General features: G+C 43.6%; 1 protein-coding gene across 1 annotated transcript; it reads right to left on the bottom strand.

Annotated features, from left to right (window-relative positions):
• Positions 1 to 2,043: 2,043 nt before the first annotated feature.
• On the bottom strand, positions 2,044 to 239,136 carry PTPRZ1 (protein tyrosine phosphatase receptor type Z1). The gene is given in 32 exon segments (XM_030217112.1): positions 2,044 to 2,920; positions 10,790 to 10,925; positions 12,620 to 12,762; positions 16,585 to 16,731; positions 16,989 to 17,117; positions 17,461 to 17,534; positions 20,793 to 20,886; positions 24,499 to 24,645; positions 26,418 to 26,553; positions 30,804 to 30,967; positions 33,749 to 33,883; positions 36,456 to 36,590; positions 38,223 to 38,305; positions 41,410 to 41,506; positions 41,686 to 41,706; positions 45,908 to 45,993; positions 59,847 to 59,938; positions 67,790 to 67,934; positions 78,131 to 78,808; positions 80,675 to 81,644; positions 85,552 to 85,598; positions 95,071 to 95,197; positions 98,404 to 98,471; positions 98,474 to 98,587; positions 101,733 to 101,883; positions 102,583 to 102,740; positions 106,178 to 106,244; positions 110,018 to 110,113; positions 113,955 to 114,106; positions 118,551 to 118,730; positions 154,260 to 154,325; positions 238,782 to 239,136. Coding segments are annotated over 32 exon segments (5,037 nt in total). The 5' UTR covers positions 238,840 to 239,136; the 3' UTR covers positions 2,044 to 2,779.
• Positions 239,137 to 288,358: the final 49,222 nt, after the last annotated feature.

Here is a 288,358-nt window from a genome sequence, read left to right on the forward strand (position 1 = left end):
TTGAGAATTTGAAAAGAAATGATATTTGGAAAAGAAATTAATTTTGATAAAAAAAGAAAATAATATGAGGATCTATGAGGATTGCGGTGGTGCCCCTTGAAATCTGCATGGCTCAGTTAGCCAATACGGAAGCACACACGCTATCTGATGACCCCATATATTATATATATATATATATCTAATATAATAAAACGCACCGTGAACGGTCTGAAGACAACGTTCTGAAGCCACTCAAACACTCCCTGGCTGTAGGGTTCGTGGATTCATGGTGTGAAGCCACCCAGCCGTCTCTGCCCCACCCTCGCGTCAAATGTCATGACGTCGAGGGCGGAAAAAAACCCAAACAATTCCGGCAGCGCAGCGTCAGGGAAGGAGGCGGCGCTCCAGACGTCTCTAGCCTTCCCTTCGCTGTGTTCCGCCTTCTTCTGATGTCAAGGATGATGTCAGAAGAAGGCGGAACACAGCGAAGGGAAGGCTAGACGTTGGGAGCGCCGCCTCCTTCCCTGACGCTGCGCTGCCGGAACCGCCACGGAGGTAAATTTAAAAAGAAGAAGAAAAAAAAAGGAATGTTGGGGGGGAGAGAAGGGTGGGCAGTAAAGTTGAACAATGGGATCGGGAGGGCAGGGGAGAAACGACAGCATGGATGCCAAGGGGGGGGGGGGGAGAAGAGGGCGGGCCAGGCTGGGACATGGGAGAGAGAGGAGCATGGATGCGATGGGAGGTCATGGAAGGGAGAGAGGGGACTTGCTGGAAAAGGATGAATGGAGGCGGCAGGGGACAGAGGAGCATGGATGGGCATGGATTGGGAGGGAAGGGCTCAGGGAGAGAGGGGAATTGCTGGATAGGGATGAATGGAGGGGGCAGGTGACAGAGGAGCATGGATGGGCATGGATTGGGAGGGCAGGGCTCAGGGAGAGGGGAATTGCTGGATAGGGATGAATGGAGGGGACAGATGGGCATGGATGGATATGGATTGCAGGGCAGGGCTCAGGGAGAGAGGGGAATTGCTAGATAGGGATGAATGGAGGGGGCAGGGGACAGATGGGCATGGATTGGGAGGGCAGGGCTCACACTCTCTCTCTCATATACAATGTCTTTCTGACTCTCACTCTCACACATTCTGTCTCACACTGTATCACATTCACTCTCTATGTGCCACACAGTCACTCACACACTCGCTTGGTCTCATACACTCACTCTCACAGAGAATCTGTGTCTCACACACACTCTCTCTCTCGCCCACACACACACACTCTCTCTCACACTGTGTCTCACATACACACTTGCACACACTCTCATTCTCACACACACACTCTCTCACAAACACACTCACACCCAGACTCACTCTCTCTCTCACACACACACACTCACACTTTCACTCTGACTCTCAAACAGTCACTCTCACATACACTCTCCCAAACATACACACTCCGAGGAAACCCTTGCTAGCGCCCGTTTCATTTGTGTCAGAAAAGGGCCTTTTTTTACTAGTATATATATATATATATATAAAAGAAAAAGGCCTATATAGACCTGTATTGGATAATTGAGTGTTATCTTGATGTGAAGTTGAGCAAAGGTTTTGAAGATATTGATTGACAAGCTCCCTTCCTTATATGTAATTATATATGCCGTTTGCCAACATATATTCCTAAGGGGATCTCTAGCGTTTAGCGTGCACTAATTGGTGTGCCTTTGTACAAGACCCCCCCCCCCCCCCCCCTCCATGTCTAACAGCTCAGTCCCTAAGACTCCTTGAAAGAGTTTCTTTCCAGACTGGCTTGTCCAATTGTGAAGCATACAAATTATGACCAAGCACCTATAACATAGGATTATTGAGCTCTTAATACCTATAAGTATTTGAAAGCGATACATACAATTTTAAGTGCAATACAATATTCCACAGGTAGTCAATGATATGCTTTTAATATTGGGGGTTATATGTTCCTGTACTGAAAATCCTGCCACCACCTGGGCAATTGCTTTTTGTTCCACCTGCAATGAATGTGCTAAAGTACTTCTTAGAGAAACATCAATAAGGAATTAAAATGAGCACAGTTTTATTTTCCATAAAATGTTAAAATCACATGCTGAAACGTGACGATTAAAGATGGGGGTGAGTTGTTAAAATAAAAGACGCTGTCTCCTCATAGTAATGCAGTTACACGTAACTAGAAAACGGACTCTGTAGTAAAATATAAAACTCTACAATTATAAATATAAATTTGGTCCATGTGAAATCACTATAACAGTATTTACAATAAGTGTTATGTCATTTCTAACTTAAGTATCTACTGCAATCCTGAAATGTTTAATATGACAGAGCAATGTTTTATTTACATTCTTCCATTTTAACAGTTACTCTTCTAGCAAGCTTAAGGTTTCCTACAAGTATCACAATTAAAAATTTTGACATTAAAAACGTAGTAGGCTTAGCCACAGCGGAGGGATCTCCTGACATCCATCAATTCAAGGTTAGAAACCTGGTCAAAGGGGAAGCTAATACTGAACATACACTAGAATTGTCATTCATAGAAACAGTGTGAAAGTCTATAGCATAAAGTTCAATCAAGTTAGTCCAGCTCTAACAATTGACGAGACGTCTCTGAAAAGGCACACATTGTTAAAGATGTAAGTTCAGCTGCAAAATTCATGTGTGACAGAAAGATCGTCAGGAGGGACGTAAACAGACTGTACATCACTTGGGCACACTGTTCCCCTCAAACTGGAAATAACAAAACCTGCCCCATACAAAGCTCCAGGAATCCATTTCTTCTCGTTAAACCAGAGATTCTAAGCTCTCTGCTGAGTTCCCATCTGGTAGGGTTGTACCATTGATCTCAATAGAAGTGGTAGGGTTTTCTTCTTGTCTAGTGCTGACAAGGCTGAGCATGGCCTTATATAAGAACTGGTACTGGTCCTTGGAGAAAAGAACATTATATTAGTCTATCTGAATTTGTATTGCAAATTCTTCTGCCTACTTTATGGGTAGAAGAGAAATGGTTATGGAGTGCACAGAGTGGGCTTGATTCTGCCACATTCCTGGTGTATGTGAAAAATAATGTACAGAGATACTCAACATCAGTCATGAACGTAAAAACTTGCATTTTGTAATGAAACAAAGACCTGGAGAGGCGCTCTGTATTTCAGCAGACATGTTTAACCAGGTTGGCATGGCTTGTATGTCCAGTCCAAGCTCTCTGCCTTAGAATATTCTGCTTCATTTCCGTCTTTCCTATACTCATTACTTCTTTTCAGATGGATATCTATTGTCATCAGGACAACCTGCACGTCCAGTATAAGTGGGTAGGGATATTATTAAGTGATATCCATGTGTGATGGCTGGTTCTTAGTGAGAGATGGGGACTGGGTTTGGGGGAGGAGGTGAGAGAAGAGTATAGGGAGGTGTTGAGCAGCACATGGGACATTTAAAAAAAAGTAATAAAGGAGGCAAGAAGCAGAGGAGTGAGGAAATGAATAATGTGTTAGGAGAGGTAAAAAGAAATTGGTGATAGGTCTGTAGGTAGAAAGGGGGCACTTCTATTACAATATGCCTATAGACTAATAGTGTAAGAGGTTAGCTATACATGTATAATTTAGATGTAGATAGTGTAAATACTCATGCCTAAATGCCAAAGATACATGTTGCACGTGTGTGACTCCTGTCCACGCTCTGTCGACTCCATCCATGTGTACGTGCACCTGTGTATGCACTGTATAAGATGAGCTCTAGTTAGGAAATCACACTTAAGCAGATTTTCAATATTCTGGTCATTTACATGCATAATCACCGCATAAGTGTTAGTCCTTTGTGTACAGAATTGCCCCGCATGAGACTAAACAGAACACATGCAAGGGGTAGCATGTGGGGAGGGCAGTGGTATACCAGCTGTTGAACAATGGACTATGTAAGGATGAATATGAATGGAAGTAAGTGAGGTGGGGGAAAGAGTATGTGTGTGTAGAGCTGGGGTGGAGTGAGGAAGGTGGGCCAAAGGAGAGGAAGGAATGGAGAGAAGGACAGGAGACAGTAATGAGTAGAGTGGGAGACACTGGTCTTGGTGAGATCACAAGGGAGGAAAGGAAAAGACAAGGCAAAGTGAAGGGAGGAAGTCAAGGAGGAGGAGGAAGGGTATGACATTGGGTGGAGGAGGGGACAAAGTAAAATAACAAGGAAGTGGACGGACAAAAGGGATGGAAGAAAGAGGGGAAATGAGGGGATGAGGAGACAAAGGGGAGGAGACAACACCCTTTGAATGACGCAACAGAAGAAGAGAGAAAGTGGAAAAAGGGGAGGGGCACAATGGGGTAAAATAAGGATGGGGAGAGGGGAACAGAAGAGAAGTGCCAGCCACAGAAGGAGCTGGATAGAATGGACAGTATATAGCTGACATTTAATCAGGGCTCTGCAATGGAATACTTTCAAGCATCTATTTTGTTTTATCTACAACAGCAAGTTAGTTCGTTAGCTATCTCAAGAGTCTCTTTAGAAAACAGCAACTGAGCTTGGCTGGTGACTTAGGGGCAGATGCACAAAGCTTACAGTGCTGGGGACGTTTGCTTTAGACTGGTTGTAGCCAGTCTAAAGCAAATGTTATTTCGCCAGTAATAGCCTTGGCTTTAACGTGTGCTGTTAGCAGCCACTGAGAACACCATGCAAATGTATTACAATGACCTTATTAGTATTCTAATGAGCATTCTGGGAGATGCACAGCTCCAGAACACCTAGCTCTAACGAGCAACTTTTATGGTTGCTCTGGAGCTGTCAGAGAGGCGAGAAGCACAAGCAGGCAGCACAATGCACCAGTCAGGGCAAGGTGCCACCATTTTGAGGAGGCACCAGCAGGAGGAGGAGGAGGAAGGGAGTGCTAGTCCCTCCTCCTTTCTCTGCAAGGTAGGAGGGGGGACCACTGCTAGACCACCAGGGGTAGCCTTTGGTGGGGGGGGGAGAAGGAGGTCCTGACTAAGGCTCCCCTGGACCACCAGGGTTTTATTGATTTTTGGGGGAAGGGTTACATCTTTGGAGAGTCTGAAGGTTCACTGTGCTTGGGTGGGGATCTGGAGTCCACTGGACCACCGGGGCTTTTTTTTTAACAGGGGCTTTGGCAGGGCATTGGAGGTCTCTACATTCCTCTCCAATGCCCTGCCAAACCCTAACACCAGCTCCGAGCTGGTGTAGGGTTTACTGCGGGAGAAGAACCCTTGTTTGGGGTGCTGCCCACTGAGCAAGAGGGCGGAATAGGTAATGACCCATTTAGCATGCATTTGCAAGCTCACTGCATTCAGAAATGGTGAGCTTGTTATTTCACCCACTCACTGGCTATGAACATTCAGCGGTAGCAAATGTGGGTGCTAAAGGCCTCTAGTGCAAGCATTTGCTTCCGAGCATCGATGCCTGAGGGTCTGCTAGAGGGAGAGATTAATCCACACAGAGCACACAGTGTAGGGAAGAGAGAGAGAAAATCACAGAACGATTGTGACCATCTCTGAGAAAGAATGAATGTGAATGGAAGTAAGTGAGGTATGTGTGTGTAGTGAAGGTGGAGTGAGGAGGGTCACCAGAAACAAACAAAAAAAGAGGTGTTAATGAATTCTGTTAGAGCAAACAATTTGTAATCCAACAGTCCAAACCTCATCCTTTTATATGAAAAAGTAAAAATGTTACAGAAGTTCAAACACTAACTTTTGCAGACTGCCTATGAACCTATGACATGAAAAACCAGCCATCCTCAAAAATCTGAATCTGCTACTTTAGTCACCTTTTCCCAGAGACTTAGGGGACTTGTCTTTAGCTCATGCGTTTTTCAGTTGCATTTCAATGTGAATTACATTCAGGTACAGTAGATATTTCCCTGTCCCCTGAGGGCTCAACATCTAAGTTTGTACCTGAGGCGGTGAAGCGTTAATTGACTAGGCTAAGATCACAAGGAGCCACAGTGGGATTTGAACTAGTTTTCACTGGTTCTTAGGTCTTTTACTAAGGTGTGCTAGTGGGTTTAGCTCACATTAGAAATCAGCTGGCGCTAAACGCTGAGCCACTACAAATGCTAGTGCACTTTTAGTAAAAGACTCAACTTAGTCTGCTGCTCTGACCACGAGGCTACTCCTCCTATTTATTGCATTAGGGGGTCCTTTTACTAAGGTGCGCTGAAAAATGGCCTGTGCTGTTGTAGGCGCATGTATTGGACATACACAGGTCCATTTTTCAGTGCGCCTGCAAAAAAAGGCCTTTTTTGGCCAAAAATGGGCGTGTAGCAAAATAAAAATTGGTGCACATCCATTTTGGGCTTGAGACCTTATCACCACCCACTGACTTAGCAGTAAGGTCTCACGTGTTAATCGGGAGGTAAATGTCAGAGCGCGTACACTGCCGATTACTGCCCGGTTAGCATCACGTGGTAGAAAAAAATATTTTCTGCTGTGTGTATTGGAAGCGTGTTAAAAATGGAATTACGCCCAGGGTTCATGGTAGTTCCAAACTGATGCGCGTTAGACGCATGTAGGTGCCTACGCGCCTTAGTGAAAGGACCCCTTGGTACTTAATGTGGGTTTTAGTGCTGCTTAGTAGTTAATATGTGATGGAGGTCTGGAGAATGATGGGTGGAGTGGAACGGATAGATGTGAAGCGTCTGTTTGCGCTTTCCAAGGATGCTGGGACTGGGGGGCATGCGATGAAGCTACAGTGTAGTAAAATTAAAACGAATCGGAGAAACTTTTTCTTCACTCAACGTGTAATTAAAATCTGGAATTCGTTGCCAGAGAATGTGGTAAGGGCGGTTAGCTTAGCGGAGTTTAAAAAGGGTTTGGACGACCATAGATCATTATTAAATGGACTTGGGGAAAATCCACTATTTCTGGGATGAGCAGTATAAAATGTTTTGTACTTTTTGGGATCTTGGTATTTGTGACCTGGATTGGTCACTGTTGGAAACAGGATGCTGGGCTTGATGGACCTTTGGTCTTTCCCAGTATGGCAATACTTATGTACTTATGTAAGATACCATTGCTACTTGTTAAATCCCGTGATAAACACCTAATGCTGCATTTTATTTAAATACAGTGAAAGGGGTGGCAAAGGAACAGGGAAGGTCCATAATGTGTATTAACTATAAGTCAGAAATTTTAACCACGGTAACCACTGCTACATGAATGCATTGCAACACATGTTAAAACGTTGCAGTTGCTTTCTCCTACTTGGCAACTACACTGTCTTTCACTGCAAAAAATATAACAGCCGAAGTTTTGCTGCTCACGTTCACTGAATCCTGCCATTAACTTGTGTTAATGGCAAACCTTTACCGTGCTTTAGCATTTAGGCTCCTTATGGAAGTGTAGCTATCTATGAGAGAGTCCAGCTCTAATAGAAATCTCTGTAAAAAATAAATCCTGTGTATGGAAAATGAATCAGTATATTCCACTGCTGAAATGATCTTCATCTGATACATCATCACTGAAAAGATTTCTTGCAGTGATTTTTTTTTTTATTTGGAAGAGTCGGTTCTCTGAAGTATGTGTAGCTGAAAATCTAGTTTCTGGACTGCAAACAGCAATACTCTGTTTTTTACTCTGTTTTGGTGATCTACTATCCTGCTTATAATCGAACGAGAAAAACACCCAAGTTCCGACCTAAATCGGGAGATGGGCGTTTATCTCACAAAAACGAATAACGCGGTATAATCGAAAGCCGACCTTGGACGATTTCAACTGCACTCCGTCGCGGATGCGGACAAAGTTGACGGGGGCGTGTCGAAGGCGTGGTGAAGGCGGAACTGGGGCGTGGTTATCGGGCGATAAGAGATGGGCGCCTTTCGCCGATAATGGAAAAAAAATAGCGAGAATTTAGGGCACTTTTCCTGGACCCTGTTTTTCCACGAATAAGGCCCCAAAAAGTGCCCTAAATGACCAGATGACCACTGGAGGGAATCGGGGATGACCTCCCCTGACTCCCCCAGTGGTCACAAACCCCCTCCCACCACAAAAAATGATGTTTCACAACTTTTTATTTTCACCCTGAAATGTCATACCCACCTCCCTGGCAGCAGTATGCAGGTCACTGGAGCAGTTATTAGGGGGTGCAGTGGACGTCAGACAGGTGGACCCAGGCCCATCCCCCCCCTACCTGTTACAATTGTGCTGCTTAATGCTTAGTCGTCCAACCCCCCCCCCAACCCACTGTACCCACATGTAGGTGCCTCCCTTCACCCCTTAAGGCTATAGTAATGGTGTAGACTTGTGGGCAGTGGGTTTGAGGGGGATTTGGGGGGCTAAACACACAAGGGAAGGGTGCTATGCACCTGGGAGCTCCTTTACCTTTTTTTTTGTTTTTGTAAAAGTGCCCCCTAGGGTGCCCGGTTGGTGTCCTGGCATGTTAGGGGGACCAGTGCACAACGACTCCTGGCCCCTCCCACGAACAAATGCCTTGGATTTATTCGCTTTTGAGCTGGGCGATTTCATTTTCCATTATCGGTGAAAAGCAAAAACGCCCAGCTCACAACTTGGCGAATAAAACATGGACGTCTATTTTTTTCGAAAATACAGTTCGGCCCGCCCCTTCACGGACCCGTTCTCGGAGATAAACGCCCATGGAGATAGGCGTTTCCGTTCAATTATGCCCCTCCATGTCACCCATATTCTTTATGTAATACCAATTGTATCTTTTACTCTGAAATGGCGAATGCCATGACGGAATATTGTAAGCCACATTGAGCCTGCAAATAGGTGGGGAAATATGGGATGCAAATGCAACAAATAAATAAATAAATAGACTTTAAAAATGCACCTTCACTCGGCTGCGATTTTTCGTTATTTATTTATTTATTTATTGCATTTGTATCCCACATTTTTCCACCTCTTTGCAGACTCAATGTGGCTTACAGAGTTATTGTTGTTACACAGAGAATAGTAGAATCGAGAGTTAACAAGTGGATATAAGAAGCAAAAACAAAATTGATAGTAGGTGCAGGTGTCATAAGGTAACGTGGTCGAGATTTGAACAAGCAGATATAAGCGAAACATTTCTGATATTAGGTAATCGTTCATAATGGGTAGGCGGAGATGTCATAGAATATAACGTAATCAAGTTCAATAAACCTCTCTCTGCTCATAAAAGTTGTTTATTTTTCTTGATTTGATAATTTTATTTCCTAGATCTTGGATCAACTTTTGTGGTCGATATAATGTATAATTGTTATGTTTGATTGATATTTGGTATCTTTGTCTAGATCTGGTTTATGTTGTACATGCATAAATGTAAATCTCAATAAAGTATAAATAAAAAAAAATGCACCTTCACCCAGTGCATTTATTCTAACAAAAAAGGTTCCGGTACTCAAACGCCAGGCCACCCTTCAGGGGTGGGGTGATCACTGAGAGACCCACCCCACAATAGCCAGGTCCCCTACAACCAGTCACAGAATCTGACAAGGCAGAATTGCTGTGTAGAGCCGGAGCTCTTTCATTAAAACTTGGCGACCATGGGTCAATTTTAGCAGAAAATGGAAAAGGTGCCGGTACTCAGTACCCCCAAGTACACCCTCAAAAAAAAGCTCTGCCTTCACCTGACTCCCTCAAAAAAAAATCCCTCTCTCCAGTGAGGCTAGCTAAAACTGGGCTACATCTATATTACTTTTATTTAAATTCATTTTGCAGTTGTATAAATAACAACCATTTATTTGGCAGAGGCTGTCACCTTTCAGTGGAATCTTCACTGTATGCTGATCCCATCATATTGTGCTTTGTGATGACTGCAGTTGTGGAGAAGGATACCATTGTGATGTCACAACAACATTATGACATCACCATAAAGTCGAGAAAAAGGAAAAGTTGAACAGTGCTGAAGAAAAAGATTGCTTAAACAGTTATGTTTTAAGTGACAAAACCATCCAGGTTATGATGGGGAAAAGGGCAGGGAGATGGAGTTGATATTATTACTAGAACTGTGGGTATTGTCGTAATTGCTGTTATTATTAATTTACTAGTAAAAAAATTCCGCATTTTTAGGTATAACTTGTCTGGAATGTTTTTACGTTTGGGGAGCGTGCCAGGTGCCCTTGACCTGGATTGGCCACTGTCGGTGACAGGATGCTGGGCTAGATGGACCTTTGGTCTTTCCCAGTATGGCACTACTTATGTACTTATGTACTAAAGCCCCGTTTCTGATGCAAATGAAATGGGGACTAGCAAGGTTTTCTTCAGAGTGTGCATGTGGGAGTGTGTGTGTCCCTGCCCTCTGCCCTCTCTCCCTTCCCCTGTGCTGTCTGTCCCCTCCCCCTCCCCCCTCCGAGTCCAGTCCTTCAGTGTTAAGTTTCCTGCCGTTCTGTGTTACAGAGAGAGTGAGGGCGTCTCTCTCCCCTCCCCCCTCTGAGTCCTTCACTAGAGAGAGCGATTTCGTGCTGTGCTGTTTTCCTTCACTATTTGTGTTACAGAGAGAGCGAGGGTTGGGCAGTCACTCATGGGGAAACTGGATATCTCTGGCGCTTCACACTTCCGGCTGGAGGCTTCATTAGAAGGTTGGTGGTGCCTTTTATATATAGAGATGTATTTTTACTGTAACCTACTTTGGGGTTTTGTGTTAAAATGAGGACAATCGAATGTAAGTTATATAAGTGCTATCCTGTAGTTGCTGGAAAGACATTAGTTGAGCTATATTGTTTATCCACAGCCTTTTTGTATTTTTAGGTAGATGCTGTTGGGCCGTCTTGTTATTTACTGTACCAAGAACATAAGTTCCTCTAACATTATTTAAATAAGAGTACAGCGCAACAGATAGTATTTTTAAAGAATAACTTACAATGTCCGTAAAGACTCCCGGCCTCATTAGATTGATCATCTTGGCCACCTGATAAACATCGATGGAGCCTTCGTTTTCCAGCTGCTGCATGAGTGAAGACAGTGCACAAAATGTCCCTGCTGTCACCCCTCCAACCCTTGGAAGAACAAAAACAGAATGGCATGAGAAAAGGCCTACAGTCCCTGATCAATGTAGATTCCTGCACAGCAAAAACACAGCGGTAAAGAGCCAAGTCTTAAGTATTTTCTGAAACCTCATATAGTTTGACTTCAAACTGAGTTCCCTAGGAAGTGAGTTTTGAATTTACGGGGTGCTACCCTGCAACATAGCTAAACTCCTTCGATGATGGAAACTGAAACCCAGGGGTTTCCAAACTCTGTTCTTGAGGGCTACAATCCTTTTAGATTTTCAAGACTTCCACAATGAATATGCAAGAAATGTATTTGCATATCATGGAGGACCAGGGTGGGGATCCTTTCTGTAACTGATTTTCATACTGAGATCTTAAAGAGAATATCTCAGTACATAAATCCCCAACTAAGAGGCCCAACACAATTCGGAAGACTAATATATGATGCTTAAACAACATTTTGTATTCAACTGGCAATCAGTATAGTTCCATGGGACAGGGCTACTCCGTTACCTGCCATCAGTAATAAGCTTTACTGATGTATTTTTTATCAACTGCAATTGAGCCAAAGCTTAGCGAAGCAGGCCAAAATTAACAATATTGCAATAATTGATATGGCAGTTGGATTTACAGGTTATCGACAAACAATATGCTTGAGACAGATTTGCATAGGATGGAGGTAGCGCATGCAGATTTATCTCCTATGCATTTATTGTGGATATCCTGACTGGCTGGGTTGAGAAACAATGTGATATGGGACAGGACTGTCAACTTATAAATTTCTTTAAGCCAAAATGTAGACCATATTTGCATAAAAGCCTCAGACTGCAAAAGTCATTTCTAATCACTGCAGCCTGCTGATAGATACCTCCATGACTGCAAACTTTTAAGGACCAAGCAAGAGTGCCAAAAACTGTGTGAGGACCTGGATTAAAGAGAGGGAATGAGGTAGGGATACATTCCTGCCCTTCTTATCCGTGTTTGATTGTAAAGATCTGCATTACTTCATTATTATTTTAAAATGGCGTACCAAGGGGGAGCGGTCCGCCCCGGGTGCACGCCGCTGGGGGGGGGGGGGGGGGTGCCACACGCCTCTTGGCCGAGTCCACTCGTTCCCTCCCTGCTACTCCCTCTGCGCGGAACAGGTTACTTCCTGTTCTGGGGCAGAGGGAGCAGCAGGGAACGAGCGCACTCGGAGCCGACAGGCGCGCGGCACCCCCCCCCCCCAGCAGGTAAAAATGAACCCGGGGGGGGGTCGCGCTACACCCGGGGGGGGGGGTAATTTCACCGTGGGGGGGGGGGGGGTCGCGCTGCACCCGGGGGGGGGGGGCACATTGGCGATCTGCCCCGGGTGTCAGCCAGCCTAGGAACTTCACTGTTGCACAACTGTATCTCAAAACAGCAGTTGGTATTTTATTTTTTGTCCACAGGCCTATGGAATAACCTCCCGTCTTTAGCAGATGATCTTTTAGTTAAAAAAAACCCATCTTTCAACTGAGGGGACAGAAAAGGATCTGGCAGCTGGAGGCTGTCCGGTCCCACCAGTACCACACTTTTCCACTGAAAACAAAAGAGGGGTGAAGGACCCCTACACTGTTGGTTCTCCTGATACCACATGGATGAGACTCTCCAAGAAAAAGGCAACGCTTAAAGTCATAATTACAGAATGTTTTGGGGAAAAAAAAGGTAAAAATACATACTCATCGTGAACAATCATTGGCCCATCTCTGTTGATTGCTTCTTCCTGGATGACGCTTATAAGTTCGAATGTTTTACTGATAGGGCTATCCGGATTTGGCCATTTCGGACACTGAAAATGCCTTACTTCAAGCACATAGTCATCCTATAAGAACAAAATAAGGGACAGTGGGCAACTTTAGATGAATCACCATGGATTTCAGTTAATGCCCCTTTCTTCCCCACAGACATTGTCTGGAGAAAAGGGAGCCTTGGAAAACCAGGTCCTCTCTTCACTGCTAGAGCAAGAAGAAACTGGATTTGTCAGGAGTACATGTCATGAACCAGTGATGTACCAGACATCCAGTTTTGGGTGGACTTGATCCCAAAGTGGGTGGGCACAAAGTTTTCTCTCCATCCCCACTTTCCCCCCTCACTTTTCTCTCCCTGCCCCCGCCAATACATCCCCCCTAAACTGAAAATATAAATACCTGAGCTGGTGAAGAATCCAAGGCCCGCCTGCTGAAGACCTCCTCTTCCGGTGCCAGAACTCCTTCCAAGCTGAGCACTTATGGGGGCTTGGTGTCGGTGTCGGATCGGGGACACTGCTGCTGCTGCTGCCTGGAAGGAGTTCTGGCTGCCGGAGGAGGAGGTCTTCAGCTGGCAGGCCTTGGAGATCCCTACCAGCCACAGCTAAGGTGTGCCCATTTTGGGTAGGGTTAAGCCCAAAGTGGTTAGTCCCCGGCCAATCTGGCTCAGCCGTGGCTACCCTACTGCAGGGGCGTATCTGAGGTTCGGCGGTAGGGGGGGCAGGGGCTAGATGAGGGGGCACATTATAACCCCCCCGGCCGCCGTTAACCCTCCCCCACCGCCGTTAACCCTCCCTGCTGCGACGACAAACTCCGTCCAACTGGAAGGATGCATTGCAGGTTTAACAGCACGAGGATGAAGAAGTTAAAGACCTCGGCTGGGCTGGCGGGGGTTGGGGTCCCCCGCCAGCTGAAGTAATATTTTTAAAAAACGGCAGGAGCGGACCTCGGGGGTAGGTGACTGCGGTAGGCGAGGAAAGGGTTGGTGGTAGGCGGGGGAGGGTTAACGGCGGTAGGGGGTCCAGGGCAAAATCTGCGGGGGCCCAGGCCCCTGTGGCCCCACGCAGATACGCCCCTGCCCTACTGAGATATACTAAAGGTCCACTATCAGTTTGTGTCTATGGGAAAAACGTTTAGTATACTTGGCCCTATAAGTTTCATATCTAACGCATGAGCTGCACAATTAATATTTCTCCTGGTAAATACTGTGAGTTCAGGATTCAAAATGACTTAAGCAGTTAACCATGCACTAAGGGGCAAGTTCATAAGTGACTGCCACAATTTAGGTGCCATAGTTCTACAGACAGGTCTATGGCTGGCATGAATGTTAAGTGACATGGAAGCTTATTTTCAAAGCACTTTGGGAGGCTAAGTTCCATAGGTTTCTATGGAACTTTGGGAGGCTAAGTGCTTTGAAAATGAGCTTGTAAATGTGTCAGATACTCTCTCGCCTGCTCTCAATAAGCACAGAAATTTCATTCAGAAGCTTTAAATACGCAGTAAAAACCTGGCTCTTTCAATAGGGAAGTTTACCGCTGATCTGCCGCTAGCCTGCTCTCCTCTCCTCTGGCTCACCCTTTCTCATTCCATTGCTCTCCCCTCCCCTCTCCCACTTTTTCCTTTTCGTTTTTCTTATCCCTTACTGGATCTGTGTGTTCCTCGACTAAACATAGACTCTTTTTTGACCAAGATTTTGTAGTTTCTTTCTCAAAAAAAAAAAAAAATCTTTTTTGTTGGTTTTAGAGTGTAAATCGCCTAGCTCTGCCAGTTAGTCAAGATGTTACAGCAAGTCTCCATAAACTACACTATTCAGAAAGTGAGTACCCTGCCTACACCTCTCTGATAATTATGTGCTATGGTAGTTTAGTGTGTATTTATAGCATGGTGTTTAATTTAATTTTATTTCTTACATACTACTTGCATGCCTTAGAGCTACTGAAGTTGGGTACATCTAGGTATTTGACCCTGATGGGCTCACAATCTGAGTTTTTACTGGAGGCAGTGGGAGGGAGCTGCAGAGGGATTTGAACCCATCTCCCTTGCATGTCAAGCCCAATGCTCAAAACATTAGGCTACTCCTCCACTTTGTTACCATGTATTCATGTAAGTGAACACTTACCCACAGTATGCTATAAATTTATGTGCGTAATCGGTCTGTAAATTTAAGAACTCTGTTACACAACGAGGGGCTAAGAGTGGAATTCTATAAATGAGCATCTCAAAGCAGGCACATAAATGCCAGAAATAGATGTGTACCTCAGGGGTGTAGCCAGACTTCAGCGGGAGGGGGGTCCAGAGCCCGAGGTGAGGGGGCACATTTTAGCCCTCCCCGGCGCTGCCGACCCCCCCCCCCCCGCCATTTTCACCCCCCCCCCACTGCCACCACTACCTTTGACCCCCCCCCGTGCCAACCATTTCGACCCCCTCTTCCTGCTGCTGCCAACCCTTCCCCGCCGCTGCCGTCGGGTACCTTTGCTGGCAGGGGTCCCCAACCCCCGCCAGCCGAAGTCCTCTTCTCTGGCGCGGCTGAGTTGCTGATCTGCAAGGGTAGGCTTCTGTTTCTGTGAGTCTGACATCCTGCTATGGTTTTTGCTGTTGTAGAAAAGTGGGAACAAAGAACAAGATGGATTCCAGAGACTGGAGCACACAATATCTTGGTAAAAACAAAGTTTAATGAGAAATCAAAAATGACTCGACACAATGCCATGTTTCGGCCAGAGGGCCTGCATCAGGAGTCTGTGTGCAAGTACAGATTAAAAAACATCACAGAAGAAAGTCATAAGATCCAAAACAGGATCCGAGATGGTCTTTAAAAAGACCATTTGATGTAAACGCTGTTAGAAAGTAAGGCAAAAAAAATGTGCTCCAGTCTCTGCAATCCATGGTTCTTTGTTCCCACTTTTCTTCTCTTGCTGAGTTACTCTGTGAGACCTTTTGAGTTCTCCACAAACGAGGATTCTCTTTGGACTTTTGCTGTTGTGCAACAACACCTTTTACTAGAGGTTACATTTTAAGACAGTAGTTCAGTTGCCATCAAGCATGCATTGTCTTGAATCAGAATGTAATTTTTCTCTATTTTATGGTTTTTTTTTAATTTTAAGCAATTTTTACCTTGGGTAAAAGAATATCTAAATTACTGTAGGCTACTGGATAGTTGTAATATTGTCTTTAGTAGTGTACCTTTAATTTATTGATTTTTATTTTATATTTTTATTGAAACATTTACCCAACCGTAAGAACGTCTTCTAAAGTAAAAGAAGCTATATAAAATGGAACCATATAGTTCTGGTCAACAAATATGACATATATCATTAATCTAATTTACACTCATTCCCCCGGATTCTATATATGGCACTTAAAATTGTGCATGCAAATTTGGGAGTGCACCCAATTTGCGTGCACAATTTAATTGAGTAACAAGTCAATTAGCTCCAATAATTGGGCGCTAATAATCAATTATTGTCGTTAATTGGCAACAATTTGGATTTACACACACATCTTGCTAAGCACTGTTCTATAATGATACACACATAAATCTTTTAGCATGCAACTGAAAAGGGAGGGTGGCCACGGGAGGAGCATAGGCAGGTCCAGGGCATTCACTAAAGATGCGCGTACTATTATAGAATTTAGGGGATCCGCACCTAATTTGTGCGTGAGGACTTATACCAGGTTCCACTTGGTGTAAGTTCTTGAACCCAAAGTTGGGCGCAGATCCTGGTGCTGTGCTTTATTCTATAAATGGTGCCCAACTCATTTCTAGAACAGCACTCAGCGCTCATTTTTTTCGATACCAAAATTTGGATGCCATTTACAGAATCTGGGCTATTGTGGATTTGGTCCGATAGGAAATGTGAAATATTAGGATTCAGGCACTAGAATCATTGGGAGTTTGTTACCTGTGTAGCCTCTAAAATAAAGTCTTGTATGATAAGCCTTTCCTCGTTTAAGAGACACATGTGGTCTTCACCTATCATGGTGACTGTGAAGGTCTCACAGTTTATTGGTTCATCTTTGTTCGGCCAGTAAACAAACTCATCTTCCGCCTGTAAGGAAAAGTTGCCGTTAATTTTCTCTGCATCCGTGATGTGTAGTTTTCTCACAAGCAGAAATACACTTGCAAATAAGTTCACTGTTTTGGACTAGGCATTTGTTTTATTGAGTTTTGCTCTAGTTTTCATAGATTGCAAGTCTATTTTTTTTACAATCCTATACAATTTCCTATTCTTCTTTGGCATCGTGGCATACAAGTCACTTCATGTCACTGAACAAAAACACACAACCTATTATGACCAAATCTTACCATGATTTGGTTATCGGGAAGCATAACTATGAGTTGGGCATTGTGGTCCCATATCATTCTCCAGAAATCCTTGATAGTATGCAGCAAAGGATGCTGGGTAATTATATATTCACTACTTTGATGGTATCCCTGCAAAAGAAAATCAAGCATGACTTTTTCAGTAGGAAGCAACTTTGCTTATAAATGACAATTTGGGAACGTCTGTTTGGGGGTCTCGGTCTAGTTGTTCAAGAACAAATGTTCACCTTGCTGATTTTATAATAGTGCAGAAAAAGACCGTTAGACAGTTTGCTGGCACAGTTTTGAAGTAACAGATTTTCTGCCTAAGGTATTGATTTCCTCCAGATTCTGGCATTGCTCTGGTTGAATCTGTATTTGGAAATGTTAGTCTTCCTCCCCCCACCATTATAGATCAATAGAATGCTACAGTTATGAATGGACAGTGGATTTAGCATCTGGTTATCCAACTTACCATGATATAGGAGGCATTTATATAGTCACTGCCTTCACCAGCCAAGGAAGAAAGTCCTACTCGGGATCTTTCCACTGGAAGAAAGAATGTTCATTGATGAATTAACACCGTTGTTCTGATATCATATTTATTCTTAATTTTAAAGATTCAAATGCATTAATCATATATGTCAAGGACTGTACACAATTGCAATGATGCTCTGGAAAAAAATATCTAAAACAGATCACACTGCAGCTGGAAATCTAGCACGTGAGATCTAGATTGTGAGATTGTACTGCAGCTGGAGATTTAGCATGGGGATCTAGAATGGGGAGATCATACTGTAGCTGGGGATGTAGCATGGCAGATGTAGAATGGGAGATCATACTGCAACGAGATCTAGAACAGGAAATCTAGAACAGGACTTTATACTGCAGCTGGAGATCTAGCATGTGAGATCTAGAATGGGAGATTGTACTGCAGTTAGAGATTTAGCATGGGGATCTAGAATGGGAGATCATACTACAACTGGAGATCTAGAACAGGAAATCTAGAACAGGACTATACTGCAGCTGGAGATCTAGCATGTGAGATCTAGAACAGGAGATCGTACTATAGCTGGAGATCTAGCATGGGGATCTAGAATGGGGAGATCATACTGTAGCTGGGGATGTAGCATGGCAGATCTAGAATGGGAGATCATACTGCGACTGGAGATCTAGAACAGGAAATCTAGAATGGAGAATCAATCTGTAGCTAAAGATCTAGCATGGGAGATCATACTAAGTTGTACATATTTGTAACCATCTATCTTCTATGCACCGAACACAACTTTAACCATTTTCAATAATACTGGAATCTATCCAATAAAACTCAAACCACAAAAATTTACTTTGTAAGTCAGAAAAAATTTAACAAGCACACTTCAATGCCCTGTCATGGTTTCTGCTAAGAGTTTTAGCAAATGCGAGTTATATTTTTGCAAGACTAGTGTGACCACTAGTATGAATGTTCTGCCATGCACACTAGCTACCTGCTGAAAAAAATCTCTCAAGTTAACTATCCTTTTCACTTTGGGATGGTTATTTCAGGGATTCCCTCCTTTCCCAAAACTACAACAGAGAGAGTCCTTTTATAAAAATTTTCAGCTTTTAAAGGTGTACGTTGACACAGTTGCTATTTGGAATAGACTTCCTACACATATTCAGTTTAAATTATATACAACTGTGAAAGAAGTTAAAAACTTGTTTGATAAATTTTAGAGTATTCATACTTTTTTTTAACTGATGACTAATATATTCATGCGTTTTTGTGATGACTGATGTAATTCCTCATGTTATCTATGAGCTTTTTACGATGTAAACCGCCTTGAACTTTTTGCAGTGTACAAGTCTTGGATTAGATTAGATCAATTCTGCTCACTGAGCATCAATTCTACAACATCTATGCCATTATAGACTACTAGTGTAATTTGGGACTAGCATACCTAAAGTAGATGTGATGATTTATGATACAAATGGATGCACCTAAGTGAACATAACATAAGAGTAGCCATACTGGGTCAGACCAATGGTCCATCTAGCCCAGTATCCTGTTTTCCAAACAGTGGCCAAGCCAGATTACAAGTACCTGGCAGAACCCAAATCGTGGCAATCCTCCATACTACAAATTCCAGGGCAAACAGTTGCTTCCCATGTCTGTCTCAATAGCAGACATGGACTTTTCCTCCAGGAATTTGTCCAACCCTTTTTAAAACCAAGATATGCTAACCGCTGTTACCACATCCTCCGGCAAGGAGTTCCAGAGCTTAACTATTCGTTGAGTGAAAAAAATATTTCCTCCTATTTTTAAAAAAATTATTTCCATGAAACTCCCTCGAGTGTCCCCTAGTCTTTGCACTTTTGGAACGAGTACAAAATTGATCTATTCATTCTACACCACTCAGGGTTTTGTAGACCTCAATCATATCTCCTCTCATCCGTCTCTTTTCCAAGCTGAAGAGCCCTAAACTCTTTAGCCTTTCCTCATACGAGAGAAGGTCCATCCCCTTTATCATTTTGGTCGCTGTTCTTTGGACCTTTTCTAATTCTGTTATATCTTTTTCGAGATACAGTGACCAGAACTGAACGCAATACTCAAGGTACGGGTGTTCCATGAAATGCGTGTAACCGATAGTGTTCTATAAGTTATGCACACAAGGCACATGTAACTACATGCACCCGGTCACAGAATTGCCCTTCAAATACCTCATCGGAGACAACTATTAAATGTTCAGGTTCTAGAAGCTTCTGCAAAACAGGAGATATGGAGAGTACATCATGCTATATCCTACCTGACCAGCCGTCTCATTTGCATATCACACCAGGGGCGTAGCCAGTCTTCGGCGGGAGGTGGGTCCAGAGCCTGAGGTTAGGGGGCACATTTTAGCCCCCCCCCCCGCACCGCCGACCCCCCACCATTGCTGGACCCCCCGCCACCAACTTTGACCCCCCCCGCCACCAACTTTGACCCCCCCCCTGCCGACGACCCTCTTGACCCCCCTCCCGCCGCCAACCCGCCGTTGCCTACCTTTGCTGGCGGGGGACCCCAACCCCCGCCAGCCGAGGTCCTCTGCTTCCCAATCCCACGCAAGGCTTCGTTCTGTTTCTGTGAGTCTGACGTTGTACGTGCAGGACGTCAGACTAGAACGAAGCCATGCACGGGATTGGGAAGCAGAGGACCTCGGCTGGCAGGGGTTGGGGTCCCCCGCCAGCAAAGGTAGGTGATGGCGGGTTGGCGGTGGGAGGGGGGGTCGAGAGGGTCATCGGCAGGGGGTCCAGGGGCAAATCCATGGGAGCCCAGGCCCCCGTGGCCCCATACTGGCTACGCCGCTGTATCACACTGCTTCATTTACATTTAGGGCCCTGTTTACTAAGGTGCGCTAGTGTTTTTAGCATGCACTAAAAATTAGTGCACACTATCTGTGTAGATGCCCATAATAGTGTGCACTAAAAACACTAGGGTGCCTCTAGCACAGCTTAATAAACAGGGCACTTAGAGATTTTAGCATCTGCACATTAGAGTTGATGAATGAACACCTAAGCTATAAATTAAAATCTAGCTTCATCACCCTTAACATGCACATTATGATCAGTACTATTTTACAAAACTATTTTTATATAGATGGAAAATGGAAGGAAAGTTCTGGAAAGTAAGATCTAGAGGAGGATAAAAATTATGCAGAAAGCTCATTTGTTTTTCGCTATTGCTGTCTCTCAGACAGGAAAAATGATACCTTGTACCAAAACATGCATTCTATAGTTTTCTATTTTTATTCTTTTCTTAAGACTACGGAAGGTCAATGATCATCTTACCAGGAATGATGGCCGAGGTTCTGTTCTTTTCCCTGTTATGCAGCTTCAGTGCAGTTGAATAATCACACTGAAGTACGTTGGCCTGGCTTAACAGCTGAAACAGTGAAACAGAGCAAGTAGAGACCACGTTTGTCCTCAGATGAACATATCAGTTATTTAAAGTAACAAGATGTTATTTCACTTATGTGTTCAGTATCATTGTTCTGAAAATAGAACCCCCTCCCCCTTGTAGCCCTTTTCATTCTATTAGGGTGCAGTGTGTATACGTCTACTCATCTCTCTCTGCAAAGCTCTTCGGCAGTCGCAGAAATGGCAGTGACCCAAGTACTTCTCTTTGAGGATTGTCTCAGAGCTTAGAATCTCTGATCCACAAATTTAGAGGCACAAAAGGTATTCATAAACCCAATGAAAGTCACCTGTTTTCATTCTACATACGTACATAAGTATTGCCATACTGGGAAAGACCAAAGGTCCATCAAGCCCAGCATCCTGTTTCCAACAGTGGCCAATCCAGGTCACAAATACCTGGCAAGATCCCCCAAAAGTACAAAACATTTTACGCTGCTTATCCTAGAAATAGTGGATTTTTCCCCAAGTCCAATTTAATAATGGTCTATGGACTTTTCCTTTAGGAAGTCTTGCAAACCTTTTTTTTAAACTCTGCTAAGCTAACCTCCACATTCTCTGGCAACGAATTCCAGAGTTTAATTACACTTATTGCCAATTTTTACACTTATACCATTATTATTTACTCTTACTGCTGCTATTTGCACTTATACCACTATTATTTAAACATTTTCTCTGATTTGTTTTAAATTTACTACTTTGTAGTTTCATCGCATGCCCCCCAGTTCCAGTATTTTTGAAAAGCGTAAACAGATGCTTCACGTCTACCCGTTCCACTCCACTCATTGTTTTATAGACCTACTACTACTACTTAACATTTCTAGAGCGCTACTAGGGTTACGCAGCTCTGTACAGTTTAACAAAGAAGGACAGTCCCTGCTCAACGGAGCTTACAATCTAAAGGACGAAAAGTCAAGTTGGGGCAGTCTAGATTTCCTGCATAGAGGTATAGTGGTTAGGTGCCGAAGGCGACATTGAAGAGGTGGGCTTTGAGCAAGGATTTGAAGATGGGCAGGGAGTTTATTCCAAGCGTGGGGGTGAGGCGAGGCAGAAAGGGCGGAGCCTGGAGTTGGCGGTGGTGGAGAAGGGTACTGAAAGGAATGATTTGTCTTGAGAGCGGAGGTTACGGGTAGGAACCTAAGGGGAGATGAGGGTAGAGAGGTAAGGAGGGGCTGCAGATTGAGTGCATTTGTAGGTTAGTAGGAGAGTGGAGGAGTGGCCTAGTGGTTAGGGTGGTGGACTTTGGTCCTGGGGAACTGAGGAACTGAGTTCGATTCCCAGCACAGGCAGCTCCTTGTGACTCTGGGCAAGTCACTTAACCCTCCATTGCCTCATGTAAGCCACATTGAGCCTGCCATGAGTGGGAAAGCGTGGGGTACAAATGTAACAAAAAATAAGACCTCTATCATATCTCCCCTCAGCTGTCTTGTCTGATCCTTCTCTAGTTGTTTGCCCCTCTTTTTTAATGAATTGTAGTCTACCTGGGGGTTGCAACATGCAAGGTTCCATCTGCAAGGTTCTAGGCCCTCTTGTGTGGCACACCCTGGCAGTCTATATGAGGGAACACACTCCAATGATATGAATTCATCTTGAAAGCAACCTTTTTTTTTCCTAATTGTGTGTTCCTTTTTGCTGAATTTCTCAGTCTTTAAAAATATATTAGAGAATATACTGGAGTGCCAAGAATATGGATCTAATTATGCTGTCTGTCCAAGGTCACAGTCACACTAGCATTGTTGTGTTGCTGTAGTAATGGTCTGAATGATTCTAGCTACAGACAATAAACTAGAATACAATACCTTTCACCTGTGTATAAGATTAATGTTCACTAAAAGGTTTTACAAATTGGAAGACATGGAGTGTCAGTTTAGAACCAACTGCATAAATGGATGCAATGGTATAAGTGTCAATAGTGGCAACAAGTGTAAATAATAGTGGTATAAGTGCAAATAGCAGCAATAAGAATAAATAATAGTGATATAAGTGTAAAAATTGGCAATATATGTAAATAATAGTTGGTATAAGTGCAAATAGCAGCAGTAAGAGTAAATAATAATGGTAAAAGTGTAAAAATTGGCAATAAGTGTAAATAATAGTATTAATAAGTGCAAATAGTGGCAAAAAGAGTAAATAATAGTGGTATAAGTGTAAATAGTGGTGATGTGAGTAAATAATAGTGGTATAAGTACAAATAGTGGCAATAAATGTTAATAATAGTGATATAAGTGCAAATAGTAGCAATATATGTAAATAACAGTGGTATAAGCACAAATAGTAGCAATTTTTTAAATTGCTGCTTACAGGTGGTGGTAGCAGCATAAATATTTACCCTTGCAGCATAAATATAAGAGAGAGCTGAAGACTTTGCTTTTTGTGCAAGCATACGGATCGAAGTGAGATTTGCCGGGTTAGGCATATTTGTCTAGTGTAAACTGTTGTATAATATTATGCCTTGTAATGTAATTAATAACATGGAAAGCTAAGTAATTTTAATATGAAGGCAGCAGGATATCTAATTCTTAATACTGCGGTATGTTTTAAATTTATGTTTTAACATTGTTTCTTATTATGGTCTTAAATAACTAATATGGATGTATTGTTGTCAGCCGCCAAGAATTTAAAGACTGTGAGGGTTAGAACGTGCTGTAAATAAATAAATAAATCTATGTCTGCTGGGAAGTACACATATACTTTACATTTTGCAAAGTGAATGTGAAATCTTAAACTTGAATTACATTCAAGGTATGTTCCCTGGTTCATAAAATCATCCACGGAAATGCCCCAGCCTACATATCAGATCTGGTAGACCTACCACCCAGGAACGCCAAAAGGTCATCCCGCACATTCCTAAATCTTCACTTCCCCAGTTGTAAAGGCCTAAAATACAAACTAATGCATGCGTCAAACTTCTCTTACCCGAGTACACAGTTATGGAACACACTACCGAGCAACTTAAAAACTACTTATGAATTAACTAAATTCCGCAAATCCCCGAAGACCTACCTATTCAACAAGGCATACCAATAAGATCAGCAATTATCAAGGTAATACATCGCAACCTTACCTATCATCAGTAATGCTCTCTGCCTATACTCGCTTGTTTAATCCTCGAACACGTTATTTTCTACTGCATCTCCACCTTATCATCATTTACCTACTATCAGCTATGCTTTTGCCTATATCTGCTGGTATGAATTTCGAATACGTTATTTTCTATGGCACCTCCACCTGTACCTATTATCAGTATTATTTTCTACTCATATCCACTTGTTAAACTTCGATTATGATACTCTTTATGTAACAATAATTGTCTTCTCTTAACCTACCACCTACTACTAATAATTCACTGTAAGCCACATTGAGTCTGCAAATATGTGGAAAATGTGGGATACAAATGCAATAAATAAATAAATAAACTCTGCTTCAAGGGACTGCTGCCGACACATTCTTTTTAGCTCCTCCCTTTGGAAATGGTTTTTTTCCACTTATAGAACCTGGTTCTACACGCGGACAACTTTTCTGCAATGATCTCCTTTGTTTACAAGCAGACACAGCTCATTTTGATCCCGTGGCAGCTTACCTTAAATTGCTTTTCCAGCCTTGTCCTCCCTGAAGGTCCAGGAGTTAGAAGTGTATTGACATAGGCGTGTATGTGACTGTCAGGCAGCTCTGTTTCTTTGCTGAGTATTGCCTCAACCAATGCATCATGAATAAAGATGTACTGCTCCTGAAAAAGTGTTAATAGGATGCAATCATGAGATTTTGTATTTTCAGGTTGCTTTTTTCAGTTATAGCTCAAGGTATAATTTCAAGCAGGGCCGCCGAGAGACTGGGCCGGGCCCGGGACAAGGCCGCCCCCGGGCCCCCGTCCCCTGGGCCCCGCCCCCACTGCCACCCCCCAGGTTGTTGTCACCCCCCCCTGAGGGGGGCCCGGCGCCACAGTCCCACCCGCCTCCGCCACCGGGCCCCTTCCACCCAAACTCCCGCCAGCAGAAGTGCTGTCTTCTGACTCCAGCGTACGTGGCCCACACAGACGCGCTCCTCTCAGCTGATCTTCGCTGTACTCTCAGGGCTTCTGTGCATCTGACGTCCTGCATGTCAGACCCACAGATGCACAGAAGCCCTGCAGAGTACAGCGAAGATCAGCTGAGAGGAGCGCGTCTGTGTGGGCCGCGCACGCCGGAGTCAGAACAGAAGACAGCACTTCTGCTGGCGAGGGTTCGGGTGGAAGGGGCCCAGTGGCGGTGGCAGGTGGGACTGCGGCGCCGGGCCCCCTTGGAGGCCCGGGCCCTGGGAATTTTGTCCCCCCTGTCCCCCCCTCTTGGCGGCCCTGATTTCAAGTACAATAAATCCTTGTTCTCAGACAGCTTACAGTTGAAATCGGTGACTGAGGCAATGGGAGATAAAAAGGGAAATTCTTAGTGACACAGGGACTGACTGCTCACTTTTGCTCTTGAGACAGATTATAACCTAATATTACGTTTATATTTTTGACATAGGAATGAGCAGTTCCTGGGATCAAGTATTTGAATTTTTCTAAAAATGATGCAAAAAAGGAGGCAGGAGTTTCTGGTGTATAGGAGCATCATTTCTGTTGAAACTTTCTTGCAATTATTTAAGGGTAAAACTTATTTATTTTTTTATCTTAAGCAACTTTTGTAATTTTTGAGGGCTAGGGAGGGAATTAAAATTACTGGGATAACTGAAAAGTTATTTCGCTGTTTAGTTGGCTATAGGAATGCTTGCTGGGGATCTCTCACTTGGTTAAATATATTTATTTTTTCCTTTTCTTGACCCTGTTTATTGTGAACGAACAATTTGTAATTTGTGTGGTTGGTCTATATTGGTTATTGTTTTAATTTATGTTTTTCTTTAATCTTGAATCATGATTAATGTTATCTTATGATTTAAAAAATGTGCTAAATAATCCTTTTTAAAGGATAATTCTATAACTGGGCACCTGTGAGTTATGTGCTCCTGCCTCCACCAAAACAGGAAGTTAAGGGACTGGGAGCTAGTAGGCCTTGAGCATGTGTAGATTCTGAAGACCTCCACACCAGCACCAGCTGACCGCACTGCTGTCGGTGACAGCTGGGAGAGTTAATGTACCACCCTGGACTTGTGATCCAGGAATGCCGCTGAGTGAGGGACTCACTTCTCATAGCCACGGGATGAAGATAAGGCCAAAAATGTTGGACACCACAGGGAGGGGAGGAAGGGAGAAATGCAGATCACCATAGGGGAGGTGAGAAGGAGAAAAACACTTGAATATAAACCCCCCAGTTTATATTCAATATAACAGTTTTTCCCCTTTTTTTGGGGGGGGACTGTTATCTCAGTTTATATTCAAATAGGTTTATATTTGAGTACATATGGTAACATATACATAATTATCAGTACCTAGGTTATAGAATTTAGAGAAAACCAGTATTATACCAACGCACACATTTAAATGTTAATAGCTTCCATAATTCTCTATTTTAACACTTCTATTCTTACCTCTGTTTGTACCAAGTAGTTTCTTTGTGTACGAATGTGTTTTAAGAAGCCAAATACGTTGACAGTTCCTTCATGTCGAATTTGTTGCAACATGCTGTCTAGAACAATGTAAGTACCTGTTCTTCCAACACCAGCACTGCCAAAGAGAAAAGGTATAAAAACATGAGATACACTGAATCCACAGCTCTGAACTTGGCACTTCACAGCTGGGAGAGAGTGATATGGGTTGGGATTGTGAATTTCAGGAGGTTCAGACAAGGTTCCATTAAAAGAACCTCCACAATCGTCCACTGTTTCCCATACTTCTTAGAAAATACCGAATGCACCTTTATACATGTTAAGAGAGTAATTTACCATATGTGTAACTGGAAAGCTATAAAGTAAGGATAACCAAGGAGCCCCATAATGAATATGCATGAGATAAATTTGCATATATTGGACAGTCTATAATAGCAATCTTGTCCCGTGCATATTCATTGTCAGTTTTCAGAAATGCTCACTGATTTTGGAGTCCCCAAGACAGGCTTGTGAAGTCCTAATTTTATATAATAAAACTCACCCTCAACGTTCTGAGGACACTGACGTCACTTCCATCATCAAAACGGGTTCGAAGGGTTCGTGGTGGTGAAGCCACCGAAATCGCCGTCTCGGGGCCCCGCCCTCGCGTCAAACGTGATGACGTCGAGGGCGGAGCAATGGCGTCACACACCGAGGGCGGAGCAATGGCGTACGCTGCGTTCAGGAGGTGCGGAGCAATGCCATCAGAACGACGAAGGGGTCGGTAGGGAGGGAGGGAGAAGGGGGGGGTGTTGGAGAGGAAAACCTTGCTAGCGCCCGTTTAATTTGCTCCAGAAACGGGCCTCTTTTACTAGTATACAATATATACAACGGGCAGGTTTTATTATGTGACACAAGGCAAATAGGGACTGATTGCATATAGGAAGAATGGAAATATAGAGGATGGGATATGACCCAGTATTGATGGATTCTGATGATACTGGTACTTTGTAAGAACAAAGCTAGAATGTGTTGCCTGGTATCCGCAGAGCCAAGAAGCACCAAACTCAGAAAACATACAGCTCTCTAGGAAACACAGGATACAAAATTTTGATATTTTACCAGGTACATTATTAATACTAACTTACTTCTCCCCAAATTAAGTCCTTTTCTTTTCTGGGTTCTCCTTTCATTCCTAACAATATTTGACTGCTTAACATTTTTAAAGCTTCTTCCACTTCACCCATCATAACTCCACGTACATCAGAAAGCTTTTGGGCAGGTCCTTATCTAACTCTCACATGGGCACCAGGCACTAGGGGGAATTTTATATATGGCATTCAAAAATGGGGGCTGGAAAAGATCAGCGCTAAACGCAATTCTATAAAGGGGCGTGTGCCCTTTATAGAACAGCACATAGCGCCAATTCTCTGGGTGTCAGACTTATACCTGATGAAACCTGGTGTAAGTCCTAGTGATCAAGTTGGACGTGTTGACCCAATATTCTGTAACACTGCCCCCACCAGAAAGGGAGTGAAGTCACGCAAGGCATTCTGCACCACCCTGAGCTCCAAACAATTTATTGACCACTCAGATTCCTGTTCTGTCCAGGTGCCCTGTGCCAGAAGGAACTTGTAATGGGAAATGGGACTTGATATACTGCCTTTCTGAGGTTTTTGCAACTACATTCAAAGCGGTTTACATATATTCAGGTACTTATTTTGTACCAGGGGCATTGGAGGGTTAAGTGACTTGCCCAGAGTCACAAGGAGCTGCAGTGGGAATTGAACCCAGTTCCCCAGGATCAAAGTCCACTGCACTAACCACTAGGCTACTCCCCAACTCGACTTCCTGGCGTCCGTTGTCACCACCTCCCTTTGTGCTATCAGAAAGGGAGCTCTGATGGTCAAATTCGTGGACTATAAGCACCACTGCATACTCCATCTGGCAACCAGCGTCCAAGGAAGATGAAAGTTGTACTGTGACACCGGAGACCGGCGGCTCAGAACAAATTCCTGTAATGGCTGCATATGAGCCTTTGCCCATGAAACCCATTGCCATTGTCATTGAGCCCAGAAACTGGACGTAGTCCCAGAGCCTGGGCCTGCCTTGACTAAGGAAAAGACAAACCTATTGAACCAGCTTTGACCTCCTGCACTCCGTGAGGAAGATCCTACTACTACTACTACTTATCATTTCTAAAGCGCTACTAGACTCTCCAGTGTTGGGTTGAATAGAATGCCCAGATACTCCAGTGTCTGCAATGGCGTTAGTCTGCTCTTCTCGAAATTGGTCACCAATGACTGCAGATGACAGACAACCAGAAGCTGAAAAGGGTGTCCATCCACTTGCTGGAGATAGAAAATACTGAGGAGATATGTCAAGAGAGATATGTCTCAGCTCAGTTTTCAGTTCTTTATCGCCACCTGCTGGTTGATGGACAGAACTATCCCCCGGGTTCTGGAATCGTGGGACGCTACACAATGGAAATTGTGATTGTATACTTCCTACTTCTGCACTTGATTAAAAGAGGGAAAGTTTCCCTTCCCCCATTGAAGAAAGTGGTCCATGTTTATCCAAACCCTCTCTTTCCACATGCCACAACAAAATGGCAGACGTCCCATCCTAGGCACAAAATCTGGATTCCCCTTCCACCAAATAATTGCCTTATGAACTGAATATAATAGGTCCCTCTCAGGGGAGCCACTTTTGCTCCAGGCCTGCCCAGCCTCTTCTGCCCGCTCTCCCCGCGTGGTCTGCTCACTTTTACTGCCCTGAAGCGCCGTTCTCCCTCCAGCACCGGCGATTCCCATAACCAGCCTTCTGCCAGCGCGCGTCGTCGGGGCCTCTTCTCAGGCACGTCCCGCCTACTCTGCAACTTCCTGCGTCCCACCTTTGCGGAAAACAGGAAGTTGCAGAGTAGGCGGGACGTGCCTGAGAAGAGGCTCCGACAACGGACACATGCTGGCAGAAAGCTGGCTATGGGAATCGCCGGTGCTGGAGGGAGAACGGCGCTTCAGATCAGTAAAAATGTCCAGAACTGACCATGTGCAGGGGGCTGTCCCGGGGGGGGGGGGGGGGGTAGCAGGTGGAGAGGAAATGTGAGGCCTGTGCCCACCCAGTCCACCTCCAGGCCCTTCTAAAAATTGAACTCTGGCTACGCTACTGGTCCCTCTTGCCTTCTCTAGAAGGTCCACCCAGTGGTGCATGCAGGGTAATTATAAAACAACAGGGAGTGCACCAATCCTCTATCAACCCCAAAGGAAAGTACTTTTACCTCCCTGTGTAAGCTTCATGAATTCAAAGGAACAATGCTACTACGTTATAGGTTTTAAGATCAGGGAATCCAAGGCTCCTCTTTTCCTGTCTAATATTAATTTGGGGTGTCCTACTCAAGATACCTTGATCTTCCATATAAACTTTCTAATTATACATTTAAAACCATTTTCATCTTTTTTTGTAAACTAGAGTTGCACTGTTTGTAATCAGTACAATATCTTGGATGGTAACACCATCTGTACTACAGCCACTCTACCCAGCAGTGACAGTGGTAGGTCAATCCATTATTGGCACAATCTCCAACTCTTTCTGATCGCATTTGTAGTATTCCTCCTCTTCAGTTGCTGAGGCCTAGCGCATAAATACATTCCTAAGTATTTCAGGGTTTGGTACCTTGGGGGTTAGGTAGGTCACAGTACCATTGCTCTTTCCTCTTGGTTCCTAAGAATAGTAATTCTGATTTGCTATAATTAAGGTGCCCAAAACCAGTTACCAGTGTCATAAACAGCCCTAGTGAATGCTTCACTCACTCAATACAGAGTAGCATGTCATCTACAAACAAACTTATATGACACTCCCATCATCCTAATTTGATTCTCTTTATCCCCTGTTCCTGTCTAATTTTAGCTACTACAGGTTCTAAAGCTAGTAAGAACAACACCTATGGTCCAGAAGAATCCATTTGGGCAGGAGTAATGCACATTCATTGCTGCCCATGGTTGAATCCAATATGGCGGTTGTGGCCTTTCACCTAATATGGCGTTCCCCAACACAAGGGTGAAAGGTCACAGCCACCATATTATATGTGGCCACAGCCACGGGCAGAAGCAAGTTCAATCATCAGTCTTGCTCCAACAGACCCTGCTGGATCACCAGGGATTGAGGTAGGCCCGGGGGAAGGGGGCTGTCATTGCCAAACAAATTCCTTCCTGGTTTTGTTTGCCAATGGCAGGAAACATCAGAGGAAATGTCATCACAAATGACTGCTCATCACTTGTACTTATATGGTTGGTACCACCACTGGACATATAGGTGCTTTGATATATCGACTGTCTGTGTTTTACACCTTAAAACCGCTGCATGCTCTTGCAACCCTGTGAGACGATTCACCTGCAATGAACCACAACGGGACCCATGGAACTGCACTTAGCAGAAGATGCTTTCCGCACAAACGTGAGCACTGGGAGAGTGTATTCTGGAACGCCCATGTCAGGCCACTGGGTATAGTGGTACTGGGTAACTATGTGCTCACTATGTCTTCCTTTCTGGGAGCCCTGCAATAAGAGAATCAGGACATTACATCCTAATGAATTAATTAAACAGCAAACAATGTGCTCATAAGTCAACTAAACAAACATGGGTGGAGCATATTTATCATAATACAATGTCACAATCTACAACAGTTCAACCTAGATGATAAAAGAAAAATTCAAATATGCTTTTCTTAATTCTGAATTGTTAGCATTGGGATAAAACTGTGGAAATTATGCATAAGAGATTGAAAAAAGAGTCTGTCTATCTGGGGACAAAATAACAGTCCAAAATCTTTATGGAATAGAACTAAAGTTAACATTGGGTTAAAACTGTGGAAAGATACACTTCCCCTGATATTCAGCCAGCGGCGGGCAGCGCTGTTGATGTCTGCCACTGGTGTTGAACCTGGATATTCAATGCCGGACCATATCCAGTCACCAGCATTGAATATACTTTTTTTTCTTTTTACACCAGCTAGCGTATGCCCAGTTAACTCAATATTCATATTTAACTGGACATTTGTTAGAGCATAAAGATAGGACTCCTATTTATGCGGTCTTAATTATGTGCTAACACTGGCCGATTAGCTCTGAAAATCGGGATCTAACCAGACATCAACAGCTCTGTTTGCCGCTGGCTGAATATCAGGGGAAGTGTATCTTTCCACAGTTTTAACCCAATGTTAACTTTAGTTCTATTCCATAAAGATTTCGGACTGTTATTTTGTCCCCAGATAGACAGACTCTTTTTTCAATCTCTTATGCATAATTTCTTTCCAACATTCCTTGGGTTGGAAAGAATAACACGTGGATATTTAGCAATGTATTTTATTTTAATTTGTTTGATTTATTTTATATGGGTCAGTATTCAGGTGGGGAGGTCAGCACAGCTGAATAAACTCTGGTTATTCATTGTCACTATCCTCACGCACAGCCATCTGGACTACTTCCTAGATCGCAAATCAGAGAACGTTAGAATGGCCTTTGTCACTGTCTTAACTTTGGGGCCCCTTTACTAAGGTGTGGTAAAATCTGAATTTAACGCATTCTAACGTGGGACCTGTCCACATGCTAAACCCAGATTTAACCTGGCATTATTGTAGGGCTTCTTTTGTTTTTTAGACTTTTTTTGCAGGTATCAACTATAACGGTAATCGCCATTATGATACTTTGTAAGCCACATTGAGCCTGCAAATAGGTGGGAAAATGTGGGGTATAAATATAACAAACAAACAAATAAATAAATAAATGTTCCCATTAGCGCATGGTCCCAGGAGAACTTACCACTTCCTCTTTAGGAGGCATTAAGTGCTCATGTGTTAACCCTCCATTATCACGCACTAATCCTAACACACTAGATGGATAACCTGGGAACACCCACTCTCCACCCATGACATGCCCCCTCCTACAAATATTTACAAAAAATAGTTATCACACAGTGCACAAAATATTGCAAAATGCTTTCACGAGTTCTGCGATAGCCTATTGGCGTGCGCTAAGGGCGTGTTAAAGGCTTAATACCCTTTAGTAAAAGGATCCCTCTTTTTGGATAGTTATCTAGTTAATGGCCTGAATATCCCTTGATCAATATCCTGATCAATGTTCAGCGTTGTTGGATTACCACCGTGAAATGCCCTCCCATTTTCTTTGCAGTTAGAGGTTGTTTAAAACTAAGCTGAAGACACATTTATTTAGCCTGGCTTTTAAGACATGAAATTGACTATTTTGCATGCAGGTTCTTCCTCACTCTGTGCTCTATTGGATTACAACAACTTTGCAGTCTGTCCTTTTCTGCATATTTGTATTTCTTTTCTTTCTTTTTATCATTAAAATTTGACGGCTTGTCTTTAGGCAGTCAATCAACTAAATATAACCTTGAGTTACCAGATAACTCTTAATTCTGCCCTAACTCCACCCCCAGACTGGCCTAACACTACCCAGACAGTGCCGAGGTGGCCTGTAAGGATATTCAGTAACACCATCTGAATAGTGCCGCTGAACATCCACAGAAAGGTCCAACTAAGCCATTTATTTATTTCAATTTTGCTCGCACCTTTTTCAGTAGTAGCTCAAGGTGAGTTACATTCAGGTACACAAATCATTTTTCTGTCCCGGGAGGGCTCACAATCTAATTTTGTATAATGGCTATCATCATTAAGCTAAATGATCTTGGCCAAGTCACATTGCCTCAGGTACAACATAGTAAATGACAGCAGATAAAGGACCTGTACGGTCCATCCAGTCTGCCCAACAAGATAAACTCATTTACATGGTATGTGATACTTTATATGTATACCAGAGTTTGATTTGTCCTTGCCTTTCTCAGGGCACAGACCGTAGAAGTCTGCCCAGTACTGTTCTTGTACTAAGTTCTGAAGCGAACATCGAAGCCCCTTAAAATTTACACTCCAGCCCATCCCTATCTATTCAGTCACGATCAGGGCGTAGACCGTAGAAGTCTGCCCAGCTCCCGTTTTGTTTCCCAATTACCGGCGTCGCCACCCAATCTCCGCTAAGATTCCACGGAAACCATTCCTTCTAAACAGGATTCCTTTGTGTCTATCCCACGCATGTTTGAATTCCATTACCATTATCATCTCCACCACCTCCCACGGGAGGGCATTCAACATATCCACCACCCTCTCCGTGAAAAAATACTTCCTGACATTAGTCCTGAGTCTGCCCCCCTTCAACATCAATTCATGTCCTCTAGTTCTACCACCTTCCCGAACCTTTTTCAGACCAAGTTGAACAGAAAAATAGACAATATCCTTCTAAGCGCTTCTCTGCAAAGCTACCAACCTTTTTGATCTTAGTGTTTCTGATGGTAAAAGTTCGTATGGTATAATAGGCGAGAACGTGAGTACTCTTATGGGTGACCAGAAATGCTCCATACTCTTCGCTGCTATCCGTGGGCCAGTACTGATCACACTTTCTCTGTAATGTGGAAAAAAGCAGCATGTCACACAACCTTCATCTGATGTAGTCAAGTGTTTTTTTTGGCCTGTGTGTGCATTTTGCTACCGGCACAGTGCCAGCAGCTACAGACTTTTGGTAAAGTGCTTTTGTCCTGTGAAATTCTCACGGACTGGAAAGACGACTTGTGTTGCCAGTGGAGGAAAACCTCAGAGTGACAACCCTGGCAAATCAGCAGCACATCACAAAGTTCTTGATGTCTGCAACTGCCAGCACAGTAGAGCCTCAAAATATGATAGGATTACACCACACCTATATCATCTTCATTGGCTTCCAGTCGAAGCCAGAATAAAATTTAAAATTCTTACTCTGACACATAAAGTCGTACATTCATTGACTCCATCATATTTAGCTAATCTTACCTTACCATATTCACCTACACGAACACTTCGATCGCTTACAGATAATAGATTAGCAATTCCACCACCACCACAAAAGGCTAGATGGGAATCTACTAGAAATTCAGCTTTCTTTTTTCTAGCTCCCTCTAGTTGGAACTGTCTTCCTAAAACTGTTAGATTGGAAGAGTCCTATATTCAGTTTCGCAAACTTTTGAAAACATATCTGTTTATCCTGAAACAGTTCGATAATAATCTGGGATGAAAGGGGAAAACCAGACAGATGGATATGCAGTAACAAATAATATGCTTATTTATAGAGTTTGTTTTGAATGATTGCATATTGTTCTTTATATCTTTTAGAATGGATGTTTTAGTTTGCTGTGCTTTTCTATCAACCTAATGGATTTCTTTTATGTTTTTTTACTATAATATGTTATTTTTAAGATGTAAACAGTTCTGTTTTGTGAATGCAATTAGAAACGGTATAGTAAATAAATAAACGACAAACGATAATTTGATATCAGCATCCTGAGAACAGGATGAGCACAATAAAAAAATATAAATTCTGCCATTTTCAGGCTCCTCTGAACTGTTCTTTTTCACTTGGGAGCTCATTTTCAAAGCACTTAGACTTACAAAGTTCTATAGGTTACTATGGGGCTCATTTTCAAAAGAGAAAATGTCCCAACAGGTGTCCTAAAGCAGAATTTGGATGAATTTCTTCTCAAAATGTCCAAATTGGTATTTTTGAAACCTATTTTGCAGACACTTATCTAAGCAATTCATCTTCAGTGAGTCCAAATCACAAGGGGGCATGCTGAGGGCAGCTCAGGGACAGGCTTAGGGCGGGCTTAGGGTGTGCCTAACACCTGGACATTTTACAGCCATAATGGATCAAAACAAAAATGTCTACGGTTGAAACTTCAACGCTTTGGTCTAGACCTGTTTTTAGAACAAATAAGGCACAAAAAGGTGCCCTAAATGACCAGATGACCACCAGAGGGAATCAAGGATGACCCCCTTACTCCTCCAGTGGTAACTGACCCCCTCCCACCCACCTACCAAAGATATGATTAAAAAACTATTAGTTACCAGCCTCTATGACAGCTTCAGATGTTATAGCCAGGTCTATTACAGCAGCAAGGAAATCCCTGGAGTAGTGTAGTGGTCAGTGCAGTGCACTATGGAGTTGGGAACCCAAGTCCCTATCTCCCTCTACCTGTCACACTTGTGGTGGAAACTCTGACCCCTCCCGATCTCACCAAAACCCTACTGTACCCACATATAGGTTCCCCCTTCACCCATAAGTGTATTGTAGCGGTGTATAGTTGGGTACAGTAGGCTTTTGGTGGGTTTTGGAGGGCTCACCAGACCATATAAGGGGTAATGGAAGCTTTTATATGAAGTCCACTGCAGTGTCCCTTAGGGTGCCCCACTGCTCCTCCTACATCCTAATGGCTTGATTTTCTACATTTTTCACTTGGGACTTTTTTTTTTTCAAAACTGGCCCATAAAGATAAACGCACAGAGCACTAAAACATCTTGAATGTGGTCATTTATTAAAAAAAAAGAGAGAGAGACATTTTGCTGTTTCCTATTTGGTTTTGGGATGTTTAGCACAAAATGTCCAACTTAGAGACCATATCGAAAATGCCCCTCCATGTAACTTTGTAAGTCTAAGTGCTTTGAAACTACGCGCCTCATAGTTTCATAATATTTGGTTCAAGTTCAAGGCTGTCTGTACAAAGGGAATACACAATTCAGGGGACTGAAACTCAGATGGACCGCTTCCAATTTTAAAGCAAAACCATTCTAGAGAACTTCAGAAAGAACTAGAGTTTTATAGAAACTTTCCATAATTTCTCAGTGGTTCTGCCCACAGTCAATTATGTTTTGTAATCAGTAGGGAGGAGCATTCATTAGCCTACCTTCAGTTCATTAATGTGGCTTGAACGATCTGGGTGACAACAGGTTTAGGTGCCCCAATGCCACACTATACTATACTATAAGAGCATCTGGTGCCCAAATTCCATTATAGAATACTATTATAACCCGGTATCGATGTGCCTAACATGTACGCCTTAGACCTGGTGTAACTGCGGTTATGTAAATGCAGCACAGGTGTGCATAATTTGCATGTAAGTGTTTGTGTGACTGTATCAGTAACATGTTAGACACAGAGAAATTCTCACCCTTCCTTTTTCAACAAGGTTGGTTATCATTACAATAACTTCCACATTGTGTTCCCATATCATTCTCCAAAAATCTTCTGCTGTTGACTTCAATGGACCTTGAGCAGCAATGTAAGCCTTAGGCCGGTTGTAACCCTAAAAGAAACAGTAAGAATCATGTATATGAAAGTCAGACATATTGAGGCTGATATTCAAAGGTTTAGGGCCCTGTTTACTAAGCCGCATTGTAGGTGCGTTAGTATTTTTAATGCGTGCTAACAATGTACATGCGTTAACTGTGTAGGTGCCTATAATATCCCTATAGGCGCCTACACGGTTAGCGCGCGCGCTAATTGTAGGCGCGTTAAAAACACTACCGCACCTTAGTAAACAGGGTCCAAGGTCTCCTAAATTGGTCTCTTTGAAAATTTATTAGGGTTGAGTGCCTAAATTTATGCTCCTAATTTCACTAGCCTAAAAAGTAGATGGGATCAGGGGTGGATTTAGGGTGAGGAAAAAAAGTTAGGAACTTAGCACTGGTTTTCAGCAATAGGCTCCTAAATCTAGGCATGTTAATAGGTGACCTAAATTTTGGAATCTTTTAGGCTTCTAAATTGATGTCAATGTTCAGCTGAACACTAACAGGGGTATTTTTGAAAGGACATCCAAGTCGAAATAGAGACATCCAGCTCATGACATTCATCTCACACGTATTTTCCAACAGGAAATAGGTCAGGATTTTCTGATCAAAAATAGGTGAATGAGCGTCCGTGTACAGAGGACGTCCAGCATGAACAGCCATTTTACAAACTGGAACGTCCAACATATGAAAGGCAAAAAATCAGGGACAAGGACGTCTGTCTGGCAGCATTCTTAGAAAATGGCCACACAGACTTCCCTGCAGAGCAGAGGGGCAACTTAGTGGTTAATGCACTGGACTTTAAACCAAGGGACCCAGGTTCAAATCCTACTTTAATTCTTTTATTCTGTAATTGTGAGCCCTCCAGGAAGAGAAAAATATCACGTCAATAGCCTTCAGGCTTGCAGGTGGTTTATATATTTAGGTACAATAGGTATTTTTCTGTTTCTGAAGGGCTCACAATAAAAAAATAGTTAAAAAGTGGAATTTGAACCTGCGTCCCTTGGTTTACAGTCTACTGCATTAACCATTAGGTTACTTCTCAGACTTGCTGTCTGCTCTGCTAAGGAAGTCCATAATACCTGAAACTGTTAAGGAGCCTGGTGTCCCCTTTCAGTTTCAGGGGAGAGGGAGGGGGACAGCAACTCCTGCGGGATTAAGGAGGTGTCGTGTCTTAATCCCTTCAACGGACTGCTGTTCAATCAAAGCACTTTTTGGCACCCTGACTGAAACAGGTCTAATTTAGGACATCCTTCTATTTAGGCTTGTTCACTTCTTCCCGTTTGGTAACCACAGTTGGACATCCTGATTTTGGGCCTCTCCTAGTTCTGTCCACAACACGCCCTCTTGCTATTTGGACATATTGCAGTGTTGGAAATCCTTTTCCTGCCTTTGCAATATTGGGATGTGGACGTTTCAATCCCATGGACGACCGTCCATTTGGGCATTTCGAGACGACCATATGCTTTCGAAAATAAGCTACTAAGACTCGCAGGTTTCGCTGAAAGTAAGGGACAAATTTAGGCATCCAATTTAGGAGAATCATTTATGTTTTTTTTGAATATCGGCCTCGTTGGGCTTGACTGTTCAAGTAAACCAAGAAAAGCAATGGTGTTTCATCAATATCAATCTAGCAGAAATGAACTTACATCAATGTAGTTCGCATTAATGTAATCGGTAACTTTTCCATCCTTTTCTGCAAGTTGTGAAAGTTTAACCCTGCTGTGATCGTCTGTAAACAGAGCAAGAGGTTCAAAGTCAGACTGCGCTTACAGTATTTTTGAATGGTCTGATTTTAACTGTGAGATCTGGAAGAGACACAGCATGAGAGTGAAACTGCCTGCGAACTTATGGATTGCTTGCTTTAGTTACATGCATGTGGAAATATGAGTCAGCAACTGTGCAGCAGGTCCTTCCTTTGCAATGACTGAAAAGTTTTCATTTGCAACGTCTCTCTTCTGGCTTTCTCTGATGTCAGTAAGACACAGCACTGGTGCTTATAAAATGGGTGATTTTCCAAACTGTATAGGCAGGTGCAAGGTCTGTGGGAGTTGGGTTTTTAAAAAAATTATCTTTATTATGGTTCATAGGGATTACAATATGAGGGGCTTAAAGCTACCCCTGAAATAAACATATAACATCAACAAAATAACCTTAAAGGGAATGTCTAAATGTGCATAATACCAGCTTTACATGCATACATGGCAATAATGCAGCTAAGTACTAATTCTGTACCAGCATGCGTAAATAACATAGCAGCCCTTTTACAACACCATGGCGTATGCCCATCCAGCACTACCACCAGCCCACCACGGAAGCCAGCAGCAGTGCCGTCCGCACCATTTCTGACATGACTGGAAATATTTCCTTTAAAAATAAAACCCACTGCGGTAAAAGGGTCCTCAGCGTGCAGCAAATCCATGCACGGACACCAGCGCAGGGCCCTTTTTACTGCAGCTTGGTAAAAAGTGTCCCATAGCGCGTAAATGCAAGAGGGGATGTTTGTATGGGGTGCAGCTGCTACTACATATGTAACATACACATACTGTAAGTTACGTGCACCCCTGCCACACTGATGCAACCACAGTTACGCCAGGTCTACGACTGGTGTAACTGCAGGTGTGTAAACGTCAGCTGCACCAGTAGTGGGTTACGCTAATATTTTATAATGGAACAGGCTGTCACTGCGCACCCTTGGGGTGCCTGAAAGGAAGCACAAAGAGGTGGGAAAAAGTGGGATACAAATGCAACAAATAAATAAATATATATAGCATTTCCTTCTTACCCCCTGATTCTATAGCAGGGGGCCTAAATTTAAGCATCATTTACATGCTTACATTTATATAATACAAACATTTACACGATAAATGTATATTTTTGTGCGTAAGGGCTAGCTGAGCGCTCAGCGGAATTGTACAATTTACGTGTGTAAATACAAGGGGCATTCACGAGGGCGTAGCACAGGCAAGGCTGACATTATTGCGCTTACCTTACAGGATATTTTCCTTGAAGCGCTTAACTGGCGTATTTAGGTGCACATTTCCATCACTGTATGAACACAGGGCCTAACTCAGGCATACCAATGCCGATTATAAAAGCACTTCTGCCTGCCTCCTCGTAGTGCACAGTTCCATTGTCAAAAATTAAAGTACATCCACTCACTGCTTACTAAATTACCCATCATCCCCCTTACTGTATGACAAGGTGTTTAAGCATAAGTGCCATTGGCAGGCTTAAATTTCTAGAAAACTAGCAGTGATGTGCGTGAATGTACGCGAACGCGTAAGTGTGAGGTGTGCGCTCAGTGGTATTCTATGATAGAAGCGCACCTGGATTCTATACATGGCGCCCAATTTGGGTGTGCTACCGAGATGTGCATGCAAATTAATTGGTTAATCAGTGTTGATAATTGGATGTTAACAACCAATTATCAGCACTAATTGGTATTAATTAGAATTTATACACAGAACTGTCTATACGTATTCAGTAAGCCATGGGTATTTTTTGCAGGATAGAACTGTTTTATTTACTTACATTTATTATTTCATTGTATTGTTCATTATTTTGAATGGCAATTTGTTTGTCAAGTAGAGGGTAAATAAAGTTATATAAATAAATAAATAAATATAAAGACACTTTGCATGTTTTATTGAATTATGTTCTTGCATGTTTTTGTTCAGTTTTTTCAGTGTGTATATAATATGTTATAAATGTTTGTTTATAAACCACATGGACCAATCTGGTATCCGCTTTGCAGGGTAAAAAACAAAATGAATAAATAAGTAAATACCTACAACTCAAAATAGTCCAAAATGATTCAACTGGACAGACCAACTCAGCTTGAATAGTGTAGCATGGAGGGAGATGGCTGTGAGATCTATTGGGCTATATGATCTGATGACATGCATACATGTGTTACTAGAAAGATATGGTAATTTTCAGTCTATAGTGCTAAGTCATTCATAAAGTATTATCTGAGATAACGCACAAGACATAAAATACTGTACATACAGTATATATATATAGGTACATAGTTATCAATGTGGGCTACCGTTAAGAAGTATTCTTTTACTTATGCAGTGAGACCTAGTTAAAATAACTGGGGTTAACAGTAAAATAACACATCGTCACAGTAGCCTATGTTGATAACTCCCCCCAAGTTACTAATAACTGGCATCAGGGGCATAGCCAGACTTCGACGGGAGGGGGGTCCAGTGCCCGAGGTGAGGGGGCACATTTTACCTCCCCAGATGCCGCCGACCTCCCCGCCATTGCCGCCCCCCCCGCCACCAACTTTGACCCCCCCGCCACCGACCCTCTCGACTCACACCGCCAACCTTCCGTCGCCTACCTTTGCTGGCGGAGGACCCCAACCCCCGCCAGCTGAGGTCCTCTTCTTCCTTTGTTCTAAGTCTGACGTCAGACGCCAGACTCACAGAAACAGAACGAAGCCTTCCAGATCGCAAGGCTTCGTTCTATTTCTGTTCTGTTCTGTTTCTGAGTCTGACGTCCTGCACATAAAATGTGCAGGACGTCAGACTCAGAAACAGAACAAAGGAAGAAGAGGACCTTGGCTGGTGGGGTTTGGGGTCCCCCGCCAGCAAAGGTAGGCGATGGCGGGTTGGCAGTGGGGGGGGGGGGTCAAGAGGGTCGTCGGCAGGGGGGTCCAGGGCCAAATCTACGAGGGCCCACATAGCTATGCCCCTGACTGGCATTAACAATAAAATAGCACATCTTAATAGTAATCCACATCGATACATTTTCCCCTTAATTGTTATACAATTTATTATTTCTAACTATCCTGTCACTATAAAACAAAGTTACTTGAGCACTTACAGGCAACAATATTGATGTAGCGATTTTTATTCTTGTTGTTCGGGTGGTTAGAGATGTCTGATGTAATACCTAGGTCAACAGTGGAGCTCTGAATTTCCTGTAGATTAATAAGAAACATTTTATTGCTAATGTTTCTAGCAATAAGAAATAAATCTTTACTCTATGCATCACAAGAAATACTTCAACAGATGTGTACAAATGTTCTATAAAATTAAAATTTACTCTAAAACCTACAGACTACTTCTATACTATAAATGCAGTGAAATATTGCCTTACCTGATAAAACTTTTTCATTGTCTAATGAGGGAATGAATACAGAGAAAGCACATAAATTCCACAGCACACAACCAATGGGAAATGCATTTAGATCACATGCAAATGAAAAACAATCATTTCAGGTCATGCAATAATAAATATGAGAAGTAACAAAACAGGGGTGGTTAAGTACTCCAGTTAAATCTCATGCAAACAGAAGGAATACTTGATTTCAAACATGCATTTTGAAACGGGAATCATGCTATGAAGCTGTCATCATATGTACTTGTTACTGATGGAAAACAACAATGAAAGTGCATGCCATTGATTTATAGAAAAGTTAATGTGCCAGAATTTGGCACTTGTGATGCCCTTCTGATACGTGGATCCAAAATGCAAGACAGGAAAAATCCTCTACGATGACTAAACGCAGAAGGTAAAAGTAGAGGCTGACCAAAGACGAATCACCACTGGAGATAAGAATCCAACAGTCTTTATTGTTATACTTAAAAGAAGGACCCGACATGGGCCGTGTTTCGACCTATGCAAGCATCTACATCAGGGGTCATACAATGAACTCAAGATCGAAGCACAGGACCGCAGCTCTGCTTGAGTCTAAAGCTGCAGTCCTGTGGTCCTGTGCTTCGATCTTGAGTTCATTGTATGACGCCTGATGTAGACGCTTGCGTGCGTCGAAACACGGCCCGTGTCGGGTCCTTCTTTTAAGTATAACAATAAAGACTGTTGGATTCTTATCTCCAGTGGTGATTTGTCTTTGGCCAGCCTCTACTTTTACCTTCCGCCTTCTGATACATATCATCTGAAATACTGCTTAAGATACTTTCGTTATTTCATAATTCTGTAATGCAGTGGTTCCCAAACCTGGTTCTGGAGGCACCCCAGCCAGTCAGGTTTTCAGGATACCCATAATGAATATTCATGAGAGAGATTTGCATGCAGTGGAGGTAGTGCATGCAAATATCTCTCATGAATATTCACTGTGGATAACCGGAAAACCTGACTGGCTAGGATGCCTCCAGGACCAGGTTAGGGAACCACTGCTGTAGTGAATTAGTTCAAGACACAAGTGTTGTCTAAAGAAGATAAACAATTTAAAATATATAAATTGAAAGCTGAAATAATTTTCTTATACCAAAAGTAGCTCCTGATTAGAGCTAGAACGAGATTTCCATTCAGCCATTAGTTTTTACATTACCTGAGTATCAGATGTATATTTGATATTATTGCCCATAAATGTCATTGAAATCGAGCCCACCCTTGCCAATCCTCAGGAGAGAATGCTCTTGATCTAAGGTGTAGAGCTAGAATATGTGTATGGTAAAGATTTATTAGCCTTACCATGGACTAAACGCTATGGGCCTGATATTTGGCCAGTGCTGATCAGCATTTTGCTGACTGCCACTGGTGTTAAGCCCGGAAATTCAATACCGGGCTTTGCACTGAATTTCCGGGTTTGCTGAGCTAGCTAACTCTTAGCCGGTTAAGTACGATATTCAGCACTTAACCAAACATAAGAACGTAAGAGTAGACATACTGGGTCAGACCAATGGTCCATCTAGCCCAGTATCCTGTTTTCCAAACAGTGGCCAAGCCAGGTCACAAGTACCTGGCAGAAACCCAAATCGTGGCAACACTCCATACTACAAATCCCAGGGCAAGCAGTTGCTTCCTCATGTCTTCCTCAATAGCAGACTATGGACTTTTCCTCCAGGAATTTGTCCAAACCTTTTAAAAACCTAGATATATTAACCATTGTTACCACATCCTCCGGCTATGTTTTATCACATAAAAACAGAACTCACTTTTATATGATCCTATTATGCGGTTAACTTCATTGGTTAAGTGCTGAATAACAGCACTTAATTGGCTATGGGCTGACTTCACCACCAGAACGATCCCAAAATAACCAGTTTTCAGTTCAGCATTAACCGACTATTTTCAGAGGCACTAAAGTGCTGCTGAAAATTTGTGGTTAGCCCCAAACAGGTGATTTAACCAGGCAGGAGCCATTTCAGGCTGGCTCAGTTGCTTTGAATATTGACCACTAACTGAGAACCTTCATTTACTCCGAGGCCACAGAGTAGGAGAAACATAGGAGCCTTTTCTATAACTGAATCTAGGGATTCGGGGGGGGGGGGGGGGGGGTTGCAACACCACATGTTGAGTTTATGGGGCTCTGTATGGAGTGTGTGGTATATGCACAGCATATGCTGGGCACACTCCCTGTATTTCTCACACCAGCGGCGTAGCCAGACCTCGGTGGGAGGGGGACACATTTTAGCTAACATCCCCCAGCTGCCACACCCTCCCTGCTGCTTCTGACCCCCCTGCCCAAAGAAACTTTGCTGGTGGGGGGTCCCCAACCCACACCAGCTGAAGCGTTTATCTGTCCCACGCTGTTCTCACACTTAATTACTCTCCTGTTTTCAGCGTGCCTTGCACTGCATGCTCATTTTAATGAAACTTAGTTTCATTAAAACAAGAGCATGCATGGCGCAACTGGAAACAGGAGAGGAGGCAAGTGCGAGACCAGCGCGGGACAGATAAAAGCTTCAGCTGTTGGGGGTTGGGGTCGGGGACCCACGTCAGCCAAACTGAGGGCCCCAGAGCCAATTTGGGGGGGGGGCAGGCCCCCAATAGCTATGCCACTGTCTCACACAGACTTTACACTTACCCTCTGTTATGTTTTGCAGTTAACACAGGGTTAGTGTAAACAGTTATCAAATAGTTACTGATCCTTCCAAAAAGGGACCCCTGGGCATCCTAGGTAACTGATCTAACTCCCAACCGGATGTGGGTTTTCCTTCCCCTTCACCAAAAAGATATAGCAGAATTAGAAAAGGTTCAAAGAAGGACAACCAAAATGATTAAGGGAATAGAACCCCCCTCATATGAGGAAAGGCTTAACAGGTTAGGACTCTTCAGCTTGGAAAAGAGACGGCTGGGGGGGGAGGATATGATTGAGTTCTACAAAATCCTGATTGGTGTAGACAGGTAAATGGGTAAATCCAGTGGCGTTCCTAGGGGGGGGGGGGCGGTCCACCCTGGGTGCACGTCGCAGGGGGGGGGGGGTGCCGCGCGCGCCTGCCCTCCGTTGTTCCATGCTTCTTCTCTGCCCCGGAACAGGTTCCTGTTCCGGGGCAGAGAAGAAGCATGGAACAACAGAGGACAGGCGCGCGCGGCACCCCCCCGGCGGCGTGCACCCGGCGGGGGGGGGTTTCCTTCACGGGGGTGTCCTTTCGCCGGGGGGGGGGGGGTCCGTACTACATTGGGGGGGGGCTGCACCCGGGGGGCGGGGCGAATTGGCGATCCGCCCCAGGTGCCAGCCCCCCTAGGAACGCCACTGGGTAAATCAATTTTTTACTCTTTCAGAAAGTGCAAAGACTAGAGGACACTCAAGGAATTTACATGGTACTACTTTTAAAACAAACAGGAGGAAATATTTTTTCACTCAACGAATAGTTAAGCTCTGGAACTCATTGCCGGAGGATGTGGTTATCAGCGGTTAGTGCATCTGAGTTTAAAAAAGGTTTGGACAAGTTCCCAGAGGAAAAGTCCATAGTCTGCTACTGAGATAGAAATGGGGAAGCTACTGCTTTGTCTCTGGGATCAGTAGCATGAATCTTGCTACTATTTGGAATTCTATCAGGTACTTGTGACCTGAATTGGCAACTGTTGGAAGCAGGATACTAGGCTAGTCGGACCACTGGTTTGACCCAGTATGGCGGTTTTTATCTTCTTATTTTACGCCTGCCCAAGTCCCACTCAAAACTTGCCCAAATACATGCTCTGCAGTGTTAAGGTTAAGAGTCTGCAGCCTTCAAACATTGGAACTTATGTGGTTAAACAATTTTTGAAACCAAAATGAGATCATTTATATTTTTTTATCCTTTAAAGACATTTATTGCAAAGTGTTACAAAACATCAGAAAGAAAGCCTGAAGTGAGTACAAAGCCTGCATCTTTTTCTTCCTAGCTCATCAGCATATAATATTGAGAAAAAGCCCTGTAGCAAGACAGAAAGATCAGAAAGATAACTATTAACACTGACAGAGCTAGAAAGAAAAGGTGGTTTTTTAATAGTATAACAGTCATGTCCACTAGAATAGAGAAAAACAATTTTTCAAAATTTTTATTTATAGCTTCGGCTGAACCGTGTTATATATATCATATCACTTATTGCATATTTATCATTACTAAAAACAAATGCTGTTGACTCATACCTCAAATTCTTCAGTAAACCCATTCCGAGAATGTAAATCGCTAACGTGTTTTGGAAAGTACTTCAAAGGAATGGCTCCAATGTCATCTTAAAAGAGAAAGTAATGGAAAGGTCTATTATCCGGGTAAAAAAGGACATACGCAAGTGAGGATGAACTTTATGAAAGACATTATTAATACCCGAAAGTACATTGCCTTTTGATCACACTACATTTTAGACTAATTTGTATTTTTCCTGCTCTTATTGAGAGAAACACGGCAGTAGTAATTTTAAAATTGCAAATATATGTGAAGGTACAAAACAAAAAAAACAAAAAGGCACACAACTGCTTACAAAACAGTAGATAAAAAACAACAAAGCAGTGGAATCAAATGCATTTATTGGGTATTATTCCAATAAATGCATTTAATTCCACTGCTTTGTTGTTTTTTATCTACTATATGTGAAGGGAAATTTTATAAAGGGCACCTTAATCAGAGCCTCACCAAAAACAGGATCTTCCCTTTCTGCCGAAAATGAATCTACAAATGAAATTGGCCACTTGGTTACAGCAGAAACTGAACATAGTAACATAGTAGATGATGGCAGAAAAAGACCTGCACGGTCCATCCAGTCTGCCCAACAAGACAACTCATGTGTGCTACTTTTTGTGTATACTCTACCTTGATTTGTACCTGTGCTCTTCAGGGCACAGACCGTATAAGTCTGCCCAGCACTATCCCCGCCTCCCACCACCGGCTCTGACACAGACCGTATAAGTCTGCCCAGCACTATCCTGCCTCCCACCACTGGCTCTGAAGATGAAACTGGCCCTTCCCCCCAACAGTTCCCACTCCCTGTCCCCCACCAACCAAAAACAGCCTCCTTCCCAAATCCACCCTCCTGGTGGCAGCCCCCTCCTGGGCCTACCTTGCTTTTGTGGTGCTAGTGGGGCACAGGAGTGTCCCCTTTCGCTCCTGTGCATGGCTAGCTCTAGGTCAAGAAGGTTTCCAGGACTTCAGGTCCTGACTGGAACTGGCACAGGCAGAAATAATCTTCAGTCCCTCCTGCCCACGCCAGTTCCAATCTCAGAATGGCTGCTGGGACCTCCAGTGGCAGTCTTGCGAGTCTGCAGCTGGAAGTCCCAGAAGCCATTTTGACGTGAAGCCGGCTGTGCGCAGGAGCTAAGCTGGCATAGTGTGCAGTCTCAAATCAGAGCCCCAAGAGATGAGCCTTGTTGAGTTTGTCTGTCAGATGTTCCAGGCCTATGATTTTTACTACCTGTAGCAGCTCTATGACTGCTGGATCCAGATCGGTGGCTCTGACCATCTGGGCAACAAGATGATGGGCTATGAGTTCATCCAGAGGTATCGGTACCCGCTTTTCACTCTTCAGGGGACTTGGATGTACAATGTCATGTGTCCTTTTCCCCATATTTCAGTAAATGGACTTATTACAAAAGTTGTTTTGGGGGTCATCTTGTAGGTCATACCATATAGGGCTCTTCTATATTTGCATGTGAGATTCCAAGGGGCAGTGGGGGAGGACCACCCACCCCAGACACTATCTTCCCTAAATGTTGACATGGTCGACCTTAGAGATGGTCGTCCCCGGTTTTCGGTGATAATGGAAACCGAGGACGCCCATCTCAAAAACGACCAAATCCAAGCCATTTGGTCGTGGGAGGAGCCATTTGTAGTGCACTGGTTCCCCTGACATGCCAGGACACCAACCAGTCACCCTAGGGGGCACTGCAGTAGACTTTACAAATTGCTCCCAGGTGCATAGCTCCCTCACCTTTGGTGCTGAGCCCCCCAACCCCCCCCCAAAACCCACTCCCCACAACTGTACACCACTATCATAGCCCTAAGGGGTGAATGGGGGCACCTAGATGTGGGTACAGTGGGTTTCAGGTGGGTTTTGAAGGGCTCACATTTACCACCACAAGTGTAACAGGTGGGGGGGGGGGGGGGCCTGGGTCCGCCTGCCTGAAGTGCACTGTACCCACTAAAACTGCTCCAGGGACCTGCATACTGCCGTCATGGAGCTGGGTATGACATTTGAGGCTGGCATAGAGGCTGGCAAAAAAAAAATGTAAAATTTTTTTAGGGTGAAAGGGGGTTGGTGACCACTGGAGGAGTAAGGGGAGGTCATCCCCGATTCCCTCTGGTAGTCATCTGGTCAGTTCGGGCACCTTTTTGAGGCTTGGTCGTGAAAAAAATGGACCAAGTAAAGTCGACCAAATGCTCGTCAGGGACGCCCTTCTTTTTTCCATTATCGGCCGAGGACGCCCATCTCTTAAGCACGCCCCAGTCCCGCCTTCGCTACGCCTCCGACACCCCCCCCCCCCCGTGAACTTTGGTTGTCCCCGTGATGGACTGCAGTTGAGGGTGCCCACAATCAGCTTTCGATTATGCCGCTTTGGCCGACCCTGACAGAAGGACGCCCATCTCCCGATTTGTGTCGGAAGATGGGCTCCCTTCTCTTTCGAAAATGCCCCTGTTGGGTAAGCTGTCACACCTAAGTTTCAACACTAAAGTTGCTTTGCACCTACTATTCTATAACATAACAGCTTGACTTGTAACCTGTTCACGTCTTTCAGTTCTAAACGGGTCACAAAGAGACCAGAACAATCCTCTGGGAATAACAGAAACCAAATAACAAAGGAGAAAAATTACGAATCAATCCCGTAATATAAATTTCCTTAAAAAAATGTCTTAGCCTTCCTTCTAATTGAAAGATAGGATCGAGAAGGTGAAAAAATACCCCAAAACATCCTTCCAGAGTCTGACAGCTTGGAACGCTAGATATTTCTCAAATAACACTAATTTCCCTCTACCTCTAAATGAAGAAAAGGCAAAAATTAAAAAATAAAAATAGCATTACCGGATCTTCTGGCTTTGGAGGAAGCAACATGCAAAAACGAGAAAGAAAATAATTTGGAACCAGACCATGTAGTACTTTAAAAAAGAAAACAAGCCAGTTTGAAAAGAACTCAAGCTTCAATTGGTAACCATGAAGAGATGTTATCGTACTTTGACAGTCCGAAAATTAAGAATATAGCCGTTTTGAATGGTCTGAAGCCTCGTCAACAACCCCTTAGCACAACCCAAATAAACTGAATTCCAGTAATCAAGATATGATAGTAGCAGTGTATGCGTTAGGTGTACAAATTGATCTATTTCAAAATATTTTCGAATACTGCATAATTTCCTCATGAGAAAAAAAACCATTTCTTAACCAGCGTATCAACCTGTGCCTCCATAGAAATTAAGCAGTCAACCTGAATACCCAAAATCTTAATAAGTGTGGAAAAATTATATTCAGTCTGATTAAAATGAATAGCTTTAGGAATACGCTCTGGCTTATTGTCAAAACACAGAAATTTTGTTTTATCAGTACTAAGTTTCAACTTGTGCTGGAACATCCATTTAATAAATCTGTACAATTGTGAACTACGGATAAATCGATATCGAAAACTGAATTCAACGGGATCAGCACTGAAATATAGAACAGGTGCTAAGTGCATTTCATTTTACAGAGTTGCCCCCATGGTTAGTAACAAAGATTGCGCCCTATTCCTTTTATGTGTCTCTGCTCTGGGTAGGTAATTCAGTGGCTGAGCTTTGCAGATCATTCTTAAAGTGACTCATTGACTTTTACTAACAGAAGAAAACCTACACAGGCAGAAATCTCATTCTTTCTAAAGGAAACTGTAACAGGTGAGAGTTATTTCCCTTATGCTTCTGATTAGGTATGTGCCAAAAATATATTTCTTCTGCTTGATTCCAAGCAAGGCCCCTGCACAGCCTGTCAAGAGAGTCACAGCAGGAGGGTGAAGGATAGACGGGAGTTCTGTCCTCTGAGAAATAAAATCTGAAATCACTCAGGTCTCAACTCTGTAAAATTCCCGACTGAAGATCTCGAGATACTTGGCGAGCGGCATGTTTTTTCCGCTGCAGAGAAAATTATTGTTCTGGCGGGGGGGGGGGGGGGGGGGGGGGGGCATGACTCTTTCCTGAAGACATGTGCACCAGTGAACAGTTTTACAAAGGAGATTTTATTTTTAATTTCTATGCACTTTGGAATATAATTATTGATTTTCTATCATTATATATTTATATCTGTATGTATAAATTTTGCTTTTTCTTTATGTTTTGTCTCTAATTAATGCATCATGTCATTATTTATGTTTTATGAGCAGTAAAGTGAGATTGTTTATATGATTTTTGTCTTTGTAAAATATTTATGTTTATAATTGATTTATAGATGTTAAGCTACGCCCCGATGCAGGCATATGCTGAAAAATGGTCATGTTGGGCAATTCTTAAATCCAGGGTGAATAAATGATGCCTAGCCTAGTGATTAGTGCAGTAGACTTTGATTCTGGGGAACTGAGATCAATTCCCACTGCAGCTCTTTGTGACTCTGGGTAAGTCACTAAACCCTCCATTGCCCCTGGTACAAAATAAGTACCTGAATATATGTAAACCGCTTTGAATGTAGTTGCAAAAACCTCAGAAAGGCGGTATATCAAGTCCCATTTCCCTTCCTTTCCACTAAAGTTAGGTGCCGTTAAGACCCACACTAAAGGCCAGATTTTTTTATATGGCGCTCAAAAAACTGATAAGAAAACATTCCTGCCTAAGCGTATTCTCTAAGCAGCTTCTAGAGTTAGCACAGTTTATAAAATTACGAGCATCCATTTACACCGATGAGAACGTGGCATAAATCGCAGCACATAAATTTAAGCGCAGAGGGCCATATTCTATAACAATGTTTGTAGCATTTTTCTTTCCTTTCTTCTTCTTCTTATTAATTAGGATTTATCTACCACCTTTTTGAAGGAATTCACTCAAGGCAGTGTACAGTAAGAATAAATCAAACATAAGCAATAGACAATTACAGCAGTAAAAATATTAACTTAACAATACAAAGTGTGGCATAGTACACTACTTACAATGTCAACACAATACATAATAGAACATTTTAATACTGACATAGTAGATGATTACGGCAGAAAAAGACCTGCACGGCCCATCCAGTCTGCCCAACAAGATAACTCATATGTGCTACTTTTTGTGTATACATTACCTTGATTTGTATCTGTCTTTTTCAGGGCATAGACCGTATAAGTCTGCCCAGCACTAGCCCCGCCTCCCAACCACCAGCCCCTTGATTTGTATCTGTCTTTTTCAGGGCACAGACCGTATAAGTCTGCCCAGCACTAACCCCGCCTCCCAACCACCAGCCCGCCTCTGCCATCCAATCTCAGCTAAGCTCCTGAGGATCCCTTCCTTCCGAACAGGATTCCTTTATGTTTATCCCACGCATGTTTGAATTCCGTTACCGTTTTCATCTCCACCACCTCCCGCGGGAGGGCATTCCAAGCATCCACCACTCTCTTCGTGAAAAAATACTTCCTGACATTTTTCTTGAGTCTGCCCCCCTTCAATATAAGCAAAGATGGAACAAAGTTACAGGCCCTCAAATTCTATAAAGGTCGCCTTAAGTTGAACACATTAATTTGGCTGCATGGCCACATTGCACGCACAACTTAATTGATTAACAAATCAGCGCTAATAATTGGTACTTAACCAATTTGCAGCACTAATTGACTAATTAAAAATTAAATGAACACCCTTCCAGGCGTATTCTACAATGTGGTGTACATAAATTCTAATGCGTAAAGCTGAAAATGGGGGCATGGCCATGAGCAGGTTCTGGGCGTTTCAAAAAACTATCCACACTATTATGGAATATGCCCAATCTGCGCCTAAACTAGGTACAGGTATTTAGGCCTGGTTTTAGGTGACCTAAACGGGTGTGCCTAAATTTTAGTCACAAGAACGGAGCATGAGCATATTCTATAAACTAAGCTTAACTTTAGGTGTAGTTTCTAGAATCGCACTAAGTGCTTGGTTTTTTTGGCGCCAATTTTTAAGGCACCATTTATTGACTTTGGTCCAGGGTGTGCAGCAATCTAGTCCAGGAGTGGAGTGAGTGTATAGTCAAGTCACCATGTGTATTAAAGGCTTGTGAGAAGAGCCAGGCTTTCACCTGTTTCCTGAAGTAGAGGTAATGTCGAGTTAGACTAACTGGAGTTCTTTTAATTCACTGCTTACATATTGTTATGTTATTAATATTTAATGTATCCCACTTTTATGGATGTCTTTAAGCGGTCTGTCAAATAAAATAACCTTGAACTAGAGCTGTACCAAATAGAATATTTCACTATTTGGAAGAATACGAATACAAATAATGGGCATTGAGCTTTAACATAACAAATAATAAAAGAAGCAAAGTAAAATCAGAGATCGTGTTCATTTCAGAAGGATTTAGCACAGTATAGCACCGGATAATTCGTATTCAAATTTAAATCACTATTTGGAGCTGAATCGAATTGAATAGAATAGAAATATTCAGTACAGCCTTATCTTCAATAAAGAGATTATCATCATCCTGCTGGTATGTTTTTTTTTTTAACCCAACTTCTGATCCTCTTTCACAGAATGAAAGTCAGGAGGAATGTTCCACAACACAGAGGACTGGATGTATCTATTATTAAAATATAACTTGCCTTGGGTGCTTTCATAGAGTGGAGGAGTGGCCTAGTGGTTAGAGCACCAGTCTTGACATCCAGAGGTGGCTGGTTCTCCTTTTGATCTTGGGCAAGTCACTTAGGGCCCTTTTGACTAAGCCGCGTACGTGCGCCAAAATGGACTTACTGCCCGACTACCACATGGCTCTTGCAGTAATTTCATTTTTGGCGTGCGCCCACTACGTGCGTGCATCTGAAAAATATTTTTTATTGTCTGGCGTGCATAGCGGACACGCGCCAACTGGCATCTGATGCGCGTAGGTCATTACCGCTAGGTCTACGGCTGGCGGTAAGGTCTGAGACCCAAAATGGATGCATGGCAATTTTGATTTTGCACACGTCCATTTTTTTTTGGGGGGGGGGGGAAGGGGCCTTTTTTTACAGGCATGCTGAAAAATAATTCTGCGCGCACCCATAACCCGCGCCTACAGTACCGCAGGCCACTTTTTACCCCTTAACTCTCCATTGCCTCAGGTACAAACCTAGATTGTGAGCCTTCCTGGGACAGAGAAATACCCAGTGTACCTGAATGTATCTCACCTTGAGCAAAATCCAAATAAAGAAAAACATTTTTTTAAGAAGTGAAATAAAAGAAGCAGTTTCTGTGCTTAGTTTGGGAGCGTGAATACACAGGTCATATTAGTGGTAGGAGCAGGGGAGTCAATTCAGTAATAGCACCTAGAGTGTTTGGGGTGTCCCATCCTCCCACAGTATGCCTAGGACCATAGTCCATCCTTTGAAGAGTGTATGGTGTTCCAGGAAGCCCTGTTGAGTTACAGAGGTGGAACTGCCTTTCTAGAAATTGTAAAGTGTGTTCACAGATAACCTGAATTAACAGAATCCCAATACAAGTCTGATGCATCATGGCTGTACTGCTCCATATCACGCTGTGTGGAAAAACATAATAGTTCTTTCTACAGTTGAGGAAGGAATAAGTGTGAAAAAGGAATGTTTCACTTCTCAGCTAATCTAAAGATCTGCTAGATAGCTTAATAGAACATCTTTGGTGTGAATCATTAGTGAAAGGATTTATAGGTAGGTAATAGAAGTAGTAGCCATTACCACAGTGATCTCTAGAAGAAGTAAGGAAGCTGGCAGTTCTTCCAGAAAATAATGCGAAATAAATGATTCATTTATCATGCACTTTTGTAAATGTGGCATAGGATATTAAGATGAAAAGTGCCATTGCTGGCAAATAATTCACGAGGTGTGAACCGTCTGGAGTTCTCACTTCTGAATTGTGAAGGTATTAGAAAAGGCCCCAGTTTTCCACTATTAAGCAGTCATGACAAGAGCCACAAAACTTCTATCTTGCCAAAGAATAATAGAAAAGCAAGGGGCCATCATCCATCAGCCTGCCTAATGGGTCAACTCCTACCAACTCCAGTTTGGGCGCCAGGCTGCCTGCTGCCTCTGTTTGAAGGAGAAAGAGGGGTCCACTCCTTCCACAATACCGCAAGCAAAGCAAACAAAGGGTGGAAGAAAACCAAGTCCAAGTGACCAGCCAAAACACAGGTGTAAGAGCTAATAATATTGGGTCCCAATAAAACTTTGTTTGCAGCACTTACTCCTGTGTTTTGGCTGGTCACTTGGACTTGGTCTTCTTCCACCCTTTGTTTGCTTTGCCTCTGTTTGAAACCATAACTTTCCATATCTTACAGCTGAGCCTCCCTGCCCCTGCATCAGGTGCCTCACTGCCTCTTCTTCATACCACTGGTGTAGCCATGAGGGAGGGAGCTTAGGGGCCTGGGCCCCCCTACTTTGGGCTCAGGTCCCCTCAAAAGTGCAACACCATCTGTCGCTATGGCTGGTGGGGATCCCTATGTGCAAAAACCGAGCATGCAGGAGACCAGTGCGGCGTTGGCTTATGAAACGTGCCTGCCAACTGTGAGCCTTGAGAGCTTCTGGCTGCTGGAGGAGCAAATCTTCAGCTTACAGGACTTGGAAATTTACAGTATTCGTAGTTTGAGTTGAGGGGTCATGGGAGGAGGGGGAAATGGAGAGCAGGGCAGAGATGAAGAGTGGTGGTGGTGCAAAATTCCGTACCCACCAAATTTGGGCTCAGACCCCCCCCCCCCCCCAAAAAAAAAAAAAAAATTAATCTCTGGCTATGCCACTGCTTCATACCCTCTCCTCTCTGCCAGTGTCACATGACTTGTGCTGATGGGGGTGGAGAAAGATGACGATAGCAGGGGCAGAGGGAGCGTTTAAAAAAACAGTACGTGTGAGCTGGGGGTGGGAAGGGCTCACGTGAAAAGGCTATGCTCCTGGCCCTATTTATGCAGCTACCTTATGCAGTTAAGCGCTGAATATCATCACTCAACTGAAAAGGTGTCGGCCCAGCTCCACACCTGGACCACTCACAAATTAGCTAGTTTCGGCTTAGGTGATAACCGTCAATATTCAGAGACACTAACTGGTTACGCTAGCCCCAGATGTTAGCTCCTGGCTGTTCAAATTTCCCAGATTTTATTTAAATGCCACAGCCAGTGTATTAAAAAAAAAAAAATCACAGACTATGGAAATTAAATAATGACCAGTATGAGTTCAGTTGCCTGTGTCATCTCCAGGCCCAGTTTGGTGGTAACGGCTTTTATGAGAAGCATTATCGTTGATTTCATTTCCTGTTCATATATTCCAGGAGGTGCAGAATATTCATTCACAGCAGCAACTGGAAGTTTAGTTCTGCAAAATCCCAACAATTTTAGCTGAGAATACGCTGTATAAACAAAGTCATCTGACCCGTTCATCATTTCCTAAAGGGCAAATTTATTTTAAACAGGCCTGTCTCTGAAATGCCGAGATTCTGCATGTGCCATGTTTCTTTTTAGTAAATATATTCCCATTTCACAATGCAAGAAAACATCAAATGCATTTCAGCAGAAACTGTTATTTACATCAACAGATGTTCACTGTTTAGGCCATTTAATATTTTTAGGCTTCAGTTAACAAGAATTTTGTTTGATATTTTATTAGGATCCATCTGTTCAGCCTCATAGATGAGTGGACCTGAATATTAAAATTGAATTAGCCAGTCAAGCTTAGGAAAAACTGCACATATGTGCTACACCACCTTCACACCTTGAGGACAGACTACGGCAGCAGGTATATTTGATCATTAGTTTAGAATACGGAAAACATGTGAATTCATAACCCCACCCCCAGTAAATAATCCCCTCAAACCTGTCTCATTGCCATTCTCAGAAGCTGGGCACCCCACAGGCTATTTTTAGATAAAACATGAACACACTGTACTCCTGCTTAGATAGATCTGCTTGGGGTGAAGACTTGGTGCCCTTCTCTCAGCTTTGAACAGGACAAGACTCTGCTCATAAATGGAAAAAGAAAATCGGGCTAAATTTCATACATGACACATGTGAACCAATCTGTGGGTTTCGTAAGAGGGAGGTATATCGTTATTCTCCTACTCCTTCCCCCCTCCCGTCTTCCAGTCTGTTTTCTCCCTCTCAGTTGTGCTACTGCCAAGTTCCTTTGTGATGGGTCCTCTCCACCATTTCTTTCTATCTCCCTTCTCTTTTATTTCCATACCCCCTGCTCTCCGTCTCCGACACCCTTTAAATTTATCTCCATCATCCAAGGCTTCTTGCCAGCTCTTCCTCCCCCTCTCAAAGTTCCTGGTAGAGGCGGTTTATGAGTTTGCTGCAACTATGTGAACAGACGTTCCTTGTACTCAGGGGTGTGCTGGTAAATTTTTAACAACAGGCTCTTTCTCCGGATGTAGCCATCTCTGCAGTTGGAAGGGCCAGGGTTGGCCGGGGAGGGGGGGGGGGGAGCAACACTTGCCTCTCTCTCCTCCCTCCCTTCATGCGGGCACGCTAGGCATACCTTTGTTGGCAGCCAATAAATGGACTGCCACCACTCCCAATGTCTTGCTCTGAGTAGCATGCTGGAACTTCTCACACATGCTCGAGAAGTCCCAGCCTGCTGCTCAGAGCTGGAAACAAGGAGCGGGGAGCAGCAGCAGTCTATTTACTTGGCTGGCAGGGCTCAGCATCCCCACCAGCAAAGTAAAAGAGAATTCAGCAGGGGGCCCAAGCCCACATTTTGGGAGCCAGTTGTTAAAGTAGCCATGGAGGGCCCTACTTTAACAACCGGCTCCCAAAATTCTTAAAAACTTAACAACTGGCTCTTGCGAGCCTGAGAGAGCCTGCTCCAGCACACCACTGCTTGTACTGGATTTGTTGGAAAGTTTCATATGGTTTTTGTTGGTTTAATATGCATTGTAGTTCATAATAATAATAAAAAAAAGATTTCCAATAAATTAAATTAAATCTTTTTGAGGCTGCTTTTGAAACCTACACCTGCGTTCTCCCTGATTGCAATGATAGACAAAGGGGGCTGCATTAGATTTTGCAGTTACCATGGCTTAACACAGAAAATTAACACATGACAACTGCAAATCAGTATGACAACTCTTGGAGGCGTGCCCAGCATGTTCCCCTGCAAGTTGTGCGTTTATAGTAGCATTAGTGTGTGGTAATCAGATTGCAGTTACTGCGGAGGCACCTAGGAGGGTGTTCAGTAAAGGGCACCCACAGTTAGGCGCCTAAGTCAATATTTTCATGTCTACCTATAGGTGTGAGCACTTACACCAGCCAAAGATTGGTGTATATGCTTGCACTTAACTACTGTGAATTATGTACAGAAATGCAAGTATTCTATAACACTGGACCTAAATGTTGAGCATGCCCCTGACATGCTCATGCCCCTCCCTTGGCCACGCCCCTTCAAAGTTGCATGCTATAGAAATTAGGCATGCTTGTTATAGAAAGGGGCGTAGGGCAGAAACATGTGTAATTACTAATGACTGCTAATTAGCACTTGTTAAGACAATTATTGATAGTTATCACCAATTTAAAAAGTTTACATGCATATCTGATAACCATGTGCAAAACTGTGTGCCTAACTTTGGGCGCCCTTTACTGAATTCCCCTAATTCTGTACAAGTCGCCAAAAATTGCGCACACAAATGTAGGCATGTGCCCAATTTGTTCACACAAGATAATTAAATAACAAGCTAATTAGCACCAATAATTGGCTTTTTAACAATTATTGCTTAATTTAACTTTATGCACGATTTGAAAAAGGGAGCGTGGAAATGGGAGGGTCATAGGCACGAGGGAGGCGTTCCTAAAATTAATGTGTGCTGTTATAGAATAATGAGGATACATGATTAATGTAGGTGCAAATGGCCGCACCTAAAGTTAGGCTTGATTCCCAGGCATAAGCGCTATTCTATAAACTACGCCTAACTTTGTGTGGTTTTTAGAATAGTGCGTTTTCAGTGCTGATTTTTTTTGGCACCATATATAGAATCTAACCCTTAGCACAGAGAAGGGTGACAAAGATGATACAGGGGATGGGACGACTTCCCTATCAGGATAGGCTGAAGAGGCTGGGGCTCTTCAGCTTGGAGAAAAGGCGGCTGAGGGGAGATTTGATACAGGTCTATAAGATAATGAGTGGAATGGAACGGGTCGATGTGGAGCGTCTGTTTATGCTTTCCAAAAATACTAGGACAAGGAGGCATGTGATGAAGCTGCAGTGTGGTAAATTTAAAATGAATTGGAGGAAATGTTTCTTCACTCAACGCATAGTTAAACTCTGGAATTCGCTGCCGGAAAAGGTGGTTAAGGTGGTTAACTTAGCGGACTTCAAAAAAGGGTTGGACGGCTTCCTGGAGAAAAAAAGCCATAGAATGTTATAATACAGTATTTCTAGGATGGGCGGGACAAATTGCTTGTTCTTTTGGCCGCTGTCAGTGACAGGGTGTTGGGCTTGATGGACCCTTGGTCTGTCCCAGCATGGCGATGCTTATGTACCTATGTAGTGTCTCCTATTTTGGAGGTAGTAAGTGGTCCTACATTAACTACGCATTAGTTGATTAGCGCAAAGTAACGGAGCACAGTAATTGCTGTACACCTCTCCATGCTCATTCTCTGCCTATGCCCCACCCAGTTCCACCCTAGCACAAAATGCTCTTAACGTTAAAAATACAATAAAAACGGTTAGCGCGTTTGTATGCCAGCTGTTACCGTACACTAAACCACGTGTTAACAGCCTAATGCATTTTAGTAAAAAGATCCCAAAGTTTCTCTTATATCTTGTATCTACACCAGTGGTTCCCAAACCTAGTCCTGGAGGCACCCCAGCCAGTCAGGGTTTTTGGATATCCACAATGAATATTCATGAGATAGATTTGCATGCACTGCTTCCACTGCAGGCCAATCTCTCTCATGAATATTCATTGCGGATATCCTGAAAACCTGACTGGCTGGGGTGACTCCAGGACCAGGTGTGGGAAACACTGGTCTAGACCAGGGGCGTAGCCAGACTTCGGTGGGATGGGGGTCCAGAGCCTGAGGTGAGGGGCACATTTTAGCTCCCCCAGTGCCACCGACCCCCCTCCCACCATTGCTGACCCCCCCCCGCCGACGCCACCACCACCAACTTTGACCCCCCATGCCGATGACCCTCTCGACCCCCCCCCGCCGCCAACCTTCTCCCGCCGCCGCCATCGCCTACCTTTGCTGGCGGGGGGACCCCAACCCCCGCCAGCCGAGGTCCTCTTCTTCCAGCGCAAGGCTTCATTCTGTTTCTCAGTCTGACGTCCTGCATGTACAACGTGCAGGACGTCAGACTCGGAACGAAGCCTTGCACCGGAAGAAGAAGACCTCGGCTGGCGGGGGTTGGGGTCCCCGCCAGCAAAGGTAGGCAATGGTGGGTTGGCGGTGGGAGGGGGGTCGAGAAGTTTGTTGGCAGGGGGGTCCAGGGCCAAATCTACGGGGGCCTGCCCCACGTAGCTACGCCACTGGTCTAGACTGTGGAGCAGGGACCTGCCTCCATAATATGTGTGCACAGTGCTGAATAAATCTTGCAGTGCTATAGGAACAATTAATAATATTAGCAACATCTGTCTTTCTCTGGCCATCACAACTACAACTGTTTCAGCATCATGACGTTCACTTGAAGGCTGCTAAAGTCGAACCCTCAGGTTCATGATGCTTTAAATCAGGTCTAAAGACTTTTATGAATTAACCAATATCTTAGTAGTTAATCAGGACAGTTCATTCCAGTATGTTTGATGAATCTGTAATCCATTCCCCTCCCCTTCTCTATCATCCCCATTCTAGCCTGTCCTATTTGATACTGTTTTTCTCTTTCTGACTCTCTCCCGGGTTTTAAGAATATTGTCAACTGCCCTGAAGGATTGCCGTAGGCGCAGTATAACAGGCATGAGAAAAACTTAAAAACTTGAAACTTGTGCTTTCACTGGCTGCCACAGTGCAGCCTCTGGTTAAACATCAGACACACGAGGACAATGTTAAAAAAAAATTACCTGAAACTGGAAAGATGGGTGCTGGGGGGGCAGAAATGACCCTTGGTGATGTATTGTCTTCCAAATAGAAATGAGCAGTTTGAAAGCATTTCCTGAAAAAGAAAGAACAAACCAACCCATCAGCCAGCACGTATTTAATATTCCGACACATTACATGTAGAAAATTTTCTAAGAGCTATTTGCTACAGAGGGAACATAGATCAATTTTATTTTGAGAGGCACATGAAACGACCTAGCACTTTACAATATTATTATTATTGAGGGACTATGCACACTGATAAACTGTAAGTATATAATGACATATTTTACTACATTTCAATCCTCTATTTCTCATTATCCAAGAGAACCAGAAGTTCACGCTGTTTTTACCTGTACAGGACGCAGAAAAAAGAGCAACCCTCAGACATACTGAACAGAAGTGTCCCAACCCTACGGCTCAATTTGCTGTACTTTTAAGCAGAATTCAGCTCCAGCTTCCCAACTAATTACTCCCATCTAGTTCCTGTCTCTTCCTAGCTGCCAATTCCAAAGAGGAATGATTTTTTACAAGCACTGGTCCTGACACATTGAGAGACCCGCTCCACATGCGAGGGACGTTTAACTGCTATAAAAGCTGGTACAGCGTGGCCAGCAGGGAATTAAATTCTTATACCAATATCATTTGTCACAGGGGTGGAGAAGGGGATGGAGGGGGCTGAACATGGGGATGGGAGAAGTAGCCCCACATTTTGTGACACATCTCAACCAAAACGTTATCGGAATATGGGCAACTGTACGCAGGGAGGTTCTGAAGCGGGCAGATGTTAGCCCTAGGGTTCAAGATTTTAACAAAAAAAAATATTCAAGACAACCTCGGTTGCTGCTTTCAGAGTTATCTCTTTGCATTCTGCAGGTGTCAAGAAGATAAGTACAACATCTGGGCCTGCAGCTCCGTAAAGGATTGAAAAACTAAATAACCAACTGCTTCCTTACAGAATCAAATCTGTAGAAAGTGGAAAACATTAGAGAGCCGATCATGCAGATTAAACTCAGTGTGGGTCATTTCATTTATTTGCAATATTATTCACATCTGACTAACTTCAAATAGAGATGTTTGAAAATATTCATCTCATTTTCTTTCCGTTGGTGCCATTCAATTAGAAGCTTGGTCTAGAACAGCTGTATGGTCCTCGGGCCTTTTTGGTAGTCACAGTATTGTTACACTGAGTTCTGTATCTTGCAATAAATTCTATCAAAACCCTCTACTACATCATCCACAGATTTTGCCCCATGACAGTAAAAGCAAGGGCTTCTAGTCTCATAAAATCAAGGGTTTATGTTCTTAAATGTTATTTCATACATTCTATTTCCCTACTGTGTAGCACAACATTTTGAGGAACTATCATTTACCAGGTTAATTGATGAAAAGGTGAGTCACTTAGGAAGTATCCACACTTATTTAGTATAGGAATGGCAATAAAACATTTTTCATTTCACTGTCTATAAAATTAAAAGAAAAATAAAGTATCCCAAATGCTCTACATAGTAGAATTAGCACCTGCTCTCATTAGCTTATGTTTTTTCATTCTGACTGATAAGAAGCTAGAAGCAAGAAAACTGGACATTGTGGTAAAGGAGAAAAACACCAGAATGACATTGACTATGGGAGAGTCAGTCCAAGCCAATGTTCAGTGGGTTGGGTGGAGAAGGAAATGTAGTCAGAGACCAAATTGTGGCAGAAAGATACAGAAACCTTTCCCACTGTCGTTGGGAGCCACAGGCCTGATTACAAGGAATTTCTGAGCACACTTGGATAGGCTGGCAGTATACGTTATATCCTATGAGCTCTAGAAGGACACTCTCTTTGGCACAATGTAGGGTATTACTACTACTGCTATGACTACTTATCATTTTATAGCGCTACTAGACATAGGAAAGACCCAGTGTACCTGAATGTAACTTACCGTGAGCTACTACTGAAATAAATAAATACACAGCAGAGTATATAAAACACGTAAGACACAGTGTTTACAATCTATTCAAGATAGAGAAACAGGACACATATCCCCTAATTCTATGAAGTTGAGTGCCCAACTTTACGCTATGGGGGAATTGTATAAATGGGCACTGGTAAAGATTGACGCTAAGCACTATTCTATAAAGGTACATGGTCCTCTGGGGCTCTGGGCAAATCCAAAACTGTAGCCTCCAAATAGGCAATTATGTTCCTGTCCCTCTTTGCTCAGCACTTATCTCCCGTTCCCTTTTACTCCTTAGCTCCCTAACACTCATTCATCTTTTTTCTCAGTCTTCCTGAGCTCTATGATGCCTACTACGTTCCTTTACAGAACAGTAACTTAAGAGCAGCCATAGAGCTCGTGAACCTGCCGGTGCCTAAATGCCAAAGATATGTGTATCCTTTATAGCATTTTATAAGGTACGGGCTCTGCCCATGTGTACGCCCTTGTGTTTTTAGAAAATAGCCCTTAGGTGGAGATTTGGCATGTAAATGCTTTTGTGCATGCATACGTATATATGTGCTAGTATCATAAACATTATTCGGAAAGGCCTACCCCAAGGATCCAACATACGTCCCTACATCCTGCAACACAGCAAATTAATGGACCATTTTGGACACTCTTACCCTTCCCTCCTTTTTCCCCGTATTCCCTGTTCTGTTGAAACTTCCTGATCACTGTACTATATTGTGTTTGTATATTTACTGGATTGGCGATTGCCTCTACGGTTCGATGTAAGCCACATTGAGCCTGCAAATAGGTGGGCAAATGTGGGGTACAAATGTGATAAATAAATAAAATAAATAAATAAATAAATAAATTATTAGTATATGCGTGTTCCCCCAGATTGTATAAACGGCAACTAAAGTTCTGCGCATACCCAATTTGCACACGCAACTTAATTGCTTAACAAGCCAATCAGCACCAATAATTGGTTGGCTGCTAGCAACCAATTATTGGCGTTAATTGGCCTTAAGAAGGATTCATGCACAGATCGTACCCGCATAAATCCTAATGCACGTACATTTTTGGGGCACCGCAATGCACTCCCACCGCTAACCAAATTCTTGATGATACTTGAAAACCTCAGCGGTGTAACTTGCCAGCACCCACCTCCTCATCGGTTCTCAAAGAGATTTTTAAAAAATAATTTGAAATAATTTTTCAAAGTTTTAACCATAGCCTTTGACTTTTCATAGATGATATATATATATTAAAAAGCTCATACTCATCTTAAATATAAGTGATGTAATGTCAGACGGCGGACACAATACCCGACATGACCATGTTTCGCCCATGTGGGCTGTCTCAAGGACCATCCCCAAAAACAAATTTGCCCCCTTAATGTGGCCGCCACATCCCTTCACCCTCTATCACATAGCATGCTCACAGCAGGCAGAAAATCCAATGTTTTGTGAACATGCAAAGTAAATGGAACCTTTTGTGTGTGTGAGTATCAGTGGCGTAGCTACGTGGGGCCATGGGGGCCTGGGCCCCCGTAGATTTGGCTCTGTACCCCACTGCCGACGACCCTCTGGACCCCCCCTCCCGCCGCCAACCCTCCCCCGCCGTCGCCTACCTTTGCTGGTGGGGGACCCCGACCCCTGCCAGCTGGGGTCCTCTTCTTCCAGCGCAAGGCTTCATTTCTGTTTCTGTGAGTCTGACGTCCTGCACGTACGGCAGGGGAGGGTTGGTGGTGGGAGGGGAGGTCGAGAGGGTTGGCGGCGGGGGGGGGGGCAAAGTTGTTGGTGGCAGTGGCGGTGGGTCGACAATGGCGGGGGGGGGGGCTAAAATGTGCCCCCCTCACCTAGGGCTCTGGACGCCCCTCCCGCTGAAGTCTGGCTGCACCCCTGGTAAGTATACATATTTTTATTCATTTTTTTCTGTTTAATACCTGTTTTGCGCTTCCACAGGAATCATTTTTTTAAAAATTAAACTTCCTAAACTTCTTTAAATTAATATGCTGCAAAACTTTAACCGGATTCCGTCTGTTACCCTGGCTGAATGTTATATCTTTTCACAAGTTGAGCTATAACCTTAAAGAAAATTGCAACCTAAAACATCTGGGCTTAAAATTCAAAGCCGACTACTCTGCTACCTATAACGAGATTTCTCATAGGTATTCCATCTGTTCCATAGATAAGGTGAACATTTCCGTCACTATGTGTTAAGTGCTGATAACTGTATCTCATGCTAATTATCACTCAATTAAAATGAAAAAGAGTGATGACTGTTTTAAACTCACAGCTGTAAGTCCTATCAATCAACAATATAAAAATTATTATTTAATTTACACCTTTGACTGGAGCAGTAATTTTGGAATGGGAACTGAAAAACTGAAAACCTACTTAAACACGGCACCGACTAGGCGGCAGACTGCCATGTTCACCTTATGGCAAGAGCAAACCTTGAGAATGGATTTGCACCCTCCTTGAGCCACAGCAGAGAAAGGGACGTGCTGTCATTTAAAAAAAAATTTTGGGATTTCAGCAAATACAACCAAATAATAATAATAATACTTGTATAGCAAAGTGAGTTCAGCAAGACAAGAAATAAACTAAAATCAAAATCAGGAAGAGCAAAACTTTCAGCTGAAAGCTTTCACCTAAAAACTAGAGCAGGCTTGTCCAATCTTTTTTTTTTTTTTTAATTGGGGGCCACATTTAATATTTTGTAACATTTGGAGGGCCAATACATGCGTAAATGCACAAAGACTGACACACTCTCTCTCTCTCCCATGCATCGGCGTAGCCAGACTTCGGCGGGAGGGGTGTCCAGAGCCCGAAGTGAGGGGGCACATTTAATCCCCCCTGCCATTATCGACCCCCCCCTGCTGCAGCGGCCGCCAACTTTGACGATCCCTGCCGACGACCCTCTCGACCCCCCTCCCGCCGCCAACCCTACTACTACTAATAGCATTTATATAGCGCTACCAGACGCACGCAGCGCTGAACATTTGATATAGAGAGACAGTCCCTGCTCAAAGAGCTTACAATCTAGGTAAAACCCTCCCCCGCCGTCACCTACCTTTGCTGGCAGGGGACCCCAATCCCCACCAGCCAAGGTCCTCTTCTTCCCGCGAAACAGAACAAAGCCTGGCTGATCTGCAAGGCTTTGTTCTGTTTCTGCGAGTCTGATGTCCTGCACGAACAACATGCAGGACGTCAGAAACAGAACGAAGCCTTTGCAGGAAGATGACCTCCTTGGCTGGCGGGGATTGCGGTAGCCCACGGCGACGGTGGGGGAGGGTTGGCAGCAGGAGGGGGGTCGAGAGGGTCATCAGCAGGGGGGTCCAGGGCCAAATCTAAGGGGGCCCAGGCTCCCTGGCCTCACGTAGCTACGCCACTGCTCCCATGCCCCCTCCCAGTCTTTCTCTTCCATATGTTCCCCCCAGCCATCGCCCAGTCTCTTTCTCTCTCTCCAACCTTCATCCAGTTTCTTTCTCTCTCTTATGTATCCCCCTCCCCAGCCTTCACTGTCTCTCTTTCATGTACCTCCATTTATCTCCCAGTATCTCTCTCATGTACCCCCCAGTCACCGCCCAGTCTCTTTCTCTCTCTCATGTAACCCCTCCCTTGCCTTCATCTAAACTTTTTCTTCTCGTCTATCTTCCAGTCTTACTTCCTTTGGGAGTTTCAGGCCAAACAAGGTACCAGACCTCTCATGGTCTTGTTCCTAGTGGTTCTTGATGGACAGAATTTCCTGCAAAACTTTCACAATTAACCCTTGAGGTACATGTGTAAACATAAATATGGTGACAAAGAGGCACGTACTTTTACATAAACCACATGGAGGCATATTCAGGACAGAGTCTGGGCACAGCACAGGGAAAGCCACAAAGTATACATGCAGGTTATAAAATACACACCTATGTGTATACTTCAGTCGCACACATTTACCCCTTCCCCTAAGCAGGTGCAAATGTACACAGCTACATTTTAGGCACAATTTCAGCAGGTTTTGTGAGGCTATTTTATAACCACACATAGACATCTTTACGAAACAGTTTCAAAATAGATGACTACTTGGCCTCCCTATCTAGGCAAGCTGTTACAAAATTACCTTCCACTAGATTAAATGCGCATCATTCTCATGAACATACACGGCAGTGGTGTACAGTTGTACAGAGGAATCGCTACGTCATCACAGAATACAGAAGTTAGTAAACAGATTTTGGGACTGGAACAAACACTCAGTTCTGGGTACTGTTCCCTCTAAGCTGAGCAGGAGTCCTCCATTTACAGTCCTGCCAGTAGGGGGTGCTAAAAATCTGCAACTTCTTTTGATATAAGATGAGTGAAATTATATGAAGATTTGTAATCGGGTCGATGAGGAGGTGGTGCATAAATCTCATAGTTGATAAAGTTTATGCTTCTGTGAGTGGCACCACTGAGGCTTGATTTGAAGATATTGTGATACATGGGACGTTAGTAAAGGGATGGTGTAAACTGCAGCCATATCAATGCTTGAGGTGCAGATGCTGGGTTTACGTTAGTGTTCTATAATGGCGTCTGGAAGCTTTGATGCCGTTATGGAATAGGATCTCACTATTTTGCACTGAGGTACCTAAAAGGAGGTACCCACTTATAGAACTCCTCCCCCCCATATGTCTCTGTATAGCGCTTCATACATTAGGCTTTAAGAAATCATCCTATATAATAAAATGCACCTCCAACATTCTGAAGCTGACTGCATGGCTGAGGCATTTCTGCTCTCTGTATCCATCTCCTGAATTGACATCACGTACTTCCGGGTTCGTCACAAGCAGAAGTGACCAACCACACGAGGATTCTCGGCTTCAGAATGTTGGAGGTGCATTCTGTTAAATAGGATTGGTCAGTTCCTTGAAGCACAGCCAGAACTCAGCGTCCTGCACAGTAACGCTCAGACACCAGAGAGAGAGGGGGGGGGGGGCTGACACCAGAGATGGGGGGAGGTATCTCTGTCACACACACACTCTCTCTCACACACTCTCTCTCTCTGACAGTCAATGTCTTTCTCTCACTCACACACTGTCTCTCACACACTCTATGTCTCACACTGTATCACATTCACTCTCTGTGTCACACAGTCACTCACACACTCTCTTGGTCTCATACACTCAGTCTCACAGAGAGTCTGTGTCTCACACACACTGTATCTGTGTGAAACACACTCTCTCTCTCTCATACTGTGTCTCACATACGCCCTTGCACACACTCTCATTCTCACACACACACTCTCTCTCTGACAGACACACACACTCGCACCCAGACTCACTGTCTCTCTCTCTCACACACACACACACTCGCACATTCACTCTCTCTCTCACACACAGTCACTTTCACACACACACTCTCTCTCACACACTCTCTCTCTCTGACAGTCAATGTCTTTCTCTCACTCACACACTGTCTCTCACACACTCTATGTCTCACACTGTATCACATTCACTCTCTGTGTCACACAGTCACTCACACACTCTCTTGGTCTCATACACTCAGTCTCACAGAGAGTCTGTGTCTCACACACACTGTATCTGTGTGAAACACACTCTCTCTCTCTCTCATACTGTGTCTCACATACGCCCTTGCACACACTCTCATTCTCACACACACACTCTCTCTCTGACAGACACACACACTCGCACCCAGACTCACTGTCTCTCTCTCTCACACACACACACACTCGCACATTCACTCTCTCTCTCACACACAGTCACTTTCACATACACTCTCTCAAACATACACACTCCGAGGAAAACCTTGCTAGCGCTCGTTTCATTTGTGTCAGAAACGGGCCTTTTTTACTAGTGATAATAATAAACTGTGACATGCAGTAAAATGAATCGCAAGATAGCTTCTAATTAAGAACTTAGGCATTTTCCCATACACGCAAATGGGGAGAGACCCTTTAGTACACCTGACTCAAAGTCTGATGTTTGGGAAACCAGAAATAGCCACTTACCTCCAGTAGATGAGAATACCCACTAGGACCACTAAACAGATAAAGGTCAAGGCCGACACGACGACCAGAGGTATAAATGTCTTCTTCTCTGATTCCAGGCCTTCTGCTAGACCAACGCGAGACTCATGGCTACTATTACTTGCCTCTGCAGTCAGAGAGAACGAAAATCGTCTGTATTACAATTTTCATCGAACACACTACATAACTGAACTTTAATAATGACGCTCTGCAGCACGACTTACCTTTCTATCATTTACTGTACACTGTGGAAAACATATGCATTCATTTGCAAACCAGTTTAAAGGAAGTAAGCAGACAAGACAGAACAGCAGTAGAAAAAATCACATCTGAACACATTTTGTTAAATAATTAACAGTTACAAATCCTTATGCGTTACATTTGATATATTTAGACATTTATCAGGATGGTAAACTTGCGATATATGAACTAGACTAATTCTACTCTCTGAATTATGCATAAAGCAGCTCAGATGAAACATTCGTTAGTATAAATGTTCACTGGGAATAAAGGGGAAAGCTGTAAATTCTTTTCCAGGATTCCATTTACTCTCTTCCAGACAAAGAGGCTCCCTATTAACACAGCAAGAGCAGTGATTCTTACCGTTTTCATTTGGACAGCAGGAGGCACTCTACATCCTAGGCTGAATTTTTCATCTCTAACATGAAGAGGTCGATATTCAAAGTGATTTAAAGGCCAGAAACAGCTCTCGGCCAATTAAATCGCTTGTTCGGAGCTCTCTGCTGACATTCAGTGGCATTTAACCGGTTAATGCGGCTGAATATCATCACAGACCGCTAAACTGAAAGCCAGATATTTTGTGAGTGGTCCGTGGGCAGAGTCAGCACTTATGTGGTTAAGTGTCGATGTTCAGCATTTAACTGCCTAAGATTAGCAGTCACATTGGACCGCATAAAAATCAGTCCTATCTTTATGTTGCTTATATGATTAGATACTGAATATCGTATTTAACTTCGTACGAGGAGATTCTATATATGGCGTCTAAAACCGGTGCTGAAATCAGTGCCGACTAAGCGTATTCTATAATCGATGCCTAGATTTAGGCGTCGATTGTAGATGACACTTAGTTCATATTTTGGTGCCTTAATCTACGCACATCCATTTACACCAACGAAAACCTGGTGTAAATCCCATATTCTATAACTAGGCGCGTCAATTTTGGAACTCCCACAAAATGACAATTTCCCCACCCATAACCATGTCCCTTTTTGCCTGCGCACATTAGAAGTTCAGCACACATCATTACAGAATATGCTTAGCGAGTTGTGCGCCTAAATTCTAATCCGTGCCAATTAATGCTCATTACTGCTTGTTAAGCGCTGTTATCGGCGCTCATTAGCTTAAGTTATGTGCATTGTTATAGAATCCACGCCAATTTCAGCACAGATCTCTAGGCGCACTATATAGAATCCAGGGGATAGGGCCAAATTCTATAAATGGCGCCTTAAAAATTGGCACTGAAAAAAATCACACAATTAGTGTGAATCTATAAACTACGTCTAAACTTAGGCATAGTTTATAGAATATGCTCATGCGCTGTTCTTGTGACTAAAATTTAGGCACACCCATTTAGGCCACCTAAAACCAGGCCTAAATACCTGCATATTCTATAACAGTTTGCCTAGCTTTTTGAACTGCCCATGACCCACCCATTTCATGCCTATGGCCACACCCCCTTTTTGACTGCACACATTAGAATTTACACGCACCACATTGTAGAAGCCTAGAAAGTTGTGCATGTAAATTCTAATTACAGCCAATTAGTACCACTAATTGATTATTAATTACCAATTATCAGCACTGTTCAGCTTACTAATCAATTAAGTTGTGCGTGCAATTTGGTCATTTGGCCAAATTAGTGTACACAACTTAAGGGACACAACTTTTGAGGGACAAGAAATAGCCAGCTGCATATACCCAGATACTCAAAGCTGATGCACAGATATGGCTCGATGCTTTCCCCCTGGGCTGTGTGCTGCTCCTGAGTAGTGCATTCAGGTATTGCAAAGCCCATGGCAGATAGGCTGCAGCTGAGTTAAAATTCAGTTATTTGCACACTGGTCTCTCATTCATTTTTCTTTCTGTGAAGCTTGAGTGCAATAGCGCATCTGTATTTAGGTGTAATTTCTGTAAAGGAAAGCATGTGTCTATTTTCTTTTATAGATGGCTAGCTTCACAGGTAAAATATGTACCTATAATTTAGACACAGACATTTATATCAGACACAGAGCTTAAATACAGAGCTAAACATGTGTGTAAATGATAGTATCTATAATCTAAGGGCTTATTTCTAAAACCGGCTAAGTTCATATTAGTTGCATTGGACTTAAGAGGGTTTTGGAATAAGCTCTTCAGTTTCCTTGTGCAACTGTGCGCCCTGCCCATGCTCCACCCAGACTCCGCCCATCTGTACACCCACCTTCCAACTACATTTTATTTCATGTAGGCATCTTTTTATAGAATACCTGGAATTTTGGCATTTATGTGCATACGTGTATATATATACGCGTATGTTACATGCATAACTTAATTGACAAATCAGCTGCTAATTGGCGGTAACAACCAATTATTAGTCATAATTGTTGCTACCTGGCACCAATATACAGTTATGTGCATAACTGCACTTAGTCGGTATTCTAGAACCTTAGTGCGCAAATTCTATAGTGTAAGTGGAGTGTGGATGTGGGAGAGGCATGGGCGGACCAGGGGCGTGTCCAGCACTTACAAGCTAAGATTATAGGATACTATTAGTTGCACAGTAACTGACAGCCTTTGGGTGCCTTTACACCAACCTTAGGTGTGAGTGTTTACGCTTAAAGTTAGATGCATAATTGCTGACTTAATGCTAGTATTCTGTAATGGCAATGATTTGTGTAATCGCTGATAGAGAATTTGCACTTAACATGCAGCATCCCAGTGACTTGTAGAGAATTATTCCCCTGCATGCTTTTCTCAAGATCAAATTTTATTTAGCATAAACCACAATTTATAGTCTATTTCAAATGGATAGGTAATAATGGCATCAGTCATAATGAGGGCAATCATCACAGTGCCCCTATGTGGTGCCTGTTCTATTAAAGAAAATAGGTGCCTAGTGTAACAGGTGAAATATATGTCTATAATTTAGCAACCCTGTTAAGTCCTCATGCCTAAATGCAGAAGGCATGCAAATAACTTACAGTAGTCTATAAGTTACATGCGTAAATACAACTTATACACAGACTCTCCTATGTGTAAGCCCATATGTCAAGTATATACTACATAAGCTAGGCACATATTCACAGAATAATGATTAAGTAGAATGTTGGCATTTACGCAGGGGTATGCTGGTAAATTTTTAACAATGGGCTCTCTCTCCGGGCGTAGCCAGCTCTGCAATTTGAGAGGGGGCAGGGGTGGACTGGCGGGGGCAATACATGCATCTTCCCCCCCCCCCCATGTGGGCATGCTAGGTATACCTTTGCTTGCAGGGATGCCGAGCCCCACCAGCCAATCAATGGATTGTCAGCACTCCTTGCCGCTTGTTTCTGGCTCCGAGCAGCATGCTGGGATTTTTCTAGCATGCACAAGGAGAAGTCCCAGCCTGCTGCTCAGAGCAGGAAACAAAGAGAGGGGAGCAGCAACAGTCTATTTACTTGGCTGACAGGGTTCAGCATCCCCCACCGGCAAAGTAAAAGAGAATTCAGGAGGGGGGGCCAAGCCCACATTTTGAGAGCCAGTTGTTAAGGCAACCATGGGGGGAGGGGGCCCTACTTTAACAACCGATTCCCAAAATTCTTAAAAGCGTAACAGCTATCGCAAGCCCGTGAGAGCCTACTCCAGCACACCACTGCATTTATGTGAGTATGATAGAAATATATGCACATAAATGTTCATTATTCTAATTATTTGGTGCATAAATGTTAGCATTCCCTTTATAGAATTACCCCCCAATAGGCCTAATACCTAGAAACATTTATAAAGATTAGAAAGAATATTAAATGAGCTTAGCATCTAACCATATACAGAAATGCTATTGCTGCTCTTCACTTGGAAATAAGACTTGGGATAGCTCAATGGTACTGCAGAGGAGCCAGGTTCAATTCTTGGGTTAGATCTTCCAACCATCGGGCTAGTCAAGGTCAGAGCTAGGAATGCTGTAGCAGCAGCACCCATAGCTCCCGGGAAGAGGAAGTCCCAGTCATCATGCAACAGCGACATCTAGTGGCGGGATTTAGGGACATGACTGCAGGGTTCAGTAAAGAACCTTGGTGTAAGGCCTCTGGCCAAAGACTGTCACTGCAATGACTTGGAAGAGATATATAATAGGAGAAAATGAATCCCTGGGTAGTTGTGAAGACTCAAGGTCCTGGATCACAGCCAAGGTTCCATTTGAGGTAGATGCCTCAGTGAGGGGCAGGAAACTGCCACAACCACCCACAACTCAAAACCTAGCAGGATAACCTCTGGCTAATGAATCTTAAATCACAGTTGATTTAATGTACATCTCTAAAATCAGAAAACCTGAATACAATAAAAGTTCCCATAATTCTGACTATGCCGAGGCGTTCTACATCAAACACAGCTGTTCACAGAAGTAGACTTGAAGCTCCATTCGCTGCTGATCACTTGTGAGCTAAAGAGGAAATATAAGGCCCAGTTCATAGGCTGAAAACAGTCATGTCTCTGGCTTTTGACTAAGATCTTATGTAATAAGGACAGATAGGTGGGCTGTAGACTGTACTTAATTCTCTACCACCTGATCCCACTGAAGACATGAAAACATAAAGACCTTGGCCACAGTGGGATTCAACTTTCTGTTGAAAAATACAAGTCTCTCTCCCCCCCTCCGAAATAGTCATTACTACTTATTTAAGTTTTTAAAAAAAAGCCCTTACTTTGGGTGGTTTTAAGGGGTTATATTGTATTTTTGATTGTTGATATGTTTGATTTTATTGTACTCTGTATTAGGGCCATTGTTTGCCATAGGGAGAATATCAAGTTTGAATAAACAAATAAATATCTATACACAGGTATACAAAAGACAGAACAGTAACTAGGTCTATGCAGGCAAAAACATTTCTTTTTCATTGTTTTTGTTTTCCTTCATTTGTTTCATTCTATTTTATTGCAATGCAACAAAAATACTTCATGCCTAACAAAATGCACTACTGCTAGTGAGCAGGCACTATATTCTGTTACCAAGTGCTGAATTAGAACATAGTAAAAGGGTAATTATATAAACTGAGTTTTTATATTTATATCAATATTCTGCCTATACACTATTCTGGAAACACCTACATAACTTACACAATGGGAATCTGCAAAAGGAGCATGGACAGGGATCCCGCAAAACAAGATATGGGTGTCCCTATCACATTTAGGCACACCGATACTGGTTTACGCTCAGTGGTGTGCTGCAGCCGGCTTGCAACAGCCGTTCGTTAAGGTTTTAAGAATTTTGGAAGCCGGTTGTTAAAAGTAGGCCTCCCCTTGGCTCCTTTAACAACTGGTTCCCACAATTTGGGCTCGGGCCCCCTCCTGAACTCCCTTTTACTTTGCTGGTGGAGATGCCAAGTCCCACCTGCCAAATACGTAGACTGCCGCCGCACCCCGCTGCTTGTTTCTGACTCAGACTGAGCATGTGCGAGAAGTCCCAGCGTACTGCTCAGAGCCAGAAACAAGCAGTGGGGAATGGAAGCAGTCCATTTATTTGACTAACAGGGCTCGGCATGCATGCCAGCAAAAGTATGTCTAGCGCGCTCACATGGTGGGAGGAGAGAGGAATGCGTTGCCCTCCAGTCCACCCCTGGGCCCCCAAATTGAGAGGCTGGCTACACCCCGAGAGCCCATTGTTAAAACTTTACCAGCACACCACTGGTTACACTAGTATTCTAGAATGAATCCAAGGTGCTGCTAGAGAACAGGCTTCTATCATGTGGCTTAGGGACACCTAAATGGAGGCACCCAGTTAACTGAATTGCACCCTAAGGGTCTACTTTCTGACTTGTGATAAGGTTTTGAACCTAATACACATTAACAGCCAAAGTTAAGGCATGTTCAGTGCAAAAATTTAGTGTTTTCTGTTGGTGGTGTTCCCAGAAGTTTGGGTAAGGGAGCCGTGCAGACTGTCAACAGTTCATGTGCAGTAACAACCCGTGTGTTAACTAAAGGCACAATTCCCGCCAATTCCATGCTCCCTAAAATTAATTCTCAGCTTAGCTGCTTAACAAGAACTGCACTGTTCACATGCATTTAAAACCATGTTAAACACCCAATGGTAACATTTACACATCTATTATATGTGTAAATCGGTGGCATAGCCACGGAGGGACCTTCAGGGCCTGGGCCCCCTCATTTTGAGCTCAGGCACCCTCCAAAATTGAGGCACCCATGGACTTGCTGGTGGGGATGCCCTAGCCCAACCACCTGAAGTGGTCCGCTGGCTGAGTCCCTTCCTGTGCATGGCCGAGCCCCCTCCTGTGCTGCCTGAGCATGTGCGGGAGTGTTGGCATCATCAGCTGAAGCATGCTGCCGACTCCTTTGCTGCTCAGGCAACACAGGAGGGAGCTTGGGCAACAAACCACGTTGGCTGGCAGGGCTTGGGCATCTTAGCCAGCAAAGGTAGGATTTAACATTGCTGGGGGGGGGGGGGGGTACGGAGAAGAGATGAGAAGAAATGCATGCCCCCTCCCCAAGGGTTTCTGATTTTTCTGGATTTTTATTCATCAATTCATGCAGCCTGAGAGAAGATCTGAGCTGCCACCACCCACTGACTTTGTGAACGTACCGCCATTGTTACTGCAAGAATTAGCAACTCCAAGCTTTCCTCAGGCTCTACAGATTGATAAAGTAAGAACCCCCAAAACCAGGACCTTTAGTTATGATGTGTATGATAACATAGTAACATAGTAGATGACGGCAGAAAAAGACCTGCACGGTCCATCCAGTCTGCCCAACAAGACAACTCATGTGTGCTACTTTTGTGTATACCCTACTTTGATTTGTACCTGTGCTCTTCAGGGCACAGACCGTATAAGTCTGCCCAGCACTAGCCCCGCCTCCCAACCACCAGCCCCGCCTCCCAACCACTGGCTCTGGCACAGACTGTATAAGGCTGCCCAGCACTATTCCCGCCTCCCACCAAGAATTAGCAACTCCAAGCTTTCCTCAGGCTCTACAGATTGATAAAGTAAGAACCCCCAAAACCAGGACCTTTAGTTATGATGTGTATGATGGGTATTCCTAGGGGAATTCTGCCCTAGATCCTTAAAAATCCTGCATATCTGAGAAATAACAGGTTTTTTGCTATTGCATTTTAATTAATTATGGCTCAGGGATAGCGGTTATATTGAGTTACTGTGACAAAAAGAATTATAGAATTTTGCAGAATTTTTAAATATTGTTTGCAGAATTAAAACATTCTGTGCGCAGAATTTTCAAAGTAGGGCACCTACTTCCCTAGAACAAACTCCAATCAGATGGTCTACATGGGCCGTTCTTACAGAACTTAATAGCGCATGTAAAACCTGAAGAAAAGCAAATGAAATGAAAATGCACATTTCTAACCATAAGAACGGCAAAAGGCAAAACACATACAACTTCCCACATACACTGTATACTGCTAAATCACATTTTAACAAAACCTGAGGAGCCTGCCTATCGAAATATAGCTTTTTTTTCTTTGTCTTTTTCTACATACATTCAAAATGAGAGATTGGCATGCTTGGCCACTCTTTGGCTGGTGTGTACATTACTTTGCCTTGTAATCTAAGACTGCACAGCAGCAGGAAATGTTATATCCCAAAAGATTGCAAAGTGTGATAAGCTACACAAAACAGTATAGACCCAAATATTTCAATTAATGAACACCAATTTTGCATCTTAGAGAGACAGAGGTCAAATATTTTAATTAGCAAACTCCAATGCAGTACAGAATTAGCACAGTTTGTTGCATTCCAGGTACAAAATGTAACTGATAGCTGTCCTTCAATGGCATAAATATATCATACATTTGTAGAAACCGTGATACCTTCCGTCCTAATTAGAATGCAAACAGAACATGAGCACTTAATAAACTCCTGAGAGAACCTCCAGGGCCGTGCCTAGGGTCTCTGGCGCCCCCCTGCAGACCATCAGTTGGCGCCCCCCCCTGCAGACTATCAGTTGGTGCATATGTGTGCGTGCGCGCGTCCCCCCCAGACCTGCCTGGCTCCAAGGCACGTGAAGAGCTGGGCGGTGCCAAAGAGCTGAGTGCTGCTCCCCCAAGCTGCCGTCTGGGGTGTGATGGAGAAAATGGCTGGATTTGGCCTGAGCCTCCTCTGCTCCATCCCGGATTCCCCGGCGCTTTAAATTTACCTCTCTCCGTCTCCGATGTCTGTGCAGCGTCAGTGAAAGCGCTGCCTGTCTGACGTCTCTCCACCAGCCTTCCCTTCGCTCGTTCGTTCCCTCTGTGTCCCGCCTTCTTCAGATGTCATTTCCTTGAGGGTGGGACACAGAGGGAACGAACGAGCAAAGGGAAGGCTGGTGGAGAGACGTCAGACAGGCAGCGCTTTCACTGACGCTGCGCAAACGTCGGAGGCGGAGCGAGGTAAATTTAAAGCGCCGGGGAATCGGGAATGGAGCGGAGGAGTAAGGTTTTTTTTTTTTTTTAATACAGCTCGACGGCGCGGCGCCCTTGAAGGCAGGTGCTCCCCTGCGGCGCTTAGTGCGCTTACTGTGTTGGCACGGCCCTGAGAACCTCCCTCTCCTTCTGAAAACAACTGCAAAGCAAAACGTTGGAAGCCAATGATCACAGAAAGCTTCTCTAATGAGGCAAATGCTGGGATGCTGAATTGTAATTTGATGCTATTACGAGTCAAGCAATATATCATGCATTTATTCATTTTGTCATCCTGTCGAGTTCTTGCTGCTGTACATTAGTAACAAATAAAACAAGTTATTAGCAAAAACTATATGAGGTTCACAATAAACAAAGGCAATATGAACTAGCTCACAGTTTGGTTAATGAAACTTTGCATTTTCCTTGTCATCTTTACTCCGAAAAGAAAGTTTGTATCGGATGTATTCATCCAGAAATTGACCTAAAAGTATGCAAAATTGGGTGCAAATCTTACTTTCTGCAGTGTCCAGATATCTGGCTTACTGGGATTCTGTGGCAGGGGGTGGGCCACTGGGGCCATGGCCCAACCAATATTTTTCCCAGCACAGCTAAGCAAGTAAAGAGCTTGGGGATGGGGTCAGGGATTGGGTTGAAGCGTTTCACTGCCCCTGTTCTGTACATTACCATATTGATTCATTTCTAGTTCAGATACACTTTGGGCCTGTGGTACTCTGCAGTTTTCTCACAGACACAAAAGATCTGATTCATTAAAGTTTCTTTTCTCATAAGCACAGAATAGTGGAAAAGCCTTGGTGAACCAGGCCCAAAATGTGAGTTAAAAATAAACAAATCCCTTTACTAGAATAGAGTCTTGTCTAGGAATCCTTCACCTGTTCACCAGTCTTCAAGTCTCCCAACACAGTGTACGTTTTCTTAGCTAAGACTGCCCTCTACAGGTAATTTAAACAAACCTGAGAGAAGACGACAGGCTTTCGAAAACCACATTCTCTGCTCAGAACAATTCATGAAAACTGGCAAACTTACTAACTTTTCTTTTCTTTCGAGTTCAATTCTCTTGCAATGAAACAAGAAAGACAAATAGAAACTTTTCAAATGCAGAAATTAGGTTTTCCATGCCACAGACGTATTTTACATACACATCTTTACCAGAGAAGCACAGGGTGCTCAAGGTCGCAAAGAGAGAAGGACTGGAAAATGTTCTAATGGGCCAAAATCACGCTAAAGATGTTGCATGGAGTTGCTTATCTTCAAGATGCTCGGAAATTGGAAGCAAACAAATAGAACTAGCAATAAAGCACAATTTGCTAACACTCTCTTTTTTAATTCTTGAAATCATGTAGACAACACTTTGAAATGCCAAGGAGCAAGGCAAATTAAGAACTGGAATTAAAAAAAAGCTTAAAAATGTTCTCTGTTTCACAGCACAAAGTAGGAATTGCAAGTTTGACTTATAGAAAACAGACCAGCTATAAGGAGTTCAATAGTTGACATCTCCATTGTCAGACTTCTGCTGAATTCCTTCTACACCTCTACCACATTTTCATTCCACGTAATTAGATCATGCTTCTCTTTGTATTTTGTCATACAGTATCTCTTGAACATACTTACACATTTGGGATTTTAAATACATAAGTAACAGAAACACACTTATGAGTACATGGAAGAGGCATTTATAACCTTTAAGCCGAACCGAAACTAACCTGCCTCGGATACGTTGAATACTGGTGACTGGCCACTAGTGACAGATGCTGATGAAGACTGTGCTGATCCAGGAGTTAATACTGCTTTACCTGCGTCAATGGTAACCTCAGGATCTCTCTCGTTAATGTCAGAAAAACTGAAATCTGTTGACGTTTCATTATCACTAGGATTATCTGAGGTGCCTTGACCAGAACCGCTCTCTTCATCGCTCGTAAAAACAGCCCAGGAAGTGGCTTCAGGTTGCCTTGGCCATGGGTCACTAACAGTCTGAATATGGCTTTCATATACAGCTGGCTCAATGTGCTTCATAGGTGACCCACTCGAGGTGAATGGCGGTGCTGTTCCGCTGTTACTTCTGCTCACGTCTGGGGACATCTGATTGTCTGACGCAACAGTTACTGGTGTCTCTTTTTCTTCTGATTTTTCAAAAGGTGTATTTAAGATTAGGGTGCTCTCATCTTTCCTGGGATTTACCTGTGTGTTAGGCACATCTACTGAACTCTCCTTTGGTTTTGTGTGTGGTGTGGAGGTGGTATCGCTTATGGGAAAACCATTATTAACTACAGAATGTAACACGTGTGCGTCAGAATTCACACTGGCTGATGTGTCAGAGAATGCTTTGGAAGTTACTGGCGACATGGGAATGGTACTAGTGCCCTCACTGCTTGGAGAAACAGCTGCAACAGAAACATACACATTTGGTAAACGAGAAGCATGATAAACAGTCTCACTACTCTCAGAAACAACTGTAGACACAGGTACAAGTATCTCCTCAATAGCTGAACTTGACAAAAGAAAGGGAGCATCACTTTTGTGAAAACCATTGGATGAAATGCATCTATTAATAGAAGTATCTGGTAGCAACACTGAGGCCATGGCATGCATTGTTTTAGCGAGAAAAGTGGGTGTAACTTCAATACTGGTGGCTTGGGTGATGACATCATTAAGGTACAACGAAGGAGCAATCTGTCCTAACTCTTCATCGCTAATGGAAGGGGGAGAACCATATTCCTCATCTGCATGCACAACAGGGAACCCTTGAAGTGAAACTGGGGGGTTTTCTGATGCACGGGACAACTTAGCAACAACTGGTTGTGCAGATGTAGAATATAACATTGTTTGATTTGCAGTGGATTCTAGAGCCATTGTGAGTGATATTTGGTCATTGTTAGAGTTATCTTCAGATGCTTCAGGTGTTCTATTCAATGATAGATCACTCGACACAGTTGGAATAGTCTTAAGCAGAGCGTCAACACTGGAAGACTGCAACAATGCATCGTTACTTAGAGCAGATGAAGTTTCATAAAAGAATTGCGTAGTTGGCAAAGATAACACATTGCTAGAAGCAGATGCGGAAACAAGTTGATTTGACATTGCAGTAAGCACAGGTTTAAGCAACACATCACCAAAGGTTAGCGACACAGCATGCAAAGGCTGAGCTGGTAACTGCTTTTCTGAAATTGCGATACCCTCATGATTGAGAACAGGAGGAGAAACATTAGGCATTGGAAGGGTTCCCTTTGCTCTAGTACCGGAAAGAGGGATTCCTTGTAAGGGTGGACTGGGCTTAAAAACATTTTTTTTCAAAACAGATGTAGGATACCGAGCCAGCCCTTTCTTTTCAACATGATTCATGTCTCTAAACAAGGAGTCAATTTGCAGTTCTGTCTCGTCTCCATGTAAAATAGGATTGGCATGAAGAGGTTTATTAATATCTCTAAATATGGATGCTTGAGGTGCATCTTCATCTACAGAAATGGATGAAGAACCTTTTTGTGCTTTAGTTCTAAGGTAATCTACATCAGGCAAAAGGAACCCACTACCAGAGTACGCTTCAAATACATCCTCATTATTAGATACAGTGCGTGTAGGCTCAAGCAGAGAATGAGCTTGTGATATTACAGAAGGCTTAGGCACCAGTACAGTGTTAAACAAAGTACCCTTGTGATAGTCACCAGCGGAATCATGCACAAACACTGCAGAGCTGGAAGCAGCAGTAAAGATGTGAAGGGATGCCACATTACTAGACAAAGCATAGACAGGTTCAGATACTGTAGAAAGTGCATGCATCTTTAAATCAGTGCGGGGTGGTTCAGCTTGAGCAATCGAGTGAATTTTATTATAGGTGCCAGACTCCTGACCAAATATCAATGTCTCGGAAGCAGCATGAGTGGTCTGATGGGACGTAACATCAGAGTATTGAGCTTGACTTGGCTGAATTAATGCCAAAGAAGCATAAGGGGACACCTGGTCACTTGCAAAAGTTGAAGGAACTTGCGAAAGCATTTCTGAAACTGTATACAGATGAGGAAACATTTTACTACTGGAGGAAGCAGAGGACAACAGAAGCAAAGGGGCGTCATCAGCGGAAGACAGGATGGGTTCAAATGACACATCAACACTGGGAAATACAGGTGCGGCATGCAGGATCATATCAATACCTGAAGCAGCAGGGGTACTTCTGAGGATCTGAGTGTCAGACAACAAAGGGGTGGCTACAGGAAACATTTCACTAGTGTAGGAAGGTTGAAGAGGTATCTCACCATGAAATATTGGCTGAGTTGTCTGAGAGAGTACCTCACTGGCAGGAGGCGCAGAGTTGTTTTGTCCAGGGCTCGGAGAGGTAGAACGAGTTGATAATGCAGTAGAAGAAAAATCTGACGTAGAATAATTTGCATTATCTACATCAGCCCCTGAAGTATCTTCTGACCCTAGTTGATCATGGAAATAAGATTTTGTGGTTGACACCGATCCCTCAATATGAAGATCAGTATAACTAGTCTGATTTAACTGCACATTATTCAGTTGAACAAAAGATTTATCTTCAGAATAAGTCGTACTGTGAGGCATTGACTTTCCACTCGCATGTGTCTCCGTCGATGACTCTTCCTCAGTAGATGATGCAAAAGCTTCCGATGTATTTTTAGCATGACCCTGGTAAACTAAATCATTTGCATTTGATTCGGGACTTTCTGAAGGTAGAGCATCTCCCAGGGATGCTTTCTGTTGGACAAATTGTGTTGAAACTGTGGTGGAAGCGAAAACCGACAAGTTATCGTAATCCTCATCTGTCTGACTGCCCACCTTTGTCAGTTGCAGATCAGTTACAGAAGTTGAATATGAATCTTCTTCATGACTGCCTTTGGTTGAGTCAGAAATATTTGCCTGCTGGAACTCAACGGCAATTTTAAAATCCTTTGTTGTAGAAACAGAGGTTAATTCCCAGACCTGAGGTGGTATTATGGTTTTTGCAGTTTTTCCCTGTTCAGGCCCAGCAGTTGTAGACTGTGAGGTTGGATGGAAAAATACTTTGAAAACATTCTCCTGTACATTTGAATCTTCGTCTCTTGCATACTCATTAGTAGCAGTAGCTGCATTCAGCGTGGTCCCCATCTTGTTCTGGATATAATTCGATGTGGTAGTTTCCATGTCCTCTTTCCATATTTGGTTTATGGCACTATTAGTGCTGGGAAGGTTTTCAATGCCTTCATCCTGTTCCTCCAGCTCTTCCTCCTTTGGGAAATAGAAACACCACATTCCAAGTTTATTACAATGGCTAATTAACAAAACGAAGAAACTTCTAAGGGGAAAGCTATCAACGTGGGCTACCATTAAAATACGTTATTTTACCGTTAACCCAGTTATTAGTAACTAGATCTCATTGTATAAAATGACACCTGTGCTAAAATAGCATTAGTGGCAAAATAACATATCATAAATGTAGCTACATTGATAATTTCTCCCCCCTCCCCTTAATGTGAAGAGATTCAGTCTGGTAACCAGAGTTGATATTGTGATGTCATAATGCCTCATTCCACCAATGCCTAAGAGCCAACTTCATCCATGAAATCACGATGGCTTGACTGCCCTATACTTGGCTTACATATAGTAGTGATTTTTATTTCTAGAGGCATTTATTTTTCTTTAGTTAAGGGAGGACATTATTAACGTGGGCTACCATTAAAATACGTTATTTTACTGTTAACCCAGTTATTAGTAACTAGATCTCATTGTATAAAATGATACCTGTGCTAAAATAGCATTAGTGGCAAAATAACATGTCATAAATGTAGCTACATTGATAATTTCCCCCTCCCATTAATGTGAAGAGATTCAGTCTAGTAACCAGAGTTGATATTATAATGTCATAATGCCTCATTCCACCAATGCCTAAGAGCCAACTTCATCCATGAAATCACGATGGCTTGACTGCCCTATACTTGGCTTACTTTTATTACATATAGTAGTGATTTTTATTTCTAGAGACATTTATTTTTCTTTAGTTAAGGGAGGACATTATTAACGTGGGCTACCATTAAAACATGTTATTTTACTGTTAGCCCTAGTTATTAGGAATTAGGTCTCATTGTCTAAATGGGGGCTGTGCTAAAATAGCATGAGCTAGTGGTAAAATAACCCATCTTAATGGTAGCTCATGTTTACCTTCCCCCTTTAGTGTGAAGAGTGAAAAGTGTCAGTCTTTGGTAACCAGAGCTGATATTGTGATGTCATAATGCCTCATTCCACCAATGTCTAAGAGCCAATCTCATCAGTGATGTCACAATGACTTGACTGTCCTACACTTGGCTCACCTTTATTACACATAGCAGCGATTTCAATTTCTAGAGATACTTCTTAATTTCTTTAATTAAGGTGGGAGTATTGTGTTCAGTACTGGTCTCCGTATCTCAAAAAAGATATAGTAGAATTGGAAAAGGTACAGCGAAGGGCGACGAAAATGATAGTGGGGATGGGACGACTTTCCTATGAAGAGAGGCTGAGAAGGCTAGGGCTTTTCAGCTTGGAGAAGAGACGGCTGAGGGGAGATATGATAGAAGTGTATAAAATAATGAGTGGAATGGATCGGGTGGATGTGAAGCGACTGTTCACGCTATCCAAAAATACTAGGACTAGAGGGCATGAGTTGAAGCTACAGTGTGGTAAATTTAAAACGAATCGGAGAAAATTTTTCTTCACCCAACGTGTAATTAGACTCTGGAATTCATTACCGGAGAACGTGGTACGGGCGGTTAGCTTGACGGAGTTTAAAAAGGGGTTAGATAGATTCCTAAAGGACAAGTCCATAGACCGCTATTAAATGGACTTGGAAAAATTCCGCATTTTTAGGTATAACTTGTCTGGAATGTTTTTACGTTTGGGGAGCGTGCCAGGTGCCCTTGACCTGGATTGGCCACTGTCGGTGACAGGATGCTGGGCTAGATGGACCTTTGGTCTTTCCCAGTATGGCACTACTTATGTACTTATGTACTTATGTTATCAAGGTGGGCTATTGTTAAATCATTTTATTTTACTGTTAATCCCAGTTATTAGTAACTAGATCTCATTGGATAAAATGAGATCTGTGCTAAAATATGAATAGTAGTAAAATAACAACTTAAAAGTAGCCCACATTGGTAACTATTGATCATTTAAAAGAGAAATGGAAAAGCTTTTGCACAAAAAGCAGAAAAAAACAGGAATACTGAAGTGCTTGCCTTTCGTGAATTATTCTTGAAAAATACCCATGTCCATCTTCACTGCTTTCTCCACAATAATGGAGGAACATTAGAAAATGACCAATTTTCTTTTAATTCTCCATAAAGTTCACATAACATTTCATATTCACAATTTCTCCTAAATAAATATAATCTTTTCATGAAAATGTATTTTGTCATCTTTTCACTCTCTTTAGATGAAAGATTTTTTGATTCTTTGGCAAAAATCATCACAAAAGAGAGAACCGTTCCAAATTCTTGTGAATTCAGCTGCAAAGAGAATTTTCTTTTCTGCACAGTCTCAAAAACGGACCAATGTTTGAATTTGCTTCACTGTTCTCTGAGTCTGACGTCCTGCAGATACAATGTGCAGGATGTCAGCATGCAACAGAACAAAAACTTTTTTTGCACTGACTGGAGGACGAAGAGGACGTCGGCTGGCGGGGATTGGGGTCCCCCGCCAGCAAAAGCAAAGGTAGGCGGGGGAGGGTTCGCGGGTGGAGGGGGGGTTGAGAGGGTGGGAGGTCGTGAAAGGTGGCGGAAGTCGGCAATGGGGGGGGGGGGGGGGTCGGCAATGGGGGGGGGGGGGGGGTCAGCGGCTAAAATGTGCCCCCTCACCTTGGGCTCTGGACCCCCTTCCCACCGAAGTCTGGCTACGCCCCTGCCTTCTAGTAAATTACTAGCCATAAAAAATAAATTTTATTTTTATTTTTTTCACTGTATAATCAATTATAGTACTGGCTAATGCACAGTTCACGTAGGACAACTTACCACCTCTTAAACAAGAGGCACTAGGTGCTCCTGTGTTAACTGTGGCCAGGTACCATGCATTAATTCACAGGGGACATGCATATGAAAATGCTGATTTGCACGTAAAATTTGCAGCTACTGCATGGTAAATTCCAGTGTTAAGCTGTGATAACTGCAAATTTTACTGCACTTTAGTAAAAGGGCCCCTGGATTTTGGAAGCTGATAGATCCCTTCCTTTGCTCTGCCATCCTTTACTCATTCTCTTCGGACCTGAGAAAGGGCTGCCAGATTCCAAAAACCAGTCCAGAAATGCATTAAGTTAATTCAATTAAAAGGCAACTCCCTTTTATTGTTTTTTTTTTTTAAAGGGATGTACGTTTGCAACGTGCATATTTAAATTCAGTGGTATGTCTTGAAAAGTTTAGTATATGCTAAATCAATTTAAAGTATATTAATCTACAAATTAATGTACTTTCAGTTGATTAGTGTGCATTAAGAATTTTGAACATGCGTTAAAATTGGGAAAAAAATCCTAAATGAGCTGAAAGGGCCCGATATTCAAAGGATTTATACTCCTAAATGAGAGTTATACTCCTAAATTGGCCTGTTTGAAAATTTACGAGGGCTGAGTGCATAATTTTATACTCAAAATTTCACTAAACTCCTAAATTTAGGGGCACAAAAAGTGTGTTGCAACAGGAGTGGATTTAGGATAGGAAAAAAATTAGGAGCTTAGTACTAATTTTCAGTACGAGGCTCATAAATTAGATTCATAAATCTAGGCAAATGAAAGGCAAACCTTAAGCTCCTAAGTTAAGAGGTCAGCTGAAAATGTATGCTCCTAAATTTGGCTGAAAATAGAACACAAATTTAGGTGCCTAACTTAAGAGTATACATTTAGGAGCTCAGCCTTTTTGGAATATCGCGCTCCAAACCACAAATGCTTTGCCTTGTGTACTCCCTAATTTTAGCCTGTTGATCTTTATTTCCAGGCATTCAAACGAACTAACATGGCAGGCGTATAGCGGCATATGCTCCTTAGGTGTTCATGCAATGTGATCCCATGCTAGTAAATTGTTGATATTTCCACATGTTCCTGAAGTGCCTAAATCTGGAACCACTTTACAGTTCACGATATTGTTACTTAAAACATGTTTGAGATTTTCATTTATACCTCTAATGATTCTTCAGTTTCAGTTAAATCAGGAAAGAGTTCAATTTCTAGGGGAGAAAAAAAAAGATACAGTGTATCATGAAGGATTCTAGGAGGTACATAAAAACAATATAAACTATCTAATATAATAATTTACTCTTGCAACGTTCCAATGTGTCTCACTGGGATCGTAACCATCTCCTGACGTCAGGGGCGTATCTGCGTGGGGCCTCAGGGGCCTGGGCCCCCGCAGATTTCGCCCTGGACCCCCCTACCGCTGCCAACCCTCCCCCTCCGTTGCTGTTGCCTACCTTCACTGGCGGGGGACCCCAACCCCCGCCAGCCGAGGTCCGCGTCCTCCTGCCGCTGCCGGCTGCCTGTAAAAGAATTCCGTCAGCTGGCGGGGGACCCCCAACCCCCGCCAGCCAAGCCGAGGTCCTTTCATTGCCGCCATTGCCGATCCCCCTCCCCCCAGCCGCTGCCATTGCCCCGCTTCATTCTGTTTCTGAGTCTGACGTCCTGCACGTACAACGTGCAGCAACGTCAGACTCAGAAGAAACTTTCGGCGCCAGCTTTAGTGGAAGAAATGAAAGGACCTCGGCTTGGCTGGCGGGGGTTGGGGGTCCCCCGCCAGCTGACGGAATTCTTTTACAGGCAGCCGGCAGGAGGACGCGGACCTCGGCTGGCGGGGGTTGGGGTCCCCCGCCAGCGAAGGTAGGCGACAGCAACGGCGGGGGGAGATTGGCAATGGCAGCGGCTGGGGGGAGGGGGATCGGCAATGGCGGCGGCGGCGGCGGGGGGGCTCTAATGTGACCCCTCACTCTGGCCCTGGCCCCTCCTACCGCCGCAGTTCAGATACGCCCCTGCCTGACGTCACTCTGAGATGTTACTATTTGAAGTAGGGAGGCGGGAAGCTATTCGACAGGCTCCCCCTCCTCCAAATTCAATGCCCCCCCCCCGCCTCCCTCCCTGGAACTGCAAGCAGGACCTGTCCTCTGGCAGCCCCTCGCCTTTCTGCGTGCCAGCTCTAATTTAAAAATTGTTACCTCGGGGTTCGGCGTCAGCATTGAAGGCGAGCTTCCCATCTGTCTGAGCTCTGCCTCTGGTCCCGCCCTTCCGGAAACAGGAAATGAGGGCGGGACTAGAGGCAGAGCTCAGACAGATGGGAAGACAGTCTGTAGCGCTGCTCGCTTTCAATGCTCACGCCGGACGCCAGTAAAAATTTTTAAATTAGAGCCGGGGGCGTTAAACTCGGAGGAGAGGGGGGGTGTGGAACTCGGAGTGGAGGGAGGGAGGGAGAGGGGAGTGGAGGGAGGGAGGGAGAGAGAGAGGGAAGTGGAGGGAGGGAGGGGACGACCCGGGAGGGAGGGGGAGCTGGAACTCGAAGGGAGGGGGGCCTGGAACTGGGAGGGAGGGAGGGAGGCCTAGAACTCAGGGGGAGGTGTGATGCAAATGTAGGGGGGAGGGCAAGGGACAGAGGAGAATTGCTGCACCACGATGGATGAAGGGGGCAGGGGAGAGATGCTGCACATGGATGGATGGAGGGGGCAGGGCACAGAGGACGTTTGCTGCATATGGATGAATGCAGGGCATAGAGCATAATTGATGCACACGGGACACACACTACACTCACTCACACAGACAGACAGACACACACACACACACACACACATTCTGTCTCTCTCTCTCAATCAATCACACACTCTCTCTCTCTCTCTCTCTCTCTGACATACACTCTTTCTCTCTCACACATACTCACTCTCTGACACATACTCATTCACTCTCTCACACATACTCTCTCCTAACACTTCCCGAAAAACATAATTGCCATTAGAGGAAAACCTTGCTAGTGCCCGTTTCATTTCGTTCAGAAACGGGCCTGTTTTACTAGTAACTGTATAATTATGCATGTAGAACAGCACGTTTACACATCCAAATACACTCTTATAAAGTTGCCCGGGGGTATATATGCTTAGAATGTAGGCACAAAGACACATGGGGGGGGGGGGGGGGTATGAATTCTATAAGAGAACACCTATATCCAGGCACCTAGAAGGTGATTATGTGGTGCCTTTTCTATAAAGAAAATTAGGTATCTACTTTTCTTTATAGAACACTAGTGTAATGGGTGAAATATGTGGATCTCCAGCCTCCTTAACACAGAAAAACAGCCCAAGTGGGCTGCCAAGATAACCCCCCACCCACCCTGGTGATCTAGCGGCCAACCCCCACCCTCCAATACCTCCCTGTTGGAGGAGGGAGTAGCATTCCTTCTCTTCCTGCACCGCCTTCAAAATGGTGGCACCCTGCCCTGCCCAGTGCATCCTGGGATACGCTGGGCGGGGCTTCCCTGCCATATATGCAAAATCCATGGCATGCAACTGTTTGGGGGTTGTGAACATGGGGGGAGGGCATGGGTAGGCCAGGGGTGTACCTAGCACTTACACACATGGATTACAGAATCTTAACAGTTACATGACTATGCCTACAGTTAAGCACAAGCATTTACACCAGCCTCTGAGCTAGCGTAAGTGCTTTCGCCTAAAGTTAGGCACACATATGTGGACTTACGATAGCATTCTATACATGCAATTGCCACTGTAGAATTCATGCTTACAGCACATCATCCTGGCGCCTAACTTTAGCTGACCTTTTGAGAATTGCCCCTATGTATGTATGTGGCAACATAGACGCATAAATGCCGTCGTCTAAAAATACCGACCAGCATAAAAGTACAGGCATCATTTGCATGGTGTGTACTTTCACGGTGGGTGTGCACCTGGGCTGAGTTTTTGGTGAACACTGATGGTGCGAGACAGTATGCACGTGGATTAGAGGATGTTATCATTTATGTGCATTCTTGCCAAATGTAAGCACAGTCATTTCCATCAGATATAGGGGCTGTTGTACATGATCATGCCTTAGATTAAGGCAGGTTTTCAGACACATATGCTAGTATCTTATAAAGAAAAGTAGGCACCTACTTTTGTTTATAAAATTGACGTGAAAAAAGTGCCCAGTTATAAAGTTAGGGCTCAATATTCAGCCGGTGGTAAACAGAGTTTTGCAGACTGCCGCTGGCAATAAACCCAGAAATTCAATGCCAGGACATGTCCAGGCATCAGCACTGAATTTTTGGGTTTCTGGAGCCGGCTAAAGCACAGCCAGTTAAGTGTGAAATTCGGCACTTAACCGGCTATGGGTTACTGCATAAAGATAGGACTGACATTTATGGGGTTCTACTTATGTAGTTAACCTGGCTGAATATCGGGACTTAACTGGCCAAGTGCCGATCTGACCCCAGAAAGCCCAAAAAATAGCTGGTTTTCAGATCGACGCTAACCGGTTATTTTCAGAAGCACTAACCCCTAAAGTGCCATTGAAAATTAGCGGTTAGCCCTGAACAAGCGACTTAATTGGCCAGGAGCTGTTTCTGGCCAGTTAAAATCACTTTGAATTCGACCCCTTACTCTCTAAAAACGCCTGCATACTTTGAAATATGTGGGCTATTTGAAAATTGCTCCAAGTGCGGATGTTCCCACGCACAGCACAAGTACCGTGTTAAATTCTCCTTGTGAACTTGGGCAACTCACTTCACCCTCTGCTACCTCAGGTACAAACTTAAGGCCTCAATTACTAAACTATGTTAAAATGTGTTAAATTGCATTAACACTTGTTAGTAAATCTAACCTTCGAACTGCAAACCTGCTCAGGAAAGGAAAAAAAAACTTACGGACCTGCTCGTAACTCACCTTGAACTTGGATTTGGAAAAGATGGGTATTTAGATCCAAATCCATCAATGCCTTTTCCCATACACAGAGGATGGGAGTGTAGAACATATTGGCTCAGAGATACTCCAACTGCTCACTGATGTGAGTCACTTTGTAGACGTTGCCGGCCTTGGTATTTTTAGTAAATATGAGTGTCACCAGAAGCAACCGAGTTATTAAATATGAAGTCTTGCTCGGCCGAAACCAACTTCCAGTAATGCTCTGCTCCATCAATGCAATTTCCGCAAGTTATTCTATGCCTTGATATGTGAATATTAGAACAATCCACTGCAGCTACAGCTTTCTACATACCAAGTTACCTAGTTTGCCTTTGTAGGCAACATCCTTAACACAGCATAAATCCTGGTCCTGGTCTCCTGCTACATAAAGTGCTTCAAGTCCAGTTCAACAAAGCAGTACAGGCAGTGCAAACCAAGGGCAAGATGCACTAAACTAAACGAGCCTTTAACGAGCCTTTAATGAACAAGTTTTTAACCCTGGCATGTACTAAAGCCCAATTTCCAACGACGGTAGCAGCAAACGAAAATGGAATGCAGATGAGCAAATTGTGCAGAAACCCTATTAAAATGAGATGCACTAAGGAAAACTCTGGGAAAGCTAACGAGAGGTCTGTACCTCTCGTTGGGGCTGCCCGGCTTCCAAAACAATGTGAAAAAAAAATCGGGAGGGGGCAAAAACACTCGTCAGGTGCGTCCATTATGGACGGCCTTGCCCCCTCCCCCCCCCGCCCGAGGTCGCCACTGCTCCCCGCTCCCCCCTGCATTAAAACCGTGACTTTTTTGGGCAGCCCCGGCCCCCCTCCCTCCCTTTCTCCTTTTTTAGAAAAAACAGCTCCTGTCATCCTCCGCCCCCTTGCCCGGCCCCCGCCGCCCCCCTGAGGTCGTCGCCGCCGCTTCCCCCTCCACCGGGCCCCCCTCCGTGAAACTGGGCCTGTGCAGCGCCTCTCACCTCTGTGTGAAGGCGCTGCAAGGACAAGAACAGCTGATCGCCTCCTCTGACGTCCCTCCGTTCCTCCTGGGCCCGCCCTCATCTGACGTAAGTAACCTATGTGGTTACTTACGTCAGATTGAGGGCGGGCCCAGGAGGAACGGAGGGACGTCGGAGGCGATCAGCTGTTCTTGCCCGGCAGCGCCTTCACACAGAGGTGAGAGGTGCTGCACGGGCCCGGTTTCAGACGGAGGGGGCCCGGTGGAGGGGGGGAGCGGCGGCAATGACCCCAGGGGGGGCAGTGGGGCGGGGCACGGGGGTGGAGGATGGCGGGAGCTGTTTTTTCTAAAAAAGGAGAAAGAGAGGAAGGGAGGGGGGCCGGGGCTGCCTAAAAAAGTCACGATTTTAACGCAGGGGGGAGTGGGGAGCAGCGGTGACCTCGGGCGGGGCAAGGCCGTCCATAAAGGACGTGTTTGTTTTTGTTTTTGTTTTTTTTACGTTTTTGGCATGTGCAGAGCAGCCAGCATAACGCTTGGCTGCTCTGCGCATGCTTTATGGGCCGATTATCGACGGTTTTAACGAAGGGTTAGAGAATGCAAGTGAGCTGCAACGAGCAGCTCATTTGCATTCCATTTCCTTCGTGCCTAGCCGTTCCGTACCGATTCGTTATGGAATTCGGTACGGAACGGCTCTAACGAGTACTTTTGTGCATCTTGCCCCAACTAAGCTACTGGCCTAGACAAGCCAATTATGTGAGCAATAGATATAAAATATTTGAAGCTTTAATTGCAAGGATTGTTAAGTTTGTGGTTGAAAGAAGAAGCAGAAATGAAAGGCCCATCACCATTTATGATTTGCTGCCAAGGGTTTTAGCTTAGAGCTTTTAAAATTCAATGTAGTCACATATTAGGAGCACACAACATGAATTTTTTGGTATTCAGGTTGGCATAGCTGTTCATTATTCAGCTATGAAAGCGTTTAGAAAATGAAAACAATGCAGTTTGGATAGCACTCAAAATGAAAAGGGAAATGTATCTTGCTGAAAGGTAGGTAGGGTTGATCAATGCATAGATGTCAGCTTGTCCCACTGGAAAGAGAGCACCAGTTAACACATGAACTGAGCACCAGCTTAAATGTCACACGGCCAGTGAGGGAATTCTCCCTTTTATGATCCCGCCCTCCTTCACGTACTAAATACTTTACCTTCACAAACAAAACCCCTTCATTTCATCCAGCCCTAGTGACTTGGTATTTGAGAATAACTGAGGAGAGATGGAAGCAAATATTTATGGCAACTGGGAGAAAGGCAGAAGCGCTGGAAACAATTCCCAATTTCAGAATTCTTGAGTGAAAATATTTGATGAAACAAAGGAAAGAATTTATCCCTTTTTTCTGCTTTTCCAAATGTATTTGTTTTATATATCTATATCACATAATCTGACTTCTTTACCTCAAATATTTCTCCTATTAAAGTCTATGGAAAATAGTTTTGCAAACTTCCAATATTTATGGACAGTTTGGCAACATGTGTATTCTTAATTTAGACCTGCAGAACAGTAATAAGGACTTCTGTCTTGGAGACTCCTTGTCGAGGCAATCAGTGATTGTTGACAAATAAGCAATTTGTCTGACACCTCTTGACTCCGATTCTGCTAGAAGTGTCGGTTGTCTACACTACTCTCTTGGTTATCTTCTTTTGCTCATAGTGGCATGGAGGAGTGGCCTAATGGTTAGAGCACCGGTCTTGCAATCCAGAGGTGGCCAGTTCAAATCCCACTGCTGCTCCTTGTGATCTTGGGCAACTCACTTAATCCTCCATTGCCTCAGGTACAAACTTACATTGTGAGCCCTCTTTGAACAGAGAAATATCCTGAGTACCTGAATGTAACTCACCTTGAGCTACTACTGAAAAAGGTGTGAGCAAAATCTAAATAAATATTTGAGATTCTACATGGAATGTTGCTGTTGCTACTATTGGAGATTCTGGAATGTTGCTACTAGTTGAGATTCTACATGGAATGAATGTTGCTATTTCACTAGCAACATTCCATGTAGAAGCCTGCCCTTGCAGATCAGCAACGCGGCCGTGCAGGCTTCTGTTTCTGTGAGTCTGACGTCCTGCACGCGAGCAGGACGTCAGACTCACAGAAGCCTGCGCGGCCGCGTTGCTGATCTGCAAGGGCAGGCTTCTACATAGAACATTGCTAGTGGAGGAGTAGCCTAGTGGTTAGAGCACTGGTCTTGCAATCCAGAGGTGGCTGGTTCAAATCCCACTGCTGCTCCTTGTGATCTTGGGCAAGTCACTTAATCCTCCATTGCCTCAGGTACAAACTTACATTGTGAGCCCTCTTTGAACAGAGAAATATCCCGAGTACCTGAATGTAACTCACCTTGAGCTACAACTGAAAAAGGTGTGAGCAAAATCTAAATAAATAGTGTTTCTGGTTCTTTCACCTCAGTGATTGTTTTTGTGGGTGACTCTATTGGGCAATTTTACAAGTGGGCCCTTCCGTTTAGGTGCTTCAATGTTGCACAGAGAGAGCATAGTCTATAATGGCATCTGGGTAGCCAAATTCCTAGCGTAACTCAGTATTGGCACGTCTTACATTTATACACCTGAAATTAAGCCAGCCATAGAGCTGGTGTAACTACAGCAGGGATGCTTACAGTATTCTGTAAGTTACATGCGTAAATAGGAGCGTCGTCATGTGTACTCCCCTTTGCATTTACATGATATATCAAGTATGTGCGCCCTTACCGAATAGCACACAGGTGCCCTGCTAGCTCTTTCGCAGGTAAGTGTACACTTATGCGTATAAGTGCTGGTATTCTGAACATCTATAAGTGCATGTCTGTGTAAATATGGATGCCTGCTTATAGAATTGCCCATCATGGGTCAGATTCATAAAGGCACCAGAAGGATCCGTGTTGAAATCACCTTCTATAAAGGGTACTCCATGCCAAACGTCCTTTATAAAATAGTGCTAAGCACCGATTCCCATGACCGACTTTGGGTGTGCGGACTTACACCATGTGAAACCTGGTGTAAATCCCAGCACACAAGTTAAGCGTGCAACCTATAATATTACGATTAAATTCTGGGAATGTCCCTGACCCGCCCATACCCTTCCCATGGCCGCGTTGCCTGTTGGGTTGCACGTGAGACAATTCAGTGCGTAACTTTACAGAATAGTACTCAAGCAGAAGTGCATGTAAATCCAAATAATTGCCTATTAAGAACAGCTATTGGTGTTAATTGGCTGATTAAGTAATTATGTTGTGTGTGCATCTCAGAATCACTCCCACAATTTGGCTCACAGATTTCGGCGACCTTTCTACAATCCGGGGTTATGTGTTTTGGAGACACTTAAGAGTAGAATTCAGAATCTGAAGAGTTTGGCCATATTTTGTATGGTCACAGCTATGACAGAGAGAGTGAAACTCCATATGGCAGTGGTTCTCAACCCAGTCCATAGGCTACACTCAGCCAGTGAGGGTTTCACAGTGAATATGCATGAGATACATTTACATACATACATACCCTTATTGCATATAAATCAACTATGTATATTCACTGTGAAACCTTGACTAGTTGGGTGAGTACCGAGGACTGGGTTGAGAATGCTTGCTATATGGCACAAGAGAAGATGCTGGTTTAAGGAGCTGCCACATAGTAGTTGAGAAGGAAACAGAACTAGCCTAGGACATGAAACCAGAGCCAAGCTCCCAGGCTAGGCCAAGTGGAGCTCCTGGGAAGTGTACGCAGCTAAAACTTTGAACTTTCTGTGCTGAAGGATTCATATGAATCCTAGACTCAGAACATGCGAGTAGCAGAGGAATCTCTTCAGGAATGTGGCGAGATACCACAAGGTACAAAATTAGCACAGTCTGTCATAGACATTTCCTTGAATTTGCTCTAGAGCCACGGTGAATGGTCAAACAAAATGGCTGCAATGGGCCTTGAATGTGGCACCCAATATCCAAGACTTGTCCCTTAGATGAAATGTACGACAGATTCAATTATAAGAGTTCCTGAATGAAGCCTATGGACAGAGGATCTCGCCCCTTAGCACTGGGAGGAAAGGTGTCTTCAGTGCTACTAAGGATTTGCTGAGCATGAGGATGTTCTCAGCAACCTGAGGGTGGAAAGGAAGACAGACTAAAACAAACTCAGAAATATATAAACCTACAGAAGGAAATAAAAAAAAAAAAACTATGCCCTAAAGGGTTAATGAATATTAGTGAAGGCTGTTAACCTCTATGCTGAGCTGGTGAAAGCGGTGGTCTCCAACCTGACACTTAGTAAAAGAGGAAGATCATGGAGCTGGAAAGAGTTCCTTTAAAATTGTTGTACAGTAGGTCAACTGTCCCAGGGAAACTGTGGACTGTTAAACTCACTGTTTCCTGAGAAAAAAACAACCAATTCTACTCACTTCCACTCTACCATCTGATACTCCACTGAGCAATTGTACTCAAAAGCCTATCAGGATAACCCAGTGGTCCACCAGTACAGGATAACTGAAGAGGAGCATGAGATGATGGAGCCTTGGTTTCTAGCTTTATTACTCCACTACAAAAAAAACCAGCTGAACTGCCAGCAGTACATCAAACAATTATGGACTAGATTCTGTCACAGCCACCCCCTGTGCCCTCTCCCCCCTCCCACAGCAAGTTTGAAAAATATCCTACTGAACTAAAGAATGTGACTACAAGGATTTAAAAACTCCAGTCGTTAAGAATTTTCAACTGGTTTGCAAACTACTTTGCAGTGAATTCTTCTGTCCATTCAAAGATGCCTTCTGTTCCTAAATCAGCACTTACCTGGGTCATCCGGGGGCATGTCGACGATCACTTGGTCACTATGTTTTCCATACAGGCCATTAGAGCATAGAGCTACAATCTGAAGAACGTAGCTTGTGTTGGGCAGCATGTTACTCAGAATAGCTCCCTACAAGAAAGACAGCATCTTTACACAAGCATGCAGGCAGAATTTAAATGTTAATTTATTTTTCCATATTATTCTATGTTCATTAACCAAATAAATGCGTACCTAAAGCAGTACAGACATAAGGAACCTGATACTCAAAGGATTTATGATCCTAGCTTTGGGACCCTTTTACTAAGCCACATAAGTGCCCAATGCGTGCCAATTCCGAGTTACCACCCGGCTACTGCGTGGCCCGGGTGGTAATTTCATTTTTGACGTGCGTCTGATATTTTTTATTTTCTGGCAAGTGGGCGGTAATCGGCATTTGGATGCGCGATGACCATTACTGCCCGGTTAACGCATGAGACCTTACCGTTAAGTCAATGGCTGGCGATAAGGTCTCAGACCCAAAATGGACGCACATCAATTTTCATTTTTGCCGCACATCCATTTTCAGCCCCCCAAAAAGAGGCATTTTTTTTAAAGGTGCGCTGAAAATGATTCTGCTCGCATCCAAAACATACGCCTACACTAGCACAGGCCATTTTTCAGTGCACCTTAGTAAAAGGACCCTTTGAGTTTTATGCTGATAAATTGGCCAGTCTGAAAACTACTAGGGCTGAGTGCATACATTTTTACTCAAAATGTCACTAAACTTCTAAATTTAGGAGCAGTGGCAGCAGGGATGGATTTAGAGTAGGGGAAAAAAATTATGGGGTCGATATTCAAAGTGATTTAATCAGCCTAAAACAGCTCTAGGCTGATTAAATCGCCTATTCGAGGCTACCGCTAATTTTCAGTGGCAGTTAACCGGGGGGGGGGGGGGGGTGTTCTGGGGTCAGAGTTGGCACTTGACCAGTACAGTGCCAATATTCAGCATTTAATCGGCCAGGTTAACTTCATAACTAGGATTCCATAAAAGCCAGTCCTATCTTTACGTAGTAACCCATAAGTGGTTAAGTGCTGAATATCGCAGTGAGCCAGTTATGGGTTAGCCGGCTCCGGAAACCTCGAAATTCAATGCCGCTGTCCGGACATGGACTGGCATTGAATTTCTGGGGGTTTAAAGTCAGCGGCAGTCAACAAAACGCTGATCAACGCCTGCTGAATATCGGATCCTATGAGTTTAGCACTGATTTTCTAGGCAAATGAATGGCAGGCCTAAACTTAAGAGCATAACTTTTAAGTTCCTAAATAAAGATGAATTTTCAGCAGAAAAGTTATGCTCCTATGTTTGGTGGAAAATAGGCCACACATTTAGAAGCTCGGCATCCTCTGAAGACTAAGCCGAACGCTTTCATTGGTATTCTGAGAGCTCTGATGGACTTTCCATACGTTTCATAATCTTTTCTACGTATCGTTTTTGTGCTACGCAGTGGTTCTCAACCCAACCTTCCACGCACATCCAGCTGAAGTTTCATGATATCCACGATGACTACACATGAAATTGGTTTGTATACTGCGAAGGCAGTGAATGTAAATCTCTCTCATGTACAGTGTATTCATTGTGGACATTCTGATTGTGTGTGTCCGGAGGACTGAGAGAACCACTGTGTTCATACAGCAAATTTATGAAGTACTAAATTCATCTGTAAAAGTCATCAGTCAGTTCTCAGAACTGGGGCCTTTCCTTAGTTCATCTGCTAAAAAACAGGGGATGGATATTCCAAACCAATTTTGTGTGGTTAACTTCAGAGTTAACCGCATAAATCATGCTGTGTGAAAATTCATAACTTTGCCCAGACAATGAAGTATTTGATTAAAAGTTCTATACTTATATGGAACAGGGTCAGGAGGTGTTTCAGGAATGTGCCAAAAAGTTAACCAGATTTCCAGTAAATATCATACAATTAAGCAGAACTGCATAAAAAGCTACAGTTAACTTCAATAGCCCAACACCAGTTCACATAAGTCAGTTGAAAATCTATTTAAAGATAATAGGACATTATTCAGTTATCTATATGGATTGCGTCCCGCTGAATCTCAGCTCCCAGGCATCCTAAAGGCACAAATGCTCATTATATTGTGACCAAAGGGCTTTTTTGATAAATTCTTAGATACAAGAACTCCAGACAAATAATGCAGACAAAGAAAAATCCATGAGGTCGATATTCAGCTGATGGCAATCCTGGTACTAATTGGATAAATTATTCAGTTATCTTTAATCAGATATTAAAGAAGAGAGCTGGTTAAGTCTGGCTCTTCAAAAATACCCAGTTAAAGTGACCTGGATAACTTTATCCAGGAAGGTTAGGAGAAGTATTTTTAGACCAAAGTTAACGATTAAAGCAGAAGTTTTCAATCCAGTCCTTGGAGCTGTCCAGTGAACTTTCACATCCCTCGTCCTTCCTCTAATTAGTTGATTAATTTTAAATAGTCAATGAGTTGTCTGGTTAAGAGGAATAGTTATTAAGATGTGGTAAGATTCATAATTTTAGCACACTTATCTGACCTCACTGATTCAAAAAATATCCCATTCCCCTGGTGTCTAGCAACATCTCTTCCCAACCCCAAACTCAAAAATATCTAATCCCTGGCGTCCATTGACACTGCCTGCCCACCCGGCCCCTGCCTCAGGTACCCTTGACCACCGACCCCACATTGTAACTTAAGAGGTTGGAGTGATGCCGGCACCACCATCTTGAAAAACGGCAGCACCCTGCCCTGCATGTTGCATCCTGGGGATGCACTGGGCGCGGTCAGTCTGCATTTGCTAACCAATGGTAAAACAGTGGTAAACCTGTGGTAATCATGCAGGATGTTTTCTGCATTGGCCCATCTGTGAATGTTGCATCCCCATTCCTGGCTAACCCAAGGACCTCTCAAGTGGAGGACATTTCTAATACCTTTCTAAAGCCTTCTCCACATTGTAAAGCAATAACATTAACTGACAAATAAAACAGATTTTCAGCACTTTAAGAATTGTGCATTCACTGTCAATAGAGCTCATTACATATGATGGCAAGGTGAATACTGAAGTATTAAAGCCCGTTAAGCTCTTTACTTCACACTGTGAGTTTTTCTATTCATAAAATCTGAAAAGGAGAAGGTCCCGCTGTGCCAAATTAGTCACTTGTCCTTCTCTGCCCTTTATTTTACTGCTAATATTATAAACATTACATATCCAATACTCTACGTGAAAGCACACACACTGAAATCTTACAAATGGCACTATCTTACGACACTGGTAAACTCATTAAAAAAAAAAAAAAGGAATATACAGTTACCAAGTCCTGATACCCATCTGTTAGAAACTCATGCTTGGTCTGGTCCTCTCCGTCCAGCTGCTGATAAAGACTGCATATTTTTCAATCATTGCCTCGTACACAACTCGTGGTCTGTCCCATATGACCAGAAGGCTTGTGTAATTCTTTGGATCAGCTTGGACATTTTCTGGTTCTGTGCTGCAGACTTAAAGGACACATAGCACAATTAACGTGATTGGCAATGTCTGAGATGCAGTAGGCAGAACTGAAGGAATCTGGGCCTCTTCCACGTTACCATTCTAGCATTTTTAGGCAGCTGGTCCAGTTCTATGGAATCCGCTACCCTTGACATTTCAGTCTATCGTGCTGATAGGAAGTTTCAGGAAATAGCTGAAGGTATACTTGTTTCAAAGAGCGTTTGGTTTTCTTTTTGCCATTGGCAATTTATGAGAGGATGGTGCAACGTAAACTTGCCACAGAAGCTCAGTAAGTTGAAGGGCACCTGTTCTATCATTATAGAGAGTTATTAGCATATCCTGCGTAGCTATGTACATGGAGCTAGATTCAATAAATGTTGCCCCATAGTTAGGCACTAGGATGATCAGTGCTAAGCTGGTACATTGAATGTCCTTTGTAGAATACTAGCTTAGCGTGCATTTCACACTTCACTTTGGGCACAAGCATTGGTGCCTGCCAAAGGCTGGTATAAATGCTGGCACCTAACTCAGGCACACGAATGCAGGTATTCTATAACTTCAAACCTAAATCCTGGGAACCGGGGGCGTAGCTACGTGGGGCCATGGGGGCCTGGGCCCCTGTAGATTTGGCCCTGGACTCCACTGCTGACGACCCTCTCGACCCCCCTCCCGCCATCAACCCGCCGTCGCTGTCGCTTACCTTTGCTGGCGGGGGACCCCAACCCCTGCCAGCTAAGGTCCTCTCCTTCCTTTGTTCTGTTTCTGAGTCTGACGTCCCCCGCCAGCAAAGGTAGGTGATGGCGATGGTGGGGGGGGGGGGGGGGGGTTAGCGGCGGGAGGGGTGGCTTGAGAGAGTCGGCGGCAGGGGGGGCAAAGTTGTTGTTGTTGGTGGCGGTGGCGGGGGGGTCGGCAATGGTGGGGGAGGGTCGGTGGCGCCTGGGAGGGGGGCTAAAATGTGCCCCCTCACCTCGGCCTCTGAAATTGATCTTTCTGATTCCTTGAAAAAGCAAGCAGCGAAACATGGCCCAGAACCTTTGAAAGATAAGCTCAGCTGTTTTTTGAAAAATTGAAGATTCGTTTTACCTTATATATCAAAATGATATATGGACACAAGTATAATTTGAAGGCGGCCCAAAGTTAAATATAGTGTGCGATGATTATATCCAAGAGGAAATAGTTGCCCAGATTTGGTGGGTGGCAGTCCTTTGAAAAACTATGAGCACACTATTATTAATATTTTAAGTGGCTTTATTGATATATTGCTTTAGGGATTTTGGTTCCATAGTTTTCCTATATGTGAATTATATATCTATTTCTTTGAAATCGACACTAAATAGTTATTTTCTCCCTTTAATGTTTTGGTTCAACCTTCCTCATTGAATAAAATGGTATGGTAGCTGAATTAGTCCACTTTTAAATGTAATAAATAGAATAAAACAGAACAAAAGATAAAAGAAGACGACACCTTTTTTATTGGACTGACAGTACATTTTTTGATTAGTTTTCAAAGGCAATACCTCCTTCTTCAGATCAGAAATGAACAAATAACGACAAACAGCAGAATATATAAGTGAAAAAGAAGAGAATGGAACACGTCCCTACAATATACCAAGCTATTAACTGTGCCAGCCCATATCATAGCACCCCACAGTTACTCACATGGGAAAAACATTCAACATAAGGTGATCCTACTCATGCTATCCTTCAAATGTAATATATATCATTCAATGCAAAAAATGTGAAAAAGGATGCTTAACCGAGATTGGATAGCAAAGCCGGTAGTGGGAGGCGGGGCTGGAGGTTGGGAGGCGGGGATAGTGCTGGGCAGACTTATACGGTCTGTGCCAGAGCCAGTGGTGGGAGGCGGGACTGGAGGTTGGGAGGCAGGGATAGTGCTGGGCAGACTTATATGGTCTGTGCCAGAGCCGGTGGTGGGAGGCGGGGATAGTGCTGGGCAGACTTATACGGTCTGTGCCAGAGCCGGTGGTGGGAGGCGGGGCTGGTGGTTGGGAGGCAGGGATAGTGCTGGGCAAACTTATACGGTCTGTGCCAGAGCCGGTGGTGGGAGGCGGGGATAGTGCTGGGCAGACTTATACGGTCTGTGCCAGAGCCGGTGGTGGGAGGCGGGGCTGGTGGTTGGGAGGCAGGGATAGTGCTGGGCAGACTTATACGGTCTGTGCCAGAGCCGGTGGTGGGAGGCGAGGATAGTGCTGGGCAGACTTATACGGTCTGTGCCAGAGCCGGTGGTGGGAGGCGGGGATAGTGCTGGGCAGACTTATACGGTCTGTGCCAGAGCCGGTGGTGGGAGGCGAGGATAGTGCTGGGCAGACTTATACGGTCTGTGCCAGAGCCGGTGGTGGGAGGCGGGGATAGTGCTGGGCAGACTTATACGGTCTGTGCCAGAGCCGGTGGTGGGAGGCGGGGATAGTGCTGTGCAGAATTATACAGTCTGTGCCCTGAAGAGCATAGGTACAAATCAAAGTAGGGTATACACAAAAAGTAGCACACATGAGTTGTCTTGTTGGGCAGACTTGATGGACCGTGCAGGTCTTTATCTGCCGTCATCTACTATGTTACTATGTAAGGATGCTATGTTGGGAAGACAGGCCAGAAGCTAAAGAAGCTCAGGCATCATATTAAACACCACAAAGCTAACCAAGTGACACTTCTGTGCAAGAGCAGAGCACTGCATCAATGACTTTATGATGAGAATACTAAAAGGAAATTTGAAGACAATCCAGAACCTTTAAAGATAAATTGGTGAAATATTTTGGCACCCACTAGACAAAGATCTGGGTTTCCTATCACATTACAAACCATAAAATGAGACTGCTTTGTCACCATCTGAGCACCTATCCATCTCTCCCGGTTTCTCACACCACACCCCAACTTCTACCTTTCCCTGTGAGATTGTCATTGGAATTCTTTTATGGTTCACATATAAATTCTGATATTTGTCATCATGTACTCATTCCTGATCTTAAGAAGGTATTGCCTTGAAAATCAAAAAAAATGTAAGAAGTTAGTCTAATAAAAAATGTATCATCTTATTTTCTTTTTTTGTTCTATTTAAGCCTCAACGTTTAAATGGCAGTCCTGTGTCTACATGAACTGCTTTTTGCGGTCTACGAGAAGCTGGCGTTTAATAAGCACCTGGTTCATGAATTTCTTCCTTCCCGGTGTAAGAGGAGAACACTTGTCCAAAGAACTTGTCCTGCTGCTCCCTGAAGCTGTTCTGCAGGTAGTCCATCACCAGGACATAGCGAGAGGTCTGCATTGTAAGCACCTCGCAAAATAATTCCAGCTGAAATGCAAACACTCAAATTTATTTTACAGTAAAGTCTCCATAATGGACTAGATTCTACATATCTTGCACCGAAACGAAATATGCCTAGGCGTATTCTATAAAGTATGCCTAAATTTAGACATACTTTATAGCATAAGCTTAAATTTCTGCACAGTTTATAGAACATGCTGAGCACCCGTCCGCGTGACTTACGCCAAGTATAAATGCTGAAGCCTAAATTAAGTGCGGACTGGGTGTATTTTATATCAACGTGCATAGATTTTAGAAATGCCCACGATCCGCCCATTCCAAATCCATGGCCATGCCCCCTTTTCAACTATGCAACTTAGAATTTACGCGCATCATGTTATAGAATACGCTTACACAGTTCTGTGCATTAATTCTAATTAATGCCAATCCAGCAGCAATAGCACCTATTTTCAAGACACGGATGTTATGACTGCTTGAGAACGGGTGTAAGTATTTAGTTTTACAAGCATACATGTACATTTTATAAATTACGTGCAGTACTATGACCCTCCCCATGTTCTGCCCAAGCTCCGCCCTTGTGCACGCCTACTGTAAAAATACATGCTGACTTGCACTGCACTTATTTTTAGGCAACGTTTGAAAATTACCTTCACTGTGTGCATTTCCCATGCTTGGAAATTCTCTCTGTTCATGATGTGTGCCTGAGATATGAGTTAAACGTTTTACCTGGCTTTCTGAAATTGTAACGGTGTCCTGAAAAACAATCCATTCCACTGTTTCTGTACAAGGCGGGGTGGACAGAGAACCATTATAAGTAAAGTATTTGTCTGTGTAGCTTGGTAGAAGATTCAGCAACACGAATGGCTCCACCAAAGCTTGTTTTCCTGAAAAGCAGTGTTATTAATAGGTTACTGAAAGGGAACTGAATAATTAAAACCCAGGCAAGACACACAAAACAGATTAATGGAGAACCACACACTGGAAGTGCATTTGTCTATTTTGCTGCTTCAAGTTTCTGTTGGAGGCATGTTGTATTTTGCGAGTTGGACTGTTTATGGTACTCCCCAATGTTTGTTTGTTTTTTCGTACTGATTTTGTGCTTTTATTGTAATGTTCATTTTGGATTCTAATAAAGAATTTCCACCATTTTTTTTTAAAGGACATTTTCTGAAGACGTTTACTTCTGTGGGCTGATGTGGTAAAGATTCATCTGGGTAACTTCAGGATTTACTTGCACAGATTCTAGGCTCCGAATTTCTTGTCAGCAGACCAGTTAAACTCCATTTATTTATTTAGATCGAGCTCCCTCTATTTACTGGTAGATCAAGGTGAGTTACGTTCAGATACACTAGGTATTTCCCTGTCTCTGGAGGGAAGAAAGAGGGACACTGTAAGGAGTGGGGAAGAGAGTATGAAGGAAAGAGAAAGCGGGGGAGGGGGAGAGGAAAGAGGGATGCTGGGAGGACTGGGGAAAAGAATGAGAGGCTCAGTCTGTGAGAAATAGGAGGTGGGGAGAGGAAGAAAAGAGGGACACTGTGAGGATTGGGGAAGAGAGTGAGAGGCTCAGTCTGTGGGAAAAGGAAGCTAGGGGAAGAGGAGAAGGACTCTGTAGTTAGTGGGAAAGAGATCGAGAGGCTTTTTAGCGTGAGGAGCAGAAAGGCAAATTTAGACATTCAGGGGCGCAAAACTCTGCTGCCCCTTGTGACTGGCATAACTATGTAACTGTTATCAGCATACAATCTGAATTTGTACAGGACAAACCGATCAGAAAACAGACATTTATGTCCATGTATGTAAAAGAAAAGGCTTGCCAAATACAGAGCTTTTTATAAAATACTTGTAGGCCTCTGGCAAAAGGCACGGTACGCATTAGAAGCCATTTTAGAAAGGAAAACAAGAGTGGAATCACTTGGGGCTTTCTATGTATTATCGTCTAATCTTCCGCCTGGACCGATATACTCATATCACCCCTCTCCTCAAGTCACTTCACTGGCCTCCGATCAGGTACCATATACAGTTCAAGCTTCTCCTACTAACCTACAAATGCACTTGATCTGCAGACCCTCCTTACCTCTCTACCCTCATCTCCCCTTACGTTCCTACCCGTAACCTCCGCTCTCAAGACAAATCCCTCCTCCACCCTTCTCCACCACCGCCAACTCCAGGCTCCGCCCTTTCTGCCTCGCCTCACCCCATGCTTGGAATAAATTCCCTGAGCCCATACGCCAGGCCCCCTCCCTGCCCATCTTCAAATCCTTGCTCAAAGCCCACCTCTTCAATGTCGCCTTCGGCACCTAACCAACATACCTCTATTCAGGAAATCTTGACTGCCCCAACTTGACATTTCGTCCTTTAGATTGTAAGCTCCTTCGAGCAGGGACTGTCCTTCTTTGTTAAACTGTACAGCGCTGCGTAACCCTAGTAGCGCTCTAGAAATGTTAAGTAGCAGTAGTATGTATACGTAGTGCCATATATCAGCAGTGGATTTGGCAAAACTGCATATTCAAGTGGAGCGAATTAAGGAGCCGAGTTCAGAAACTCAAACCTTTTGCAATTTTGAGGTGGTTTTTAACCCTAGGGAGGTAAACACAATCCTCTCCTTCAAAGCCCAAGTGCAAGCGAGAAGTTAGCTGACAGTTACACATGACTCAAAGCAGGTGTATATACTGACCTGGAAATTTTCCCAGGTGTATGTATATTTCTGTTGTAAAATATAGACTACACATATATTTTCAAGGACCACCCACACTATGCCCAGAACACACTTCCTTTAAATTTATAAGTAATTATTCTTCTAACATCACTTCCATTGGTTTCCATCGCAGTTCTTTTATCCCTGAGAAAAGTGGGTGGGTTCACAGGCGGGGTTAGGCCAGAGGAGGGGACAACACATAAAGGGCTAGGTTTACTAAGCAGCGCTATGGGCGCGTTTGCGTTTTTAACATGCATAAATGGTGTACGCACGTTAAACGCTAATGCGCCCATAGAAATGTATTGGCTCATTAGCATTTAACGCACCTTAAATTTACAGGCGCATTAAAAACGCTAACACACCTTAGTAAACATACCCCATATAGTTTTCCAGACAAAGAGTATCTTGATTTTTATTTATTAGGATTTATTTACCGGCCTTTTGAAGGAATTCACTCCAGGTGGTGTACAGTAAGAATAGATCAAACACGAGCAATAGACAATTACAGCAGTAAAAATATTCAAAAACAATACAAAGTATGGCATGGTATACTATTTACAATGTCAACACAATACATAATAGAACATTATAGGTGATAGTGAAGGGTAAAGCAAAGATGTAACACATAGAAGGGTAAGAAAGTAGGAAGAGTTAGAAAGTAAGGTGATTTGACTTAAAGAAAGTTGCACATGAGGTTGGAGAAATGGTTAAATGTTATCTTAGCTAGGGTAGGAAGGTTGATTGTACTGAATATTTGTTTTGGTTTGATTTATTTGCTAGATTTACCACTAATTACTGAATATTAAAGCAGGTTACAATAAAAATTATAAATCAACAATTATTACTAAGATAAACATACAATGGAATAAAAAAACCAATCACAAAGTAATAAAAATCAAATCAGAAAACCATAACTATCTTAAATTAAACAAGTTACAACTTACAACAATAGCATAAAAATACATTATAAAATTCAGCAACCAGTCAATATCAAAATGATATCAATAACAAATCAAGATATGAAAGAATCATTCTCTTGGAATAACCAGGTTTTCAAAACTTTACGAAAAGACAGGTACAAACCTCTGTGGGTTTCCACTACGCAATTTTCAACGGGAAGGCATGCTCGTATTTCCTTTTTGAGAACTGGTGCTACGCTCATGGATAAAACTACCCACAAACTTTTGAATATCTCCCCAGGATCTTTCCCCATAAAAAACGTCACAAGCAGAAGTCTGTGCTGAAGAAGCATACACTCTCTGAATCCAATGGTACCCTGTTTAAAAAGACAGCAGACCACGTCTCCTAATATCGTGTTCCCCAACATTCTACCACACTCTCTACGTTAATATGTTTACAGGCACCCTGTTTCCCCGAGAGGCTTCTTGGTCTTGTAAAGCTTGATGAAATGCCCACCTTCTAGTCTGAGAAACTGCAATGCATAAACTGGAAATCTCTGGTGACAGAAAATAGAAGGTAAGGCATTTTCTGGGTAACAGACCTATGTTTGATGTCCCTGTTCTCTTGCACATTTTATACATTGCCAAGGAAGCATTTATTTATACACAAATTCATCAAGCTGGTAATGGCACCATTTAGGAGAAACAATATCTGCGACCTTGGACTCACCGAAACGGGTAACTTTATTTATTGAGTTCATAATTGCAATATAATTCAAATTATCTTCCACATCAATCTGTTAAAGAAAGAGAGAAAATACATTTATATTTTAATAGACATGAAGGTTCATATTTCATAGATGGGACAGAGACATACACATTTTGCCTGCTATTTTGCAAAAGATTCTGTCAAATGCAGTCTTTTGGAAAATACTATAATGACGTGTAAGAATGCGCATTATTGATCAGCACGTCCAGCGGGAGCAGCAATTTAAAAAACCTGCACATGAAGAATAAAGATCATCCTGCTCATCCCAGGTCTGTTAAAACTGATCATCACTAAAGCATCGATCCTTCCCCCATTCCCTTATGCTTCATGACAAACTCGGAACCCTGCCCCAGCCCCATACCCACCTGGCAACCTGACCATACATCTCTCTCTCACACATCCCAGTAACATGACCATCAATCTCCCCCTCCCCACAGCCTGACAGAATTATCATCCATCTCCTCCTCTACTCAGCACCTTCCTGACTGCAGGACCATCCATACATCTTACCCTTGAAACTCTCCTGACAAAGGCAGCCACCAGAGGAAAACCTCCACCCCCCATCCTCTCCCAGGTCTTACTGGAGGTCTCCCTGGTGTCTAGTGTGGGGCAGGAGTGATCCTCACTCACTCCTGCTCCTTCTGGTGCCAGGTTCAAAATGGCAGATCTGAACCCTAGTGGTTGTCTTGGGGTCAAGGTACTAAATAAGGGCTTACCGTAAGACTATCACTAAGTGGAAGATCTGCCATTTAAAAGCTGAAGCCAGAAGGGGAAAGAGTGACCAGGCATCACTCCTGTCCCCCCTACTAGACATCAACAAGATACCCAGCAAGACTCGGGGAAGTGTTGGAACAACATATCTGGAAAGGGAGGCTTTTGATATGTCTTACTGATGAGTAATTAAAGTTTGTAAGTTAATAAAACCCCTGAAGCAGCCAATTGGCAAAATGTGGCCTTCATTAAGTTAGATTCTGAAGACATTTTTTTAAAATGATTAAATTAATAATAATTGAAAATTTCTAATTAAAGTTGATTAAAGTCTCTACCCTAATTCTATATTCTTGGCACCTAAATATAAGCATAATTTGTTTTCTAAGATTCTAGAAAGCGGAACTTATGTGTGTGACTGTCACACTTATGCATGTACTGTAAGGGCCAGTTGGGCGCTAAGCAGTATTCCTGCACACTTAGCAACCAACCCGCATAGAGGACTAGATTCTATAAAAGGCGCCTAAAAAAATCAGTGCCCAAAAAATTGCGCTTAGAGCTATTCTATAAACCATGCTTACAGTTCGGCACAGTTTATAGAAGAGCGCTTAGCATCGGAGAGCCGCGACTACATTTAGGTGCAACCATTTACACCAATGAAAAGCTGGTGTAAATCCCCATGCGTAAATTAGGTGCAGATCCCACTAATTCTATAAATTTTACGAACGCCCCTGGCCTGCCCATGCCCCTCTCATGCCCCCTTTTCAGATTCACGCACTTGAATTTGCATACACCTCTTTATAGAATACGCCTAACAAGATGTACGTGTAAATTGTAATTATTGCCAATTAATGCTGATAATTGCTTATTATTGCCCAATTATTGGTGCTGATTGGCACATCCAAATTTGTGCAGCTCAAAGCACTACATATGAAATCTGGGTGATAGAGTATAACTGCAAGGGGGGAGGGTAACCCATGGGTGGAGCATGGGCAGGTCCTACATTTACGCATGTAACTTTTAGAATACTGTAAGTTATGCGCTAAAGTGTAACCAATTACGCATTTACATTTACGCCTGCCTTTTACATGACGTGATAGAGCCCAGCAAAACAGAGAGGGATTCAAAGTACAAGACAAGTGTTACAAAGCAAAAAGAGCACAAAAGGCCTTCAAAACTGGAACTTGTCCTTTAATCAGTAGTATAAACCGATGATGCACATCGTTGGCCCAACACGGGCTGTGTTTCGGCACTCAGTGCCTGCATCAGGAGTCGTACAACAATATTTTCGAAAAAGAGAAGAACTAGTTCGTCAACAGGTTCCCAGGTACTGATGTTCTAAGAAGTCAATGCTCTAGTGTTTCACTCTGTATGGTTTATATACGACGAAATGCTACAGCATTGGTCAATCATTATTGGGAGCCTGGAGATGGGCTCGTTCTCTTTTTTTTAAATACTGCTGTATGAGCTCTGATGCAGGCACTGAGTGCTGAAACACGGCCCGTGTCGGGTCAGTGATGTACAGCATCAGTCTATACTACTGATTAAAGGACAAGTTCCAGTTTTGAAGACCTTTGGTGCTCTTTTTGCTTTGTAACAGTGGCGTAGCCACAGGTGGGCCGAGGCCCACCCACATAGGGCTCAGGCCCACCCAACAGTAGTATACGTTTAGCGGTAGCTGGTCGGGATCCCAATCTCTGCCAGCTGAAGACTTCCCCCTGATGGTAACGAAAATGCTGCTCTCCACGATACTGGCACCTACGCATGCTCAGTTTTCAGCGCATGTCTACTGCAGACTGCCAAGGTGGAGAGAAGCATTTTTCCACCAGCTGAGATATTTTTTTGGTGCGGTGGAGAACACTTGGTACTCACTCACTTCTTGCCTAGGCCCACCCAAAATCTGCTGTCTGGCTACGCCCCTGCTTTGTAAGTGATAAAGCCTACATGGATCCTCAGAAGCTTAGCTGAGATTGGGTGGCAGAGCCGGTGGTGGAAGGCGGGGCTGGTGGTTGGGAGGCGAGGATAGTGCTGGGCAGACTTATACGGTCTGTGCCAGAGCCGGTGGTTGGGAAGCGGGGCTGGTGGTTGGGAGGCGGGGATAGTGCTGGGCAGACTTATACGGTCTGTGCCCTGAAAATGACAGATACAAATCAAAGTAGGGTATACACAAAAAGTAGCACATATGAGTTTATCTTGTTGGGCAGACTGGATGGACCGTGCAGGTCTTTTTCTGCCGTCATCTACTATGTTACTATGTGGGCATGCAAATGTTGACACGCTCTATTGTGCAATGACATCTGGGCGCCAGATGCCATTACAGAATTCATGCTCAGTGCCCTGCATTTTGGCACCCAGATTTGATGCACCTTTGTAGAACTGTTCCCTACACGAGGCCGGAAATTCTTGATATTAATCTGGTGCTTCCCCGCTGAACTATTCGGATACACGATTTGCTGCCTTTCTTTTCTATTGGGATATCTTATCCACATTTATGAAGAGATTCGGTAGCTAATCCTAGTAGATGCCTAAATAACATGACCTTCTAACATTATCCATTATCTGGATGTGTGCCCCATGGGGTAAGTCACTAATATATTACTCTCTCATAGCTTTTCTTGTATTTTCTTATACCCTGTTTCTAAACTATAGCTTTTATAGTTCAACCCCACTTGTTCTTTCCTCTGGTCTTACAGGCTGTGACTGACAATGGGAAAGATGTAGGGGTATGGATAACGAGGGAGAATGGGGTAGAATGCGGGAGGGGAGGGGAAAAGGGAGGGGAGGGAAATAATAACGGTTGATGGGCATAACGTTCCTGAATGTTAGTGTTTATTTGAGAATTGTAAGTGTAAAGTTTTAAAAATTCAATAAAAATTACTAAAACAAACAAACAAACAAAAAAGTTAACTTGAAAGGCTTCAAAAGGAAACCAGATTAAACATTGCTGGTCATTTAAAAATGGAGCATTCTCTGTAAATGGCAAATAGAAGAAAAAAAAGAAGAAGAAAGCATTTATGTTTTTAGTACAACTGGGATTTCATTTTATGGAAGTTACTTTTTTCACTGGACTAAGTAAACAGACAAAATAGATACCTCAAATAAAATGGATAAGGCTTTTAACTTCCCATGTCCTTTCACTGCATCGTCAAAACTTTTAAACTGATCTTCCTCATAGCAAAAGATCTGCATCTGGAAACAGAATGAGCAGATGTTGATTTTCAGACAAAATTCATGCACGAATGGAAGAAAAGTTTACAGAATAGCAGGTCATATAACTGCATTCCAGAATCTTAAAACCTCAGCACCTGCAAACCAACATGCGTGAATAATCTGAAGGAAACTGTCAGGAAAATATTTATTGTGAATCCTTTGAAAACAGGTCAGCAGTAACTGTCATCTTCACTACTGTATATTAACTAAAGGGCCCTTTTACTAAGATGCGCTAAGAATGGGCTTAGCGCGTCATTTCTCAGGACTTTCCCATCTGCTAAGCCCATTTTGACCACATCCAAAAACGGGCTTTTAAAATTTTTTATTTATGTCGGTCTTGCACTCATTTTTCCATTAATGCACAGGACTGGCAAAAAAATAAGGCCCTGTTTACTAAGGTGCGCTAGCATTTTTAGGAACATATGGCTGTATCTAGCATTTAGCGAGTGCTAGAAATGTTAGCGTGCCTTAGTAAACAAGGCCCTTAATTCAGAAGCACTTACCGCTTCCTATTTAGGAGACGGTAAATGCTCCTGCATTAACCATTTAGTGTGTGGTAATGTCGATGTGCTAGATGGTTGCTGTAGACATGCCCAGTCTCCGCCCATGACACACCCTCTCCAAAAAAAAAGTGAAAAACTTACCGCTTGCAAATAGGTAAATTACCATAAAATGCTTCAGTGCATCCTCTGGTAAGTGTTTTTTTGGTGTCCTTAGCCTACATTAGGACTTGGTGCACCTTAGTAAAAGAGCCCCTATGTAAAAATAACTAATTACTGTACTTAAGTAAAGATTTTGCCGCTTTTACATGTGAAGAAGTACATTTGTTATTTTTCTCTTTACCAAAGTAATAATTTTACCACTTTTTACTACTTTTACTCAGTTACACCTGATGCTTGCGGTTAAAAGGCAAAATGAAAAGTGGAAGCAAGATGTACATGACGACTCCTTGGTAATCCGAATGAAGCACCAAAAACTGGAACAGGGTTTTGCTACTGCCAACCTTGTCACACGAACAGTGGATCATCTCATTTTAAATTAAAAACTAACCTGTTCAAAAAGGCATACCCTACCGACCCAATTTAAATGCCTGTACTCTGCAACACAACGAAACCAAAGCTCGTAATGGACATATAATAACTCTTCCTCTCTACGATTCCCTAATGTCTCTGTACACACGAACCTTATTTACCACATTACTGTATTTGTTCATACCGGAATTGGTGAACGCCTTTACGGTACTATGTAAGCCACATTGAGCCTGCAAACAGGTGGGGAAAATGTGGGATACAAATGTAACAAATAAATAAATTTTGCTGTTCAGGGAACAGCCTATGAGAACAATGGAGTCAACTGTGTTTGCTGAACTAGTTGTCTCCAGACAAACAGAAAAGCGATCAGTTGTGTCAAGCTGAAGCAGAGATGAAGCTGAAGCTGGTTGCAGTTCTTGGTGGTGAGTCATGTCTCTACCACAACAGACTGCTGGATATCCCATGGAAAACCTTACACTGGAGTGACTGTCCATTTTCTGTTAGACATCTTTTAGCTGTGCTGGTTTAATAATGTTCCACAAACACGTCCGCTTGAGTGAGTCATTTTCAGAATTTAGTTTTACTAAAAGCAAACAAGTGGAATGAATTGTAGAGTGTTCATGTTACTGGGATAAAAACATTAACAGTAGCTGTATTTATTTATTTATTGCACTTGTATCCCACATTTTCCCACCTATTTGCAGGCTCAATGTGGCTTACAAAGACCTGTTATGGTATCGCCATACCAGGGTAAGAATACAATTGGTGTCACACAGAAGTCAAGGAAAACAAGAGCCAGAGTACTTTTACTATTGGGCAACATTTTTTTCTTTTTACTTTTACTTTAAGTAAATATTTTGTATGTGTTTTTCACTGTATTTTCATTTTTTACTTAAGTACTTTGACCTAGTACTTTGAACCACACTGATCATCTTTCATATGAGGTTTGAATGTGTAGTTTTTTTTTTTTTGGGGGGGGGGGGGGTTAATCTAGTTTGGGGCCTTCTTACCAAACAATGGTAAAAAATGGCCTTAGCATGTTCTTAAGCGGGTCTTTCCCATGTGCTAAGGTCAATTATTACCAATGTGGTAAAATGGCGGAATTTCCTATTCTTTGTATAAATGGCCACATGCTAATTTTAACATCAATTACTATATATTACGAAAAGACGGGTAGAGGAAGAACTGATCCAACCAACTACATATATTCAAAACCAACTACATATATTCAATACAATCCTCAATAAATATTCAAGTCTGTGAAGTAAATCTATAGATCTAAACAAAGCGAAAAGTGGGTGGAAAAAGCCCCAAAGAGCTTCCAGGTAGAATGTCTTCGGCACTAACAGCTCTTCATCATTGGCAAACAACCACACCACAATTTATATAAGTGCAAATGTACCCACCCCTTTATTTCTTATCATATTTTTTGACAAAGTGAAATGCACTTATCTAGCCTTCTCCAGCAGAAATCAGTAGTCCTCAAACTGACATTGGCTATCGTTTCGCACTGCTGTCTGAAGGTCGGGACTTTTCTTATCTTGCGCCAAAACACTTAGCTTCTGGGAATTGGCATCACATGCTAATTTTGCCATTAATGCATGAGCCCCTACCACTGTGTAGGCGGTAAGGACTCACACGCTAAGCAAATTGTTAATCACTTAGCTTGTGGCAATGGAGAGTGAGTGTGTTCTATGTTAACCGATTAGCATAGAACACACTCACTCTCCAGTCCGACATGCCCCCACCGCAAAAATTTTGTATTTTTTTAGTGCATGGGTAGCACGTGCACATCCCCAAATTACAGCAGGACTCTTGTCTCTGGAAGCCCCGAACTGACCCAGTTGACTGAACCATATTAATTCTCGTCTATAAATCTCATTTGGTTATTTATTTAAATGATTTTTCACATGTAGAGGCCTCTTTAGGTATTTAAAAGGGCTGTTATAAATTGCCACAGATGGTAGAAGTGAAAAGGTATCTGCAGTTACTTACAGTTTACGGTTTATTCAGTATTTACAATACCTGTCTTGATACAATCGTATAGCAAAGCGATGTACAATCAGAATATCAAAATATGAAAAAAGGGGATGCCAAAAATGATCAGAAAAGGATAGTCCCACAGATCAAAAGGGACAGACTCAAACACAGGATTAAAAGAAATCGTACAGTTAAAAATAACAGTCTGTCAAGTTGCAGGTAGATTCCTGGCCATTGTATCTCAAGTCAAGTAGGGAACGCCTGAGTAAATAAGTATGACTTCAGCCTAATTTTGAAATTTGTATATGGCCCATGCACAGATGTGCTCTGGGGTGGAGCTTGGTCTTGACAAGGGTGGAGCTATACACCTATACATTTGTGTCAGCTGCAAAATGTGTGCGGCTTCAATCTAGATGGAATTTCTGCATCTACTTGGCCTTCACATAGAGGCAGCCTGTTAAAAAGTTATCAGTGATTAATATGTGACTTTTGTCATATGCTTGTAAATGAATAAGACACTTAGAATGACCTGTTTTGCACTGACAACAAGTCCCCAGTGCATTATTTTATATGGCTAGACCCCAAGACTATATTATAAGTGCTTATATCCACATGCAAAATAAGCTTATAAAATCACCCCAGAACAGGAAACACCTTTGGCATCTCTGGCTGTTACTCCTAGAAGAATTTTATGAATTCAAAACAGAAAAGTATGTGAAGCATGTTAAAAAGTAACATAAAAAATATAAACATTAGTTTATAAATTCCAAAGACTGATATATTCAATAAGATATGGTTAATTTCAATACCTCCAAAGGGAACTTTTGGCCTTCTAAGCTATGTTCTGATCCATCAGATGAAGCATTGCATTTCCCCCAGTGAAACGTTATCTTGCTTGCTTTGTATACCGAGTCTAAGGCACCTCCGCTTACGTAGTAGTCGTCCATTAGACTAATTTCCACTGAAAAGAAAAAGCAAAGCAAAATAATAATCTTCATCATCAAATCGCATGCCCAGAACAATTTTGAAAAGCAAACAGAAAGAGCAAGTCAAAACTAAATGACAATGGACAATGAGTATAATACAATAGGAATGAGTTTTCAGATTTTCCAAATTTTTCTCAATTTTCATGTGTTTATTTTTTAGGAAGTTAATTTCACACATTCATTTTTCTTTCTTTTTTTTTAATCTTTATTTATATTTCTTATTAACAATACCAAGAACAAATCTTGTACAGATAAGAGAATTATATTCACAAATCTTATAATAAAAGGAAAAATAATTATTTATAGTGACAACTGTTTATAATCATCTTATGTTAGTCCGCTAGCTTGGGAGAAAAACCAAACACAATACACAAAAAAAAACCCCCATTTTAAATTCTCTATCAGAGGCACGCATTGTCCCCCTCATTCTATAACTGTAGAGAGCCATTTTCAAAAGGATGTCAACGTCACAATAGAGACGTCCAGCTTGTAACGTCCAAAACGGGACATGCATCTCACATGTAATTTCCAACAGAAAATATGTCAGGATTTCCTGTTCGAAATATGTGAGACGGACTTCCGTGTGCTGACGATGTCCAGCATGAACAGCTATTTTGCAAACTGGAACATCCAACATATAAATGGCAAAAAAGCAGGGACAAGGACGTCTGTCTGGCAGCATTCTTGGAAGACATCCCTGCAGAGTAGAGGGGCAACCTAGTGGTTAGTACAGTGGACTTTACACCAAAGAACCCAGGTTCAAATCCTACTTTTAACTCTTCTAGGAATCCTTCTACAAAGGTGCGCTAGCATTTTTAGCGTGCGCTACAAATAAGCACTTGCTAAACGTTAGAGTCGATCGTATATTTCTACGGGTGTCGCTAGCGTTTAGCTCATGCTCATGACTAGCGCGCCCCAAAACCATTAGCATGACTTTTTATTTTTTTTATTTTTTTTATTTAAAGTTTCAAATGTATTACAAGCATTATCTCTTGTTACAGAAAATCAGAGCATATTAACATTCATGAAAACTAAATATTTAGACGTTCCTAATGTTAAGAACATACTAAAAAAGGAAAAAAAAATAACTCTTTCTTAGACCACCTAAATATCAAAAGGCAGGGGGCGTTAAGAAACAAATGGTGGTATTTATCTTAAAAAAAGAAAAACAAAATGAAACAAAGATGGACCTGGACTGACATCCACTTAATTAAATCTTAACCCAGATTTCTTACTTTTCAGAAACTATCTGGTAACCTTCTTAATATCCAGAAATTCTTTCAGTTGCTGAGGTTCAAAAAAGATATATTTTTTATCTAAATACTTAATTAAGCATTTACAGGGATAAGAAAGAGTAAAACTAGCTCCTAAGGAGCGAGTCTCTTCTCGGAATGTTAGAAAAGCTTTTCGTCTATCTTGTGTGGTCTTCACCACGTCAGGATAAATCCAAATTCTATCTCCCATAAAAATTTTCATAGTGTTTTTGAAGAACTGTTTTAGTATTGAATTTAAATCCTGCTCGAAAACCATCGAGACAAGTAATGTTTTTCCATTAGCGTGACTTTGCAAAAGGACCCCTTATTTTGCAATTGTGAGCCCTGCAAGAACAGAAAAATACCTACTGCACCTGAATGTATACCACTTCAACAGCCTTCAGGCTTGCAAATGGCTTCTATATTTAGGTACGGTAGGTATTTTTCTGTTTCTGAAGGGCTCACAATTAAAAAAAAAAGAATTAAAGTAGGATTTGAACCTGGATTCCTTGGTTTAAAGTCCGCTGTACTAACTACTAGGCTGCTCCTCATACTTGCTTCCAGCTTTGCTAAGAATGCCCATAATACCTGAAACTGTCATAGAGCCTGGTTTCACTTTTAGGGGGGAGGGAGGGGGACAGCAACTTCTGGGGGATTAAGGAGGTGTCATGCTTTAATCCCTCCCAGGGTCAGCTACTGAATCAGAGCGACTGAAACAGGTCTAACTTAGGACACCCTTCTTTGACATTTCTTCCCATTTGGTAATCGCTGTTGCACATCCAGATTTTGGGCCCTCCCTAGCCCCACCCAAAGCACGCCCATAACACACCCTCTTGCTATTTGGATGTACTACAGAGTTGGTTGTCCCTTTTCTGCCTTTGCAATATCGGGATTTGGATGTTTCAAGCACATAGATGCACTTTTGAGCATTTTGAGATATCCATATGCTTTGAAACTAAGCTCCATAGTGTCCTTAAATATAAATGCAATTTGCATGCTAAGATTATAAAAAAATACTAGCACTTAGCATCTTTGCTTAAAAAAGAGGTTGAAACGTATAGGCAATTGTGAAATTCAGTTTGTTGCACAGTGAAAGATCTTTGAATGTTTTGAACGCTATCCTAATCACAGTTTCCAACATGGACATCATCAATCCAGATAATCTATCTTTCGGTACACACTGCTAGACAACTCTACAGCATAAAGAAATTCAATTAGGTCACTATTCATTTGGGAGCTGACTGTCTAAAGTAATATAGATAAGTCAGCCGTAAAAGTGATTTTACAAATATACATACAGTTAAGTTGGACTGCTGAAGATACAAGGCTAAAGATATACAGATACAGTGAGTTCTGCATGAGAATTTATCACGGCTGTTTCTGTGGTCAGAGTTAAAGGGCTAAGGACCCCTTTTATCAAGAAGGGAGTAAAGGGTAGGTCTTTCTTTTTTTGAGGAAACGGCCATGCAGCAAGTGAAGAACTTGCCGCACGGCCATTTCGGGGGGAGCTACTTTAGTCAATGAATAAAATACTTTTGAATTTGTTATCCATCTTGTTATCTGCCAATTGCAATCAATTATGCAAATGGCGTTTTGAATAGTGACAAAATGTTTTTTTTTTTTTTTTAATTAAGATCAAGTAATGCCACTAGATATAGTTTTGGCTGTTTTATATTTGAAGATTTATATATTTATTTATTTCTGTGCTGATTTGAATGTTTTTGAAGGTTTATAATATTATCAGTGTAATGTTTGAAATTTATTGTACATTTTAAAATGTTTTAAAAAAAATATTTTTGACCTGTTAGTTTAAGCTTTTATAAATATGAAATTTAGTTATAGCCAGTATTATATAATATGACCTTTTTATAAAATATATTATAAATAATTAAAATAAGCGTTTTAAACATATAATATTAATATATGAAAAACATTTTTTGTCCAAAAGTAAGGAATAATATATTGTAGAGGAATATATTCGAGTTATTCCCCATGTTTTCCACGTCATCACTGTGGTGAGTTATCATTTTTGTTTTGATTAATTATCCATTTATTTTCAAATTACTATATAATAATATATGAGAATGTTAAAATATTAAATGCAATGTTAAAATATTAAATGCTTTAGGTGTTTATATAGGCTTATATATGTATGCTTGATGAGTCTAAATATCAATCTTTGGTTTTATTCATTATATGTTAAAAATTTTTTAAAAATATATTATTTCTGTGTTTTGTATTCTATGTAGACCCCTGACACAGGTGCTAGTCACCGAAACACGGCCCGTGTCGGGTCTTTTTGTCAAGGCTCATTCATTAAAGAACTGTGTTCCATTTTTAAAGGCCCGTGGTGCTGTTTTTTTTGTTTGGACTTTAGTTTGTACTTCGTTCCCTCTCTTTTGTTATATACCTAACTTTCAGCGCCATTTTTAGAATAGTGCTTAGCGCATTATTTTTTTGCCACTATTTATATAGAGGGTCTTTTACTAAGGCGCACTTATGTTTTTGGCGTTTGCTGAAATTGTGGGCGCGCTAAATGTTAGAGATGCAATGAAATCCTATGTGCGTCTCTAACATTTAGCGTGCGCTAAAAACGTGAGCGTGCCTTAGTAAAAGATGCAGTAAAAGATGCCCAGAATTTGGTCCATTGCTTTGACTATACAATAATTTGTGTTGGGAGTTTTTAAAATAAAGCATCTGTGCAGTCAGAATAAGAGGACAACAAATTTCTGTTTTTCCATGTGTCCTTTCTGGTTCAGTTACAATTCCTAGGTATCCCCTATGTTCGGTGGAAAACAGACAAAGCAGATACGTATATGAAAAAAATAGTATTTAATGGAAACTGAAATTAGAAAGTCCGATACAGGCTATATTTTATGTTTATATATTTTAAATTATGAATAATTCTGCTTTTAATTGTTTTTATTGTTCTTAATTGTCATATTTTAGCCCCTGATGCAGCCCAGTTGGGCGAAACACGGCCTGTGTCGGGCTTTCTAATTTCAATTTCCATTAAATACTATTTTTTTCATATACGTATCTGCTTTGTCTGTTTTCCATCTTGGAGTTTGCAGATCGGTTATCCTGCTGTTTTCTTGGACCTCCCCTATGTTCGGAGCAGACATTCAAACATAAGAACATTTACCCAGGTCTGCCCTCACAGTACCTGTTTTGCCAGTATTGTTAATGAAAGTTTTGCCTGTGGATTCCTTCTGCCAGCCCTGAAAGTTAAGTTTCTTCAGATTCACATTCACCTGGGCGAGACCCTCATCAATGTTGATGGGGGACTGTCTGGCACCATTGCACGCCGGGAACTTCTTTCCCCAGTTCCTTTGGTTCAGAGTTCCTATAAAAGTAAGAACAAAATACAAAATGCAAACAAAGGTTATGCACATGCTGCTGTAGGGCGTTATCAGATACGAGGGATGCACTCCGACAAGTTCTCTGTTGTATATAACTATGAAAATAATGGTTAAGCTGGAGATGAAAAGGGTAATCTTCAATGCACTGCATAGAACCCCATTTGCCCAGGCAGAATGACAGTTTTGAAAACTCCTTCCCTTTAAGGGGATAATTTTAGAATGCATTTTCTATATGTCGTTGAAAATGCCGATTAAGCACATACTAACCACAAGTACATAAGCCAACTAGACCTTGCAAACTTCCTGCGTACCATGCATAGTGGTTCCTATGGGCGGAGTTGGGATGCACATGCACTTTGTATATACATGAGCCTAATTCTATACCCTTAGGGCTAGATTCTATATATGGTGCCTGAAAAATCCACTTGGTAAAATAATACGCCTAGGTATATTCTCTAAAATACGCCTAAATTTTATAGAATAGGCTTAAATTTCTGCACAGTATATAGAATACGCCGAGCGCCTCGTCATGTGGCCAAATTTGGTCACATCCATTTAGGCCATGTTTTACTTGGCATAAATCCCGATGACTATATTAGGCGCAGAGCGGGTGTATTCTATAATAATTCACATTGCTTGTTAGTGGCCAGTTATCGGCGCTGAATTAAGTTGCTTGCACAAATTGACTACACACGCTGATTTGCGTGCGCAGCTTTAATTGCCGTTTAGAGAATCTGGGGGTAGGCGCACAAATTTGCAGTTATAGATTACCAGCTTAGGGGTCCTTTTACCAGGCTGCAGTAAAAAGGGCCGTCCAGGAGCGGCGGGGGCCGTTTTTGTCACGCACTGCGGCCCATTTTACCGCAACAGGTAAAAAGGCTAAAAAATGGCATGACCATGTCATAAGATTTCACTTACCATGTGGCGGGGGGGGGGGGGAGTACTTAACGCCACCCATTGAGGTGGCGTTAAGGGCTCCTGCGCTAACCCGGTGGTAATCAGGTAGCGTGCAGTGCTGCCAAATTACCGCCAGGTGAGTGCTGCACTAGAAAACAGCTCTTTTCCCTAGCAGAGTAAATGACGCACACTGAGGCTGGAACTGTCGCCGGCGCCCGCATTGGGCTGGCGGTAATTCCAAATCAACGTGCGGTAAGCCTGCGTTGGGCTTACCGCCGTTCTGTGAAAGGGCCCCTTAGTGCCTAGATTATGGGGGGCTAACATTTAGTGCCCTTTATAGAACTGACCCCATAAAGCTGGGGCTGTTTCATGCAGAAAGCACTGGAACTTCTTGGAAAGCTTGCGGTCTTTCCCTACTGTGGTGCATCATGGTGGTCAACCTGCCTGGAACAGGGCCGCCGAGAGACTCGGCTGGGTCCGGGGGAAGGCCGCCCCGCCTCTGACCCCGCCGCTGCTGCCCCCCGTTGCTCCAGTCTGCGGTCTCACCTGCCTGCCTCCATGGCTCCGGGCCCCCTGCATTCAAGGCAGCAGTCGCACATCGCCTCTCTTCTGGCCTTCCCTCCCTGTGTCCCGCCCTTGTCTGATGTAACTTCCGGTTTCCGTGAGGGCGGGACAAAGGGAGGGAAGGCCCGAAGGGAGGCGATCTGTGACTGCCACTTCGAATGCAGGGGGCCCGGAGCCAGGCAGGCGAGACCGAGAACTGCAGCGCCGGCGGCCTGACCCCAGCGTCGGGCCCCCCCTTGGAGGCCCGGGGGAATTTTGTGCCCCCTGTTCCCTCCCTCTTGGCAGCCCTGGCCTGGAAATCTTGGCCTCTTTTGAAAATCCATAATTCTGTGGCCAATATAAACTCTGTCAGGTCTGAGAAATAATTCTAGCTACTACGAAATTTTCTCAAGTCATTTACAAGGTGATTCCTCTTAATATGCTGAATTTAGCAGTGTACAATTTCATTTGGATACTCGATAGCTGACTACATTGTGCAATTACTGTATCAATTTCCTGCCAGAAGTGAGTGATTTTCTAATTGTCACTGCACTCGCGCTTCTAATTTAGTTGTCTGAAGCCAGCTGGATATGGATTTTCACCACGGTACAGCCACTGGAGTTTTATTATTCACACAGAATTTATTTAAACTCATTCCTTTAATCTGCTAACGGGGAGTTGTGTAAGACTTTATCCAATCCAAGTTCCTGCGGGGGGGGGGGGGGGGGGGGGGGGAGGCGTAGGAGAGGAAGAACAGAGAAGGGGACAAGAGGGATTGGGTGGGGCATAATGAGAAGACAAAGTAAAGAAAAGAACAGAGAAAAACGTAGGGGAAGTGATGATGTACCTTTCTCCTCCTCCTCCTCTCTTTGCAACATCATGTTCAGAGTTACCTTTATAGAATATAAACATTTTGTTATTGATACTAAAGTTTTCAACCTGGAGCAGGGTGCCTAGTGGTTAGAACCAGGGAAGCCAGGATCAAATCTCCCTAGCGTTGCTTGTGATCTCCTGCAAGTCACATAACCCTCCATTGCCTCGGGTACAAACTGAGATTGTGAGCTCTTCAGGGACAACAGGAAAATACCTACTATTACTACTACTATTTATCATTTCTATAGTGCTACAAGGCATACGCAGCGCTGTACACCAAACACAAAAAGACAGTCCCTGCTCAAAGAGCTTACAATCTAGATAAGACAGGTAAGCAGACAGAACAATTAAGGGTGAGGGAATAATAGGTGAGGTTAAGGACAGGGCAGGTGAGAAGTGGTTAAGAGTCAAAAGCAGTGGTAAAGAGGTGGGCTACTATACCTGAATGTAACTTACCTTGAGCTACAAGGAGTGGAGGAGTGGCCTAGTGGTTAGAGCACCTGCTGCTCCTTGTGATCTTGGGCAAGTCACTTAACCCTCCATTGCCTCAGGTACAAACTTAGATCGTGAGCCCTCCTGGGACAGAGAAATATCCAGTGTACCTGAATGTAACTCACCTTGAGCTACTACTGAAAAAAGGTGTGAGCAAAATCTAAATAAATATTTGAGATTCTACATGGAATGTTGGTACTATTTGAGATTCTACATGGAATGTTGCTGTTGCTACTATTGGAGATTCTGGAATGTTGCTACTAGTTGAGATTCTACATGGAATGAATGTTGCTATTCCACTAGCAACATTCCATGTAGAAGCCTGCCCTTGCAGATCAGCAACGCGGCCGCGCAGGCTTCTGTTTCTGTGAGTCTGACGTCCTGCACGTACGTGCAGGACGTCAGACTCACAGAAACAGAAGCCTGCGCGGCCGCATTGCTGATCTGCAAGGGCAGGCTTCTACACAGAATATTGCTAGTGGAGGAGTAGCCTAGTGGTTAGAGCACCGGTTTTGCAATCCAGAGGTGGCAGGTTCAAATCCCACTACTACTCCTTGTGATCTTGGGCAAGTCACTTAACCCTCCATTGCCTCAGGTACAAACTGAGATTGTGAGCCCTCCTGGGACAGAGAAATATCCAGAGTTGGTGCGTCAGCATTTTTTAACGCACTTAAATGGTGTACACGCGTTAAACACTAATGCGCCCATAGAAATGTATAGGCGTGTTAGCGTTTAACGTGCCTTAAAGTGCATTAAAAACGCTAACGCATCTTAGTAAACATACCCCCAAAGGTGTAAGCAAAATCCAAATAAATAAAAATAAAATGTATCTAGTGATCTTAGAATAATTTCTAAGCACATTAAATTGTGGATTAAAATTAGCCTGCTAGATCTTAGGTGGCTATCTGGCTACTGAGTGGCTTACTGAAGATCAAGCCCAGAAGTTATAGTAAACTTATTTCAAGACCTTAGGTGGATTGATCCACTGGGCAGCCCTCCCTTCCACTCCAGCAACTAATGAGCTAAAGAATCCACCATCTAGCCACTGTTCCTCCCTCCCACCTGCCTCAGTTCCCAAAATATCAACCTTAGTCTGATGGTCCTGTCATTCCCATCATACCCACTGAATCTGACAGAACATCATCTTCCCTCTCTGCAGGACAGCTCCACAATCACCTTCCCAGATACCCAAACTGTTAAAACACTGGTTCTCAAGCCAGTCCTCAGTGCACATCCAGCCAGTCAGGTTTTCAGGATATCCATGCCTTGCCTCCTTTATATGCAGATCTATCTCATGTATATTCATTGTGGATATCCTGAAATCTGATCTGGCTTGCTGTGCCCTGTGGACTGGGGTGAGAACTGCTGTGTTAAAATATGGAATGATATGCATTCCCCCACAGCCAAAAAATCTCCCCTCCTTCATGCAGGACATCCACTTAACAGGGCTGTCGAGAGGCAGAGCCGGGCTCGGGGCAGGGCGGCCACCACTACCCTCTTATCTTCCTGCATCAGCTCTTCCCTTGGTCTGTCACTCTATTGCTCCTGTGTAAGGGGCGGGACTGGTGGGAAAAACAAAAGTTTGGCTGACTAACCTCACAGCAGTATGTTCTGATATGCCACTAGGGCCCAGATGCACTAAACCTTAACGACCCTTTAACGAAGAAATTTTCAACCGTAGCATGCATTAAAGGCCATTTTCTGACGACGCTAGCAGCTAACGAAAATGGAATGCAAACGAGTAACTACCATTGAAATGTGGACAATTCGGGATGCACTAACCATACCGCCGATTGCACCGAATCATTTACCGTGATAAATTTAACGTGAGGTCAGAGTTGTTGTTAAGGCCTGAGCTGTTATCTCCCCGCTTCCCCCTGCAGCATAAAAATCCAAGCTGGCATGTTTAAAAACAAAAGTGAGATAAAAAAAAAACACAAACACGTGGCTCCCCGCTTCCCTCTGCATAAAATAGAAAATGAAAACAAAATCCAAAAAGGATCGGGAGGGGCAAAGGCGCTCGTCAGGAGCGTCCTGTATGGACGGCCTTGTCCCCTCCCCCGAGGTCCCCGCTGCTCCCCGCTTCCCCCTGTATTAAATGAAAAATCAAAACAAAAATCAAAAGTTTAGCAGCCCCGGCCCCCCTCCCTTCCTCTCTCTCTCTCTCTCCTTCTCCCACAGCTCCGACTCCCGCCATCCTCCGCCCCATGCCCCGCCCACCTGAGGTCATCGCCGCCACTCCCCCCCTCCAACGGACCCCCCCTCTGCCTTACCGGGCTCGCGCAGCGCCTCTCACCTCTGTGTGAAGGCGCTGCACGGGCAAGAAGATCATCTGATCCCTGCGAGGCTTCAGGACGTCTCTCCTTCTTCCCTGAGCTGGGCCCGCCCCCGTCTGACGTAAGTAACCTAAGTGTTTGTTTTGTTTGTTTGTTTGTTTGTTTTGACGTTTGTGGCATGCACAGAGCAGCCAGCATAACGCTTGGCTGCTCTGCGCATGCTTTAGGGGCCAATTACCGACGGGGATTACGAATCTGTAATGCATTGTATTTTACAATATCGCACCGAACATGTGCGACTTGTTTTTTTGGTGCATTCTTCATTTTTTCAAATTCGGTAAGCACTTTTACATTTTAGATTTTTTTACGTATGGTTGAGGCTTCTGGGCCTAGGAGTCAGGTGAAGAAAGTTTGCTCCTATCCTTAGACATGAGAGTGAGTTGTGCTGGGGTGGGGAGGAAGTAAGGGTGGCTTCAGCATCTACTAAACTACCAGCGATTCAGGATTCTCCCCTGAAAGGACCCCAGAAGGGCCCCACTGAGCTTCCAGGAATTTGACAGCCCATCGCGCCCCCTAGCTGGAGCCTTTCCATCAGGTGCAGTAACCCTCTATTTCTGATGTTTTTAAAATGGTAGTAAAGGTTTTAATTTCACCATCATTTTTTAACAAATAAACCAGTATCTGACATAAATACCAAATAATGAAATATGGCATTTTAATCAGGAAACGGACAGTTCTCAACCCCGACGCGTGATCACACCTAACATTTTGTCTGAATCACCCCAACCTATTTACCGATACTTCTTTACTGTACTTGTCACTGTAAAAGAGATTAGACTGGAGAAACCCTACACTCATTTTCGAAAACTGCTGAAGACTTTTCTTTTTACCAATCATATCGAACAGAATCTATAAGAGTAGGGTAGGTGTTAAAATCTAGCTTAAACTGTATTTAATTTGTATTTAATTTAGATAATTGTGTTTTATTAGTTATGTTCTTATTATTTTTTTGGTTTGCTGTGCTTTCCTATTATTGACTGAAGTTCCTATTTGTTTGGTTATGACATGTATTTTTTAATGTAAACCGTTCTGTTTTGTAATTGCAATAAGAAACGGTATATAATAGGAATAAATGATGATGATGATCAGGGCCGCCGAGAGCCGGGCCCGGGACAAGACAACCCCCGAGCCCCCCGCCACCCGAGGTCGCCGCCCACCTGAAGTCGCCGGGCCCCCCCTCCACCCGCTACCAGGCCCGGAATTAACCTTAAGCCTCCTTCTTTCACTTCGCGCAAGCAGCAGCAGGGCAGACCTCTCCTCCTTCCTTCTGTGCCCCGCCCTCGCGGACGTTACGTCAGGCGAGGGCGGGACACGGAAGGAAGGAGTGGCCTGCCCTGTTGCTGCTTGCGCGAAGTGAAAGAAGGAGGCTTAAGGTTAGTTCCGGAGCGAGGCGGGCGGGCCACACTGCAGCGGCGGCGCCGGGGGCCCCCCCCCCGGAGGCCCGGGGACTTTTGTCCCCCCTGTCACCCCCTCTCAGCGGCCCTAATGATGATAATAGTACTCCTATACCTTATTTGTTCACACCGGAGTCTGTAACCACCTCTCCAGAATTATGTAAGCCACTTTGAGCCTACTAATAAGTGGGAAAAGGTGGGATACAAATGCAACAAATAAATAAATAAATAAATAAATAAATACTCCAGGACCGGACCTGAGAAACACTGGTGTAAACCAGTTTTTTTTAAGTATGAGAAAACTAAGTCCACACTAAAATTTAGCATGTATTTTTACTCTGATTTTTTGACATCGGGTTCACTGTCTCCGCCAGTTTCTACTCCGCTTTCAGGGTTAAATCGCCCTGCGCTTGCTCTTTAAGTTCAACAATGGCTATCACTGGTGAGGGATATTATGTGCGCAGGGGCTGGAGGGCCATGAATCCAGAGGATTAGTGCAAGGGGTAAGTGGGAACCAGCAATAAAACCAGCCATAGACAAAAAAAAAAGTTGAAGTGGAGAAGGCTAGTAAGTGGTTCAAACAGCAGGTTGGTTTTATACCGTCTTTTACGGCAGACAATAAAACAGCTTGACTTCAGCAGACAAAATAACAATCAGAGCTTCAGTTCAGCTTTGCCTTTGCAGAAGATTAATGAAGGGGATTTTACTGTGGCTAGTCATCCACTCTCTCAGGGTACAGTAGTGAGGTCCACAGGGATCTCTGTCCCTCTGAAGTTGGAGGGGCAGCAGCAGACAGTTTATCTGGAATAGTGCTCTCTGGGCTATCGAGAGACAATGCCAGGCCCGGGGCAAACAATCTTGAGGGCCCTGCCGCCACTCCCCATGGGAAACAGAAAGAGTATTTTATTCCATTAACAATTATGAAAAAAACTACCTTTAAAAACAACAGCGACTGATACACACTGCTCCAGCCAGCCAGCCCCACATACTTCCCTCAGGCATGTTCCCGCCTATGCAGAAACAGGAAGTTGCATCACAGGGAAAGCTGTGTGGCCCTGAGTGCACAGGAGCTAGTTTTCAGCTCATAATTCTAAGCATTGTTTAGGGTTGTCACAGAGATTCCAAATGACCCAGTTCCAGCTAGTCCTGGGTTTGAACTTACATCCAGTGGAGCAGGCTCTCACAGGCTCGCAAGAGCCGGTTGTTACGTTTTTAAGAATTTTGGGAGCCGGTTGTTAAAGCAGGGCCCTCCATGGCTACTTTAACAACTGGCTCCCAAAATGTGGGCTTGGGCCCCCTGTTGAATTCTCTTTTACTTTGCTGGTGGGGATGCTGAGCCCTGCCAGCCAAGTAAATAGACTACTGCTGCTCCCCGCTCCTTGTTTCCAGCTCTGGGCAGCAGGCTGGGACTTCTCGAGCATGTGTGAGAAGTTACAGCATGCTGCTCAGAGCAAGACATTGGGAGTGGTGGCTGCCAGCAAAGGTATGCCTAGCGTGCCCGCATGAAGGGAGGGAGGAGAGAGAGGCAAGTGTTGCTCCCCCTCCCCCTGGCCACCCCTGGCCCTTCCAACTGCAGAGCTGGCTACGTCCGGAGAAAGAGCATGTTAAAAATTTACCAGCACACCCCTGCTTACATCCCCAAGCAGTGTGGGATTTGAAGCGCCTAACCCTGCCCATTGAAATCAGTGCTTCAGATCACATAATGCATCAGTATAGGGGTGGTCAGAAATCGAGGACTGTCTCAAAGTCTCCAACCTGGAACTGGGTAACTTGGCAGCTCTGTTGTCAGCTGGGTCTATATCCATCCAATAGAGTTGAAACAGTCCTGGGTTTAACCCATTTACATGCAGGGATTTGTAGTTTTGCTTGTCTTAAGGAATGTAATTAGGAACTACAAGTCCCTTCATGCAATGGGGCAAACCCTGGACTGGAACAATCCAGATGGCAGCCCTAGTGCTGTTTATGTGGAATGTTCTTGCAAGAACCCTGGTCCTAGGGCATTCCTTTAACTCAATCTCTGCCTGCCACCCCAAGGAAGATGACTGGGGCCCTCCCTTCTTCAGCATTTACTATCTGGAGCAAGACTTCAACCCATCCTCAGGACACACCCAGCCTGGCAGGTTTTCAAGATTGCATGTGATGAAGACAGGGTTTATAAATTAGAAATGTAGGTGTTTCGTTTTCAAGTTAATAGTTACTTTGGGAGGGTACTAAAAATCTGTGTATATTTGGTGGTTTCTCGTCAGAAAATTAAATAGTAGGTGCATTTTTAGGCAAATTCTGTGTTTTATACGTCTTTTATTATAAATTGAAAATGAATAAACACTTTCTCCTTGTCTTCCTCATCATCCCCAGCATTCTCTCTCAAGCCCTTTGTAATCCTAGCAGTCACACACTCCCTGTTCCCCTGATAGCAGCAGGGGCAGCCAGTGTGTGTGTGTGTGTGGGGGGGGGGGGGGGGGTGCAGGGCTTCATTTGCATAAATCAGTAGGATTTGAAAAGTGAGGCCATGTGCAAAAATCACAATTGCTCAATAGCAGGGCCAGCCCAGAATATATGTCCGCTGACTCCCCTACCCCTCTCTGATCCTACAACAATTGCCCTGCTCCACTGATGGCAGCAGACCCTCCCTCTTCCCAGTATGGCCAGAATTAGCAGTAAATTAGCGAGGCTGATATGCCACATACCCTGGTTTAGGTGTGAGGTTCATTACTGTCATAGCATGCACAAATTTAACCTTAGGGAAGCATTGCCTCCCTCATATCTTCATACTTCCAGTCTCGTAATTCAAAAATGACCTAGTTTTCCCAAGATTGAATACATTTAGAAAAGCCTCTTCCAAGATTATTTAGAATTTGCTATCCTGCCCTACGGAGAACCTACGGAGCGGTTTACAATCTAGACAGAGAAAGTAAAAGAGGTAAAAAAAAGAGAAAGTAAAACATTATGAGGATGAGATATTAAACAGTAGAAGGGATAGAGCTACAATATCAAACAGGAGAGTGGATGGGAAAAGAACACAGGGGGTGCATCATATGTATACAGGACACGACCCAAGGAGTGTGCAGAAACAGGGCTGAAAGCAAGTTACTAGGTGAAAGCGTCCTAAAATAGGAAGGTTTTGAGATCCAACTTGAATGTGTCTGAAGAAGTCTGCAGGTGAAGGGAGGCTGGGAGAGAGTTCCAAAGTTGAGGACCTTCAGCTACGAAGATTGCGCGTCTCATGTGTTCATGAATGATCTCGCAATAACTAAGAATCACTAGCTGGTTATATTGATCTCATCTAAGGGTTCTGGTAGGATTATAGGGACTAAGGTGGCGTGAAATTACCAAAAAAAAAAAGTGTGCCTTTTTTAAAATTGGCTCTTCACTGTCCCCTAATAATGCACAAATCCTGACACACAAGTTTACACCTACTGCAAAGGTATAAGTGTTTGTGTGTGCTCTATGGGAGCCCCCATTGTACAAAGTGCACCAAAATGTATGTGCCAAAATGAAGTGTGTTGAGCATGAATTCTACACAGCAACTGGGCATCTAGATTCTGTTATAGAATACTAGCACAAGTCCCCATCGCCACCACCTGCAGTAAGCAGGTGAAAGCCTGGCTCTTCTCCCAAGCCTTTAATGAATATGGTGACTGACTATAATCTCATCCTGCACCTGGAGTAGCTTGCTACAAATACTGTAACTTAGGTCATTTCCTTGCTTAACTTGCTTAGTGGAGATTGGGTGGCGACGCTGGTAATTGGGAAGCAAAACCGGTGCTAGACAGACTTCTACGGTCTACGCCCTGATCAGAACTGGATAGATACGGGTGGGCTGGAGTGTACATTTTAAGGGGCTTCGTTGTTGGCTTCAGAACGTTTAGTATAAGAACAGTGCTGGGCAGACTTCTACGGTCTGTGCCCTAAGAAAGGCAGGGACAAATCAAACTCGGGTATACATATAAAGTATCACATACCATGTAAAATGAGTTTATCTTGTTGGGCAGACTGGATGGGCCGTACACATCTTTATCTGCCGCCATTTACTATGTTACAATGTTACTCTTTGGGGTTCTACATGGAATGTTGCTACTAACTGGGATTCCGGAATCTTGTAATTCTTTAGGATTCCAGAATCTTCAGAACTTTTAGTACAAAAAAAGTGCTGGGCAGACTTTTACAGTCTGTGCCCTGAGAATGACAAGGACAAATCAAACTCGGGTATACATATAAAGTATCACATACCATGTAAAATGAGTTTATCTTGTTGGGCAGACTGGATGGGCCGTACAGGTCTTTATCTGCCGTCATTTACTATGTTACTATGTTAGTTTTCCTATAAACCTGTCTCTACCAGCAGCTTACAAACGCTGTGTGGATCATCAATCCTCTCTGCGCTTTCAAGCTTCCTGTTCAGTTTGCTTTCTACACTCTCTTCTACGCTGTCGACTCATTTCAGTGCAACATACTGAAGTGCTCTGCAGATACCCATTACACTTCAGCAGATGGCAGTGTACTGCTGTGAAGGGCCCAACAGTGAATAAAGAAGGCTAGAACCAATATTTTCGTATGAAATACGTGTCAAAGTGACTAAAGTTACTTGAAGTATTTAGAAGGAAAAGTGGGGTCTTCCTCGCTGTACAAACATTACAGTTTGTGATAATGCGTTAGAAGCACAATTTTGATGGGTAAACTGTGCGTCAGTAAAAAAATATATATATTTTCACGAGTTAACAATCCCGTACCCTCTCCCCTCCCCTGCCCCACACCACAGTCGCCCAAGGCTTAGTTAATTTACACTGTCACCCTTGACTTCGGGGTCAGAGGGCACTGAAGATAAATCTTCCACCCACCCTCTCGCTGGTAAGGGACTCCATCCTATTAGAGGGTACAAAGGAAGTGACAGATGGTGCGTGTCCTCGCCCCTTCTCCCTCAACTTTCCAAGTAAAGAGGCAACAGGGTGTTACACCTACGCATACATGCATTCTAATGGACTCATTATTTTCATCACCTCTTCATTAATGATAAAGTACCAGGGAAAAAAAAAAACTTGGCAAGAAGATGCATGAAATGTGCAGAAACAGAATTCGCTCACAAAATTTGTTCCACAGATGGCTCTGTGGCCTTTTTAACACCCACTGAAATTCTCAGCCCTCATTTCTCTTCCGCCTGATATAAAGGGCCAATCCAATCATTCATTACAGGCAATTCAATGAGGCACGCTTAGCGCTGATTCTATAACAGAACTGAGGAGCACCTAAGTAATTACAGAATACTAATGAAACCCCCACTTGTGCCACAACTTAGACTCAACCCCTTAGGCCATGTCAATGGCAGATGGAAATAGTCATGCCTAAGTGCATCATAACATGTGGGAGGAGTAGCCTAATGGTTAGTGCAGCGGACTGAGGCCCAGATGCACAAAACCTAACGAGCCCACAACTTGCGTTTTAAACTGGTTCCAGCCAGTTTAAAACGCAAGTAGTTCACCCCGGGCATGCACTAAGGGCATTTTCCCTGCCACGGTAGCAGGCAACGAAAACGGAATGCAAATGATTGAAAAGCTATTATAATGAGCTGCAGTACTGTTGCAGCCCATTATAATCAGATGCACTACCGTTTTTCCGATTCCCTTACCGTAGGAACCCTAACGAGATGTCTGACCTCTTGTTAGGGCTCCTGTGAGGGAATCGGAAAGGAAAAGGGCCCCCAAAAAAGGTAAAAAAAAAAAAAAGCAGGGAGCGCATGTGAGGGGCATCCTTTAAGGACGTACTCTCCCTGCGCTTGTGAGAGACATTTTTTCACAGTTTTTTGCTCTGCCGGCGCTCGTGTTTTTTTTCCCCCTTCTATTTAGTCTTCGCCCCGCCACTTACCCCTCCACAGCGAAATTTTTCTATTTTCCTGGTTGCCGGAGAATCGGGACGTCCCTTTAGATTAGGCTCCTCTTCCTGGTCTCTTCAGCCAATCAGAGCGCATTTCGCTGACAGCCAGCTAAGCCCGCTTTGATTGGCTGAAGAGACCAGGAAGAGGAGCCTAATCTAAAGGGACTTCCCGATTCTCCGACTCAGGTACCGAAGGACTAGAGAATGCAAGTGAGCTACAACGAGTAGCTCATTTGCATTCCCTATCGTTGATGCATTCCCGTTCCCTACCGATTCGCTATGGAATCGGTAGGGAACGGGAATTACCAATGTCTTTAATGCATCTGGGCCTGAGGACCTCAGGAACTGGCTTCAATTCCCACTGCAGCTCCTTGCAACCCTGGGCAAGTCGGTTAACCCCAGACATATTTATGTCATGTTAAGTACCGGACTCGACACAAATTGTGTTTCAGCCAATGAGGCCTGCCTCAGGAGTCCCAAAACAATGCAAGATATGTAAACAAATAATCATAAAAATAAAATTAATGGGGACACAGTTATAGCTATGTATTTTCTCTTTTCCGGAATTGGTGATCACCATTAAGGAACATTGTAAGCCACATTGAGCCTGCAAATAGGTGGGAAAATGTGGGATATAAATGCTACAAATAAATAAATAAATAAATAAATAAATAAATAAATAAAATACATGAATTAGTAATGTGGTACATAAATGAAACAAATACTATAAATAGTAACAATAACTAGCTTACTCATAAATATGTTTAAAACATTTAGATATATAATTTGTTTTTATTTGTTATTATCATTTGTTTCATTTATCTACCATATTATTATAATCTATGTATTTTATAACTGTGTCCCCATTCATTTTATTTTGTTTTTATGATTATTCGTTTATATATCTTGCATTGTTTAGGGGCTCCTGAGGCAGGCCTCACTGTCCGAAACACGATTCGTGTCGAGTCCAGTACTTAATATGAAATAAACTTCTGATGTGAACTCTCTGTCCGTTAGGCGTTTTTGACATCATCTTCTTTTTCTCCTTCGCTGGGCTTGTTTGCCTGGTTCTACCTGTGTGGAGGTTTCGTGTTCTTCTTTATGTGTCAAGTCAGTTAACCCTCCATTGCCCCAGGTAGAAAAAAAAATTAGATTGTGAGCCCACTAGGGACAAAGTACCTGCGTATAATGTGTACAGCGCTGCGTATGTCTAGTAGCGCTATAGAAATGATTAGTAGTAGTAGTAGTTATGTGTGTCACTTGGTGTCACGTCCATGGTCCATGCACGTGACTCCCATGTTTACACCCATCTCGGAGTTCCATGCTTATAACATGTAGGTGCACGCTACACAATAGTGCCTAGTGAACATATGTGAAAGTGCCAATTAAAGGGACCTTTGAGGCATGTAAGTGGTGTAAGCTTAAAGAATTCCCCAATTCTGTCTAAACCCTGCTATGCTAAGGGTGGCTAAGCCAATCTCCCAGCTCACTCTCCCCCTCTGTTACTAAAGCTACACTTGGTCTTCGTTAAACCCAAGGTCCTACTTTTTAAAACTTCTCATCTTTATCTGTTGCGTGATTCCTCTCGTTGAATTTTACATCGCTTCAGAACCTGTCGGAAATTTGTCTGCGGTCATACATCCCCCTAGTCTCTTTGTTAGCACCCTCTCACCGGAATCATTTCCCACCCGATAGCCAAATGGTTCTCGCTTTGACACAGTTTCACTTCTGGCCCGAAGCCCATCTGTTCAAAGGAGATCTACAAACAGCTGAACAACAAGTCCCCTTTCTCTTCTGCCTCTAGCCTAGATTCATCCTGCTTTCATTCAGTTTGTAATTTATGTGTCGTTTAAGCTGGTCTAGGGGGCTATTAAAATGTCAAAATAAATAAACAGGTAATGTGAGAAGGAAGAAAAGAAGGGAAGTCAGAAAGAGACGATCAAAACCTGCGCACAGTATTGTGACATACTGTCCAATGGTTTAAGCTATTTAATGTACACGACTTTCAACTGCTTATTTATAGGAATTGATGGGATAAAAATGCTTCTGCAGACAAAAAATTAATAATAGCAAGGGGTCCTTTTTACTAATGCGCGGTTTATTGGCCACAACTGCTGGTGCACAACTGGGATAAGGGATTTTGCTTTATTCTAGCAGTTACTGCACTGAAAACTGCGCATTAACAGGGGAATTCTATATATATGGTGCATCACAGATAGCAAAAGGGCATAAAAATACAAGTTCAGAAGGGGAATGCAAGTCAAAGATCAAGCTACCCGGGATTTATAGCGTTTAGAAAAGTGCTTCTAACACTCCACTGGAGGGATTAGGGGAGGTTGCCCTCTTAATTCCCCAGTGTTTCTTGCCCCCCCACCCTGGTCAGAACCCATCTGAACGGTTTGAGTCAGTCAGAACTAGTTGAACCGGTTTGAGCAGGTTGGAACCGCCTTATTGAACCAAACCACAGAACCGGTTTGAACTGTTCAGAACTGGTCGGAATCAGTCAGAGCCAGTATCGGCCAGAACTGGTTTAAACCAGACCGGTCAGTTTAAACTGCAGAACCGGTTGGAACCGGTCAGAACTGGTCAGAATCTGTTTGTGGAACCATTTTGAACGTCTTAACTGGATTGAACTGAACCGGTCAGAACTAGTTTGAACTGGTCATAACCGGTTTGAAGTTTTTGTAGTCTGAACGTCGGAACCGGTTTGAACCAATCATAACCGGTTTGAACAGGTCAGAACCGGTTTAAAACAGAGTTCGGTCGGAACCAAACCAGTCAGAACCGCTCGGTCCCAGTTTGAATCATCGGAACCAGCCAGAACTGGTCAGAACCAGTTTGAACCAGTTGGATCAGGTCAGAACATATAGTCCCTCCTATCCTTTCCTTTCTGAATAGATTACAGCCCAGTATAATGATATGCCAGTCATGGTTTTCTGTGAACCCTGTCTCTATGACCACCACTAAATCTAAGTCAGCCTCTTCCATCATAGTCTCTAGATCTAGACCCTTATTTTCCATACTATGGAAATTAGTATACACAACTTTTCTGATGTTGCCCTTTCCGATAGACCTATTGAATGTTTTCTTTATCTGGCAGTTTTGTTCACTTCAGCTTCAGTCTCTGAGCCAGACTCATCTCATATACCAGAATGTCTTTGATCTAAAATTCGGGAGGACAAAAGCCTCGAGAGCACAGAAGCAACATGGATAGAGAAGTTTCCAACCTGACGCTTGTGAAACCTTACAACAAGTGATGAAGCACAGGAGGGAGAGCTTGCAGAACAGCAAGGCTGTGACCATTTTATATAGCTCCACGACACGGCTGAAGAAGAATGAACATATGCAGAAATGCAATTTACATCTGAAATGTTAAAATCTCAAGCTTTTATTTCTGTCAACTGGAAACACCCTATCTGGACCTCTCAAGGATCGAATGCAAAAGCACAGCTGGAATTTACACGACTCTATGCAGTAAAGCGGTGGCAGCCATTGTTCTCCTGTGTTCCTATGGCAGCAGTGGAATGGTAAACTCAGCCAATCATGTCTACTCAAGCTATCCTTTCAAGCCCCCCCTCCAAGACTCCCACATCTAAATGAGTCATTCTCCCTTTCATTCAAATGTGCTGGTTTCAAAATATGTTATAATAAAGTCTAAAAGAATGACCTGATTTAAATTCAAAGGTTGTTTTTTTTCTTGTTGTTGTTGTCCAAACCATAACGCATGTTTGTGAGACTTGATGCCAATCTTTATAAATTTCATTTCAAGTTTGTAAGGGATCTCGATGGAAAAAGCTACTCATGAACACTAACGTATAGCAATTGGGTGAAATAGATTTCTTTAAGCTTCTGCAGTGATTTATTTAGTTGAATTTAGCTCACACCTTTTCCGATAGTAATTCAAGGTAGCTTACATTCAGGTACACTAGCCTGCTTATAATCGAACGAGAATAACGCCCAAGTTCCGACCTAAATCGGGAGATGGGCGTTCCTCTCACAAAAACAAATAAAGCGGCATAATCGAAAGCCGAACTTTGGACGCTTTCAACTGCACTCCGTCGCGGATGCGGACAAAGTTGACGGGGGAGTGTCGGAGGCGTGGTGAAGGCGGAACTGGGGCGTGGTTATCACCCGAACAGAGATGGGCGCCCTTCGCCGATAATGGATGCGTTTGTAGCTAGAATTTAGGGCACTTTTCCTGGACCCTGTTTTTTGACGAATAAGGCCCCAAAAAGTGCCCTAAATGACCAGATGACCCCCAGAGGGAGTCGGGGATGACCTCCCCTGACTCCCCCAGTGGTCACTAACCCCTCCCACCACAACAAATGATGTTTCACAACTTTTTACTTTCACCCTCAAATGTCATACCCTCCTCCCAAGCAGCAGTATGCAGGTCCCTGGAACAGTTGTTAGGGGGTGCAGTGGACGTCAGGCAGGTGGACCCAGGCCCATCCCCCCCCTACCTGTTACAATTGTGCTGCTTAATGCTACTAGTCGTCCAACCCCCCCCAAACCCCCTGTACCCACATGTAGGTGCCCCCCTTCACCGCTTAGGGCTATAGTACTGGTGTAGACTTGTGGGCAGTGGGTTTTGAGGGGGATTTGGGGGGCTCAACACCCAAGGGAAGGGTGCTATGCACCTGGGAGCTCTTTTACCTTTTTTTTTGTTTTTGTAAAAGTGCCCCCTAGGGTGCCCGGTTGGTGTCCTGGCATGTGAGGGGGACCAGTGCACTATGAATCCTGGCCCCTCCCACGAACAAATGCCTTGCATTTATTCGTTTTTGAGCTGGGCGATTTCATTTTCCATTATCGGTGAAAAGCAAAAACGCCCAGCTCACACCTTGGCGAATAAAGCATGGGCGTCTATTTTTTTTAAAAAATACGGTTCACTCCGCCCCTTCACGGACCCGTTCTCGGAGATTAACGCCCATGGAGATAGGCGTTTCTGGTCGATTATGCCCCTCTAGGTATTTCCCTGTCCCCAGAGGGCATTAAAGCCAGTAGGAAAAGGAAAAGAGATTTTTACAACATGAGCGTCATGATTTCCAGCAGGAAAAGTGGAACCAACATTGAAAACATTGAGACTTTAGCCAGTGTTTAAAACAAGGTAAAGGTAACGTGGAGGGGCATAATCGAACGTCGCCGGCCAAATAGATCGCCGGCGATCTATGTTGGCGGCGGCGCTACAGCTGGCTGGAACCGTATTATCGAAAAAGATGGCCGGCCATCTTTTTTTCCCGATAATACGGTTTAGCCCGGCCAAATGCCTTGGAGTTCGCCGGGTTTGAGATGGCCGGGTTTGTTTTTCAGCGATAATGGAAAGTTATGTCGGCCATCTCAAACCCCGGCCAAATTCAAGGCATTTGGCCGTGGGAGGAGCCAGCATTTTTAGTGCACTGGCCCCCCTGACATGCCAGGACACCAACCAGCCACCCTAGGGGTCACTGCGGTGGACTTCAGAAAAGCTCCCACGTGCACAGCTCCCTTACCGTGGGAGCTGAGCCCCCCCAACCCCCCCAACCCACTACCCACAAATGTACTGCACCCACTAAAATTGCTCCAGGGACCTGTATACAGCCTCTAGGACTTATTGCTGCTGTATAACTTTGGCACACCAGTTCACACCTGAAGACTAATCTCTCTGAAAAAGTCCTTTCTTGAAATAACCACGTTTACTCACAGTTAACTGCAGATCAGAGGTTGTGCCCCACTGGCAAAGAGTCCCCTGGTACTAAGATTAGCAGTAGATCAGAGCTGGCACAATGGTGTACAATGCCCTCTTTCAGCACCATTCAAGGTAAGAACTACGTTCTCTAACGTGGGTAACACAGGAAAGGGAACTAAAACTGGCTTACAAAAATGGCCACTAGCGCATGGACTACAACAGGAAACAAAAAAGGGCACACTCTGACCCAGTTAGCAGGGGAGAAAAGCACCATGGGAGTAGAGCCCAGTAACCTACACCCACCACAATGCATTGCTAATGTGACTCTGCAGGGCACCTAACAGAAAAGGTGTCACACTCACCCAAGAGCCACATCGCAACCAGGGAAAGGCTGTCGGAGGATACAACACATTCTGCTGTCATGGAGGTGGGTACGGCATTTGAGGCTGGCATACAGGCTGGCAAAAAAGATTTTTAGTTTTATTTTTTTAGTATGGAAGGGGGTTGGTGACTACTGGGGAAGTATGGGGAGGTCATCCCCCATTCCCTCCAGTGGTCATCTGGTCAGTTGGGGCACCTTTTTGAGGCTTGGTCGTGAAAATAAAAGGACCAAGTAAACCCGGCGAAATACTGCTTAACGCCGCTTTTTTTTTTCCATTATCGGCGAAAGCAGGCCATCTGGTAGCCACGCCCATGCCCGCCCATGTCCTACCTTCGCTAATCTACAGACACGCCCCCTTGAACTTTCGCCGGCGAAGCAACGGGAAAGCGGCGATGCTGTCTAAAATGTCACTTTCGATTATACCGATTTCGCTGCTTTTAAGAAATCGCCGGCCATCTCCCGATTTGTGTTGGAAGATAGCCGGCGAGCACTTTCGATTATAAGCTGGATAGTAACATAGTAGATGACGGCAGAAAAAGACCTGCATGGTCCATCCAGTCTGCCCAACAAGATAAACTCATAAGTGCTACTTTTTGTATACCTTACCTTGATTTGTATCTGTCATTTTCAGGGCACAGACCGTATAAGTCTGCCCAGCACTATCCCTGCCTCCCAACCACCAGCTCTGGGACAGACCGTATAAGTCTGCCCAGCACTATCCTCGCCTCCCAACCACCAGCCCCGCCTCCCACCACCAGCTCTGCCACCTAATCTCAGCTAAGCTTCTGAGGATCCATTCCCTCGGAACAGGATTCCTTTATGTTTATCCCACGCATGTTTGAATTCCGTTACCGTTTTCCTCTCCACCACCTCCCACGGGAGAGCATTCCAAGCATTCACCACTCTCTCCGTGAAAAAATACTTCCTGACATTTTTCTTGAGTCTGCCCCCCTTCAATCTCGTTTCGTGCCCTCTAGTTCTACCGCCTTTACAAGGTAAAGGTGGCTTCGTTCTGTTTCTGTTCTGTTCTGTTGCTGAGTCTGACGTCCTGCACATACAACATGCAGGACGTCAGACTCAGAAACAGAATGAAGGAAGAAGAGGACCTCGGCTGGCGGGGGTTGGGGTCCCCCGCTAGCAATGGCGGGGGAGGGTTGGCGGCAGGAGGGGGGTTGAGAGGTTCGTCGGCGGGGGGGGGGGTCAAAGTTGGTGGTGGCGGCAGTGGCGGGGGGGGGGCTAAAATGTGCCCCATCACCTCAGGGTCTGGACCCCCCTCCTGCCGATGTCTGGCTACACCCCTGATGGGCAGTAGAGAATAACACAGGGACAAAGTCTGTCCCCGCCCCTGCCCCATCCCCATGGGTTCTGTCTCTGTCCCCACCCATCCCTGCAGGTTCTGTCTCCTTCCTTGTCCCATCCCCACCCCGTCCTCACCCCTTCCTCGTGGGCTCTGTCCTTATTTGCAGAAGCCTCGAACAATTATGATTTTATATTTAAATCCTTTTATTAAAGTATAAAAAGGAACAATATGCTGTGCAACTGTTGTGTATAAATTACAAATAGAAAAGAATAATAACAACAACAACAACGTGCAGCTATAATAACCCCACCACCACCACCCTCTACCCTTCCAACCCCTACAGTAGCTGACCCATTCTGTATGCCCTAGCAGGGAATAAATGAATTAAGTTATCAACAATCTCAGGATTCAGTCTATCTCTCCTGTCTTCCACAGTCCTTCCTGCAATAGAAAATGCCTTCGTAGAAAACATGCTGGTAGCAGGAATGTACAGGATCCCCTCATGCAAATTTTACTAGTTGTGGCTAGCATGTTTGCTTGTTTTTCCAAAAAATCAAAGTATCATTGTCTGCATCACTCAAACATAAACAACAGTCTAGTTCATTAACAAGCTTCAAAGTAGAAAATGACGCTGGAACAAAGTTTGTCCCCATCCCCACGGGCTCTGTCTCCATCCCCACCCTGTCCCCACAGGTTCTGTCCCTATCCCCGCCCCATCCCCGTGGGCTCTGTCCCTGCTCCTTCCCCATCCCTGTCCCTGCAGTTACTGTGGGTCCCTGTCCCTGTGTCATTCTCTAATGGACAGACCATAGGTATGGTTCCAAGTGACATATGCAACTTGTAGAATACTATAAGTTGCATCAGGCGCACCCAAGTATACCAGCCATTGACCTGGCATAAGTGGTTGTGCCTAAAGGTTGATGCAAACTCGGGTATTCAAATAAAGAATCAAACTCATTCACATGGTATGTATCTTGTTGGGCAGACTGGATGGACTGTACAGGTCTTTATCTGACGTCATTTACTATGTTACTAAAGTGGCCTTTGTAAGGATTGCTGGACGTTCTTAAATTGAGAAAACCAGCTTCTGACTTCTGAGAACTCCCCCCTCCCTCAGGAATCACTAAGGATGGCAAATGGACCAAATGTTGCCCAGCTGCCTCCTAGCCCTGTGTTTTTTTGATTACCCCTAATTTACATACCTATGTCCTCTCTGGGCATCTGGGAGCAGGGCTTTTTGAGTACAAAAGAAAGCAAGACAGAGAGGCTCCAAAACTAGGGACTTCAAAGAGTAAAACCTGTGAAAATGGTCACCTTGACCTCAGGAAAGTAAACTGGAGTTTGGCTAGGAAGGAAAGAAGTTATTTGATCCCTTTTCTGTTCCTGAGGTATAAAGCAGAGCACATGGCTCTGCTCAGATCCCTTTTCTCTCTTTTTCTCTCTCTGCACACACACATCTCCAGCCACCAGAGCCCCCGGCTCTGGCCCCCCTTTCTCCTTCAGCCCTACTCAGAGCACATGGCTCTGCTTTCTTTCTTTCTTTCTTTCTTTCTTTCTTTCTTTCTTTCTTTCTTTCTTTCTTTCTTTCTTTCTTTCTTTCTTTCTTTCTCTCTCTGAACACACACACACCTTCAGCCCTACTTCAAGGCTTCTTTCTTTCTCTGCACCACCCCCCCCCCCAATTCTTAACTTTCTCTCATTGACTCCCATCTAAACCCACACACACAGATACAGCATTGTAATATTTACTAAGTGCTGTGAGCCTATATATGTAAATACAATATACTTTCTATATATATATCCAAACCCGTGTGGATTGTGTATTCTTTGGCAACCCACTGCCTCTGTGAACTGGACCCGGGACCATACCTAGACAACGATTGCTGACAGTCTTATGCTAATATTTTATAATGGTTTAGGCATGCCCAAATGCCATTACAGAACTGATGCTCAGCACATACCACTGTGGTACCTACATGCCATTATAGAATTAGTGCTCAACACACCTCATTCTGCCACCTAATTCGAGGCACGAAGTTATAAAATTACCTCCTTGATATGGTGCAACCGTCTAACTGTGAGTTATTTATGATGCAGTAATGCTACATTATGTAATAAGATCTGCAGGCAGGTAGACACCCAAATCAATTACATGGAGCCTATTAACTTCTCCGTGTAATTAGTGAAGGATCAGCAGCTTTGCAGCTGCACAAAAAGCATTATCTGCGATTATTCAGCACTGCATCATAAGAATCAATAAGGTTCTGTTTCTTGGAAAATCTAATTTCCTCTTGGTAGATGTCTGTTTCACTATTATGTTCCAATTTTGGCTCTTGGAGCTGGTATACCAATGCCAACTTAATATAAAAAAAAAAAAATACCCTTACAATGAATAAGATAGGCCATTCATACAAGTTGCCATGGGATCAGAGAAAATGTCCTCTGATTGAAAAAAATAGGGGGGGAAAAAAACCCAACCAAAAGTTTTTAGAATAGAGAATTGCAGGCGGCATGTCTCACATGATCAGGGCTGGGACTGGGGCTGGTTCAATATATTCACAGTCTGGAAAAGGAAGCAAACAATGAGGTAGCAATGCTTGTAGATGATGCAAATACAAATCAATACACGCATCTACCTTCACATACCTCTGCACAAAAGCATGGAACAAACTACCGAACTCTATAAAAATAACACGTAACTTAACAAACTTCAGGAAACTACTGAAAATACACTTGTTTGAAAACACTTACAATAAGAATCCTCCTTAAAATTTGATTACCCTATATCTAAACCAACCACCTACTGATCCCTCTGAATTGATTATATTAGCCATATTATCATTATTGGTCATCATATATTATTGTTTTTTATTATGTGTTATGTAAATTATTCCACAGACATATCTTCCTTATTTCTTACATAGTAATATGTTAATTTAGAACAAACCTCTTACTCTGTTCATAACTGTATCTTTTGTAAATAATGTAAGCCACATTGAGCCTGCAAATAGGTGGGAAAATGTGGGGTAGAAATGTAGCAAATAAATAAATAAACCTTTTCAGTATAATTCCAAATTAAAGTCGATTGTGAAGTGCTCCAAAGGGATCTCATAAAACTGAGGGAATAGGCAATAAAGTGTCAGATAAATTTCAACAATATTAATAAATGGATAGTTCTCTAAAACCAGTGTTGTATAGTAACTAAGTAAATGGAACGTTCTTTAAATTAGTCACCTTATTTTCTAACTCCTCTTACTCTCTTCCCTATCTATATGTTCCATCTTTGGTTATACCCTACGCTGACTATTAAAATTATCTATTACTACTGTGTTGACATTGTAAGTAGTAGTATATGCCATACGTTGTATTGTTATCTGAATATATTTACTGCTGTAATTGTCTATTGTTTATGTTTGATTTATTCTTACTGTACACCACCTTGAGTGAATTCTTTCAAAAAAGGCAGTAGTGAAAGGCTACAGAGGAAATTGGAGGGTCATGGGATAGGAGGAAATGTCCTATTGTGGATTAAAAACTGGTTGAAGGATAGGAAACAGAGAGTGGGGTTAAATGGGCAGTATTCACAATGGAGAAGGGTAGTTAGTGGGGTTCCTCAGGGGTCCGTGCTAGGACCGCTGCTTTTTAATATATTTATAAATGATTTAGAGATGGGAGTAACTAGCGAGGTAATTAAATTTGCTGATGACACAAAGTTATTCAAAGTCGTTAAATCACGACAGGATTGTGAAAAATTACAAGAGGACCTTACGAGACTGGGAGACTGGGCGGCTAAATGGCAGATGACGTTTAATGTGAGCAAGTGCAAGGTGATGCATGTGGGAAAAAAGAACCCGAATTATAGCTACGTCATGCAAGGTTCCACGTTAGGAGTTATGGACCAAGAAAGGGATCTGGGTGTCGTCGTCGATAACACACTGAAACCTTCTGCTCAGTGTGCTGCTGCGGCTAAGAAAGCGAATAGAATGTTGGGTATTATTAGGAAAGGTATGGAAAACAGGTGTGAGGATGTTATAATGCCGTTGTATCGCTCAATGGTGCGACCGCACCTTGAGTATTGTGTTCAATTCTGGTCGCCGCATCTCAAGAAAGATATAGTAGAATTGGAAAAGGTGCAGCGAAGGGCGACTAAAATGATAGCAGGGATGGGACGACTTCCCTATGAAGAAAGACTAAGGAGGCTAGGGCTATACAGCTTGGAGAAGAGACGGCTGAGGGGAGACATGATAGAGGTATATAAAATAATGAGTGGAGTGGAACAGGTGGATGTGAAGCATCTGTTCACGCTTTCCAAAAATACTAGGACTAGGGGGCATGCGATGAAACTACAGTGTAGTAAATTTAAAACAAATCGGAGAAAATTTTTCTTCACCCAACGTGTAATTAAACTCTGGAATTCGTTGCTGGAGAAAGTGGTGAAGGCGGTTAGCTTAGCAGAGTTTAAAAAGGGGTTAGACGATTTCCTAAAGGACAAGTCCATAAACCGCTACTAAACGGACTTGGAAAACTCCAAAATTCCAGGAATAACATGTATAGAATGTTTGTATGTTTGGGAAGCTTGCCAGGTGCCCTTGGCCTGGATTGGCCGCTGTCGTGGACAGGATGCTGGGCTCGATGGACCCTTGGTCTTTTCCCAGTATGGCATTACTTATGTACTTATAAATCTTAATAAATAGTTACTATACTTAAGTAAAAGTTTTGTTACTTTTACTTGTAAAGAAGTGCAGGAAAAATTTGTTACTTTTACTTTTACCAAAGTAATAATTTTACCCATTATTACTACTTTTACCTAGTTACTTCTGATGTTGCACTTAAAAGTAAAAAGTAAAAGTGACAGAGAGACCTAAATGATGATTCTTCCGTAAACCAAATGAAACAGCAAAACCTGGAACAGGATTTTGCTATTGCAAACCTTGTCACACAAACAGTGGATCATCTCATCTTAAATTTTGGTGTTCAGGGAATACAGCCTATGAGAACTGTAGAGTTGACTCTGCTTGTTGAACTGGTTACTAGTCTCCAGCCAATCAGAACAGTGATGAGTTCAGTAACTTTGAAGCGGCGATGATGCTGAAGCTGGTTGCAATTCTTGGTGAACAGACATATGTTTCTATCACGACAGACTGCTGGACATCCCATGGAAAATTTTACATTGGCGTGACAGTCCACTGGATTGATAGTCTGCTTGTCTGGGCTGAAGACTGAACAGTTTCATACATTTAACATTCTTACATTAATTCTTAAATATATTCAGAGTCTGCCATCAGACAAAAAATAGGTCAACAATTATTTCAACTTTGTGAAAGCTTTCTCTATAACTGGACAGCATGACAATGATAACAAAGATTAAGATGAAGATGCAAGTGATGAATTAGTACTACTACTGGTATTAATCCGCAAACAAACCTTTTCTGGAGACGAGAAGGGGGGCAGACTCAGGAGTAATGTCAGGAAGTACTTTTCACAGAAAGGATGATAGATATGTGGAATGCCCTCCCGCGGGAGGTGGTGGAGATGAAAACGGTAATGGAATTCAAACATGCGTGAGATAAACACAAAGGAATCCTGTTTAGAAGAAATAGACCTACGAAATCTTAGCGGACATTGGGTGGTAATGCCAGTAATTGGGAAGCAAAACCAGTGCTGGGCAGACTTCTACGGTCTACACCCTGATCATAACTGAATAGATATGGATGGACTGGAGTGTAAATTTTAAGGGGCTTTGATGTTGACTTCAGAACTTTTAGTACAAGAAAGGTGCTGGGCAGACTTCTACGGTCTGTGCCCTGAGAATGGCAAGGACAAATCAAACTTGAGTATACATATAAAGTATCGCATACCATGTAAAATGAGTTTATCTTGCTGGGCAGACTGGATGGACCGTTCAGGTCTTTATCTGCCGTCATTTACTATGTTACTATGTTAGATGATAATGAAAACGATGATGATAAATCATTCTTTGCTATAAGGAAGTCAAGTGTTTCAGACAGAGATTCCTTTGATCGATACCTGCAGACCCAGTTAAAAGGCATCAGTAATATTGCAGCCTGGCCTGATTTGAAGGAACGTTTTATCAGACTGAACAATCCACTTCCTGATAGTGCAGCTGTTCAACACCTTTTTAGCTGTGGTGGATTAAAGACTCACAAGCGCACTCAGATGAGTGACAGTCATTTTCAAAATTTAGTTTTACTAAAAGCAAAGTAGATTGAATTGTAGAGCGATTAAATTGTTGGGATAGAAATGTTAACAGTAATTGCATTCACTGTAGTTACGGTACTTTTACTTTTTTACTCAAAAAACATTATATTAGGCAGTAACTTTTTTACTTTTACTTAAGTAAAAATTTTAATGTATTCTTCATTGTAATTTTACTTTTACTTAAGTATTAAAATATTCATTTATTTTTACTTTTACTTAAGTACTTTGGCTCATACTTTGAACAACACTGCCTAAAACGAAGTGATGGTCAAACAAACTAATAGAATGTTTGGGACTAAGGCGGGATTTACAAACAGAACAGAAGATGTCATTATGCCACTGCATAACTCCATGATACGCTGACAGCTTAAGTATTGTTTGTACTTCCCAGCTCAAAAATGACATGGTACACCTAGAAAAGGTAGAGGCAAGGGCAATAAAAATAATTAGGGATTTGGGAAAACTTAAGCTTGGCAAGAATGAGAAGCCCATAAAATCCTACTACAGAGAAAGTAAACAGAAGCTATTTACGTACTAAACTGTAATGGGGGAAGGGGAAGGGCATTCTTTCATGTAGCAGCTGACATTTATGCACATACATGTTTAGAATATTAGCGTATACACATATATTTCTACACATATGCATGTAAATGCCAAATGTTTGCATAAGCACTATTCTGTAAATTCCTGCATAGCTTACATGGTATATATTTAACATGTGAGAATACACATGGGCGGAGTCTGTGTAGAGTCTGGGCGGAGCATGGACAGGACTGTCACAAAGTCATAGAATACTGTAAGATATGTGTGAGCACTTACACCAGCTCTGGCTGGCATGAGTATGTGCCAAACCACATATGTGCATACTGTATATACCCGATTAAAGAAAGGTAGGTACCTTCTTTCCCTTATAGAAGATGTTCCTATCAGGTGTCTATACGTCGGTGCACTGCTAAAGAATTAACCCCTAGGTGTTCAGCACAAGTTTTAATGGATGTTAGTAGTGAGCAGACTAAAATTTAGGGAGCAATTCTGTAAGTGGGAACCTCCTTTTAGGTGCCCCAGTGCTGCACAGTGACAGCCTATTGTATAACTGTATACTGTCCTTTTTGGCAGAGTTCAGTTTGGTTCTCTCTATCTCCACCTGCTGGTCGATGGTCATAACTCACAAGTCTCTGGATTTGTTTGCTGCTGATGACAAGGAAACAGCCTGCACAAATGTCATTAACCCTTCTAACCAGTTTTAGCAGTCCATCCTTCTCTGCAATCGGCATGTCCCACAAGTATACACCACACATATCCTTGGTGTTCTACTAGACAACAACCTCTCTTTTCAAACACAAATCGCCCAAGTTGTTAAGTGTTCATTCTATAGATTGCATCTCATTAGATCAATACAGCCCCTTCTGCAAGCATCAGCTTTAAATATCCTGATCCATTCATAGTAATTACACAACTAGACTACTGCAACACTTTATACAAAGGTATCCGTGCTAAAGATCTTTGCTGCCTTCAGCTAGTACAAAATACCGCACTCTGAATTATTCACAAAACTGGCCATTTTGATCATATCACACCCCTATTGAAGGCTGCACGCTGACTCCCTCTCTCAACAAATCTCCTACAAAATGCTTCTTCCAGTATATAAAACCCTTTCTTCAGAAGAATCTGCCTACCTTTTCCGTCATCTCATACAATATATCCTTTCTTGAACTCTCAGGTCCTTTTGAAAAAATCAATTCATTATCTCTAGTTACAAAGAAATTGCATGAGCACACTAGGGCTTCAATATTTTCTGTGCAAAGGCCCCACTTATGGAATTCATTGCCCCCCCCCCCCCGAGATCACTAACCATACTGCCACAATTTAAATCAACCCTCAAGAGCCTTTTGTTTAATGATGCCTACTGCTAAACTCCATTCTGCTCATGTGAAGACCTATCTACTGTTCTTTCCCTTCCCCACTATCCTATCAATAACGGAGTCCCACACAATTCCCTCATATGTACATAAGTATTGACATACTCGGACAGACCGAAGGTCCATCAAGCCCAGCATCCTGTTTCCAACAGTGGCCAATCCAGATCACAAGTACCTGGCAAGATCCAAAAAAACCCCTACAATATATTTTATGCTGCTTATCCTAGAAATAAGCAGTGGAGTTTCCCCAAGTCCATTTTAATAATGTTCTATGGACTTTTCCTTTGGAAAGCCATCCAAACCTTTTTTAAACCCCGCTAAGCTAACTGCCTTTACCACATTCTCTGGCAATGAATTCCAGAGTTTAATTACACGTTGAGTAAAAAAATTTTCTTCAATTTGTTTTAAATTTACTACGTGGTAGCTTCATCACGTGCCCCTTAGTCCTAGTATTTTTGGAAAGAGTAAACAAGCGATTCATGTCTACCCGTTTCATTCCACTCATTATTTTATAGACCTCTATCATATCTCCCCTCAGCCATCTCTTCTCCAAGCTGAACAGCCTAGCCGCTTCAGCCTTTCCTCATAGGTAAGTCGCCCCATCCCCTTTATCATTTTCGTTGCCCTTCGCTGTACCTTTTCTAATTTCACTATATCCTTTTGTCTGATTTATATTGTTCATTTATTTTTTTTCTCCCTCTAATTGGTACTAGATTGTAAGCCGCCTAGAAGGCTTGTCTGTAAGGAGGGATAGAACATGTAAGTAAAACTTGAAACACTAACCAGTTTTGCTGAAGGATACAACAACAGGACAAAACTTGTTTGACAGTGTTAGCAACTGTTTGGAAAGACAGTATTTGGTAACAGACCATTCTGGTAATAATTTATGTTCATTCAGTCATTATATTGGGAGAAATCATATAAATGGTGCTCAAAATTCAGCATTTAACAAAATATCCTCGCTGAATGGAATTCTATAACAAATGTCCCCAGATCAGTGCCGGGATTCACGCTCAGCTTTGGGCACAAGGATTTACACCAACTGAAATCAGATGTAAATCCCGGCACGCAGGTTGGGCCTGGATCCCCCAAATTCTATAATACTGCGCGCATTTTAAGGGAACACCCCTAGCCCGCTCATGCCCTGCCCCTTTGCAGATCTGCGCAGAAACACAAGCTATTCTATAAATGGGCACGTGTGTTTTCATGTGGATCCGCCATTTCTGTGCCTTGCATCTGTTAGAAAGTTTTTTTTCTGCAGAAGTAGCACCTAATGTTTGGTTCCATATCTAGACTTTCCCCCATTGAGTTTTGTTGGAAGTGAATTACACGGCGCATCTGTTAATTTTCTGTGCGCGGTCCACTAGAGTTAGTACTGACATAAATGCGGCTCTGTGTATAAAGGTTGCCCATCCCTGGACTAGAGCAACAGGTTTAGAACCTAGAAAGAAAGGGGATGGAACTCGATGTACTGCAATCTGCTTTGGTGCCTGCGGGTGGAAAGCGGTATATCACATGATTAAATCAAATCAGGTACTTATTTAGTACCTGGGACAATGGAAGGTTAATTGACTTGGCCAGAGTCACAGGGAGCTGTAGTGGGAATCAAACCCACTTCCTCAGGGTCTCAGACCACTGCATTAACCATTAGGCTACTCCTCCACTCTGGTTCAAACCCAGCTTCTGCCACTGCCTGTGACCTTGAACAAGTCACTTTGGTGGCAATTCTATAACCCGGCACCTAAAAGTAGTTCTAGAATATATCATCACCTAGATGCAAGACTGGCACCACTAATTGGCATTTATATGCCTAAATGAAACAAACAAACAAACAAACAAACAAACAAACAAACGCACAAAGATCCAACGAAGAGCACAATGGGATTGGCAATGACCAGACGGATGTTCCAGGAATGTTTCACTGTCAGACAAACAATGTCAAAACAAACAAGTTACTGCTCGTTATTAGGAACCTGGAGTGCCTGTCCACCTTACCCTCTCCCGTAACAGTGCCAGTGTGTTCTGTTTAAGCCATGACACCGGAGGTTTCTCATAACATGCACTGTTGCCTCAGCCAATTTCTTGGTTTGATGTTGGTGTAACATGATATAGGACCCCTGATGAAGGCTTGTTAGCCGAAACGCGGCCCATGTAGGGTCCGCTGTTCAATAGACGTTGCATGCTATTTGTTTTGGCATAATTTATCTGACATTAAAGGACTTGGAGGAATTATACTTGGAACATCTGTCTGGTCATTCCAGCTCCTGATGTGCTCTTCATAGGCGCTATTCTATACCATACTCGATAAAATTGCTTAGTGCTTAAGTGTGAGGGAGCGTAAATACAGGCAAAGTGTGGACATGTCATAGGTGTGTCTCTGAGATAGGCATATACTTTATAGAATATTATAGCTTATGTGCACTTCAGTGCACACTTGGGCACTAACAGCTTTGGCTGCCATTGACTTGGCGTAACTGTTGGTACCTAACAGGTGTGCCAATGCCAACTTATGCTTACCCTGGGACTAGTAGCATTAAAATGCTGCTACTATTTGGGTTTCTGCCAGGTACTTGTGACCAGGATTGGCCACTGTTGGAAACAGGATACTGGGCTAGATGGACCATTGGTCTGACCCAGTATGGCTAGTCTTCTGTTATGTTCTTATGAGTTCCATCCCCTTTATCATTTTGGTCGCTGTTCTTTGAACCTTTTCTAATTTCGCTAGATCTTTTTTGAGATACGGCAACCAGAACTGAACGCAATACTCAAAGTAAGATCACATCATGGAGCAATACAGAGGCATTATAGTATTTTTGGTCTTATTTACCATCCCTTTCCTAATAATGTTTAGCATCTTATTTGCTTTTTTGCCCGTCGCTGCACATTGGGAGTTCCTATGTGCTCTGCTTACGATTCGCCCAAACTCAGCCCATGCTCAAGCCAAACAGTATTATATGCATCATCAAATCATAGTGTATAGTTGTCTGCTACTTGACTACTGCCATTTTCACACCTTCCTGCTGCCTAAGACCAGGGCCGCCAAGAGGGGGGGCAGGGGGGTGCAAAATTCCCCAGGCCCGGGCCTCCAAGGGGGGGCCTGGCACCGGGGTCTCTCTCCTTCTCCTGCTCCCAGGTCGCCAGCTGCAGTCCCCAGTCTCACGTGCCTGCCCTCGGCTCCGTCGATAGCCCCCCTCCGTCCGTCACCGTGACCGGGCACCCTGCATTCAAATCGGCAGTGCCTCACCTCCATGTGAAAGCGGCATATCGCCTCCCTTCGGGCCCTCCCTCACTGTGCCCCGCCCCCACCCCGTCCTGCCTACGACTAGGAGGCTCCAATTACCTCCTACGTGGGGATCTTGTACAAAGAAGGAAAATAAAGACTGTCCTGGACAAAGAGAAGCTTTGCTGGTGGTTTTGGGAGTGGAGAGAGTAACTGAGCAGAATAGATGGTCTATTTGTGCCGTACGTTACCACATTGCTATGGTATTACTAGGAAACCTATCAAACCAAAGAGTAATATAACAGACTTTAATCACCACTACAATATCACAGAGTAGGGGCCCCTCATGTACCGCAATTGGGAAAAATGACTCATATTTTCCCCTCAGCAGTTTAGTCCGCTCAGTTAGAATCTGTCTATATTGGCCTATGGCAATATAGGTTTTCATTTGCTATTACTTGTTTTTCTCTCTTTTATATTCTTAAAGTTTATTTTGGTTATGCAAAAAAAAAAAGCAACTATTAAAAGCTACCAATAGAGATCCCAATTCAAAAATGCCTCTTATGCTCACAATACTGCTGATCTGCAACCATTTTGACAGAACTGACATTTCTCCAGATGTTGTAATTAAATTACAGTTCACGATGAAAACTTTCATTAACATTTTCCCCTACTGTACTGCAGATTTGTATACCTCCATGAAATGATTTTCGTTTAATGGTCCCTAAAAAACCTTAATAGCAAACAAAAATCCCTAGAAAAATATATAGCAATGAGGAAGGTTAGAAATCAAAACATAATCAACAAAACCCCACTCAACATCACTAAGTGGAGGAGTGGCCTAGTGGTTAGGGTGGTGGACTTTGGTCCTGAGGAACTGAGTTCAATTCCCGGCACAGGCAGCTCCTTGTGACTCTGGGCAAGTCACTTAACCCTCCATTGCCTGCCGCATTGAGCCTGCCATAAGTGGGAAAGCACCGGGTACAAATGTAACTAAATAAACAAGCAGCCATATCCCAAAAAACAAACCTCATAACTTTGAAATAACAGGACCTTCATACACGGAGAGAGAACAGCAATCAGGCTCTGATTTTCACCAAGATTAACTCCACTACGGTGATAGTTTTCAAAGCACATAGACTTAATAAAGTTACATAGCAACCTATGTAACTTTGTAAGCCTATGACTTGTGCTTTGAAAATGAGCCTCAATATGATTTAATCATCGCTCCCAAAATAAATCTTAATAGCATAGTTCTTGCAACAAAATACACAACATAATTTAAGGGTGCAAACATAAATAATTCATCTAAGGCCGTACCGTGCTGTTGCTGCTGCTTGGGAGCATGTAAGAACACATACAGCTTACTGCGAAGTGGCAATAAAGACTACAGCAATTTAGAAAATTTCAGCTGATGCACGCTAATGAGAACTTAAGGGGCACCTTTGCGAGAGTGAGAAAGAGAGAGAGAGAGATTCAAGCTCAAGTGAACAGAATTAGCATTTTGTTTCTTAAGCAGCATCAACTTGGCAGCCACAGCAAGTCAGCCGTAGGTTCTGGTCTGTTTTCTTCTCTTTGTTAGACCTGCTCCTTCAAAGAGAAGGGGAAGAGGGCTAGAATAGAAGGGGGAATTATTTGACTAGTGTGGAGCCTGGTTACAATGCTTGTTAAAGCATCCCCTGAAATAATTAATCTTGACACATGTCGCTACCTTCCTTCCTCGGCCCAACCACGACAGCCAGCTGCAATCATGTTCTATCTGTTCTTGCAGTGGGCTCACTTCCCTGGTGAAGCGCATTGCGTTTATTTGAGGTTGGGAGCCACAATAATGCAAACTAATTAACAATGGAAGTGCATGATCGAGGCGTGCCCCAGAAAGCGCAAGACAGAGATTCGTTGACCCGCGACAGGATTGTGAAAAATTACAGAAGGACCTTACGAGACTGGGAGACTGGGCGGCTCAATGGCAGATGATGTTTAATGTGAGCAAGTGCAAGGTGATGCATGTGGGAAAAAAGAACCCGAATTATAGCTACGTCATGCAAGGTTCCATGTTAGGAGTTACGGACCAAGAAAGGGATCTGGGTGTTGTCGATAATACACTGAAACCTTCTGCTCAGTGTGCTGCTGCGGCTAGGAAAGCGAATAGAATGTTGGGTATTATTAGGAAAGGTATGGAAAACAGGTGTGAGGATGTTATAATGCCGTTGTATCGCTCCATGGTGCGACCGTACCTTGAGTATTGTGTTCAATTCTGGTCGCCGCATCTCAAGAAAGATACAGTAGAATTGGAAAAGGTGCAGTGAAGGGCGACTAAAATGATAGGGGGGATGGGACGACTTCCCTATGAAGAAAGACTAAGGAGGCTAGGGCTTTTCAGCTTGGAGAAGAGACGGCTGAGGGGAGACATGATAGAGGTATATAAAATAATGAGTGGAGTGGAACAGGTGGATGTGAAGCGTCTGTTCACGCTTTCCAAAAATACTAGGACTAGGGGGCATGCGATGAAACTACAGTGTAGTAAATTTAAAACAAATCGGAGAAAATGTTTCTTCACCCAATGCATAATTAAACTCTGGAATTCGTTGCCGGAGAACTTGGTGAAGGCAGTTAGCTTGGCAGAGTTTAAAAAGGGGTTAGACGGTTTCCTAAAGGACAAGTCCATAAACCGCTACTAAATGGACTTGGGAAAAATCCACAATTCCGGGAATAAGATGTATAGAATGTTTGTACGTTTGGGAAGCTTGCCAGGTGCCCTTGGCCTGGATAGGCCGCTGCTGTGGACAGGATGCTGGGCTCGATGGACCCTTGGTCTTTTCCCAGTGTGGCATTACTTATGTACTTAGGAGTAAGATAAGTCATAGGGCATTTTGACTAGCTTGCACAGTTGCAAAGTACACATATCTTGTAGCTAAGTTTCAAAGGGAAACTACTTGGGCAGTTCCTTGTTGAAAATTAGTTGCAAGTCATACTTTGCAATTACTATTTCTGCAAGTGGCCCAGCAAGGGCAAACATTTGAAAATATCAGCTTACATGCTGTTTATGCCTCCATACTAAATACACCTTTGGAAAAGATTAATTTGAAAGCGGTAACTATTCAGCCCGCAACCATGTCCGGGCACTGGTATTGAATATCCAGGCATACGCAGCTGGCTAAAACGTATGTGGTTAAGTGCAATATTTACCACTTAACTGCATAAGATGAACCTCATAAAGATAGGACTGCATTTTGGGCTAGATTCTACATATGACACCTAAACAATCAGCACAAAAAAATGCTTAAGCGGCATTCTATAAGCCGTGCCTGAAGTTTGGAGTGGTTTATAGAATTAACACTTGAGCGGAGAGGTTGTGCATAAATTTAGGCACCACCATTTGCACCATCGAAAAACATGGTGCAAATTCCTGCATCTAAATTTACACGCAGAGAACCATTAGTCTACATTTATGCACGTATCTCAAAACCATGCCCCGATCCGCCCTCTAACGCCCCTGACCCTCCTATTTCCATGCCCCTTTTTCAGGCCGCATGTAAATTGTTTTAGGTGCAGATCCTGCGCCTAACTTTACACACATATGTCCCAATTAAATCTAATTAGTGCCAATAATTGTTTGTTATTTATTTATTTATCACATTTGTATCCCACATTTTCCCACTGATTGCAGGCTCAAAGTGGCTTACAATAATATTGTAATAAAGTTACAATGCAAAGAAGTACAATTTTGCAATTAAGAGCAAGATAGAAATAACAATTGAACAGCAATTGGTATTGAGAATAAGATAGAATTAATAATTAATCAATAAAGAAAATAGTAACCTGTAATTAGTGTCCATTGGATCATATAATGGTAAGTGATAATTCTATAAAGCCAATTATGTGCAAAACCTAATTGTTGCCCATAAACATCAATAATTAATTGTTAGCAGCCAATTATTGATAGTTGATGGTTTGTTAAGCAATTAAGTTGCAGGGACATCTCAACAGCATACCCAAATTTGGGTGCTGTATATAGAATCCAGACGAGTTTGCCCAAACCATGCCTCATAAATACATCTGGACTGCAATGAACACATCTGAGAATCTCTTCCCATAAAAGGAAGAGTCTCCTTAGACCTCCTGGTCATAAATGAGGTCATTTTCAGTAGCTGATGTTATTGTGACTTACACAGGTAGTTTTCTACCCGTGGACTTTCTAGTCAATTCATACTGCCACTAGGAATCAGGCTGCCATATAAGGGCAGGGTCCCTAATATTGGAGTTCTATATTGATTAATATAAAAAGGAAGATACTGATGCCAAAAAGCATAAATTACTCTCTTACACTAGGACATTTATTATCATCATGCCATAATAATGCAGGTTGACTACTTATATTAAAAAAAAATCACAAGACGATACTTGCCTGTATAGGACCAATCAGTCTCATCAGTGGATTTCTGGTGTTGTGTATAGTATCCATATGCCAAATCTATAAAACAAAATTATGTCGTTAGTAAAGCAAGAATGCAAGAAATAAAGCAAATACAAGAGGAAGCTCAATAAGAACTGAAGTTGCCAAATTTCTAGGACACTTATGTGCAAGTCTGAGGATATGTATAGATCAGTAGCTCCCAAACGGGTCCTGTGGGACCCTCAGCTAGTCAGATTTCAGGATATCTGCAATGAATATTCATGAGACAGATTTGCATGCCCTGCCTCCAGGGCATGTAAATTTCTATCATGCACATTCATTGTGCATGACAGGCTGAGGTCCCACACAGTGGCGTTCCTAGGGGGGGGGGGCAGTGGGTGCGGTCCGCCCCGGGTGCACGCCGCTGGGGGGGGGTGCCGCGCGCGCCTGTCCTCCGTTGTTCCATGCTTCTTTTCTGCCCCGGAACATCCTGTTCCGGGGCAGAGAAGAAGCATGGAACAACGGAGGACAGGCGCGCGTGGCACCCCCCCAGTGGCGTGCACCCGGCGGGGGGGGTTCCTTCACGGGAGTGTCCTTTTGCCGGGGGGGGGGTCTGTGCTGCATTGGGGGGGGGACGCTGCACCCAGGAGGCGGGGCACATCGGCGATCCGCCCCGGGTGCCAGCCCCCCCAGGAATGCCACTGGTCCCACAGGACAGGTTTGTAAGCCAATGGCAAAGATCCCAAACAAATCCCACCTTTCAGAGTCCTCACATCCAATCTAGCAAGTTGGAATCTAGTGTGGGTAAAAATCAATTCATTTAAATTTGTATTTTATATTTATGTATTTTAACAAATAATTCAAGCATTACAATAACTCATACAGAAAACAAGAAATAGCAATTCCTTGCGATTTAACAAAAGAAAGAAGCAAAAAAAGTTCCTCAGTTTGAAATACTAACCAACACTACAGTCTACGATAATGTGGGGTGATAATCAAGATGAAAATTCAAGGAAAATAAATATAACCATATCACTGCAAGCAAAAGTGGGGAGCATTCCAATATTATCTATTACACGACTACATGGTTTCCATTCTTTCTGGCAAACTACTAACAGTCTTCCTACTAGATGGGTCATAGAATATATACTTAACTGATTTGTATTTGACTGCACATTTACAAAGAAATTTAAGAATGTTCCAAATTGGAGTACCCCTGGTCTCAACAATAGAAAGCTCTGCCTCCTTTTCTCCTTCGTTAAATCTGGATATATCCTAACTACACCCCCCAAAAAAGGGGAATCATGTTTTTTTAAGAAAAGTTGAAGCAGCCATTCTCTATCAGATGGAACTGTTAGTGTTACCACCAATGTTGCATCGGAAAAGGTTTATCTTCAAAAGATTCCAGTAAGCCAAAAATATAAGGACATTCTACTACTACTACTACTACTATTTAGCATTTCTATAGCGCTACAAGGCATACGCAGCACTGCACAAACATAGAAGAAAGACAGTCCCTGCTCAAAGAGCTTACAACTCCTGTTCTTCATAGCTTCTTTCTTAGCTGAAGGTAAATAAAAAATCTGAGAAACTGGCGGTAAGGAAGTCTCTGGGACTTGCAAAATCTCAAGTAAATATCTTTTAAACACCTAGTGTGGAGTAACAAAAGGTATTTTAGGAAAATGTATAATGCACAGATTAGAAAACTGTGTCATATTTTCCAAGTTTTCCACTTTTCGTCTCAACTCAGAATTATCTTTCGTAAGAGTAGAATTTGCCACGGTACATTTTTAATTTGTGTTGTATGATCCTCCAAGGAAGAATTAACTTGAGACAGTTGCTGTTGAAAAGCAGTAGTATTAACAGTGTTGCCTTGAAGGACTTCAGTCACTGCTACCAATTGTGTGGAAATCCCTTTTCCAAATTTGGAGATGGCAGTCCAAAGAGTCTCCAAAGAAAACAGAAAATACAGGTATAGTGAAAACCTGGCCCATCTCATAACATCCTTGTCCAGCAGTCAGGTCAGCTACCGTCACCAGCTCCACCATCAGTCCTCCGAAGGTCATTACACCTGGAAAGGCTTGTATCACTTCCTCTTCCATACAGGACACTTCCCCTTGAACCGGCAAAGTATCAGCGACTCATGAAGATCAATGCCACTAAGCTCCTGTGGTGAATCATGTAAAAGGTTGAGCCAGAGGCAAACGCGTATCTAGGGTCAAGGAGACTGCAGACCTGTAATCTGACAAAGCTTCTCCTGGAGTCGACGCCAAGACAGTCAGCACAACCTCGGTATTTGGAAGCACAAGAACAGAGGAATCCATCGGACCCAAAGAACGTGAGATATGTGGCTGAGAGGGCTCCGAGAGGTAAACCTTCACTCTGCTCTTCTTCTTCACCATTAGGCACAAAATTCAGGGAAGCACATCGCCAAACTGCTGCCGCCATCTTGGCGCTACCCTCAAATCAATTCATTTAATAGCTTTTTTTAAACATATTTTGGGGCCTGATATCATTAACAAGCTTATAGAATAAAATTTGCACTAAAAATGCTTAGTATGCATGTTGGTACAATTTAGCGTTCATCCTAAAATGGAATTTAGCATGTTATATACTACGTTTTATTGAGTGCATAGTAACAATTACCCTTACAGTGTGTGCACAATATTAGAATGTATACTAACTCATGAAAATAAAAAATCCACACTAGCTAAATCCTAACCATTCTGAAGTGAAAAGGCTAGAAACTAGGGCAGATTTTCCCCCTCTCCCTCCCCCTAAAGATAATCAACCTACCTCACTCTAGCACATCAAGATCTTCCACCCTGAACTGCAAGACAGCCATTCCCCATCTTACGTTAACCCATCAGTGGTCAGACCTCCTTCTTCTGTTCCTCTGTAAAGCACCACCTCCTAGTGGCATTATTTGCATATTAGCAGCTATATTATCAAGAGGGTTCCTACTGATAGTGAAGTTCTGCGCTGGTGACTTTCTGAATTGAGTGTGTATCAACAACTTGGAAAGCTAAAGGTGGACAAAGCCATGGGACCGGACGGGATCCACCCCAGAATATTGAGGGAGCTCAGAGAGGTCTTGGCGGGTCCTCTTAAAGATTTGTTTAATAAATCCTTGGAGACGGGAGAGGTTCCGAGGGACTGGAGAACGGCGGAGGTGGTACCTCTTCACAAAAGTGGTGATAGGGAAGAAGCTGGAAACTACAGGCCGGTAAGCCTCACTTCGGTTATTGGAAAAGTAATGGAAGCCATGCTGAAGGAAAGGATAGTGAATTTCCTAGAAGCCAACAAGCTGCAAGATCCGAGACAACATGGTTTTACCAGAGAGAAATCGTGCCAAATGAATCTCATTGAATTCTTTGATTGGGTAACTGGAGAATTGAATCATAGACGTGCTATAGACGTAATCTACTTAGATTTTAGCAAAGCTTTTGACACGGTTCCTCACAGGAGGCTCTTAAATAAACTAAATGGGCTGAAGATAGGTCCCAAAGTGGTGAACTGGATTAGGAACTGGTTGACGGACAGACGACAGAGGGTGGTGGTAAATGGAGTTCGCTCGGAGGAGGGAAAGGTGAGTAGCGGAGTGCCTCAGGGATCGGTGCTGGGGCCGATTCTGTTCAATATATTTGTGAGTGACATTGCCGAAGGGTTAGAAGGTAAAGTTTGCCTATTTGCGGATGATACTAAGATTTGCAACAGAGTGGACGCCCGGGAGGGAGTGGAAAGCATGAAAAGGGATCTGAGGAAGCTAGAAGAATGGTCTGAGGTTTGGCAATTAAAATTCAATGCGAAGAAATGCAAAGTGATGCATTTAGGGAGTAGAAACCCACGAGAGACGTATGTGTTAGGCGGGGAGAGTCTGATAGGTACTGAGGGGGAGAGGGATCTTGGGGTGATAGTATCCGAGGATCTAAAGGCGACGAAACAGTGTGACAGGGCGGTGGCCGTAGCGAGAAGGTTGCTAGGTTGTATAGAGAGAGGTGTGATCAGCCGAAGAAAGGAAGTGTTGATGCCCCTGTACAAGTCGTTGGTAAGGCCCCACCTGGAGTATTGTGTTCAGTTTTGGAGGCCGTACCTTGTGAAGGATGTTAAAAAAATGGAAGCGGTGCAAAGAAAAGCTACGAGAATGGTATGGGATTTGCGTTCCAAGACGTATGACCAAAGACTTGCTGACCTGAACATGTATACCCTGGAGGAAAGGAGGAACAGGGGTGATATGATACAGACGTTCAAATACTTGAAAGGTATTAATCCGCAAAAAAATCTTTTCCGGAGATGGGAAGGCGGTAGAACGAGAGGACATGAAATGAGATTGAAGGGGGGCAGACTCAAAAAAGATGTCAGGAAGTATTTTTTCACGGAGAGGGTGGTGGATGCTTGGAATGCCCTCCCGCGGGAGGTGGTGGAGATGAAAACGATAACGGAATTCAAACATGCGTGGGATATGCATAAAGGAATCCTGTGCAGCAGGAATGGATCCTCAGAAACTTAGCTGAAATTGGGTGGCGGAGCAGCTGGGGGGAAGAGGGGTTGGTGGTTGGGAGGCTAGGATAGGGGAGGGCAGACTTATACGGTCTGTACCAGAGCCGGTGATGGGAGACGGGACTGGTGGTTGGGAGGCGGGAAATACTGCTGGGCAGACTTATACGGTCTGTGCCCTGAAAAAGACAGGTACAAATTCAAGATATGAGTTTATCTTGGGCAGACTAGATGGACCATGCAGGTCTTTTTCTGCCGTCATCTACTATGTTACTATGTTACTATGATAAGAAAGCATTCTGGAGGAGAACCATGAAGGTTTGGAAGGTCTGGCCTCCAGGGGACTACCTTAAGGAGGACATGAGTGCTGGATGGTGCCAGGGTGTGGTAAGGGGATGAAATGAATGAGATATCTCCTGCTACTAGGATTTTTTCAATTCAGGCCTGTTATCAAGACGGATTTCTTCTGGCAATGTGAAAGCTCAAAATTGAACACTTGGGCTGGGCAGGTGTTAAATGTTCTGCTTTAGCAGGCCTACAGTAAACAACAGGCAGATAGTATATACATTTCACCAGGGGAGTAGCCAGACCTCGGCGGGAGGGGGGGACATTTTGGCCCGCCTCCCCCACTGCTTCCTACCTCCCCCCCTGCTGCCGCCACAAGCTACCTTTGCTGGTGGGGTCCCCAACCCCCGCCAGTTGAAGCATTTATCTGTCCCACGCTGGTCTCTCGCACTTGCTTCCTCTCTTGTTTTCAGCATGCTGTGCACTGCATGACTAGGAAGAGAAGAGGAGACAAGTGCGAGACCAGCCAGCGCAAGTCAGATAAATGCTTCAACAGGCAGAGGTTGGGATCAGGGACCCCCGAGCCAATTTTGGGGGGCCCAGGCCCCCCATAGCTACGCCACTGCATTTCACACATATGTTGAAGTGGACTCTGGTCCTCAAAAGCACATGCCTCGATAAATTGGTTAGTCTATAAGAAGCCACCTGTCTCTGACATTTTTGTTAGTACAGACTAGCATGGCTACCTTTTTGAAAATGTATACATGGTTTATGGTTTATTTATTTAAGCAACTAAAACCTCATTTGCATATACCACTCTCTCATGTAGATATCACACATTTCAGCTATTAACTCTAATATTTTAGCAGGCATAACAAGTCACTATTACATAAGACTAGAACATCTTAAAATTGTGTTAACATGTAGGCTAAGCCGTATTGTGTAGGAACCAAGTTCTAGTTATTGTCGAAAGAAACATTATTAGCCTAGCTTATGTAAGCATCCTTTCAAGACCCTCACTTGCCCAGTATGATCCTGCAAGCAGGAACATACCAAGTTAAAGTATAGAGGAGGTGTATATCATTTGGTTACAGCATCCCCTTTCTTTGATGGCTGCAATGGTACTGCTTACCCTTATATAATGGTTATGGTTATTCTATTTGATATACCACCTTTTCTTAGAATCAGATCAGGGTGGTTCGCAATTTAAAAGCTTGAGAAGCAGAAAGGAGCGCCATAAGTTCAACAGGAAAGTAAAGAAGAGAATGTAGAAAAACAGTAAGAATGGAGAAGCATCGATGGAAAGGTGCAGAGACTACAGAGCTGCCCAGGTCGCTCCGACATCTACCCTTGTTCAAAGGCTTCATCAAAGAGAAGTTTTCGCTGCAATTTTCAATTTAGCGAGTGATGGTTCTAACTGAATAACTGGTTGTAGCTGGTTCCACAGAGTAGGTAACCAGGAAAAAGAAGGCCGAATACCTAGTGGTATCATGTCATGCTGCAGAAGATTGTGGTATAAAAAGTCGTAGGGTATTAGATGGCCAAAGAAGACAAGAAGATAAGTATGAAGTAATAAGGGAAGCCAGATTTAGAGGCCTAGCAGTCTAGACAGCCCTATGAGCAAGGGCCAAGATTTTTAAAAAGTATATGGAATGCAATTGCTAATTAATGATGTCAGTGAAGTAGTAGAATAATACGATTAGACTAGTGAGCATGACATAAAATACAAATTGCCCTATTTTGTACAGGTTTTGAGATGTATAAGTAGTGATATAGGAAGACCAGCAAATGGGGCTAGATTTTATTTATGATGTCTAAAAAAAATGCTTAAGTGGTATTCTATAAGCCACACCTAAAGTTTGGTGCAGTTTATAGAATAACGCTTGAACGGAGAGCTTGTGTGTAAATTTAGGCAACCGTCATTTGTGCTAACAAAAATGTGATGAAAACGCCCATGCCTAAATTTAGGTGTAAAGCACCCATATTCTGTAATTTCATGCGTAACTCAAAACCTCACTCCCGATCTACCCTGAAATGCCCATGAGCCTCCCATTCCCGTGCCCCTTTTTGGGCCACACATACATTTTAGGTGCAAATCCTGCACCTAAATTTAGACGTCCCAATTAAATCTAATGAGTGGCAATAATTGCTTGTTAAAAAGTCAATTATTGGCACAAATTGGCTCATTATTCTATTAAATTGTGTGCCCATCTAACTTTGCGTGCACAATTTTGGGTGATGTTTATAGAATCAGGGCGATATTGCATTACAGTAATTAGCAATGTAACCAGAGAATTCTGATCCAAGTAAGAGAGGATTGACCTACATTGTCAGACAGTCCCAAAAATCTGAGGTTCAAAGAAAAGTTGGCGATGTAAAATCCAAGATATTTGAACAAGTTGACCAGAACGATAAGATCTCCACTCAAAGTTGGGGAGTTCTTGGCTTCAGTGATCCAACGGGCTACTGTTTTAGTGGGGTTCAGAATGAGGCAATTCATTTTAAACTAACGAGAGAGTAAATTAAGACACCCCTGTAACTTGCATTACTATTCTATAATGGCAATTGCCATGCAATTGCCTTTTAGAATTAGTGGTTAGCGTGCATCATCCCAGAATTACCCACATAATACAGTCATCACTTGTGATATATGTATAAAGGTGATATTCAGCCTTTAAGAGGGCAATTCAATAACTGGGTACCTCAAAATAGGTGCACTGATGCTGAATGCTGAGCGCTGAGCTCCAATTCTATAATGCCATCCATGCAACAAGATGCCGTTATAGAACATTACACATAGAAGAAGTGGGAAGTAGACCAATGAATCCAGAAACTGGGGCAACTGCGTTGAATGATATACAAACTTTAATGCAGACTCGACACAGATCTGTGTTTCGGCCACAGGCCTGCCTCAGGAGTCTTTTGTGGTCTGTATTCAGATGTATAGTCCTTTCTATAAAAAAGGGGTCTTCAAAAAGACCTTTGTGATGTGAAATAAAGGAACAACTCTAAGCGTGGGTAGTCTCCGCAAATAAGCAGACCATAAAAGACTCCTGAGGCAGGCCTGTGGCCGATACCCAGATCTGTGTCGAGTCTGCATTAAAGTTTGTGTATCATTCAACGCATTTGCCCCAGTTTCTGGAGTCATTGGTCCACTTCCCACTTTTTCTGTGTGTTCTTTTCCTGGGATTTGTTGTTCCTCTACCTAGGTGCATTACCTCTCCCTCCCCCCCCCCCCCCCCCCCCCACACCATGTTATAGAATATTAGCCTGTCAGCATTAGGCATGAAAGGTTTTGCCAGGTCAACTGCAGTCGCAAATATTTGTGCCTATGTGTTCCATGATCTACGCATAACTTATAGTATTTTATAAGTTGCCTCTGGGATTCTATATATTGCATTTAGTATTCCACGCCAAAATCTGAGCGTATTCTAAAACAATGCATGTAACTTAATTGGCTTAACAAGCCAATCAGTGTTTTTAACGGCACTTAACAAGGAATAATGAGCACTAATTGGCAATAATTAGAATTTACGCGCATAGCTTAATAAGCATATTCTGTAATGCACGGTGCCTAAATTCTAATGCGTGGAGCCAAAAAGTGGCATGGTTATGGGCAGGGAAATGGGCATTTTGTGGGCGTTCCAAAATTTATGCGCACTGTTATAGAATACGGCTGTCTGTGCCTAAATCTACATGCTAGTATTTACACCACATTTCCCTTGGTGTACATGGATACGCGTAGTTCTAAGCGCTGGAATATCAACTAAGCATATTCTATATACCATGCCTAAATCTAGATGCTGCTTATAGAATACACTTAGGCAGTTAAGCCTACAGTTAAGTGCTTACATTTACACCAGCCTTTGGGCCAGCGTAGATGGTTCATGCCTACAGTTAGACACATAACTGTGGACAAGCACAATTGCCATTACAGAATTCGTGCTTAGTGCGCATCATCCTGGCTCCTAACTTTATGCAACCTACTGCAAATTACCCCATATGCTTACCAAGCAGGTTTGCATTCTTCCAATATGCCCTCTTACCAAACCAAACAGCTTTTTCTTTAAAATAAATCAATAGCAACCCTGGTTCCCAGGTGTCAGTAGCTGCAAATTCTTTTTTTCATGTATTGTTCTCCAAATTGTTACTTCAAACAATCACTCAGGCATTCATATGCTAAATTACCATGGATCTGGGCGTGAGAGAATACCACCATTTCCTAATTCCATTTGAAATTTAATGGCCAGGGTAGGATAGGTTCAATGAATAAGAAAAAAGGAAAGCAGAAAGCCTTCCTGTGGGGCCCTGCATACGCGCTAAACCTGTGAAGCATGTGTGAAAAGCCCAGGACATTCGGGCCTCATGCACCATTTTTCACTCCCAGTATGCTTTAGAGTGTTGTCCAGAAAAATATGGCTTCCAGCCCAAAACCTGTTTTGTTACTAAAATCTTATTTGTCTCTGACTTGTTTTCCATTTTCCTTTTTTTTATTCAAAATTTTAAAAATGCAGTGTTTAAAAGAGGGGGAAAAAAAATCAGGAAAGCACTGCCTTTGAGAACCGACTGATTGTTGGCTCAGAGAAGGACAAGTATATGTATTACACAGACCTGGCCTTTGTGCACTGTTTGGCCCATGCAGTGGTAGACTGTATCCTTCTGTTTGAAAAGGTCTTTTGTATACTGTAGCTGTAGACTAGGTCCTCCGAGCCAGCAAGACATTTCATTGCTGGCCGCTTGCACTTGCATTACTGCCAGAATGTCAACACTGGGGTCAACGTTGTGCTGGTATTGGGACTGGCTTAGTTAAACGTCAGCCGCAGTTTTTAACTTATATACTCTGTGCCCGTATCTGTGTAGGTAGTATCACTGAATATAGTTTAGTCACCGCACTGGCATTATCCATTTAGTTTAGTATGTAACTTAACACATTACCATTTGTAATTCTGTTACCCGGAAATGGCAACCGCCATTAAGGCAAATGTAAGCCACATTCAGCCTGCAAATTGTTGGGAAAATGTGGGATACAAATGCTACAAATAAATAAATAAATGAAATGAAATGTAAAACTTTTCTGGATATCACCAATCTTGCTCCTTCTCTAACCCAGCCCATGACTATACAGTCAGTATCTGGCTATTCAGGCAGATATTTGGCCTGATATATGTTTTAAAATACACGGATATGCAAGTTATCCCCCAAATTCACTAAATGGTCAATTTCCTCAGCACACCTGGAAAAAGGCATTTTTTTGTGTGACGGAAAATGGAAAACAAAATATGAAAGTGCCAAGCCCCTAAGAGAAAAACTACACTGGCTCCCACTCAAAGAACGCATCACGTTCAAAATTTGCTCCCTAGTTCACAAAATCATTCGTGGAGATGCACCAGCCTACATGTCAAACCTGATAGACTTACCACCCAGGAATGCCAAAAGATCATCCCGCACATTCCTTGATCTGCACTTCCCTAACTTCAAAGGTCTAAAATACAAAGTAATGCACGTATCAAACTTCACCTACTTAATCACACAGTTATGGAATGCACTGCCGCGCAACTTAAAAATGACCTACGAACTAACGAACTTCCGCAAACTACTGAAGACCCATCTCTGCACGAGTAAACTGCCGATTACCGCCGGGTAAGTGTTTTGGGCACATGCCAAAAATGGAATTCCCACCCAGGACACAGGGTAGCTGGGCAGTAGTGCCAATTTGACGTGCATGGGATGCATGTAGGCACTTACGTGCCTGAGTAAAAGGGCCCCTAAATGAAGAAGTATTTTTTGTCTCCCTTTTCTGTACTTTTCCTAATTCTGCTATATCTTTCTTGAGATGTGGTGACCAGAATTACACACAACGTTCAAAGTGTGGTCTGACATGATTTCCCTCCAATAAACTCTCCATGCCTTGGACCCTGCAAGCTAACATAGTGACGTGGTAACATAATAGATGACGGCAGAAAAAGACCTGCACGGTCCATCCAGTCTGCCCAACAAGATAAACTCATATGTGCTACTTTTTGTGTATACCTTACCTTGATTTGTATCTGCCATTTTCAGGACACAGACCGTAGAAGTCTGCCCAGCACTAGCCCCGCCTCCCAACACAGGCTCCGCCACCCGATCTCGGCTAAGCTTCTGAATTGTGATTTCTCACAATCCTTTTCTTTTTTTTTTTTTTAGAAGCACCTGTGTCTCCATCAATTTTCCAACCAGGAAAGTCAGACTAATGGTCCTTTCACTTCCAACCTCCTTTGTGTTACCAATGTTATAAAGGGGAGGCATCATCCACTCATGTTCAGTCCTCTGGAACCACACCGATCTCCAAAGTTTTATTGACCAGGGGCCTTTAACAGACCTGTAGGTACCTCTGTGAGTTCCCTTCATATCCTGTCTGGTCCCCTGGCTTTCTCCGTTTTCAAATTTTCTAGGTCCACACAAACATTTTCTTCCGTAAGTGACCCAGCCACTGCAATCCTACCACACCTTCCTGTTTCCAACAAGCAGCAGCTCTTTACAAAACACATAGAGGGCGATAATGGTAGTATCATCTGCTCTGTAAGTTTGTCAATAATGTTTGCAGTTACTCTTTTTTTAATTCCGTGTTGATTGAGCATTTTATAGACTGAAGCAGAACCGAAGAACTCAAGACTCAAATTTCCTCTATTCTTCGTTAGCACTGTGCTTATGTATCTAGACAGAAAGGTTAACAGCTCCAAAGGAAATAGCCCTTTTGTACTCTCAATTTTACAGCTCACAAAACTTAATCAAGCAGCTTTATAGTGCATAAGAAATTCTGCAGCATTAAATGTTGATAGTTTGCAGGTAGATAAAGGCCACTAAAGTAGGTGAGGACTAAGGAGAGCCTGTTTATTTTACTGGAGTACTCACACAGCACTTGAAATATAAGAAAAACCAGTACATACGGTGCTTTTAAAGATGTGTGCTATGAATTTGCAAGACTGACATACTTACATTCCTACAAATATGAATTAATTTAACTAAGGGGTCCTTTTGCTAAGCTGTGACAAAAACTGGCCTTAGCGTGCCCTTGTGTGGGTTTTTCTCACATGCTAAGGCCATTTTTGCTGCAGCCTCAAAATGGCCAATTTTCTATTTTTTAAATAAATGTCCATGCAGTAATGTTGTCTACATTGCTCTCAATTGCGGTTCCGTCCGCAGTACAGTACCAAAACAGTACTGGTTACCCTTCTGTCTAATTTCAAAAGAGAAATATCCACTGGGAACAAAATCTTATTACTCCAATTTGACATGTCCAGCGCATTCGACATGGTGGATCATGAGCTTTTAATCTTCCTGCTGGACACATTCGGTATAAGTGGGAACATGCTAAACTGGATCAAGGGTTTCCTATCCCTCCCGTACCTACCAAGTCAAAGCTAAGTCCATCATTTCTGCACCTTGGAAAGCCTATTGTGGGGTACTTCAAGGCTCACCCCTTTCTCCGACCCTTTTCAATCTTATGCTGATTCCGCTAGCAAAAGCATTATCTAAGCTCGGCCTTAACCCATTCATTTATGCGGACGATGTGACCATCTATATCCCTTTCAAGTCAACACTAGCCGAAATCTCCAATAAAATAGACACCAGTTTTTCCATCATGGATTCCTGGGCAAAGGCATTTCTGTTTAAACTTAATCAAGACAAAACACAATGTCTAATCCTTTCGTCCCAGTACAATAAAGTAGTTCAAAGTACACGCACCATTAAGGACTACAAACTTTCGATCTCAAATGGCCTGAGAATCCTTGGTGTTGTGTTGGATAACCACTTACACCTGGACAATCAAGTGCAAATCATCACCAAGAGAATGTTCCATGCAATGTGGAGGATGAAGCATATCAGGCATTTCATAACAAGGGAGCTTTTCCGTACCCTTGTTCACTGGCTGGTCCTATCCCATATCGACTACTGTAGCGGGATCTATGCTGGTAGCTGGGACTATATTCTGAAATGGCTCAGACAGCTCAAAACACGACTGCAAGACTAATACTGGGGAAATCTCGCTTTGTTCCAGCTCAACCACTACGTTTTCAACTACACTGGCTCCCTGTCAAAGACCGTATTACATTAAAATCTGCTCACTTACACACAAGATAATTTATGGAGAAGCACCTGATTACATGCTCAATCTAATCGATCTACCATCTAGAAATGCCCTAAGAACTGCAAGGACCTACCTCAATCTACATTACCCTACCTGCCGGAATGTTAAATACAAGACCCTTTATGCTTCGTCCTTCCCCTACATCAGTCCAAAATCCTGGAATGTTCTTCCAAAACCACTTAAAGAGCTCGTCGACCATCAACTGTTCAAGAAGTCCTTAAAAACATTCTTATTTGACAAGGCTTATTCCACTGGCAACTCCAATGTTTAACCTATCTCGCTTGTTGGCTCTTCATCCCTGACATTTACCCCATGTCATCCCATGTACCTTAGTTCAACTCCTGTCACATTCCGATTCTGTGCCATCAATGTATTATATCCTCTTGATTTAATGTAAGCCACATTGCGCCTGCTCATGTGGGAAAATGTGGGGTAAAAATGCACCAAATAAATAAATAAATAAATAGCATGAGGCCATTAAAAAAAATTGTGAGCCCTTACTGCTACTGGCACTAAGGGCTCATGAGTTAATAGTGTCCAATATTCCCTTCATAAGACATATGGGAACAGATTGATGGGAACATTGGACACTAAAGGGTTAATACTGCGCTAATCATCAAGGGGTCCTTTTACAAAGGCACGCTGAAAAATGGCTTGCGGTAGTGTAGGCAAAGGTTTTGGGCACGCGCCAATCCATTTTTTAACACGCTTGTAAAAAAAGGCCCCCCCTTTTTTTGCCAAAAATGGACATGCAGCAAAATCAAAATTGCTGCGTGTCCATATTGGGTCTGAGACCTTACAGCCAGCCATAGGCCTAGCAGTAAAGAATCTGGGCAGTAATGACCTATGCACATCAAATGCCACTTGGCGCGCGTCCGTTACGCGTGCCAGAAAATAACAAATACTTTTCAGACGCGAGTAGCGGGTGCGTGCCAAAATTTTAATTACCGCAAGGGCCACAAGTTAACCAGGCGGTAACTCCAATTTGGCGCATGTACGGTGCGCATAGGCGCCTATGCAGCTTAGTTAAAGGGGCACCAAAACAGTAATGATTCATTATAAACGCTGTGTCCAGCCTTATATACTCCAAAAAGTTATATTTGGAAAATAGGAAGGAAAAGCCTCAGATTTCTGACTGGTGCCTTTTTACTTTTCTACTCGTTCATGTATACATCACAGGCAGAAAAACCTTGCAACCTCCCTATTTTAACTCAAACTTTATTTTCAATTAGTGTATTCCAAATAAGAAAAAAAGCTTTTCATTTAAATTGTACTTAGCAAAGATACCATGAAACTAAGCTGATAAGCTAAGTACAATTTAAATGATTTTTGGAATACACTAATTAAAAATAAAGTTTCAGTTAAAGTAAGGAGGTTGCAAGGTTTTTATGCCTGTGATGGATACAACAACGGGTAGAAAAGTAAAAAGGCACCCGTCAGAAATCTGAGGCTTTTCCTTCCTATTTGTCACATATATCTCCATATATACCCCGTTTACTAAGACACACAGAAATGCCAGCACAGTCCATTCAAAGTGAATGGGCTGTGTTAGCATTAGCGCACGGCAGCTGCTAGCGTGGTTTAGTAAACAGGGGGGTTAACTTTTTGGAGTATGTAAGGCTGAACACAGTGTTTATAGTGAAGCATTACTGTTTTGGTGATTGGTTTGCACTTCACTTTCATTTTGTTGGAGGTAATACTGCGCTAACCAGTTAGTATGTAATAATGTGGATGCGCATTCCTGATTTGCATGTGCAATTTAACAGAATAATGAGCCAATTAGTGCCAGTAATTGGCTTTTTAACAAGCAATTATTGACACTAGTTAGATTTAATTGGGACCAACGTGCGTAAAGTTAGGCACAGAATCCACAGCTAAAATTTTGTGCGATCCAAAAAATGGGGGCATGGAAATGAGAGGCATTTTGGGGTGGGATGGGGCATGGCTTTGAGTTACGAGCTTAATTACAGAATAATGGAGTGGAGGAGTGGCCTAGTGGTTCGAGCACCAGTCTTGAAATCCAGACAGGGGTGGTTCAAATCCCACTGTTGCTCCTTGTGATCTTGGGCCAGGGCCGTGCCGATGCGGTAAGCGGGGTAAGCGCCGCAGGGGGGCGCCCACCTCTGGAGGGCGCCGCCGCGGTGCTTACTCTCGCCCCGCGCCGCCGAGGCCTTTAAATCTTTTACCTGGTCGCAGCAGCGTCAGTGAAAGCGCTGCCGACGTCTCCCTTCCCTTGCACTCATTGGTTCCCTCAGTGTCCCGCCTTCTAGAAGAAGGCGGACACTGAGGGAACCAAGAGCGCGAAGGGAGATGTCGGCAGCGCTCCGCTTTCACTGACGCTGCTGCGACCGGAAGTAAAAGATTTAAAGGCCCCAGGGTGCGGAGGAAAGAGCAGAGGCATAGGCGCCCCGTATAAGAGGCTTGGGGAGGCTAAGCCTCCCCAGCCCAACCATGACCTTTAAAACCGGCTCCGGTCCCCACCTGGCAGTGTTGACGGCGTCCCCTGTGCCTTTGAGCAGCTTACCGGCACACGCAGCACTTCTCTTGTTTCTCCTCTTCGTTGCCGTCGCGTCGTCCCACCCCCCCACCCCCCCTTCACGCAATTTGCGAACCGCGCTGCCGCTTAGCACTGCTTAAAAAAAAATTTTACACGTCAGCAGGAACAGGCTGCTTCAGCCAATCCCAGGAGCCTTCCTTCAGCCCTTGGGCGGAACACGCTGAAGGAAGGCCCCTGGGATTGGCTGAAGCAGCCTGTTCCTGCTGATGTGTAATTTTTTTTTTAAGCAGTGCTAAGCGGTTCGCGAATCGCGTGAAGGGAGAGGACAATTTGCTGGAAATGGAGGGGAAGGGAGAGAGAGGAGGATTGCTGGTTATGGATGGAGGAGGGAAGGGCAGAGAGGGACAAGGATGGACATGGGGGCCCACGGAGAGGACAATTTGCTGGAAATGGAGGGGAGGGGAGAGAGGAGGATTGCTGGCTATAGATGGAGGAGGGAAGGGCAGAGGGGGATAAGGATGGACATGGGGGCCCACGGAGAGGACAATTTGCTGGAAATGGAGGGGAGGGGAGAGAGGAGGATTGCTGGCTATGGATGGAGGAGGGAAGGGCAGAGAGGGACAAGGATGGACATGGGGGCCCACGGAGAGGACAATTTGCTGGAAATGGAGGGGAGGGGAGAGAGGAGGATTGCTGGCTATGGATGGAGGAGGGAAGGGCAGAGAGGGACAAGGATGGACATGGGGGCCCAAGGAGAGGACAAATTGCTGAAAATGGAGGGGAGGGGAGGAGGATTGCTGGCTATGGATGGAGGAGGGAAGGGCAGAGAGGGACAAGGATGGACATGGGGGCCCAGGGAGAGGACAATTTGCTGGAAATGGAGAGGAGGGGAGAGAGGAGGATTGCTGGCTATGGATGGAGGAGGGAAGGGCAGAGGGGGACAAGGATGGACATGGGGGCCCAGGGAGAGGACAATTTGCTGGAAATGGAGGGGAGGGGAGAGAGGAGGATTGCTGGCTATGGATGGAGGAGGGAAGGGCAGAGAGGGACAAGGATGGACATGGGGGCCCACGGAGAGGACAATTTGCTGGAAATGGAGGGGAGGGGAGAGAGGAGGATTGCTGGCTATGGATGGAGGAGGGAAGGGCAGAGGGGGACAAGGATGGACATGGGGGCCCAGGGAGAGGACAATTTGCTGGAAATGGAGGGGAGGGGAGAGAGGAGGATTGCTGGCTATGGATGGAGGAGGGAAGGGCAGAGGGGGACAAGGATGGACATGGGGGCCCAGGGAGAGGACAATTTGCTGGAAATGGAGGGGAGGGGAGAGAGGAGGATTGCTGGCTATGGATGGAGGAGGGAAGGGCAGAGAGGGACAAGGATGGACATGGGGGCCCAAGGAGAGGACAAATTGCTGAAAATGGAGGGGAGGGGAGGAGGATTGCTGGCTATGGATGGAGGAGGGAAGGGCAGAGAGGGACAAGGATGGACATGGGGGCCCAGGGAGAGGACAATTTGCTGGAAATGGAGGGGAGGGGAGAGAGGAGGATTGCTGGCTATGGATGGAGGAGGGAAGGGCAGAGAGGGACAAGGATGGACATGGGGGCCCAAGGAGAGGACAAATTGCTGGAAATGGAGGGGAGGGGAGGAGGATTGCTGGCTATGGATGGAGGAGGGAAGGGCAGAGAGGGACAAGGATGGACATGGGGGCCCAGGGAGAGGACAATTTGCTGGAAATGGAGGGGAGGGGAGAGAGGAGGATTGCTGGCTATGGATGGAGGAGGGAAGGGCAGAGGGGGACAAGGATGGACATGGGGGCCCAGGGAGAGGACAATTTGCTGGAAATGGAGGGGAGAGGAGAGAGGAGGATTGCTGGCTATGGATGGAGGAGGGAAGGGCAGAGAGGGACAAGGATGGACATGGATGGGAGGACAGGACCCAGGGAGAGAGAAGAAATTGCTGGAAATGGATCTAGAGCAAGAAATGAAGAAGAAAGGAGGAAAGTAAAGAAATAAATGGAAAGGAAGCCCTGGAAATGGAGTTAAGAGGACAGATAGCAGCAGACTCAGATACTGGGCCAGCATGATCGGAAAAAGAAAGTCACCAGACAACAAAGGTAGAAAAAAATCATTTTATTTTCATTTTAGCGTTTGGAATATGTCTACTTTGAGAATTTACATCTGCTATCTTATTTTGCAATGTATAGCAATTTGTTTCTAAGAATATTGCTGACAATTCCTGTCAGTGTAGCAAGTGGTGAGCGATCATTTTCACCGGGGGGGGGGGGGGGGGGGCGCCAACTGATAGTCTGCAGGGGGGCGCCAGAGACCCTAGGCACGGCCCTGTCTTGGGCAAGTCACTTAACCCTCCATTGCCTCAGGTACAAACTTAGATTGTGAGCCCTCCTGGGACAGAGAAATATCCAGAGTACCTGAATGTAACTCACCTTGAGCTACCAATGAAAAAGGTGTGAGCAAAATCTAAATAAAATAAATGGTGCTACACATGTAAATTTAGGTGCAGGTATTTGCACATTTCTGTTGGTGCAAATGGCCGCATCTAAATTTATGCATGACTCTCCGCTTAACCATGGATTCTATAAACCACACTGAATTTTAGGCACGGTTTAAAGAATACTATTTACGCAGGTATTTTTCAGTGCCAATTTTTTAGATGCCGTATATAAAATCTAGCCCTAACTGGTTAGTGCAGGAATACCGTCTCCACCCCATGACACGGTCCCGCCAAAATAAATTATAAAGTTTTTTTAGCGCCAAGATTAGTGCACATTAATTTGGCAGTTACCACAGGCCATATGAATGCGTCCTGCGGTATTCTATTTTAAGCTGCATTAGGCACATGGTGGCTCAGTGAAAGGGCCTCCAGAAGCAGATGTAGATAAGAAATTATTTTTATCACTTTCAGCATGTCTAAAAGCTGCTTCTGTCCTGGTTCAATCTGTCTATCCATCCTTTCATGGACACTCAGTTTCAAACTGTGTAAAGGTCAATGAAGAATTTACCCCACTAAAATGGATTAGAACCCATTTAGTAAAAAGTTGAAAAATACTATAAAATCCATGCGTGGTTGTCGCTATGTATTTTTAAAATTGTTATCTTGCTGGAAACGTTTCATTACAAGTAGAGGAGGTAGTGCAGTGGATTGAGAACAGGCAAAGCCAGGGTTCAAATCCTGCTCATACTGCTTGTAACCTTGGGCAAGTCACATTTCTTGCACTAGAGTGTGACTGCGTTCTAATGCCATTAATTCATATTAGTAGTATATCAGCCACATTACATAAACTTGGACCTGCATTAGCATGCAGTAGTGTCTTTTAGTAAATCCCCGGTGACAGGGAAATACTTACATTACCTGAAATGTAAGTTAACTTGAGTTACAAATGAAAAGGCGTCAGCTAACTTCAAAGAGGCTGCATAATGCTGTCTATCATACATCTGAAGAAAGAGCCTGTGCTGGGTGGCTTCAAAGGTTCATGTACAACAAAGCTTTTTTTTTGTTGGTCTTTCAAAAAAGGCTAAAATGTGCAAAGCCTCCATTTTTCTTTTCCAATACAGCTCTTTGAATTGTGCAATATATGAACTACAGTGGAAAAACGAATGGTGAAGACAGTGGGAACAAACCTGAGAGGTATCTTTTCAAGTATTAAATTCAGACTTCAGGACATGGATGTTAAATACTAGGGGTGTGTAGCTTGAAAACTTTCATGTTGCATCATTTGTCATGTTGTTTCTGGGAATATTTGGGGGTTTTTTTTCAGGGGAAGGAGGGGTTCGTTTTTGCCACCATAGGAACAATGTCTTTAAGAGTGCACAATCTTCGCACTATTCACACATTTAGTGTGAAAGCATGTGCACTCTTTCAGAAGAATGTACACTATTGATGGCACACATACAAAAAACCATGAATATAAGAATAGCCATATTGGGTCAGACCAATGGTCTGTTTAGTCCAGTATCCTGCCTCCAGCTGTGGCCAATTCAGGTCACACAAGTACCTGAAAGAATCCCCAAAATTAGCAAGATTCATGCAACTGATCCCAGGGACAAGCAGTAGCTTTCCCCATGTCTATCTCAATAGCAGACAATGAACTTTTCCTCCAGGAACCTTTTAAACCCAGATACACTAACTGCTGATACCACATCCTCTGGCAACGAGTTCCAGAGCTTAACTATTTGTTGAGTGAAAACATATTTCCTCCTGTTCGTTTTAAAAGTAGTACCATATAACTTCCTTGAGTGTCCCCTAGTCTTTGTACTTTTTGAAAGAGTAATAAAATCGATGTAAATTTGCCCGTTCTACACCACTCAGGATTTTATAGACATGAAATTTCACATTTTTCTGCATGCTTTCATTTGTCAATGGCATGAAACAACATGGCATAGGTTGACATTTCCCATGTCGTTTCAAATGAATGCCCACTTCCATTAAACAGAGCGGAGTGAAAACTGAAAGGATTTATCTGGATAACTTTCGGAGTTAGCCAGATAAACCCTTACAACTCAATTTTCTCCACACAGATCAGCTACATTTTTGCCCGTGGAAGTCATCATTGCCCCGTCAAAATTTAGCTGCACAAGAAAGAATGGGATGGAGATATTCCCAGGGTATGGTTACACTCTGATAATTCAAGCATTAAGTTTAACTAGACAGCTTTTCTCTGGTTAACTCTGAATGGATATTCTACCTGATCTTTAAGTTTACTTTACAGGCTCACAGTCATCCTTGGTATGGCTATATCATTACAGTGATTGCACACACATGCACATGCACACACACATGCACACACGTGCACACACAAACACACATGCACACGCACACACACAGACATGCAGGCACACATGCATGCACACACATGCACATATGCGCACACACTCACACACACACATGAATGCACACACATACACACACCAGTGGTGGGGCCACGGGGGCATGGGCCTCCATAGATTTAGCCCTGGCCCCCCCTGCCGACGACCCTCTCGACCCACTGCCAACCTGCCGCTGTTGCTGATCTGCAAGGCTTCGTTCTGTTTCTGTGAGTCTGACGTACAACGTGCAGGACGTCAGACTTGCAGAAACAGAACAAAGCCTTGCAGATCAGCCAGCAACATGGCCGTGCCGGAGAAGAGGACTTCGGCTGGCGGGGGTTGGGGTCCCCCGCCAGCAAATGTACCTGACGATGATGGTGGAGGTGGGAAGGGGGGGGTCAAAAGGGTTGGCGCCGGGGGGGGGTCAAAGTTGGTGGTGGTGGTGGCAGTGGCAGCGGCGGGGGGGGGGGGGGTCAGCAGCACCAGGGGGGGCTAAAATGTGCCCCCTCACCTCGCATTCTGGACCCCCCTCCCACTGAAGTCTGGCTATGCCCCTGGCACACACAAGCATGCACGTGTCAGGCCTCTCACTGAAAGTCTGAAGCAGAGTGAAAACGCAAACAAAACAAAACAATCGAGGTGGAGGGCTTGTTTCAGCAAGATTACATTCCCTTAAGTCACAAAACAGGAAAAAAAAAGCATTAATAAAAACGGAATACCAACCAGGATTCAAAATAAATATGAGCTAAAGCTTTTCACTCAGAAAGTTCTTTTGTTTAAGTTTTAAAAGGTTTGAAAACATAGTGGCTAATATTAAAAAGGGAGATAACTGAATAAAAGGCATCCAGCCAGCTATCTCGACGACTGGGTTAAACCTTGATATTCAGCAGCAATATCTGGATAGTGCCATTGAATATTTGGGCAATGCCAGGGTAGTCTGCGGGCAGAGTCTGGGTAGAGCCAGAGAATGTAGTAAAATCGGTTAGCTTAGCGGGGTTTAAAAAAGGTGTGGATGGCATCCTAAAGGAAAAGTCCATAGACCATTATTAAAATGGATTTGGGGAAAATCCACTGCTTGTTTCTAGGATAAGCAGCATAAAATGTATTGTAATGTTTTGCGATCTTGCCAGGAACTTGTGACCTGGATTGGCCACTGTTGGAAACAGGATGCTGGGCTTGAAGGACCTTCGGCCTGTCCCTGTATGGCAATACTTCTGTACTTACATTCAAGAAATATGCTGACAACCTGGGACACTGAGTTCAAAGCTGCTACTCCTTTTCTGCCCTTCTAACGCTTCTTCCTGTTTGGGGGCAGGGGACTGGCAGAGCCGACAGCTACGCATCTGCTCCATGCACCCCCTTGCTAGGAGGAAAGGTCAGGTGATGCACTTTGGGGAAGTGGAGCGCCTTTAGGGGGAGGTGACACACCGGGGGGGGGGGGGGAGCAGTGGCAACCCACCCCGGGTGGCAAACAAGAAAGCAAGAAAGGAAAACCACTGCACGTAACTCTCCATTGTTGCATATACACGCTTAAATTGTGAGCCCTCCAGAGACAGGGAAATATCTGCTGCACCTAAATGTAACTCACTTTGAGCTACTACCGAAAAAAGGTGTGATCTAAATGAATATAAATATTCAATCCAAAAACCAGGCCAACAGAAAGGCTGTTCTAATTTTATCTGAGTACTTGGATAAATGCCAGTGACTGTACTATACTCGATATTCAGTGCTAGTATCCGGGTAAGTCTCGCGAGGCCGCCGCTTGAAGTCTCGGCAGCCATTTATTGAAAGAGCTGCGGAGAGAGGATTGGCGGCAGTGGGCAGGAAAGAGTGGGGATCTTTCCTGCCCCACTAGACCACCAGGATGTACAGAGGTATGCTTGGGGAGGGCACCCAGGGCTGGAGGGGAGGGGAGACGTCACTCGACTTGTCTACGCTTCCGCGGAATACCTGCAGGGTTCCAGTCCATCCCCACAGGATCCCCATAGACCTGGGTCCGTCCCCGCAGGATCCTCACTAGCCCTGTTCCCATGCAGCTCTCTGTCTTCCACTATTAAAAATGTGATTGTGAAACAGCACCCCGCAATGGCAGGACTGTAGGTGAAGGACTCCCATTCAGCTAAGAGAGAGCAGTGACTGTAGTGCGATGCACTTAGTTCCAATTCTATAATGGTATCTTGGCATCAAGATTCCGTTATAGAATGCTAGAATAAGTTGGCTTTGGGGTGCCCTTGCTTACGTCAATGGGAGGCATAAGATGGCATGTGTAGATAACTTATAGCATTCTACAAACTATGGGGTCAATATTCATCCAGCGGCACTCTGAGTTTCGCTAACCACTGCCGGTATTATTCCTGGATATTCAACACCAGGCCATGTCCAGGCTTCAGCACTGAATATCTGGTTTTGTGGAGCCGGCTAACGTATAGCCGGATATGTCCAATATACAGCACTTAACTGGCCATGGGTTACCACATAAAGACAGGACTGCCTTTTATATGGTTAGGGTTACCATAGTCACCCAAAAAGAAGGACGCATGCCCCACCCCCACCACACCCCCCCTCCCCTTACCTTACTACTGCCCTGGTGGTCTAGTGACCTCTTCGGCACCGAGATCAGCAACAGGAAGGATGCACGTAGCGCAGCGCTCCGGGCAGGAAAGAGGGGGCTCTTTCCTGCCCCGAAGGCGGAAGAGGTCACTAGACCACCAGGGCAGTAGTAAGTAAGGGGGGGAGGCTAGCAATCTGTCCGTTTGTCCGGATTTCTGGACAAACGGGCAGATTGGCAAAACCCCTCCGGTTGCCCGGACATGTCCTCAAAAAGAGGACATGTCCGGGTAAATCCGGACATATGGTAACCCTATATATGGTTATTTTGGACAGTTAAGTGCTGAATATCGGCACTTAAGCACCAAGTGCAGACTCTGCCCCGGAACACCCCCAAAATAGCCGATTTGCAGTTCGGCTGCTACTTTCAGCAGCACTAACCGATTAAGTGCCACTGAAAATTAACAGTGACCCCCCTGACGGGTGATTTAGCCAGCCAGGAGCTGTTTCTGGCCAGTTAAATCGCTTGGAATATTGACCCCTAAGTTTATAACTGGGAGATATGCCAACGGCCCACGTACGCTCTGCCCAAAGTCAACAGTTCCAGTACATTCTCACAATGTGTGTGGTTGAACAGCAGCTGGTTGCTGGAGGGATTGAAGCTGCATGCAACTGCACACACGTGCAACTTACAGGGTGGACCTGAGCATAAAATGAATGCCTTTGACTTGGCTTTTGTGCTCTCCTCTGCTAATTTTAACCTGTTTACAGCCAGAATCTTTCTCTGTCTCTTCCTCTGTTCTCTTCTTTAGCCTCCTCCACCCCATGTTGTCCACAACAACTCCTTCTCCAGTATCCAAAACTCCTCCACCTTGAAACCATCAATGCATCCTGCCAGCTGAGCCCTTTAAATAGCATCATGTGCACTGAAAGGTTAACACGTGGTCCAAGGTGTGCACTAACCGGTGGGTGGAGGAGATTATACCTTGCTATTTCTGTGCATCCACTACTTAACTTCGTAACTGAACTATCTTCATTTGCATTTCTATCTATATGTCTTAAAGTTAGTGCAGGTGCACTATAGATTTATATTCCCCCCCCCTCCAATGCAGTTAGACTCTATGGTACATAGGCCTCAACGCTCAAAACTCTGGCACTTTACGGAACAACGCCGGAAAAATAAGGCCAGAATGTCGCAGCAAACAACTCCCCAATACTCAGCGCTAATAGTATCTCTCTATATAAAAGGCAACCCCAACGTTCTGAAGCCTCCACGGAAGTTGAGGCGCCCGAGATATCCCGTGTGCCCTGGACTGTCTGCACCGCCCTCGCGTCAAAACGTCATGACGTCGAGGGCGGAGCTACGACACTCGAGGGCCGAAACGGAAACGCCACAGGCACGGCCACGGAGGCGCAGCAAAATAAAAAAAAACCCTCCCCACACACAGCGACGAACCCCAAACAAGGCAAGTAGCTCGGAGGGACGGAGGGAGGGGGCCCCTTGCTAGCGCCCGTTTCATTGCGCTCAGAAACGGGCATTTTTTCCTAGTGTAAATATATGTACACTGTTAGCGTTGAACATTAGGGAGGATTGTGCCTGGAACATGCATTCAAGAGTTGCGTGTTAAGCACAGCTCTTGAGCGTATGCCCAGTCAAACGTCAGAGAGGGGGAGGAGGGAAGGAGGAGAAAGAACTGCAGGTTGCCTCTCTGTCACCAAAGCTGTAGATTTTTTAAGGCAGACACTCCAGAGCTTTGAGCACCAAGCAGGACTAGCGGCATGTTCTAGATCACCGCTCATGGAGGGATCCAGGGGGGGGGGGGAAGAAGGAGGGGATTTGGGCAGCCGATCTTCCAACTTTGCTAACCATCTTGGCTGGCAGTGTGTGAGGAGGAGCGCCTGTGTGTGGCTGCCCTTATCACCGGGGTGTGCAAGAGAGCAACCTGCAGCTGTGCGATGGCGAGCAGCAGAGAAATGTGGGCAAAGACCAGCCGGGCTGCTTCACAAACACGCTAGTGCCAGCTCTGAACTGGCGTACGGTTTCTGGCGGTAAGGGCACCCTTCTTCACTGCACTGTACGTCAGAAGGGAATAGGAAATTATATCGCCTGCATCCCTTTGACTACATTAGCATGATCATTGCGCTGTTCTTCAGCGAGCTCATTGGTTCCCACACTCCCAGCCTCTGAGCATTGCGTGCTAGTAAACACGGGTGACCTCTAGCACCCCCGTTTACTTCTGAGCATCAGCCTGTCTGATGCTACCTTACAGAATGGCACTTAGTGTACGGGTTCTCAGATTTTTTTCAGCTCAAGGCACCCTTAGTGTCCAAGCAATTTTTCACAGCACACCCCCCCCCCCCCCCCCCCCGGCCACATAGGTCTCCCTTTCTCTGCAGCCTCCTCTTCCCAGCCCCTCTCCGCCCATGCAGCCCCTCTCCGCCCATACATCCAGCACACCACTGCCTTCCCCAAATCCAGCATCACTAGCTACCTTTCTTCCTGAAGGTCCAGGATCACTGCCACTTCCTTCTCCTTCCTCTGCCGCCGCTGCAGTGCTTGTAGCTTACATTTTTGGGCCGTCTATGATTCACAAAGGCAGGCACTCTGGGGCCTTCCCAGTCTGCCGTGTCTGGCCCTCTCTGATGCAACTTCCTGTTGCGAGGGACGGACCCGGCAAAGGGACATCCCTGCAGTGCCTGTGTGAATCATAGACAGCCCAAAAATGTAAGCTGCAAGCACTGCAGCAGCAGCGGGGTAAGAAGCAGGAAGTGGCAGATTCTGGACCTGCAGGAGGGGAAAGTCGGGGGAACGATGTTGGATTGTGGGTGGCAGGAGGGAGGTCAAGATGTGCTGCGGCACCCCTGAGAGTCTGCTGCGGCGCACCAAGGTGCCGCAGTGCACAGTTTGGGAAACACTGACCTAGTGCCAGGGCCGCCGAGAGACTGGGCCAGGCCCGGGGCAAGGCCGCCTCCACCCCCCCCCCCCCCCCGAGGTCACTGCTCCCACACCATCACCCGCCCCCCTCTGTCCGCCACTGGGCCGGGCCCCCTGCATTGAAATCACAGCGCCTCTCACCTCTGTGTGAAAGCGCAGCAGGGCAGCAGATTGCTTCCCTTCGGGCCTCCTTCCCTCCCTGTGTCCCGCCCTCGCGGAAGTTACGTCAGACGAGGGCGGGACACAGGGAGGGAAGGAGGCCCGAAGGGAGGCGATCTGCTGCACTGCTGCCTGCAGCACTTTCACACGGAGGTGAGAGGCGCTGTGATTTCAATGCAGGGGGCCCGGCCCGATGGCAGACGATCGACGACGGAGGGCGGGTGGGACCGGTGCCGAGCCCCCTTTGGAGGCCCGGGCCTGGGGAATTTTGTCCCCCCCTTCCCCCCCTCTTGGTGGCCCTGCCTAGTGCATACAGATGCCTAACTGACAGTTAACGAAACCTTTGATGAGCATAAGTGGCATGTATCTCTACGTGATTTATTTATATAAGTTGTAGAATAGTCCTTAGCACTTAAGCAGGTAGCTGCTAGTTCTCTATAACTTATGCACGCAATTAGCGCCTAGAGGTTCTAGAATGAGGGAGAACGATTTATATTCATTAAACCTCTGACAAACATCTTTTAGAGGTCATTTCTCCAAATCCTGAAAGCGGGTGAATTGACTGTTATTGCTGAGGAATATCCAGAGAAAAGCAACCCACACAGGGCAGGGGAGGAGGGATGTAAAGGGTCTGTGTGATTTCACGTATGAGGAAGCTGGCTTTATTTCCTGTACAGGAATACAAGGAGAGACAGAGAGATTCTTACCTCCCTCTGGCTCAACTGAATACTAAGTGCGGAGAGGTTTGACAGCTGCTGGTCCTTTAGTATTCATTTATTCAGGTCATTGGGTGAAGGAGCCATTCAGAACTAGGTTCAGAGCAAGGATTGGTTCCTGTACTGTCTGAAATCAATTCTGCACAGGGACTGGCTCTTTTGCTTGGTGAAGTGAATATATGAATACTAAGTGCCATAAGCTGTCAATGCTCTCTGCGGCTGAGCCAAGGGGTAGTAAGACCTTTTTTTTTTTACTCCTGGCTTGGGTAAGGTGAAGGCGAAGGAGGGAGTTCAGCAGGAGGCATGGTGTGGGGGGCTGGTGTCTCCCCCCATGAACATTTTCAAGGCACAGAAGGTAGGTAGAGTGGAAAATTCCCCTTCATCCCCCACCACCTTTTTTTGTTGTTGTTGTTAATATGGGAGACAGATGGTGGGCTGGGGGCTAAATTTAGGACTGATCTAAGAGTGCCTGCATATGGTTGCCCAAGTCAGATATCTGGTGCTGAAATTAGGGCTCAGCACCTCCTAACCTGGCCCTGCCCCTTTCAAGGTTCCACATGAAGGAGCCTTTTGATTTAAGGAACCTAAATTTAAAGAAGCACATGGATTGATGCTCAAAACGTAATGCCGGTGCTGGCGACAATTAGGAGCAGACTAGCGCCGGAGTTAGTGAATGCAGAATGCGCAGGAGATTAATGTGCGCGCCAAAGCTGAGCGAACACAGCATGCAAACGTAGTCCAATGGATGTTCATGAGGCCATTTTCTATTCCCTCCCAATGCTCAGAGAAACCGCAGAAAAAAATAACACCAGCGGAGCAAGCATTAGGGTGTTTGAAGAGAGCATGTCTCATGATTCTTTCTTTAAAATCTGCTGATTTTTATATAATTTGGAAGCAGAAGGAAGCCCGCGCAAGCCCCTAAGTGCTGGTAGTGAGAGACGAATGTGCGCAAGTCAGAGCAAACCCGAAAATGAAAGCGCACATCGGTGTCTGTTTCCTTGTTTCCTGTGCTTAAATAGAAGCTTTCCAAATAAAAAAAAATTCAAATGTTTATATTTAAAGGCACAGAAAACAGGCGCTAAATGTGTGCTTCATTTTCGGGTTTGCCTGGCACATGCACACAGGACCTGAGCTTACCAGGAAACGTCTGCGCATGCGCCAAGCACGTTCCCTCCCTTGCTTTCGCTTTTATAGTGCGTCTATAATTTGAATACCGTTTCCTTTGAGCACTGGCGAGCTAGGTTTCTGCGCTGTTCTGGCGGTATGGGTTCTGCACTATTGGCTTAACTGCGGGTGTTCTGAGCATCGGACCAATAGGGGGTAATTCTAAAACCGGGTGCCTAGATGCAGTGCAGTGAGCACTAATTCTATAATGCCATCTGGGCACCAAGATTGCATTATAGAATATTATTGTAAGTTGGTATCTATACACCTACATTTAGGTATGCCTACTTATATGATGTTTATGGCAGGCGTAAATGAGCACACCTAAATGTGGCACTTTAGTACATCACTTAAGGTGTTCTGTAAGTTATTTATTTGATTTATTAGGATTTATTTACCGCCTTTTTGAAGGAATTCACTCAAGGCGGTGTACAGTAAGAATAGATCAAACATGAGCAATAGGCAATTAGAGCAGTAAAAATATTCAAGTAACAATACAAAATATGGCATGGTATACTACTTCAACATCAAAAACAGTTTGAAAAATACATTATGTAGATGTCTCTGTTATTAGAGAATTCAATCAACGAAATCCTTACTTGTAAATTAATCAACAAGGAACTTCAAAGATCCTAATGGTAGGGAAAATACCAAAAGTATTTATCGAAGCCCTATTAAAATCAGGAGTAGAGTACTATCATAGGTCCCAGTGAAAGGAGCAAAGGAGAAAAAAAAGACCAAACGCAAAAAACTCACATGTACGTGAGAAAAACGAGTGATCTAAAAAACTCACTATCTCCTTCACTAATTATACTAATAAACAAAGTGAGACAAAAATCACACAACCTACTTCTGCTGATCAGTTTGATAAAAGTGAACAGTCCAACTGCGGAGTGATATGATCGCCAGGAGCCAAGCATCAAGAATAAGTGAATGATCTTTTATATAACGCAATTATCATTCTTGTATGAAAAGCAGCACGGCTGCAGACTGCAGGCCCTAGGCGGCAGGGGAAGGTTGAGGCTTTTTGGATTAGGGTGAATGCGGGGAGGATCCTAAGTTTGCATAGGTTGAATCGTGAGTAGGTTTCCGGGGGGTTTTCCCGGCATTTTTTGGTTATGTGATTTTTGTCTCACTGTTTATTAGTATAATTAGTGAAGGAGATAGTGAGTTTTTTAGACGGCATGTGGGAGAGAAGCACTGGGCCCCCCACAGCCCTGGGCCCTCGGTCTCTGCCTGGATGACTGTATGGTCAGTTCACCCCGCCCTGCCCACGCACCCCCCCTATAAGCACCCCCTTGTATTTCCATGCAACGCAAGTTCCTCGTTAAAATTATAAAATATCACTTAGCACCAACCTGGCACTTATGTGTGTCACTGTAACAGTCACGCGTGTAAGTGCTACTGTTCTATAACTTAAATGCACAATAAAGCCAGTTAACACCGATATTCAGCGGTTTAGCAGTTAAATAGGAGTGTATGAATAACAGTCCTATCTTTAACCGCTAGGAACTTAACCAGTTAGTGTTAAATATCAGCTTAACAAGTTAAGTTCCAGTGGCCAAAAATGGAAGCTAAAATTCAATGCCGATCGCTGGATTCGGTGCACCATTGAATTTCCAGATTCAGCACCAGCAGCGGACTTTTAACTGCGCTGCCCATCACTGGCTGAATATCGGCCCCATAGGACTTTTGAATATCAGTCTATTAGTGCACCTGCACTAAACTTTGCACATATAGAGATGCTAATGAAGCTATTTCAGATACTAATTAAGTAGTGGATGCACAGAAATAGCAAGGTATAATCTCCTCCACCCACCAGTTACTGCACACCTTGGACCACGTGTTAACTTTTCAATGCACATGCTATTTAAAGGGCTCAGCTGGCAGGATGCATTGATGGTTTCAAGGTGGAGGAGTTTTGGATACTGGAGAAGGAGGAGTTGTGGACAACATGGGGTGGAGAAGGTGAGAGGGAGCTAGAGAAGAGAACAGAGGAAGGGACAGAGAAGGATCCTGGGTATAAACAGGTTAAAATTAGCAGAGAAGAGAACAAAAGACAAGCCAAAGGCATTCATTTTTAGGCTCATGTCTACCCTGTAAGCTGCAGTTCCATACAGCATCAATCCCTCCAGCAAATAGCTGCTGTTCAGCCACACACATTGTGTTGACTTTGGGCATCATGGAAGCAGCAGTCAGAAAGTACTGGCCTGCACGTTTTATAGATGCTCATAGTGTCAGCACAAGGTAACTGGAAAAGTCTATTCCACCAGCAGTGGAAGATGGAAGGAGGAAGCCTGGATAACTGCTAGAACTTATATTTCCAGTTGCTGAAGACAGAAAATCCCAAGCAGTGGCGTTCCGTGGTTGGCTGACACCCGGGCGGATCGCTGCTGCGCACCCCCCCCCCCGGGTGCAGGGCAACACGGTGTCCCCACCTGCCTACCAGCTCTGTCCACCTGGCACTGTACAGTGTGGCGCCTCGCATCTGCAGCGCTGCTGTAAAAGAAGAAAATCGCCTCGTCGTCGGCCCTTCCCGCATTGTATCCCACCCTCGAGGATATAGGAAGTTACATCAGAGGGTGGGACACAGTGTGGGAAGGGCCGACGACGAGGCGATTTTCTTCTTTTACAGCAGCGCTGCAGATGTGAGGCGCCACGCTGCACAGTGCCGGGTGGACGGAGCTGGTAGGCAGGTGGGGACTGCTTCGGGGGGGGGGGGGGGGGGGGGGGTGGACGGAGCTGGTAGGGACTCGCCAGCGGAGCACTCCCCCACCCATTGACACCCGGGGCAGACCGCCCCCACCGCCCCGCCCTTGCTACGCCACTGATCCCAAGGTGGCTGAGGGGAGCCCATTCCATTGGTTGGTGGAGACAGAAACTAGACCAGCATGCCACTATCAATGAGAGAGAGTTGCTCCAGACAGCAACTGAGAGGAGGAAAAATAGGGGTTGACCACCTAGGATCGAGTGACATGACACTCCAAATCTCCACAGTGCCAACGCGCATCCAAGGAAAAGATAAGGCAGGAAAGGAGCCCAAGCAAAAAAAAAAGAGGGCTCCCATGTTGCCAGGTATAGTTCAATGCACCTGGTGTCTCTCCTAGGGAGAGATATTAGTGTCCCATGTACCGGACCTGGGGTGGCACAATCCTAGGAAGAGATCTGGGTGTACCGTGCACCAGACCCGGAGTGGTACTGCAAGGAATAGCGCACAGCAGTGGAGGCGGACTACACCCGAAACAGAGGGATCCGAGCCAGATGTGGGGCATGGCTTAGAACAATGGAGTACATCAGCTGCTGAGGGGCAGAGGAGAAAGAATCTGGGCATCAGCACACCCAACCCGATGCCCACCACAGCGGATATGAAACAACACCCTCCATACAAACCAGATTCTTCATAATAATCCAGAATGGGAGAACACCTCTAGGCAGCAGGACCTAGCCCCGATCATTCCCACAGCTGCAAAGAACCAACCATCTTCCTAAGAAACTAAAATATACAGAAGCCCCAACAGGGACAACCCAACCCACCACAGGTAATAAAAATACTCTCACTCATATATAAAGAACCCCCACATATAAATATACATACATATCAAGCAGTGCACACCACTGCATAAGTTAGCCACGCGAAGAAAAGAGCTCACTCCATAGCAATTTGACACAAACACCACACGGCAGAACACCCAAGTTCTAATTTCCACTCTAGAAGATCTAAGCTACTGCGTATTACCTCGGATCTAGACCATCTCTAGGGAAAAACAGCTGTAACAAAGACAAACAGGTAAACGTAGGAACATCAAAAGATAGTCGTACTAAGATCAGTGATAAACCTGTACGTAATCTACCACCTGTGAACTAAAACAGCTGAAAAATGGCCAACATAAGAGAATGGATCCTGTACTACCTGTTAATATTATGGATAACCAGGCTGCAAATTGCAGCGCTTAATGAATGGAACAAAATCCAAGTAATCATCTCTACCAGACGATGTACCTATAATCCTCTACATGGGCCAAATTATGAACACTATTGTTTGCTTAATAACTATTGTACGACACAATGAGCCTGCCCGAGAGCGGGAATACTGTGGGTTATAAATGCCGTAAATAAATAAATAAACTGGTCACAGTGACAATCAAAATGAACATAACATCAAAAAAAATAGAATGCATAGAAGTACAACCTGTTAAATACACCAAAATCAAAAATGAAACATACGTCCCCCATCCCTATAGGCTATATAAACACAAGGTCTGTAGTCAATAAATCAGATATAATCAGAGATTGGATTGAGAATGAACAACTAGGTCTACTGTTCATAACAGAAACATGGTTACACCTCAAAGATGACCTGGGTATACTCAACCTATGCCCACCAGGCTATAAAATAATACACATCAACAGGACCAAAAAGAAAGGAGGCGGGGTTGCCTTAATATACAAATCATTCTTTAAAGTAAATCCTCTGCAATTGAAATTCTGGCTTGCAAAATCACAGATGCAACACTAACAGGCCCGCTATGCTGCCGTCTTTTCTATCGTCCCCCAGGAAGCTGGTCCAACATTCAAGAGGACTTTATGGATGCAGTGGCGTAGGAAGGGGGGGCGGGGGGGCGGTCCGCCCCGGGTGCACGCCGCTGGGGGGTGTCGGCTCCGCGCTGGTGCACTGCCCTCTCTGCCCCGGAACAGCTTACTTCCTGTTCCGGGACAGAGAGAGCAGTGAATCAGCGCAGAGCCGACACACCCCAGCAACGTGCAGTCGGGGCGGATCGGCCCTCCCGCCCGTCCCTCGCCGCAGGTATGCGCTCCGGGGGGGGGGGGGAGGTATGCGCTCTGGGGGGGTGCGCTCCAGCGGGAGGAGGGTGCGCCGTGCTGCACCTGGGGGGGGGGGGTGCGCAGCGGCGACCCGCCCTGGGTGTCAGCTCCCCTCGCTACGGCTCTGTATGGATGTTGTATCAAACACCTGCACCGACTTCACTGATGTTCTTCTTTTAGGCGATATCAATCTGCACCTCGAAAAGCAAAACAACAACATCAGAAACTTATTAACCTTCCTGACCCAATGGGACCTGAAAACACCACAAGGCACCTCATCCCACATAAAAGGCCATCTACTAGACATACTTGCTTACAGGTTTTCAATAGAAAACAACCATATACTAGAAAATCATAGCAGGGAAGAAGTGCTTTAGTCAGATCATAGCAAACTCACATTCACACTTCAATGGAAAGAAAATGGTAAGAACAAGGAGTCAACAACAACACACAATTTTCTAACTAGAGGAAAGGTGAACAATCACACCTTCTGGACAACAGCACAATACGAACAAACAGACAGACATATCACCCAATAATACCAACTTCATGAGAAACTGGGATAAATTAAGTGAAAACACATTGAACAAGATAGCACCACTCAAAATGAAAACAAGATGTAGGAAACAGCAACGTCCCTGGTTTAACGAAGAGTTATTAGAGATGAAAAAAACTATGCAGGAAACTAGAAAGAAACTGGTCCAAAAACAAATCAGACAAAACCAAAATTACATGCAGGAAAGCACTAAGAATATATAAACACAAAATAAAGAGAGTCAAAGTGGAATAGAGCAGCACATATGTGACCCAGGAACAGATCAATAGGAAAAAAGTATATGAACTCATGAACAGCTTATTAAACGCCAAGTATCTACTAGCCTCTAAAGAAACACCACCAACACCAAACGAGCTCGCAAAATACTTTGAGGAAAAAATAATAAACATCTGATCAAACCTCACTATAACACAAACATCTGTCACAGACTTCTTACTCGACTGCGAAAACGAAACCAACAATGATCATATCAAGGCAGACCGAACCTGGTCCTCATTTAAAACACCCATAACAAACTCGGTCAAGGCACCGCTAACAAAATACACATATACTAACTGCCTACTAGACAACTGCCCCAACTACATGATGAAACGTCCACCAGACTGGTTCATTGACCGCCTCACAGAACACATACAATACATGGTTTTTTGAATAGTCACTTCCCTCCAGAAAAGGGCAACTTCATACTAACTCCAATCCCCAAAACACCACTGGAAAGATCAGTGAACTCACAAATTATAAACCAGTAGCTTCAGTACCGTTACTGACCAAAATGACGGAGGGTCTAGTAGCACAACTAATGGAATATCTGACACAACTCACAAACAGGCTTCAGACCACTACACAGCACCAAAATAGTCATAACAACGCTGATAACGAAATTCATAAAATTGATATGCGAAGGTCAGAAAATTCTATTACTACAATTTGACAGAGATAACGGACAGGGTCAAAATAAGACTGGACATCACGGAAAACTGGGCCACAACTTTCAAACTTAAACTAAACAGATACAAAACCAAATTCCGAATTCTATCTAGTGCACATAATCCCATTTCTGACCAAAACTTCACAATCGATCAAAAAACAGACCCAATTGAATCACAACTAAAATATTTGGACTCATCCTTAACAAACATCTATCTCTTGAAACTCAAGTCTCAGCAGTCACAGCAAAGAGCTTCAAAACTCTATGGAAACTGATGGGCTGATGATCAGAAGCAAACGCAGGTGTTAGAGGCTGTTAGAGCCATACTAGCTCCTGCGTTTGCTACCGCCCCATGATCAGAGCCCCCGAGCGCATGAAACAATGCACTTGAAGGCTCTGAACACAACTAGCATGCAAATGCATGCAAAACAGGGATATTAGTGCAAGTAGCATGCAAACGCATGCTAAACCTATTCCTCCCCAATGATTGGCAAGCAGTGCGCCAAACATTGGCGCGCTGTCCGCAGCAAACCCTACACCAGCTCAGAGCTGGTGTCAGGATTTACAAACCATTGGGGAGGAATGGTGAGCCCTGTCCAACATGCATTTGAATGCTAGCAGGCCCCTCATTCCCCCCAATGCAGCAGCCCATGCCCCCCCCCCCTGCAGAAGCAAGAACCATGGGCCGTGAGTCAATCCTCTCCAACCTGGTGGTCTAGCAGCCCTTCCCCATCCCCTACCTTCGTTGGAGGAGGCAGGTGGCCTCCCTCTTCTTCCATCAGCGCTGCCTCGAAAATGGCATTGCCCAGCCCTGCCCAGTGCATCCTGGGATGCGCTGGGCGGGCTTCACACCATTTAAGGGAGAAACTCCCTTATAATCTAAGTAATGCCATTGCTTGGAGCAGGGATTTATCCAGATAGCATTGTTCTGGTTTAGCTACTGGAATATGGTATAGATGATTCCAAATTTATGTTCAGAAATAGATTATTTGATTGGCTTTGCCATGTGATCCAGCACTCTGTTCTCTGAGGCTACATCACAGCCAACTCTGGTACTGAAATCACTTAGGCGCATTAATTTGTAATTATGAGAGCCATTCCTTATGGCTCTGTCATGCTGATTAAAGAAGGCATCCTTGACTCTATCAGTGTGAGTCATGGTAGGGGCGTAGACATGCCTAAACTTGAAGAATCTTATGTGGGTGGACATTAATGTCACTGAATCCTTTTGGATTAATGACTAAGGGGCCCTTTTACTAAGCTGTACTAAACTGTGCTGAAATCTGATTTTAGCGAGTTCTAATGCAGGACTTTCCTGCACGCTAAGCCCAGATTTAATGCAGCCTATTTTTAAAGCTTTTTTGGTTTTATTTTTTGCAGGTTGTGCACTAATGTCTTAAACATTGGCTATCTTGACAAAGACGCTCAGCGCAAAAAGGCAAAACGAAACAAGGAAGCACAATACGCTGTTTCACAGTGATCACTCGTATTGTGCTTCCTTGTTTTGTTTTGCCTTTTTTACGCTGAGTGTCTTTCTCAAGACAGTCAATGTTTAAGACTCTCAAGTCTGTAAATATTCATATGAAGATCCCTGAGGCAGGCACTTTGCCGAAACATGGTGCTGTGTCTGGCATTTTAAATAAAGTTTTTCTACTATATCTCCATATTTCTGTTGTTATTGGAGGTGTATTGCTGGTCTCACTACTCTTTTACATGGATGCCCCATGCAAAACAAATATATATATTTTTTAAAAGCTAATGCACAGGTTAGCACAACCTAACAGGCAAAATACCACAAAATGCTTTAATGCATTTTGCAGTAAATCTTTTCTTGCACACTAAGGGGTCCATTTACCAAGCCACATTAAAAAATGGCCAGTGCTGGTGTCAGCACATAGATTTTCCCCATGCTACAGACATAAGTACATACATAAGAACATAAGTGTTGCCATACTGGGACAGACCAAAGGTCCATCATGCCCAGTATCCTATTTCTAATAGTGGGCAATCCAAGTTACATGTACCTGGCAAGATCCCAAAACAGTACAACACATTTTATGCTGCCTATCCTAGAAATAAGCAGTAAATTTTCCCCAAGTCCATTTTAATAATGGCTTATGGACTTTTCTTTCAGGAAGCTATCCATACCTTTTTAAAACCCCGCTAAGCTAACTGCTTTTACCACATTCTCTGGCAACGAATTCCAGAGTTTAATTACATGTTGAGTGAAGAAATATTTTCTCCTATTCATTTTAAATTTACTGCTTTGTAGCTTTATTGCGTGCCCCCTAGTTCTAGTATTTTTGGAAAGAGTAAACAAGCGATTTTCGTCTACCCGTTCCTCTCCACTCAGTATTTTATATACTTCTATTATATCTCCCCTCAGCCGTCTTTTCTCCAAGCTGAAGATTTATTGCATGTTGCAGTGGCTGTGTTACTACTCCCAACTGAAAATAACAAGATGTTCTAAGTTAATAAATCTAGAGCAACTTTTGTACCAAAGCAAACTTTCAGCCTAGTCTTTTGTGTTACAAGAGAGACAAAATGTTAATTATGTTTCTAACAGCTTGATTTACTTCTCAATTAAAGAACTGTGTTACCTGTGTTCTGTTACCAGAAATATATTTTTGCCACGCTGGCCACCGTCACATGACCTACACATCCAACATGGCACTAAAATTATTCCAATAAGTCACTGTGATGCAAGAGTGTTATTTGATGACCTATGGAATGGAATGCGGTTATACTGGGCTTTCCGGGTGCAGGTCTGAACTGTGAGAAATTACAGCAAGTCTCTGTTTGTAATGACTGTCTAGACTTGGAGACTCTAATATCAAACAGCAGCAAGGTCAACTCATACCTTTATTTATTGGGATTTATTAACCACCTTGTTGAAGAGATTCACTGGACATAAAACTTAGTTTTGTTGACAGCATAACCATAATAAAATGACCAAAAAATAAATATAAATACAACCAATGAGGTAAACTTGGAGATGGCAAATTCAATCAGTAATAGGACTAACATGAAACACAAGAGTGTTCCCACTTTATACCTGTGTATGTAAAATTTCAATCCAATACCAACACACCATTTGAATAAACTTTTTACATACACCAATATAAACTGAGACAGAAACAAAAAAAAGGCAAAGATCTGCCACAGAAATAGCAAATCAAAAGAAAAAAAGCAGATCAAAAAAGACAAAAAAATAGAACAGGAGGGTAGCAGAAGAAGTGGTTTATTACAAGTTACCCGACGTGGCCACGTTTTGCCCTCAGGCTGCGTCAGTGGTAAAAAAAAAAATAAAATAAAAATACATAATGAATAAAACATAAACATCACATTGTATATTTTATAATAAAACATATCTAAAAACATTATCAAATCATATAAAATAAAAACAGATCAAATCTAAAAACATAATACAATAAAATATAATATCAAATCAATATCAGTTAAAAACATTCAGATTAAATATGCATGCAATAAAATAATAATTTTAATACAAGACATGATATCAACAAAAATATAAAGTGAGTGCACTTTCTACTACCTTGGCCTCTCTTTTTTTTTTTGTTGCCTAACAGTGGCGTAACTATGTGGGGCCAAGAGGGCCTGGGCCCCCTTAAATTTCCTCTGGGCTTCTAGTTTTGCGGGGCGGCAGACCAAAATTATCCCCTCTACCTCGGGCTCTGACCCCCCTCCCACCGAGAGGTCTAGCTACGCCCCTGATCTAAAATACAGAGGCCCTTTTACTAAACCTCAGTAAAATTTGTAGTTACCGTGGCTTAATGAAGGAATATAATCGCACAGCGGCTGCAAATTTTACATAACACCCAATGGGGATGGAACTAGTATTTTCTAATGCTGGTTCTGCATTAAAGTGGTAATTAGCATGTGGTACCGTAACTGGCCACAGTTAATTTTCATAGGCTGTAAGGCCCAAATCTTGAAAAATCTTCAGACTGCCCAAAATACGGCAGCCAGACTCATTTTTGGCACATCACGATTTGAGAGTGCATCACCCCTTCGTGAAAAGCTTCATTGGCTCCCTATTAGAGAACGAATAAACTTCAAGGTCCACACATTGATTCATAAGATCATCCATGGAGAATCTCCGAACTACATGACCGACTTGATCGACCTACCCACCCGAAACACGTCGGAATCCTCTCGAAATTACCTCAACCCGCACTACCCTAACTGCAAAGGACTCAAGTATAAGGCCTCGTATGATTCCAACTTCTCCTTCAAAGGCAGTCAACTCTGGAACGCCCTACCCAGATCCATTCTTTCTATTAAAGATTACCTACTCTTCAGAAAATCGCTGAAAACCCATCTATTCAAGGAAGCTTATCCAAACGCCATGACCTAACCCTACGAACCCACCTATTCATCACCTGTTCCTGTGACAACGGCAATGACAGACCACGCCTCCTCCAATTTGCCCTATGCATATCCTGACCCTATCCCTGATTATCTCAATCTAACCTAATACTAGCACCTCCTCCTACCTCCTCTACTCCCTCTCCCTTATAATATTACCTATCCACACATCCCCATTACTCCGCTAAGCTTAGCCTGTTTTTTCTCTGCATTATACTTTGTAATTCTACTACTACGTAAGCCGCATTGAACCTGCTATGAGTGGGAAAGTGCGGGGTACAAATGTAACAAATAAATGGAGGAGCATTTTACCGCCTCTTATTTAGGAGATGTTACGTGCTCCCACATTAACAGTGTGTTAGGTATTTAGTGTGCGGTAAGTGTACTGCGCTAGCTGGCTAATCCTTTCATGCCCACTCTCTGCCTATGCCATGCTCTGATATAAACATTTAGTAATGTGTGGTTTAACGCGCGCAACAGGGAAACTACAGCAAAACCTCTTAACACGGGCACACAGTAACCTGTTTTAGCACGTTAACTGTGGGCTAATTAATTTTGGGGAGGTTTTTGAGGGGGCATGTCGGGGGCAGAGAATGGGTATTCCTGTCCTAACCAGTTATTTATTCTATTTATTTATTAGGATTTATTTATCACCCTTTTGAAAGAATTCACTCAAGGCGGTGTACAGTAAGAATAAATCAAAACATAAGCAATAGACAATTACACAAGTAAAAATATTCAAATAACAATACAAAGTATGGCATAGTATACTACTTCAAACTGCCAACCAGAAACACCACAAAATCTGCATGATCATACCTAAACCTCCACTACCCAAGCAGTAAAGGACTCAAATACAAATCCACCTATGCATCCAGCTTTTCCTACCTAAGCGCACAACTATGGAACGCATTGCCAGAAGCAGTAAAAACTACGCTCGACCACCTAAATTTTCGGAAAGCACTAAAGACAGACCTGTTCAGAAGAGCATACCCCACCGACCCAACATAAAAATACCTGAACACTTGTGACACAATGTAACCAAAGACCGTAACGGACATTACCTGACTCTTCTTCCCCCTTTCCCTCTCTAAGTTCCCCCCAATTGTACCTACCATACATGTACCTCATTCAGTGGCATAGGAAGGGGGGGCGGTGGGGCGGTCCGCCCCAGGTGCACGCCGCTGGGGGGGTGTTGGCTCCGCTGGTTCCCTGCTCTCTCTGCCCTGGAACAGGTTACTTCCTGTTCCGGGGCAGAGAGAGCAGGGAACTAGCGGAGCTGACGCAGCTCCCAGCGACGTGCACTCGGGATGGACCGGCCCTCCCGCCCACCCCATTTCCTACTCTAGTGGTAAGAATGCGCTCTGGGGGGGGTGCGCGTGCCGAGGGGAGGGGGTGTGCCGTGCTGCATCCGGGGGAGGGGGGTGCACAGCGGCATACCGCCCCGGGTGTCAGCCACCCTCGCTACGGCACTGACCTCATTCTACCACAATATCACTTTGTATTCATTCATACCATGTATTTGTTCAGACCGGAATCGGCTAACGCCGTTAATGGTTATATGTAAGCCACATTGAGTGTTTGTTTACACTTTCAAACAACAATAGAACCAGGAGACACAAGATGAAGCTAGAATATGGTAGATTTAAAACAAATAGGAGAAAGATTTTCTTTACTCAGCGTGTAATTGGCCTCTGGAACTCGTTGCCGGAGAATGTAGTGACAACAGCTGGCCTTACGGAGTTTAAGGGGGGTTTGGACAGATTCCTGAGTGCAAAGTCCATTGAACATTATTAAAAATCAAATTTTTTTTTGGGGGGGGGGTGGTTTGCCGGGTTCTTGAAGCCTGGATTGGCCGCTGTCGGAGACAGGATGCTGGGCTTGATGGCGGTGCTCATGTGCTTATGAGCCTGCAAAAAGGTGGGAAAATGTGGGATTCAAATGTAACAAATAAAATAAAAAAAAATAAAATCTATTGGGAACCACTGGTTATATGTCAATTTCTATATAGTATTACCAGATGGTGGCCTAGTGGTTAGAGCACCGGTCTTGCAATCCAGACATGACTAGTTCAAATCCCACTGCTGCTCCTTGTGATCATGGGCAAGTCACTTAACCCTCCATTGCCTCAGGTACAGACTTAGATCCTGAGCCCTCCTGGGACAGAGAAATATCCAGTGTACTTGAATGTAACTCACCTTGAGCTACTACTGAAAAAGGTGTGAGCAAAATCTAAATAAATAAACAAATATGTGTGAACTGAATGCCAGATACCCTCACGCAGTTAGCTAAACCTGTTCTGGTGGTATTACGTTATCTGCTGCTAATGTGGATTAGTAAATAGGGTCTACTGTAATTTCAGCTTTACATATCCTTTGTTTCTGATCTCTGAAGCATATGAAATTAACTGTAAAACACTTTTGCAAATTGCTGATGATAATATGAAAGGCAGTGCATCAAATACAATTAACCTTAAACCTTATATAAGAACACAATCATTATTTTGTTTTTACAGACATTAAAATCATTTTGAGTGCAATTTGGGAAGCCATTTACCTAAGGAAATGGCTTCTGAAAATTGTCCAGTCTTTATATGGATGAAAGCACATGCAGGGATCATTAGTGTGTATAACATTTAGAAAAGAGAGGGAGGTTAGGTTGGGGGGGGGGAAGGGAAATAATGCAGAGATTCCATTTTCAAATCGATTTGAGTTATTTTCAACGGAAAAAGAACCCAAAGATGTCTATTAAAATTTTCTAGTTGTTCAATCTTACCACAAATTAATATTTTATCTTGAATCAGTTTTGCGTTTATTTATTTATTGCATTTGTACCCCACATTCCCCCACCTATTTGCAGGCTCAATGTGGCTTACATAGATTTGATAACATTGTCATAGCTGGATATCAGATACAGTTAGTTAAGTGTGGCGATTAGGAAGGGGAGAGGGAAGAAGGAAGAGAGTTGTTGAGGTAGTTATAGAGGGTGTACGATCATAATTGAGTGGACTTAGTGAGGTTATAGGTTTTCATTGTAGGCCTTGTTGTAGAAGAATGTTTTCAGAGATTTTCGAAACATAGTTGTTTCTTTGATTGCTTTCAGGTCTGTAGGTAATGCATTCCATATCTGCGTGCTCTTGTAAGAGAAGGTAGTGGCGTGCATCAGCTTGTATTTAAGTCCTTTGCAGCTGGGGTAGTGCAGGTTGAGAAATTTGCGGGATGATCTTGTGGCGTTTCTGGGAGGTAGGTCCACGAGGTTTAGCATATAGATTGGGGCGTCTGCATGAATGATTTTGTGTACAATCGTGCAGATCTTGAACGCAATGCGCTCCTTAAGTGGAAGCCAGTGAAGTTTCTCTCGTAGGGGTTTTGCGCTTTCATATTTGGTTTTTCCAAATATGAGTCTGGCGGCTGTATTCTGGGCAGTTTGGAGTTTTTTGATTGTGCATATAGTGCGTTGCAGTAGTCCAGTTGGCTTATTACCATTGATTGTACCAGGGTACGGAAGATGTATCTCGGGAAGAAAGGTTTTACTCTTTTAAGTTTCCATATGGTGTAGAACATCTTTTTCGTCGTGTTTTTCACATGGGTATCAAGAGTGATATCATTAACCTCTTTAATAGACATTTGAATTTACAATTCTTGAATTTCCCCAAGCCAGCTGGAGTTGCTCCTCGTGATAAATATTTAAGAAATATTTGATTGATGTTCTCCATTTTTTCCTCTGAAAATATTCCCCCCCCCCTATTAATCATATATATTTTTTGCCTATGAACATATCTGAAAGAGCACCTAGAGGATCTCAAGATAACTTGGACTTGGGGAATCTGACTGAATTTAGAAAATAAGAAGATCATGATAGAGCAAATTTGGTTTCGTTTATCTTTGAACAGTATTTGAATGGTGTTATGCACCTATATTTTAAGAATTCCCAGACTCTTTTTATGGGACAACAAGTATGGGTTTACCCAGATGTCACAAAAATTACTCAAGAGAGCAGTGGCGTTCCTAGCTGGCTGACACCCGGGGCGGATCGCCGATGCGACCCCCCCCCCGGCGAAATTACACCCCACCCCGGGTGCAGCGCGATTCCCCCCGGGTGCATTTTTACCTGCTGGGGGGGTGCCGCGCACCTCTAGGCTCCAAGTCCGCTGTTCTGCGCAGAGGGAGCAGCAGGGAGGGAACGAGCGGACTCGGCCAACAGGCGCGCGGCACCCCCCCAGTGGCGTGCACCCGGGGCGGACCACCCCCACCGCCCCCCCCCCCCTTGGTACGCCACTGCAAGAGAGGCATAAGGCCTTTTTGGAGATGAGACAAGAAGCAAGAGATTTGGGCACTAGTTTTCAATTGGGATAACCGTGTAAATGCTGTGTTCAATATTCTGGTATCAAATATGTTTTCAATGTCCAGAACAGAGGAGGATCTTTGTGGATTCTAAAAAATTATTATTATTATTTGTTATATTTGTATCCCACATTTTCCCACCTTTTTCTAGGCTCAATGTGGCTTACATATAACCGTTAACGGCGTTAACCGATTCCGGTCTGAACAAATACATGGTATGAATGAATACAAAGTGATATTGTGGTAGAATGAGGTACATGTATGGTAGGTATCCTAGCCCAGTATCCTGCTTTCAACAGTGGCCAATTCAGGTCACAGGTACCTGGTAGAAACCCAAATAGTGGCAACATTCCATGCTACCAATCCCAGGGCAAGCAGTGGCTTCCCTCATGTCTATCTCAATAGCAGACTATGGACTTTTCCTCCAGGAACTTGTCCAAAACTTATTTTAAATACCAATAAGCAAACACACAATTATGCATAATGGTCAGCTGGACCTGATCTATTCCCAGAAATCTGACCAGGATAATGTTCAAATATGGTAGTAACTGATTCCCGGATCTTGTCCTTCTCGTGACAATTGATCCTGTATCATTTACACATATTTGTCTTCCATATTTGTCACACAATATGTGACTGACTTTTTCTGCACGTTTGTGTCTACTATTTACCTAGAAATTTAAAGTGTTCCTATTCACTTCTTCTTTTTTTGGATCCATGAGTAATATGATTTTCCTGAGACATTTTTAGCAAGATCAAAAGAAAGAGAATAGGTTTTTTTTATGCCGATGAAGAAAGTATGACCCATGCTATTTCCTCCATATCCTAAAAAAATATACATATATTGGGTGGAGGTCGGGGTGCAGAGGCTTTTTCCCTTTCTCATTTTTTTTACACTTCACAGGAACATAGTATTATATTAAGTACTTTTGCAGTTTGTAGAACTACTACTACTACTATTTAGCATTTCTATAGCGCTACAAAGCGTACGCAGCGCTGCACAAACATAGAAGAAAGACAGTCCCTGCTCAAAGAGCTTACAATCTAATAGACAAAAATAAAGCAAGCAAATCAATTAATGTGTAGAGGAAAGAGGAGAGGAGGGTAGGTGGAGGTTACAAGTCTAAAGCAATGTTAAAGAGGTGGGCTTTCAATCTAGATTTAAAGATGGTCAAGGATGGGAGGTTTTTTTTTGTTTTTGTAGTTCTCTAACTAGACACTCTCTTATCCTCTTGTTGACTAACTCTTGTTACCATATATAGGATATATCCCATGATCCCAGACACTTGTTGGCAGGCGTGTGGGAGTCAGGGTACCTTTGTGCATATAGGGTGCTCATCTCCAGTGGAGCTGAAATATTTGGGCATGGTATTTGCATTGCTTTCTGATATCCTAGGCCAGCCCCTGGTAGAATCTATGGGGTGTGCTCTCTTACATGTGAAGCCAAACAGATTCCTGGAAAATATGTCCATCTAACTTTGAATATGATCACTGCAGCCCGACTCTTACTGGTGACATCCTGGAAGCAACTGTTTCCTCCTTTATGAGCACAGCTGTTGGCTAAGGTGGACTTTTTATCCCAGGTGTCTCGACTTATAGCCCTCCGGCGTAATCGGCTGCTCCACTTTACCTATGTTTAGTACATAAGTATTGCCATACTGGGACAGACCGAAGGTCCTTCAAGCCCGGCATCCTGTTTCCAACAGTGGCCAATCCAGGTCACAAATACCTGGCAGAAACCCGAACAATAGCAACATTCCATGTAGAACCCCAACGATTAGCAAGATTCTAGAATTCTAAAGAATAGCAAGATTCCATGCAGAATTTCAAAGTGTATAGCAACTTTCCGTTTAGAACACTAAAGAGTAGCAAGATTCCATTCAGAATCCTAAGTACATAAGTATTGCCATACTGGGACAGACCGAAGGTCCTTCAAGCCCGGCATCCTGTTTCCAACAGTGGCCAATCCAGGTCACAAATACCTGGCAGAAACCCAAACAATAGCAACATTCCATGTAGAACCCCAAAGAGTAGCAAGATTCTAGAATTCTAAAGAATAACAAGATTCCATGCAGAATTTCAAAGTGTATAGCAACTTTCCGTTTAGAACACTAAAGAGTAGCAAGATTCCATTCAGAATCCTAAGTACTTAAGTGTTGCCATACTAGGACAGATCGAAGGTCTATCAAGCCCAGCATCCTGTTTCCAACAGTGGCCAATCCAGGTCACAAATACCTGGCAAGATCCCCAAAAAGACTCTTATGTTAAATGGCAACAGCACAGAGTTAATTGAACTTCTATTCCTATTGATCCTATAATATAGAAGGGGAAGGGGCGATGGTTGAGGGAGGGATTTGTTCCTAGTGCTATACTCTGCCTTGTACCTAAGAGTTAAGGTATGAATTGTTATTGTATGATGGGACCAGTGGCGTACCAAGGGGGGGGGGGGCGGTGGGGGAGGTCCGCCCCGGGTGCACGCCGCTGGGGGGTGCCGCGCGCCGGTCAGGTTCGTTCGTTTCCATGCTCCCTCTGCCCCAGAACAGGAAGTAACCTGTTCCGGGGCAGAGGGAGCACGGAAACGAACGAAGCTGACTTGCGTGCGGCACCCCCCCAGCGGCGTGCACCCGGGGGAGGGGGTTCTTTCGCCGGGGTGGGAGGGTGTCTTTTTGCCGGGAGGGGGGGGGGTCGCGCTGCACCCGGGGGGCGGGGCACATCGGCGATCCGCCCCGGGTGTCAGCCCCCCTAGGAACGCCACTGGATGGGACATTTGTTATAATTTTGAAAATACATTAATAAAGAGAGATTTTTTAAAGTAAAATGTTGCTACACCAAAAGCCATTCTAATAAAACTGCTGCACTGAGTGATAACTAGGTAGAAAATTGTTGAAATGCTACCTGATTATTTGCTATAGCACAAAAACAAAATAGTCCAACATAAAAATATGATGGAGTCGTCAGACGGATTAGGATTAACACTGCGTTCAATTCTGGTCGCCGTATCTCAAAAAAGATATAGTGGAATTAGAAAACGTTCGAAGAAGAGCAACTAAAATGATAAAGGGGATGGAAAAGGGCTCTTGAGCTTGGGAAAGAGATGGCTGACAGGGGGACATGATTGAGGTCTATAAAATCCTGAATGATGTAGAATGGGTAAAAGTGAATCAATTTTGCACTCTTTCAAAAAGTATAAAGACTAGGGGACACTCGATGAAGTTACACGGAAATACTTTTAAAACAAATAGGAGGAAATATTTTCCACTCAATGAATAGTTGAGCTCTGGAACTCGTTGCCAGAGGATGGAGTAACACTGATTAGTGTATCCGGCTTTAAAAAAAGGTTTGGACAAGTTCCTGGAGGAAAAGTCTATAGGCTGTTATTGAGGTGGACATGGGGGAAGCCACTGCTTGCCCCAGAATTGGTAGCATGGAATGTTGGTATTAATTGGGCTTCTGCCAGGTACTTGTGACCTGGATTGGCCACTACTGGTAGCAGGATACTGAGCTAGATGGACCATTGGTCTGATCCAGTATGGCTATTCTTATGTGCAATAATACTAACTAGATCTCATTCCAATAAAATGACATCTTAACCGTGTTAATATGCACTAATGTGGTAATGCATGTTAGCAATTAGCCCTTGATCAGATAAGTATAATGGGGTGGTACACACTCCAAATTCCCATTCCTCACATCCACTCTCTTCAGTCTGCTAACTAGAAAACATGTCCAGACAGCCTGCAAAATAAGCCTTCGAATTGCACGCCTCTGTTGCAGACTGCAATAATATGCTATTCTGCACCTTTCTAGAAAGCACTGCACTATATCAACTCTGTTCTTTCATCACTCCAAGAAATGAAAACACTGGGGAAATTCTTCCGTCTGGAGGTTGTGACTAATGCACAGCACGAGCTACAGCGACAACGCTGGAAACAGCTTCCTGATACTGGCACCAACATTTTCTATTAATTTAGGTGCTGGTAATTGGAAGGACAAATATGCTGCCCAGATGTCCAGCTCAAGAAATCAAAGCATCTAACATCTAGGATGTCCTGATTTACGGTTGTACTGGCAAACGTAACACAGTGACCTTTTACGGTTACATGGCATTAGACATGCCAGCAGAAAAAAATATAATTATGAGCAATGTAGCATCGATCTTGTTTTCCGTTCGATACTGTAATGGATCAGATACATTCCAAGACTCCCATTCCATTATTTTCCTATGTGCCTCTATGCTCTGAATTTTCAACAGATTTTTTTTCCAGTGCATGTGCAGAACTTGGAAATCAAAAGAAAAAAAAGCAGATCAAAAAAGACAAAAAAATAGAACAGGAGGGTAACAGAAAAAGTGGTTTATTACAAGTTACCCGACATGGCCACGTTTCGCCCTCAGGCTGCGTCAGGGGTACAAAAAACTAGTAGGGGTAAAAAGCATTTTTTTGCCAGCCTCTATGCCAGCCTCAAATGTCATACCCAGCTGCATGACAGCAGTATGCAAGTCCCTGGAGCAGTTTTTAGTGGATGCAGTGCACTCCAGGCAGGTGGACCCAGGCCCATCCCCCCCCTACCTGTTACATTTGTGGTGGTAAATGGGAGCCCTCCAACCCCCCCAAAACCCACTGTACCCACATGTAGGTGCCCCCTTGCACCCCTTAGGGCTATGGTAGTGGTGTAGAGTTGTGGGGAGTGGGTTTTGCGGGGGATTTGGGGGGGGCTGAGCACCCAAGGGAAGGGAGCTATGCAAAAGAAATCCAAAAATCAGGAAAAAAGACCAAATGAACCAAAATGAACCAGAACTTTTTGCACTGTATACATCCCCATCACCAATTTGTTGACTATTTGCTAAATACACATAGAGGAGCATTTTTAAAAGAATCTCCATGTCAGAATTGGGATGTCCTGCTCATAACGTCCAAAAATAAAAACAGACAGAAACAAAAAAAGGGCAAAGATCTGCCACAGAAATTGCAAACCACAAGAAAAAAAAAGCAGATCAAAAAAGACAATAAAATGGAACAGGAGGGTAACAGAAGAAGTGGCTTATTACAAGTTACCTGATGTGACTACGTTTCGCCCTCGGGCTGCGTCAGGGATACAAAAAACTAGTAGGGGTAAAAAGCAAAGTGAACCCCTAAAAGTAGTAATACAACCACCTTACATAAGTGCTTCCCAAGCTGCCAGTCAACATAGCATTGTTAAGACTGCTGAATAAGCTTGGGAAGCACTTATGTAAGGTGGTTGTATTACTACTTTTAGGGGTTCACTTTGCTTTTTACCCCTACTAGTTTTTTGTACCCCTGATGCAGCCTGAGGGCGAAACATGGCCACGTCGGGTAACTTGTAATAAACCACTTCTTCTGTTACCCTCCTGTTCTATTTTTTTGTCTTTTTTGATCTGCTTTTTCTCTTTTGATTTGCTATTTCTGTGGCAAATCTTTGCCTTTTTTTGTTTCTGTGTGCAGAACTTGGGCAATGTCAATCTTCCCCTCCTCAAATGCTTAAAAATTTGAGACTGTGTACAGTGGAACGAGTCGAATTGCACGGCACAACGCAACAAACAAAGCAGCACAAAGTGCTCTCAAGAGTGGAACAAACAAATGTGCTTTATTCAAAGACCCGACATGGGCCGTGTTTCGGCATCATTGCACCTGCGTCAGGGGCCAGTTTCAAAACAGCGCATAAACATTACGGTGAAACTTAAAATCCGCTCCAAGCAGACTGCCCGAAATCATCTGATGTCGAGAACTGCGTCGCACACTTTTTGGCACAAGTGCAACACAGTTCTCTGCATCAGATGATTTCGGGCAGTCCACTTGGAGCAGTTTTTAAGTTTCACCATAATGTTTATGTGCTGTTTTGAAATTGACCCCTGATGCAGGTGCAATGATGCCGATACACGGCCCATGTCGGGTCTTTGAATAAAGCACATTTGTTTGTTCCACTCTTGAGAGCATTTTGTGCTGTTTTTTTGCTAAAAATTTGAGACTACCTTTTGGTTAAATGCTGATGAGTCCTAGCATTTCATTTTAAAATTCCAGACCATTCCTGCACTAAAAAGAGACACAAAAAGATATTGCACTGAATTTCTTTTTGCATTGACATCTTTCTGAAGTATAGCATAGTGACATGAATCAGGATGCCATCTATGTCTGCCTAAATTTAGAAAAATCTGTCCATGTAATTTTTTTTTTTGCCAACTACTGATTGAATATTTGAATTTATTACAGAATCATAACACTGGCATAAAACATATTAGTCACGATCCCCCAGAGTCTATGTAGGTCACCCAAAGTTAGGTGACCAATTTTGGATGTGGATCTGGTGGTATCTGCGCCTAAACTAATTATTAATCAGGTGATAACAATCAATTATTGGTGTTGATTGGCAATCATTAGGATTTAGGCACAGATCTGCTATGCATCCTATTCTTTAATGAGTACGCCTAAATTTTACAGCATGCAACTCTTAAGAGGTGTGGCTTGGTCAGATCAAAGGGAGTTCCTATTTACACCAGGTTTTGGCAGGCATATATACCGGCACCCAAAGCTAGGTGCAAAAGACCAGATTCTATACAGCATGCCTAGAGATCAGGCGTATTCTATAACAACAACGCGTAACAACTGGCTTAACAAGCTAATCAGCATTTTTAACAGCACTTAAACAAGCATAATGAGCACTAATTGGCAATAATTAGAATTTACACGTAGAACTCGCTAAGCATATTCCATAATGAACTTTGCCTAATTTCTCATGTGCGCAGTTCAAAAGGGGCATGGCTATGGGTAGGGAAATGGGCGTTCCATGGGCAGGCCTAACTTTATGCATGCAGTTATAAAATATGGCCCAGTGTGCGTAAATCTAGGCGCAAAGGATTTATGTCGCATTTTCATTGGTGTAAATGGACGTGCGTAGTTGTAGGCGCTAGGATATCAACTAAGCATATTCTATATACCGTGCCTAAATCTAGACATCACTTATAGAATATGCTTAGGCGGAAATGTTTACTGCGCAGATTTTTTAGGCGCCATATATAGAATCTGGCCCAAAATCTGTGCTAAGCTAGTATTCTATAAAGGGTGCTGCACGAAAAGTGTCCTTTACAGAATACTAGTTTCGCGTGGATCATCCCGGCACTTAACTTTGAATTCCACCCTATTAGTGAAAGAACATGAAGTTGTTTCCCTATCTGAGAACTGTCATGATTAGATCATTTTAATCCTATGTCTATCCACCTATCCAGTCATTCACAGGAGGGTTCAGGAGTGGAAGAGTGGCCTAGTGGTTAGAGCACTGGTCTTGCAATCCAGAGGTGGCCAGTTCAAATCCCACTGTTGCTCCTTGTGATCTTGGGCAAGTCACTTAACCTTCCATTGCCTCAGGTACAAACTTAGATTGTGAGCCCTCCTAGGACAGAGAAATATCCAGAGTACCTGAATGTAATCCACCTTGAGCTACTACTGAAAAAGGTGTGAGCAAAACCTAAATAAATAAACATAAAACAAGAAAGAAAAAACCTGAATTGTCTTTTCATAAACCAAGGGCCTCGTTTACTATCCTGAATTAATGATTTAGGAGGCTTTGGCGCCTCCGTTTAGGCAACCCAATGCCATGCAGTGAAAGCCTATTCTATAAAGGCCTCTGGGCACCCAAATATACTTAGTGAATACTAGTGTAAGCTGGCATCAGCACGTCAAACATTTACACGCTGACAAGTTACACCAGCTGGCAAGGAAGCGTGTAACTTACAAAATTAAGAAGTTATGTACAGTCCGTTCTCGCTGTTCACTGGGGTTAGGTTCCTAGAAAATTCCGTGTATAACGAAAATGCAAATACGGAATCATTGATCTTTTGGGGAAAAGGGGGGTTAGGTTTCTGGGTGACCCTGTTCGCTGTACACTTTTGCTGCCTAACACCAGAAACTCATCATTTCGTGTATTTTTCTTGTAATGAACAGCTTACGTATTATTATATTGTACATTTTATAAATGTATTTTATACCCTGTTTTTTTGTAACAATACTCAGGCACAGCTCTATGAATACCTTCATCCTCATGGGAACACACTTTCGTTTGCACTTGCACCACACTGCGCATGGCCGTGAATAAGCGAAAATGCCTGTGAATAGCGAAAATGGGTTCCGCTTTATTTTGTGTGAATAAGCGAATCCGTAAATACCAAACAAGCGGAAAGCTCCACCCATTGCCCGCTTATGCTCATGTCTCCCCTTCACATCCTTCTTTTGTGGTGACTGATATTTCTGTCACTCCCCATCCCTGGTAACTGATATTTCTTCCCCCTCCCCCCAACCCTGGTGACTGGCATTTCTCTCCTTACTTCCCTCTCCAGGCTGACGCCAACACAAAAAAATCATCGTAATCCACTGGTGCGGGGCCTTGAGCATCTGAGCATGCTTAAGGCCTGCCAGTTCTTGCCATCTCCAAAACTACCAGCTCAAACTTTGGATATAGGTGTGGTCAACCTGTATGTAGGCTGCTTAGAATACTGTAAGTTATGTGCATAACTGCCACATTTAGGTACCTGTTGACACCGGACACAGACTTATTGTATCTTAATTTTTGTTGTTAAAGCACAGTAGGTGTAAAAACATAGCACCAAAGTTTACTATATATTGAAGTGTTTTGATCATGGGCGTAGCCACAGGCGGGCCTGGACGGGCCCAGGCCCAGCCACTTTTGCCCCAGGCCCGCCCATCCTAACTAGCCCCAACCCAACCAGTGGCGGAGCTCTCCCAAGCGAGGCTCCGATCTTTTCCTGCCTCTTCTGCCCGCTCTCCCCGTCCGCGTGGTCTGCTCACTTTTACTGCCCTGAAGCGCCGTTCTCCCTCCAGCACCGGCGATTCCCATAGCCAGCCTTCTGCCAGTGTGCGTCGTCGGGGCCTCTTCTCAGGCGCATCCCGCCTACTCTGCAACTTCCTGTTTTCCGCAAAGGTGGGACGTGCGCCTGAGGAGAGGCCCCAGCGACGCACGCTGGCAGAAGGCTGACTATGGGAATCGCCGGTGCTGGAGGGAGAATGGCGCTTCAGGGCAGTAAAAATGACCAGAACTGACCATGCGCAGGGGGCTGTCGGCATCTGGAAGACCACTGCCAAATGCCCTGGGTTTGAAACAGTGCAGTGGGTGGGAGTGGGGGTGGGGGGGAAGGAGGGCAGCAGGTGGAGAGGAAATGCAAGGCCCGTGCCCACCCAGTCCACCTCCAGGCCCATCTAAAAATTGAACTCTGGCTACGCTACTGGCTTTGATTCAACATTTCTGAGTACTAAAAAGGTGTTTTCTTTTTCAGCAAATACAGGCCACTGTACAGCTCTACAAATGAAAGAATAATGATATAGAAAAAAAAACTCAGCAGAAAGTAAAAACTAGAAGTAATAAAGCTACTCCATAGGCAAGTATAAATAAAAAACATACAGTAAAATATAGCAACTCAGTGGGCCAATATCAAATATAACAAAATGCATTTTTAAATCCTTCTAGAAAAAAACCCCAAATAATACTACATGTTGCTTGCTACATGGAACTAGAGGTGAATCTAGCAATTGATTTGCTAAAGTAACATAATATTTCTTAAAACATCTGCCTTGCCCTTGAGAGAGAACTTTGTGCATCAGCTTTACAAGACCTGACTTGAATGGCCCACAGGCATTACAAGGTAGTCCTTTTCTCTTAAGAAGCAATAATGAGATTGTGTGACATGTTGACTGAGTCTGTTTTTTGCAAGACTTATCATGCACATTGCATACTCTAGTCAAAGAAAACCAGACATGTTATGTGGTCAAAGTGATTTGTCAACGGGTTCTAAATAATTAAATGTTTTGTGTAATATACAATTACACAGAACAGAGATAGCAATTCAGATCCTCATTCAATAGGAAAGAAGAAGGGTGCGAATGAATGAGGGTGGAAGGAAGGGTTTTGCCCAACAGATCTGCCGAAATTGCAAAGAAAGAACATTGGATGGTCTTGTCGATGTGGTGTTTGAAAGAGAGGATGGGGTCAAAGATGACTCCTTGAGCACTCAATTTTCGGTGAAAATTAAAATATGAACCGGAAGAGATGAAGTTTGGGGCATGGTATTGAGAGCAAGCCGTGATCCTGTAACCACACAGCAACCTGTTCAAGACAAGAAGTAAGAGTAGAGGAATTCTTAGGATCAGCAGAGTAGGAATATATAATTTGGATATCATCGACATAACAATATGGGCTACACCCTTGAGATCGAATGAGTAGAATCAAGGACGAAATGAACAGATCGAAAAGCAATGGCGCAAGGATGGATCATTGAGGGACTGCCAGAGTGTAAGGTTATGTACTAGAAAAAAGCGAACTGGATATCAATTTATAGGAACACTGATGTAGGTAAGAGGTGAACCAGGATAGAACTGAGCCAGAAATACCCATTGAAGATAGACGATGCAACAATAATTCATGATCTACCATGTCAAATGCAAACAACAGTTCTAGATACAAGATAACAACTTATGACTTCTGATCTAAAGAGGTCCAAAGTTCATTACAGAGTGTTGTGAGAAGAGTTTCAGCGCTGTGGGCCATTGGAAACCCTGCCTGCCTTGGATGCAGGGAACAGATATTAAAGACAACAAGCTGGCTAATTGTTCCTTAAAGTTCTCCCTCTATTTAGAGATGGATAGTAGATCATTTTTACTAGGGGATATACAGTCCTTTTCATTTTTACAAAATTGTTTAATACCCGGCATTCTATCTTCTTCGATACGAGCAAGGCCCTGAAGTTTGGAATATGCTACTAATATCTTCAAATGAAACCTACCCTTGATCAATTTAAGGCTGACCTTAAAACTTTTCTCTTTACGAATGCCTTTAGTTAGCTATTGATCTTCCTAGAGGCAATGACCTCATGGCCCCATCCCCCTCCCCCGCTTTCCTATTGTAGTTCTCCCATCCTATCCTTCTCTGTCTACTTTGTCAAGTTAATATACTACTGCTCTCTTTTTAGACTATACACCACCCAGATGGCTTGCTGATGGGTGGAATAGTAAGTCCTGATTAAATTTGAAACTTGAAACTCATTCTTGTTAGATAACAGGCTAATGTCATAAAAATATTACTTCAGCATGAAAATCCTTCAATATAATCTCTACCAACTTCCAACTCACTTTGTTACTGCTAGTAAAGAATATTCATTGGTCTTTACTCCTTTCCTACACAACTATGATATTTTACTGTCCACCAAGAATTGTAAGAGAGCCATGAATTTTTTAAGCGAGCAAGGTACTCTCTCTCCTTCGTGAAATTTGCTCAAAGCTTCCAAGCTGGACAAATAAAGGACTCTGGTGAGCTCAGTCCAAAGACACACATGACAGTATCTGACATCATGAGACAGGTTAATGCAGGGCTGAACTTAGGACCAGCCTTAAGCAGGGACAACAAGGTGGCTGCATAGGGTCCCGTGGTCCTAGGGGCCCCGAGCTTAACTGAGGCAGCTTTACAACTGGTGGCTGACCAAAGTTATAGCTTCTTTTTCTTTCCATCTCCATCTCCCTTCCCCTCCCCCTTGGTAATCATGTTGCTCATCACTGACACTCCCACTGCACCACAGGCCAGCCATCTCCTCCCTCTCACTCCCTCTTTGACTTTGGTTTCCCGCTTTTCAGAGGGACAGCACTTTTATTTTGCCTTTTCAGCTTCTGCTCCTTACAAGGGCCAGCCTTAAATAAATACATAAATCCTTAACACCTCATTTGAAATCTTTAGCCCCGGGCGGAGGAGGGGGCACCAATTTGGTCTGCACAGGGCCCTATAATTACTAAGGCCCAGATGTACAAAACTTACCGAGCCAGCAACGTGCTGGTTCTAGCCGGTTTAGTCAGCACAGAGTTCAGCGAAACATGCACAAAGGGGTTCTTCAGGCTCTTTTCCTGTCACAGTAGCAGCCAATGAGAATTGTATGCAAAGTTATTTTAATGAGCCTATTACTATTCATTGTGCATTCCAACTACTGCACAGAAAAGGACTGCCTACCTTTCGGATGAAATTTTTACGGGTGGTCAGGAGCTGTCATTGCATGACTGCTGATTCTTGGCAGTGTAGTCAACAGGAGGATCCGAGGGTGAGTGTAGCACTACCGCAGTTCAGAGGTCCCTGCACATATGTGGAAGGAGCCTGTGTACAGCACGATAGGTTCCGGATAGTAGCAGGTCAGGTTTTTCTGGGCAGGCGCTGGCCCTGGCTCAGTTTTCTCAGCTGTTGCAGCCCCGGATCCCTGCCGCCAGGCTAAAGAGTACCATAGGGAGGATCGACAGCACATGCTGAGGCTCCTTGGTGCAAACCTATGCCATGATATTGGACAGCCAGTTCCTGCTGAGGAAGGGTGCCCAGCGCTTGCGCAGGTGATGTTTGGAAAAAAAAAAACTACACACGGCTTTCAAGTAGCATATGCTGCTATGAGAATGCAGAGTAGCCATGCTTACAGAACAGGCAAAGGGCCCTTCCACTAGTATATTAAAAAAAGAAAAAAGGGCACTGTCTAATATAAAAGCCATCCTGATGCAGAAAAGCTAGATCAAGCGATAGCTGCTAGGATACCCTTAGATTGTAAGCTCTTTGAGCAGGGACTGTCTTTCTTCTATGTTTGTGCAGCGCTGCGTACGCCTTGTAGCGCTATAGAAATGCTAAATAGTAGTAGTAGTAGATCCATAATCCTCTTTCTCCATTTGGTTATAGCTAGGTCTGGAAATGGTGATTCTGTGATATAAGATGACATCCCACATTTCTATGTCAGCCAAAGAGGTTTCTCTAGCATGACTCAGAGCAGTGCAAACCCTCATGCCCATTGCTCTTTCAGCTTTCCAATTAACTACAGATATGTGGGCAGTGAAACTAGGAAGTCGAAAGATTGCATGCTTCTTTATCTGCTGATTGATCATTCTAGTGCAACCCAGAGCACTAAGTACCTTAATAATTGAATTATGTTTACGTGTCAGATTTCAACTCAGTCTCAGATGGCAAATGGATTTTTGTAGCCTCAGAGATTTTCCCAGTCTTTGCCAGCAAAATATATGGGGATTTTGTGGGTATCCCTTTATCTGATGTATTACATGTATATGCAGATGCCATGGGGGAAGGCACTGAAATGATTTGATGTCACGTAGGAATATAAAACCTTGTGAGTGATGGAAATTTTTACCTTCATTGTTCATCTTTTCTGTCACACTTGCAGCTTTGGCAGAGGACATGCCAAGCTTGCGAGCAGCAATGCTCCTTACCTGTGAAGTTTGCCTTGACGCCATGGGCAAGAGAACGATGACCTTTGTTACCCATAGCCCAGTCACAATGAATGATTCAGGGAAGGGTCACTAGAGGAAATGCCACCGCAAGGAGGGGCAAAACCTTCCCAGGCCCTTGGAACCACTATGCCCAGAGGAGAAGAGGCAACCTCCGCCCCCACTAGTGGCTTTTGCCAAGCAGAGAGGCAATAGAGAAGAGGGTCTGCATCCCCATCCCTCAAGAATCCAGAAAGTAAGTAGCGTGTCTTCCCCTTCACAACACACAGCTTCCTGGATCCAGTAATAAAGAAGGAACCAAGGAGGTCTTACACTCATCCTCTCATGATGAAAACTTATACCAGAACCTGGGAGGTTCCTCAGAAGCAGGGAAGTTCCTTTGACGTTTATAGCTTGGGGAGAAAGCGCAGAGCAAACAACATTCTGCAAAAGCTAGGGAAGGAAATAGAAATATAGCTAACTCTTTATGACCCTTTCATATCTCTATATATAAAAGGCACCACCAACGTTCTGAAGCCTCCGGCCGGAAGTGTGAAGCGCCAGAGATATCCGGTTTCCCAAAACAGCACAGCACGAAATCCCTCTCTCTGTAACACTGAAGGACTCAGAGGGGGGAGGGGAGAGAGACGCCCTCACTCTCTCTGTAACACAAACACAGTGCAGCAGGAAACTTAACACTGAAGGACTGGACTCGGAGGGGGGAGGGAGAGAGGGCAGAGGGCAGGGACACACACACTCCCACATGCACACTCTGAAGAAAACCTTGCTAGCCCCCGTTTCATTTGCATCAGAAACGGGGCTTTTTTTACTAGTGTTTCATAATACCAGACAATGGAGAAACTCTCTGACTGTTTTATGTGAAGGCCTGTGCAGACCCCCTGTTTGCACATACATATAAATGAATTGTCTCCTCTTTCTGAAAAATGTCAGTACATAGTTGAAGCTGGCTGCTGTACTTAAAAATCTGTTGGTATTTTTAACACTTTGCTCAAGCCTGCCATTAACAGCAGATGCTGCAGATAGCATAGCATCGAATCAAAACAAAAATCTGTCACCAGGCAGAATACCATCTTCTAAAAGCTACAGAGACTTCTGGTTGAATAAAAAAGCAGTAGCTTACCTATCCGTCCTACCCGCAGAGCCAGTTTTAGACATTGGAATGTCCAGAAAAGCAATTTGGGAGTGATGTCCTGAATCCGGGTTTACTCCTCTCCCCCTAGGTTGTATCCTTCCTCCACCTGCTATACTAGTCCTCATCCTTTACATTCTCCTCTTGCTCTCTCACCCCATGGCTCTTTCCTGGACCCTCCTTTTTTAACTGTACCCTATCCCCAGTCCTTGAGCCTTCCCTCTCCTGATCTCCAGTCCCCAAGCCCTTCAAACTATGACCTCTACCACTGCTGCTACTGCTTTCCATACCAGACTTAATTTCCTCCTCCTCCTCCTCCCCTCCTATGGTGCTATTCCAAGTCCTCTCCTTCCTCTACATGACACCATTCCATATCCTCTCCCTCCCTTTCTTCCTCCTTTCTACCGTGGACTTTTTCCAAGTTCCCTCTCTCCTATTCCTACAAATATTTCAGCCCTTGATCTTCTTCCCACCACCCTCCCCCACAAAAAGACTTATCAGGTCATCTTTTTTCCCTTACCCGACTGATCCCCAGCCCTTCAGCATCTTTTCCCATGCCCATAGCTCCTTTCTCGGCGCTTTGACAGTGTTGACACTGGTAGCCTGAGACAAATCATTTCTCTCATATATAGCTATATAATAGTATACATATAACATAGTAAATGATGGCAGATAAAGACCTGTACGGTCCATCCATTCTGCCCGAGTAGATAAACTCATTTCATAAAGGTATGAGGTGATCCACTCATTTCATAAAGGTATGAGATGGTCCAACATGTGCATACCTGATCTTGATTTGTTCATTCCACTTTCAGGGCATAGACCGCAGAGGTCTGCCCGGCACTGTCCCCGTTCCAAAACTTCTGAAGATGTCATCGAAGCCCCTGAAAAGCTTCAGTCCAGCCCATCCACATCTATCCAGGCCAAGATCAGGGCACAGACTGTAGAAGTCTGCCCAGCACTGGCTTTCCATCCCAATTACCAGTGTTGCCACCTAGTTTTCGTTACGCTTCATTGGATCGATTCCATCTGAACAGGATTCCTATGCATTTATCCCACACATTTTTGAATTCCATTATAGTTTTCATTTCTACCACCTGCCGAGGGAGAGCATTCCAAGTATCCACCATCCTCTTAGTGAAAAAATACTTCCTGCCATTATTCCTGAGTCTGCCCCCCTTCAACCTCAATTCATGTCCTCTAGTTCTACCACCTCCCATTTCTGGAAGAGGTTTGTTTACAGATTAATACCTTTCAAATATTTGAATGTCCGTATCATATCACCCCTGGTTCTCCTTTCCTCCAGGGTATACATGTTCAAGTCATCAAGTCTCTCCTCATATGTCTTGCTACGCAAACCGCATACCATTTTCGTCGCTTTACTTTGAACCGCTTCCAGCCTTTTTACATCTTTAGCAAGATACGGCCTCCCAAACTGAACACAATACTCCAAGTGATGCCCCTGTACACCAACGACTTGTACAGGGGCATCAACACCTCCTTTCTTTTGCTAGTTATACCCCTCTCTATGCAGCCTAGCATTCTTCTGGCCGCGGTCACCTTGTCGCATTGTTTCGCCACCTTGAGATCCTCAGACACCATCACCCCAAGGTCCCTCTCCTGAGCTGAAGTATATTGTTATATAATAAGTTCAAACATGCTAGACTTTTCATAAATTCTTTAATGCCTTAAACTAGGACCTGAGGATTTCAAACATTAAAACGAAAACATTTTGTCTTGGATTAAAGCTGGGTGTGTGCACCTCATCCTTCCACCCCTCAGGAGCTGAAATTAACAAATACAAAGTATTTAAATGCAGTGACTCTCTACTGATTCTCTTCCTGCTCTGCATGCTGTAACAAAAGTCAAGCTCACTCAAGCCCTTGTAAAGTGTAATCTGATGGCAGATTTCCAACTACAAAACACACATTGCATTCTTATGATCTTGACTATGATGAAGACATTTGTGTTGGATCATAAGCAGAAGCGTAGCCAGGTTTTGATTTCAGGGGGAGCAGATCTTTTGTAACATAGATGTCAGTGTGAAGCTGAAGAGCTGATCCACATAAGGCACCGTTTTATTCCAAATCTGTTCAGGGGAGTGACCGCTCCCCTTGCACCCAACCTAAATACGCCTCTGGTCTAAGATCGTGAAAGAGACACAAACTGGATTTCAGCCAGAAGAGCCTATTATGCCTCTGTCATTAATGAAAATACCTTGAATGGATGCAGGAGAATGAACATTCAGAACCACCCCTTTATCTTCTGGCAGGGGACCTGCACTTAGCCACAATTATACTACTTAATCTGTCCTCTAGCCAGTGTCTACCCAAACAGAATATTAGCACTGCAGTATCATCAGTGGCTGGTCCAGGCACCCTACTACCCAGTAATGTAGAATAAATATATTCATCAAAGTCATTATTCCACTACTTTTGGATGCTTTGGGGAAGTTCAGTAAGTCTGCTTGAATTTGAGTAGAGATGAGTTTAAGTCTGTCTTGTTTATTTATGTATTTAATTTATTTTTGCATGCATTTATTACCTACTAATCCATGGGGAAAGAGCCCAGTCTTTGGCACATTGCAATCTGAAATAGAAAATGTTGGAACACACAAAATGCACTCAACAAATTGGAAAACAGTTTCAAAAATACGCAGCAACTTTTTAGGAAGCTGTCAAGGAAAAGAGAAGTGATGATAATGAGGACAAGGACCCAGGTGGAACTGATAATAAGGCTTCATTCCACTATTATTCATGCTTAGGGAAGACATATAGATGAGACTAGTGCATCTTCCTGATTCCTATGACAGACCCATTCATGAAAAGGCACAATCGCTGGATAAAGATCCATGTTTCTCGCTCTCATTCCAACATTCTTGCCCACATTTCTTATCTGATTTCAACAGCACAGCACAGAGAGGGTTCAAAGTACAGAACAAAGTCCAAATAGCCAAAGAAAGCACTAAGAGCCTTCAAAATCAGGACAACGTTTCTTTAATCACATAACCTGGACAACAATCTTCCAAAGATGACCCGACACGGGCCATGTTTTGGCGCACAGCGCCTGCGTCAGGGGTCGTTGAAGTTGTAATGTCTAAAAATGCAGTAACGCGTTTTCTGACTCACTGACTAAAGCATCAAGGGACAACTTTTCTCTCTAATACTTCTGTGCAAGTGAGCAAGTCTCGTTACTGCATTTTTAGATATTACAACTTCTATGACCCCTGACGCAGGCGCTGTGCGCCGAAACATGGCTCGTGTCAGGTCATCTTTGGAAGATTGTTGTCCAAGTTATGTGATTAAAGAACCTTTGTCCTGATTTTGAAGGCTCTTAGTGCTTTCTTTAGTTATCTGTACATAGTACATAAGTACATAAGTAGTGCCATACTGGGAAAGACCAAAGGTCCATCTAGCCCAGCATCCTGTCACCGACAGTGGCCAATCCAGGTCAAGGGCACCTGGCACGCTCCCCAAACGTAAAAACATTCCAGACAAGTTATACCTAAAAATGCGGAATTTTTCCAAGTCCATTTAATAGCGGTCTATGGACTTGTCCTTTAGGAATCTATCTAACCCCTTTTTAAACTCCGTCAAGCTAACCGCCCGTACCACGTTCTCCGGCAACGAATTCCAGAGTCTAATTACACGGGTGAAGAAAAATTTTCTCCGATTCGTTTTAAATTTACCACACTGTAGCTTCAACTCATGCCCTCTAGTCCTAGTATTTTTGGATAGCGTGAACAGTCGCTTCACATCCACCCGATCCATTCCACTCATTATTTTATACACTTCTATCATATCTCCCCTCAGCCGTCTCTTCTCCAAGCTGAAAAGCCCTAGCCTTCTCAGCCTCTCTTCATAGGAAAGTCGTCCCATCCCCACTATCATTTTCGTCGCCCTTCGCTGTACCTTTTCCAATTCTACTATATCTTTTTTTGAGATACGGAGACCAGTACTGAACACAATACTCCAGGTGCGGTCGCATCATGGAGCGATACAACGGCATTATAACATCCGCACACCTGGACTCCATACCCTTCCTAATAACACCCAACATTCTATTCGCTTTCCTAGCCGCAGCAGCACACTGAGCAGAAGGTTTCAGCGTATCATCGACGACGACACCCAGATCCCTTTCTTGATCCGTAACTCCTAACGCGGAACCTTGCAAGACGTAGCTATAATTCGGGTTCCTCTTACCCACATGCATCACTTTGCACTTGTCAACATTGAACTTCATCTGCCACTTGCACGCCCATTCTCCCAGTCTCGCAAGGTCCTCCTGTAATCGTTCACATTCCTCCTGCGACTTGACGACCCTGAATAATTTTGTGTCATCGGCGAATTTAATTACCTCACTAGTTATTCCCATCTCTAGGTCATTTATAAATACATTAAAAAGCAACGGACCCAGCACAGACCCCTGCGGGACCCCACTAACTACCCTCCGTCACAGTTCATTGGAAAGTCCTTGAACTGGGTCACCATATGACATTCATAAAAATACATATGACGCATACCCAACAGGCCACTGACCTTCCCGCCTCCCAAAATGTCTCCCTCCCCTATCATTTTTCCACAGAGAACAAGTAGGTCTTTAATGCCTGGCAAAACTGTTGTAACTATTGTACAACCATGAAGACATATTATACACTCATGCATATGTATACATACAAGTGAGTGTGTGTGCATGAATGTTTGTGCATGTGCAGGGTAAGTTTCACAAGGAATCACTATTATGGAACATACATGAAGTAAATTCTGTGTACCCATCACAATGGTACAAATGCAGAATGGAAAATGATATTTATGACAGAGGAGAGTCTATGATCATGTTCAGCCCTCAGATGGCAGAACACTATCCTCTTAATTCTATAAACTTGCATGCTCAAATTTCCGACTACTATGCAAATTTGAGTGTACTAGTTATAGAATAAGGTCAGTTGCACATGTGATTTAATTCAATAACTGGCTGTTAATTAGCATTAACAGCCCACTGTTAGCTATAATTGGCTTTAATTGCACTAATTAGCACCAGAGTTAGGCCTTGGACTATGTAAGGCAGTTTTTGAGCAGCTGCATAACGAATTTGAGCCTAGCCAGATGCCAACCCTGGAGAAGACTTTTCACTGATCCACAAGAGATTTTAATTGCAAGATAGCCAGCCTGTACAATAACAAGTCCAGGAACCGGGACTTGCTTCAAAGATAAGTGCACTTGTTTATTTTGAATAAAATAGAAAAATTATAAAAAGATTACATTTCGTAATCAGAAAACAAGCACACTGATGTCTTATCAGTTAGCATGCCTTAGTAAAAGGACCCCTAAGTTACTTTGCACTTTTGTTGACACTTCTGTGCAATGACTGATTCCAGAGGCTCTACTTAGGATTTTTATTTATTTATTTATTGCATTTGTATCCCACATTTTCCCACCTCTTTGCAGGCTCAATGTGGCTTACAATACAGTACATCAGGAATAGTGGAAGCATATAAGAAGATATACATTTAGCATAATAGAAGGATCTTGGGTAACATGATAATGATAGAACATACTAGTAGTTTAACAAGCAAATATTGTAAGGCAGTTCTGGATATTTGTATTGGAGTTCATATTTGTTGGTCTTTGTGGTATGCCTTGTTAAAGAGATGGGTCTTCAGTAGTTTGCGGACGTTGGTTAGTTCATAGAGCGTTTTTAAGTTGCGCGGCAGCGCGTTCCAGAATTGTGTGCTCAGGTAGGAAAAGGTTGACGCATGCGTTAGTTTGTATTTTAGACCTTTACAGTTGGGGAAGTGAAGGTTAAGGAATATGCGGGATCATTTTGTGGCATTCCTGCATGGTAGGTCTATCAGGTCTGACATGTAGGCTGGGGCGTCTCCGTGGATGATTTTGTGAACTAGGGTACATATTTTGAACGTGATGCGTTCTTTGAGTTGGAGCCAATGTAGCTTTTCTCGTAGGGGTTTAGCACTTTCATATTTTGATTTGCCGAATAGGAATCTAGCTGCAGTATTAGATCCATGAAGGTCTCTTTGGTCGTCTGAGCACACTGAAAATATTTGTTTAAAGGACTGACATATATGTTTTGAACATATAAGATAAAGAGTGTTCTACTGTGGGTTTAGTTTTCACTCGTTACAACATTTTCCCTTCAGCGATCTTAATATATATTTTGCCCCTTTTGTGTATTGGGATTCCCAATAACAAGCTTTGACATATTTGGTTACAGCAATAAAGAGATTTTGGTTTACTTTTATCCTTTTGCCTCACTGTTTCTGTAGGTGCTTAGTGCAGCTACCATACCTATGCTATCACACAGGGATTTAGACTAGACTAGGGGGAATATTAATTAGTGATAACTCTGGGACTGAGTGTGCAAATGAGAACTTGGAGGTGAGAGTGGAGGACTGTGATGTTGATGTTGCTCTCTCATTCTCCCTGTCTCCTCAGCTCGAAACCTTGGGGTCATCTTTGACTCTTCTCTCTCCTTCTCTGCTCATATCCAGCAGATTGCCAAGACCTATCGTTTCTTTCTTTACAACATCCGTAAAATCCACCCCTTTCTTTCCGAGCACTCTACCAAAACCCTCATCCACACCCTTGTCACCTCTCGTTTAGACTACTGCAATCTGCTTCTTGCTGGCCTCCCACTTAGTCACCTCTCCCCTCTCCAGTCGGTTCAAAACTCTGCTGCCCGTCTCATCTTCCGCCAGGGTCGCTTTACTCATACAACCCCTCTCCTCAAGACCCTTCACTGGCTCCCTATCCATTTTCGCATCCTGTTCAAACTTCTTCTACTAACCTATAAATGTATTCACTCTGCTGCTCCCCAGTATCTCTCCACACTCGTCCTTCCCTACACCCCTTCCCGTGCACTCCGCTCCATGGATAAATCCTTCTTATCTGTTCCCTTCTCCACTACTGCCAACTCCAGACTTCGCGCCTTCTGTCTCGCTGCACCCTACACCTGGAATAAACTTCCTGAGCCCCTACGTCTTGCCCCATCCTTGGCCACCTTTAAATCTAGACTGAAAGCCCACCTCTTTAACATTGCTTTTGACTTGTAACCACTTGTAACAACTCGCCTCCACCTACCCTCCTCTCTTCCTTCCCGTTCACATTAATTGATTTGATTTGCTTACTTTATTTATTTTTTGTCTATTAGATTGTAAGCTCTTTGAGCAGGGACTGTCTTTCTTCTATGTTTGTGCAGCGCTGCGTATGCCTTGTAGCGCTATAGAAATGCTAAATAGTAGTAGTAGTAGTAGTAGTAGAGTGGAAGAAGAAAGAGGCCCTGGATGGGGAGAGGAAATCAAGGACTCAGATCAGGTATGAGAGGATAGGCATGGACAGGGGGTTTAAGCTGAGGGCGTAAATCCAACAAGAGGGGTGTGACAAAAACAGAGACAATGAAATGGGAGAAACAAAATGTATGTCTCTCTGATGCCAGAAGAATGCTAAAACATGATCACATTAGGTTTTTAGATTGATTTGTTAATTGATACTATTTAATGTTTAGGTTTTGTTTGTAAGAATAAATAACGTATTTACATTTTTTATATTGTATTTATCATCTTGTTCATTGGGTTGCTGCCCCTTCATTGTTTCGTTTGTTATTTCACATTGTGCCTGGTATTGGAAGGAATTTATGGTGGTATTACTGAGATGACAGCAGAATCTGAACCAAGCGTACCTAAATGTAATCACATTGAGATACTACTGAAAGGATAAGAATTAAATCCAATTTTTTTTGTATGGGAAGTTGTATGGGAAAATATCATAGCTCTGCTCACCTCCCATTATTGGGGCAGGGTTTTTATGAATGCAAAGTATATGATTACATGTAACATCATGTCGATCATGTACACAGTGTGTCATATATGTGAGTGCTATTTGTTACATGTCAGGGAAAAAAATTAAACACTACTACCTTGCTAAAATTTGGGGCCAGGCTCCAAGGCTCTTTCCAGAATCCTGAAATCATGGGCTCTAAATCAAATCATTAGGTGTCATCATTGCACGATGACTATGAATCAAACCCAAGTACTTGAGCCACCGAGTCAATCCCACCCCTTAATGAAATTCTATAATGAAAAATGTTAAGAGATTTAAAAAAAACTAACAAACTAACTAACAAAAAAACAGCCATTCCCACTAAGGCACAGAGCCTAGATTTTGCCACTTTTCACCACAATTTGGGGGGGGGAGGTTTCTCATCTCTGGTGATCTCAAAGAAGGATTTACTATTTGTGTAATAGATAGCCGGTTCACCTAAAGATAACAAGTTTTCCAAGGGAAATGCACTATGCTGTCAGCTCCTGAAAGTTTTGCCATATTTCACGATTGAATCTTAAATTTATTTTGAAAGATTACGCTACATGGCCTCCTGTTCCATATAGCATTTGTTTGATGACTATGGTTTAACTGGATGATGGTTATTTTCAGCAGCATGGGTTGATTTCATGAAGAGCTGCAAGGGCTAATGTAACCTAATTTACAAAGAGAAAAAAACACGGAGTGCAATGGGAAATCAAGCACAGTGCCATGGCGCTTTTAATAAAAGTCAGACATGCGGATGGAAAGCGACTACTTAGTTATTTAAATATAATCACAAAATGATTTTTGTATTAAAGCTTTCCTTTTCTGCAGTTCATATTTCATTTGTTCAAAAGAGCAGTTTGCTATGTACTGGAATGTACTAGTCATTGATAAGACGGCAACTATTACTACTTATCATTTCTATAGTACTCTAAGACAGTATTTCCCAAGTCGGTCCTGGAGTATCCCCTTGCCAGTCAGGTTTTCAGGATATCCACAATGAATATGCATGAAATTGATTTGCATACACTGCCTCCATTATATACAAATCTCTTTCATGTATATTTATTGTGGATATCCTGAAAACTTGACTGACAAGGGGGTACTCCAGGACTAGCTTGGGAAATACTGCTCTAAGACATATGCAACGCTATAAGTCAGGTTTTCATGATATCCATAATGAGTATGCGTGAAATTGATTTGCATGCACTACCACTGTGGATGTCCTGAAAACTTGACTGACAAGGGGGTACTCCAGGACTGACTTGGGAAACACTGCTCTAAGACAGATGCAATGCTATACAGACATGGATAAGAGATAACCCCCTCCTCCACAGAAACTACAGTTTTGTCAAGACACACAGAAAAAATGAATCAGGGACTTCAGATACATTTTATTATAGTGAACACGGTTAAAATCAACCCTGTCAACATTCAGCCTACCGCAGCCAGAGTTTTTTTTAAACGCTGGCAGCCGTGGGCAGATATAGACCCAGGTATTCAACACCAGAACATATCCAGAAGTAATCCAGGTACCACTAATATGCAGTGCCGGAACCCAGATTGCTATCCAAGCAGGTCAGGACTACTATTTATGTGGGTACTGGCACTGATATTAGTGGTGTCTGAATAACTCTGCTCAGTGCTTTTTTTGTAGAAAAAAAGGTGCCGGTACTCATTGTGGGCGGGGTCACCACACATGGCACCGCCCCTATTATAGCCACACCCACATTAGTCACACCCCTTATACCAGCCATGGCGCATATAAACAGACATCATTGAAAATATAAAACTAGTATAGGAGAAAAAATAATGTGATTTCTTTTCATTATAAATAATTTCTGTAAGCTGTTACAGCTCCAGTATACCCAGTGCAAAATAAGACAAATTCCAAACACTAAAATGAAAATAAAATGATTTTTTCTACCTTTGTTGTCTGGTGACTTTGTTTTTCTATCCATATTAGTCCCAGTCTCTGATTGTGCTCCTATCTGTTCTCTTAACTCCATTTCCAGGGCTTCCTTTCCATTTATTTCTTTACTTTCTTCCTTTCTTCTTCTTTTGTTGCCCTGCATCCATAAGTAAAAGCTGGGTCCTCCTCCATGGAATTGACTGGAGGAGGTATAACATGGATCCAGCTTTTGCCTATTTTCTCCATCCATGTGCAGTTTTTCTCCTCTTCCCTTTCCCTCAGCTCCATCCATGTGCATCTTCTTTTTTCTTTCCTCCCCTCCATTCATGTCCAGCACTTCTCCTCTCTCCTCCCCTCTATCCATGTCCAGCATTTCTCATCTCTCTTCCCTCCTCTGTATCCATATAAAGCAATAATTCTCTCTCCCCTCTCCTCCATCCAAGTCAGCATTTCTCCTCTCTCCTAGCCAACTCCTCCATCCATCCATGTCCAGCAATTCTCCTCTATCTCCTGCTCTCCTCTCCATCCATTTCTAGCATTTCTCCTCTCTCCCCTCTCATCCATGTCCAGCAATTCTCTCTTCCCTGTCCTCCCCTCCCCATCCAGCGATTCTCCTCTCTCCCCTCCATGTCCAGCAATTCTCTCTTCCCTGCCCTCCCATCCCATGTCCAGCAATTCTCTCTCCCCTGCCCTTCCCTCCCATCCCATGTCCAGCAATTCTCTCTCCCTTGCCCTTCCCTCCCATGTCCAGCAATTCTCTCTTCCCTGCCCTTCCCATGTCCAGCAATTCTCTCTCCCCTGCCCTTCCCTCCCATGTCCAGCAATTCTCTCTCCCTTGCCCTTCCCTCCCATCCCATGTCCAGCAATTCTCTCTCCCCTGCCCTTCCCATGTCCAGCAATTCTCTCTCCCCTGCCCTTCCCTCCCATCCCATGTCCAGCAATTCTCTCTCTCTCTTGCCCTTCCCTCCCATCAATTCTCTCTCCTCTGCCCTTCCCTCCCATCCCATGTCCAGCAATTCTCTCTCCCCTGCCCTTCCCATGTCCAGCAATTCTCTCTCCCCTGCCCTTCCCTCCCATGTCCAGCAATTCTCTCTCCCCTGCCCTTCCCATGTCCAGCAATTCTCTCTCCCTTGCCCTTCCCTCCCATCCCATCCCATCCCATGTCCAGCAATTCTCTCTCCCCTGCCCTTCCCTCCCATCCCATGTCCAGCAATTCTCTCTCCCTTGCCCTTCCCTCCCATCCCATCCCATGTCCAGCAATTCTCTCTCCCTTGCCCTTCCCTCTCATCCCATGTCCAGCAATTCTCTTTCCCCTGCCCTTCCCTCCTATTATTTCCAGCGATTCTCTGCCTCTCCCCTGCCCTCCCATCGACGTGCGATTTTTCCGTCCCTCCCCTGCCCTCACTTCTCCCATATCCAGCGATTCTTCGTCCCCCAGCGTCCTCCTTCACTGCCTGCCAGCCAGCATCGGATGCAGAAGTGAACGGTGCAGGCAGCGATTGGCTGGCAGCATCGTAGCTTCCCTCTGCAAGTCCCGCCTACAACTTCCTGTTTACGCATAGGCGGGACTTGCAGAGGGAAGCTACGACGCTGCCAGCCAATCGCTGCCTGCACCGTTCGCTTCTGACTCCGACGCTGGCTGGCAGGCAGTGAAGGAGGACGCTGGGGGACGAAGAATCGCTGGATATGGGAGAGGTGAGGGCAGGGGAGGGACCGAAAAATCGCTGCACGTCGATGGGAGGGCAGGAGAGAGGCGGAGAATCGCTGGAAATAATGGGAGGGGAGGGGAGGAGGAGAAAAAGGTGCCGGTACGCCGTACCGTTGCGTACCGGCACAAAAAAAGCACTGACTCTGCTCCACCCCTGGACTGCCCTGGCACTGGCCCCCAGATTCTATATATGGCGCCTAGATTCCGCACGGAGATACGCACGTAACTTAACTGTTGTAGTAAGGTAATCAGCATTTTTAACAGCACACTAATTGGCAATAATTGCAATTTATGCGCGGAAATCGCTAAGCGTATTCTATAAAGAACTGCGCCTAAATTACTACTACTGCTACTACTACTTAACATTTCTAGAGTGCTTCTAGGGTTACGCAGCGCTGTACAATTTAACAAAGAGAGACAGTCCCTGCTCAAAGAGCTTACAATCTAATAGACAAGTGAACGGTCGGTCCGATAGGGGCAGTCAAATTGGGGCAGTCTGGATTTTTAAAAAAGTGCACAGTTCAAAATAAACACATGTAGCTTAAAAGGGGTGTGTTTATGGGCATTTCGTGAGCATTCCAAAATTTCTGCACACAATTACTGAATACGGGTAATTGCGCCTAAATCAAAGCGCATGGATTTACACCAGGTTTTTATTGGCGTAAATGGACGCGCATAGGTTTAGGCACTATGGTATCAACTAAGTGTATTCTATACACTGCGCCTACATCATATAGACTATGCTTAATTCCATTTGGATTTTTTAGGTGCCATGTATAGAATCTGGCTCTAAGGGGCTAATTCTCTCTCAATCACCTAAAGTTAGGTGCTGGGATGGCATGCGCTAACCACAAATTGCTTATGAAACGGCACTGGCTCCATATTTAAACTCTGTTCTTATTTTACATGGTATGGCCCCGAGCTACATGAAGAAATTAATCAATCTACACCCCTGCCCCTCCCCCCCAAAAAAGTTCAGTGTTACAGTCAAGAGAATTCATGATTTTACACTATCCGGCTTGCAGGAAGACAGTATACAAGTCAATATACTCTGCTTGGTTTTCCTATCAATCTACCAAATGGTGGAATTTATTACCTATGGAAATTAGGATCCCAGAAAACTATATTTTGTTTTGTAAGCAACTAAAAAATTTTTTGGTTTATAAAGTTTGTGTTTAATGAATATTTGATTAAGTAGGTTACCCTCGTCAAGTACAATTCTCTCTTTTTGTTAAATTATTGGAAGGTGAATTTCTTGCAGATTCTGAGGTGTATTAGCTACCTTTTTATGTTTTTGACATTATCTATAGGTCCACACTGAAGTTGTATTAGCTATTTTCTTCTGATATTTTTAACAATAATTGTAAGCCACATTGAACTCAAGAGGCCAAATGTGGGATACAAGTGTCATAGTAAAGTAAAGTCATGGCAGTGAAATGCATAATTGGCAGTCTAGAACTCTAGTATAAGTCCTAAGTTATGCTCCTAACTTGGAATGAGTATCTATGCCAGCTCAATGGCTGGTGTAAATGCTTGTACCTAACCGTAGGAAGTTAGGCAAATAGTTACTAGCATTTTAAAACCTGCGCACCTAAGTGACAGGCATGCCCCCAGCCACCCATTCCCCTCCCTCAGGTCCATGCCAAGGAGGTTAAATTGACAGAAGATGGCGGGAACATATTTGGCCCATTATCTTGTCTGAACCCAGTAGGCGGAGATTGCCGCCATAATGAGTAATGTATTTTGAGTATACCAATATGGCAGCAGTTGCACAGGGAAGCAATCAAACCTCCTTGGGTGTAATCGGCTTCAGCCTTGTCACGTGACACCATCTCCTGTCAATCAAACCTCCTTGATACATGCCCTGCCCAGATCCATATCTGTGACTGTGAGTGTGTGTGGTTCTGTGTATCTCTTACTGAGAGCGGAGGGAAGGGAAGGGTAGGGCCATCTGAAAGGAGCAATTCGCTAAGTCTATATTTCAGATTATCAATGTTGCTCTGCTGCTCCAGCTCGAACTGCCTTTCCCACAGAAATACACTGGCCATTGTTTGGGAGCTTGATTTCTTTGGTCTGATCTGACTCATTTTTTAACTTGGTCATTCCCCCAGTGTCTCCTCATACCAAATCTGATCCCGTTCTGTAAAGTTTTCAGATTTACATTTCCCCCCCCCCCCCCCACCCCTCAGACAGATGGACAGACAATCTCACTTTCAATGGTTAATTCAGATATGTTTTCAAGTCCTAGAAACCCCATAGGATTAAATACATACTTGATAGTTATTAATACTACCAAGTGTGGACTACTTTCTAGAAAACTTACATGCTAAATAAATTCCTAATGATATGGGGAAAGAGAAATCTTTATAGTTTTTTTTTGTTTGTTTTTTGCTTTGCTAAATTATTTCCAATTCAATGGGATGTTGAGAAGTGAGTCAACATAAGGGATTGAGAATATCTATTTGCTCCTCTGATTGCCAATTTAATCTAAACTAACCTCTACTGCGGCTACAGCTTGTTGTTCACAACTCCTTGGGTATTGTGATAAATGTAGGACATGCCTCAACAGGACCTAACCACCAGAGGGAGCTCTTAGGGTGGAAGACGGCTGTAATGACCTGAAGGGAGCCAATAGAGGGCGCTCAGAAGAAGTCTGCTTAGATAGGTAGTGACCATTAGAGGACATTCTAATGGTGGAGGCCCTTGTGTTATTTTGTAAAGGCCACTAAGGGGAGGCCTGCCTCAACGATAACCCTGACACAGATAGCTTTGGAGGGGGAGGGGCAGAGGTTACCCTTATCCTGTTTTAACGGGGAGGGCTTGTGGCAGAAGGTGGGAATAGTTCCCTTCAGAAGGCAAGCCCATTGGATAAGATTCTGTACCTTTTCTAGAATGTAGGACGAGCCCAGGAAGGGTGGGGTTGGTAGGAAGCAGCTATTTAAAAATGCCTTTTCCAAAGAGGAAAGGAGAAGGAGCCCTCCAAGAAGAATGAAGGATGCCAAGTGACTGATGACTGGACACTAAAGGAAAGGATCCATAAAGATGGGCTGGAAACCCCGGGGCTTGGACCCCAAAGGAGGATCCCTAAAGAAAGACAAGGTACTTACCCAAAGTCCAGAATAATGGGAAGGATAAGGAACTTTGATTGGACCATAGTGTGGAGGGAACACTGTGAGCCTTGAAATAAGACTCTAATATCAACAGCCGGGGATGGAGGACAGGATTGTAAAGTTGAGCTGAAGTAAAGTCCTGTCCAAGGGGTGGTGGCTGTTTTTTTTATCTGAGAACCTCATCTCCCAGTGGAGGGCTCAGTTGAAGAGAGTGTAATGAACTGTTTGTTGAAAGAAGAGTTAGCAGAAGCTAATTGGAGTGGATTTGCATTTAGAATGGTTAATTTGCATATCCTGGGAAGCTGGCTAACCGAGTATTGTATAACTGACCCACACGCTCCCCAGTGGAGGGCTCAGTTCAAGAGTGCTTGTTAAAGTATTTGGTACAAGAATACCCCTCAGAGTAATTAAAATATAGCCCGTGAGAGAGGATGTGCCTTCTGAGTGGTTGATTTGCATATCCTGTGAACCCTGTTTGTCAAGTGGTATTCTCTACATGTAGTGCCAGGAGGCGCAAGGAGAGTAACAGAGCTGTGACCTGTTACCAGGGAAGGCTTCAGAGGGAGAATGTTGGACAAAATAACAGATGTCTTATGTCTATTCACCCTGAGTAAAAGGGGAGCATTGCAGATTGACTTTGAAAGGGAAAGAAACAGCTTGAAAGAGAATGTTCCTATGGATTTTTTTTTTCTTGTGGAAGTGTTTAGGTTTCTTAGCATCTCCTCTTGAGAAGGAAGGAATGTTATGTAGTTATTTCTTCTTAAAAGAGAAGAGGAGATGCTTATTTGAGTTTCTATCACACCTCCCTGGTTGGGGTTAGTGTTAGGAGAAACTCAAGATATCACTTCCTGTTGAAAGGGGAGAATGTTACAGGATTTTTTTTTCACATTTTATTCCTTCTTCCACCTAGCTCAATCATTTGTATTTGTATTGTATTTGTAATGAACTGACTTGGCGAATGCCTTTGACGGTACTATGTAAGCCACATTGAGCCTTCATATAGGTGGGAAAATGTGGGGTACAAATGTAACAAATAAATAAATTACAGCAACAATCCTCAGGCAGTAACCATGAACCAGGCTCTTTCCAGAACTTAGAACACATGCACTATGATTCTATCCATTATAGTAGTTCTTGCCGTTCTCCAATAACTGATGCTCTGTCTTCATGGGATCTGTGAGTGTGGCTTTCCATAGCCCTGGTGAGATCAGCAACAGATGCCAGGCTTGGAAAATGAAACCAGATTTCCCATATGGCCCAAAAGAGCACTGCCTTCGAGTCACTGGGTGGGTCTATAGATGACCCACTTCATCAATCACTTTTGCCATTTAATTTGTGTATTTTTTAGAGCGTTTCCTTACCCTTTGGAATTTTAGTCTAGTGCAAGTTAAACTAGAGCTCTATTACTTGTCATTTTAGGAAAAAGCTTAAACCGTGACATTGTGAACACATGTTTTATCAATGCCTTCTGAAACATTGCGGAAAACAGACAGGGACTTTTTGGGTATCAAGGAAACAAATATTTTGTATTACCTGGCTGAGAGAATCCTTTGGGTTAAGAGGGAAGGGACATGACGTGACTACCAAAGTGTATTGTGTTTGTTTTTCCTTAATGGAAACTGACCTAAAAATGAATGGCTGAATATCCAATTGAAATATTATTTAAGCATGTTAATAGTGTTGACAATCCTCTCACACTTGTTTGACAGGTACAGGCTGTCAAAAGCCCAGACCTGTCAAACACAGGAGCTGCTCCCCTTGGAAAAGCAAGATCCTGGTGGCCTAGTGTCCCCACACCCCTCCCCCAGGACAGCGAAAGGGGGGGCTAGAGGTCCAGCAGATCTCCAGCCCCCCCCCTAACCCCATACCCAAAACAAAATCCCTGGTGGCCCAGGAGTGCTGCCAAACCCACCCCACCCACTTTGGTGGTCTAGCAGTTCCTCCCCACCCCCTCATACCTTGTTGTAGGAGGAGGGAGCAGCACTCCTTCCTCTTTCAGCACCACCTACAAAATGATCGTGGGCGCTGTGTAAATGCAGGTGCTAGTCCGGCGCTAGCGGTCTCTACCACCCGCATTTACTTTTGATCATCTGTGCCTTTAGTGTCTCCTATTTAGGAAGCTCTAAGTGAACCCAAGCTAACTGAACAAATGTGTAGTTTGCTCTCCATAGCAACTGAAATAAGCCTCCATCACCCAATCCATCCCAAACACCAGACGTGCTTACCTGAAACAAATATAAACACATAAAACCTATCATAATCATGACATCTGCTAATCTCATTGGTCAATATAAATTGTAACCTGTTCTTTACAACTGTAACCAATTTACTCCAGAATCTTGTGAGCCACATTGAACCTACCAATAGGTGGGAAAATGTGGAATACAAATGCATAAATAAATAAATACCCATTCTACACCTAGCCACTCCCCCCCCCCCACCCCGAATACAAAATGCTGTTAACACATGAATTTGTGCCTGCTAACTGCTAAACCAATGCAGTAATAATTGTTGTGCTTGTGTGGTAGCAGTTCACCTATGGTAAGTTGTTCATTAATTGCCTAATGAACTTTAGTAAAAGGGCCCCTTTATGTAGCTGATACTAACATTCTCAAAAAATGAACCTTTGACTGTCTATTTGGATAGTTAAGTAAATGTCCGGCTTGGGTTTATGAGGAAGGTAACAATCTGTAGGAAAGACAAGGGTGTGAAGGTGTCCTCAGAAATTCAGCTTCTTGCTTGAAGCATGAAAAGTTTCCCATGTTGTAAGGACAATGTCCCATTTCCAAAAGAGTTGTGCCAGTGTCAGGAATAGACTTCCTGAGCCTGTACGTCTAGCTCCATCTCTACCTGTTTTCAAATCTATGCTGAAAACCCACCTTTTCACCGCTGCTTTTGGCTCCTAGCCACTACTCAATTGCCCTCCCCTTGTTCCTTTCTCACCCAGTACTTCCCTCGCCCTTAATTGTCTTGTCTGTCTGTATTTTTTAGATTGTAAGCTCTATTGAGCAGGGACTGTCTCTCTGTGTCAAATGTTCAGCACTGCGTACGTCTGGTAGCGCTATACAAATGCTAATAATAATAATAATAATCAATAGTGATACCAGAGGTCAATCATATGACAATAATATATGACCAGAGAACAAGCGGTGTGCTTAGTCAGAAACAGAAATGGAAGTGGGTTAGGATTTTCACGTGACCCGAGGAGGTCCTGGCGCAGCATCGACTCGGATAATAAACCAACTGGGGGATTGGAGAGTGAGCTCTTCCCCCCCAAAGATATCTGGAGCGGTTTCTGTGGAGAAATTGGACTTGGTGAAGCCAATAATGTCATAATGGACGTATTATAGGAACTGCAGCAGAATGTGAATAACTCTCTTCTTCAGATGTTTAAAATTTTTTACTATGTGAGTTAAAGAATTTATATTAATACCTATCTAACAAAGTGGAAGTCCAAGATATAAAAATAGAGACTTTGATTACGGAAATGGCTTCTCTATGAAAATCAGACAATTTGGTAATGAAGAATAGTTATCTTTCTTGTAAAAATTGGAATTTCTGGAGAACCAATTAAGGGAAAAAAACTTGAGAATGATAAATTTACCTATAATATCCTATATATCAGCTACTGAATTCTTGAAGAAATATTTCTCTGATACTTTGCTAATACCTTCTGATAACCACCTTTTGGTGACTAAAATTATATTTCCTTTATAAATCTTCCTTATCAGAGAAAAGAGATGTAAGTTTAACCGACATTTTGGAAAATTCAGAAGTTATAGATAGAGTTATATTATTAGTGACTTTGGTCTTTGATTTAGATAGGAACAATGTTTTGAAATTGTATTTCCTATACATGGTTGATAGTTTTTTGGGTTCAAAGATGCATCTATTTCCTGACACATCAAGGGAATCGCAGACTGGGAGGTGTGAAGTCTTGGCTTTTAAGCCAGGAATCATTGCCCTAGGTGGGACCTTCCTAGCGCGATTCCCTTGTAAGTGTTTTATTTCCTTATTACTTATTAGTTTGAACCTAAGAAATTATAGAGTTTGTGGAAACAGATGAAGAATCCTCTGCAGCAACTTCCTTCAGTTACCACTGTACCGGCTGCAATAACCGATTAACCTTCCTCCCTCAGAAAATGTGAAGTGTAAGATTAACCATTTTGAGTTTTTCTTATTTTCTTTAAGATTGTTTTCCTGATCTTGGATCTTCCAATTGTGGACAATTATGTAAATATATATTGTTGAAAGAAAATGTTTTCCTTTTTATATTAATTTCTGTATTTCCTTACATTTATGTGATAAATATGAATGTAATTAAGTAAAATGATAAATAAATAAAATAAAAAAAGAAACAGAAATGGACTCAAAGTGTTGGTGGACCTGAAGGTGGACAGCTGAAAATTTAAGTCTACTCTGAGTCCTATCTACTTTTTCATAACATCCGTAGGATGAATGTTTTGAGGAATGCATTGAAAACAAATATTCCTATTGGGTTTATTTACCAGTAGTACAGCATGACAACTGTGCCAATAACAGAGGGCTTTACAACTAGGATGAAGTGAATTCAGGACTGGGAGTTATAGGAGGTGTGACTGACATTCCTATCTTATTGGACAAGTTTGAACAAAAGGGGCATGCTAATTGAACAATAACCCAAAATGGAACACACTCTTCGAGGATTTTTCAGTAAAGAATGATGATTCAAAGCCTTCATTCTTAAAAAGATTGATTGTCACCACGATGTAGTAAACGTGACAATAGAACACTGCAGTACACCGACCAATAAATTACCTCTAGGAAAAATAAGCCATGAAACAAAGCTAAAGAATGTATCCAGCCTGGCAGGCATTTGTGTCAGCTCTATAACTCCCTTCATAGTATTACAAACTCACTACAGACTCCAGAACAGCTTGGTTCAGCCTTGAATTTACCTCACTGCATGCATGGATCTGTGATTTTGTTTTCTTAAAGAGTCTATAGGATGCTGCCCCTTCCCCTTAAGAATACTCCCTCACAGAGTCAGAACCACCTTAAGCCCCATAGTCCCGCCCAAAGAGGAAGTGACACAGGAGGCATTGGAACCAGGAGGAGAGCAGTGTTGCCAGGTGGGTGGTTTTCCCGCCCAATTGGGCGGTTTTCCGCAACCCGCCACGGGAAATTTTTGCCCGCAGCGGGTTGCGGTTTTTTGGGCTTGTTTTGGGGTCTTTCGGCGGTTTTTTTTGTGGTTTTCCGGGCCGCGGAGGGCGGGGCCAGTGGTGTTTTGGGCAGGGTTAGTGACGTTCTGGGCGGGGTTAGTAACGTTCTGGGCGGGGCCGATGACGGCGGGGGGCGGGGTTGATGACGGCGGGGGTGGGGGTGTTAGAGGCGGGGTTTGACTTTGGGCGGGTTTTGGGCTGGTTGTGGGCTGGTTTGGGTGGGGAAAAATTTTTCCACCTGGCAACCCTGGAGGAGAGCTGACAGGAAGTATAAAAAGCAGGGCCAGAGTTGGATTAGAGTAGCCCAGAAGGAAGATGACGTTTAATGTGAACAAGTGCAAGATGATGCATGTGGGAAAAAAGAACCCAAATTATAGCTATGTCATTCAAGGTTCCACGTTAGGAGTTACAGACCAAGAAAGAGATCTGGGTGTCGTCGATAATACACTGAAACCTTCTGCTCAGTGTGCTGCTACGGCTAGGAAAGCGAATAGAATGTTGGGTATTATTAGGAAAGGTATGGAAAACAGGTGTGAGGATGTTATAATGCTGTTGTATCGCTCCATGGTGTGACCACACCTTGAGTATTATGTTCAATTCTGGTCGCCGCATCTCAAGAAAGATATAGTACAACTGGAAAAGGTGCAGTGAAGGGCGATGAAAATAATAGCGGGGATGGGACGACTTCCCTATGAAGAAAGACTAAGGAGGCTAGGGCTTTTCAGCTTGGAGAAGAGACGGCTGAGGGGAGACATGATAGAGGTATATAAAATAATGAGTGGAGTGGAACAGGTGGATGTGAAGCGTCTGTTCACGCTTTCCAAAAATACTAGGACTAGGGGGCATGCGATGAAACTACAGTGTAGTAAATTTAAAACAAATAAGAGAAAATCTTCTTTACCCAACGCGTAATTAAACTCTGGAATTCGTTGCCGGAGAACGAAGGGAAGGCGGTTAGCTTGGCAGAGTTTAAAAAGGGGTTGGACAGTTTCCTAAAGGACAAGTACATAGACCGCTACTAAATGGACTTGGGAAAAATTCACAATTTTGGGAATAACATGTATAGAATGTATGTACGTTTGGGAAGCTGCCAGGTGCCCTTGACCTGGATTGGCTGCTGTCGGGGACAGGATGCTGGGCTCGATGGACCTTTGGTCTTTTCCCAGTATGGTATTACTTATGTACTTATGAAGCAGTGACACCCCATGGCATATGACTCCACCACCTATGTGTAAACTACAACAACTATAGGCAGGTAGGCCAAGTCCAACTTGGAACCTTGCAGACTTTGTATTTTGACCAAAGTACTTGATAGCGACTGCACTGGTAACTGGAGAGCTAGGCCAGAGATAAGCAGTGTGCTGTTGGGCCAAGAGACAAGAATTATGCATTGTCACATTCAAGAATTTTGCTTTGAGTTTGCCTTCTTCCTCCCTGTGAATTAAACGGAGCCCCTTGCCCAACACCTTCAATAAATATTATTGGCCTTTACCTGCAACTGCTGTGTGATCTGTCTTACCTAGGCTCCAGGCCCACACTCGCTAACAGTACCGCAAGGGAATATAATAAGGAAATCAGAACTACATGTCCCTGCATGCAATGCAGTAAAATCAGGACTGAGTCAACCTTCTTTGAACAAATGGAGCCAGCTGCCAAAGGGCCTCTTTTACTAAACTGCGCTAGTGATTCCTGCTGCAGCAAATGTGCCGCAGCCCATTCATTTTGCCGCACAGGAATTGCTAGCGTAGTTTAGTAAAAGAGGCCCAAAGTTACTTATTGCTATATGAGAATCAAAATAAAAACTTGTGGTGTGTTTGTTTTAGCACTAGTACTACAACTAATATCTTAGCAGAACTTTATTATTATTTAATATATATCCCAAAATCAATAGGTTCAGCAGATGAGGACGTGCATTCATTAGTGCACATTCGATTTGTTGGGGCACCTTAAAACTTTTAGTGCAAGCAAAATTGCATTTGGTCGTTTCGGAGATGGACGTCCTTGGTTTCCATCATCGCCGAAAATCAGAAACGACCAAGTCTAGGGACGACCATCTCTAAGGACGATCAAATTTCAGGATTTGGGCGTCCCTGACCGTATTATCGAAATTGAAAGATGGACGTCCATCTTGTTTTGATAATACGGGTTTTCCCGCCCCTCCATCGGGACGTTTTGTGAGGACGTCCTCAACAAAACTTGGGCGTCCCTTTCCATTATGCCCCTCTTTGTGTTATTGACAAATGTAATTACCTCACTAGTTATTCACATATCTAGATCATTTATAAATGAGTTAAAAAGCAGCGGTCCCAGCACAGACCCCTGCGGAACCCCACTATCAACCCTTCTCCGTTGAGAATACTGACCATTTAACCCTACTCTCTGTTTTCTATCCTTTCACAAGTTTTAAATTCACAATAGAACATTACCCCCTATCCCACCTACCTCCTATTACCACCGCCAATAAAATGGCCTCTTTCTTTAAAGGCCATGTAGTAATTAAAAAACTGCGTGCAGCCATTTACTGCTGGAGCCTATCTAGCAGGTGGTAAGGGCTCCAGCAGTAACCCAGTGGTAATCGGGCAGGGCATATTGCTGCCCAATTACCACCAGACACACATATCTCCCCCCCCCCTCTCCCCGGTGCTAGAAAATACAAATGTATTTTCTAGCGCCAGAAATGGTACACAGGAAAACCGGAATTACTGCCGGGCTCCTGAGCGAGCCTGACGGTAGGGCCAATTTTCCGCATGTCTAGCCAGCGGTAGCCTTCCATTCTTTGGTAAAAGGGGCCCCTTTAATGTGCATTATACTACGAATTAACACGTACAATTGTGTACGTATTAAAAAGTTCTAAAGCACTTTTTTAAATGTATATACAAGTGTATGAAAGAAACTGAAAAACCACCTGAAAATCAGGGAGGAAAAGCCAAATGAATGTAAAATGTTTTCTCTTGGTACATCCCTATTCACAAATGGTCCTATTGATTTCCAAACAAAAATGAAAACTACAAGGCTATGCATGTAATTGTGCTAAACCAGGATTGGATTAGCCTATCCCTGATGACCTGGAGCCATGTGGTAACCTTACAAATTGAGAATGCATTTTAAAAACCAAAATAACTCTTCTCAATAAAGGTTTTCTCCAATTCTCTCTTTGGAAAAATGTCCTTTAATATGGTAGCCATTGATAATAACAGAATGTTAATGTTAATAATGAAGGAAGCAGAGATGTATGTAAGCTTATAAAATATCATTCACAAGGGTTTAGGCACATAATTTCTACTATTTTGTAAGACTCCATTCTTTAAACATTAAAATATAATTCTCAAATAGAACTAAAGAGATATTTTGCTCAGACTTAAGTTTGGCAAAATACCCAGTTAAGTGGCCAAATATGGAGTTAAGTGGAGATATTCAACCTGTGAAATTTGTTCTCAAACTGAAAAGATATTGGGATTAATTTGGGAGATGGGGATATTTTGATCCTGGCTGGGGAGGGGCTATGTCTCCATGACAGCAGCAAAACCCTCTTCTAATGAGAGGCCCGAGAGCTGGTCTCGAAGGGCCCAGTTAAACGTGGGCTGGGCCCGTTCGAGCCAGCGATGGGCATGCTGGGAGGGAGAGGGGTCATGCAGGAGAGCAGCCAACTCGGATTGGCTAAGACAAAGAATGCACTCGGGTTTTGGGGCAGGGCAGGCTGCTGATTGGCTGGGAAGGTGGAAGGGGGCGGGTCTGGGCGAGGACATAAAGGGAGGAGTGAGACGTCAGATACCAGGGTGCTGGTGATCCGCGGAGGCTGTTTTCCACCCACCCGCCCTCAGGTGACAGGGGGGAGGGGGATGTGCTGTAGAGGAATGTGTGTGTCTTTTGTTTTTCAGGTTGAGCAGGTGATGTCGCAGCGGCAAAAATAAAGAACGAAAACCCGAGCTACAAAAGACATGGCTCATGGGGGGGCTGAGCCGGAGCATGGAAGGCGGGTCGGGTGACCCGGGAGACAAGTGTGGAGGTCCACACAGAGTCGGCCCCTGCTGCGAGGGCGGGGCTTAGACGAGAGTGCCGATTTGCTGACAGGGCGATCGGCGGATGGGGGGGAGGGTCCAGGCTTATGGCATGGCCGGACCCACGTAGCTTGGGTGAAGGGGGGATGATAAGTTGTACAAGTTAACTAATTTGAATTGTTAATAAAGTAAGCTGCGGCCTAAGTTTTCCCAACAATGGTTTCAAGAGAGTTATTACGGTGAAGGGGAGGGGGGGGGGAGATGGGGTGGGGGTGGGGGTGGGGGCTTGGTGGAGAACAGGTCCCAGCTCCAAGGTTTATGGGTATGATCTCAAGTCTTTTAAGTTTGTCTCCTGTGGAGATGAGAGACTTATCACTGTGTATTAATTTTTTCATCACACTATTTCAGAATACAGACCATGCAAAGAAGAGCCAGTCTGCAAATTAACCCAGCCCCTCCCTTCCTGCTTCCAGACACAGAGCCTGGAGTCCACACTGCAAACATGCAAAAGATACTGGAAATATACAGGAGTTTTTCAAATGACACACAATGGTTACAATTTCTAAACCCAAACAGCAGTAATTAAAAGGAAAAAGTACACAACCCCATCCAACGACATAAACTGACTCAAAAAAAACAACATAAAACTGGTCTCTTCTAGCTACACAAAATAATCAGATAAGTAAAGGTCCCCCTCCTACTCACTTGCATTCTGGTAAAACACCTGTGACTACAAAGGGTTAAAACACAGATCCAAAGGAAAATGAGACAAATTTTTTTAAAACCCAATATGGTTATATTTTGGCCCATAGATAGAGCCACTATTTTTTAACTCACACTTTATTGTGTAATTATCAATTGGGTACCTTAAGTGCTACCATAGGAGCCAACTTTTTAAAACTATTGGGGGTGCTAAACCCAATGGAAATTACCTCTCCCTGGATAAAATCAAGGACTCTGTTCAATACTAGGGGTGCTCAAGCACCCACAGAGCTGACTCCTAATATGCTACATCTGTATTTCGGAGCTATGCTCTTTTTGTATATAATCCACTGCACCATCTACTGACTAAAATAAGAAAATATCCCCCTGGACTCTATATATGGCGCCCCGATTTGGGCATAAGAAAGCAAAAAAAAAAAAAAAAAGATAGGGGAGGATGAATTCTATTCCAACACAGGGATTGAACAAAATAAGTTTCTATTGTCACAAAGTGTAAAACAAGACTTGACGCAGAGCTGCGTTTTAGCGCTCAGGCACCTGCCTCAGGAGTCAGCGATATCGGTATAAATATTTGATAAGAATAGCGACAATCACAAAAGTAAAGAACAAACAACCTCAGCGTCTTCAAGCAGGATAATATCAACCATGTCAATCTATAAGCTGAAACACCAACTTACTAATACCAGTGAAACAGCGTGGCCTCAAACCAAACTTAAATAAGTAAAAACCCAGATTTGGGCACCTAAATTTGGCCGCAATCTCAAGATTGCAACTTAATTGCCTAAAGAGCTGCTAAAGAGCAATAATTGGCTGCTCACAACCAATTATTGACATTAATTGGCACCAATTAGGATTTGCGCATGCATCTGGCTGTATGCTAGTCTATAACGCTTAAATATATAGAGTGTCCCAAACATTAATATTGCGGCAGGAGAATCAACTACAGAATCTGCAACAGTAGTGAATTATAAATTGTTTTTATAAATACGTTTTTTTTTGGGGGGGGGGGGTCATCAGATCTTAATGCAACTCACACCATTAGAACATCTCGTTCTTTCTTCATATTGTGGAAAAAGGTTGCGGTGCAAATCGTCATTAGATCACCCTGATTTTTTAAAATTATAGCATGTATTTTATGCAGTGTTTCATAATTGTTCACAAAAAAACCCCATAAAACTGGTCTCTTCTAGCTACAGAAAATAATCAGATAAGTAAAGGTCCCCCTCCTACTCACTTGCATTCTGGTAAAACACCTGTGGCACCCAAGTCTCATAGTGCACAACTCAAAAGGGGCGTCTCCATGGGAGGGGCATATGCATGTCAGTGGCATTCTGAAAAACTGCGTGCGTTGTTACAGAAAAATGGATCAGTGCACCCAACTCGGGTGCCAGCATTTACACCACGTTTCAGCAGGGGTATGCCTGGCACCCAAAGTTAGGGTGCATGAATCAGGGCTAAGAGTGTTTTTTTTTATAAAGGGCATATGCCCTTTATAGAATCAAGCCTAGCGCTGATCTTTTCTGGCACCCAGATCTGAGCGCTGTTTATAGAATCCAGCCTTATGCCCTTAAAAAGTAGTGATCCATTCCATTCCCAGCTTTTATATCCTGCAAATTTCCCAATAGGAGTCATAGTGGGTTACAATAAAAATTCAATGCAATCATATTTCAAGATACTTATCAAATAAAAAAAAAAGTTTTCAGAGCTTTTCTAAACTGAAAATAATCTACAATTCCTCAAAATTGAGTTGGATTTAAATTCCATAACTTAACAGCTGAACAACTAAAGGAGCTATCACAAAAGTGTTTATACCGAATCTTATTAAACGATTGAAGATTTAAATTCAAAGATTAGTTATATCTAGGAGGCTGATGTGATGGATAAGACACTAAGATGCATGATCTTTTGGACAGCAACCATAATAAATCTTATTAACCAAGCAGACCATCTTAAAATCAATTCTAGCCCTAACTGGCAACCAATGCGGATCCCTCAATAAAGGGGTAACATGCTCAAACTTCTTGCAGCAAAAAATGAACCTAGCTGCAGTTTTGCAAGAAAGCAGTACCAAACTGCATGAGTGAGCCCTATTGGACCCTTTCAAAGCACAAATATACAGTTCCTTCTCTGTTTGCAGCATGCAAAAGTTTTCCATTTCAGCTCCCTTTACAAAAATGCAAAGCCTAAATGTGAGGCACTCAGTGCCACTTCCCCACTCCCCTCACCCCAAAATGACCCTACATACAGCCTTTGATGCTGGCTCTTTCTCTCTATATATATAAATAAAAATGTTCTCAGAATGTGCCTCTGGGTTGAGTACCTCGCTGGGTACAAATGACCAAGAAACATATGTGAGGCTACACATGGGCTTCTTGACGTCAGTGTGACAAAATGACACTGATTTTACGGCTAGGCTTGAGAAATCGAGTTCCTTCACATTAACGCTGCCGCCTAGTATTGATTTACACAGTAGATTCGCCCTTTTCCGGAACTCATATGTAGCTAAAAGACAAGGCAGGCAACATTCTCTGGCTCCGGATTTCTCCCATGAAGGCAAGATCTCTGCCAGCCAGCACCGAAGAGGGGGTTTCGATGCAATCAATGGCCGAGTCCGGCTGCCAGAGGACCAGGGCTCTCGGCTCTTGCAACGGCATCTTTCTCACAGCCGCCCCCTTTAGAGAGGTGATCAGTGACATTTCTTATCATCAAACATCGGTGAACATAGGGGGGAATTGTTGCTGATCCCCAGATATTGCACGTCAATCCTCAACCCAGAGCACATATATATGCAACCCTCGTGCACGTGCAAAATTCAGCGCTCTTTGTTACCTGGAGATTAATCTATGCGAAAGTGGTGACTTCACTTACCCACTTGACAGCTAAAGAAGAGCTGAATGCAAGCAAGGAAGCAGAGTGGAATTAACATTTCTAAATCTTTGCTCTTTGTTCCTCGGCAGCAGATCTCTTCTTTTTCAACGTGCCCCCCTTTCCACTGTGGTTGATCGTTTTGGGCACAGACCCGTGCGGTAGTCCATGGGCATCCAGTGACAGGGCTAGCACTGGCAAGGCTTCATGTCTTCCACTTCTCTGGGCTCTTCGCGCACTCACGCTCTGGAGTCTGCGCGCGCCCGGCTGCCTCGGGCTCGAGTCTCTCTGCACGCTCGCGCGTGTCTACCTATGTGCATGTGCAGCAGCAGGAGCACTGGGGTGCATCAGGGAAGTTTCCACTTGTGTGCAAAAGGGGCAGGTGCCCTGGCCTGAAGGGACATTGCAGAGCATTGCACATCAGCGCGCTAGGCTCTGCCCACATGGCTTTTACCGGTCAGTGCCCTGAATCTAAGGCGGTGTGAAGAAAAGCCCTCCTCTGCTGCTGCTTCTTCTTGCTCCTGCCTCTCCCCGCCCGGGCAGCTGCAGGGAACAGGAGGGTGGAGATCGTGAGCCTGGAGCGGACATACAGAGCATTGCAAAGAAGAGCCAATCTGCAAATTAACCCAGCCGCCTCCCCCACCCCACACACACTCCAGAGACAGGAGCGGAGGGGGAGGGAGCCCGGAGCCCTTCTATGCAAAAGATCATGCAAAAGATACTGGAAAATATGCAAGAGTTTTTCAAATGGCACACACACAAAAAAAGAGAAAGGTATGATTATAACTTCTAAACTCAAACAGCAGTAATTAAAAGAAAAGATGACACAACCCCAACCGACAACATAAAACTGGTCTCTTCTAGTAACAGAAAATAATTAGATAGGTAAAAGTTCCCCTCCTACTCACTTGTATTCAGGTAAATTATCAGCGACTACAAAGGGTTAAAGTACAGACCTGAAGGAAAATGGAACACAAACAAACAAACAAACAAACAAAAAAGGAACACTGTTTGGGTCATTAACAGTTGTGTATCTACTGTAAGTGCTACACTGTACTTTGGAGCTTTGCTCTTTTTGCATATAACCCACTGCACCATTCAAATAAGAATATAATATGCCCCCAAAATACTTGAACTTAAAAAATAGAATATGCGAAAGTGGTGATCTTACAAAAGCAGTACCGATAGCACAGGTGAGCCTAGTGGACACTTTCAAAGAGCAAAAAATACAGTTCCTTCTCTGTTTGCAGTAACCAAAAATTTCAGCTTCCTTTCATATACAAGAATGCAAAACCTAAATGTAACATCCTCAGTCTGAGTGCCACTTCCCCAACCTCCTTGCCCCCCAATTTTTTTATTTTTATTTATTGCATTTGTATCCCACATTTTCCCACCTATTTGCAGGCTCAAAGTGGCTTACCTAGTTTTGTTAACACAGTTAATCCTGGATGTCAGGTACTACTACTACTACTACTACTACTACTTGACATTTCTAAAGCGCTACTAGGGTTACGCAGCGCTGTACAATTTAACATAGAAGGACAGTCCCTGCTCAAAGGAGCTTACAATCTAAAGGACAAATGTACAATTATTGTTGTGCAGAGATTAATTAAGGGAAGAAAGTAGAGGGAAGAAGGAAGGAATTTATTAGGTATAGTAGACGGTGGGTTTTCAGAAGTGGATTAGTGAGGTTCTGGGTTTTCATTGTAGGCTTTGTTGAAGAAATATGTCTTGAGGGATTTGCGAAAGATAGTTGTTTCGTTGATTGTTTTCAGGTCTCTACATACATGCGGCAGAAGCAATGAGTGCTTCATTAGAAGTAACATAAGCAGGCAGCATGTCTCTCGCCACACACACATGACCTCCAGCAAAACATAACAATAAGGAACCAGCTCTGGTTGTGGGCAAAACAAGGCCTCAGCTTTATTAACAAACATCAATAATTGCTGGGAGCACCCGAGCCAAAGCCTTCATGGCCTCCAGCTAGGTTGCATGTTGGAGGTGTCTCTGACAACCATGCGGTTCAGCCCACACCTGCCTTATTCTACATCTAGGCGATTCCAGTCAGCAGAGTGTGCATCATCGATTTAATTTGCTCTGCAATACTGGCCTCCATCAAACAGGTCTTGCAGGAGCTTTATTGGCCCAGGTGTGGCCCACCAGTTGTGACGGAAAGCAAAATTCAACAGTGTATTCAAAGAGCAGTAATTAACTGAGTTTCCACTGACTGCCAGAGATAAGCTTCCTTTCAGATATGGAAGGTTACAAACCAGAAAAAATGGCAACCAACTAAGAAAGACACTCCTGACTATACTGGCTCGACTAACCGTTTGGCATGTAGGGTATCTACCTATCCCAAGTTAAATCTACCCCCACCCCAGGGAGCTAAGGGGTGGGTGGGTGAGTGGGAGGGAGAAGATTCGGGGGTCAGTGACAAGAGGGCTTGCAGCTGCCAAGCTCCTCTCACTTTAATTTTCGCAGGCTCCACTTTGACTTCGCCCCCTCCCTCTAGCTCTGTAAGGGAGAAGGAGATCCCCCACAAGGGTGAGAGTGTATGTGAGTGTAGGGGAGTTAGCTAAATTTCCTTATCTGATGTTGGCTATATGTAAAGGAAATATTCCCTCAGAATCTGCATTTGGGTTGAGCACCTCACTGGGTACAGATGGAGGAAAAATGGGCTTCTTGACGTCAGTATGACAAACGACACTGATTTTATGGCTAGGTTTGAGAAATTGAGTTCCTTTGCCTTAATGCTGCCATCTATCACTGATTTACACAGTACATTCGCCCTTTTTGGAACATATGTAGCTAAATTAAAAGCAGTGGAGTGCAGGCAACATTCTCTGCCTCAGATTTCCCTCATGGAGGATAGATCTCTGCCAGTCAACATCAAAGGGGGAAAGGGAAAGGAGCGGGTTTCAATTCAATCGATGGTCAAGTCTGGCTGCCAGAGGGGCAGACACTCCACAGGTTCTCAGCTTGGTCAAAGGCATCATTCACACAGCCACCCAGTTTACAGAGGTGACCGATGACATCTCTTATCCAACATCGGTAAATATTAGGAAGCTGCAGAGAGGGAATGTTTCTGATCCCCAGTGCATTAAGTCAATGATATTGCACGTTGACTTAGTAACATAGTTCATGATGGCAGGTAAAGACCCACATGGTCCATCCAGTCTGCCCAGCATCTGACACTCCATGCAGGTTACAAACCGTCTTCATCAGATACGCCTTAACAACTAGGGCAGTCTCACAGTCATGGAAGAGTGGTTTTATAATTTTGGATAGTTCCATTTATTGTCAACATTTGAATAAACCAGTGACCTAACAATGTTGCAAACAGATATTTTACTCGCTATCAACCCTCAGGTGAATGCAACAAAAAAATGCACACTTCTTCTTGATCTATCCCTGTTATCCTTGGGTCATAAACCATAGACGTCTTCCTGGTACTGGTCCTACTTCCCAATCACTGGAGTTGCCATCAAAACCCACTCCTGCCCATCCATACTTAGGACAGAGACCGTAAAAGTCTGCCCTGTTTTGCCATATTTGGTGCTTTGCTGCCTAATTCTTTTTCTCATTTCTCATCTGTTCTTTAGGATTTAGTGAAGGTTTGTTTTCTGTGTATTCTGCAGACACATGCAAGGATCTACAGCAGTCCAGCTTGTTCTGTTTTCCTCATAGGCACTACATTGGTTGTTCTGTTGCCTTTTTCATGGAAGGTTGTCGCTGTTTTAAGTGCTGCTTTCTTGTTATGGTAGGTTTGACCTTTTTTTTTTTGCCAGGTTTTGTGTTAATTTACAAAGTATCTGGTAACAAGATGGTATATGAATTTTTTTTTCTATGGTAAGTCGGGGTGTGGGGCATGGCCCAGGGCCATGACAACCACATTCGTTAGACATTGAGAAACATAGAAAATGATGGCAGATAATGAACTTATGGTCTATCCAGTCTGCCTATCCATACCAAACACTAACCGTTACAATCCCTTACTCTTCCTCAGATGTCCTTTATGGTTGCTCAGTGCTTTCTTGAATTCAGATACAGTCCTTGTCTCCACCACCTCCACAAGGAGGCTCTTCCATGCATCCATTACCGTTACTGTAAAGAAATATTTCATTAGAATTTTCCTCTCTTTCACTTTCATCCTATGTCCCCTCATTCTAGAGTGCCTTTGCAGTTCAAAGATGCCCGTCTCTATACCATGGAGACAATCAAATATCTCTATCATATCTCCCCCTAATTCTATAGTCTTGTATACAAAATTGCGTGCGCAGGTTATAGAATAATGGCAGTTACTCATGTCACATGGAGTGGCATTTTCATAAGGAAGCCCAAGTCAGAATTCGGACATCCTGCTCATAATGTCCCCAAAATAATGTCCATCTCACAGCTGTTTTCGAACATGAAATACGTCGAGGTTTCCTGTTCAAAAATATGTGAGAATGTAAAAAATGGACAGCCATTTTATAAACTGAAATATCCAAATCATGAATGCCAAAAATCAGGACACAAGGGCATCTGTCTGGCAGCCTATGTACAGAAATGACCACACAGACATCCTTGCAGAGCAGAGGAGCAGCTTAGTGGTCAGTGCAATGGACTGTAAACCAGGGCACCCAGGTTCATATCCCCTCAAGACTCTTTATTTTAAATGCTGAGCCCTCCAGGAATAGGGAAATATGTTCTGTACCTGACTGTACACCATCTCAATAGCCTTTAGGCTTGCAGATGTCATTAGTATTTAGGTACGGTAGGTATAGCCAGTTATCTCAAGTTAAAGCATGCAACATCCTACATCCTGCACAGTCCAGTTGTAGGACCGGTCACTCCATGGAGACAGCGCTTGCTTCCCTATTAAATGACTTCCACTCTGCATTGGATCAAGGTGATGTGCTTCTCCTAATTCCCTTGACCTCACTGCAGCCTTTGATCCAATTAGTCACTCTTTGTTCCTCTCCCATCATCAGTCTTTTGGTGTCTCTGGTAGGGTTCTCCATTGGTTTTCCTCTTTTCTTTCCAACACATCTTTTAAGGTTAACTCTCCTCCTCCACCTCTGGCACATTTCCCCTTACCTGTGGTGTCCCTCGGGATTTGGTTCTTTCCCTCTTACTATTCAACATCTTTCTTAGTCCCTTGGCTGCTTCTCTAATTCAGGTCTGCTCGGTGAGATCCTCTATTTATGCAGATGATATCCTTCTGGTTGTTAGACTCATGATTTTACCGCTTTACAATCCTGCCTCGACTGTACTGAAGACTGGCTCTCCACAAATTGTCTTATTCTGAACCCTCAGAAAACAGTCGGGCTTTGACTCACAGTCCAGCCCTTCTCTGCTACTGCTACCCCCATCCTTAATGGACATCCCATCCACCTTGTAAACACATTGAAATATGGGGGGGGGGGGTTCTATTTGGACACCCAATGACCTTTACCAATCACATTTCAGCCGTCACTAGATCCTATTTCTTTTCATTGCATTTGATCTGGTCCCTTTGCTCATACTTAGATGATCATCCTGTTCCACCCTTATTTATGCCTTAGTTACCTGAAAACTGGATTATTGTAATAATATTTATGCAGGCTTGCCAGCTGTTGCCTTCAAGAGGCTTCAAACTATTCAGAACACTGCGGTCCATATCCTGTCCCGTGTGCACCTTTATGACCACATCACTCCACTCTTTGAAGTATCATCATTGGCTTTCGATATCATTTTGTATTTACCATAAAATACCCACTCTGCATCTGGGTGCGCCTCTCTTCTTAGCCTCTCATCATCTTTCCCTATTGTCCGTGTCATGTGCTTTGCTCTGCATTTGACCACCATCTGACCATTCCGCCTGTTTCTTGTTCTAGGCTCCAATCTACGCATCCTTCTGCCTTTTCCTATCTTGCTCCTTGTCTTTGGAATTCCCTACCATCGGAACTGAAGGTCGATGTGTCCTATCTCATTTTCAGAACCCTCCTCAAATATTTCCTGTTCTCCCAGGCCTTCCCTGAGGGTTTGTAAGCAGGCAGTGATTCTGGGCATCAGCACTCTCTTTTTTCTGGTTCCTTTTCAGTCTCTCTCCTCTCCTAGTTTCTATTCTTTCCTATCGCTCTCTTTGTCTGCTAGTCATTGGAATTCCGTTCATGACTTCATTTTTCTGTGGTTTTAATTCTTTGATTCCTGTACTGAAAGGTGGTATATTAAATGCCTTAATAAACATCGCCACATTGAGCCTGCCCATGGGCGGGAATATTGTGGGATATAAATGCCAAAAATAAATAAATAAATATCTGTTTCTGGAGGGCTCACAGTTTAAAGGGAAATAAAGAGCTGAAGTGGGAAGGACCCTCTCAGATGTGTAATTCAGTGGCTCCTAAAGCAGATTTTTGCCCTGGTAAATTAGCTGCTGGAAGAAAGGAGGTGTTGGGGTGGTGGGGGAGAAGGAGGGCCAGAACCATCTTGCCCACAGAAGTTTGCCTGTCCTTCCCCAACTCCTGTACATTGCATTCCAGTCAGCAGGACAAGCTGACAAGGAACATTTTTCACCTACCTTTTCTTCCTTGGCCAGTTTTCTCTGCAGTCAGAATCATGCACGATTTTTAGAAAACGGATATCAGGAAATTCATAGTTATGTATTTTGTAGGATTTAATTTGAGATGATTCTCTAATAGCCAGTCTGCTTCTGCTTACAAGCATCTGTTCAGATTGGTGAGACTAGGAGAAACCAGATCAAGAAGGTTAAAAGCGCAATATCATCAGCACAGAAATGACTACTAATGCCCTAGGACTGTATCAAGAGTGGCAATTAAAACCTAAAACCAGGAGCCCTGCGTATGTATAAAAAATACATAGAAAGGGTAGTTAGATAAATATGGTTGATCTTTTTTTTTCCAGTTTGGATGCTAAATTCACTTTAATTTTTGGATGCCTCTTTCTGGATGCAGACAAGGAAGGACACCTTCCCCGCCATTACTTTTATTTTCATACCTCACTCCAGTGGGGTGAGTCACAAATTTAAACCCAAACATAAATATAAATAATATTATATCATATTATATATTCTATTCTTTGGGATTTATAAACCCATATTCTATTCTTTGGGATTTATAAACCACTGGATCTCAAAGTTCAAAGCAGTGTACAATCATAGCATACACCTAAATAAAATACATCACTACTACTACTACTTATCATTTCTATAGCGCTACTAGACATACGCAGTGCTGTACACTTGAACATGAAGAGACAGTCCCTGCTCGACAGAGCTTACAATCTAATTAGGTCAGACAAACAGGACAAACAAGAGATAAGGGAATATTAAAGTGAGGATGATAAAATAAGGGTTCTGAACAAGTGAATAAGGGTTAGGAGTTAAAAGCAGCATCAAAAAGGTGGGCTTTTAGCTTAGATTTGAAGATGGCCAGAGATGGAGTTTGACGTACCAGCTCAGGAAGTCTATTCCAGGCATATGGTGCAGCAAGATAAAAGGAACGGAGTCTGGAGTTAGCAGTGGAGGAGAAGGGTGAAGATAAGAGAGATTTACCCAGTGAATGGAGTTCCCGGGGAGGTATGTAGGGAGAGATGAGAGTGGAGAGGTACTGAGGAGCTGCAGAGTGAATGCACTTATAGGTCAATAAGAGGAGTTTGAACTGTATGCGGAAACGGATAGGAAGCCAGTGAAGTGACTTGAGGAGAGGGCTAATATGAGCATAATGACACTGACATCACCCCATACACACCACTCATTTATATAGCACACCTCATCCCACACTTAACATGAACATTCTTTTCCAATTTCTCACAAATGCCAACCTTTGAAAAAGATCTAACAAAATCAGAGCTCACTACTGCACTTGAAAGCCAACATTGGCTTAAGTCACTGCAGATTTGCTGGTATTTCTTAGATGGGGGTTATAATAGGAGTTTGGATCCCTTGGGGTGGACTCTATGTTCTATGTGGGGCCCAAACTTAACTTCTGTTTACACTATACAACCATTGTTTTATGCTATTGTCCACTGTGATTCTATTGTATCGTTAACTGTGATTTGACCTACCTCTGTCTGCCTCGGTTAAATAAATAATACTTTAGCCCTACAGACATAAGGCCCTGTTTACTAAGCTACACTAGAGGTGCATTAGCATTTTTAGCGTGCGCTAACCATTAGCACATACGTGTATAGTGCGTGCTGTGTAGACGCCCACAATATTCCTATGGGTGCCTACACAGTTAGAGGGCTAATTTTGTGCATTTTAGTAAACAGGGCCCATAGAAATTCAAATATTTCATAAATACCAACCCAAAAAAATGGAAAATCAAATAACTAGTGTTTTGCCCTAATTCAATAGATGTTTATTAACAAAGTTCTACAATCACAATGCCTGGACTTTGATCATTTTTAGTGGTAGTGGCAGAGCAAAACAATTACAGTTCACAGCAGGAAGTGAATTGAAAACTGTAACAATGATACGTCTTCTGCTTTCTTTCTTTTCACCCTTTGTATGTGCCTGGGTAAGGTTAATTAAGGAAGAAACCCAACATAGCACCCTGAAGTCTGGCAAGTTATTAAATAAGTCGTACTTTTTTTTACACCCAGCACCGCTTAGAGTGAGCTTTTATCTCTCAAAAGCTAAGCAAGGTCTGCAATTGGGCACCAATCACAGAGCCGCGTGTAAACTAATTGACTAAATAGGCGCTAACAATCAATTATTGGCGTTATTTATTTTATTTTTTATTTATTTTTGTTACATTTGTACCCCGCGCTTTCCCACTCATGGCAGACTCAATGCGGCTTACATGGGGCAATGGAGGGTTAAGTTAACATGCACTAATTGGCAATCATTAGTACATAAGTATTGCCATACTGGGAAAGACCACAGGTCCATCAAGCCCAGCATCTTGTTTCCAACAGTGGCCAATCCAGGTCACAAATACCCGGCAAGATCCCAAAAATGTACAAAACATTTTATACTGCTTATCCCACAAATAGTGGATTTTCCCCAAGTCCATTTAATAATGGTCTATGGACTTTTCCTTTAGGAAGCTGTCCAAACCTTTTTTAAACTCCGCTAAGCTTACCACCTTTACCACATTCTCTGACAACGAATTCCAGAATTTAATTACACGTTGAGTGAAGAAAGGTTTTCTCCGATTCCTTTTAAATTTACTACATTGTAGTTTCATCGCACGCCCCCTAGTTCTAGTATTTTTGGAAAGCGTGAACAGATGCTTCACATCTACCTGTTCAACTCCACTCATTATTTTATAGACCTCTATCATATCTCCCCTCAGCCGCCTTTTCTCCAAGCTGAAGAGCCCTAGCCGCTTTAGCCTTTCCTCATAGGGAAGTCGTCCCATCCCCTTTATCATTTTCATCGCCCTTCTCTGCACATTTTCTAATTCCACTATATCTTTTTTGAGATGCGGCGACCAGAATTGAACACAATATTCGAGGTGCGGTTGCACCATGGAGCGATACAAAGGCATTATAACATCCTCATTTTTGTTTTCCATTCCTTTCCTAATAATACCTAACATTCTATTTGCTTTCTTAGCCGCAGCAGCACACTGAGCAGATGGGTCCAACATATCATCAGCAATGACACCTAGATCCCTTTCTTGGTCTGTGACTCCTAATGTGGAACCTTGCATGATGTAGCTATAATTCGGGTTCCTCTTTCCCCACATGCATCACTTAGTAGTTATGGGTAGCTCTGCCCTAAGCCCCTATTCTATAACCTGTGAACTTAACTTATCTTGTGCCCAACTCCAAAGGGGGCAGGGCCAGGGGAGGGGCATTGGTGGGTCAAAAGCAATCCCAGGATTTAGGCATGCAGTTATAGAATTCTTGCATTTCCACACCTAACTGACAGATGTTATAGCCAGTTCTATTAGAGCAGCAAACAGGTCCCTGGAGTAGTGTAGTGGTCAGTGCAGAGAAAGGGACCCAGGCCCATATCTCACTCTACCTGTCACACTTGTGGTGGAAACTGTAAGCCCTCCAAAACTCACCAAAAACCTACTGTACCCACATATAGGTGATCCTTTCACCCATAAGGGCTATTGTAGTGGTGTATAGTTGTGAACAGTGGGTTTTGGAGGGCTCAACAGACAAGATAAAGGGGTAATGGTGAGATGTGTACCTGGGAGCTTTTATATGAAGTCCACAGCAGTGCCCCCTAGGGTTCCCCATTGCTCTCCTGGGATGTCTTTGTGGCCAGTCTACTAAGACTGCTGTCTCCTTCTACATTCCGATGGCTTGAGTTTTGTGTGTTTTGCACAAGGACTTTTTTTTTTTTAATGAACTAAAAAGATAAATGCACAGAGCACAAAACCATCTAGCATGTGTCCATTAAAAAAAAAAAAGATAGACATTTTGCTGTTTTGAAAATGACTGTATTTCCTATTCGGATTTGGGAAATTTAGCGCAAAACGTCCACAGTCCAACTTAGACATCATACAAGCAGATCTTTATCCAAAATTTGCTATACTACCCAATATCAGAGCAGTGTTTTCTAACAGAGGCATTTCAAAGGCTGAAGCAATATCACAAGTGGTATACAGTGGTGTAGATACGTAATATCGTAAAAGGAGAGCATGCAGTAGAGTCGTGTCTATTTGTAAGACATCAGATTGGAAACCTCTTTCTCTTGAAAGCATTGTACGTGTAGTGGAAGCTTTCTGGGCAGGCTGTGGAACACTAAGAACAGAAATTAGAGACTGATCAAGGTCCAGCTGTCAGGGGTAGAGACTTCAAACTTTTCTCTTCGAGAGGTTTCTACACATTGACGGAGTGTGTTAGATTGTAACTGGCCATCAATGGTTTTTTATTCAGTTCTTATTTGTATCTTATTTGTGCTTCTCTGCTCTTACATGATAATTTGTTGATGGTATTCTAAACCTTGCCTGTAGTTTTATTTATTGTAAGCCACGTTTCAAGTATGTCCGAGGTAATGTGGGGTATAAATGTCAACATAAATATATAAAAAATAAATCTGAATGAAGAAGATGGTCTTGGTGTTGAGTTATCAGCACTGGGAATTGGAATAGCTTGTGAGGAAGTAGAACTATTAGATTTTTTAGAAGAGCAAACCAGTTCTATTGAGGCCAGTAGGACTCTATTAGAATCATGGCGCTCTGCAGAACTCTTTGTATGAGCAGAATTGGAGGGAAAGCATAGCGGAACAACCAAGTCTATGGAATCACCAGGGCATATGGAGGAATGAAGAACTGAACAATAAAGAGGAAGCTTTGTATTCTTTTTGCTGGCAAAAAAAAGTCAATTTGAGGCATTTCCCACTTCTGAAAGTAGAGGAGTGTGGTAGCCGTGTTAGTCCACTCTTAAAGTTATCAATAGAAATCAAACAAAATAAAACATGGAAAAGAAAATAAGATGATACCTTTTTTATTGGACATAACTTAATACATTTCTTGATTAGCTTTCGAAGGTTGCCCTTCTTCGTCAGATCGGAAATAAGCAAATGTGCTAGCTGACAGTGTATATAAGTGAAAACATTCAAGCATTACTGTGACAGTCTGACAGGGTGGGTAGGAGGTATGCATGGGGACATCAAAGCATATCATTGATATTCTGAAAGGTAACTTTAAAACCATACAAGAACGTAAGACCTTTGAAGTCAGAATGATTGAATATTTTAACACCCAACAGAAAGGACTTAACAAGGATCTGGGGTTCCTAGCCCATTATAAACCATAAAGCTGTATGTCTCTGTTGATCACACCACCCCTCACCTATCCACACCCATCCTGTTAGAATATCAATGATATGCTTTGATGTCCCCATGCATACCTCCTACCCACCCCCATCCTCCCACCCTGTCAGACTGTCATAGTAATGCTTGAATGTTTTCACTTATATACACTGTCAGCTAGCACATTTGCTTATTTCCGATCTGACGAAGAAGGGCAACCTTCCAAAGCTAATCAAGAAATGTATTAAGTTATGTCCAATAAAAAAGGTATCATCTTATTTTCTTTTCCATGTTTTATTTTGTTTGATTTCTATTGATAACCACTTCTGAAAGAAAAAACTTAAAAAAGTTGCATGCAGGGATCATTCATAAGATTGAAGCACTCAGCTGAGTATTGTAAGTTAATTGATTCTGTGTACCAAGGATGTAGGTGGTTTGTATCTGGATGTCATTGGCTACAGCAAAGTTCCACATTCTGGCAGCTTCTTAGAAGAGGTGCAGAGAGAACTTGTGCCCCCTTACTTGCTTACATTACAAATTGTCATTCGATTGTCAGCCTAAATAAGTATGAGTGTAATCCCTTGTTAGGTTTGGATTACTGAAGGGGGTGAGCCCTGGTAGAGACTGTCACTGGGGGGAGTGACTGGGAGGTCACTGGGTGGAAGCCCAGCCCATGGGGAGTGTGTATGGAATAGAATGCAGCAAGGTAGTGCCCATGTGGGAAAGAGTGACAGCTCTGGGTGGAGTTGGGAGGGGATAAATGAGAAGAATTAGAGCAGGAAAAGGTTTTTGGTTGTCTGCAAGCCCCTGCCAAGTGACCCAAAGAAGGAGAAAGGGGATCCTGAAGTGCCACCTTAAGTCTGGGCTATAATCAAGGGACAGTTGTTGACCTATCTACAGCAACCACCGGCTATGCCACCCAATCTCAGCTAAGCTTCTGAGGGAATGGGTCCTCAGAAGCTTAGCTGAGATTGGGTGGCATAGCCAGTGGTGGGAGGCGGGGCTGGTGGTTGGGAGGCAGGGATAGTGCTGGGCAGACTTATACGGTCTGTGCCCTGAAATGACAGATACAAATCAAGGTAAGGTATACACAAAAAGTAGCACATATGAGTTTATCTTGTTGGGCAGACTAGATGGACCATGCAGGTCTTTTTCTGCTGTCATCTACTATGTTACTATGTAACTGTTGAAGGAGACAGAGCTTCGGGCAGATTGGGGTGTCTGGCCCGTAAGCGGTGTTTGGAGCAGGAAGAAGCCTGCTGAAGGCCAGGGTGCTGCCATGTGAGGTACACCCATGGAAGGAGGACAGCCATAAAGGATCTGTGCCTGGTGGTAATGGAGTGCATCGAGAAGAGGAGAAAACAGCCCTAGGGTTACATTTGGCTGCAGGATAGGCACAATGGAGAAACTGTATATACGTGAATAGCCCTGGGAAGAAACACTCCCTGTATATATTCCTGAGAAGTACAGTGGTAAAGGTGTTCTCCACGGAATGACAGAACTCTGACATTGAGTTATATAAGAGTTTATATCTTTGACTGTGGCAAGGATCAGTGAATTAAGAGTTTGCCAGTTGCAGAAGTTACAATAAAAGGTTGAAGTTTGTATGCAAATCTATCTCATACATATTCATTGTGGGCAGCCTGAAAGGCTGACTGGCTGTATGTGTTCCTAGGACTGAGTTGAGGACCCCTGACTTATAGAATCCTATAAATTATGCACTTTGCATGGTGGACTTAGGTGTACCCATCTACACTTACCATCGACCCGTGTAAATGATTGTGCCTAAAGTTAGGCTTGCCAACAGATCCGTGCCAACACGGTAAGCGAGGTAAGCACGGTAGGAGGGTGCCATCCTCTGGGGGGCGCCCTCCCGCTCCCATGTCCCAACTGCCCGCTCTCTTCTCCCCCCCCAACAAGATCCCTTTTAAATTTACCTCCGTCTGGCAGCGAAAGCGCAGCGTCAGTGAAGGAGGCGGCGCTCCCGACGTCTCTACTAGTCTTCCCTTCGCTCAGTGTTCCGCCTTCTTCTGACGTCAAGGAAATGACGTCAGAAGAAGGCGGGACATTGAGCGAAGGGAAGACTAGTAGAGACGTCGGGAGCGCGGACGGAGGTAAATTTAAAAGGGATCTTGGGGGGGGAGAAGAGGGCGGGCAGTTGGGACATGGGAGCGGGAGGGCAGGGGAGAAAGGAGCGTGGATGAGAGGGCAGCGATCATTTTCACGGGGGGAGGGCGCGCGCGCGCCAACTGTTCATCTGCGGGGGGGGGGGGGGGGCGCTGGGGGTGCCAACTGATCTTCTGCAGGGGGGTGCCACAGACCCTTGGCACGGCCCTGCTTGCCAATTCGAATTTAGGCTAGTATTCTATAACGGCATCTTGGCACAAAGATGCCATTACAGAACTGGCACTCAGGAGGCTCCCAGTTGTAGAATTGCCCTTAACTTTCTATTCCAGTATTACCTACCTAAACCTAATCCTGATCATTCATCTACTTATTCTAATCTGTTCATCTATTCTATTCTTATCTCCTCATCAGTCTATTACAATCTTGCTTATCTCCTGTGCTATTATTTTATCTAGTAATTATTTGTCTAGCTTGGTGAATCAATCCCATAGTTATTAATGGGCTCCTGTGAGGACAGACATGCAAGTGGTATTTCTGTGTTGAAATAGAGAGCAGAAGATCATTAGAAAGTCACTGCTGAGTGTCATACGGTAGTTATGCTGCTCATAGGAGCCAACTGTTCAGAATTATTGGGGATGCTAAGCCCAATGGAAATAACCCCTCCCTGGACACATACAAGGAATTCTTTCAATATTGGGGGTGCTCAAGCACCCACAGAGCTGGATCCTATGATGCTGCCTCACGGAATAAAGCACTTGTATAATTCACTGTACTAATAAAACCTAAAGAGGAGATTTAGAAAGCTGATTTTCTTTCCCTGAATCAGCCCTGTAAAAGACTCTGTGGTTCCTTCATCTTTGTCTGGTAATCATCCTGACATTTCTTTCACTGGTTTGATGAATAAGGTAGTGCATTTTGATGACCAACTCATTGAAAAGACCCAAATCAATTATGTTTTCCTGGAGGAGATACAATGGTGGAACTTGATGGATGTTGGTCTTTATTCAGTTTGCGAGCTAGAGCTACTTACCATGCAAAATAAATAATTTGATTTTAGATGGTGCCTGCAATGCATATTTTATTCCAAAGCATTGTTAATTACACAGGGAGAAAAGGAGACTGAAGCAGAGAGTGGGAACTGAGAGGGAGAGATGGAAAATTAGTAGCCACCCTTAGGCGGGCATAAGTAATTATTCACCAGTGTCCTTTGGGTGTTAAGACTTGGGGATTCAGGGTTTTACAACTGCTCTCAACATTAAACTGTAATAAATAGAAATAAATCAAAACATAGAAAATAACATTAAGTGATACCTTTTTTATTGAACTAACCTAATACATCTTTTGATTAGCTTTCGAAGATATCCCTCCTTCAGATCGGAAATAAGCAATAAAATCTGTTTTACTCTTTTGGGGTCTTGCCAGCTACTTTCGACCTGGATTGACCACTGTTGGAAACAGGATACTGGGCTTGATGGACCTTTGATCTGTCCCAGTGTGGCAGCGCTTATGTTCTTAAGTACTCACACCACAAAAAGAGATCAATAAAATGTAAGTGTACCAACCGGCTTACTCTTTTTGAAGAAATTCACCTAAGGCGGTATACAGCAAGTATTAAAAAACTGAACTGCATTCCCTCAAAAATTCAAGGATGTCAGGTAACAGCAAAGCACAAGCGCTTCAGAAGAATAACCTCAGCCGGCCTGAGCTGGAGTCCAGTTTTATCCTTTACATTTTAAATTAGAGTGTCTATATATTTCTAATTAGAATGTCCTGTTCTCGTGGTTCAGCTAATCAGCTTGCAAATACTTCTCCAATCATGTTGATTCATAAACAGGAACAAAGATATTACAAGACAGAGGAAATTGATGGATGAAAGGCAACAGTGCACTCATTTAGGGGAGAGGTTTAGTCTAAAGCTGGCAATTAGGAATGGGTAAACACTGGGAAAAATCAACCAACAAACATAAATTCAAATGTAAGAAAATTCCAAACTCAGCTCATGCATATTCAGATTAACCATAAATATATATGAATCCCTGTTTATCATGAGTGGACTACATTTTAGATTTGATCTGATCTGATCATGGAGAAGGGGCTGAGGTCCAATTTCTGCAGGATTTGTGGTAATATTTTATAAAGCTTGAAAGGCACCTATGAGTCTTAATAAAACTGGGTCAAACTAGACACCTTTTTGCCCTCTAAAGCTGTAAAATTACACCTTTGGTGCAGTTTCTATGCTTTTTTCCTTTAGGGGACCAACATTATTTATTTATTTATTTGTTGCACTTGTATCCCACATTTTCCCACCTATTTGCAGGCTCAAAGTGGCTTACATAGTACCGTGGTGGCGATTGCCAGTTCCGGTATGACAAATACAAAGTGATATCATGGTAGAAGTCGTGTGTGACAGACACATTATGGAATCAGAAAGAAGGAAGAGTTATGTTATGTCCATTTTGAGTATTAGAGTCGTTGTGTTGCAGGGCTCAGGCATTTAAGTTGGATCATTCGGGTATGCCTTTTTGAATAGGTAAGTTTTTAGTGACTTTCGGAAGTTTAATAGCTCTTGCGTTGTTTTCACGGCATTTGGTAGTGCGTTCCATAGTTGGGTGCTTATATAGGAGAAGCTGGATGCATAGGTTGATTTGTATTTGAGTCCTTTGCAACTTGGGTGGTGGAGATTTAGGTATGTCCGTGTTGATCTTGTTGTGTTTCTGGTTGGTAGGTCAATTAGGTCTGTCGTGTATACTGGGACATCGCCATAGATGATTTTATGAACCCAAACAACTTCAAATGTTTATGTCCAAAATGACTCATTAAGAGCTAGATTCTATATATGGAGCCTAAAAAGTCTATGCGGAAAAAAATTTGCCTAGGCGTATTCTCTAAAGCATGCCTATGTTTTATAGAATAGGCTTAAATTTCCACGCGGTATATAGAATGCGCCAAGTGCATTCCACATGATCAAATTTAGTTGCAGCCATTTACACCACGTTTTACTTGGCGTAAATCCTGATGCCTAAATTAGGTGCAGAGTGGTTGTATTCTATAACAACACGCATAGATTTTAGAAACGTCCACACCCCGCCCATGGCCACGACCCCTTTTCAACTACGTGACTTAGAATTTAAGCGCACCATACTATAGAACACACTTAGCGAGTTGTGTGCGTAAATCTTAATTAATGGCAATTAGTGCTGATAATTGTTTGCTAACATCCAATTGACGGTGCTGATTAGCTAGTCAACCAATTAATGGGCCCTTTTACAAAGACGCATAGGCGCCTACACGGGTCCAACATGTGTCAAATTGGCACTACTGCCTGGTTAACGCATGCCCCAGGCGGTAATTCCATTTTTGACACACGTCCAAAACATGTGGTAGAAAATATTTTCTCTTTTCTAACACATGGTGCTTACCCAGCGGTAATCGGTAGTTTACATGCGCTGACGCTTACCGCCCGGTTAGCATGTGAGACCTTACTGCTAAGTCAATGGGTGGCGGTAAGGTCTCAGCCCGAAAATGGACGCACGCTGGTTTTAATTTTTGCTGCATGTCCATTTTCAGGCACAAATAAAAAATGCCTGCTTTTCCAAGCATGCTAGAAAATGTACCTGCATGCGTCCAAAACACACACCTACACCAGCACAGGCCACTTTTAGGCACACCTTTGTAAAAGGATCCCTTAGTTACATGCAGTGTTATAGAATACGCTTCAATTTCCATGTGGAAATTGGGATTTGCGTTGCAAACCGTACGAGGAGAGACTTGCCGACCTCAACATGTATACCTTGGAGGAAAGGAGAAACAGGGGTGACCTGATACAGACGTTCAAATATTTGAAAGGTATTAATCCGCATACGAACCTTTTCCGGAGACGGGAAGGTGGTAGAACTAGAGGACATGAATTGAGGTTGTGGGGGGGGGGGGGGGCAGACTCAGAAGTAATGTCAGGAAGTATTTTTTCACGGAGAGGGTGGTGGATACGTGGAATGCCCTCCCGCGGGAGGCGGTGGAGATGAAAACGGTAATGAAATTCAAACATGCGTGGGATAAACACAAAGGAATCCTGTTTAGAAGGAACGGATCTATGGAACCTTAGCGGACGTTGGGTGGTGACGCCGGTATTTGGAGAATAAAACCGGTGCAGGGCGGACTTCTACGGTCTGTGCACTGAGAAAGGCAGGGACAAATCAAACTCGGACACACATAACTCATTTTACATGGTATGCATTACTTTATATCTTGTTGGATAGCAGAGCCGGTAGTGGGAGGCGGGGCTGGAGGTTGGGAGGCGGGGATAGTGCGGGGCAGACTTATACGGTCTGTGCCAGAGCTGGTGGTGGGAGGCGGGGATAGTGCTGGGCAGACTTATACGGTCTGTGCCAGAGCCGGTGGTTGGGAGGCGGGGCTGGTGGTTGGGAGGCGGGGCTAGTGCTGGGCAGACTTATACGGTCTGTGCCCTGAAGAGCACAGGTACAAATCAAAGTAGGGTATACACAAAAGTAGCACACATGAGTTGTCTTGTTGGGCAGACTGGATGGACCGTGCAGGTCTTTTTCTGCCGTCATCTACTATGTTACTATGTTGGGCAGACTGGATGGACCGTTCAGGTCTTTATCTGCTGTCATTTACTATGTTACTATGTAAGGCGCAATATATAGAATCCAGAGGTAAACGTCCATTTTTTGCCCAATCTTCATCATTCAATTTCTAGTACAGCTCCTGCACTAGCTTGAAATATTGCAGATTTGTATTCACTAGTTGTCCTGAATAGCTATTCTCCCTGTCCTCCATGCCAGTCTTCAACTGGGTGAATCGACCCCTATGCTGTCAGCCAGCGGATATTAGTTAGTGGAAAAAACTATGTATGAAAGAGATGGATCTTTGTGAAGAGGAGTTATAATTGAACAAAACTGGCATTATTCTACTTACTGTTCCTTGTCTATTGTGACCAAAAAGCAGCACTTGGAAAAACAAAAAAGCTTAATCAGGTTTGAGAGGCTGCATTATGGCACCACATCTGTTCATTTTTTCTACGGAGGCAGTGATGCTCATTGTCAATTGTTACGGCGAAGGAATGAGAAGGAAGGAAGCAGATGGAACAAGTGTTAGGTATCCTGACGGTTCTGTCTCATGTGCTGAGTCGGAAGAATCCTTTCTGGTGTTTTTGATTCTGCCTGAAATTCGAAAACAAAGAAGATAAAAAAGAATGTGATGATATTAAGAAACCAGCAGCCATTTTTGTTGTTTTTGTGAGCTCAGGACCAGGATGTAAAAATTGTCGTATTATTGATTTAAACCTCAGATCTGGATAGTAAGAAGACAGGACTGTTGCAGAAAGAGCCTTGTGCAAGTGGTTTATGTGAGGTTAATGTAAATGAAGGGAATGGAGAAGTCTATTTAAATAAGTAAAATCAATCAATCAATCAGGCCTGAGTACAGAGCCAGTCTGTTTCAATTTTGGGGGATGTGAAAGTTCAACCAGAAGGCAATGACTGATGCTTTTGAACCACTCTTTCCCACTGAAATAAAAATAGACCAATAAAGAGATAACACCAAACAATGGATAAGGATGAAGACAAAATGCTCTTGGAAAACTCTTAATGCCAGGTATTCAGGTATCCAAATATTGTCATCTTTTGTTCATACTGCCCTCATCTGAGGAAGGAACTTTTGCCATCTGAAAGCTAGTAAAAAAAAAAATATATTAAGGGGTCAATATTCAAAGCAATTTAAACAGAAAGAGAGGCTCCTGGCCATTTAAATTGCTTGTCCGGGTCTGTGGATATGCCGTGTCAATTAACCGGTTAGTGCCACTAAATATTCGTGGATAGCGCCTAAGCCAAAATCGGCAAACTTGTGGGCAGTCTGGGGGCAGAGTCAGCACTTACGTGGTCAAGTGCTGATATTCAGCGCTTAGGGGGAGGTTCTATATAGGGTGCCTAAAAAATCGGTGCTGAAATCAGTGCCGACTAAGCGTATTCTATAATCAATGCCTAGATTTAGAAACCGATTATAGAATACTAGTAAAAAAGGCCCGTTTCTGACACAAATGAAACGGGCGCTAGCAAGGTTTTCCTCGGAGTGTGTATGTTTGAGAGAGTGTATGTGAGAGTGACTGTGTGTGAGAGAGAGAGTGAATGTGCATGTGTGTGTGTGAGAGAGAGAGAGTGAGTCTGGGTGTGAGTGTGTCTGTGAGAGAGAGCGTATGTGTGTGAGAATGAGAGTGTGTGCAAGTGCGTATGTGAGACACAGTGTGAGAGAGTGTGTTTCACACAGATACAGTGTGTGCGAGAGAGTGTGTGTGAGACACAGACGCTCTGTGAGACTGAGTGTATGAGACCAAGAGAGTGTGTGAGTGACTGTGTGACACATAGAGAATTAATGTGATATCGTGAGAGACAGTGTGTGAGAGTGAGAGAGAGAAAGACATTGACTGTGAGAGAGAAAGAGAGAGAGAGAGAGAGAGAGAGTGTGAGAGAGAGTGTGTATGTGACAGAGATACCTCCCCCCTCCCTCCCTCCCTCTCTCTGGTGTCAGCCCCCCCCCCCCCCCCCCTCTCTCTGGTGTCTGAGCATTACTGTGCAGGACGCTGAGCTCTGGTTGTGCTTCAAGGAACTGACCAATCCTATTTAATAGAATGCACCTCCAACATTCTGAAGCCAAGAAACCTCGTGTGGTTGGTCACGTCTGCTTGTGACGAACCCGGAAGTACGTGATGTCAATTCAGGAGATGGATACAGAGAGCAGGAATGCCTCAGCCATGCAATCAGCTTCAGAATGTTGGAGGTGCGTTTTATTATATAGGATGCTTAGATGATATTTCAGCACCTAAATCTACATACATCCGTTTCTACCAATGAAAACACAGCATAAATCCCATCACGTAGATTTAGGCGCACTTAGCCAAATTCGATAATTAGGCATGTACATTTCAGAATGCCCACAAAACACCCATTTCCCCGCACTTAACCATGCCCCTTTTTGACTGTGCGTGTTAGAAGTTCGGTGCACATCGTTACAGAATGTGCTTAGTGAGTTGTGCGCCTAAATTCTAATCAGTGCCAATCAGCGCTCATTAGCTTGTTAAGCTTGTTAAATTATGCACATTGTTATAGAATCTGCGCCGATTTCGGCACCAATCTCTAGGTGCTCTATACAGAATCCGGGGGTTAACCACATATAGTAACTACATAATAAGGACTACATAAAATACGGTCCTATTTTTATGTGTTTCACTTTCTGTGGTTAAGTGTTGAATATTTTACTTAACCACATAAGTGTTAGCTGCTTGTGTATGTCCATATATTTAATACCAATGCCCCGATGTGACCCGGCATTGAACATTTGGGGATAATGTCACCACCAGCCACAAAACACTGACTTTCACTGTCTAATATTTACCTCTAGGTTAATAGAATAAATAAATAAATATATATTTTTAATGTATCACCTTATCTTCCATTTTTTGTTATATTTATTAACCTTCAGAGTGGACTAGAGGAAATATTTGTTCACTCAACAAATAGTTCAGCTCTGGAACTCTTTCCCACAGGATATGGTAACAACAGCACATCTGGGTTTAAAAAAGGTTTGGACAAGTTCCTGGAGGAAAAGTCCATAGTTTGCTATTGAGACAGACATGGGGAAGCAACTGCTTGCCCCGGGATTGGCAGCATGGAATGTTGCTACTAATTGGGTTTCTGCCAGGTACTTGTGACCTGGCTTGGCCACTGTTTAGAAACAGTATACTGGGTTGGGTGGACCATTGGTTGGACCCAGTATGGGTACTCAAAAAGAAAAAGAAAAGACTAGCACTGCTACCCAGTGCCGTACCGAGGGCGGCTGACACCTGGAGCGGGTCGCCGCTGCGCACCCCCCCCTCGGCGCGCATTCTTACCACTGGCATAGGAAAGGGGACGGGTGGGAGGGCCGCTCCGCCCCGAGTGCACGTTGCTGGGAGCTGCGTCAGCTCCGCTGGGTCCCTGCTCTCTGTGCCCCGGAACAGGAAGTAACCTGTTCTGGGGCAGAGAGAGCAGGGAACCAGTGGAGCCAGCACCCCCCCAGCGGCGTGCACCCGGGGTGAACTGCCCCCCACCCCCCCCCCTTCCTATGCCACTGCTGCTACTACACTACTTTATCAAAGATGGAAAATAACGCATATGAGAAAACAAATCAGTAAACTCAATGAAAAGGAAAGAAAACTAAACAGACACTTTTGCTTTCTAACACATCTTCCCTAAAAGACTTAAGATTTAAAAATCCTCGGACCATGCAGAAAACCTCTGCAAACATACTATTCAGAAACTGAGAAATGAACACAAACAATTCCACAAAAGAAAGAAAATGATAAAAGGATGAAATAATAAAAGTCAAGCAGGAGCAAAATCCCTACTTTACAAAGAAAGTTGGATTCTTTTCTCCACAGAGAGAGCAACATCTCATCTGGGACCACCAGTGTGACACTGATATAGTAGACCCAAATGGCCTAGACACACTTTTCAATCCATGTGAGGACTATGAAGATTAAAATCCAAAACACACCAGGGGAACATGACAGTTGTTGGATCCCCTGCAGACAAATTCCTACTGACCACACTGATGAAAATGGAAATGAAATGAGGATAATAAACCCCTCTAACTACCAATGATCACAGCATGATACCTCTGTACTGTTTAAGGAAATTCCATTTTGCTCTTCCAATAAATTAGATTAAATTCAACTGTCCTTAGGTCTAGAAGAATTTTTTTTTTTTAATTCTGCCTGAAAGTTGTAGAAGTATTAGCAGTTGTTGTTATTGTTGAGTCAGGGTCAACTTATGGCGACCCTAAGGACAGCTGCCCTTAGCTGTATTCAGTATTCAATTAGGCAGCTAATTTTTGATAGTGTGGCATCCATAGCTGCTGTTAATATATCAGTTCATCACATTGCTGGTCTTCCTCTTGTGTGTTGACCTTCAACCTTGTCAAGAATAATGACTTTCTCTAAAGAATGATGTTTCTGAAGTATGAAAGTCGAAATCTTGGCATTTGAGGTTCCACAGAGAGCTTGGGTTTGATCTCTTCCAGTACCAATTGATTTGTTCTTCAGACAGTCCATGGTATATGCAGTATTGTTTTTCAGAACCATAATTCAAAGGCATCAGTTTTCTTTCTGTCTTGTTTCATCACTGTCCAACTTTCATATCCAGAGAATGGCTTAAACAAGTCTAATCTTAAAATGCACAGATACATCTCTGCATTTGAAGATCTTGTCTAAATCTTTCATAGCCATTGAACCAAGAGCGATATGTTTATTTATTTATTTGCTGCACTTGCATCCCAATTTTTCTACCTATTTGCAGGCTCAATGTGGTTTACAAAATGTTACAATGACATATACACATTATAGAATAAGAATTTCAGAATATAGATACAGATAGGTGCATACTACCACTACTACTACTACTACTATTTAGCATTTTTGTAGCGCTACAAGGCGTACGCAGCGCTGCACAAACATAGAAGAAAGACCGTCCCTGCTCAAAGAGCTTACAATCTAATAGACAAGAAATAAAGTAAGCAAATCAAATCAATTAATGTGTACAGGAAGGAGGAGAGGAGGGTAGGTGGAGGCGAGTGGTTACAAGTGGTTACGAGTCAAAAGCAATGTCAAAGAGGTGGGCTTTCAGTCTAGATTTAAAGGTGGCCAAGGATGGGGCAAGACGTAGGGGCTCAGGAAGTTTATTCCAGGCGTAGGGTGCAGTGAGACAGAAGGCGCGAAGTCTAGAGTTGGCAGTAGTGGAGAAGGGAACAGATAAGAAGGATATCATAGCAATCATTATCATAGGAATAATAATTTTACAATTATTACAAATAAGAGTGCATAAGTAAATCATGTAGGATTGGAAGTGGATTGATAGATACACATAACATAATGATATCAGGACAAGATATAATATTCAGTCATGAGGATGTAACAAACAGGAGGGTGCAAATAGGAGGGTTCCATAATAGTTGTAATTGGAATACTTTGGGAGTCAGATCGTTATGGGGAATCTTTTTTGTACGTCTTTATGAATAAGTAAGTCTTTAGTAATTTTCGGAAGGTTGTCAAGTCGTGTGTTGTTTTTACGGCGATCGGTAATTCATTCCATAGTTGTGTGCAGATATATGAGAAACTAGATGCATGTATAGATTTGTATTTAAGTCCTCTGCAGTTGGGGATAGTGAAGGTTTAAGCATATAACTGGATTTCTTGACTGCTTGTTGTTTCTTGTTTAATTATTGATACAAGCAGGTTGACGTTTGTCTAATATTTCTATTACTTCTCCATCAAGGATGAAGTAATTGATTTTATTAGTTGTCAGAATCTTTGTCTTCTTCACATCAAGGTGCAAGCCCCTCTGCCACTAGAGAGAGCTGCTATAAAAACTTTCACTAAACCTTTAACTATAATTACAACCTTATCATCAAGCCTATAGACAAAGAAGGCTGTGTGTTGATTATGGATACATAAAAGTACATAGAAGGAGGGTAGAGATAGACAGCTCTCAAACAGCATATATTCAAAAAACTGACTTGAACTCATTCAGCAATAAACAAAAATTTGAAAAATTGCATCAGCATATTTCCAAAGCAAGTACAGCCACATATTTTTAAAAAAATGTCAAACTATCCTTCTACATGCTACCTGAGATCCACTCCATTGCCCCATGTAAGCCGCATTGAGCCTGCCATGAGTGTCAAAGCGCAGGGTACAAATGTAACAAAAATAAAATAGATACTATTGGAGATTCTACATGGAATGTTGCTACTATTGAGATTCTGTTGCTACTATTGGAGATTCTACATGGAATGTTGCTATTCCACTAGCAACATTCCATGTAGAAGGCTGCGCAGGCTTCTGTTTCTGTGAGTCTGACGTCCTGCACTTACGTGCAGGACGTCAGACTCACAGAAGCAGAAGCAGAAGCCTGCGCGGCCACATTGGTGTGACTCTGGGCAAGTCACTTAACCCTCCATTGCCCCATGTAAGCCGCATTGAGCCTGCCATGAGTGGGAAAGCGCGGGGTACAAATGTAACAAAAATAAAATAGATACTATTGGAGATTCTACATGGAATGTTGCTACTATTGGAGATTCTACATGGAATGTTGCTATTCCAACACATTCCATGTAGAAGGCTGCGCAGGCTTCTCTTTCTGTGAGTCTGACTTCCTGCAGGTATGTGCAGGACGTCAGACTCACAGAAGCAGAAGCCTACGCGGCCACATCAGTGATCTGCAAGGGCTGAATTCTACATGGAATGCTGCTAGTGAAATAGCAACATTCCATGTAGAATGTCAAATAGTAGCAACAGTGGAGGAGTGGCCTAGTGGTTAGGGTGATGGACTTTGGTCCTGAGGAACTGAGTTCGATTCCCACTTCAGGCACAGGCAGCTCCTTGTGACTCTGGGCAAGTCACTTAACCCTCCATTGCCCCATGTAAGCCGCATTGAGCCTGCCATGAGTGGGAAAGCGCGGGGTACAAATGTAACAAAAATAAAATAGATACTATTGGAGATTCTACATGGAATGTTGCTACTATTTGAGATTCTACATGGAATGTTAATGTTGCTATTCCACTAGCAGCAACATTCCATGTAGAAGCCTGCCCTTGCAGCCGCGCAGGCTTCTGTTTCTGTGAGTCTGACGTCCTGCAGGACGTCAGACTCGCAGAAGCCTGCGCGGCCACATTGGTGATCTGCAAGGGCCAACTTCTACATGGAATGTTGCTAGTGGAACGATTCCTACTTCAGGCACAGGCAGCTTCTTGTGACTCTGGGCAAGTCACTTAACCCTCCATTGCCCCATGTAAGCCGCATTGAGCCTGCCATGAGTGGGAAAGCACGGGGTACAAATGTAACAACAACAACAACAAAAAAAAACCTGGAAACTGCAGACCATGAACTAAAGAAAGATAGAAGGGGATATAAAATCAGGGGGAGGGGGGAATCCCAGGCTAATGGTGACGGAAAGTTCATGGCACTGGATCCCAGTTCTGGTTGTGAATGAGCTAGAAGCCCCATAGACCAGGGAAAAATTGCTTGTCTTATAGAACCAAAGACCAGCTTTTAAAAGCGTTCTGCACAATTTCCTGGGAAAACAGGGATTGGATAGGATCTGTTTGAGAGAATGAGATGTCTCAATGAGCAAAAGCAAAGAAGAATGAGGTCTCATTAGATGAGAAAGAACAGAAAAGATGGATAATCGTAGTCAGGATAATTGCTGGAGGTGGCATTATTTCAGTGTCAGGGTCACTGCAAAGTTTTTCTCTTGACTGAGAGAGCTACTCAGACATCTTTTCAAAGTGGTGCACCAATGTGGGAAATAGTCACCTGTGAAACAAAGGCACTTTATCCCTCTTCCCCCCCCCCCCCCCCAGTGCAACACATCTGTACAGCTAACATAGGGCCTTATTTATTGAAGGGTGATAAAGTAGCTCAGCTTTAGCTTGTAGTAAATATGATGCGATTTACTAAATACTGTAATAATATTTATCATTTTTATAGGATTACTAGGCTTATAAAGAGCTGTATCGTGGTGGATAAGTCACTCTTACATTCTAAATGGATGCCTGAGGCAATGTGAGATGTGAAAGGTAATTCTATGAACAAGCGCCGCTGGTTAGGCGCTAAGAGAGAGATTCTATATGTGGCGCCTAAAAAAATCGGCGCAGAAATCAGTGCCAACTAAACGTATTCTATAAGTGGTGCCTAGATTTAGGCACAGTATATAGAATATGCTTAGTTGCTATCTCAGCACCTAAAGCTATGTGCCTCCATTTACACTAATGAAAACATGCGTAAATCCTAGCGTGTAGATTTAGGTGCACGGGGCCATATTCTATAAATACGCATATAAATTTCAGAATGTATATGAAACGCCATTTGCCCACCCATAACTGTGCCTCTTTTTACCTGTGCATGCTAGAAGTTAGATGCACTGCACTACAGAATAGCTTAGCGGATTGTGTGCGTAAATTCTAATTATTGCCAATTAGTACTCATTATCACTTGTTAAGAGCTGTTATCAATGCTGATTAGCTTGTTAAGCCAATTAAGTTATGCACATTGTTACATATTATGCTTGGATTTTGGCACGGATCTCTAGGCGTATTATATAAAGTCTGGGGGTAAATACCCGAGTATGTTATAGAATAGTAACATATCATCATATATAATAATTTGCACCTCCAACGTCCCATGTCTGGCTGCCTGGGTTCGTAACATCTCCTGACGTCAGCCAGCCTCCAGCGTTCCATTCCCCCTCACTGTCCCGCCCTCGCGTCAAGACGTAATGATGTCAGAGGGCGGAACAGTGAGGGGGAAGGGAACGCTGGAGGCGAGCTGACGTCAGGAGGGATGTTACAAACGGAACGGAAGCCAGCGCCAGCCAGCCAGCCAGAGAATGTTCAGGTACAAATTGAGGGGAGGGAGGGAGGAAGGGAAGGAGAGGGGAGGGCAGGGCAGAGGAGAAATGATGGACATGGATGGGATGGGAGGATAGAAGAGGAGAAAATCGCAGGACACGGATGGGAGGGCAGGGAACAGGAGAATCGCTGGGCATGGAGGGGAGGGGAGAGAAGAATTGCTGGACATGGAGTGGAGGGCAGGGGAGAGAGAAAAAAAAGCTTACATGACAGCCTTCCTAGGTCCCGTTTCATTGTTGAGGAAACGGGCATGGTTCCACTAGTATATGGATAATAGGCACTACAAATTGGCATTTATCTGCATATGTGGTTGGCTCTTTACTGTAACATACACGGGCATTGCCATACCCGAATATGTGCGAGAGGGGTGTACATGAGGGTGGAGCATGGGCAGGCAATGTAGGGGATGGCCAGATTTATGCATAACTTACATATTACTGTAAGTTATATGGGAAATTGCTGCAAGATAGTTGGAAACACTTATGCCAGGGGTCCTCAAATCCAGTCCTCAAGGTCCACAACCCAGCCTGATTTTCAGGATTTCCACAATGAATATGTATGAGATCTATCTACATTCACTGTTTCCACTGCATGCAAATAGATTTCATACATATTCATTGTGGAAATCCTGAAATCCAGGCTGGGTTGTGGACCTCGAGGACTGGATTTAAGGACCCCTGACTTATGCCCACCGTTGACATGGCATAAGTGATTGTGGCTACATATTGGATTGTATGTCTGTCCCTATTCTCCTATTCTATAGCGGTATGTACCCACATACATACCATTACAGAATATCACTTAGTGCCATTGTTTCTGGAGCTCATTTCATTCAGCACCATTTGCAGAATTGCCTCCAAAGTGACTTGCCCAAGGATGCAAAGAGTGTCAGAGCTAGAAGTGAGATAAGAACTCTAGTTTCCCTAATTCTCAGCCCTTTGATCTAATCACTGATTAGCAGATTGGGAAATCATGTAGTATTATATTGTGATTTACTGCTTCCAGGTACTGCAAGCAAAAACTTCCTTACTGCAACCAGGAATGCACAAAACTCACAGCTACACCGCATCTCAGAAAAGATATAGTAGAATTAGAAAAGGTGCAGAGAAGGGCAACGAAAATGATAAAGGGGATGGGACGACTTCCCTATGAGGAAAGGCTAAAGCGGCTAGGGCTCTTCAGCTTGGAGAAAAGGCGGCTGAGGGGAGATATGACAGAGGTCTATAAAATAATGAGTGGAGTTGAACGGGTAGATGTGAAGCGTCTGTTCACGCTTTCCAAAAATACTAGGACTAGGGGGCATGCGATGAAGCTACCTACAATGTAGTAAATTTAAAACGAATTGGAGAAAAGATTTCTTCACTCAACGTGTAATTAAACTCTAGAATTCTTTGGAACCTATTCTATTAAGGAAAGAAGGCCCTTACTTTCCTATATAGAATACTAGTATAGCAGAGCAAATAACCATTCATGGGACCCTTTTACTGAAATGCATTAAAATCTGGGCTTAACATATTTTAGTGTGGTAGTTTCCCTCATGCTAAACCCAGATTTAATATGTCTGTACATAAGGCTTTTAAAATTATTTTTTGACAGGTCTCATGCTAATTTTTCCATTAGCATGTGGGACTTGCAAAAACATTAATCCAGGAACACTAACTGCCTGCTATTTTGGAGGTTCTAAGTGCTCTCATGTTAAGTCTGCACCATCCAGTTAGTGCGCACTAATACGAATGCGCTAGCTAGATAATGCTTCCACCATAGGAGCCAGCTCTGTGGGTGCTTGAGCACCCTCAGTATTGACCAAACCCCTTGATTGTGTCCAGGGAGGGGTAATTTCTGTTGGGTTTAGCACCCCCAACAATTTTGAAAAGTTGGCTCCTATGGCTTCCATGCCCATTCCCTGCCCAGGATACGTCTCCTCACAAAAATATTTAAAAAATAATAATAACGAGCAATTAAAAGACACAAACTGACAGTTTACTGCAAAATGCTTTAATGTGTTCTTGGTGCTTAAATGTTGGTGCCCTCCTTAGAGAATTACCACCATGTTCATAAATATTTATGCCTGTAGAACCTTCATGGGCTTTATTTAATAAGCAATGTTTTCCACAGGGATAAAAGTCTCTTTGAATCGGGTGCTATAGGAAATATTGGAAATGCTGGCACGTTTTTCTAAGTTTCATGCAGCATTGTCATATGAAAATCTTGGACTATAATAATCCACTCTACAAGGCGCTCCTGATAGCACCAAGAAAAATAATTGTGATATTTTGTATGGCCGCATTCATATTTTATTTACCACCCATATATGATCATTTATATTTCTCGTACTGAATCCTGAAATGTTTGTGGCTTGTGTTTGCTCTTCCCACTCACTTCATATCTTCTGCGTCAGATTCCCCACGGCTTCAATGGGTAGCAAGACTGAAATGGAGAATGCCTGGAGCTCTGTAAAATCGCACTGTTAATCACATTTTAGTAGCCAGAAGTGAACAGTTTAAAACCACTGGGTAATTTGATAAGGGGGTATTCCAAAATATGAGGGTTAGTAGGTGCCTATTTGGATGCTATTTTATACAGCTATAAAGACACACGGGGTCCTATGTGTCTTTATTAAAAATACTTGCAGGTGTGGACATGTTCATCTGGTGTTCAGCAGGCATAAATGACCGCGCCTAGATTATTCAGGTATGCACATAAATTAGCATATTTTATAATCTATGGGCCAGATTCAGTAAATGGTGCCCAAAGATAGGTGCCGTTAAGATCTATGCTAAGCGCCAACTCTATACGTTTTCTGGGAATGCCCCTGACCCACCCATGCCCCTCCTATGACCACACCCCTTCTTAGTTGTGCACTATGGGGGTCTTTTACAAAGGCGCGCTAGCATTTTTAGTGCGTGCTAAACACTACAGACACCCATACGGGCATCTCTAACATTTTGCACACACTTATTTTTAGCGTGCGCTAAAACCACTAGCGTGCCTTTGTAAAAGGTGCCCTGTGAAATTTTATAGAATAAGGCATAGTGCAGGTGCGCATGTACGCCAAAGCACTGCCAATTAAATGCCAATTAACTCCAATAATTGATTGTTAATGCCTAATTGACTAATTAGTTTACATGTGTGCCTGGGATCTGTGCCCAGATTTAGGCACCCAATTTTGGGCAGCCTATACAGAATCCAGGGGTAAGCATTTGCTTACAGTATTCTTAAGCTTTACATGGAAGTGTGTGACCTGCCCATGCCCTATTCATTTGCATTCCCCTCTTACAGCTACATATTATAGATTATAATCTGAATTTTAGCTTCAATATTGTTATAAGCTTTACATAAATTAACATATTTCTGGCCAATCTATTTTTAATATTGCAAATGACTTCCTGAAAAGTTGGTTTCTTATCTGTTTTCTAAATTCTATGTGCTAGAAGGGAATCTTGACATGCAGCACTCTGTATGACTCATACTGGGGCATTCAGCGTGACTTTATTGGATCAGATCAGGCACGGATCAGCTGTTGATGAAACTCAAGCCCCCGTACGTTTCTTCCTGCGAATAAGCACTCGCTTCGTACCACCCAGGCAGCAGCATCTCCAGTTTTTCAGAGCATCAAACGCACAGCCTCCTGCTATTCAGCACTGGGTTCAGTGCCATGACAACAGATGCAATTCATGGTTTCAGGGGGAAAAAAAAAGAAGCAGTTTCTATCCTACTGTCAAATTTAATGAGGATCCTGGATCTAAAAGTTCTGCAAGGAAATAATAAGGGTATGCATGGGACAAACTTTTTGCTTTCTGACGTTATCAATGTGGGCTACCGTTAAGATGTGGTATTTTACTGTTAACCCCAGTTATTAGTAACGTGAGTCTCATTGCGTAAAATGGGAGCTATGCTAAAATAGCAGAACTTAGAGTTTATAAACAGCTGGAGAATCTGAAGGTGGACAAAGCTATGGGGCCGGATGGGATACATCCCAGGATACTGAGGGAGCTCAGGGAGGTCCTTGCGGGACCTGTTAAAGATTTATTTAATAGATCTTTAGAGACGGGAGAGGTTCCGCGAGATTGAAGACGAGGAGATGTGGTCCCTCTTCACAAAAGTGGAGACAGGGAAGAAGGCCTCAGTGCATGGCCATTGTTGAAGAAGAATGTTTTCAAAGATTTTTGAACGAAACAACTATCTTTCGAAAATCTTTGAAAACGTTCTTCTTCAACAAGGCCTACAATGAGAACCTATAGCCTCACTAAGTCACCTCACCAACCCACTCAATTATGAACGCCCACCTTCTATAACGACCCTATTCACTTCCTTCCCTATTCTCTCTTCCCTTCCTTGATCGCTACACATTACTAACTGTATCTGATATCCTGAAATGACAATGTTAACAAATCTATGTAAGCCACATTGAGCCTGCAAATAGGTGGGGGAATGTGGGATACAAATGCAATAAATAAATAAATACCTCACTACCCGAATGCCGACTTTACACCCACAGACATGCCTTCCATGCTGGAAAGTGGAAGACTACTGCTGGATGCATCAGTGTGTCCCACAATAGTGCTCTTTTAGCTCGCGGTAGGCCTACAGCATCATAGAAAAAGGGTCTATAAGTCTCATTGCATCAAATGGGAGATGTGCTAAAACAGGACAAGCTACAGGTAAAATAATCCATCTTGCCTTTTTGTACATCTTGATCAGTGAATGAGTGAATTGTTGTGTTCCTAAGAGTCAAAGATTTTGCAAGCCCAAAATTAGGGATCTCTATTAAAAAACAATCAAAAGAAAATGTATGTCAAAAAGTAGCAGAGTGTTTCATCTAGAGATATGCATTCAGTTTGTAGTTTCAGTTTGGAAAATTTTATGCATGGAAAGAGTGCACAGTATAATTGACTCCACGCGACCAAATTTGGTGGCATCTGTTTAGGCCATGTTTTACTTGGTGTAAATCCCAATGCCTATGTTAGGCGCAGAGCATGTGTATTCTATAATAACGCTCATAGATTTTAGAAGCGCCCATTCTACACCCATAACCATACAAGCTTTTCAACTGTGTGACTTGGAATTTACACGCACCACGTTACAGAATATGCTTAGCAAACTGTGCATGTAAATTGTAATTAATGCCAATTATTGCTGATAATTGCTTGTTAACATCCAATTGTCAGTGCTGATTAGCTAGTTTTAGCAATTAAGTTACGTGCATTGTTATAGAATACGCTTCGCTTTCCACGTGGAAATTAAGGCACGCTATATAAAAATTGGGGGGGGGGGGGTTATATGCATAAAAGTTCAGAGGAAATACATGTTAAGCTGATTTATGTTCATGTAATAATTTCCAAATGAATCAAAAATGTCTGAAAATTAGGCAAAATATCCTAAAAGCATCCAAAAACAAACTGATTTTTTTCCCCACTTGTACCCCTACTTCTACCATATTAAGAGACCATATAAAGAGGACATGGTCTACTTTCTTTTTCACACATTTTCAGCAGAGATCCATCCTCTAAGTTAAAAAGCAGCATTAGTTTTATTTTTATCCACTGCTTTCTGTATAATTCACGACACACTTCATGCTTGGGGCATTTTCCTTTGATCCACTGCAGTCCCTTTGAGGTCTTTTTTGGCATTTATTGTTTTTTCTTCCATTTACACCTTCGCCATCCCATCTACTCTGCTAAAAGCAGGGAAGATAGTCAAGATGGCTAAACAATTTTTAACATGTTTAAATCAACTTTATATGAATTAATTCAGAGGCTCTAGTGAAAAGGTGCCCATTCTGGATATGCATTCATTAGTGTGCCATAAGATATGTGATGCATGAATTAATATACGCTAGTCAGTAAGTGCACACTGAAAGGGTCTGAAAAGTCTGAACACATATTAAAAATATTTTAATTAAAATTAATCTGTGAAACAGCAAAAGAAATCAGCAGTCTTAACAATGCTATGTTGACTGGCAGCTTGGGAGATGGCCGGCGATCTCCTGAAACCGGCGAAATCGGTATAATCGAAAGCCGATTTTTTGACACCTTCGCCACTTTCCCGTCGCAAAGCCGGCGAAAGTGCAAGGGGGCGTGTCAGCAGTGTACCATAGGCGGGACATGGGCGTGTTTAAGAGATAGCCGGCTTCGCCCGATAATGTAAAAAATAAAACCGGCGATGACGAGCATTTCACCGGTTTCACTTGTTCCCTTTTTATTCACGACCAACCCTCAAAAAGGTACCCCAACTGACCAGCTGACCACCGCAGGGAATCGGGGATGACCTCCCCTTATTCCCCCAGTGGTTACCAACCCCCTCCCACCCTAAAAAAAAAACACTTTACAACATTTTTTTGCCAGCCTCTATGCCAGCCTCAAATGTCTACCCAGCTGCATGACAGCAGTATGCAAGTGCCTGGAGCAGTTTTTAGTGGATGCAGTGCACTCCAGGCAGGTGGACCCAGGCCCACCCCCCCCCCCTACCTGTTACATTTGTGGTGGTAAATGGGAGCCCTCCAAGCCCCCCAAACCCACTGTACCCACATGTAGGTGCCCCCTTGCGCCCCTTAGGGCTATGGTAGTGGTGTAGAGTTGTGGGGAGTGGGTTTTGCGGGGGATTTGGGGGGGCTGAGCACCCAAGGGAAGGGAGCTATGCACCTGGGAGCTATTTTTTTTTTAAATTTTTTTAAGAAGTGCCCCCTAGGGTGCCCGGTTGGTGTCCTGGCATGTAAGGGGGGCCAGTGCACTACAAATGTTGGTTCCTCCCACGACCAAATGCCTTGGATTTGGCCGGGTTTGAGATGGCCGGTTTCATTTTCCATTATCGCTGAAAATCGATCCCGGCCATCTCAAACCCGGCCAGCTCTAGCATTTGGCCAGGGCAAACCCTATTAACGAAGAAAACGATGGCCGGCCATCTTTTTCGAAAATACGGTTGGCTCTGTGCCGCTTGCGGCACCGGCCCCGGAGATCGCGGCCATAGAGATGGCCGGCGCCTTTCGATTATGCCCCTCACTGTGACCCACAATGCTGTTTATCTGAATTGCTTTGTCTTCTCATGTCCAGGTAGCTGTAGCTGCATAAAGAGATAATGACATTCCTCATTACAGCTGCCCACCCTCCCCCAACTCCTCAGAGAGACACTGCCCCCCTGTTTACTAAGCCGCACTAACGGCCAACCGTGAGCTGATGCCAACAAAGTCCACTCTCGAGTATTCACTCCACGCCACCCCTGAACTCAGTCATTGGCTAATACAGAATAAGAGGAGACAAGTTGTTAGAAGGAGGTGGGAAGACAGAGGGGCAGTGGCGTACCAAGGGGGGGGGCAGTGGGGGTGGTCCGCCCCGGGTGCACACCGCTGGGGGGGTGCCGCGCGCCTGCCAGCTCTTCGTTTTCATGCTCCCTCTGCCCCGGAACAGGTTGCTTCCTGTTCCGGGGCAAAGGGAGCATGAAAATGAAGAGCCGTCAAGCGCGCGGCACCCCCCCCCCCCAGCGGCGTGCACCCAGGGGGGGTTCTTTCGCTGGGGGATCGCGCTGCACACAGGGGGGGTTCTTTCACCGGGGGGGGCATCACGCTGTTCCGTGGGGGGGGGGGCGCTGCACACAGGGGGCAGGGCGCATCGGCGATCCGCCCCGGGTGTCAGCCCCCCCAGGAACGCCACTGCAGAGGAGTGATTGAGAATCCAGCATCAGCCTCCCCCCCCAAGGATGTGGTTGCCTATGGCCCCCATATAGTGTCAACCTGGCCAAGATCTCCTCTCTGAACTCGCTCTAGCCTTTCTAAACAGGCCGCAATCGGCCTTGCCTTTTTTTTTTTTTTTTAAGAGATGCTTTAACTAGAGCTACAAATAATACTCACAGTCTGGTCACAGAGGAACAGTTGGAAATCACTAAGCATTCCCACAATTATGCATTTGCCTATGGCCCCAGTACAAGGTCAACCAAGACATGATCTCCACTATGAACTCACTCCAGCCCGGGTCGCCTAAGCTGCAGTGGAACTAGATCCTCAGGACTTGTACCCCCCTTTTTTTTTTTTTTTAAAGATGCCCAGACCAGAATTGCCCATACTACTTGCAGTCTGGTCATACCATTGAGTGATACAGAGGTACAATGATATTTGTCATATTCTCTTTTCCTTTTTTTTGTTACATTTGTACCCCGCGCTTTCCCACTCATGGCAGGCTCAATGCGGCTTACATGGGGCAATGGAGGGTTAAGTGACTTGCCCAGAGTCACAAGGAGCTGCCTGTGCCTGAAGTGGGAATCGAACTCAGTTCCTCAGGACCAAAGTCCACCACCCTAACCACTAGGCCACTCCTCCACTGTTGCTACTATTTGAGATTCTACATGGAATGTTGCTATTCCACTAGCAACATTCCATGTAGAAGTCGACCCTTGCAGATCACCAATGTGGCCGCGCAGGCTTCTACATGGAATGTTGCTAGTGGAATAGCACAGCAACTAAATAATCCAGCAAATTTATGTTTCTGAAACTGGATCTCCAATCACTATAAGTCATAAATTTCTGAAATCCAGTAATTATATATACTAACAGTACCGACAGTAGAACAAGAGGCAATGAGATAAGTGAAAAAAGTTTTCTTAAATATAAGAGGAGGCTAGGTGTGGAAGAACCAATGAAGATTTAGATATATCACTGCAGTTGAAGTTGTAGTGATTAACATCACTGAGGTTCTGGGGAAACCAGGAAGAGATGGTTTGAAGATATATAGACATAAGCTATAAATACACATGACTCTGGAAGCTAGTGGAATAGCAACATTCCATGTAGAATCTCCAATAGTATCTATTTTAGTTTTGGTACATTTGTACCCCGTGCTTTCCCACTCATGGCAGGCTCAATGCGGCTTACATGGGGCAATGGAGGGTTAAGTGACTTGCCCAGAGTCACAAGGAGCTGCCTGTGCCTGAAGTGGGAATCGAACTCAGTTCCTCAGTTCCCCAGGACCAAAGTCCACCACCCTAACCACTAGGCCACTCCTCCACTTTTCTAATATCTAACACACCAATCGCATTTTGGCTAATCAAGAGATTTCATAGTGTTGTACACAGACAGAGACACCTAGATCTTCTCCAGCTCCTGATGGGGAATCTACAGTAACACTAAGTAGCTGTAACTTGGGCTATTCTTCCTTACATGCATCGCTTTTGTACTTCTCCAAATTGATTACACCTGCCATTGAGATGCCCAGTCTTCTGGTCTCCCAACGTCCCCTGCAATTTCACACAATCTGCATGCGATTTAATGACTTTGAGTAATGTCTGTGTCATTTGTAGATGTAAGCACCTCATTGATAAGTTAGAATGGACTGGTTCCAGTATAGATCTCAGTGGTATTCCACTGCCCATCCTCCTCCACTCAAGGAGCTAATTGATCCTATTCTGTTTTCCACTTTCTAACCGATTCTCAAACAACTATTATTTATTATTTATTTATGAACATTTATACCCCATGTTTTTCCACATACATGCAGACACAAAGTGGCTTACAATGTATTGAAGAATCAATTACAATAACAGTAGATAGGAACAAGGTAAGAAGAAAAAAGAGAAAAGGTGAGAGAGTCTAAAATGGACTGTGGAAATCCAGACGCTGAGATGGACCAGAGTGGAACGAACAGCTCTCGGCAAAGCTGCCTGTTCCCAAAATTGGGAACAGCTGTAAAACCCAGTAGGCGCGGACAAAGTGCAGAAGCAGCAGCAGTATGCGGCCTGGAAAGTGGATTGGATAGTACTTCCTGTTCAGCGACTTAGGGGGTCTTTTACTAAAGCTTAGCATGAGTTATTTTATTCCTATGGCCCTGCTGCAGATAACTCATGCTAAGCTTTAGTAAAAGACCCCCTTAATTTTGTCATGAGCCTCTCATGGGGAACTGCCAACAGCCCATGCAATTCTAAACATACTAACTCAACTGCCTTCTATGAGGTAGTACCTGATTATAAAGGATGGGGGGATGAGTTCCCCAGCTCCAGGAGGGCAATTCAGGGCCATTCTTGGCTTTCTAATAATCTCGCCCTTTCATATGGGACCTGCAGAACAACCTCCAGTAGGCAGCATCATGGAGTACGAATTCCAAAATGCTAATAGATGAGTGGGTTTTTTAAAATTTGTTAACAGCCTGCACAAGAGTGCACGAGGAAGCTTGCACTTCTGGCTTTAAAATGTAAGGGAGCTCCGCAGCTTCCCTTAGGCTACAGAGAAAGTGCAGTATTTCACAACCATAGGTGGCCACATTCTCCCTCCCACAACTATGTATTTTGGCAGCCATGAGTTAAATCTTGTCTCAGGCAGTACCGCTGTTGCAGTTCTGAGTTATTCTTAATCACGGTAGCTGGGGGTGGCCAGATTGGATTTACATTAAGGGAAAAGGAGGGTGCTTAACCTAACCTAAGCAGGATCTCTCCCTCACTAGATGTCAAGCAGAGGTGTTAGAGACCACTGGACAATCTTTGCTGATCCCCCCCCCCCCCCACACACACACACAATGCCATCAACACCCGCAGTCGCTTCTTTAAATGGAAACAATCAGCAGCAAAGGCAAATCACACAGAGTCTGAAAGCCTGAACTCTGCTGTGGCTCCTGAGCCTCTATCAATACCTGCACATGCAGGACTAGACTGACCCACCCTCATGAGCATCGGGAGTATACTCCAAGAGATGGCTGCAGCAAAGGGCATCGACCCTAAATCAAACCCGCTGCAGATGAGCAAGGGTGGCCTGCAAACTCTCCCAGGGAGCCAGGCAAATGAATAGGGCAGCTTGCCAGTGACTACTAAGCGCCTGAGGTGGTGGGATGTGTCAGACCACGGCAAAACCCACCCTGATGTGACAGGGATGGGCGGAGGGGCAGTGGCTCTCGGTAGCAGCCTGTGGCTTGACCTGGCACTGGGGGCAGACCACCCGCGCCATCTAGGAGGCTAGACTGGATTTGAACAAGCAAAGCCCTTCTTTGCCTAAGGACACAATGCCAGGCTCCAAAGGCTGCCATGTCAGCGGGCAGCTCCTAAGCTAACCACCCACCCGCGCATACCCAGGTCTGCCCAAGCTCCCCACACCTCCCCAAGGACTTTTGATGTTGTAACACCTCTTGTTCGTCCTCACCTACCAACCCCTCTCTGACAGTGGCAGGATCCACATTGTGTGACCACACCAAGGAGGTCGTATTGGGCTGCAAAGATAGGGAGGAAGCCCCAATTGCCACAGAGGCAGACAGGAATCCACCCTCAGAAAGCCCTATTGGTGGAGGTGTGACAACCCTACTTGGGTGTTGCTGCTCTGTCCTGGAGGCACGACAGGAGCCCAGCAGCGTACGCTGCTGCAAACTCCGATGAGCAGGTGCACCAGAGAGAACACAGGGTCACCTTGGACCCTACCACCCTCATATAGAGGAATTAATTTGACTGATTTTTTTTAAAGCGCCCCATGCAGCAGTTGTAGGCTGCTCCAGTTTTGTTCTCGGGGATAAAGAGGGCAAACCCAGTAACTCCGTGGGCTTTAAGCCCATGACTCCAGCACCTCCCTTTCTAGCAAGGAGCCCAGCTTGGCAAGCAGGGCTCCCTGTCTATTGCAGCTCAACCTCCCCCCTCAGCCGGGGCGTAGGTGCACGGGTGCATGGTGCCATGCAATCCAGCTCTCCACCTTATTCTTTGTCACAGGAACAAAATAAGTACCTGGATATAATATGTAAATCGCTCTGATTGTAACCACATAAAAGTGGTATATCAAGTCCCATCCCTTTCTCTGGAAAGTATAAAACAGTGATAGAAGCAAGGACTGAAGTCAAAAGGCTCAATATGTGGTGCCCTTTTAATGCCCTTGAAACAACAACCCCATTTGGTTTGTGTGTTCACAGCTTTTGTTTTCTGTTCAATAAACTAGCCTAACTCATCCTGCAAATTAATCTCATTCTGGGAATGACCTTCTTAAGTGCTGGGTCTCTCTATGGCTTTCTGATTTCTTAATCTCTTCAGCAGCCTGAGGTGTTGGGGGGGGGGGGGGGGTTATTATAATATGCTGCGTGTGCTTTGTTTGAATTTAAGATCCAATAAAAACTGTATATAAAAAGTTAATCAAACTAATTGGATGAACTTGCAGAAATATTTGTAGGTGCACTGACTTAAAAGGCAAAACTCTTTTAACTCTTTAACTGAAGCCCGTTTCCATAGGCTCGCTTCTGTTGAATGCAGAATCATGGCAAAATGTTTGGCGTTTAGGCTGCCCTGTGGTAAGAGGTATCTGGGTTTAGATCCCCCATCGTTGGGACCAGTCAAAACCAGGCTTGCTGCAGAGATGGTGCACTCAGACCGCAACACAATGATCTCCATTACTTTTCTAGTAGGGATCATGTTGGCAAAAAAACTTCAATGTGATGGACAAAGCAGAGAACATATGTATGGGGTGGGGGGTACTCCTCCAATGACACAACTATCCAAAGAGGTTCCCCCTATGATAAAGGCAGCCTGGCTGCAAGTGCTTTCAGGAAGTATTTTTTCACAGAGAGAGTAGTGGATGCTTGGAATGCCCTCCCGCGGGAGGTGGTGGAAATGAAAACGGTAACGGAATTCAAACATGTGTGGGATAAACATAAAGGAATCCTGTTCAGAAGGAATGGATCCTAAGGAGCTAAGCCAAGATTGGGTGGCAGAGCCAGTGGCGGGAGGCGGGGATGGTGCTGGACAGACTTATACGGACTGTGCCAGAGCCGGTGGTGGGAGGCGGGACTGGTGGTTGGGAGGTGGGGATAGTGCTGGGCAGACTTATACGGTCTGTGCCAGAGCCGGTGGTGGGAGGCGGGACTGGTGGTTGGGAGGCGGGGATAGTGCTGGGCAGACTTATACAGTCTGCGCCCTGAAGAGGACAGGTACAAATCAAGGTAAGATGTACACAAAAAGTAGCACATATGAGTTTATCTTCTTGGGCAGACTGGATGGACCGTGCAGGTCTTTTTCTGCCGTCATCTACTATGTTACTATGTAACTAAAATAAAGACTACCCCTTCCCCCCTCCCCACATACATTTTCTCTTTCCCTAAGTCCATCTTCCCCACACATTCTTTATCCCTGTTCCCCATCTCCTCTCCTCCATATACGCTCCTCCAATTCTATCCCAGTCCTGAAAATGAAGGGTTCAAGGTGGGGGGGGGGGGAGGGGGGGGAGACGGAAAAACAATATCAAGAAATACTTTTTCACAGGGATTGGTACTGGATACTTGGAATGCTCTTCTGTGGGAGTCGATGAGGATGAAAATGGTGACATACTTCAAAAAGGCATGGAATATACCCAGAAGATCCCTGTCTGGGAAGAGGACGGAGTATTTCCACTCAAAGCAAAATATAAATGACTCACACACTCAAAAAAGAGAGAGTGGGTAGGGGGACTTACATGGAGCACCAGGTATAACCCTAAGAACAAAGTGGGGAGGGTAACCTGCATGGAGCAGCAACTGCAACTCCGGCCACCTTTCTGAGCAGACTGGATGGACCATGCTGGTCTTTATCTGCCGTCATGTACTATGATATTACTAGTAAAAAAGCCCCGTTTCTGATGCAAATGAAACGGGGGCTAGCAAGGTTTTCTTCTGTGTGCATGTGGGAGTGTGTGTGTCCCTGCCCTCTCTCCCCTCCCCCCTCTGAGTCCTTCATTGTTACAGAGAGAGCGATTTGATTTCGTGCTTTGCTGTTTTCCTTCACTGTTTGTGTTAGAGAGAGAGCGAGGGCGGGGCAGACACTCATGGGGAAACCGGATATCTCTCCCCCTTCACACTTCCGGCTGGAGGCTTCATAGAATGTTGGTGTTGCCTTTTATATATAGAGATGATAGTCATCCTTATTTCATCCCCACTAGTCAGCCTTCATCGTCCTTTCTCCACTTCCGACCTCCTCAGGCTGGCACTCTCCTCTGGTTTTTAATCCTCCTATATTTGCTCACATACTTTGTTGGCAGTGCCACCTCTGGAACAGCTGTTCTGTTTTCTTCTGGCAACCCATGACTCAGCAAGTTTGAGCTGCTCAGTGCCCAGTCTCCTGCACTGCTCTCAGCCTTATTGGAATAGTGATAGTGAAAGAGTTTGGGCAACAGGTGGTTCAAACTTACAGAGAGCTGACAGCCCAATCATCAAAGGTAAATGCACGCTACAGAGGCCACTAGCACTGAACTAGCACCCGCATTTACCTTTGCACCCATGATCATTAGGCAAACAGTGCCCGTGCCCCTCAATACCGCAGAGCTCATTTAAATTGGATTTAAATGAGCTCTGCTTGCACTCCGCCCCTATGATCAGAGAACAGCACTCTGATCGTAGGGGCGGAATAGTGCTTTAACTGTACGCCAGCTCAAAGATGGCGTTAGGGTTAACACTCTGCTCCCGCTCCCCCCCCCCCCCCGGTCAGAGTAATGGCTGCCACTGTCTCCTGGGACCCCCAGACCCCCACCATCTCTTCAGCCCTGGTGGCCTAGTGGCCCCCCAAGCCCCCTGAAGGTCCAACAGACCTCCAGTTCCCCCCAACTCAAGGGCCCCCAAACCCCTCCTCCACAACCCAAAATACCCCTGGTGGCCCAGTGGGCTGCAAACCTAACCCCCCACCCACCCTGATGATCTAGTGGCCAACCCCCTTCCTGTACCTCCATGATGAAGGAGGAAATAGCCTACTCCCAGCACTGCCTTAAAAATGGCGGCTCCAAGGCCACCAGGATTGATTGATGGTGGGGGTATGGGGGTCCAATGGGCCTCTGTCTCCTGCGTTTGACAGATCTGGGCTTCTGACAACCCGGACCTGTCAAACAAGTGTGGGAGGATTGCGCTCAGGCACAATCCTCCCGCACTTTTCCCCTATGATCAGAGGTAATAGCATGCCTAAATTTACATGATATTAGCTCTGATCATGGGGGTGCTATTGCCCCACACTGTTCTGGTAATAATTTTAGAGCGCTGTTTGGAACAGAGTGGGGCTTTGATCATCGGGGCCTGAACGACGCTGGTAGAGAACAGAAGAAAAGATATGGATATAGTGCCACAAGCAAGACCCTGGGGAGGGGGGGGGGATTGGAAGAGTCAGGGGCCACACAAGGTCAATAAGGGCTATCACTGGTCCCCCGGCCTTGCAATAAAGGCACACTGCCTAGGAAGATGATGGGGTTTGCCCAGCCATGCCATCTGGGAAAGGAATGGAAGACATAGGAGAGAAAAAAAAATACACTCAAAATACCAGCATATTCTTTGTGTTTTTCTGAATGAAACATTTTAATAAATGTCAGACGACTAATAGAATTAGTTACAGACAATTTCTGGAGACGGCAATGTATGACACCCGGGCTTGTGCCATTCGTGGGTTCACAGATGAGCTGTAATGGAAGTCACTGAGTCTGCTCATGTGCCGGTCTTTATGCTCCAGTGAGTCTGAAACCATTAACATGACAAGAATGTTACTTATGTGGGACCTTAACAGTGCAGATTGTAAATGCTGATGCCAGCGACCCAGACTGCCGTCACAAAACTGCTTAGTGTCATCATTTTTAATAAACCATACAGTTCATAGTTAATTCATACAGTTTTCTGGTATTGTCTATTACCTAGAGGCAATGAAGTGCTAGAAATATCCTATCTAGGTCTCTCACCAACTCTAATGCAGTTGGTGATGCAATTCATTTCCATAAAATAATTTAATAATCGACTGAAAGAGCTTGGATATGTAGAAGGGCATTTAATCTGATGTTGTAACCAGGAGCTTAATAGGGTTAAGTGTAAATTTTCAGTTCAGGGAATTTATTTTAACCCGGTGTCATTGTCTACAACTCAGAGGAGGGGAGGGAGGAAAGTGAGAATTATTATTGAATAAATATTTAACTGTTTATACTGTGCAAACATCTTTGATGAAGCATATAATCAAATAAAATAAATGAAAATAAAATGAACTCCCAGAAGCACCTTCTGGTATATCACTGGTTAGGCTAGATTCATCAGGGTGTTATGTAGCCTTAATAATGCTAAGTAATTGTCATGATTACACAATTGCTCATCTTGGGCAGATTCTCCAAAGTATCAAAAATGACAGAAAAATTCATTTTTTTTTCTTTTTGGCTGTTTTATCTACTTCCAGGGGGAGGGGGACGAAGGATTATTTTCCAGGCTAAATACTTTTACAGTGAACCTAATCAGGTGGCATTCTCCAGTGCTGCAGACAGGTACCGAAGACAGATATTACATTTTCTAAAATGGGTCGACACTTGAATCAGCCCAGTAGCTCAGTGACTGTGCTTTCCACTGCCAAAGAGAAGACCCTGGTTTTATTGCTGAACAGCTGGCTCTGGAATCCTGTACTAGGCCTGCAATCACAACCCCTGGGTGGGAGAGGGAGTTAGCCACCAAATGATGGCGACATCTAGTGGCCAGTCTCAGGGTCCATGGTATTGAGGTTCGGAGGGAGCACCAATCTGTAGTCCATGGGCTGCAGCAATGACTGAGTGAATGTGGGAGGGAATAAAATGGGGGAAAAGAAAAATGGGCATTTGGGAGTGAATGCTCAGGATGCCACAGTCCAATAGAAACTGGTTCCAAGTTCAACTAGAAGTCCAAAAGGAACAGAAAGAAATTGCTGGGCCATAAATGAAAACGTCCTTCCATTCTAAGAAAATATACAGCTTAGAAGTTACTGAAATGCCAAACTAATTAGAGATAAACCGTAGACACATACTTCACATGTCTTACTTAGTAAGGTAATATATGATCACAGATAAAAACCTGTATGGTCCATCCAGGCTGCCCAATAATGCAGCTGAGTTGTACCTGCTGCTCATGCAAGCTTCCTTCATTTCATATTCAAAATAGAGAGGTGTGGTAGCAACCTTCGAAAGCTAATCAAGAAATGTATTAAGTTATGTCCAATAAAAAAGGTATCATCTTATTTTCTTTTCCATGTTTTATTTTGTTTGATTTCTATAGATTCTACATGGAATGTTGCTATTCCACTAGCAACATTCCATGTAGAAGTCAGCCCTTGTAGATCACCAATGTGGCCGCGCAGGCTTCTGCTTCTGTGAGTCTGACGTCCTGCACGTACGTGCAGGACGTCAGACTCACAGAAACAGAAGCGTGCGCAGCCTTCTACATGGAATGTTGCTAGTGGAATAGCAACATTCCATGTAGAATCTCCAAAAGTACCAACATTCCATGTAGAATCTCCAATGGTATCTATTTTACTGTCATAGTAATGCTTAAATGTTTTCACTTATATACACTGTCAGCTAGCACATTTGCTTATTTCCAATCTGAGGAAGAAGGGCAACCTTCGAAAGCTAATCAAGAAATGTATTAAGTTATGTCCAATAAAAAAGGTATCATCTTATTTTCTTTTCCATGTTTTATTTTGTTTGATTTCTATTGATATTCAAAATATAAACAAAAAGCATTATAATTGAATGAAATACAATGGCTGGGGGGCAAATATTGCAGGAAACATTTTGAGCTTCTTCCCCCAAAAAGCAATTGAAATAAACTTTAATGGTGCCAACGTCTATTGCCCCCAATTTTAATAGGTATATGGTCCTTATTCCCTGAAGCAGCAAAATGCTGGCCACCTTTGGTAGAACCGCTGCAGCTTTAAAAAAAAAAAAAGAGAGAGAGAAAGAAAGAATGATTCCTCTTCTTTAAAGCTATTTTTTTAAGTTTAAGTATTGTATTTAAATAGATGGTGGTAAGGGCTCGTGTGGTACTTTTTTTTTTTTAATGGTCACATGCTAATGGTAACATTGGCAAACAGCTATTAATGAATATAATAAAAGAAATGTGTTTTTATAGCTTCAGTAAAAGTTGCCTTAGTGTGCAGGAAAGACCTAGTTGTCTTACCTCAGCTTAGTGAAAGGACCCCCACTTGTCTCTGGTTTCGGTTTCAGTATACAGTGAAACCTCGGTTTTCATCGATAATCCGTCCGAAAACAATCAGCAAAATCCAAAACCGATGAAAACCGAGGCAATTAACGAGGACGGCCAAAATCGGGAGAAGGACGTCCATCTTCCGATACAAATTGGGAGGTGGACGTCCTCCTTTTTCGACGAAATCCGAGGCAACCAACGAAAACCGAGACAAATTTCTCGTCAAAAAAATCAACGAAACCGACAAACACCGAAGTCAACGAAAACCGAGGTACTACTGTAGTTTATCCAGAACTTATTGTTGTTCTATTCATTAAACTTTCCTTGTGTATTTGGTTTTTGTTTATATTTGTTTTTCCGGTTTTCTTGGTTTTCTTGTGATTTTTTATATTTTGAAAGGAAGTAAAACAAATACAATTAATTAAGGGGCCTTTTCACTAAAGGGTGTTAAGCCCTTAACATGTGGTTAGTGCGCCAACAGGGTACAACAGCAATGGGTTAAAGCATTTTGCAATATTTTGCCTGTTAGCACATGGTAACCTGTGTGTTACTGATTTTTTAAAATATTTTGGGAAGGGGTGTGTCATGGGCAGAGAGTGAGTGTTCCTGCGTTATCTGGCTAGCACAATACCCCCGATATGCATAAGCATTTCTACATCGTCCCAAGATTGTTTTTCTTTTGTCATCTTCGCTGTGTTCCTTGTGATTTTGAATTTGCGAAGACTGCGTTCTTCTGTGTTTACATCTAAACATTTAACCGGCCAGGATCGGCACCTGGCTGGTTAAATGCCTCATAGCCAGATATTCAGCGGGGGATAGCCAGCTATCTCCTGCTGAATATCTCCGGTTAGTGGCTAGCTGGTTCTATCAGGCAATATAACTGGACATTACTTAACTCTTCCTACTTTGTGATTCCTCAATCTATCTGTCATGCATGTACTTTACTCTACCACAACCTCACTCTGTATTTGTTCATACCGATATTGGCGATCACCTCTACGGTACTATGTAAGCCACACTGAGCCTGCAAAGAGGTGGGAAAATGTAGGATACAAATTTATTTATTTATTTGCTGCATTTGTATCCCACATTTTCCCACCTCTTTGCAGGCTCAATGTGGCTTACTTTATGCCGCAATGGCGATCGCCATTAACGGAATGAGAAATACAGAATATTATTGTGTTTAAGGTACTGAAAATGTAGTACAAATTAGAAATGAGTAGATATACATTCATTTCAGATATTTGAGAACAAGGATAAAGTATAACATTCAGTAATATCAATGAGATTAAAGTAAATAAAAAGAGTTCGATGTTAGCTTGCTCTGGTAAAGTTGTGATGATAGTTCATTGAGACGGATCCAAATGATAAGTCTCTTTGAACAGGTTAGTCTTTAATAGTTTCCAGAAGGCTACCAAATCTTGCGTTGCTTTTATGGACCTTGGTAATGCATTCCAAAGTTGCGTGCAGATATAGGAGAAGCTAGATGCATGAATTGATTTATATTTGAGTCCTTTGCAGTTGGGGTAATGGAGATTCAAGAATGTATGTGATGATTTTTTTGTGTTCCTTGCTGGTAGGTCTATGAGGTCTAACATATAAACCGGAGCCTCGCCACGGACAATTTTATGAACTAGGGTACAGGTTCTGAATGTAATTCGATCTTTTAATGGGAGCCAATGTAATTTTTCTCTGAGGGGTTTGGCTCTTTTGTATTTCGCTTTTCCAAATAGGAGTCTGGCTGCCGTGTTTTGGGCTGTCTGGAGTTTCTTATGAAACAAAATAAAATTAATAAATAAAATATTTGGCCGTGTGAATACATGGGATATATTTGGTTAGTTTAAACATAACTGGCTAAGTCTGAATATCAACTTAGCCGGTTATGTTCAAACCAGCCAAAAATAAATCGGATATTCAATGCCGGTCACTGGAAACTGCCCAGCATTGAAGCAGGAGTTAGCCGGGCTCACTATCAGCCCCATTATGATTAGCAAGATATAACTGGATAATTCAGCATTAACATGGGAGTACTTATTACCTCATAAATAGGAGACGGTAAGTGTTCCTGCGTTAATTTTTTTCCAGGTACCGAGTGCTAATGGGAACATTATGTCCTGCAAATTTTTTAAAAAGCCTTGAAAAGTGCTGCATTAAATCTGGGCTTGGCGTGCTCGAAAGTCCTGTATTAAAACTTAAGTGCAGATTTTACCATACTTAGTGAAATGCCCCCCCCCCCCCCCCCAAGTAACTAAAAATAAATCATCAGATTTCCTTTCCTTGTTCCATTTCTGAGAGGCGAACTGAACACAGGTGGGAGCTCAGGAAAATAGAAGCATTTCTGCCGGGCATCACATTGGTTCCCCTCCTGACTTACATTTCTAACCTTCTCGTTTTCTTATAGTCAAATGTCACTTAGTTGAAGTTGTAGCCATAATCTCTCACTGCAGAATAATAATATCTATTAAGAACCTTTAGGTAACAGACTGGCCTCTGCACTCCCCAGTTCTGCTCTCCTCTTGCCATGCCTAAATTAGCAAAAGCATGACTAGCGAAGTCACTAATTACAACAACCAATGCAGTAGAATTAGGTAAAAGCCACACAGGTGGATAGGAAGTGAGTTTTTAGTGTACATACTTTGCAGTTGTTAACTTCCTGAGAATATCTCTTTCCAAATGAGATATCGCACATTCCAGTCACCCAGCTTTGGACTATTTCTACCTGTTCAACTACCTTCAACGCCCCCACTGACCCCCCCTTGGTATGGGATTTGCGTTCCAAGACGTATGACCAAAGACTTGCTGACCTGAACATGTACACCCTGGAGGAAAGGAGGAACAGGGGTGATATGATACAGACGTTCAAATACTTGAAAGGTATTAATCCGCAAAAAAATCTTTTCCGGAGATGGGAAGGCGGTAGAACGAGAGGACATGAAATGAGATTGAAGGGGGGCAGACTCAAAAAAGATGTCAGGAAGTATTTTTTCACGGAGAGGGTGGTGGATGCTTGGAATGCCCTCCTGCGGGAGGTGGTGGAGATGAAAACGGTAACAGAATTCAAACATGCGTGGGATATGCATAAAGGAATCCTGTGCAGCAGGAATGGATCCTTAGAAGCTTAGCTGAAATTGGGTGGCGGAGCAGGTGGGGGGAAGAGGGGTTGGTGGTTGGGAGGCTAGGATAGGGGAGGGCAGACTTATACGGTCTGTACCAGAGCCGGTGATGGGAGACGGGACTGGTGGTTGGGAGGCGGGAAATACTGCTGGGCAGACCTATACGTTCTGTGCCCTGAAAAAGACAGGTACAAATTCAAGATATGAGTTTATCTTGGGCAGACTAGATGGACCATGCAGGTCTTTTTCTGCCGTCATCTACTATGTTATGTTACAACTACCTCTCTTCAGATTTCCACCTCCCACAACCTCCAGATTAAGAAGTCTCTGTATCCTGAACATCTATCTGTGAGTAAATTATCTTGTGATTTATTCAATAAAAGAGACTTCATAAAATAATAGAGACTTCACGTGATTGCTGTGCCAGGGTTATACTCCATGATATTGGGGCTTCTAATTACCAAGCTCCAAGAGTCAACTTCCAAAGGGAAACCATCCTGGCTGTTTCCCCTTGAAAATTGACCACAATGTTGAAAATACTCCCGGATTCTACATAGTGTGACTGGAGTAGCACAGTGGCGTTCCTAGGGGGGCTGACACCCAGGGCAGATCGCCGATGCGCTGCCGCCCCCCGGGTGCAGCAACCCCCCCCCCCCCCGGTGCAGCGCAACCCCCCCCCCCCGGCGAAAGGACACCCCTCCACCCCGGGTGCATGCCGCTGGGGGGGGGGGGGGGTGTCGCACGCCGGTCAGCTTTGTTTGTTTTCATGCTCCCTCTGCCCCGGAACGGGTTACTTCCTGTTCCGGGGCAGAGGGAGCATGGAAACGAACGAAGCTGACCAGCGCGCGGCACCCCCCCAGTGGCGTGCACCCGGGGCGGACCGCCCCCACTGACCCCCCCTTGGTACGCCACTGGAGTAGCACGCAAAATCAGGTCATATGCTGATTTGTGTGAGCAACTTGATTATTTTAACAAGCTAATTGCCACTTCACTAATTGGCATTAATTAGAATTTACGTACAGAACCAGCTAACTGTAAAGTTCTGCACATAAATTCTAAGTCGCAGAACTGAAAAGGGGCATGGCCATAGTCACGGAATGGGCGGGCCATGGGCATTTCTAAAAATCTATGCACATTGATATAGAATACACCCGCTCCGTGCCTAACATCAGTCACCAGCATTTACACCAAGTTTTACTTGGCGTAAATACCTGCGACTAAGTTTAGTCATGTGGACAGGTGCTACGCATATTCTATAAGCCACACCTAACTTTAGGCATAGTTTATAGAATACTACTAGGTGTATT

Source organism: Microcaecilia unicolor, chromosome 10 (genome assembly GCF_901765095.1).
Source record: "Microcaecilia unicolor chromosome 10, aMicUni1.1, whole genome shotgun sequence".
Classification (NCBI taxonomy): domain Eukaryota; kingdom Metazoa; phylum Chordata; class Amphibia; order Gymnophiona; family Siphonopidae; genus Microcaecilia; species Microcaecilia unicolor.